At 38.7% G+C, this 288,358-nt stretch overlaps 1 protein-coding gene across 1 annotated transcript; it reads right to left on the bottom strand.

Annotated features, from left to right (window-relative positions):
• Positions 1-55,638: 55,638 nt before the first annotated feature.
• EXOC2 (exocyst complex component 2) lies at positions 55,639-237,694 on the bottom strand. The gene is made up of 28 exons (XM_060189160.1): positions 237,548-237,694; positions 216,103-216,263; positions 211,503-211,679; positions 208,755-208,881; positions 194,970-195,083; positions 194,166-194,290; positions 179,933-180,013; positions 171,372-171,517; positions 171,147-171,228; positions 170,221-170,323; positions 165,749-165,867; positions 151,802-151,927; positions 148,363-148,487; positions 137,870-137,935; positions 137,532-137,689; positions 134,093-134,214; positions 132,609-132,670; positions 122,992-123,072; positions 122,431-122,490; positions 121,134-121,195; positions 119,705-119,771; positions 111,476-111,592; positions 105,780-105,921; positions 75,864-75,919; positions 70,774-70,896; positions 62,750-62,811; positions 60,838-60,897; positions 55,639-57,372 (listed from the first exon to the last, which is right to left on the bottom strand). Exons 2-28 carry the CDS (start codon positions 216,218-216,220, stop codon positions 57,279-57,281), a joined length of 2,775 nt encoding a protein of 924 aa, XP_060045143.1. The 5' UTR covers positions 216,221-216,263; positions 237,548-237,694; the 3' UTR covers positions 55,639-57,278.
• Between the last annotated feature and the right edge of the window lie 50,664 nt (positions 237,695-288,358).

Raw genomic sequence — 288,358 nt, 5'->3', positions numbered from 1 at the left:
GAAGAGGGGAAGACAGAGAAGGGGAGAGAAAGAGACACCTGCAGACCTGCTTCACCACTTGTGAAGTGACACCCCTTCAGGTGGGGAGCCTGGGGCTTGAACCAGGATCCTTATGCTGATCCATGCACTTTGCACCATATGTGCTTAACCTGCTGCACTACCGCCTGACTCCCCTTTCTTCCCCTTCTTTCCTTCCTCCCTCTCCCTCCCTTCTTTCATTTATTTCTTTCTCTTTTTTTTCCTGTTTCTTTGTATAAATTGAAAGAGAAGAAGGAGAGAGAAATAGAGACAGACACCTGCAGCCCAACTTCAACACCTGTAAAACTACCCCATGCAGATGGAGACCAGTGGTTTGAACCCAGGTCCTTGCACTTGATAATGTGTGCAGGATACTGGATGTGCCACCACCCAGTTCCTAGTAACCGTGACTTCATATGATATGTTTGAAATTTTTATTTTTATTTTCTCAAATCCTGTTTTGACCATCTGTCTCTCTTGTCTCCGTCTTTGTATCCAAAAAAAGCAGCCAGGAGTGGTGGAGTCCCAGTGACAGCTAAATATAAAAATCCTGAACTTTTAAGAAGGTTTACGTTTGCACAAATAAAATGCACAGCTCCTCAAAACATCCCCTTCCCTAATGATTACACACTCCCTGCCTACTGGAATGCTAGTTCCCTCTGTCTTTTGTAGCTGCTGGGCTCTATCAGGTCAGGAAGTAGGGACTAGAAGGGACATTAGTTTTTTGGAGAACATTTCCCCTAGCTCGTCATACATCTCATGAAAATAAGTAGATCCCTCTTTGCAGTCCGAACAGCTGGATTCCTTCTTGCCGCTCCGCACACTTGCTAAGTCATGCACAGATCTGAGGCAGCCCAGACCTTGCCCAAGGTGCCTTTCCTCTGGTGGACAGGAATGAAGAGAAGCCCTTTCCAGTCTCATAGATCAACTTACGTTTCTTTCCTGTTGCTAAGACATCACTGTTTTCTGTCAATGATTACAAGTTAGAGGCTTTTCCTGGAAAAAAAAAAAAAAGACAGACCCAGAAATGCAAACGCCAAAGCTGAGACATTCAGTGAGAAGACGTGCATGCCCCCATTTTAGTCATCCCTGTCACTGTGCTGCCTGGCCCTGTCACCCTGGGGCCTGCTCACATGGTGTGATTTTGCTATTGCTTGGAGTTTCTGTAATGCTGCATAGGCTGCCTTCCACAATGCTAACAGGTGGCAGCCAGGCTACGTGCCATTTTCTGGTACTTAGGCCTTTAGTCATATGCAAGCAACGTCAAACTTAAAAAATGAGAGTTCAGGTTTTTTATTATCTTCTACTTTTTAAGATGGAGGGAGGAAGCAGAGAGTGTGACTTCCTTCACCTTCTGAAATTGACTCACCTTTATGTCCTTCCTCTTCTCTCAGTCTCACCTGGTTTTTGTCTGTTTGTTTTTTCCTTAGATTTATTTATTTGTCTTTAGGAGAGTAAAAGACAGATAGACAGACAGATGAGAATCATTCAGTTCTGGCTGATGGTGATGTCAAAGACTAAACCTGGAGCCTGGGCATGCAAATCTTGTACCTTAATATGTCCAATTACTACCCCTCCCAGTCCCCCCTCCCCCCCCCCCCCCGCCCCACCGCAGTCCCTTTGTCTTGCTTTTCAGTAAGAATGCATCTCAACTCTGGCATGAAGCATGGTGGTGTGAAGGATCAAACTTGGAACCTCTCACATGCAAGTTCCTTACACTTTGTTTCACTATCTCCCCACTGTTTCAGTCTCACCTATGACCGGCCAGGCACTGTGGGATATCTATGTTTCTTTCCAACTAGAACATGTCTTCAAATCATCATAAATAGCCAGACAAGTTAGAGGAACTTAGAAGAAGTCTTTCCCATTACAAGGATTTGAAGGGGGTGGGGGAGGGAGGCTCGGGAAAGTCATTGGCGATTCCCTATCCCTGTGCCTCCCTTCAAACCTTCCCTGGGTGAGGATCAGGGAATCCATGTGCCCTCCCAATCACCTCAGTTCCAGAATCTTCCTTTCCAAGAGGCCCAAGATTCCACTACTCTTAGGATGAAGCAAGAGGAGCCACCCCAACACACACACACACATGCACACGCACACGCACACATGCATACACACACACACACGCACGCACACACATGCGCGCACACACACACCCCTTTGGAAACACAGGAGAAAAAATCAAGCTATCTAGAATATGGAAAAAGATCTACAACACTAGAAAATGTGAATGAGAATCAGATGGTTCCTGAAACTTTGGACAGAACGTGGGGGAGGATTTAGGTAGAGAAGGGGCATGGACATAGAAGAATGGGGAAGGGAGTTGGAATGGATGGGCCATGCCAGGTCAGGCTTGGGGAGAGAGTAGGAGTAGAAAATTTAAGGCAACTCTGCTTCTTTCCACCCCTTTGCTTGGTAAATTTTTCTACTAGTTTTAGTTTCTTCATTTTAAGCTGAATTTATTTATCTTGTATAGATCATTTGAGAGGAATAAGTTAGACACTTAACTTTTAAAATTATTTTACAAAAGCTGATTCCCTTAAGAAAGGGAACTTATAAGAAAAAAGAAAAAGAAAGAAAAGAAAAGAAAGGAAAGAAAACTTGTACTGAACACCTGTTGTACTTAAGAGCATTTGCTGTGTCTCCTGTTAAGGTGTGTCTCTGAATCCTCATACTGACCTGTTCAGTCAGATACAGAGCAGGAAAAAAATGGAGAAGTTAGAAAGCATTTAGATGATATCCAGGTGGTTCTTCAGTCAAACTCAAATTCAAATTCTGCTATTTGGTGCTTATTAGCTGTATGATCTTGTGCAAGTTACTTCAACCCCCTAAAATGTTTGCTTTCTCATCTGTGAAAAAAAAAAAAAAAGATTGGAAATGCCTCTGGGGATGTTGTGAGGATTAACCAAAACTGTACCTGCAAGATATTTGGCACTTGGTATGTGTTTTTTACATGTTGGTGGCCACAGGCACTACCAGCACCTGAAGTTTGTACCAGTTTATGTTGGACAGTGGAAGCTGTATCTAAGACCATGTTCTCTTCATTCAACCTTATTCCTGACCTAGGAACTATAATGGGACCTCTTTCTTTTTAATTTTTTTCAGGGATAGAGCCTCAAGCAGATGTAATTTCCCCACTCCTGCATTGAATTTTTGACTCAGGTAGGTAAAGCCAGGGGGAGATGGGGTAATGTCAAAGGGCCACAGTTGGCCCAGCACTCTATATCCCTGTGGCTCAAGGATGTTCTTTTAATCCAAGTAGTCTCACTTTCTTGAACCTTTTTATGTGCCTCGTAACTAAGGCAAAATGGGGTGTGTGTGAGGGTGGTGGCGTTGAGGAAGTAGAAGAGTACCCCCTCACACACTGACACACAGACACATATATCCAACCTAGGAACTGTCGTAGTAAAAGTGGTCGGAGGAGGGGATGGTGGTGGGACAGGGGCATACACAGGACTTACAAAACCAGAACCTGGGGCAGAAGTGAAATGAGTTCCAAGGACATGTCTGCATTTTCCATTGACTATGACTGAGGAATCAGAGGATGGTTAAGGTTGAAGGCCTCTCCTAAGCTGAATATGGGCACCAGATTAAATGGATGGGGTTTACAGTCAACAATATTTATACCCCTTTCCCATATTTGGGAGCTACTCTCTTCCCTGGTCCAGCTTTCTAGCCCTTTTTCCAGCCATGACATCACCTCCCTAGACAATAACTTGGGTCCACCTGTATATCAGATGTCAGTCTCAGGAAAAAACTAACATAGTCATGGGCCCTTTAGAATATAACTAAAACAGGCCTACTAGCTATCTTCAAAATGGAGACCCCACATCATCTGCAATATTCCAGCTTTTAGGTTCATGACTAGTCAGCAATTTGTCTGGCTTTATTTGTTAACTCTTTTCAACCACCAGGTTGCAGATGCTACCATGATGCCAACCTGACTTCTCTGGGCAGACGACCCCACCAATGTGTCCTGGAGCTCCAATTCCCCAGAGCCCTGTCCCACTAGGGAAAGAGAGAGACAGGCTGGAAGTATGGATCGTCCTACCAATGCCCATGTTTAGTGGGGAAGCAATTACAGAAGCCAGACTTTCCACCTTCTGCACCTCATAATGACCCTGGGTCCATATTCCCAGAGAGTTAAAGAATAGGAAAGCTATAAGGGGAGGGGATAAAGAGTTCTGGTGGTAGGAATTGTGTGGAGTAGTACCCCTCTTACTCTATGGTCTTGTCACTGTTTCCTTTTTATAAATAAAAATTAAGCAAACAAACAAAGATTGAAGGCCCCATAGCTCAGCAACTCCTGACCTCCCACACCAGCCCCTCTGTGTGATGCCAGGGATCAGGACAAGTCTTGAGACTGTTCACTTGTGTCTGTACAGGGTTTGCCTTTCTGTGCATGGGGCAGGGCATGTTGTCCCCAGGCCCTGTCATCTGCAGATCCCCACATACCTACCTATTCTTTGTAAGCCCAGCAAAAGTCCTCAACACTCAAGAGAGGTGGATAACAGTTTTACAGTAAGCAGGCAATATTAACCAAAGCAAAGTCAAGAGAAAAATAGGCCTTAATTCATCTGATAAATGAATACTTCATGTTGCCCTAATTCCAGTAGTCTGGTCACTCTGACCTCTTCAGGGGTCTCTCTGGTGGCACAGGACCTGATTGTAAGGAGCCCCCAGGTGCAAGAGTCAGCCTCACTCTTGTTGGTAGACTGCTGTGTACCCCAATCCAAGGGACTATGGATCTATCTCTCTTATAGCTCTTCTACCCTCCAACTCTGAGGCACCACTGCTGTGTACCTCCTCCTCTCCAGAGGGAGAGAGACCTCAAAGGCCAGTAGACAGGGGAGACATTCACACACTGTGTGACTCCCCAGAGTGGTGGTTCTGATTCTCTGCCTTGGCAGGTGAAACGCTCAACGTCAGAAGACTAGGAGCTTGTGTGGGCAGCAAAGGGTAGGAAGATGCAGTCTGTAAGGGGCAAAGAGGATAGTGACAAGCCCTGTGGCAGCAAAAGCAAAGGCAGTTCCTGAGAGGAAAGTGTCCAGACAGGATCAGAAAAAGCAGAGGGGGTTAACCTCAAACCTTGAGTTACAGAGTTACCTTGTAGTGAATACATATGAAAAGGCACAAGGACCCAGGTTCAAGACCCTAGTCCTCACTTGCAAGGGAAAGTTTCATGAGTGGTAAAATAGTGCTGTAGATGTCTCTCTTTCTCTCTCATTTTCTATCTTTCCCTTTCCTCCCTCTTGATTTCTACTGATATTCTATTTTCTATCAAAAAAAAAGCTTGAGTTACCAGGGAGAAGTCTTAGGTCAATTTGGACTGTGAGAGCCTTGTCTGGAAGTGAGTTAAGGGAACAGTAGCAGTGAGTCAACTCAAACAGATACTAGAGAACCCTAGATCCACGGCCATGGGTGACTCCTTGCATGACTCTCAGTGTCTCTTTTGTCAACTCATAGGGAGAGAGAAAAAGAGAGAAAGAGAGAGAGAGAGAGAGAGAGAGGACAGAGATGACTACAAAATGTGTGTGTGTGTGTGAGAGAGAGAGAGAGAGAGAAAGAGACAGAGACAGAGAGAGGACAGAGATGACTGCAAAGTGTGTGTGTGTGTGTGTGTGAGAGAGAGAGATAGAGGACAGAGATGACTGCAAAGTGTGTGTGTGTGTGAAAGAGAGAGAGAGATAAGACAGAGATTACTGGAAAGTGCGTGTGTGTGTGTGTGTGTGTGTGAGAGAGAGAGAGAGAGAGAGAGAGGACAGAGATGATTGCAAAGTGTGTGTGTGAGAGAGAGAGAGAGAGGACAGAGATGACTGCAGTGTGTGTGTGTGAGAGAGAGAAAGAGAGAGAGAGAGAGAAGACAGAGATGACTGCAAAGTGTGTGTGTGTGTGTGTGTGAGAGAGAGAGACAGAGAGAGAGAGAGAGGACAGAGATGACTGCAAAGTGTGTGTGTGTGTGTGTGTGTGTGAGAGAGAGAGAGAGAGAGACAGAGAGAGAGAGAGGACAGAGATGACTGCAAAGTGTGTGTGTGTGTGTGTGTGTGTGTGTGTGTGTGTGTGTGTGTGTGAAAGAGAGAGAGAGATAAGACAGAGATTACTGGAAAGTGTGTGTGTGTGAGAGAGAGAGAGAGGACAGAGATGATTGCAAAGTATGTGTGTGTGTGTGTGTGTGTGAGAGAGAGAGAGAGAGAGAGAGAGAGGGAGGGAGAGAGAGGACAGAGGTGACTGCTAAGTAGGTTTTCCTGTGACTCAGAAGCCTTGTGAGTCTCTGCCATTCCAAGGTCTACACTTGGTATGGGGTGTGAGGGGCGGAGGAGAAAGGAGACACTCAAACGGCAGGTCCTGTGTCATACGCTGGGCATGACTGACAGCCCTTCTGTCCCTAAGAGGTAGGGACTGGAGACTACCACATGACTAAGTTGTCTTTTGACTTTTCGGTATGGGAAAAAAAAACAAAATATTTTTTTAAAGCATATCAAAAAGACCAAGAGAACAAGTGGTTGCTGACATGTGAAGAAGAAGGAACCATGTTACACTGTTGGCGGGAATATAAATTGATGTAACCTCCATGGAAAACGGTATGGAAGCTTATTTTAAAAATGGAAATACTATGTCATCTTGAAATCCCACCATTAGGCAATTATCTGAATGAGCTAAAATGCTAATTTTTAAGGATATGTGTTTTATTTGTAGCAGTGCCAAAGACAGATGACTAGATAAAGAAGCTGTGGCATGTATACACAGTGGAATACCACTCTGCCCTTAAGAAGAGAAAAACAGGGAGTCAGGCGGTAGTGCAGTGGGTTAAGCACACGTGGCGCAAAGTGCAAGGACCAGCATAAGGATCCCAGTTCAAGCCCCCAGTTCCCCACCTGCAAGGGCATCGCTTCACAATCAGTGAAGCAGGTCTGCAGGTGTCTATCTTTCTCTCTCCCCCCTCTGTCTTCCCCTCCTCTTTCCATTTCTCTCTGTCCTATCCAACAAGACAACATCAATAATAACTACAACCATAAAAGAACAAGGGCAACAAAAGGGAATAAATAAATAAATAAATATTTTTTAAAAGAGAAGAACATGACTTTTGGAGTAAAATTGGAGAGATATTAACTTAATTTAATTTTTTATTTTCAATAGGGACAGAGAGAAATTAAGTGAGAAGGGGAAGATAGAGAATTAGAAAGAAAGGGAGGGGGGTGACCAGGTGGTGCCCCTGTTTGAGGGCCCATATTATAGCATGCAAGGATCCAGGTTCAAGCCCCCAGTCCCTATCTGTAGGGGAAAAGATTCACAAGTGGTGAAGCAAGGTTGCAGGTGTCTCTCTGTCTCTCTCCCTCTCTGTTTTCCCCTTCTTCTCAATTTCTGGCTGCTTTGAACCAATAAATAAAAAAGATAATAAGATATTAGAAAGAGAGAGAGACTTATAGCACTGGTTCTCTGCTCGTGAATCTTCTCCCTTGCAAATGCAGACTGGGGGCTTGAACCTGGGTCCTTGTACATTGTAATATGTGTGCTTAAGCAGCAAAGTTAGCTTTACAACTATGGTAGTTCTGGAGGGAATGGGGAAATGGGAGGGAAGGAAAAGGTAGAGGGGCCACTTGATGATGAGAGACAGCTGGAACTTCTATGGGTGTGATGAGAGTTGTACGCATATAGAGATGTAAAGTTCTAGCCTTAGAACTAAGTACTATTGGGTTGCATGGTGGTGCACCTGGTTAAGTATACATGTTACAGTGCACAAGGACCCGGGTTTAAGCCCTCGGTCCCCAGCTACAGGGGGAAAACATCACACGTAGTGGAGCAGTGCTGCAGGTGTCCCTCTGTCTCTCTCCCTCTCTCCCTTCCTTCTTGGTTTCTGTTTCTGTCCCCAAAATAAATAAAGACAATAAAAAATTTAAAAAAGAATTGTCTTAAGGAAGTATTTCATAGCTGTGTGCAAAGGCGTATATTTTTTTCATCTCTGCATTGGACAGTGTTACATTGGTTTTATAACCAGCTGTCCATGGTGCGAATGTTTACACCGCTAGAAATAAGATAAACCTTATGTGTCAGGGCTTCCCCCATGTCTCTTCTGTATCAAGAGCCATAGGGCAACATGACAAGTACAGGGTAAAAGGCACACAATTCACAACTCAGTTACAAATATGCTTTCATATCTACCTCATATTTAGAAAACTAACACCATTTTTAATCAAGGAAGAAATTTTAACAAAAAGGTAAAAAAAATCTTGTTAATTGAGAAGTTCATGTTTGCATAGTTAGATCCTTTTAAAATGAGTGCCCTGCTTTTCTGTGATTTTATCTATTAATTTGTTTCTTTTTTACTTGCTTATCTATTGGCCTATATTACTGAGGAATGAACTCATGATCTCAAATAGGCGTAATACTTCCAGAAGAGAAGACAGGAAGAGATGGAGAGGAGGTCATCGCAGACCTCCTCCACAACTCATGGGGCTCCCCACAGTGCCCCTCGAGAACTTGAATCCAGGGCCTGTCACATGGTAAGGTACATACTCGATCAAATGAGTTATCTCCTGATGTGACTGCCTTTTTTGATGATAAAATTACCTCCTGGCAGATTAGTCACATGCCACAAAGAATTTACATCAATTCTTTGATATATTAAAACTGGAAACTACTGTTAGACTAAATTTTGCATCAAGGGAATGGCTCTTTTATTATTTTTTCAAATCACTATTGGATAGAGACAGAGAGAAATTAACAGGGGAGCATGAAATTGAGAGGGATAGAGACAGAGAGACACCTGCAGCTTTCCTCTTGCAGATGGGGACCAGGGGCTTGAACCAGGGTCCTTGAGCACTGTAGAATGTGTGCTTAACCAGGTGTTCCACTGCCTGGCCCCTTGGGTAAGGCTCTTTATTGCAGTTAAAAGGGGAATGAAGACAGGAGCCCCTACTCGAAATTACCTCTCTATTCCTTGCTTTAGGGAACATTTATGCAGATAGAATGAGGGAATGGAAAACTCAGCCAGGTCCCAGGGAATCAACATGGGGACTTGATGCCAATGTATTTCCTGCCATCCTGGGTCATGACCTAATGGATCATGATGAGTTTTCTGTGCATTTCCTTCTAAACCAAAGCTTTTCACAGACTAACTTCTCATTGTTCTGAAGGACTGAGGGGGTGGAGGTGTGAGTTTCTTCTGATCATTGTCCTTTCTTTGCAGATTCAGTTTTTAACATCTTCACTGCTCTTTGCTAAACAGTTCCTGTACACAGAGTTCTGGCAGTAGTTAGCCTATGCTGAACCCCATTTAGCAATTTCAGATCATTCACCACCCCCTGGAAACATCTCAGGTAACCCAGCTCCCTTCTGGCCATGGATGGTTTCAAAGTTGGTAGACAACAAACCCACCAATGGAAAGATCTCAACTCCAGCACAGACTCCCTCAATCACAGGCATACTTGTGTTTTATAGTTTTTGTTCCACCAGTGATTGCTAACTTCTTCCCCATAGAATATATATTTGCTTTTTTTGTCACAGATTCTGTGTTGTACCAGAATCTCTATGAACTGAAGGATCCAGCTCTTTCTACCAGCTCTAAGGAATTTGCTATCTGTTGACACTCAGCAGTCAACTCATGGAAGTTGCCATAGGAGACAACTTAAAGCAGGAGAAAAACAGCATGGTTGCCTCCCTGCCATCCCCCTAATTCACTTTCCAGCTTCAGAACTCTGGGTAGGACCAGATGAAGCCATCTCCTCTTCCCAGTTCTGCTTATTTCTCTCCCTCCATCTGTGGCTGATCCTGAGGACATAGGCTAATACATTTTTTACATGCAAATGTCCTTCAGGAAGTTTGCTTTCAGAGGAAGTCGTTCCTGTTAGGGGCTTATTACCATCATGTTAATTAGAGGTTGAACACTTGACATATGAACAAAGCCATACCACAGGACAGCAAGGGGATTCAATCAATACATTCTGCTAGTCATGTGATTTTTTTTTCACATCCTTCATTAGATGTCAATAAAAATGTTGTCATATTTTTTTCATATTTCACCCTCAGTGAATACCTTATTCATGTTTATTCTAGGTCACTTTTAAGTCTTTGCAAGACTCAAGAAAATTCAAGTGGAGGGAAATGGCATTTTGGTGATAGGTAAGGTATGATGGAATATATTTCAGGTAGATGTGAAATTGTAATGCAGAGACAACAAATGTCATACTAAAACAACATTTCCTAAATAAAATAGTTTTTAAAATTTGTTTATTCCTTTTTGTTGCCTTTGTTGTTTTATTGTTGTAGTTATTATTGTTGTCATTGTTGTTGGATAGGACAGAGAGAAATGGAGAGAGGAGGGGAAGACAGAGGGGGAAGAGAGAAAGATAGACACCTGCAGACCTGCTTCACCACCTGTGAAGTGACTCCCCTGCAGGTAGGGAGCCGGGGACTCAAACCAGGATCCTTATGCTGGTCCTTGCGCTTTGCACCATGTGCACTTAACCCGCTGCACTACCGCCCGACTCCCAATAAAATAGTTTTTTAAAGAGGAAGAAAAGGACTCAGGAGAAAGTGAGAATAGCAGAGTGCTCCCAATGGTGGGCCCTCCCAGAGCAGCAGGGAGCAGTAAAAGATCCTTGGACCCTTGCTGTTGCATGTTTCTGAACTGGTGCTCAGATAAGGTTTGGAAGTCACAGACAGAATCTTCTCTTTGTCAAAATGTTATCATTCTGTTGAGGGATACTGCAGGACACAGGAGGTCCCAGGGAGCATGGATAATTTATTTTCACTGGGTTTGCACACATGGAACTGAGATGGACATTAGCACACTTTTGTTGTAACTGAGATGCACATTGGTGGAGGTCTTTCTCAGTGTAGTATATGAAGGGGAGGAATTGGCTTCATCATCCAATGAAAAGTGGGCCCAACCCTATAGACCTTGCCCTCAATGTGGATCAACAATGGTAGGAACAGCCCCATTCTCCAAAGGGAGGTTGGGCAATATACTCTACCACTTGAGGAAGACGGACCCTGAAATTAGCACAGCCTAGTATGGTCCTAGCTGTGACCACAGAATGTGAGCTCAGACCTATGGGGATACAGAGGTTACACAGGCACCTGTGACAAATATGAGTCCCAGAAAAAATCAATAGGGTTTATAGTTAATAGTTTCTATATACTTTTCCCAGATTTGGGAGCTACTCTCTTCCCAGATCCAACATTCTACTCCTTTTTCAAACTGTGACACCATCTCCCCAGACAATACCTTTGGTCCACCTGCATGTTAGCTGTGAAGATCAGGCAAAAACTAGTAAAGTCATGGGCCCCAAACTGGAGACCCACAAATCTTATCTGCTATATTCTTGCCTTTAGTTTCCTGCTTGTTTAACAATTTGTTTTGTCTTATATCTTTATTATTGTTATTTTAATTTATTTATAAAAAGGAAATACTAACAAAATCATAGGATAAGAGGGGTAGAACTTCACACAATTCCCACCACCAAAACTCTGTATCCCATCCTTTCCCCTGAGAGCTTTCCTACTCTTTAACCCTCTGGGAGTATGGACCCAAGATCATTGTGGGATGCAGAAGGTGGAAGGTCTGGCTCCTATAATTGCTTCCCCACTGAACATGGGCATTGACAGGTCTATCCATACTCCCAGCCTGCCTCAGTCTTTCCTTAGTGGGGCAGGCTCTGAGGAAGCGGGGCTCCAGGACACATTGGTGGGGTCATCTGCCGACCCATCTTGGATGGAGCTAGAAGGAATTATGTTAAGTGAGCTAAGTTAGAACGACAAAGACAGTAAGGGATGATCCCACTCATAAACAGAAAGTGAGAAAGAAGAACAGAAAGGGAAACTCAAAGCAGGATTTGACTGAGTTTGGAGTAGGGCACCAAAGTAAAAATCTCTGGGTTGAGGGTGAGGGTGGATGTTCACCTTCACTGGGGTGGCGGGGAGAGGGGGGGAGGATGGGATGGAACACAGTCTCTTGGTGGTGGGAATAGTGTTTATGTACTCTCCTACTAACTTGTAGTCATATAAATCACTTTTTTTTTTTTTTGCCTCCAGGATTATCACTGAGGCTCTGTGCCCGCACTATGAATTATGTCATGACATTATCTCCCCAGACAATAACTTGGATTCATCTGCATATCAGATTTCAGGCTCAGGGGAAAACAAACAAGCAAAAAGCTAGTATAGCCACAGGCCCTCTGCCTTATATCTTAATGCTTTATCAGCCACTAAGTTCCAGATGCTACTATGACACCAACCTGACTTCCCTGGGCAGACAAGCCCACCAGTGTGTCCTGGAACTCTGCCTCCCAAGAGCCCTGTCCCACTAGGGTAAGAGAAAGATAGGCTGGGAGTATGTATTGACCTGCCCATGTTCAATGGGAAAACAATTACAGAAACCAGAACTTCCACTCTCCGCACTCCGTAAAAATCCTGGGTCCATACTCTCAGAGGGATAAAGAATAGGGAAGCTTTCAAGGGATGGGATGAGATATGGAGCTCTGGCAGTGGGAATTGTGTGGAATTGTACCCCGTCCCCCTTACCCTATGGTCTTGTCAATATTTCCATTTTATCAATAAACTTTAAAAAAAGAAAGAAAGAAAGAAAACGGGCCCCAGTGTGACATAAGAAGGGTATAGGGAGCATCCAGGGAGGTGGTGCAGTGGATAAAGCCTTGGCTCCTCAAGTACAAGAAGGGTAGAGGGGATAGATCAGGTGGTGGCACACTGGGTTAAGTGCACATAGTATAAAGTGCAAGGACCCACACACAAAGATCTCCGTTCGAGCAGGGATGGTTGCTTCACAGACGGTAAAGCAGGTTTGCAGGTGTCTTTTTCTCCCCCTCTCCATCTTACCCTCCCTTCTCAATTTCTCACTGTCCTATCCAATTAAAAAATGGCCACCAGGAGCAGTGGATTTGTAGCGTAGTACCATACCCTAAGGATAACCCTCGGGGCAAAAAAGGTATAAAGGAGAGGGACTTATACAGAGAGGGATCTTTTGCCTTTTGGACCAGATCCAGAGACCCTCTGGAACCTGTCTCCCGAGCTTTAACTATAATTTCACTTTTGCACGTAACTCATCTTAGACTGTAATAAAAGACAGATTTAGAAACTGCACACCTGTCACATGTGTTCTCTTGAAATTCTTTTCAACTGAAACTACATTGAACTCCAGAAGGAAATCCTAGCCCTAGAAACCCTTATATAAATCCAAAAGGAATACAATGATTTTAATTCTCCACCTCACTTCTCTCTGGCCATGTGACTACTCTATGGTTTCATTGTTCAGTTTCCATCTAGCTTGAATATACCATCTATCAACATTATATATATATATATCACCAGGACTGAGGAAAACCTCTTGACTACTGTACTGCAAGAGGCACTGGGGAAATGAGGCACCCAGTTGAGGGACATAATTTTCTGGGTTAATGTAGCCACATAACCTGGCTTTTTCCCTCTCTTTTTTATTTTTATTTTTAATTTAATATATTTATTATTGGATAGAGACAGAGAGAAATTGAGAAGGGAGGGAGAGAGAGAGAGAGAGACAGAAAGTACCTGCTGCTCTACTTCACCACTTGTGAAGTTTTCACCCTGTAGGTGGGGACCAGGGACTTGAACCCAGGTCCTTGAGCATTGTGTGTACACTTAACCAGGTGAGCCACCACCTGGCCCCTTGGTTATTTCCTCAAAAGAAAAAACATTGCTTTGGAGTAGGTTGTGTGGCGTGCATGGAGGAGCCAGTCCTCCTTCCTCTATCTCATTGCTGACATCTTGAAAAAATCAACCTTGATTCTTCAGGTGTTAGCTGAGTACCACGAAACTTGGAGGGAATATTACTTTGTTGTTTCTAGACACCATGTGTCTGCCAAGGTAATCAAAATAATGTGCAGGATACTGTGTCTATGACACCTGTTTCAGGAAATATGTATCTGGAAGCAACTAAAAAGTGCTGCACTGAGTATAATCATATCTTTGTTCCAATAAATGTGGACATCTTAAATTCAATTACATATCTGTAAAACTGTTTTAATCAGTAATGATTACAGCTTCTCCTTTCATTTCCATGTGAACTAGGGCTTGCCTGAGAAATGTATTGACAGGCAATATGCTATATTTAGGGAAAAGATTCTTTCTATAAATTACAGGGAAATGATTGCATTAAGATCCTTTGTTGATGAAATAAACCACACACACACACACACACACACACACACACCCTAAAAGTCACTAGGAAGTAAAATGAGTTGATGGTCTTGCATGCAGATTCCTTCACCTTTATCTTCCACATGACAGACCAGAATAGCCTTTGTGCCCTTTGAGGTTTAAAGGAACAGTGGTAGTGCCATGAGAATTTCCTCTACATGCTGAGAAAATAATTTCTATTGAACTGTTATGTATTTTTTTAAATTTTTTAACTTTATTTATTTGTTATTGGATAGAGACAGAGAGAAATTGAAAGAGAAGGGGAGATAGAGAGGAAGAGAGACACCTGCAGACCTGCTTCACCGCCTGTGAAGCAACCCCTGCACGTGGGGAGCTGGGGGCTTGAACTGGGATCCTAACCGGTCCCTGCGCTTTGCATCATGTGCGCTTAACCCACTGCACTACCACCCGACTCCTTGGACTGTTACGTATTTAAACAACAAAACCACCAGGGTAATTGGATGTGTTTTCAGGCAGGTTGAGAAATGTGGCAAAAAGCCTCCCCTTGATTTGGGGAAAACTTGGGGTTGGCAAGACTTCATTGTTACCTATCCTGGTTGGATGATTTACCTCTTGTAAATTTATTACTGTATAGAGACAGAGAGAAGTTGAGAGGGGAAGGGGGAGATAGAGAAGGGAAGAGACATAAAGACATCTTGAAACTTTCCTCCAACAGGTGGGAACCAGGGACTTGAACCCAGGCCCTTGCACACCTGTAACCAGGTAAGCCATTGCTTGCATCCTCTTTTACCTTTCTAAATGAGGAACTTATCAAGCAAGAGAAAGAGCTCTTCCCAGGGCCAGATGGCTAAGTGAACCACAGTAAGAGTATAGTCTCCATGTTGAATTCTTCCCATCAAGTAAAATAAACTGCCACATGCAATTAGCAATCTGAGTTGTCCAACAGAATCAGAGTGCCAGCCACATCACTATGCAGTAGACATGTCACACAGCCCACAGATGAGAATCACTTCTGCAATTTTAGATTTCCTACATAATCACTTTAAAAAGGAGTAAAAAGAACCAGGTGAACCACTGGTCACTTAAATCAGGAACGTTATCATTAGCCCTCTTGTGGGCCCTCCCAAGACCTTGCCCTCACCATAAAGCAGTGACGGTAGGGAGGGCTGGCCCATGTGGTGGTGTACAGTGGGGCGACTGAAGATCCAAAACCCTGGTGGGGGGAATAGAGTGGATTTATACACCTGTTGACATGTAATTTTATAAATCAACATTAAATCACTAATTATTTTTAAAAAGAACAACAGGTAGATCACATTTTAATATTGTCGTCTCAATAACCCTGTATTCCCCAATATTCCTGTATTCCCCAATATTTTATATTGAATATACATTCAATCTGAGACAATGATTGATGAGAGACCCTTTACATGGCTTTTGTCCTAATGTGAACTGATATATATGTTACACTTAATGCACATCACACACACACACAAAACTGGTTTTGTAGCAAGTGCTCTATGGTTACCTGTGGGTAGTGACTATAATAGTAAACTGTAAGGATACAGACAGAGCCTTAAATCAGAAGTTACAAGTCCTAGATTCCTACTCTAGTACTACCATTTCCTATAGTTGTTGCTATTTAGAATGTCTCCTTAGCACTCTAAGTTTGCATTTCTGTAAGGATCTCAATGCCTGTTTCATACTGTGTAAGTACCAATTCCTAGATGCTCAGAAAGCATCCTTGTTGATGCCTGGCACTCAGTAAAGACTTAAATTTATTACTATTATTAGGGCTCATGTTACCCAGGACAAGTTTTCTCCAAGAAAATTAGAATGTTTCTTAGAGTCACCTTCAGGTAATTCAAGACCACACTCCAGCAGAGATGACCACCAGCACTGAATAACATGATTTCATTTAGAACAAAATGCTCACTGGAAACCTCTTGTGTTCTAGAGATAGGGCTGGGCTCTAGAAGCTATGCATTTGAGCAGATGTAGTTCCTGTCGTCATGGTGGTAGTAGGGACTTAAGGAGAGAGAAGCATTTGGTTACACCCTCCTTTCTGCATGATTTCCTATAAACCTAAAACTTCTCTTTAATATAAAGTATATATATAGAGGGGGGGGAGAGAGAGAGAGAGGAGAGAGAGAGAACACCATAGACTTTGCCAGCTACAATCAGCCTTATTGCTAGCCTGATTGGACTCTTCAGTGCATGCCTCTAGTGCTTTACAAGATTATAGGACTACAGAGTCTTATAGTCATGACTTCATAGTTCCACACTGCACCCACCACCAGGTATCTGTGGGAGAACAACAGTATTTATTATTTGGAGAGTGGGGGCACAGAACTTTGGTCTTCCTCAAATGGTAGAGTAGGATGATCCAGTCTCCCTTCAGAGAGTGAGACAGTCCCTACCATTGCTACTTTATAGTGAAGTCCTGGAGAAGCCCAAAAGAGGGCTTAGGATAATGTTCCTGATAGAAGTGATCAGTTCTTCTTCTAGCGTTTGCCCTTCTTCCGTAGCCAGTCAACAGCGTCAGGTTGAGCCTGATGTAAAGTTTCGAGACCTCCTTTGAATCTGGAGAGGGGGCAGTCGTTGACTATGTGGGTCATAGTCTGTCTGTAGCCTCAGGGGCAGTTCGGGTCGTCTCTGGCTCCCCAGTGATGGAACATAGCGGCGCACCGGCCATGGCCTGTTCAATAGCGACTGAGGAGGGCCCAATCATAACGTGCTAGGTCAAAGCCGGGTTGATGCTTGCAAGGGTCTGTGATGAGGTGTTTGTTCTTTACCTCAGCTGACTGCCAACTCTGTTTCCAAGAGACTGGAACAGAGAAGTTCAGTGTAGGCGTAGGGGACCAGATTGGGTGATGAGACGTCAAGAGTTGGACAGGGTGGGCGAAGATATCCGCGTATATTGGCAGGTCCGGTTGAGCGTAGACGTGGGAAATGAACTTAGATGATGCCGCATCACGACAAATATCTGGCGGGGCGATGTTGCTAAGAACTGGCAGCCATGGAACCGGGGTGAAACGGATGGTTCCAGAAATTATCCTCATGGAGGAATTTAATTTGGAATCGACCAAGTGGACATGGGGGCTATGGAACCATACTGGGGCACAGTATTCTGCAGTGGAATAGCATAATGCCAGAGATGATGATCGTAGTGTGGAAGCGCTCGCGTCCCATGAGGAGATGGCCAGTCTTGCAATGATGTTATTCCTCGTGCCCACCTTTGCTGCAGTTTTTATGAGATGTTTGTGAAATGACAGAGTGCGATCGAGTGTAACGCCAAGATAGACTGGCTGGGCTTCATGCCGGATTCTCGTACCGCCAAGCTGCACATTAAGCTCACGCGAGGCCGAGGCATGGTGTAGATGGAAAACAGATGATACCGTTTTTGCAGTGCTAGGAATTAGTCGCCATTTTTTACAGTAATCAGATATAAGTGATGGTGGAAAGAGTAATCTATTAGAGGTCTTGGCCTATCCTGTCTATGGGGAAATTCAAAGATTCTCTGACTAGGGTCTCAGATGATGGGGTGGTCTGATATTAACAAGAAAGGCCATCATTGAGTGAATCAGTCTCTTGCCCTTATCCAGTTTTTGTAATCCTTTATGTATCTGATGAACTTAGACTTTCTTCCAGCTATTAAAGCATTGAGTGTCATTTGTTGTATCTAGGAAGGAATTTTTCTCTCTTTTCTGAGGTAAGTACCACCTAACAGTCTGGAAACACAGTGTGATCTCACAGGGCTGAATGAAGACTGGAGTTGCATGCTCTAGGGCTTAAACAGACTAGGTTCTTTCCCAAATGCTTACTGAATCATATACTTATGTCCCCCAACACCATTTATTAAAGAGACTCTCCTTTTTCTCTTTGATGGTTTGGGATTCTCTGTCAAAAATTAGATGTCTGTTGGTGTGTGTGTGTGTGTGTGTGGGGGTATTTCTGGGCTCTCAGTTCTGTTCTACTTGCCAGTGTGTCTAATTGTGTTACAGTACTAGCCACTTTTTATTACAACGGCCCTGCGATATAATTTGAGATATGGGAGTGTGATGCCTCCAGTTCTGTTTTTTGTTTGCTTTGTTTTGGCAATTCTAGATGTTTTCTGTTTCCAGGTAAATGTTTGTAGGTTTTAAAAAAATTTTTGTAGTTTTTTATTCTATTCTCTTAAATACAATTGTGAGACCCTGATGAGGATTGCATTAAATTTGTATATGACCTTGGATAGAATATTCATTTTGATGATGTTAATTTTTCAGTCCATGAACATGGAATATCTTTCCACTTCTTTGTGTCTTTTTACATTTCCTTGAATAGTGACTCATAGTTTTCAGAATACAAATCTTGCACTTCTTTTGTTAGGTTTATTCCTAGATGTCCATAGGTGTGGGGGCTTATTTCTGAGCTCTCTTATTTGATTGGCCACTGACATTTTCCTTTTTCTGGACAAAATTTCAAAATATCATTATCAGAAACTCCTCAGGAAGCTCAGCCAAGTACCCTGAGAACAGAAAATTCAGATTTTCAGTCACTTATTTCCTCAGTCTACCTACCCATCAACTCACTTCCCTGAGAGTTTATGAGAGTCCTAAGTTCTATGGTTTGCAGATGATTTGAAGTCCTTGGACTTCAGTATCTTCTCTCCACTTCACACTGAAACCTCTTAATAGTACAGTCATGTCTTATTCTGTACACCTAGATACCAACAAATTGTTTTAGGATATCTTTGATGAAGCAGAAGCATGTGTTTATAAGAGTTAGAGCAGGGTAGCACACTCTGAGTCCCTGGTCTATTTCTCAAAGGGAAGGGGGAAACTCCAGACACAGAGAAGATAACATATTTAATGGGAAAGGTAGCTAATCTGAAATCTATTAACAGTACTTTAGGCCATAGAGTAGACATGAATACTTCACAATGCAAGTGGGAATGACTTCCACTATAAAACCAACAAAGGGATTTCCAAAAGGAGTAAGTCAAATCACTGTGGCCCAGCAAGAACACTCCAGAACCTTTCATAAGTAGGGTCTGTCTGTCCTTGATGTCTATAGGGGAGTTCCCCCTGTGAATCCTCCCCAGGCCCACCACGAGGCAGCTATCACACAGCCTAGATGAGTGGTCAGAGCCCAGTGACTCATTCCTCCACTCATGCTCATTTTTATTCTCTGCAGGCTTCGTCAACTGTCAGCTTTCATGGGGAAAACGCCCAGGTCAAACACAGTTCTTCAGTTATTAGAAATGCTGTGTGGCTTCCCCCAAATCCTTGGCCTTACTCACTGGCACACACTGATGTACAAGAGGCAGTTTGCCCATAGGCTGGCCTCGTTTGTTTTTCATTAACTTTGCATTGGAAAGGAAAGAAATAAATCTTTATCAATACATGATGTTATGGCCTGATGTTTGGACTTGCAAAACTGCAGAGATGAACTTTCTGGTCCCCCTAGAGCATTGGGTGGAGGAAGGTCAGAGGTAGCAAATGCTACTATGACCACATGCACTCAGTGACATTTGTGGGAAGAGAATTTCAAGGCCCTCTGTTGTCCCTCAGAACAGGGACTTACACTTTTAAAACAGGAAAGCCCCCCACCACACCCCCAGGTTGATGACCTGGGATGCACTTTAATGTTGAATGGTGCTTTAGACACTACTGTGGTCACATATACCAATATATGCTCTTGTGCTTCACAGCTTCACTAATTGATAGCCATTTGTGACTCTGACCTCAACACTGTCTGCTGCTTAACCTAAAGTAATAGCTGGCTATTTCCCCAGATCAACTTCACTGGCAATTGTGACTACTCTAAAGAATGTGCTTTCTTCTGATCCAGCTTTCTAGTCCTATCTTCAACTCTGACACTATCTTCCCATAGCCCACCTGCATCTTAGCTGTCGGGCTCAGGCAAAAATTTAGTAGTCACGGGCCACTTGGAATATACCTAAAATAGAATTCCTAGCTCCTTCCAACATGAAGACTCCAAATATCACCTGCTATATTCTTTTTTTGATTTATTTATTTTATTAATGAGGAAGACAGGAGAGACAGAGAAAGAACCAGACATCACTCTGGTACATGTGCTGCCAGGGATTGAACTCAGGACCTTATGCTTGAGAGTCTAGTGCCTTAGCCACTACGCCACCTCCCAAACCACAGTTGCCTGCTATATTCTCACCTTTAGGTTCCTGATTTTAAACATTTTGTTTTGCTTTATATCTTACTGCTTTTCAGCCACTAAGCATGACATCATCCTGACTTCCCCGGACAGATGACCTCATGAGTGTGTCCTGGAACCCCACCTTCCCAGAGCCCTACCTCTCTATTGAAAGATGGAAACAGGCTGGGGTTATGGATCTACCTGCCAACACCCATGTCTAGTGGAGAAGCAATTTTGGAAGCCAGGCCTTCCACATTTTGCACTCCATAATTTTGGTCCATACTCCCAGAGAGATAAAGAATAGAGCAGTTTCCAATGGAGGGGATGGGATATGAAACTCTGGTGGTAGGAATTGCATGTAATTGTACCCCTCTTATCCCACATACTTTTTAATCATTATCAAATCACTAATAATTTTTTTTTAAAAAAAGAATGTGCTTTTTTAAAATTTTTTCTCAGGAAAGCACTTCAGGAAAGGGCACCCTGAACTCAGTGCAGGGAGCAGATGGAAGACTCAGAATTTGTTATACTTTCTATTCATCTACCATAAAAATTCCCATCTTAAATGCAAATTGGTCCAGCCTCTGTGGAGAACAGTCTGGAGAACTCTCAGAAGGCTAGAAATGGACCTACTCTATGACCCTGCTATTCCTCTCCTAGGGATATATCCTAAGGAACCCAACACACCCATCCAAAAAGATCTGTGTACACATATGTTTTTGGCAGCACAATTTGTAATAGCCAAAACCTGGAAGCAACCCAGGTGTCCAACAACAGATGAGTGGTTGAGCAAGTTGTGGTATATATATACTATGGAATACTACTCAGCTATAAAAAATGGTGACTTCACCGTTTTCAGCTGATCTTGGATGGACCTTGAAAAAATCATGTTGAGTGAAATAAGTCAGAAACAGAAGGATGAATATGGAATGATCTCACTCTCAGGCAGAAGTTGAAAAACAAGATCAGAAGAGAAAACACAAGTAGAACCTGAACTGGAATTGGCATATTGCACCAAAGTCAAAGACTCTGGGGTGGGTGGTTGAGGAGAATACAGACCCAAGAAGGATGACTGAGGCCCTCGTGGGGGTTGTATTGTTATATGGAAAACTGGGAAATGTTATGCATGTACAAACTATTGTATTTACTGTCAAATGTAAAACATTAATTCCCCAATAAAGAAATTTTAAAAAATTCCCATCTTTAACCCTTTTAAGTGTATGGTGCAGTTGACATTAGGTACATTCACCATGTTGTGCAACCATCACCACAGAAATCTTTTCATGTTGCAAAATTAAAACTCTGTCCCTATTAAATATCAGCTGTCAATTCCCTTTCTTCCTCCCTGTCCTTCACAACTCCATCTTCTTTTCTATCTCTATGAATTTGACTAGGAATTGCTGGATTATATAACAGTTCTATGTTCAACTTGAAGTACCACCATTTTCTTTTCTTTTTTCCCCTTTTTCCTTCCTTCCATTCTTCCTTCCTTCCTTTCTCTCAGCTTCCAGGGTTATCACTGGGACTCAGTGCTGGCACTACAAATCTACCACTCTTGAAGACCACTTTCTTTCTTTCTTTCTTTCTTTCTTTCTTTCTTTCTTTCTTTCTTTCTCTCTTTCTTTCTTTTCCATTTTATTCAATAGGACAGAGAGAAAGGGAAGGGGGAGATGTAGAAGAAGAGAGAAAGATAGACACTTGTAGACCTGCTTCACCATCTGTGAAGCATCCTTGCTGCAGATAGGGAGCAGGGAATTGAACCTGGGTCCTTCCTCCAGTCCTTGTGCGTAGTACTATGTGCACTTAACCAGGTGTGCCACTGCTCAGCCCTCCACCACCACCACAGTTTTCCACAGCAACTGTACTATATTACATGCTACCTGTCATAGTCTGCTAGGGCTATTATCATAAAATGTCAAGACTGGGTTGTTTAGAAACAGTAAACCAGAGCTCTGCCCCATTAGAGAAAGACAAAGACAGGCTGGGAGTATGGATTAACCTGCCAATGCCCATGTTCAGTGGGGAAGTAATTACAGAAGTCAGACCTTCCACTTTCTGCACTCCATAATGATCCCAGAAGGACAAAGAATAGGAAAGCTATTAAGGAAGGGGATGGGATACTGAGTTCTGGTGGTGAGAATTGTGTGGAATTGTACCTCTCTTATCTTATGGTTTTGTTGGTATTTCCATTTTATAAATAAAAATTATTTAAAAAACACAAAACAGTAAACACTTACTTCTTACAGTTCTGGAATCTGGCAAGACCAAGATCCGGAGACCAGCACATGTGGCATTCAGTGAGGTCTTCCTCATTAATAGAGTCATCTTCTTTCTGTATCTTCACATAGCTTGCAGGATAAGAAGCTCCGTGGAGTTTTGTTGATGAAGTCAATAGTCAGTAACCCCATGTTGCCCTCATGACTTAACCACTTCTCTAAATGTTACCTCCTCATACCATCACCTTGAAAGTTAGGATTTTAGCAAATGAATTTAGTGGGGCACAAGCATTCAGCCTATATAAAGTAACAGGATTCTCTTTCAAAAAAAAAAATACATGGAGGGTCCAGGTGGTGGCACACATAGTTGAGCATACATGTTACAGTGAGCAAGGATCCAGGTTCAAAACCCCGGTCGCCACATGCAGGGGGAAAAGTTCACGAGTGGTGAAGCAGTGCTGCAGGTATCTGCCTCTTTCCCTCTATATCACCCCCTTCCCTCTCATTTTCAATAAATAAATAAAGATTAAATCTAATAAATAAATAAAGATTAAAAATAGAGAGAGAGAGACATGTATGGGAAAGACAGCATAATAGTCACGCAAGAGACTCTCAAACCTGAAGCTCCAAAGTCCCAAATTCAGTCTCCCGTACCACCACAAGACAGAGCTGAACAGTGCTCTGGTAAAATAAATAAGTAAAGACATAAGATGTGAATTTTATAGTAATTTGAAATAAAATGAATTTTCATTTTTATTATGGATTGACTTTAAATTAAAAAAACTATTATGTTATCAATGCATCATAACAGTGTAAGGCTCCAGGTGTCACGGAAAATCAACATGTATATTCCCTTTCTCCTAATTTACAGTGTCCTTTTTTTCAGGTAACCACTAAGTTGTCTTCGCGTCCACAAATTAATTATTATTTAATTCAATTCACCTGTTGACTTGCTTCTTTCATTCTTCACACATGAGTGACATCATACAGTGAGTCTTTGTTCACTTAGCAGAATCCTCTACAGGTTAATCCAAGCTGTTGCAAGTGGCAGGATTTCCTCTTTCTTTGCTTTTAATTTATTTTTCTCCTTTATTTTATTTTGATAAGACAGAGGAAAAACTGAAGCCAGAACCGATTAGTGCTCTGGTTTAAAAAAAATAGGGGGAGGGGGTAGGTGATAGTGTACCTGGTTGAGTGCACCAGGTTCAAGTTCCCGGTCCCCACCTGCAGTAAGAAAGCTTTGCTACTGGTAAAGCAGTCCCTTTCTTTCTACCTCCCTCTTCTCCCCTACTCTCTCTATTTTTGGCTGTCTATATCTAATAAATAAAGATAATAAAAAAATAAAAACAAATAAAAAAGAGAAATTGAGAGGAGGGGGAGAGAAGAAAGAGAGACTTTGCATATCTGCTTCTTCATTCATGAAGCTTCCCCTCCTATAGGTAGGTGCCAGGGGCTTGAAACTGGGTCCATGCAGTTGGTAATGTGTTCAAGCAGGTGCATCACCTCCCAGCCCTTTCATCCTTCTTTATAGCTGAGTAGTACTTCATTGTGCATATATGCCTAACTGTTTCACCCAATCAATCACCTGTCACTGGGCACTTGAGCTGTTCCCAGTTCTTGGCTATTGTAAATAGTGCTTCAGTGAGCATGGGCTATGGAGAGAAAGGAATCCTTGTGCACTGTTAATGGGGAGTGTAAACTGGTGGAACCAATCCAGAAAGCATTCTGAAAATTCCTTGAAAAATGAAAAACAAAATATATGAAATCTAGCTAGCCTACTTCCAGGATATAAAAATAGAAAAACATCAACTGAAACATGATTTTAATCAAATAGAATCCCTGGTGCCTCGTGGTGAGAGATGTGTGCAGTGGTAGCAGCAGCTTGGGTAAGGGTGTCACACCATCAGACCTTCCCAGAACAAGCTTCTTCAAGGTGTCCTTGGTCACTTTTCGGAGAATTCTTTGGCAGAGGTAGAAACTATGCAATCACTGCTACACCCCTTCATCCTTCATTCTGGCCAGTACTGTTTCAGCTGTGATATTCCCCCTGCTCCCCACACCCAGGATTCTTTTGAAATAATTTCCAGGCATCACACCAAGAAGTAAATTAATTTTTAAAATTCACCTCTTCTTCAAGAACTTTTCATTTACTATAAATAGTGAAAATCAATTAATGATTGTATTAGTTACCACTTCATATCACTTAGATTCATCTAGCTTTACTGGGGTAAGGGGGAATCCTCTGTATTTCCTGGGAGAAATGCATCAGTGAACTTTTACTGATCTTGTTTCTTTGGAAATCAGAACCCAGTGTATATTCATTTTCAAGAAAAAGAAAAAAAAATTCATGGCCAAAAAGTGCATCCTATTCTGCAATCTTAGAAAACATAGGAAACTTTAATTTCCCAAGAGAGTTCTGTTGATCTGCGGAGAAGGATGGAACAAAGCCACTCCCTGCAAAAAGTAGGTTGTGGAAATTGAAGGAACTCCAAAGGGAAGAGTGTTTGTGAATTACTTGGAAAAGACAATTCTAAGAAGAAGACTCACTGACACACTATATAGCCAGGTTCAAAATCCACCACAGTAATGAGAATGTTGTAACCCATGACTGGGTAAAATAGAAATAACTGAAATTTGCTCAGCACTTCTCAATCAGCAAAACAATTCCACTTAGGTCATTTCTGTCCATGCCTCTCGTTCTCTCCTCACAAGAGACATCTTTTACCTAAAGCATAGGCATGGATGAATTTTCTGCATGTTCATCCAAATACCCCTGTCTGGGTACAGCCTAAAATATCTGCAGAGAAATGTCCTTTCTTATCACACCTTCCTGGTGAAGCACCTATATCCTATACACCGTGACCAGCTTGAAAGTGGTCATTGTTCACTTTAGGATGAGACTGAGACAAGACCATCTCCAGCGTGTTGAAGTAGAAGAAGACTGACTCAGCCTTGAGTTCAACTGAGGTGACCCTCAGCCTCAGCAAGAAAGGGGGAGCTGGCTTCCATTGCCCAGTTGCCTTGGATGTCAAGCCTCCAGCTTCAATACTCTAGTGAGATCTTTCCTAGCTCCTAGAACTCCCTAGTTCCATTTTGGGTGGCACACTTCCGAACAAAGTTACAGAACCTAGATATAGATAAGGGCTCATGAGACAGGGAACATGTGCACATGTATGCAAAAGTTAGGGGAATATATATATATATATATATATATATATATATATATATATATATATATACCTCAAAATAAAAGTGCACAGTAGTTTGCAGTAGCTCTGAGAGTGCAGCAAGCAAGTAGAAAGACCTAAAAAAGACATCATAAAGTACTTAATTAGTTTCTACTTAGACCTAGATGCCCTCCTCACCTGCTTCCTATTTCATTTCCCTCAATCACTCCAAGTCTAGCCCTGTCAAATAAAATAATGACTATAAAAGCTGGGTAAGAGCAAGAGATTGACACCATTTAATGATAGCCCTTTTGGTTGCTACCAGACCACCTCATCATCTGGGGCCTATTCAGGGAATCCCGGGATTCCCATGTAGATATGATGATCCTAGACCTCTAACAGATCCATCTCTCCACCATTACTGGTAATCTCCATCTGGAACAACATCATAAACCCTCTTGTGAGCCTCTACAGGACATTGCCCTCAGTAGAACAACAGTAGTAGAAACTGCCACACTCTCCAAAGGGACTCTGGGTCAATATACTCTGCTATTTGAGGTAGACTGATCCTGAAATGAGTACATCCTAGAATGTTCCCAGCTATGACCATGGAATGTGAGTTCAGAATGACGGCATGCAGAGGCTATACAGGCTCCTGTACTACATATGAATAGACATGGGTCCTAGGTCAGATCTATGGGGTTTACAGCTAATGGTATTTATATACTTTTCCCATAGTTGGGAGCAACTCTCTACCCTGACCCACATTTCTGATCCTATTACTGACTCTAACACCATCTTCCCAGACAATACTTTCAGCCCACCTGCATGTTAGCTGTTGGGCTCAGGCAAAATTAGTAAAGTCATGGGCCTTTGGAATATACCTAAAATAGAATTCCTAGCTCCTTCCAACATGAAGACTCCAAATTTCACCTGCTATATTCTTACCTTTAGGTTCCTGATTATTAAACAATTTATTCTGTTTTATATCTTACTGCTTTTCAGCCACCTAGTTGCAGGTGCTACCATGATGCGAATCTGACTTTCCTGGGTAGGCAACCTCACCAATGCATCCTAGAACCCCACCTCCCCAGAGCCCTACCCCACCAGGGAAAATAGAAACAGGCTGGGGGTATGGATCGCCCCACCAATGCCCATATCCAGTGGAGAAGCAATTACAGAAGCCAGACCTCCCACCTTCTGCACCCTATAGTGATTCTGGGTCCATACTCCCAAAGGGATAAACAATAAGACAGCTTCCAGTGGAGGGGATGGGATGCTGAACTCTGGTGGCTGGAATTGTATGGGATTGTACCCCTTTAACCCCCAAATCTTGCTACCACTACTACTAATAAAAAGAAGTCAGATGAAGGGGCCAGGCAGCAGCACACACTTGCATAGAGTATTAAACACAAGTAGCTATATGAGGATCTAGGTTCGAGACCCTGGATCCCCACCTACAGGAGGGATGCTTCACAAGTGGTAAAGCGTATTTGGAGGTGTCTATCTTTCTCCACCTCTATCAACTCCTCCTTTTTATATTTTCTTTGTCCTATCCAATAAAAAAAAAAAGCCACCAGGAGCAGTGGATTGCTAGTGCTGGCACAGAGCTCCAGTGATAGCCCTTGAGGAAAAATAAATAAATAAATAAATAAATAAATAAATAAATAAATAAATAAATAAAAGAAGTCAAATATGGTGTATGGGAGTACTAGATGGTGGCACACCTGGTTGAGCACACATGTCACCATTCACAAAGACCCAACTTCAAGCCCTAGTCCCCACCTGCAGGAAGAAGCTTCACTAGTGCTGGAACAGTGAAGCAAGTGTCTTTCTCTTTCCCCTTCTAACCTTCCTTTCTCAATTTCTCTGTCTCTAAAAAAATAAACAAACAAATAAATAAAGGCCAGTGAAATAGCTCATCTATGGCCATACCACTCGGAACATGCCTGGTCTCATCTGATAGCTTTGCCATGTGTGCAACCCAGGTTGAAGCCCTACCCTCACTGCACTGAAAGAAGCTGTGGTGTCTTTCACTCTCTCTGCCTCTCTGTCTCTGTTTCTATCTGAAAAAGTCATCACAGTGCAGTATAACCACTCTTCCTTATACCCCTCCATTCTTTCTCCCACCTCCAACCTCCTCCTCTCAGGAAGCCTTACTCCTGTTACCACTGCTTAACACGGGGGATTTAAACCAACTGAAACAGAAGGGGTTTTTAAAAGCAGAATTAGAAGATACCAACAGACCCCAAGGAAACAAAAATAAACCAAAGGACACTGGTAACAGGAGGTAACCACTGTATTCTATTTACATAACCACTGCCGTCTATTTACATAAATCACTTTTACATTTACATAAAGCACCACCTTCCCTCCAGGTTTAGTGGTAGAATTCTCACCTGCTCCACCCCCTCTCCTTGTCACACCCTGATCCTCTCCTTGTCACACCCTGATTTTCACCAGTCACTTTTCTCTCCATCCTCTCTGCGTCACATCCTGTTCACACTCTACTTGGGAAGTATATATAAAGACAACATTGTTCGTTTTAGTTAGTTGTTAGTTTAGTCTAGCTTGGTATAGATTGCACTGCGTCTTGCATGAATAAAGAGATTCTGCGTACAGCTCAACCATGAGTCCCTGGTCGTCTGTCTCCCGTCAATGAAGCTCAGCCCGACAGGGGTCTGTTCATCAATTTACACCACTGTATTGTGCATGTGAGTGAAATCACCTAATACCTGTCATCTTTCCTGTGCTACACAAATGGAGTTCCTTCCAGCTTGCTGCAGAGTTGGTAGTTCTTATTTAGCTTCTACATTCATTCTCGAAATTTTCTTGGGTGGGTCCTTGCTTTCCTCACTTCCTGAGGACTTCCACCCTGACCAGTTGAGAACATGGGGTGATTGAGTTAAGGCTGTTGTCTCCATTGTCTATTAAATAGAGACAGTAATAGGATATGACTGCCTAGGGTACTGGGAACAGATACTCATAAAGATGGGTGCCGTGAGCAACAGGAGCAGCAGCTTATTGGTGGGGTCTGATATGCTGTCATCCACTGAACAGACACATCCTCAGGACCTAGATAGGACCCATCCTCAAGGTCCTCCACGGGGTTATTCAGGGCACAGGAGCCTGGATGGACACGGCTGAGTGGGTTTTCAGTAAGTACTTGGTGAATGGGCTTGATAACAAGCTCATCAAAATTTTGCTGAATGAATGTTGAATGAATTTGAAATCAAAGACCAAACCACAACAGCCGTGAAGAGGAAATCAGGGGATGGTTTTAGAGAGAGTGAGGATTACGTTGAAGAGAAACAGTGGAAAAGGAGATGGTGCCTCAGGCCGCATAGAAAACCCAACCTGGGTGAAGTGTGTGCAGAGTTCCTGTTTTTTCCTCTGCAGGTGAGAAAGGGGAATTCTTGTTTTGTTTTCTCTCCTTTTCTTAAATTTTTATTCAGAATCTGAAGTGATAAGCTAGGAGACTGTAAATAAACAGACCAGAACAGGTCTTCAAGAGATGTTCATGGGTAACTTGAGTTTTGTGGTTTCTGAATTCTTTCTTATGAAATAGACTCTCTGGAACAAAACAGGGGGTGAAAACGAAAGAACGTTGTTTAGAAACCCTGGCTGGGGCCTTTCCACAAGTTGTATAGTAGCAGTTGTTCTAAGAAAAAATAAAGGAAAATGGAAAAAAAAAATAGATCGACAATAACAAACATGTATGACACTGAATAATGTTTATCACAGAATTTAAATGGGAGGTTAGGGCTTGTAAGTAGCAGGGTGTTTATAGATCCTTTCGGATTCTTCTGAAAGCACAGATAGTGGAACCACAGAGCAGAAAAGCCCAGGTCTTACTTCATCTCAGGTGCCATATCAAGTTGATTCTTGTTCCACCCTGCCCTTACTCCAATTGCCCAGAATTAAAGAGAGTCACTTGAAGAAGGTGTTTAGTGTTTGTTTTGTTTTGTCTTAACCACAACACTGCTCAGCTCTGGTTTATGGTGGTGCAAAGAATTGGAACTCCAGGGCCTCAGATATGAAAGTCTCTTTTCATAATAAGTATGTAATCTTCCCTGCCCTGGGACTTGGGACTCATCCTAACAGTGAAACAGGACCTTCTACACATCTACCCTTGTAGGAGGAACCCACAGGGATTTCAGATGAAACCATGAGAGCAGAGGGCTGCAATGACTATACGTGGGGACAAAAACACTAGGTTCTAGGTTTACCGTGGATTTTCAGGATGGCCTGGAGTGGGGACTGAGGCTGTGGGCAGAGGTGACTTGGGTGGCTGGCAGAAGTTCATTCAGAGTTGCTGCCTGTGTATTCATTCTATAGGTGGCTATGAAGTAACCCTTGTCTACCAGTAAACAGTTATTTTGGGGTTAGGGGTGCCATAGATTGAATCCAGGGCCTCATATATGTGAGGCATGTGTTCTATTCCTGAGTGTCATTCCTGACTGGAAAGTCACATTTTGTAGGTAGGGGTGGGGGTAGGGAAGAGATACTTAGGACTTATCCTGAAGGCTTCTGACTCAGATTCCAGTTCTTACTTTCCCAAAATTCTGAGTCTGCATCCTCAGTCTCTGGGGTTAGGACATTTGGAAACTTCTCTACATGAGTTCCAGGGCCAGGTCCCCTGCCTTTAAGGTGAGGCTTTACCTGTCTAGACATTCTTTTCTCAGTTCCACCTGCCCTGGTTTACCACCACCACCACCACCACCCCTGCCAGACCCCAAGACCCTGCAGGGCAGATGAGCATTGGAAATGATGAAGAGGACTGGTACCTTTTGCTGAGGGGACACATGGTGAAGGATGTTACTGGAGAGCAGTCACTACAGATGCTGTCCATTTGGATAGAGTGGGAAGACCCTGAGCTGGAGCAACATGGGAGAAAATAAGTCTAGCAGCTGGACTCAGAATGTTCTAGAATATATGTAGAATTGAACAATAAGAAGGACATGAAGATTTTAGTGACAATGACAAAATGCTTCATCCTAACTATGACTCTACTTCCTTGCTCCCTTCAGGGGCACTTGCTCAGTTTCTGAGCTCTGGCTGCTCCCCACTCCATGACCTTCACTGGTCCCCCTCAGCCTGTGGTTGGTTGGAGATCTCCACACTCAGAGTTTGCTGAATGGTAGGGAATGTGACCTATTAGGAAATGTGGACTGTTGGGTTGTCACAGTCATCTCACTTTCTATAAGTCACTGGGAGCTTATGCAATCTTAAAAAGCACACACAAACAAGCACAAACAACCTATAGTCTTGTACATGGGTGAGTTTCTCCAGGAGAGTAACAATTCTTAGCGGAAAGAATGAATGAGTGTTGGTGTTGAGCTGGCATTGAGCAGCTGCTGAGGCCAAGTACTTGGAGGGAGGCCGGGCCTGACTCAGTGGAAGGAAGTGGTGGTGTGTTTCCATCGCAGAACTCAAAAACAACTAGGTGGTTTGAGGAAAGGCTTGCGTGTCATTGGCATTTCCCTGTTGTGTTTATGAAATAAGGTGGGAATAAATTAGGGTTACTCTCATCTAGTCTTTTACAAGAAACCAAGAAGCCCCTAGTGGAACTTAGGCAGGGGGCAACAGTGGCCCCAGGAAGTGCTGGGGAAACCCAAAGATGCCCAGCCTTGGGGAGGACAGTCGCACTGGCCAAATCTCTGACACTCTATCTCCAGGTCAGGAACCTGGGGATTGTCTCAGCCTGTCCAGCTGCTACCACCTCTGTCTGGGCAAGCCCATGGCACATGTTCCCACCAAGCACATGTGGTAGGGCCACAGGGAAGTATCTTTTGAGAGAAGTGTACAGAAAGCACATATACATGAGACATACTGAGCACTCAGTGTGGAGAGGACACCTCCACACTCAAGTTATGGAGGACCCTGAACTGAAGTTGGCATTTTCATCAGAAAGCAATCCCAGATTCTAGAGGTCACTTTACAACTTCTATGAAGTAGAAAGAGATTTCACTGATGAGTTTATGGCTTGTAGCAAAAAGAGTTATTGTCCCTTGGTGGACAAAAAGTCTCTGCACTGGTGGGAAAGGAAAACAGGTAGCAGTCCCAGAATGAGGTGGCAACCCATAGCTCAGGCATAAGAGCCCAAACCACCAGTGGGGCTGTGAATCTCTTCTCTCCCTGGACAGTCCAACGGCACTGTAGTCTCTAGGTTCAAGCCACCAAATGGTAAGCCGAAGTGGTCTATGAGGGGTGCATTTCTATATTTAAACTGGAGTGAGAGATAATGAAGCAGATAAAAAAAAAAAAAAAAGAAAGAAAGTGCACCGAAAACAACAAATGCAGAGGCGTCAGTGATGCCTCCAGTCCTGTCTGCAGCCAAGCCCTGATGTTCCACTCACCTGTTTGGCAGCAAAATAATGGGAGAGAGAAAAAAAAATCCCCACATTTTCACAAGGTTTACTGGAACATCTACTAAACAGGAGTTGGAAGCATTAGCATAGCAAACTTGAAACCACCTTCTCATAATTCAAATGTTGTTTTCAGAATCCTCCCTCTCCTTGGCTTCTGCCTTGGACACCTCACCCTCCAGGCTGGGGCACCAAGTCCCCTGTGGAGGGCACTCAGCCCCTTTCCTGGTAGCGACATTTTCTTCTCTGGGCTCAATTGTAACCCCAAATTCATAAGTTGAAGCCTTAAATTGCCCAAAAGGAGTAGGGAATTAAAAGGTTAAAAGGAAGAGGTTCTTAATCCAATCTGATTGATGTCCTTATTAGAAAGAGGCGGAAAAGGGTGACCAGAGTCATGGCTCAGTGGTAGAGAGCAGGACTTCTATGTGTGGGACTTTAAGTTGTATCCCAGGCATCACAGAGTTATGTAAGTAAATACATCCTGTGTGCACATTTGTAAATGGGTAGATGCACTATTTGAACACAAAGAGGAGACTGGATACAGATGCACAAAGAAGGATGACCAAGTAGGACACTGTCAATTTTGTCAACTTGGTTGATAGTATTCCTCAGTCTTTTTATTCTTTACTGATTTTTCTGTCTGATCTATCCATTATTGCAGAGAAAAATCCTAGTTTCCAATTAGATTTATGACTTTTTTAAAGAATTCTTTTCTTATGGCCCAGGAGGTGGTACAGTGGATAATGCCTTTGGCTTTCAAGCATGAAGTCCTGACTTGAATCCCCAGTGATATTGTATCCACTAGAGTGATGTCTGGCTCTCTGGCTCTCCTCCTATCTCTCTCATAAAGAAATAAATTGCAAAAAATCTTTTATTTCCCCCTTTCCAGGGTTATCACTAGGGCTCAGTGCTGCCTCTATGAATCCACTGCTCCTGGTAGCCACTTTTTCCACTTTACTGGATAGAGCAGAGAGAAATTGAGAGAGGAAAGAGAGATAGAGAGGGAGAGAGAGAAAGATAGACACCTGAAGACCTGCTTCACTGCTTGTGAATCTTCTTCCCAGCATATGGGGAGCCAGTGGCTTGAACCCAGATCCTCATGAGGGTCCTTGCATTTAGTACTATGCGCACTTATCCAGGTGAGCCAACACTCGGCCCCCAATTTTAAAAATCTGATAATTTTTTTCCTCTCTACTTCTTATTTTTCTTTTATGTGAGTGTGAACATACATAACTTTTACTGATGACTCGATTCCTTGATCATTAAGTAATTTTCCTTTCATTTTCACCACTGAGAGTAATGGCTTATCCTGAAGTTTACTTTGATATAAATAAAGTCATTTTGTCTTTTTGTTTGTGTTTGCTGGCATAACTTTTTTTACCTTTTGATTTTAACCCAGCAATGGTTTTGTATTTCAAAGTGAGTTTCTTATACACATGATATAGCTGGGTCTTTCTTATTTACCTTTATCTCAGATCCTATTTGCCAACCTATGCTTAATTATCTTTTACATTTTTTTTTACAATTATTGATGCATTTGGATTTGTTATCTTGTAAATTATCATCTGGTTGTCACTTTTGTTTTTTGTTTATTTCTCATTTCAACTGCTTTCTTTCATTTTGAATATTTTTTATGATTTGACTCAACATCCCTTCACTGTTGATGTATTATATCTCTCAAAATAGTTCTTTCAAAGTGAATTCTCTAAAGCCTATAATGTACATATTCAGGTCATCCCTGATAGTACAAGAGCATGCATTCAAATTTTCTTCTTTCTATTCTTCACACTACTGTAATAAATGCTACTTCTACTTGTTATAAACTTCATAATACATTGTTCCTATTTTGGATTAGGCAGCCTTTTAAAAAGTAATTGAAAATAAGAAAAATGCATGTTATAAGATATCCTTTTCTTTCTTTCTTTTTTTTTTTTACAACCTGTTGTGTTCTTCTTCTTGTGTGCAAATATGGATTTTTCTCCTGATATCATATTACTTTCCTTTAAAAAGCTTTAGCACATTTTAAAAATGTTTTATTTATCTTAATAAGAGATACATATAGACAGAGACCAAGACCAGAGCACTGCTCATTCCTGGTTTTTGAATGGTGCTGGGGATTGAAACTAGAACCTCAAAATCTTAGGCATGAAGTTTTATTTTTTTATATAGCCATTATGCTATCTCCTTAGCCCTTAACACAAAGAGATAGAGGGAGGCAGAGATAGAAAGTGAAAGAGGACACAGCAGAGAACCTTCCTTTAATGCAGTGGGAATAACATTTTATATGGTGTATACAGTGCTGCTGTAATTCTCATAGTTTTTGTTTGTTGAAGATCAACTGTCTCAGCTTTGTCTGAGAAAGATCTATATTTTCCTTTGGTATAGAGTTCTGGTAGGTGATTTTTTTTTTTCTGTCTTAAGAAAAAGTTGGATGTGAGGGTAATCTGGCTGTGACATCTGTCACCCCACTGATCATCAGGGCTGATTCAGATGATCTGGCTGGCTAGGTGGGTGTCCCCTTCCTCCCTTGCTGTTTTATGTGCGTCCCTCCTGAAGCTGCAGCACTCTGTCAAAGAGGATGGCCTTCCCCAAATAGAGATGGACCGGTCTTCGAATAGCTGCACTCCCCTGCTAGGACCTCCAAACAAACTCTCAAGAAAATGGTGATTCACTGTTTTTTCATGCAGTTTTTAGATACAAGGCCTTTTTTTTTTTCAAATATTTATTTATTTATTTATTCCCTTTTGTTGCCCTTGTCGTTTTATTGTTGTAGTTATTATTGATGTCGTTGTTGGATAGGACAGAGAGAAATGGAGAGAGGAGGGGAAGGGAGAGAAGGGGAGAGAAAGATAGACACCTGCAGACCTGCTTCACTGCTTGTTAAGTGACTCCCCTGCATGTGGTGAGCCGGGGGCTTGAACCAGGATCCTTACGCAGATCCTTGTGCTTTGCACCACGTGCACTAACCCACTGAGCAACTGCCCAACTCCCCAATACAAAAGCCTTTTATAACTTGCTATCTTTTCTCCGGTTGTCTTGAAGGGCAAATGAACACAGACCTAGGATCACATCGCAGAGGGCACTGTGTTTTATACTATTTGCAGTATGAATCATTTAAAATTATGTGTGCAAAAGCATTATAGCCTGCAGTGCAGTGCAATGTATACAGACATATAGCAAAGAGGCTTTCTTTTTTAGAACAAATCAGAAAAATAAAATTCCTATTTATTGCGGACAACATGTTTTCACACATACATCAAACAGGTCAAAAAAGATTAACAGCAACTCCATAGACCAAAAAAAAAAAAAAAAAAGAAAGAAAAGAAAAGAAAAAGAAAGAAAGAAAAGAGAAAGAAAGAAAGAATAGAAAAGGAAAAAGAAACCTTTTATCTTTGGCCTTTTAACCATCTCATACAAAACAACTACTATAGTACAGCTAAGTACATACACAAAAGTAAAGAGGTTTCTAAGAGAGATACTTGTGCATTAGGTAGAGAATAGTGTTTTGTTGTTGTTGTTGTTGTTATTTTTTCCATGGAGTGTATTCACCAAGCTGTCTGCATGCAGGTACTCTTATAAGTGTCTACTTGGAAGGATATGTGCACCCCTGTGAGAGCTGTACTATGTAGGGAAATTGTGAAGATGTGGTTGAGCTTGGCAGCGCTTGACCTGAGGGGCAAGTTCATCCTGTCAGTCTCTCTCTCTCTCTACTGAGAGGTCGAGTGAGGAGGGACACGAGACTCCCCCAAGGTTTGCCTCCTTGCCTCCTCTTATCAGACTCCCTGCCTCACAAAGCACCCTGCACTCCTGATACTATGGCCTGCTCCCTTATTATCTACATAATCATTGTTTTGCCTGGAAGGTCTCCTCCCTAATTCCCCACAGGGTATTATTAATCCTACCAGTTAAAACCCTCACAACAGTTGCTAAGGAAGTTCCTACTTTTCCCAGCCCTCTTTTGCCTTTCTCCTCCCCTTTCCTAACGATGTATGTATTGTCAAGGCTTTTCCATTTCCAACTTTACCGCTTCCAGGTCCGACTTTTTTTTTTTTTTAAATATTTATTTTATTTATTTATTCCCTTTTGTTGCCCTTGTTGTTTTATTGTTGTAGTTATTATTGTTGTTGTTGTTGGATAGGACAGAGAGAAATGGAGAGAGGGAGGGGAAGACAGAGAGGAGGAGAGAAAGATAGACACCTGCAGACCTGCTTCACCACCTGTGAAGCGACTCCCCTGCAGGTGGGGAGCCGGGGTTCGAACCGGGATCCTTATGCCGGTCCTTGTGCTTTGCGCCACCTGCGCTTAACCCGCTGCGCTACAGCCCGACTCCCCCAGGTCCGACTTTTAAAAGCCTTGGCTCTCTGATCAATAAAGAATTGAATAGCCTCGCCACCATCAGCTCTGTTCCTGGGTCTTCTCTCTCACGTTGCTGAGTGAGTAGCAGCCCAGGCTGGCTCAGGTCACATTCTCTCCAACCCAGAGAGTATGCACCCAAGAAAAGGCACCCCTATGCTAACCCAGAAGTACTACATACACAAAACACATGGAAACAGCTTAGATGCACATTGACCAATGACTGTATAAAAAAGACACGACATATATACTTAATGAAACATTATTTAATCTGCTTAAAGTGATAAAACCTTTTCTTCTGCTACAGTATGGATGGAATTTGAGGTGAGTAATTTAGGCAAAATAAGTTGATGCCAGCATGACAAATACTGGATGGTGCAATATATTATAGGATGTAATTAAATAAAGTAAGTGAAGTAATGCAATATAACTTATGTAATTCTTGGGCTTTAACAAGGGTATAGTAGCTACCAGAGGTAAAACAGAAGTGGAGCTGGAGAAATGGGAGGACAAGTCAGGCTGATAGTGTAGTAGTTTTGGAAGTATGATGGTGGGTTCATTGTGGTCAGTACACACACTGAGATGTGAATCTGCACTCCTGAAACTTCTCTGGTATTGCAAACTAGTGGTAAATCTATGTGATTTAATCAAAAGTAATTCAACAGTATATTTTTTAAAAGCATCTTTTATATATAGGTATCTAGACAGTTTTTGTTCTGTTTTGTTTTTAGATACAGAGAGACCACAACACTGAAACTTCCTTCAGTGTGGTGGGGGCTGAGTTTCAACCTGGGTCACTTGCATGGCAAAGCATCACACTATCCAAGTGAGCTATTTCTTCAGCCCCTAAACAGAGTTTCACATGCAGAACAATGTTCTGAGTGCACTGAGTAAGAGAAGTAACATTTGGAACACTTTGGCATATGGACAGTTTGGTTCTTGCGGTGACTGGAGGCAAGCAGCAGAAGGTGCTAGAAATGTTCAATGTTCTGGAGTTTCCCATAATTCAGTGTGTTGTCTAGATGACAAAGGACTGTCAAATCTATGTTGTGAACATTAGCCCTTTGGGACAGCTCCTCCAGAAAGATCTGGGAGGCAACAAGAGAGAAGAGGGTGTAGGCATATGGGCAGATTTAAGATCTTGGAAAGGAGGATAACACATTTTTAGAGACCAGTAAAAATGCAGTGAATGGTAAAATCATTTTTAGGACATTAGAGGTAGAGTGAGGATCATGCATACAGACCTACAAAGAAAAGATAAGGTTCTGTGAAAAGAAAAGTGGTGGTTGAGCATGTGGCTTGAATACAGAGGTCACCTTGTGTGAAGAACAGTAAGTAGACAAGGCAGAACTCCTGGTAGACCTTGGCTAGATGCTTATAAGATCTAAGAAGTATCAGAAAGCACCCCACTAGGAATTAGATAATACCCACAAACTATAATTCCATGACGTTTTAATAAATTCATTATGTACAGAGGTGTGAGAAGATTATATGGAAAGAGGCCAGTTGAGCCTCCTGGGCTTAGTGACAAAAGAACAGTTAACACTTGTAAACTCAGAGGAGACTCCTTGAGGAAAGCTACTGTGAGGGCATGGCCACCCCACCATGCCATTTTGCATTTCTCTTTTCTCCTACCAGGCTTCCCACTCAACCAATCAACAATCAGAGTGCATAGCAGTCTATTTATACAAAAACCCACTGCACAAGGCAGAAAGCAGGTAGGGAAGTTTGGATGGTCTAGGGAGACAAATAAAATGTGTCCAGCTATCAGGTCCTGCATTCGGATTGGTGACTCAAAAAGAAGCTACATAACCTGGTGTTGATGAGATCTAGGAATTCCATGACTATATTACTTAATGGGTGTTCAATGACATCCAGACAGCAGGAGTTAAGTCAGGAAAGTCTATGGTACTTTGTGGAAATGTACCTGCCCGGTATCTTTTTAAAGAAAAGTAAGTGAAATAAGTCTGAGAATTTAAGGAGAATAAAGAACAGAGATTGTTTTTGCTAACTATAGCAGGTGGTTGAGTTAAAGACCATGAGAGTGTGGTAGATGTGAATTTGCCCTACATGGCCTGAGACCATTTGTCAACCTTTGGTGAAGAATGAAGACCTTTGGGGCTGAGGTCTTTTAATGCAATGTAGCATGTGGTAAGCCACACATTTTCTGTCCTGCTTCATTCTGATACCTGACTGAAAAGCACTCCAATGAGCAAGACAGTGGCAAAACCACAAAGTAGAGTTATCCTTTGATGAAGCCCTTCCCAGAGGAGTCACCTGACTAGGGATGTCACATGGGGCTTTTATGTGAGCACAAGATAAAACTTTCATTGTGTTGTCACTAAAGTGCTCATTTTTGGTAGGTTAGTAAGACTTTCCTTTACAGTATTATTCCTCCTGAGACAGGACAGACTCCAAGAAGACTAAATAGAATCAAGGAAATCCTATGTAGAAAAGACGGGCAGACAGGTGAAAAGTCAGGGGACAAGGCAGAAGAAAATAAAGGTAAAGGGCTAAATGAAGAACATTTCGAGGCAAGACTGAGAACTTTGACTGATGCAATGGACAACAAAATGAAAATGAAGAGAAGAGAGAAACAGATCTGAATTTGAAGAACTTCGCTTTGAAATTTAAATTTGTTGAGCCAGAGAGATAGCACAAAAGACTTTCATACTCAAGGCACCAGAGGTATCAGGTCCAGTCTTCTGCACTACTGTAAGTGCTTACTTTTTTTTTTTTTTTTTGCCTCCAGGATTATCACTGGGGCTTGAGAATCCACTGCTTCTGGAGGCCATTTTTGTTGCCCTTGTTATTATTATTGTTATTGCTGTTGTTGAATAGGACAGAGAGAAATCGAGAGAGGAGGAGAAGACAAAGAAGGGGAGAGAAAGATAGACACCTGCAGACCTGCTTCACTGTTTGTGAAGCGACCCCCTGCAGGTGGGGAGCCATGGGCTAGAACCTGGATCCTTACACCGGTCCTTGCAGTTAGTGCCATGTGCGCTTAACCTGCTGAGTTACCACCCAGCCCCACCTCTCTTTTTTTTAAATGTTTATTAGTGATTTAATAATGATCAACAAGACTATAAGATAACAGAGGTACAATTCCATGCTGCTCCCACCACCAGAGTTTCATTTCCCATCCCTTCCATTGGAAGCTTCCATATTCTTTATCCCTCTGGAAGTATAGAGCAAAATTATTTTTGGGATGTGGAAAGTGGGAGTTCTGTTTTTTGTAATTGCTTCTCTGCTGGACATGGCCTTTGGCAGGTTGATCCATAACCCCAGCCTGTTTTATCTTTCCCTAGTGGGATAAGGTTCTGTAGAGGTGAGACTCTGGGACACATTGGTGAGGTTGCCTTCCCAGGGAAGTCAGGATGGCATGATGGTAGTGTATGTAACTTGGTGACTGAAAGACAGTAAGATATAAAGCAGGACAGACTGTTTAATAAACAGAAACCCAAAGGTGGGGATCGAGCAAATGAAATTAGGAGTCTTCATGTAGGAAGAAGCTAGGCAGTCTATTTTGTGTATGTTCCAAGGGGCCCATGACTTTACTGATTTTTGCCTGAGTCTGACAGCCAGCATTCTGCTCTTCAGCTTCTCCCTGAAGTCTTCATGGCCAACCATATTTTAAAAATTTTGAATTTTTTTTTAACCAGGATGTAAGAGGTCAATTTGATCTTGTATGTGCTGACTGACTTGTTGAAGACAATGAGTTCACTGCAGGACAAACAGACTCTCTGAGTCATGGGGAAGTGCCTGTGGTCAGGGCATGGTGGGAAAGAAATCAGAATGAATGTTCAGATCTGCCAGGGCAGTTAGAATCCACCAGAAGTGGGTCTGGAAGTTACCAGAAAATGGGTTCAACACCCTTAATAACTTCCGGACTGGCATTTTATTTCAGTCAGGTGAGATACACTACATGTAGTAGGTTATAGTAGATAGTGGGAAGAATTGTTGGGGTAGAAAAACAAATGAAAGAGGGAATAAAAGCAAACAGTAAAATTTTAGAATGGTATTTTACTGGTATCATCCTGACTCAGGAACACAGTGTGCATAGACAGAAAAACATGGAGCCTGCCAGGGAGTCTGAGAGATCTCTGCTGACTCTGGTCCCATTTTGAAACCATCAAAACAGTGACCAAAAATGGTGACAGCAAAGGACAGTGAGAGCTCTGGGGCTGGTTAGAGCTGATGAGCACCATCTTGTAAGTGAAGTTCCTAGAGCTAACAGGAAACACTCTTCAAAAAAAAAAATCCTTCTGACTACCTTCCCAAACCACTTCCCTTGCTCTTACGGCCCACTTTTGATGAAAGATGCATAAGCTCCTTCCAATTTTTTTTTCAGATGGCAGAATGAAGAACACACTTGAGCTTCCATCAAGCTTAGAAAATGGATCCACATCCCCTGTCCACTATTTATTTGGAAGTAATTTTAAACTCATGAAAGAGTTGCAGAGTGCAGAGAGGGGCCAGGCTGGGGCTTCTCCAGTAGAGCACGTTTATACCGTTCTCAAGCACACAGATTCAAGTTGAAGGTGCCCATCTGCAAGAGGCATGCTTCATGAGCAGTACAGCAGGTGTCTCTCCTTCTTCTCTCTCTGTTTACCTTTCTCTACCTCTATCTCATTCTTAACCCAAAAAGAAGATTAAAAAAGAGAGACTGAAAAATAGCCTCTAGGGACAGTGGAGTTATGTAGGCACCAAGTTCCAGAGATAACCCTAAATGAAAAAGGAAAAATGGGGTTCACTAGCAATGTATGGGCCAGCAAAACAGCTTAGATGGTGTACTGCTTTGCCATGAGTATGACCCAGACTTAAGTCTGGCCACCCACTGCACTGAAGACAGTTTTGGTGCTTGGTCTCTTTCACTCTTTCTCTCTCTCTCTCTCTCTCTCTCTCTCTCAATACCTCTCTCTCTCTCTCTCTCTCTGTGTGTGTGTGTGTGTGTGTGTGTGTGTGTGACTTTATATGAAACAAGCAAACAAACAAACAAGGCATCAGACAGTAAGGAACTTAACTAGGGCATAGGGGCAGGAGTGGGTCAGAGCTGAGATCTAGGGTCAAAGCAAGAATCTGGGGATGGGGGTAGAACTGAGATATGGGGTCTAGACAGGGACCTGGGTGGACCCTCCCCCCCCATAGGAAGTTAGGTAAAGACCAGTCTTCCACCCTAGACCTCAGGCTCCTTCACCTCACTTTCTCCTGAGATCAAAGGGGTGAAAGTACCAGCAGACCAGCTCTGTGGTAAGTTATTGTGGGAAGAGACCAATTACCTGATAACAACAGAGATAAAAGACTGGAGAGCACTTTACAATTTACAAACGTCTTCACAAAATAACTAGTGGCTATCCAGAATTCACAGTTGACTAACCACAACTTTATCTTAGAGCCAGGAAGGGATGAGCATTGGCTCAGGCCAGGGTGGTGGGTATTAGCAGTTTTGACTTCTAACTTTACTTACGTTCTACTCAATAGCTCTAGTCAAGTTTCATGAATGTTCCACCTGGGGGCAAAAGTCACTTCTAAGAAAACAGAAATTGGGAGTCATGTGGTAGTGCAGCGGGTAAAGCGCAGGTGGCGCAAAGCACAAGAACCAGCCTAAGGATCCCGGTTCAAGCCCCAGCTCCCCACCTGCAGGGGTGTCGCTTCACAAGAGGTGAAGCAGGTCTGCAGGTGTCTATCTTTCTCTCCTCCTCTCTGTCTTCCCCTCCTCTCTCCATTTCTCTCTGTCCTATCCAACAACAACGACATCATTCATAACTACAACAATAAAACAACAAGAGCAATAAAAGGGAATAAATAATAAATAAATATTAAAAAAAAAGAAAACAGAAATCACAGAACCCGGTGAGGACAATTTCTTGTACTTGTTTGTTTGTTTTTTAATTTTGTTCTGTTTTTGAGGAGCCAGGCTCTGGGGCAGGTGGTATTTTCCTACCCCTGGATTAACTTTTTTTTTTTTTTCCATTCAAATAGAAAGAAGGTGGGGACGGGGAAGACCACAGTGCCAGAGCTTCCCCTGGTGCTGAGTCAAACATGGTTCATATGTATGGCAAGGCATGCACTCTACTCAAGTTAGCTATCTCTCTGCCTTTTGGATTGTGTTTTTCAAATGAAGACAGAAGGTTGGTGCAGAGAAAGGGAGACTTGATACCAAGCTCATCTGAAGCAGAGCAGTCCTAGCAGACAAGGAAACACTGCCTTCAGTCAAGAACGAAGAGTTAGGATACTCCTTTAAATTTTTTTATTATTATCTTCATATATTTATTGGATAGAGACAGCCAGAAATCAAGAGGGAAGGGGATGCTAAGGACCGAGAGAGACAGAGAGACACTTGTAGCTTGCTTCACCACTCACAAAGCTTTTCACCTGCAGGTAGAGAGCAGGGACTCGAACCCAAGTCCTTGGGCTTTGCAACATGTGTACTCAACCAGGTGCCCCACCACTTGGCCCCTGAGTTAGGATATTTCTGGCTTCATGACATGATATTTTAACTCTTTCACATTGTTCTAAAGTAATATAATGCTGCAAAATGCTCACTTGGAAATTTTTTTTTTAAACACTGAAATTCCATAAGACATTTTCACATAAAAATGTCTAGGTTGCTCATTCTCTTTCTATGTATGTGTCTGTATATGTTCTTTCAATGAGTATCTTTACTATTTTTTAATACATTCCCAAAATGCATGTGTTTCATTTGTCAAGAGCACTACTTTTTTTAAATGAATAATTTAATTTTTCTGAATAAAAGCATTTGCAGGAGGTTCTTAAACTAAAACAATACTGAGGCTCCTGAAATGGAGTTGGGTCTCACTTGGGCCTGGTGTTTTAGAATTGAGTCTCTTTCTCACTTTCAAAAGTCACAGCATAGCTTTTGGAGAAGCATCACTGGGGGTGGGGAGTAGAGATAGCATAATGGTTATGCAAATAGTCTCTGATTCTTGAGGATCCCAAGTCACAGGTTAATTTCCCCTTACCACTATAAGCTAGAACTGAGAAATGCAGACAGACAGACAGAGAGAGAGAGAGAGAGAGAGAGAGAGAGAGAAAGAGAGAGAGAGAAGCTATAGCTCAAGCTGGCTCTAACAGAAGCCCCTATAGCTCAGGTCTTCACAGAACATCAAACATGAGAAGACAGAGGAAAATATCACACTGATAGAACAAGGTAGGAACCTGGAGGGGGGAAAAAAACCCTCAAAAAGAGTTATATAAACTCTTCAAAGGTATGGTATTAATATGAAAATCTCAATATGAAAATCAACAGAGAACGTGTGACAAGTGAAAAGGGAAACAGCGACACCTTAAACTTGGCAAATTCCATATATATATGGCTGAGGGTGGAGTGTCGAGCATGGCACATCAGGCTGAGTGCACACATTACCATCAGCAAGAACTCAGGATTGAGCTCCTGCTCACGCCACCTGCAGGGGGACACTTCAGGATCAGTGAAACAGGTCTGCAGGTTCCTATCTATCTATCTATCTATCTATCTATCTATCTATCTATCTATCTATTATCTATCTTTGTCTCTCCCCTTTGTGTCTCCTCTCCCTCAGGTTCTCTCTGTCTTACCAAATAAAATAGAAAATAAAATAATTTTTTTAAATGACTGGGAGTAAAGTAGTAAGGGAGAGGGACACTTTCTATTTCCTGATAACATAGCTGATAAGACTCTTAAGTTCAGTAATTTCAGAATTGCTAGGTGTTTGGTTGGTGTCCTCTCTCCCTCACTACTAGTTGTTCTTCATGGATGAGTCCTCATCTCTACTTGTGGTTGATTTTCTTTTGTCTGTGATGTCTGCTTTTTGTAGCCCCATCTCAGCTTATTCTACTTTGTGACTATAGTTCCTCTCTTCGGTTCTATCACAGCAACTACCGGGTAGTGTGGTGGTTGGAGGAGAAAGTTAAATTCCTTGGTTCTCCATAAACTTTATATGAAAATTCTAGTTTTAGTTACTCAGTTTTTAACAATCTTTATTTATTTTAAAATGTTTTTATGGGGGGGTGTTTACAGTGCAGTTGTTGATATCTAAGTACAATTTGTCCTCTCGCTGTGAACATTTTATTTTAAAAATATTTTTATTTATTATTGGCTAGAGACAGAGAAATTGAGAGGGGGTGATAGAGAGAGAGAGAGAGAGAGAGACAGAGAGATACCTGCAGCCCTGCTTCACTACTCATGAGGCTTTCTCCTGTAGGTGGGGAACAGGGGCTTGAACCTGGGTCCTTGTGCACTGTAATGTGAGCACTTAACCAGGTGCTCATTTTACCTGGCCTCCATTTTCTGCAGAACACTCTCACCAACAACTTAGGCTCTATCCCATCATCATGCCACAGGACCCCAAGGTTCTCTTCACCTCTCTTCTCCCCCTCCTTCTTATCAACCTTTAAACTTGAAGCTTAAATAGAAAATAATGGAAGACTGGCAGAGAGATTCAAAGACAAAGAAAGCTCTTTTAAAGGGATAAGAAGTGGAAAACCAGAATTATTCAGCACTAATACCAGAAAGTGAGGTGAGTGACTCAGCCAGGTAACGTTGCTTTGGACTCTAATGAGGTGAAACTCCCCCAAAGTAGTGTGTAGTAGCCCCACTGTGGCACATGGATTTGTTCTTCAGTAACCCCCAAATTAAAAACATCAGCATTACTTTAATACTCACGTCACAGAGTCATACTCTATCAGTGCTATGTCATTTATCCCTGTAAACTTGGTGCTGCCAGGTGTCTGTAGGAGCAGAGTCCCAACACCAAACTGAGCCAGGCCTGAGCATGTCAGAATGAGGTTGAAGGATAAGGACATTCTCCCACGGGCACAATCCATCATCAAACCTACCTAAGTCACTTTTAAACATCACTCACACCCAGACCACAGTTCAGCTGCTGCTGCTCCTTCTCCTCCTCTTCCCTTTTCTACTCTTCTTTCTTCTCCTCCTCCTTCACTCCCACCTCTTCCTCTTTCTTTAAGACTTGTTTTACGCATTTCATGAGAGAGTGACAGAGTGGCCAGAGCACAGCTGTGACATGACATGCAAGGGACAGAACCCAGAGTCTCACCCTGCAAACCTTCTGCTGAGCCACAGCCTGGGTCCTCGTCTTCTTTTGATGACACCTACAATGTCTTGTACAGTTGGCTGAAAGACGATGAGACTGAAACAATATGCTGTAAGCTACACTGAAGGAAGTTTAGGTTGGATGTATAGGGTCTGATGTGGATTTGAAACCATTCCTTTTAAGCACCACTCTTTCTAAAACTGGGAACATTGTATTTCGAGAACATTCATTCAGTTCTCAGGAGTAAGAAGCTGACCATGCTGAGGAGCTACTTCTAGAGAAGGTAGAAAGGGGGGTTTCCTAAATGATTATATAAAATAAATTTACTAATTAAATAAATTGCTAAAGCTACTTGCTAATGTTGTGAGGTTTATACTAAGTGAGACTAATGGTTTTGGTTTTGTCTCATTCCTCTCAAAGCTGGGGTGTGGTCATACAAAGGCATTCACTTCTCCCAGTGTTGATAAAATGCAGATGGAAAATACTGATTCTGCCCACTTTCACAGAGAGTAAATAGTCTTGTCCATGAGGGTTCTTGAGAAAGTGCAGGGTGTTAAGCCTATGAAAGGTAAGATGGCGGACAGAGATGATTAAACTTAAGGCTCAGCCTGTACAGACCTGTGGCTCAGCAGCTGGCCTCTTACCATAGTTGCATATGTGATGGTATCTGTATTTAGTTATTTGCACAGATTAATAATTATCTCATTATATAACATATTTCACATCATCAGTGTGTCATGTATTTCCTCCTAAGTACTTGGATACATACTAGTAAAAATCAATTTGCAGCAGGACATGGAAACAAACCAATGCCTAATGACAGACTGGACATAGAAAATGTAATTGAGGGGCTAGGTGGTGGCACACTAGGTTGAGCCCACATGCTACAGTGCACAGGGATCTGGTTCAAGGCCCCAGTCCCCACCGGTAGGAGGGAAAGATTGAAGAGTGGTGAAGTAGTACTGCCTCACCCATGTTCAGAGGGGAAGCAATTACAGAAGCCAGACCTTCCACCTTCTGCACCCAATAATGACCCTGGGTCCTTCTGCATTGTAACATGTGTGCTTAACCAGGTGTATCACCACCCAGCCCCCCCCCATCTGCTTCTTTTTTTTCCCCATTAGTGTGTCTTCATTTTAATGAATATTTTCTAATTTAGAATATTTTCCCTTATTTGATCACTCAGCTTATACATCACATTTGACATTAATACATTTTTGTTCATATTTTAAAGGTTGAAATACTGTCATCATGGATGATGACATGGATGATGACTCATTTCAAGAATGAGTCACAAAACAGTTAATAAATCACACTAAACTCTTCACTGGGATCAAAGCTACATGAAAGCAGGAATAATTTCTTCTTCTTTTTCCCCCTGCTCTTTTTTTTTTCTGTTTGTTTTGTTTTATTTATAAAAAGGAAACACTGACAAAACCATATGATAAGAGGGGTACAACTCCACACAATTCCCATCATAAGAACTCTGCATCCCGTCTCTTCCCTGATAGCTTTCCTATTCTTTCTCCCTCTGGGAGTATAAACCCAGAATTATTATGGGTGCAGAAGGTGGGAGGTGTGGCTTCTATAACTGCTTGTCTGCTGAACATGGGCATTGACAGGTTGATTCGTATTCCCAACCTGTCTCTCTCTTTCCCTAGTGGGGTAGGGATCTGGGGAGGTGGGGCTTCAGGACACACTGGTGGGGTTGTCTGCCCAGCAAAGTCAGATTGGCATGATGATAGCATATGGAACCTGGTGGCTGAAAAAAAGTTAAGATATAAAGCCGTACATATTGTTGCCTAATCATGAACCTGTTGGTATGCTTCTAAATTCTGCTTCTAAGACCACTTCTGTTTCATTGGTTTAATCCCCCCTGCTTAACACTGTATTCTATTTACATAACTACTGTTAACTAAGCACCGCCCTGCCTCCAGGGCATTGGTTTAATTCTCACTGTTTTGCATGCTTTTTCCTTCTCCCCACCCCCTATCCTACATACATCCTCTTCGGACTTGACACTTCCGCCTCAGGATATATAAGGACAGGATTGTGATTAGAGATAGCTTAGATTGTGCTGCGTTCCACATAAATAAAGACTGAACTGCGTACCACTCAGCCATGAGTCCCTGGTCGTCTCTCTCTCTCCCGCCCGTGAAGCCAGGCATGAACCTAAAGGCAAGAATATTGCAGATGAAGATTTGGGGTGTCCATTTTGGAAAGAGCTAGTAGGTCTATTTTAGGAATATTCCAAGGGACCATAGATCTATTTCTGATAGACAGTAAGTGTTCTATATTGTAAGGTGCCAAGGAACACAGCCTGCCCCAGAGGACACAGTTTAAAAAGTCCAGATGCTAAAAGGCTAAATTGCTGGGCTCAAACCAGGGGTGCTTGCTAAGAGTCCCAGGAAGTTAGGAAAAAACAGTGCAAGAACCACCATTCATCCCCAAACCCCTTTGATGTCTCCATTATTCAAGAAATGCTTGAGAAACATGAGCTTATGCCAAACCAGATGATTTGCCTTCATAAAGGAAAACCATAGAAGAGCGAAGTGACAAGAAACCAAGGCACATCTTTTCCCTCCATGTTATTGCAACCAGTGCAAGTGAGGAGTATAAAATAAATATTATTTTTTATATTTTATTTATTTTCCTTTTTGTTGCCCCATTTTTTATTGTTGTTGTTATTGATGTCGTTGTTGTTAGATAGGACAGAGAGAAATGGAGACAGGAGGGGAAAACAGGGAGGGAGAGAAAGATAGACACCTGCAGACCTGCTTCACCGCCTGTGAAGTGACTCCCCTGCAGGTGGGGAGCTGGGGGCTCGAACCAGGATCCTTATGTGGGTCCTTGTGCTTCCTGCCACAAGCGCTTAACCTGCTGTGCTACCACCCGACTCTCAATATTATTTAATTTCCTTTAAATAATATTTCTATTTCTCATAGGAGCTCTGTAGAAATGAAAGGCAAGGATTCAGAATGGCATGAGCAGCCTCATTTATGTCAGTAATAGACGACAAAGCAACAGTTCTATTCTTAAACATTCTTAAAGTTCTATTCTTTGCATTTTGCAAAGGTTCTGATTAGGAAGCTATACTTTCAAAACCCATTTGTCATTCAAAATGTCACTGCAGATAATATATTACCCATCAGCATATACAGAATGGAATTTCATGTTGTGACTTGCTGCTGTCAAACACAAGAGAATAAACCATGTTAGTTTCTCTTCAAAAGATTTACTTTTTTTTTTGAGAGTATGTTTTAGGCTTTGTGGGCAGGACTGAAGTGGGATGGGGGGAAGGGTTTATTCTGTCCCCCCTTTCCCACCCTCCCTGTAGCTGTTTCCTGTTAGGTGGAAATTATAAATTCCTTGAGGTGGTGAAGAGCTTATATTGGTACCTACACCTTTCCCTCATCAACAAATTGAAGTTTATGTCCTCAATTACTGTGTTCAAGAACTCCACCGGATTATAGAATCGTATTATTTTAATAAAGCAGTTGTATAGTCCATTGCTTCCCTTGTCACTCGTATTATTTGTAATCTCTCACTTTTTTTTTTCACTTTAAATTATTTTCCAAGTTTTGCCTGGCCATTTTTTTTTTTTTAATCAGAGCACTGCTCAAGTGGTACCGTAGGATTGAAAGTAGGTTTGAATCTAGGACTTTGGAGCCTCAGGCATGAGTGTCCTTTGCATCACCATTATGCTATCTACCCCCTCTTGCTGGACCACATTAATTTTATTGTCTCTATTGATCTTTGGTCCTATCCCCTTCATTTCTTCTTTTTAATATTTCCCCTCTATTTTTTTTTAACTTTTGAATTGATGCTTAGTTCATGCTAGGATTTCTCATCTCGAATTTGAATTGATGCTTAGCTCATGCTCGAATTTCTCATCTCGAATTTGAATTGATGCTTAGCTCATGCTCGAATTTCTCATACTCAAATTTCTCACTCTCATGCTTGAATTTCTCACGTTTTAATGGGGAATTTTTCATTAGTGTTCAGCTCGACTTCTTCTAATCTTGTAGTGGCTTCTTTTCTGACCAATTTATTCTTTAGAAATCTGTTACAAAATTTCCTAATGTAAACATAGTCTAAAAAGTGGTCTTTTTGTTATTGACTTCTCATAAAAGTTTTACTGTAGAAAGAACACATGATATTGATTCTTGTTATATCTTAGTCTTCCTTTGTGGTTGGCATGTGCTAAGTCTCTAAATAGTGACTATAAAGTTCTATATATTTCTGCCAGATTAAAATTTCCAATTGTACTTTTCAAATTTTCTTTAAACTTGATCATTATTTGGCTTATGTCATTAATCTTGAGACAAGTCTATCAAAATATATTTTAAAAACACATGTATTCAAATTTTATAAGTACACTTAGGTTTAGAATTGCTTTTATTTTCTTGAAAAATTACTACTTTTATCACTATATTACTTCTGCCATTAGATACAGCTAACCCAACCTAAAATGTATTTTATCAAGGTACAACAGTTTTTTTTTTTATTTCAAATTAGTATTCTTTTATGAATATTTTCCTGCAATACTTCTCCCCTTCCTTTTCCCTCTCATCTGTTTGCTTCCAATCACTATGCATCTTTAAATTTTAGGACAGGGACAAAGTACCATATAGATGACACTCTTTTTGTTTTGAGGATGTTTTATATGAAAACGTTAGCTCTTTATATTATTGTCTTAATTCATTTAATAACACCTTTTTCTATCAGATCATATTTTCTATGTATTCTCCTTATCCTCCTCTCCCATTTAGTTACTTTTATTGGCTTGTTTTTAAAATCCTTCCATGCAGTGATCTAAAGTTCTCTCTCTCTCTCTCTCTCTCTCTCTCTCACCTCCAGGGTTCTCGCTGGGGCTGGATGACAGCACTATGAATCCATTGCTCCCTGTGGTTATTTTCTTTCCTTTTTTAAAAATTGAATAGGACAGAAATTGAGAGGGGAAGAGAGGTAGAAAGGGAGAGAGAAAGACAGACACCTGCAACCCTGCTTCGTGTTTGTGAAGTGTCTACCTACCTGTGGAGAATCAGGGCTCGAACCGGGATCCCTGAGTGAGTCCTTGTGTGCTTAACTGAGTGTGCCACTGCCCAACCCCTAAAATTTTCTCTTTAAAAAATTACACCACAACACATAACTTTAAATCATTCATGATTTACAAAAAGTCTTAAAAGTAGTATATTGAATTTCATCTGTATTCCTTCTTTTTATGGAACTTTTCCAAATATCAGCATTTCACATGGCCCTACTACAGTGATCAAATCAATGAAATTAAGGTTACTATGATTTATTAATGAATTAACCTGCAGGAAATTAAGACTACTACAATTTATTAATGAATTAACCTGCAGGTCTATATCAAATCTTGATATCTATCTCATCCATGTGCTTTTTTCTGGTTTAGCATCCACTGCAGGATCACACTTCTTGTTTAATCATTTCTCCAGTCTGGATACAGTGCCTCAGACTGTTTTCCATGACTTGACACTTCCCAAGTCTCAATTGTTTTATAAATAATCCCTAAATTGACTTGCTTAATGCTTCCTTGTGATTACATTCAAATTACAAGCATTCCTGCTCTGGCTTTTTTTTTTTTTTTTTGCCAAAATTTTTGATGCCACCAGTTGGTAAAATAAAGGTGTTTAATTTCCAATTGCTTTTTGAACCAGATATTACCTTGTCACATTCGGTTCTTCTACATTCTGATTTACAGACAAAAGACACAGAAGACCCAGTAGCCTGCTGAACTTCCAAGAAGTCTTTTTTATTATCTTTATTTATTAGATAGAGACAGCCAGAAATTGAGAGGGGAGAAAGAAAGATACCAGCAAACCTCCTTCACCACAGGCAAAGCTTTTCCCCTAGAGGTGAGTACTGGGGGCTGAACCCTGGTCCTTGTGCACTGTAATATGTCCTTGATTGGGTCCACCATCATCCCCTGTGATAAAATTTATAATTTTAACTATTTGTGAGTTAAGTAGCATAAGTATATTCACAGTGTTGTGTACTCATCACCACTATCTGTCTTCAGATATTTTTTTCCTCCTCTCAAGCTGAATAATTTCTCATTCTTTCCTAAACCAGCCCCTGATGACCACCATTCTACTTTCTCAATGAATTTAACTAATCTAGCAACTTTATGTAAGTGAAAACATACAATATTTATCATTCTGTGTCTTTAAGGTTAATCCATGTTGAAGAATTTTCTTTTTTATATTAGTGATTTAATAATGATTAACAAGATTGCAGGATAAGAGGGGTGCAATTCTATACAATTCCAGTTCCAGAGTTCTGTATCCTATCCCTTCCACTGGAAGCCTCTCTGTTCTTCCCTCCAGGGGTATAGACCAAAATAGAATTCAGAATTTTATTCCTAATAAAGATGTAAAAAAAAAAAAAAGTTTTGTGTTGATTCTCTCTGCTAGCAACTCAAACACAGCTAATTTACTCTCCCTTTCGTGAAGTTAGAAGAGAACTAAATATTCTTTCCTTCAATGTAATGTGTTGTTTTTGTCTACTGCTGCTTGACGGAATGGCTCTCAAACTTGACTGTATGAGCCTGTGTGGCAAGTTTACTCCTTTTGCTTATGTTGAGCATCACAAATCTCAAGGTCTGTGTAGTTAATGCCATGAAATTTTTTTTCAAAGAATCTTTTTCCTGTCTGCATCTCTACTTAAGTCTCTTTTTCCAGGACTCTAATCATGCATATATTCACCATCTGATTATATCTATCAGATGCCTATAAAATTATATGTTCATTTTATCTCTTTTCCCTATTCTGCACCTTAGTGAACATTCATTGATCTGTTGAGATGCGTCTTAGTTTTCTATTCTTCACTCATATGCTTCATTCTCTTTATTCTTCGGATGTCAGGTAGTTTTGGATTTTATTCTATTATTTATATACTAAAATACATTTACCCTAATTTTACTATGTACAAAATTTTATATAAATATACATTCATATGGCTATGTAACATACTTAAAATATATGTATATTGTACTCTCATCTTTGTAGTTTTGTGCTACATATGCATACATATATACATATACAGCATACATGTTTAGTATACTAACACTTATACACACAACATATTGCAAACAGTAGCTATAACTATATATAATTAATACAGATTAAACTATCCAAAGAACAAGAGAAAAGGAGAAGAAACAATAGCTAGAGAGCCTGAGCACACTGAGGTAGCAAGTAGTTGCTGGCCATAGAAGATGGGACACACCTTCACACAGCCCCACACGATGGAAGAGGCAGCTCATTGGCCTTTCAACTGGCAGATTTCCAAGTGAACTCTACTCCCAGAAGTCCATCTTCTATCTAGATAATTTAGTGAGCATTTGAGAAAAAAACATGGGTGTAAATATTTGTTGATCATTCTAACACACAAGAATTGGTCAGATATCCAGGAAGAGAGGGAAGCAGAGGAGAATCTTAAAAACACTGGCACTGGAGTTGGGTGGTAGCACAGTGGGTTAAGCACATGTGGCGCAAAGCGCAAGGACCGGCTCAAGGATTCTGGTTCGAGCCCCCGGCTTCCCACCTGCAGGGGAGTTACTTCACAAGCAGTGAAGCAGGTCTGCAGTTGTCTATCTTTCTCTCCCCCTCTGTCTTCCCCTCCTCTCTCCATTTCTCTCTGGCCTATGCAACAATGACGACAACAGCAATAACTACAACAATAAAAACAACTAGGGCAACAAAAGGGAATAAATAAAAAAAAAAAAAAAAAAAAAAACACACTTGCCCTTAGGAATTTGAATTTCCCTTTTTTGGTCATGAGACTGGGAAACTTTGTGATCTTCCAGGAAGTTGCAGGCTATCTTCACAGTCTCTGCGATGAGTTAAAGCAATCAGTTCAAAATATTAAATTTTTATGATTTTGTCACTAATGATTTTCTGATGTCAAATCTAGCAATTGTTTCTCAGTACTCACCCTTTGGACATTGTCTGCAACTTTCAACCATGCTGACCCTTTCTTTATTCTCAGCATGAGACTTCTTCATCCCTTGACTTTTGGAACACTAGCATTCCTTAATTTTTTTTTTCACAGATTCATTTATGAGTATTTTAAAGCAAGAGGGAGCCCAGTGCATCACTCTATCATGAAGGACTGGGGTTTGAACTCAGGACCTTATGCTTGCATGCCCTGTATTCTACCACTTAGCCATCTCCTTGGTCATTAGGACTTTTACTGGCTCTTCTCCCTCTGTGATGGATTTTTGGCAATCAGAGGTCACATAGTGATCTTGGTTCTCAGGGATTCATGGCTACTAATGGGCTTGTAGGAAGATGAGTAAGGAATAGACTAGAACACAATCAGATATGATGACAAATTCAAAGTGTCAACAAGTAAAACAATCAACATAAGCCCAGAGCTTATCAGTCACAGTTACAACAGTGATGAAGATAGTGTAAGCAGATTAAGTGTTAACCTTGTCTGAGAGTTTACAGGTCTAGATGGAGGAAAGGTCCAACTGGCAATTGACTATCTTTCATTTTCAAATTAAAACCAGGAAAGCCAAAGATCCAACTCTTGTTCGGAATACTTATTATATATATATATATAATCTGGACAGTGACTAAACGCTTCTTCCTACATATATATATATACTGAATAAAAAGTGTGTGACCAGAAAACCAGATGAAATTAGTATTAATAAATCATAATGACTTCCCACATTAAAAGCAAAGCTAACATCATTAAAATTCTTGTTCTGAGGTTTATACCAAATATAAAATATGCTATTTAGGTTTTCAGAGGAGCTTGTTCATCCATATGAAAACCTTTACAATAGTACTGTGAGATTCATGTTTAATGATAAAAATGTGTGCAAGTTTCAGTCAAAAGTTAATGATAATTATTTTAAACACATAAATAAAAAACAAACAAGTTTACTTACTTTAGAAACTAATCTTGATTGGAAAGCTGATTGAAATTTCTGACAACTTTTCAGGAAGCTTATAATAACACATATACAGCTAACAGTATATCCCCCAGCAAATGATCTAATAAAAGTAACACACAACATATCTTGTAACAAATCAATTGTTCCTCCCCTCTCCCTCCCTCCCTCCTTCCTTCCTTTTCCTCCTTCCTTCCTTCCCGTCCTTGTGCTTCACACCATGTGCGTTTAACCCACTGCTCTACCGCCCAACTCCCCCTTCCTTCCTTCCTCTCTTTCAACTCTTTATCTTCCAGCAGAGAAATGCATACAAGAAGACAGAGGGGAATGATTCAGGGACCCATCTCTACAGAAGTGCTGCTTGTTCAGCAATGCCAGAATCATTTCTAGAATATGTCTCTTTCATTGTACAATGATATAGAAAGTCTTAGTAAAACCAAGTTATTTCAAATACTTTTTCAGCATTGAAGGTGAGGCTGATTTGCTAACTGCCACAAAGCCGCGCTGACCACACAGATGTGGATGGATGTGTTAAGTCTACGTGTTGTCTGGGTGTGAAAGCACCGTTGAGATTCTTGATTCCTTCTCTCAGCTTCTCTTGTTAAATTTGTTCCAGGTCTTGGTTTATTGCTCTGCTTTTTGTTTTTTTCTAACTTACATTACATTCAGCCATGTCCTCTTAACCACTAAATTCTGCGTCTATAACTCTTGAAATCCCCCTTTCTTCCAAGAAGTCCCCATTGACTTGTTGGAATAGTACTCCTTGTACCACCTCATTTGGGTATGGTTTTTTTTTTGTTTTTTTTTTAATGCACTGCTCATCATTCTGAGCCATAAAGGCATTTACCTGTTCCTGTATCCTGTATTTTTAAAGCAGTAATATCCTGACACTTCTTTCTCTCCTGAGCAAAGTCACTGGTGGAGGGTAGCAGAGCCTAGTTGGTAAAGATGAACTGGCAGAGATTAAGTTAAGAAGCAGTTCAGCCCCACCAAGCTTGACTTCACCAGACTTGCCATCTCTGAGGAGTTACTCTTAGAGGTCACTCTCAGATGGGAAATGGACGCTATGTCAACCAGCTCACAACAGTTAGTTGCCATAAGGCTGAATGAATTTTACACATTGCCTAGTATAACTGTGAGCCACCCATAAGTAGAGAATTGGTAGAAATGATTAACACCGATTGGCGAATTCTGACAATAACTAGACACATACAAAGTAAATCAGATTTTCAGCATTTATTTTGAGTGTTAAAATTAGACATGTACTAAGTTTTGTAGCTAATGAAAATGTTGAAGTAAAGATGTCTAGGGTCACAACATCAAGAACTGAATACACATTCTTTATTTGTTGAATGCTCTGCACTAGACATTTAAAATAAGACAAACATTCAGGATTATAATTTGGTAAGTTAGTTCGGAGTAATGTTGGTTACAGTGGTTACGCTTTCTTGAAGAGACAATGTTACGAATAGTTCTGAAGACAACTTATCAAACACGTTAGGAATGATGAAATGTCCACTTACAGTTTAATGATTTACTTTCTACTCATCAAATGAACACACCATCATTAACTTAATCCAAAATTAGACACCAAGCATGGCTATGTGTACTCTAAAATTGCCAATATTAGTAAAAGTACTTTCAGTATTAAAAAAGGTGGATTCTGTGATACCCACAGAACAATCTGGAGTTATTAAATTTTTTGAATATAGTGAATGGTATGATGAAGTTAGGCAGAGAAGGAACTTGGAAAGAGGTCACAATGACCTGAACTTTCTGGTAAACGAAGTCAGCAACGAATGTAGGCCAGACATCACATGGGTCGCTAATTCCTGCCATTAAGCAATTCAGGGGTGCCTTTGAATCTTTAGAAAATACAGATGATGCCAGAAAAGCAATCTCTTTGACCATGAGCAAGAGACTTCAAAGAGTAAAAGGTGGTGGAGAGGAAAGAAACTGCCAGAAAGGAAGGTGGGACTATGGTAGGCATAGTGGCAGGCATCACTGCCATCAGAGGCTTGTATAACCTTTTAGAAGACACTGGGACTATGGCTATTTCTGACAGTACCCCACAGAGCATCCTATTACATTAATATTGTAACTTCATCACATGCTACAAATAGGTCCTCAGGGACAGACAACTCATTGATGTGAAGAGACCCATCAAATTGAGAGTCAGATGGAAAAAAAAAGCTACACCCAGAAGATGTTTACTTAGTCTAGCACTATAAAAATAAAAAAAGTAGGTGATCAAATGCAAAGTCCATTCATTCAGAGACATCTGGACCAAAAAAAAAATCTGCCCCAAAGATAGCATTTTTTAAAACAAATGACATTTTTTTTTCTAAATACCCACATGAATTGGAAATTTATAGCTATTGTATAAAATAAGGTTTTTAAGTTAAGCTGTGCTGTTTAGAACAGTTAAAACTCCAAAGATGTCTAAACAGAACTTTCCAAATAACTTTTGATCAATCTTTCCATGTGCCTGGGGAATATCCAACAATAAAAAACTAGTAAATAAGATAGTAACAAACTCAAAACCCTCCTTGCAATGGTAACCCTTTCTGCAGCTTTCACCATTCAACATTTAGCTAAGGTTTGAACCTGGCTCCCACCACACTGATGGAAGCTTCAGTGCTGTGGGGTTTGTCTCTCTCTCGAAAAGGCCACGTGGCTGAACAATGAAATGCATGCCAACATCTTTCTCATTTACCAACTTGAGGTGACAGAGAGAAAATGAGAGATGGGGAGGATTTGCTGACCTGGTGCTCTATATACCAAAGATGACTAGGGCATTTAAATAGGTGGTGAGTTTTCTTATTTGCGTCCTTTCTCGACTGCCCTTATTTTGGAGGGATTTATGTTTTCATCATGGTTGAAGAGTCAGCATGGAAGCAGGTGAGCTGTAAGTGCATGCTACTCTTGAACTTGTTTAGCAGTTCTTCCAGTAACCTGCAAGGAAGAGAGATACACAGAGGAAGTTTTCTTAGTCACACAAGAAAACAAGCAGAGGAGCTGAAAGCCCAGCTAGGGCTTCTTTCTGGCTCAAAAAGTTATATGTCTATGGATATATATTTGTTTAACCAGAGCACTGTTCAGCTCTGGATTGTGGTGGTGTGAAGAACTGAACTTGGGACTTCAAAGTCTCAGACAAGAAAGTCTCTTTCTTTCTTTTTCTTCCTTTCCTTTCCTTTCCTTTCCTTTCCTTTCCTTTCCTTTCCTTTCCTTTCCTTTCCTTTCCTTTCCTTTCCTTTCCTTTCCTTTCCTTTCCTTTCCTTTCCTTTTCTTTTTTTTTTTTGCCTCCAGGGTTATTGCTGAGTCTTGACCTGCACTACGAATCCACAGCTCCTGGAGGCCATTTTCTTCATTTTGTTGTTGGATAGAACAGAGAGAAATCAAGAGAGGAGGGGGAAGACAGAGAGGAGGAAAGAAAGGTAGACACCTGCAGACCTGCTTCATGTCTTGTGAAGCATCCCCCTGCAGGTGGGGTGCCGGGGGCTAGAACCAGGATCCTTATGCCAGTCCTTGCATTTGGCACGCACCACGTGCGCTTAACCCGCTGTGCAATTGACCGACCGACCCCCCCCAGAGTTGCTTTGTATAACCATTATGCTATCTCCCCCTTCCTATGGATATTTTAATAGTTAAAATAAGTCAAAGAAGCTCATGAAAAGGAAGATCTTTATGTAAATATGCATACTTATAATAAAAATCCTCCTCTTATTCCTTGTCCCTTAGTCAAGGACTTCTTTTTTAAATTTAAATCTTAAATAACAACAACAAAAAAATCCTTTTGGCACCATTGTGGGGCTCAAGGCTTATACAAAGAATCCACTGATCTCAGTGGCCATTTTTTCTTTCTTTCTTTCTCTCTTTTATTTGACCAGACAGAGAGAAACTGAGAGGGGTGAAGGAGCTAAAGAGTGAGAGAGAATGATAGACACTGGAAGCACTGCTTCATAGCTCATGAAGCTGACCCCGCACCCCTGTCCATCCCCAAAAGTGCTTTGCCTGGGCCCCTGTGCATGGTAATGTACGTACCCAACCAGGTATGGCACTGCCTGGACCCAATAAAGCCCACTTTTTGGCATGCAGTTCTGTGAATGGTGTCAAACATAGCCACAATTGGGATACAGAACAATTCCATCCTCTCCCAGTTCTTTGGTGATGCTCCTCTGTAGTCCCAGCTCTCCTTATCCTCCCATTGCTCATTTTGCTATTTCTTTTTACTATTTCTGTTTTAACAAATACTACAGAGTAATGAATTAGGCCCCTGAAGAATGAGGGCTAATTCTAACGCCACTGGGTGTAGCATTCTAACATTTGGCAACTTGATTTGTTTTTTTAAACAAGTCTGACATATCCATATCATTTTAGAGCCAAAAGGAATCTATCTGGTTCAGATGGAGTAAGTAAGAACTGGGCTTATTGGTAGTGGGGTCAAGAGATTACTTCATGGTTTAACAATGTTCAACACTAGGTTGGCACTGCAGTAGTCAATCTAAAATCTCACCACCTGGGACTGTATCAGGGTGTTTTTGTTCTTGACTCCCAGTCCCCACTCAATAGTACTAGTCATAGGTTAAAAGACAGTGATTGTTTTAATAGTAATTTATTTTTATTGTCACCAAGGCTCTGTGCCTCCATGATGAATTCCCTGGGACCATTTTAATTTTCTTTTTATTTCCTTATTTCCCCCCTCCCATATTGATTAAATAGTGATTCATAAGACTATAAGTTAACCAGAAGTACATATTAACGCCATTCCTGCCACCAAAAGTCTATGTCCCTACCACCACCTACAGTGGAGCTGAAGAGCTACTCTCCTAATTTATTGTCTTTGGATAGAGAGAGAAATTGAGCGAAATGAGGAGATAAGAGATACACAGATAGACAGACAGATACTTGCAGCACACTGCTTCAGTGCTCATAAAACATTCCACTACAGGTAAGAACCAGGGACTTCAACCCAAGTTCTTGCTCATGGTAACATGTATGCTCTACTGTGTGTGTCACTGCCTGGTCCCTGTACTCCTGTGATTGCTTCAATATTATATAATAAAGAAATGAACAGGCCCTGGAACTAATTCAGATAAAGGCTGAGAGAGGGAGAAATAGAACTATGGGTGCGGGCATTGTGGACAGGGTCCACATAGCCACTTGGAAACATTCTGGTTCACAAATGACTCTTCCAAGTCCAGCCCACATCTCAATCTCCATGTGACACTCTCTGGGTGTGACACTCACACCCAGGGAACCAGTCTTGTGAATATACTCTACCTGAGGTTTCTTTTCTTTTTCTTTTTTGCCTCCAGGGTTATCTCTGGGGCTCAGTGCCTGCACTACAAATCCACTGCTTCTGGAGGCCATTTCCCCCCCATTTTTGCTGCCCTTGTCGTTCTCATTAGTATTATTGTTGACACTGCTGCTGTCATTGTTGGATAGGACAGAGAGAAACAGAGAGAGGAGGGGAAGACAGAGAGGGGAAGAGAAAGAGAGACACCTGCATACCTGCTTCACTGCCTGCGAAGCGACCCCTCCAAAGGTGGGGAGCTGGGGGCTCGAACTGGGATCCTTATGCTGGTCCTTAAGCCTTGCGCCATATGCGCTTAATCCCTGCGCTACTGCCCGCCCCCACCACCTGAAGTTTCTACAGCATTCATTTGTATTAGAGCCCAGAGTTCAGTACAGTAATTCATGTAGCAAATGCTCTAGGAGTGCCTGTTTCTGGACAGACCAGCCAAACGCAAAGGAGGGTGAATTCTGTTAAGACGTGATGAGCAAAGATCTACAGTGCTTCTCCACTGCTATTTCAGTCAAGGGTAGGGCATTTACCAAATTTGCCTGGCCTAGATCTTTGTCTCAGGTTAGAATTTCCTGTTATATGAGTAGCAGAGTTTAAGTTCAGGCTCTCATGAGATCATTACCATAGTCCTAGTGAAAAATATGCAACTTCATCAAGTCCTGTGTACTGATTTACTGTTCTGTAATACTTTATGGCACACAGTGCACAAAATATACATTCCTTACTTACTCAAAGGAAAAATAACTGAATCCCATGTTTAATGATCAGTCTTTTTTTTATTTCTTTTTTTCACTTAAGTACTAGCTACTTTTAAAAAAGTAAGACAACCATCACAGCTTATGAGTCACACATCTTATGGTGTTTCCAGAACCAGTCTCTTAACATTTCTAATTATTTTAAATTTCTAGGTTTCTAAATTGTCACGAACCCAGAAGGAAAGTTTTACCTTATTTGGTCACTTGGGAGATACACAGGGCCAAATAATACAATATACACTCCTAAGGGCTATTAAGTACTCTTCTTTAAATTCAAATCAAATGATTTGAAAAACTTAAATTTTTGGATAATTCAACACATTCAGCCAGTTCTTGGGAACAGCACACAAAACTTACTTTTTATCTGCTCCACTGGAAAGCTGAGGCAGGGCTTCCAGAGCTTGTTTAAAACTAGACCTGAAACACCAAAACCAGCAATGAAGTTGAAATATAGCATATAACTAAAGGGAGTTAAAGAGCATCAGAAAACATTTTTTTAAAAAAAGAATATCTTAATTATGACACCAAGAGAAGGCAGTGAAGCATGTAGAAATAGAAGAAAAAGTAAAAGTGAAAAACAACAGAAAAAGTAAAAGTAAAAGTAAGGCTGTAGTAACCAGGTGGAGGTTTTGTAGGAGTAGGGTCAAAAGATCTCAACTAGGAAATGAAACATAACCTGAAAAGCAGTGACAGACTCTTACAGAGATGGTGCACCTATGGATGACGCTTTAGAGTGGACATGTTGACTTTTCCTAAGCATTTAAAAAATAAGACTCAACTCTACATAAAAAAGAGCTAGAAAGGAGGGGATGGGGATGGATATGAGTGTGGCCTGATTGACAGCTAGTATCTTGAATGAAAACAAAAAGTGGTCTAGTTATTTTTCACTTTTACATAACAGCCATAGTGCTATTGGAGATGATTCTACTTGTAGCGGCTTTTTTAATCTCTCATACCGCCACCACCATGGTGACCTCCCCACTTCTAATTTTGCATGGAAAGTATTACTTTCCTCTTCTAGAAGGAGAAGGTAGGCCATAAAAGGTTAAGTTATTAGGAATGAATACAAAGGCACTTGTGCAACTGGACATGCACATATATCAGCATGAGGGGACTCCCTAGCTCTGAGTGTTTTGTGCAGAAAAATAATGGCTGGGAAGTGGTGCGGTTATAGAACATAGGCACCATCTAGAAATGCCTCTGTCTGACCATGAAGAACAGGACTAAGGCAGTGACTTCATTTGTTAGAAAATAACTGATGAAGTCTTTTTAGTCATGATGATAACAGTGAGAATGAAAGCAGCAGCTACGTTATATTTAAAATAGAAAAAACTGAAAGGGATTTACAGGTGGCTCACTTGGTGGAGTGCATGCCTTCCCCTGTGAGGCCGTATGTTCAATGCCCAGTATCACAAGAGAGCACCAAAAAAAGCAAGAAGCAAACCTGGGCAGAACTCTGTGAATAATGGAGCACTGTTCTGGTGTCTCACCCTCCAGAAAACAAAAATTTAAAACTCTGGCCTGGGAGTAGCACTGCCCATATGCAAAGCTTTGGGTGTGATCACCAGTACCAAATTAAAAAAAAAAAGGAAAAAAAAGTTGGAAATGAGTGAATACATACATATATTGTACAAAACATCCTTTAACATCTTATCTGTATACTATCTGCATACCACCTGGCTTGTCGGGCATACTAACAATATAACTTGATATTTCCTAGGTAGTATTGCTCATGAAGTAAACAGGTTTATATAGGTAAGTAGTGAATGCTTTTTTTTTTTCAGTTCACTCATTGATATTTCAATGTGATAGGAAATCCTGACTTTCATTCAAAACAGCTAAAAATCATTACCAGATTTCCACTACAAAATTTTGCAGAGAAACCACAAAGCTTCCTCTTACGCTGATACAACATTTGAACTGTTCTTCAGAGTCTGTTGTAAATAGACAAGCTCAATGTTTTTCTTCTGCTTAAAGAGAAGTATGAAATAATGCCTTGCTACTACATTTACGACACAAAGATTTATCTTAGTGAATGAAAATATTTTCCTTTATATTATGCTACAAGGACAGTTTTGGTTGCTTATTTTTTTTTTTTTTAGTAGGTTTATTCCTTTCAGGCAAATATATGATCAGTCAAATATAAGCTTTCTCACACCACAAGCTCATGAGTGTTCTCTTTCTAGATCACTAGTTACCTTTAGTAAAGATTTTAAGAAAAGTTCTATTTTAAAGGAAGTATGCAGCACAAGAATATTTAATGCCTTACTTGCTATCAGGTGTCAGATGAACAGCTACGGTGTCCCGCAGGGCACAGATTTCGAGCCGTGCCTAAAGATGAGAAGAGAACAAAATTACAAAAGGGAACTGTGTTCATTAGCAGGTAGCAGCAATGTGGTAAGACTATCTCCAGTACTACAGGCACATGGTTAGCTACACTTCATGGCTGATTGTAAGTTATGGACAGACTTTCTGAAACAGTTCAGAGAAATCAACCATGACAAATTTCCTTTTTAACTGAAAATGAACGTAGACTCAAGCACAAGAGTGTGAAGACAGTTGAGTAGCCATCTACTTCTCGTGAAAGGTACAAAGTGTGCAAGAATTTTCTAGCAATCCACAGTTACTATCTGACCAGTAATTTTTCTTCTTCTCTGCTTGTCAGAGGGAGGAAAGTCTGTAACACAGTTCCTAACTGACTCCCCTCCCCCACAGATTTAAGGAAGTGGGTCTACTCACTTCCCCTCACCTAGTGCCCTTCCAGGCACATCAATACGAATCAAAAGAACTAAGCTAAGACCTACAGAACTCATACAGTACTTATTAAAATTACAGCTGACTTTTTTTTTAAAATTATGAGTTGATCTCCAAATTCATATGGAAATGCAAGGAACCCACAACAGGCAGAACTATTCTTTAAAAATTGCAGTTTAAGAAACTCATACTTTTTTTTTAGCTATCTTACTACAAAGTTATAATCATTAAGAGCATGTGATACCAGTATATAGATAGACACACAAACCAGTCGAGTAGGTTTGAGCATCCAGAAATAAATCCTAGATTTATGATTATTTGAATTTTGAGAAGAGAACTAAAAACCATTCCGTGAGATGAATCTCTTCAACAAATGGGGCTGAAGCACCTGGAGAACCTCATGCATATACTAAAGCTGGATTTCCCCTCCTGCGTACAAAATATGAACTCAAAAATGGACCACAGACCTAAATTTAGACTATAAAACATTTAGGCATTATTAATAGGAGTCTTTGTGATATCAGTTTAGGCAATTCTTCTTAGAAATGATACCAAAGGCATCAGGAAAAAATGATTAAATTTGGCTTCATCAGAGTAAGCAGTTTCTGTGCTGCAAAGGATACCATGAGGAAAGTGAAAAGACAACAGACAGACTGAGATAATACTTCACACAGTAGAACTGTAACAAGTGCTGCCAAGGAAGTAGAGCAACTGGAATATCCTTACATCACTGATAGGAAAGAAAAGTAAGATGATCACTTAAAGGACAACCCGGCTGCTCATCAAGAGATTATAAACATAGACCATACGTCTGAGCAATTTCACAACTGCTGTGTATGTAACTAGGAGAAATGAAAGTCTGAGTCCACAAAGGACATGGACATGAATGTTCACAGAAGTATTCTTTATATTTGTCAAAAGTAGAAATAACCTAAATGTCTATGAAATGATGAATGGATAACTATAATGTGGTATAATCACACATAACTTAAAGGGAAGAGTAAGTTCGAAGAAACATGCCCTTAGGTGATTTGTGGTTGTCTGAGTGTCATAACTCGATACAAAGAGTTACACAAAGCTAGATAGTCTCACTCATGGCAATAGACTGTACGACCGAGTCTATCTGAACCACCATTGTATATTCAGCCTGTTGCTAAGCAAAGTGTCAAAAAGTGACACACGAATATTACTCAGCCAAAAAGGAATGCAGTATTGGTACAAACTATTACATCCAACTTGTTAACATTAGGCTAAATGAAAGAAGTTAGTTATAAATCTCTGAATTTATATTTTTTCCCATTTCATTAGGAAAGTAATGGCTTATAATACATGTCTTTTTATGCAGGTACAGTTTCTCATCTTCCCACAATAGGTGTCCACACACCAATCCCTCCACCATCTTGGGTCCTCCTCCACCATTGTGTATGGGGTCCCCTCTCAGCCTAGGATTTGATTATATAATACTTTCAGAATAGACAAATCATTCACAAATGAGAAAAAGCAGGTATGTGTCTGTCTTTGGCTACAAAGGGTAGAGGGAATTCTGGGAGCTATATGGAGGACTGCTACCAGGCCTGGATTCTTTCTGATTGTAGTAGGCTGGGGAGAAGTTATACAAAAGACTTTCATGCCTGAGGCTCTAAAGTTCTGTGCTTTATCTCTGATACCACCATAACAGAGCTGAGCAATACTCTGATAAAATGAATGAAGGAATGAAAGTTTGGTGATGATTACACAAACTTTTAAACATAGTAAAAAAAAGAGGAAGGGCATAGTGTGTGTGTGTGTGTGTGTGTGTGTGTGTGTGTGTGTGTGTGTGTGTGTGTGAGAGAGAGAGAGAGAGAGAGAGGGAGAAAGAGAGAGAGAGAGAGGGAGAATAAGAGCTAAAACATATAGTTATAGCAGGTGTAGAGTTTCTGATTTGAGATGAAGATATAACCGCGTTGGAAATTCCTTTTATCATCCTAGTATGTTGTCTTTTCTTTATTTCATTGGGTGTAATAGCTTTTAATAAAGTAGATGACACATAGGTACAACCTCTCATACTCTTGTGTGGTACAGGGAATGAACCTATGCCCTGGTGTGTGATAATATTAAGCTGTTTTATTATTATTTTTAGTTTAGAGTGAGAGAGAGAGACAGAGAGAGAAGATAACCACAACACTATTCCACCATCTATGGACCTTCTCCAGCACTGTCTATAGGGCTCCTATGTGATGCCCAGACTTGAAAGCAGGATCTCGTGAGAGTTAAGATGTAGGTCTATCAGGTAGCTATCTCACAAGCCCTGAAAGCACTATTTATCTTGTACATACAGTGTGTGGTATATGAATTACATCTGCAGACAGAATATGGGAGCCTGTCCTAAAGTCAACCATTTTTCAAACCAGAAGTATAACCACACACACACTGATGAACGGTCCTCGGAGCTATACCAGAGCCTCTGACGAGTAAGCACACATCATAGATCCTTCATTGTCCACTCAGGGGTCTGCAGTTCCTCTAATTTGCCAGAACATTTATAAGGAACAGTTTTGGTTCTCCAGGAGTGCACATTGTAAAAAACAGTAATAAAACACACTGTCAGTTCTAGTATCGGCCTTTAAAAGAAATTTGAAATTATGTAACCAAACTAGATAAATACTGACTTGTTTAAGATACAGTGGATCAGAGAAAATTTTTTCCATTTGGAAAGCAATTATTGGATTTCACTTTTTCAGTGCTTTATAAGGCTAGGAAATAGTGTGCAGCTAGAGAGCCTATGTACTATGGTGTCTTATTAGTTATAGTTTAATATGTGAAAAAACAGACCTAAGGGAGATATCAGAGAGAAAAAATAAGGTAACCTCTTAGCAAAATGTTTTAGGAGAAGGATCACCTCACTGTACTATCAATCTCATTTAGAAGTTGTATTCAAAGTGCTGTTTTAAACTATGAATTATGCCCATTCTAAAGTCTGCAGTTAGTACTATAACATACATAAAAGTGTATACCAGAAATTGTGGCACTCTGAAACCTTACTACATTCCACTCTAAAAGACTGACGCATTTCATGTGAATGAAAAACTGATTCTTTATGTAAATGTCTATTAAAGATTAACCTGCAGTCTTTCTCAGAATATCTATTCAAAAGAAGGAAGTCCGGAGGTTGGGCGGTAGCGCAGCAGGTTAAGCGCACGTGTGGCGAAGTGCAAGGACTGGTTTAAGGAGCCCAGTTCCAGCCCCGGCTCCCCACCTGCAGGGAAGTCGCTTCACAGGTGGTGGAGAAGGTCTGTAGGTGTCTCTCTTTCTCTCTCCCTCTCTGTCTTCCCCTCCTCTTTCCATTTCTCTCTGTCCTATCCAACAATGATGACATCAACAATAACAATAATAACTACAACAACAATAAAAAAACAAGGGCAACAAAAGGGAAAATAAATAAAAAACAAGCAAACAAACAAAAAACAAAAGAAGGACGTCTAACCCAAGTCATTCTCAGAGGGAGAGGGTGATGGGAGAGAGGGTAGACTCATCTGAACTTCAAAATAAAAGTGCCAACCCAGCATCAGATATCCAGTGTATGATGATGAAGAGGGACTTCGTTTGGTGATGGGAGTGGGGTGAAGGCACTTACCACAAGAAGGTAAGAGATTATGCCAATGTGTCATCAGCTCTTATGTCAGTCATTATGCCCACAATATAATGATAAAAAAATTAAAGCGATCAGAAAAAACATAAATCAAGTCAAACAAAACAATGCCTGAACAGTTTCTAGGAGGCATTGTAATAACATAGCTGGAAGAACCATGGAAGCCAAACGTGCTTACCAAACACGTATAGACTAAAAAATTCTGCAGCTGATTCTGCTAACTCTTCCCATAATCCCCTGCTAGTTTTCAGAGGAGCTTAGCCATCAGGGAAAGGGGCTGCAGTGACAATATGTGGAGAAAGAATCCTGCTGCAATTCCAAGATGGTCAAGGCATATTATTCAAATGCAGCTTCCTTTGAATAAATCTTGACTATTACAAAATGTATGCTGCTGATCATTAACAGAACTATTATGGTCATTGTGACCTTCCAATTTTAACTATAATACAAAGGTATGATAATCCCCACCCCCTCCAAAAACTGGTGGCAACTGGAAATAAAGATTTTGTAGTGGAGTTTCCTCAGAACAACTTGAAGTATTCTTCATTCATTTTGCAGATCCCACTTTTCTATGAGCAAAATTAAAGGCATAGAGACTCTGTACTTCACGTATTTATTCACCTATCAATCTATTGTGTTGTTTTCATACTTTACTTTTGAACTAGAAAAACTGCTTCAAGTTTCTTCTATTACTTATTATTATTTTTAATGTACTTATTTTTTATTGATGTGACAGAGAGAAGGGCGGATATAAAGAGGGAGAAAGTCACTTGCAGACCATCACCACTTGTGAAGCATGCCCCCTGCAGGTGGGGACAGGGGCTTGAACGGGATATGGTAATATGTGTAGTCAATCAAGTGCACCTGCCAGCCCCCAACCCCGTTTTTTTTTATTTATTTTTTTCCAGTTACAATTTATATTGTACACAATGGATAATTCTTAACAACTGCACTTAATTCACTTAAAGTGAGTTTTGACTGACTGTGCACCTGTTTAAGGGCAACCCGTATCAAGACTCCAAGATCCTGGGTTCTTCCCCAGTTAAATTTAAGCACTCAGAGGAAAACACTGCAGCTGAGTTTTATCTGCTGGAGAACATCACATAAACGGAACTCATGAAGCACATATGTGCTTCAAGCAAGGCTCCCTTCTTTCAGCCAAATGCTCCTGACAGATTTTCATGTGGTGCCAGCAGTTTGTCATAAAATATTCCTGCATGGTGTTCGGTTACATGAACACAGCAAGTTGGCTTATTCTGCTAATGGACACCTGGGCTGCCTCTGGCTTGGGGCTTATGAATAAAACTGCTATGAGCATTCTTAAATATGTTTTTCTCATGGACATATGCTTTTTAGTGTTCTTAAATACTCAGCATTGGAATGGCTGGGCCATAGGATATGTGTATGTTTAGATTTAAAAGAATGTTAAGAGCTTTTACCAAGTAAGTGTACTACTATACACTGACATCATGTGAGAGCTCTAATTTCTCCTCTTTCCAGCTCTTGGTATTTTCAGTCTTTAATTCTCTTCACTGGAGGGTGGTGTACTAGTGTCTTACTGCATTGCTGGATTTTCATTTTCCTGAGAACTAATGATGTTGACTGTCCTTTTATGTGCTCCTTGGTTATACTGACTCAGAGGTCAGATTACCTGGACACTAGATCTACTGGCAGCGTCCTAGGACTCCCTGGTGCTCTGATTATTTTATTCCCTCAATTGTTCTTTTCTCTGTTTTCCATATTGAATTATTATCATTTCCTTTTCTTTTTTTTTTCCTCCAAGATTATTGTTGGGGCTCATTGCTGGCCCTATGAATCCACAGTTTCCAGTGGCCATTTTTCCTCCACCCTGCCTTCTATTTTATTGGATAGGACAGAAAGAAATTGAGAGGGGAGCAGGACATAGAGAAGGAAAGAGAACGGGAGACACCTGTAGATCTGCTTCAGCACTCGTGAAGCGTGCCCCCTGCAGGTGGGGAGCGAGGGCTCGAACTCCAGTCTTTGTGCAGGTCCTTCCACACAGTACTAAGTGTGTTTAGCTGGATGTGCAGTCACCTGCCCCCCCCCCCATAGTGAATTATTTAGGCTGCTTTATAAATTCCCTGACTTTTTTTTCTTGATCTCTTTAGATAGTTCTAAATACTTATTTTATTGATTACATATGAAAGAAAGAAAGACAGCAAGAGAAAGAAAGAGATAAAGAGAATGTTTCCTATGAGACATTGACAGAGATGCCAGAGTTCCATTCTACCTCATGCACTTCTGGATATCAAACTAGCAACTTCAGGTATGCAGATTTTTAAAAAAATTTATTTATAAAATGGAAACACTGACAAGACCATAGGATAAGAGGGCTACAACTCCACACAATTCCCACCATCAGAACTCCGTATCCTATCCTCTCCCCTGACAGTTTTCCTATTCTTTGTCTCTCTGAGAGTCTGGACCCAGGTTCACTATGGGATGCAGAAGGTGGAAGGTCTGGCTTCTGTAATTGCTTTGCCACTGAACATGGGTGTTGACAGGTCGATCCATACTCCCAACCTGCCTCACTCTTTCCCTAGTGGGGCAGAGCTCTGATCAAGTGGGGCTCCAGGACACACTGGTGGGGTCTGCCCAGGAAAGTCTGGCTGGCATCATGGTAGGTATGCAGATTCTATACTGCCAGTTGACCCTCTTACCTAGCAGCTTTTCAAATTCCTACATTGTATTTTTTCGTAGAAGATTTTCCATTTAGTTCCTCTATAAGGGTTTCCATGCTTCTATTGAGTTTTCCTTTGTAATTATTTCCCAAGACTATAGTTTCTTTAATTAATTAATTAATTAATTAATTAAGATAGGGCAGAGAATAATTGAGAGGGAAGGGGGATAGAAAGGAAGAGAGAGAGACAGAGACACTTGCAGACCTGCTTCACTGCTTGTAAAGTTTCCTCCTGCAGGTGGGAACCTAGGGGCTTGAACCCGAGTCCTTGCACATAGTAGCATGCATGCTTAACTGGGTGTGCCACCACCCAGTCTCCACAGTTTCCTTTCTGTCACAGAATGCAGTTGTTTTTATAATCCTTGCCTTCTAATTCCAACAACTGGGTTGTCCCCAAATTGGTCTGAGTGGACTTTTTACTTTTTCTATTGAGAATGTGTCATAGTACTTGTTTGTGTGTTTCCATTAAATTTGGGTTGCATCCTGGACACTGTGAATGTTAAGCTGTGAAGAAGCTATATTTCTATAATATGTCTCTAAAATTGTTAATCTTTGTTTTCTTTGCTTTAGTAAGTGATTAACCTATATTAGACACAAACTAAAAATCCTTGCCTTTGGGGAAACATTTCTTCAGTTACTAGAATTTTCTTTATTTTTTTATGGTCCTTTTCCAGTGGTTACTTTAAAAATTTTTTTTATTGAGGGGGGGATTCATGTTTTACAGTCGACAGTAAATACAATAGTTTGTGCATGCATAACATTTCCCAGTTTTCCACATAACATTAGGTCCTCTGCCATCCTTTTCTAATTGCTAGCGTTCTAATTGGGCTTCTTAGTATAGCTTCATCATCATTTGATTATACTGCCTCTATCTACTTCTTTCTCCACGTCTACTGCCTGTAGCTGTTTGTGATTTTGACTGAAATTTCCTGTGAAATTGCATGTAGTGAAGACAAGTAGAGAATGAAAAGACTGCAGACGTTCAGGAGATGTGAGCACTCAGACAGCTTCACAAGAGCTGTCAAGATCCTGCTCTACTCTAGAGACACACGCTCTAGGACTTATAGACAATGGCTAATGCAAAAGAGATGTAGGTGACTTGCAATCAAGTCTATGGGGAAAAAAAAACACCTGTATATCTGAAGACAGATAACTAAAGAGGTTGAAGTAAAAAATGAAAGTCCAACGTGGGATGGAATGATTGTTGTACCTGCAATGCTCCATTTTTGCTGAAAGAGGAAACACACTGCATCAGTCGACTCAGTTCCTCAGAAACTGCTTCTACCACTTTCGACAGGACCCGAGGCACCAAATCCTTGGAAATAGTAAACACCTGGTAGAAAGTTTAAAATAAGATTCTCACTAAAAAAAAAAAATAAGTGAATAACCTTTTTTTTTTTTTAAAAAAAAAGGCAATGCTTTTTTTTTTTTTTTAAGGATACTTAACTGTTTTTAATTTTTATTCATTCACTTACTTTGGATAGAGACAGAAAGTGATGCTTCTCCTGACAGGTGGGGACCAAGAACTTGAAGCCAGGTCCTTGCTCACTATAATGAGTGCACCACCACCTGGCCCCAATAAGTATTTTTTGAAGGGCTGAGGAGATAGTTCAGTATTAGAGCACAGGACTTTTATGCATGAGGATCTGGCTTGGATCCCCAGCACCACCATATACCATAACTGAACAGTGCTCTAGTCTGTCTCATAAAAATAAACACGTAGAGAATCTTCACCTAAGAAAAGATCCAAAGAACCAACAGAATACGAGAAAGTGGTCTTCGACGGCCATACCACCCTCAACATGCCTGATCTCGTCTGATTGTGGAAGCTAAGCAGGGTTGGGCCTGGTTAGTACTTGGATAGGAGAAAGTGGTAAAGGTCACTGACTGTCAGAGAAATGCAAATGAAGAGAAGATACTACTTTATACCTGAAAGAATGTCATATATTAGAAAGGATGGAAATGGCAAGTTTTGGCAACAAGGAGGGGAAAAAAGAACACTTACTGCTGGTAGGAATATAAATTGGTCCAAACCTAGTGGAAACAGTCTGGAAATTTCTCAGAACCATAGAAATCCACCTACCTTATGACTCAGCAACTTCTCACCTGGGTATTTATTCAAAGGAAAGAGAAATACCCATCAAAATCCCACAATGACCTTGGGTCCATACTCCCAGAGGGATAAAGAATAGGAAAGCTATCAGGGGAGGGGATGGGATACAGAGATCTGGTGGTGGGAACTGTGTGGAGTTGTACCCGTCTTGTCCTATGGTTTTGTTAATATGTTAATTAATTAATTAATTTAAAAAACCATAAAAAAAGATCTATGTACACCTATGTTCACAACAACACAACTGGGGCACAACACAAACTTGGAAGCACCCCAATAGATGAATGGATGAGAAAGTTGTTAAATATATACACAAGAGAATACTACCTATCCCCTAAAAATGGTGGTCATCTCCTTTGCCTCATCTTAGAAGAGACTTGAAGGAATTGTGTTAAGTGAGGTAAGCCAAAAAGAGAGCATACACTGAATGATCTCACTTGTAGGTGAAGCTTAGGAAACAAGAACAGAAAGGGAAAACAAACTGAAACTTGGAGAAGAGAAGGGGGCCTTGGGGTTGTGGTGCATGATGGTAGAAACGAACTTAAGTTTGGGATAAAAAAAGTTCTTCAGAAAAAAAAAAGTTCTTCAGAGTATGTTCTCCATCCTCCAGAGGATGGAACATTCTCTACTGCTGTTGATCCAAGTTGAGGGCAAGGTCTTATGGGGGCCCACAAAAGGGTCTATTGTGTTGTTCTTGATAGAGATGACTGGTAATATTAGGGAGAGGGATTTATTCAAGGTCTAGGCCCATCATGTCTGTTTGGGAACCTCAGGACTCCCTGAGTAGGGTCCCAGCTGATGGGGTGGCCTGAGAGAGACTAAAGAGTCATTGTTAAAGTATGCCAGTCTCTTGCCCTTATTTGGCTTTTCAGTCCTTGCTTTGGTAAGGATAGTTTGGAAGTGAGTGAGGGAAGTATAAAAGGAAATAGGTGAGGAGGGTAAGTCCAAGTAGACACTATTTCATTATGAACTTGATATTGACTCACTGCAGACTATTGTGTACTTTTGCTTCCAGGTATATATTTTGCCCTATTTTATGGATGCATGTGAACATATGCCTTATCTCATGGGACCTGGTCTATATCTAGGCTTTGGGGCATTGTTAGGAAGTGAACCACCTGAAATGGAATTAAAGAATCCTATGAAAGGAAAGGTCTCACCCGAGTAATGGGACTGAAGGGTTGACATTCCATGCTTGATATCTCTGGACATAGTCTGAAGTGAAGCATACCAAGGTGGTAGTCATTGCATTGATTAGGTTGGGATCAGCAGATTCGATATCATTTGGTATGAACTGAGAGAAGCATTCAGGAAAGTGAGCCCCACTCTATAGAGATTTCAGGACTGGGGAAATATAGGCTCTATAGAGGTTCCTGCTGTCTAAGGGTTTGGAGAACATACTCTATGCTCCACCTGAAGAAGACAGGTCCTGATATTGTGGCAGCTTGGAATGTTCCTACTCATGATCACAGAATGTGAGGTCGGATCTACAGGGATGCAGAGGTCACATAGGTTCCTAAGCTGAATATGGGCCGCAGATCAGACCAAATTGATGGGGTTTATAGTCAACAATATTTATATACTTTTCCCATATTTGGGAGCTACTCTCTTCCCTGACCCATCTTTCTGGTTCTTTTTCCAGCCATGACATCATCTTCCCAGACAATTACTAGGATTCACCTGCATATCAGATTTCAGGCTCTATATTTTATTATCTAATATTTCCTTTTATTTGACATAGAAATTATTTTCAAATTTTCTATTTATTTATTATTATAAATTTATTTAAAACAAAAAATATCAACAAGACCATAGGATAAGAGGGGTACAATCTCACACAATTCCCACCACCAGAGTTCTGTCTCCCATCCCCTCCCTGGAAACCTTTCCTATTCTTTATCCCTCTGGGAGCATGGACCCAGGGTCATTATGGGGTGGGAAGTCTGGCTTCTGTAATTGCTTCTCTGCTGAACATGGGCATTGGCAGGTCAATCTATCCTCACAGCCTGGGGCAGGAATGGGGCAGGGCTCTCCAGGGTATGCTGGTGAGGTCATCTGCCCAGGTAAGTCAGTATTTCAAAGTTTGGTGAAATATTTTATAATATAATCCTATCTGCTTTTTAGTTTTTCTTTATTTCAGATTGAACAACCAGCATTAACCCAAACACCCCTAATGTTGGAGAAAACTTTTGTCAAGTTAATGTCAATGGGAAACAATAAATAACAAGCTTTATAAAGGAATGAATTTTAATTTTCAGTCTGGGATAAATTAAAAGGGGAACTAAAAAGTCTAATACAAATAATTTCATGGTTCTTGACAATGGACATTAATCAAAGCTGCTTTTTTAGGAATCACCAATATCATTAAAAAATGTCCACAGACTTTGTAATTCTTCTAATTATTGCCTGCTCACCTACCACAAAAATAAATACTTTCATTGAGTGATAACTGAATTTTATTATTTTTTTAATGTGTTGCTAGAAAATGAACTCAGGGCCTGCACATGTGGGATATCCTTGAGCTGTGTCTCTAAGCCAACTTTAGTCTGTTTTTTTCTGGGGGGTGGAGTGGGGATTGAGAAAGACATTAAAGCTCTACCATCCATCCATGGAATCTTCTTCCTGTTGTTTTTTTAAACCTAGGTCCTCACACAGGGAAGGCATGTACTCTACCACTAAACTACTTTCATTTTATCTTATTGGAAGCTCATATAACAGGAAAATAGTTTTATATCCTCACTAACATCAAAATTGAAAACATTACTTATTATAAAAAGAGGTGATAAATTCCTATGTGAATTATGTCATATAAAAGCTTAATTAAAAAATTAGTATCTTTATTTATTGGGTAGAGCAACCAGAAATCAAGATGGTAGGGGGAGACAGAGAGGAAGAGAGACAGAGAGACATACCTGCAGTACTGCTTCACGACTCGAAAAGCTTTCCCCCTGCAGGTGGGGACCGGAGGCTTGAACCCGGGTCCTTGCACATTGTTATATGTGAGCTCAACCAGATGCGCTACCACCCAGCCCCTTAATTTTATTTTTTCCAAATCACTTTATTGGGGGAAATAATGATTTAAGAGGCAGATGTAGTCACATAAATGCAATTTCTTATCTTCCTATGATAAGTTCCTGCGTATCACTCCTACCACCAACTTAAGTCTAGAGGAATTTACATGCTTTCCTTTACTAAGAAATCAAAAAATAGCACACTGTGTTTTTCTGCTTTAGTTGCTTCAAACTCGGATACAAAATCGGAAATAAGCTGGTGTTAGTTTTCTTCACTCACTTTTGTTTGTGTTTTTCCAGTTTACCTTGATAGCTGGTAACCTAGGGAGGTAGGAGGTAAAATACACCTAATCATGCCTGATATATACAGCCCAGACGGCACTAGAGCAAGAGTTGAAATATTATCTAATGATAATCTTCCATGCTGGCCTCATTTTATCTGGGTGCCCATCGGACTGTGAGGCATACCCCCTGAAAGTACTGACAAAACAGTGAGTAATGGATTGTGAAATTACAGATGAGGTAGTCATAGTGGTAGCAATCGTGGTGGCTGTGGTCTTTTCTTTTGATGTTCTTGAGAAGAGCCCTCCCAAGAAGGATATTGAGTAGGGTGTTAATATGAAGAGTACTGTGATAATGATTCAAGTGAGGACAACTGTTAGTGTGATTCAGAAGCACTGACACAAGTACCTAAGTCAGACTCTGATAGGAAAGCAGGTACCTTCTTCCTAAATTGTTAGCTCCCTAGTCCACAATTCTGGAATTTCAGTCACTGTGTAAGGTCGAACTGCTATAGGACTAAGGCACTAAAGCTTATTTACACACTAGTTCTTCTTCATCTTTTTTTTTTTTTAAGTTTAGTGAATCTTCCAAAATAAAAGTTCCTTTTTTTTTTTTTTTTGATAAATTTCAGATAAGGGGAAACTATATTTTAATCTTCTTTCTCTTCACTTAGAAAATATTAAAACATTTAGTTTTAATCATAAGAAAAAAAACGATAATCTCAGAAAAAGACTTAAAAATTTCTGTGTGTATGAAAGTACAATTGTATCTTATTTATATCCAAGGTCTGTTCTGCTGAAGGGGAGGAGGGGAAGAGCACCACAAAAAGCCATCAAATTCATCTCCTTTTTCTTTTCCAGTTACCCATCTCTTAAGGAAGATATAATGATAGTTTACCTCTGCATGCACAGCAATTATATTCACCAGCGCTTCTTTTAAATAGTTTCTGACACCTGAAATCAAAATGGGGGAAGGAAAGATTAATTTAAACACAAGCTGCACATGTCTCCTGTTGGCATATGCAACAGTAAACTCTACTGCTTAGAGTTCACTAAGGAGAAACAGAAAGTAACACCATCACTGTCTATTTCCTCTTGAGAAGCAAATTGTGACAGGCCAAATTAGCTTGGAGTTTTCTTTCATTACCTTTTCATTTCTGTCAGTGATTATGCCCTCTGTAAGTCTGCTTCAAAGTCAAAATTTAAATATGCCCATCAATTTCTTTACATATATGCATAAGTGCACATATGCGTATATACAAACGCAAACTCACATTAACAAAAGATAATCAGAAAACAAGTTCATCTGATAGAGCTGACAAGACACATACTAAAACAATTATCATAACATCTTCCTTGTAAAGGTAAATGTACAATTGTGATAAAGCATGGAGATTTTAATCTTGAAAATTACTTTTTAGGAAAAGTGGTGAACTTGTACTCAATAGGATTCTGTAAAACAACTTGAAGAGTATTACAAAAGACACAAGATTTCAAGACAATACAGAATTAATGAAAAAGACCTCATCACTCAAAGCAAGCTACCACAAGAGTCAAGAGTGCAGGAGTCTAAAGTTAGATTACTCTGTGTCAAACACCAATTTCACTCCTGCAAATTGTGACTTTTGGCAAGAAAGCCAGGAGTATTGCTTTCTTTCTATCAATGAGTATAAGAACAGTAAATACTTTACAGAGTAAGAGATAATTCTCATAATTGCTCTTGATATTATTTGCTCTTGATATTAATTGCTCTTGATATTATGATATTATTTTGTAAGAAAAAATTGTTAAAAAACTACTGTGAGGAAGCCGGGCAGTGGTGTAGCTGGTTAAGCGCACATGGCAGACAGTGCACAGATTGGCATCAGATCCTGGTTCCAGCCTCCGGCTCCCCACCTGTAGGGGGTTCGCTCCACAGGTGGTGAAGCAGGTTTGCAGGTGTCTCTCTTCCTCTCCTCATCTCTGTCTTCCCCTCCTCTCTAGATTTCTCTCTGTCCTATCCAATAATGACGAAGGCAATAACAATAACAACAACAACAATAATAATGATGACGATGATAAACAGCAAGGGCAACAAAAGGGAAAATTTTTTTAAAAATCTACCGTAGAAATTTACTGTAACTAACTTTAAGACAATTATTCCCTTTCAATTATTCTCTTAGATTATTCTGAGTGTGTTTTAAAATAAACTGCACAGACTGAGAATTTTTTCTCTACAGAACAGAGAAGTCAGAGGCTGGGGTGTGCTTTTATTACAATGTGCAAAGACACAGCTACAAGGCCCCTGGTCCCCACCTGCAGTGGGAGGGAAATTCACTAGAGGTGAATCGATGATGCAGGTGTTTCTCTCCGCCTCTACCTTCCCTTTCCTTCTCAGTTTCTCTCTCTCCTATCAAATAAAAAAACAATTTTAAAAAAAATTAAGAAAGGAAATTAAAAAAAACAATAGAGACAAGTCTACTATATAGTAAAACCATTGATGTTAACATTAGTAATATTAAGAAAAATCTTTTTACATAATATTATCCAAGCTACTGATTATTTTGGTAACTTCAAATAATGGTCAAGAGCTACCATAACTTTCAATTGGCATTTGCAGATTCTAAATATATAGCTAGCGATTAATTCTGCCACCCTGTAGTATATAAACAGGTACACTGCTTAAGAAGCTGATTTGATTTTTAGCTATTTGGAGTACAATGGTTTAAGTAGAATTAGTTCTATTTTGTCAATAGAATAACGGAGAAAACTGATTGTAGAGTAATTCAACACAATCCAGGGATTAGTTGGTTCTTTTTTAGAAATAGGATAATTGCAAGATAACAAGTCTCATCTGGCAGGTGGGAGGGACCAGAAGGAGCCCACTGTAAGTGAAAGTGAAATAAGCGAACTTGTGCTCAAGACCAAAAAGCTTTCTTTCTGTAGGAACAAAGCCAGACCACAATAAATAAATAAAATAATAATAATAATAATAATAATACTATACTGGATTGTTCACCTGTGACAATCAGGGTATTAAGGGAGACCAAGATGTGACATGTGATCATGATTGCCAAGGTCAGTTTGTCTCATCTTGTTTACTGCTTTCTGGGCAGTTCTTCCACATGTGTGGAAGAGCAAGGGTGCCTCAGACCAAGTCCATAATCACTATTTAAGTAAGAAAACTTTAAAACTGCAGCTTGTTGGTAGACTAAGTCACATATCTATGAACATGGCAGTATACAGTTACTCAAAATATATGTGTATTAAGGGGCCAATGATAAACTAAGGAACGTAAAAGCAAAAAACAAACAGATACAACAATAAAAAAAGAAAACCAATCTCCATTCTATGTATGGGTCAGTCTTTTCAAGGCCATTTTCTGGACAAGTGTCAGGACTCCGGGCTCCAGCAATGTTCTCACCATGATGCCAGTTTTCAACACCTAAATTTTTCAATGTAAAAGAGCAGAGTGGGGCCAGAGTGCTGACTGAAAAGCAGCAAATTAAACTTAGAATGAGCAGCACAATGTCCTTTGCTCAGTGACAGTATGCTATAAACTTGACTCCCACTCTGACCCTGAGAGGAAGAATACTTCCTGGTATTGAACCTATCAGCCCAAGAAAGCATTACTAATTTAACAATCTGTAAAAGCGGTAAGTCTAAATTACTTAGTGCGAGTCTAAGGACAAATCGGTGACTAGACAAAGATAGTTTTAATCATTAGAACCATATTTCTGTTGATAGCAATTTTTTTAAATGTAAAATCTAGCTTCCTGTTTTAGGCTGACTACCGGTCTCTCAAGGAAAGTATACTTGAAGGAGTATAGAGCATTAACCTTGGGCAAGTAAAAGCAATGTGCATTTGAAAATTTACTTTTATAAATAGAAGAAAATGAAATAGCTATACCTCCTTCTACACCCTCTTCCATATGACAAATGACATTCTCAGAGGTAAGTGGTAATGTTGGAAAAGAGAAGGGAAAATTTTGTGGTCCTAGGGATGGACAGAAATAGAATAGCTTGTCAAACCACAAAGCAGGTCAGTAAGGCATGTTAATTTGAAGCACAGGTCACTGAAATATTGTTATTATTTCTCCTCCTACTATTACTTTGGATCATCACCAGAGCTTCACTATTCAACTTTTCCAGATAGTAACGGGGGGGGGGGGAGTGTGTAGGGAGGAAATATCATAGATTCCTCCATTGTTGTAGGAGTTGGGTTCAAAACTGGGTCTTGCACAGGGAGAACATCTGAGAGAGGTACTTTGCCAGCCTTTTATTGAAATATTATTATAACCTTCCAAAGCAATGCATGTGTTGGTGTAACGACTTAACAATCACAACAATAATAATGGTGAAACACTGCTTACCTATCTCTAAAAAAGGCTACTCATCGTGTTAAATGAAGAAGTGTTTGTTTATTTATTTATTTTTAATTGCCTGCTGGGTTGAAGTTGTCAGTCTAAGGGACTGGATTACAATGTTTTATTTGTTTACAGAACATTTGTTGAGATTATACTCTGTGATGTTACTGTGAGGCAGACATCAGGAGCCTTTTTTTCACTTATTAGGGGATTAATGTTTTACAATGGACAGTAAATACAATAGTTTTTACATGTATAACATTTCTCAGTTTTCCACATAACAATACAACCCCCACTAGGTCCTCTGTCATCCTAGTAGATTATGTATATATCCCCAGTATGTCTATCTAACATGACAAAGTGCTTGGTCATTAAGCTCTATCCTGACTGACTGATGCTCAGGTATATGTGTACTACACTTGATCTGAGCGAAAAGGCTGAGTAGCAATACTGCTCAGGTCTATGTGTATGCTGTATACAGCAAACATGTCCCAGGCAGATGTATGAAAAGGTTATTATTATTATTACTTTTTTTTTTTTTTTGCTTTGTACTCCAATTAAACTGATTGGTGATATGCTTACTTGCTATCACCAGAAATTCTTGAAAGGTTAAAGCATAGTGTTTGGGGAAGGTGGGGAAAGTCAGGGCCATGGGTCTGGAGATAGATGGCATCCTTGTCTGGGGACTGAGGTCTGAAGATTCATAAACATGACACAGATAAGATCTCTGTGGTCTTCCTCATTAAGAATTTCAATTCCTTTCTCTCTTTACCGTACTCATCAGTCAGTAGAACAAAACTGGTGTCACAGTGCAGCTGCTGGTCTTCCTTCCCCAGACTGCATTCTCCACACTCAGCATGGTCACTCAGGCATCCACACTGAGACTTTCAGATCCACTAGAACACTAATGGCAGCCAGTTTAACTGTTTGTAGAACTTCTGTGTTAAATCCAGACTGCTCCAAATTCAAATGCAGAATGTTTTCAGCTCTCAAAAATCTGTACCAAGGAAAACCTACTGGTATCAAGGGTTGGAGGGCTCCTCACTGGCTCCACCTCATCCAAGCACAGCTGGGGGGGGGGGGCAGGTGGTGGTGTACCTGGTAGAGAGCACACATTACCACACACAAGGATCTGGTTTGCATGGAGAAAGCTTCGTAAGTGCTACTGCAGGTCTCTCTCTCCTAATTCCTTCTCAATTTCTCTGTCTCTAAGAAAAAAAAAAATTTAAGGGGAAAAAAATGGCTGCCAGGTGTGGTAAATTTATCATGCAGGAAACAACCCTGGTGGCAAAAAAAAAAAAAAAAGCTGGCAGTATGGTAGTAGATAATAATCCTCTTTTGGTGGCCAAAGAGGCAAAGCTTCTGAATGGTTCTTGTTTCTGTTTTAAAGAAGGGAGAGAGAGAGAGAGAGAGAGAGAAGAGAGAGAGAGATGAGAGAGATGAGAGAGAAGAGGGAGAAGAGGGAGAAGAGGGAGAAGAGGAAGAAGAGGGAGGAGAGAGAGGAGAGGGAGGAGAGAGAGGAGAGAGGCAGGAGAGCACTGCTTACTTCTGGCTTAAGGTGGTGCAGGGGATTAAGTCTGGGACTTTGGAGCCTCAGGCATGAGTCTTTATGCTTAACCACTATGCTATCTTCCCAAGCCAAAGTTCTGATGTGTAGTTTTCTTCTTATTAACACAGGTACACCATTTGTTAGATTAAATGATATTTCTAAGACTTTAATGATACACATGCCAAGCAGCAGACTGTATGTAGGGGAAATAAGATGCAGTGTTCCTCGCTGTGCTCACTCCCCACCCTCAGCCTCCCTTGTAATTCCCAGGTGGTACACTAGATCACCCTCTTGTGTCTGTTCAGTGCTGATCCCTGCTCTGCATTGTGACAAGGCTTCATTCACTCCTGTGACTACTTGATTAATACCATGTCCCCTGCTGAACTGTAAACTCCACAAACACAGGGAGGTACTAGAAACCTCACCTGCCTCTTTGCATTTTCAGCATGCAATACAATGATTGGCTTATGGCAGATGTTCAAAAATATTATGAAGAAGAAATCAAAAAAGGCAAAGACTGTATCTGTCTCACTAAGTTCCTAGGGTTTCTTTAAATATAACATATGCCATTTAAGACATTTTAGTGAGTAATGAATTACACATATGATTGTCCCTGAAGATGATATGCCATAGCATTCAGCCATATAGTAAGTGATACCATCAAGGTTACTGTAATTATACTCTACAAAATCTGCACACTGTTGAAACCACCTAACAGCACTATTTCTCAAAACGTATTATTACATGGTGCATGATCAAAGATGAATGAATGAGTTAACAGGTATTACAGAATCCTAGGGGACCAGATTGGGTGACGAGACGTCAAGCGTTGAACAGGGTGGGCGAAGATATCCGCGTATATTGGCAGGTCCGGTCGAGTGTAGACGTGGGAAATGAACTTAGATGATGCCGCATCCTGACGAATATCTGGCGGGGCGATGTTGCTAAGAACTGGCAGCCATGGGACTGGGGTGGAACAGATGGTTCCAGAAATTATCCTCATGGAGGAATATAATTTGGAATCAACCAAGTGGACATGGGGGCTACGGAACCATACTGGGGCACAGTATTCTGCAGTGGAATAGCATAATGCCAGAGATGATGATCGTAGTGTGGAAGCGCTCGCGCCCCATGAGGAGATGGCCAGTCTTGCAATGATGTTATTCCTCGTGCCCACCTTTGCTGCAGTTTTTATGAGATGTTTGTGAAATGACAGAGTGCGATCGAGAGTAACGCCAAGAGAGACTGGCTGGGCTTCATGCCGGATTCTCGTACCGCCAAGCTGCACATGTTCAACGCTTGACGTCTCGTCACCCAATCTGGTCCCCTACACCTACACTGAACTTCTCTGTTCCAGTCTCTTGGAAACAGAGTTGGCAGTCAGCTGAGGTAAAGAACAAACACCTCATCACAGACCCCTGCGAGCGTCAACCCGGCTTTGACCTAGCACGTTACGATTGGGCTCTCCTCAATCGCTATCGAACAGGCCATGGCCGGTGCGCCGCTATGTTCCATTGCTGGGGAGCCAGAGACAACCCGAACTGCCCCTGCGGCTACAGACAGACTATGACCCACATAGTCAACGACTGCCCCCTCTCCAGATTCAAAGGAGGTCTCGAAACTTTACATCAGGCTCAACCTGACACTGTTGACTGGCTACGGAAGAAGGGCAAACGCTAGAAGAAGAAGAACAGAATCCTAAGCAGATTAATGTTTTTCTACATATGATCATCATAAAATTCTATATATGAGACACATAAGAGTTTATGTTTCTCAGTTTTTATGCAATGGAGAGATTCTCTTCTAAGGTATTTAAGAAAAAAATATTCCTTATAAATAATTTCTCAGGATCCATTTGAAAAACAAAACAAACAAACAAAAAACTTGAGTAGTAAAATAACAGCAGACCAGGACATTTGTGAACTTAAATCTGTTTCTGAAGTATGTTTTAATTATTTATTTATTTATTAGCTATATGCTTAAGTAAAAAAAAAAAAACACTATCCCAAATAAGAAAACATGAAATACTTACTGAATATTTATTTCTGCACTGGATACGTTGGAAGATAAGAGATTGCCTTACAGTAGAACACAATGAATGTGTCAAGAAATGTGAGTTTTGGAGAGAAGGGCTGTAGTGCAGCGGGTTAAGCGCATGTGGTGCAGAGCACAAGGACCGACAAGGATCCTGGTTTGATCCCCCGGCTCCCCACCTGCAGGGGGATCGATTCACAGGCAGTGAAGCAAGTCTGCAGGTGTCTATCTTTCTCTCCCCCTTGCTGTCTTCCCCTCCTCTCTCCATTTCTCTCTGTCCTATCTAACAATGACAACATCAATAACAATAATAACTACAACAACAATGAAAAACAACAAGGGCAACAAGAGAAAATAAATAAAAAATATTTTTTAAAATTTTAAAAAGAGAAATGTGAATTTTGTTCTCAGCTCCAACAGGAGTGGGCTACAAATGTGAATTTTACAGAACCACTTGGGAGATAGTACACAGAAAAACTAAGACAAACTGACTTCTTGGAGCTATAAAAGCTACATTCTTATGATGTAGTAACAGGTATTGTTATTTTAGAAAAAGTTCTCTTTAGATAAACCCCCACAACTTTCCATGCTGTTTAAGCAAGGGAATGAGAACAGCTTCGAAGCATTTATAATATGTATTTCTTCTACTCTTTGAATATGAAATTAGAATGTGTCATGATATTTGACCAAAAAGTGTCCCCACCCACACAATATCAATCTAGACTATCACTTAGCAATTAATTGAGTAGACCAGTGTGGGAATTCCCCCATGGAGCAAACAAAGCTCATCTGTGCTCTAAGCAAGAAATCTGGAGGCTTCTCGCAGGGTGGGCTTCCTGTAAACTGGCTTGAGCCACATAAACATCTTCTCTAACAATGCAGGTCTTGTTTTTCATGCATCAAAGTGGAAAAGAAGACTTAACTTTCTGTGTCAGTTTCTTCTTTTAAATCAAGTAGGGAGAGCACTGAATTGGGGACTAGACACATAACTAAAAAGTATTTCTCAAATGTCTACCGATTACAAGCTTAGAGTTAGAAAAGAGACAGATTATACTGGTGACTGCAGAGAAAATAGTGACCAAAAAGGGGAGAAACCTACTAAAAACCAAAGGCCCACTCTTTACATGGCTTAAGATCAATAATTTCAATACTGCTAGGTAGATCTCCACAGAAAATGTTCACATTCTTCTCATTAATTTGGTGAATATTTTATCAGATCTTTTTCTAAGATGAACATGAACCTTTCCCTAAAATATGAGATTGTGTTATATATTCTCTCTTGACACTGGCTTACATCCCTCCACAATATATCACAGGCATTCTGTATGCTGATCCATGTATATCTTCCTCTTTAACTCTCAGTGCTGTCTAGTATTCGACACCAGCGTGCTCTTCTAGTATTCATTTAATAATTTATTTCATTCTATTTATTGATGATTTATTCTACTAGTATCTACTATTATCTACTAGTGTAAAAGACTATTAGTCTTTTAGTATCTACTACGATAAATACATGGTATTTATGCCACAAACATACTATATTAAATGACTATAAATATCTAACTATAATGAATATACATAAACTATGGTCCTAGAAGAATTGCTGAGTGACAAGTTTTTAGTTGTTTGATTTTTACCAAACCATCATTCAGAAGAAGCCCTAGAAAATTACACTCTCTTTTTTCATGCCTTTTATTTTATTTTTTAACTTGGCTACTCTAGTTACTAGAATTAAATTTTTTTATTATCTTTATTTATTAGCTAGAGACTGTCAGAAATCAAGAGGAAGGGAGAGACAGACAGGGAAAGAGACAAAAAGACACCTGCAACCCTGCTTTGCCACTCACAAAGCTTTCCCCCTACAGGTGGGGACCGGGGGCTCGAATCTGGGTCCTTGCGCATTACAACATGTGCACTCAACCAGGTGCGCCACCACCCGGACCCTCTAGTTCCTATAATTAATAATCTTCACAATATGTGTGCCTCCTGAATTATAATCATGATAAAACTTTTCAATGACATGCCAAATGTTCATCAAAATACAGAGGCCACAGGCACTAAAGGGAGCACACGATATACTTATTTGAGTATATAAAGAACGTGAGAAAGCTGGTGAAAAAAGATGGTGTAATTACAGATAACAACTGCTCTTCTATTTGAATCTTTACCAAGAATGCAAACTTTTCCATGAAGCATTTCCTGTCAAAATTGGGCAGACAACTCCTTTACACACAGACTAATTTCAAGGTATGCTGCATAATGTTGTTTTGAAACATAAGACTCTTCGATCAATACTATAAGAAATCAAACTTTGGAAACTGGAGATACTACATACTATCTACTATATAAACCACATTTCCTGTTTTTAACCCCTGTGCCCTAAATCAGTTATCACTCCTAGTCTAGAGATAAAAATAGATTGAAAAATACTATAAATATCCCACAATGTACTTTTTTTTGGGTCAAACTGAAACACCGGATGAAAGAACTTTGGGTTATTTCTTTTCAAGTAAATTATTTTTTTCAATTATACTCTGAAGACACGCTACTAAAATTACTGCCTATTAAAGCAAGGCAGCCAGAAACTATCAATATTGGCAGACAGGAAGAGCTTCCTTTTCTGTATGGGGGATAAAAAGCTTTCTTTGGAATGGAGAAAGGTTTTTCTTTTTTAATATTTTATTTATTTCATTTTTGAGAGAGATGCAGAGGGAGAGAGAGAGAAACACCAGAGCACTGCTCAGCTCTGGCTTATGGTGGTGTGGGGGGATTGAACCTGGGACTTTGGAGGCTCAGGTATGAGAATCTGTTCGCATAACCATTATGCTATCTCCCCCGCCCCAGAGAAAGGGTTTTAAGTTCAATGTTTTAGTCCTCTAGTCTGCCCATTCTTAGATGGATGTCTTTTTTTTTCTTTTAGGTTTTATTTTTTATTAGTGATTTAATAATGATTTATAAAATTGTAAAGATAATAGGGGTATAAATCCACCACACAGTTCCCACCACCAGAATTCTGTGCCCCACCTCCTCCATTGGAAACTTCCCTTTTGTTCATCCCCCTGGGTGTATGGACCAAAATTCTTTATAGGCAGCAAAAGGTGGAAGGTCTGACTTCAGTAATTGCTTCTCTGCAGGTTGATCAATGTCCCAGCCTATCTCTATGTTTCCCTATTGAGGTAGGGCTCTGGAGAGGTGAAGTTCCAGGCAGCATTGGTGAGGTCCTCTGCCCAGGGAACTCAGGATGGAATCACAGTAGGACAGATGACTTTGTCTAAACTGACCAATGTCATGTAGTAGATTTTTAAGTGAATACATGAGTAAATTTTTAGGGGTGGTGGTGGAAAGCTTTAAATGAATATGCTTTCCTAGCTTTTGACTATAACTAGAAAAACTTTTTCTGATGAAAACAAATAATATTTGCAGTAGTGAAAATAACAGTTGTTACTTTATGCTTTATTCTTTACATTTGTAGGGAAGGACTTATACTCAAAAACATAGTACTACATACTCATTAGAACATTCATGACAACCCTTCAGCTTCATTACTCGGGTGAGACCTTTCCTTTTATAGTACACTCTAATTTCATCTCAGGTGGTTCACTTTCTAACAAAGTCCCATAACCTAGATATACACCAGTTTCTGTGAGAGAGAGCTTATGTTCACACGTATCCATAAACTACTGCAAAATACATACCTGAAAGCAGAAGTACACTAGAGTTTGCAGTGAGTAACTCCCTAACACTTCCTCTCCACTATTCCGAGCTTTGGGTCCATGATTGCTCAACAATTTGTTTGGCTTCGTATGTTAACTCTCTTTTCAATCACCAGGTTCCAGATGCCACCAGGATGCTGGCCAGGCTTCCCTGGATTGAAGATCCCACCAATGTGTCCTGGAGCTCAGCTTCCCCAGAGACACACTCTACTAGGGAAAGAGAGAGGCAGACTGGGAGTATGGACCGATCAGTCAACGCCCATATTCAGCGAGGAAGCAATTACAGAAGCCAGACCTTCTACCTTCTGCAACCCTCAATGACCCTGGGTCCATGCTCTCAGAGGGATAGAGAATGGGAAAGCTATCAGGGGAGGGTGTGGGTTATGGAGATTGGGTGGTGGGAATTGTGTGGAGTTATACCCCTCCTACCTTACGGTTTTGTTAATTAATCCTTTCTTAAATAAAAAAATAATAATAATAAATAAATAAATAAAATATAATTACTATTCCATTATAAGCACACAAAAAAAACCCTTCAGCTTTACATTTGTCTTATTTACTGTGTTATACTTAGAGCTTAGAAGTACCTGGCACATAAAGGCGTTCAATAAGGACTGAATTGATCAAATAATTAGCATTTGTGAATAAAAATGATATAGTATAAATGTCTTTAGGACTTTGTGATAAATCCTATTAAAACATCATTTTTTTTGTTTTAGTAGCTGCCTTAGATCTTAACTAAGAAATGGCATACTATTAAAGGTACTAAAACAAAAATTATCTGAATAAATCTAAAAGATCTTACAGGCTTTATTTTTTAATAATGTAGCATTATGCCAAAACATGTGTTGCAGGTATGCAGTACTGAAAATAAAGTACTTAGTAAAATTTCTAAAAAAAAAAAAAAAAGAACATTCATAATTGCTCAAAGAATGTTCAGAGTTCAAGTATACAGGCACAGCACCACAACCTCTCCCATTTCAAAGTTACAGTCTGATACATAAAACGTAATACACTGACAAAATATTCAGAAGAGTTCAGAAATTGATCATAGGCTATCAGTCTCAACAATCCAAACTTGACACCCTGAATCTCAGAACAGAAATTTTAAATGAAAATTTGATTCGTCTAACAATAACTGATGACTCAGACTCATTTGCTTCAACTTAGCCTTTTGTCAGAACCAGGATTATTTCGCCTTAGACGGAAGTTTCAATTACAAAAGTAAAAAATGAAGTAAATCTATTTCATGAATTCAAGTGAACATGTCTATTTTACACTGCATTATGATTGTACTGGCATATGATATTTCATAAACATCTTTGGTCCATGTTCAGTTTTCACAAGACTTCAATGAAATCAAAACAGATAAAAACTTCTGAGAGAAGATGGGATGAAGGAACATGTTTCCAGAGCTGGACTTCTCTGGTTAGAATCCTGACTCTACTAAGAAACTCTGTGGCCTTTCTGATTAAATGGAGAAGCAGCTGAGAGGTAGCTCATCAAGTAAAGCATGTGTCCGCCAGGCCCAGGTTCTAGCTCTGGCCTCACGCAGAAATGCCATACAATACCAGGGGAAACTCCAGTGTTATGTTCCTTCCTTCCTTTCTCCTTCCCTCCCCTTCCCAACTCTCTGAACAAGATGACCCGGGAGTGGTGGAGTGGTAAAATCACACATGCATGAGACCTTGGCTCACAAAAATAAACCGATGGACAAATATTTTGGAACTGTCCCATCACTGCCTGACACCTAGAAATGGTGTGAAAATTTGGGTCCTACCATTCATGCTGTATTGAATATGCTGCTATCAGTACTACCAAGCATAAAAAGAAGCATTAAGTTTAGTTTTTGTTTGTTTGTTTGTTTTTTAACCAGAGCACTCTAGCTTCTGGTGGCACAGGGGATTGAACTTGGGACTCTGGAGCCTCAGGCATCAGAGTCTCTTTGCATAGCCATTATTCTATCTACCCCAGCCAGTCCTATTCTCAATATATGGTTTCACATATGATGTAAGAAGTAAAATGGGAGGTGTAGGAGGTGGCACAGTGGATAAAATATCAGTCTTTTAAGTGTGAAGTCCCAGTTCAATTCTTGGCATCACAGAGTGCTGCTCTGGCTATGTCTCTTCTTCTCATGCTTATGAATAGATGAACGAAGTAGTTTTCTTGTAGTCTTAACCACCAAACTAAGCAAAAGGCCTTGAAATAATAAACAATGGAGAAGTAATAAACTGGAATGCAGAAAGAAATATGAAAAGTCAATAGCTAACTTGGCACTTAAAAGTTTCATTTATGCCATCTAGAATCTTTAAGAATTGTCCCTCGAGCACCTACTAGAACACGAATTTTGTCTGTTAGAACTACAAAGGGTTGGATTTGCACAGGCAGAGAATAATGGTACAGGAATAAAAAGCAGCATGGTGAGGTAGAAAGGGGCTGGGAAACAGGATCTGGTTTGAGTCCCTGACTTGGGCAAACCATTGATGTGCGTTAGCTTGCACCACTATATCAGTAACACAAATCTTTAAAGGTTATTTATTTATTTTTTAATTTCTTTATTGGGGGATTAATGGCTTACAGTCACAGCAAAATACAATTACTTGTATATGCATAACATTTCCACATAACAATACAAACCTCTAAAGTTTATTTCAAGGACTATCCACTATAAAGGCACAAGAGCTCAATGGTGGCTAAGAAAGTTGTGGTATATACAGACAATGGAATACTACTCAGCTATTAACAATGGATCAGATCATCTTCTTTGCATCACCTTGAATGGAATCTAAAGGAACCATGTTAAATGAGATAGGCCAAAAACAGATGGCTGGATACTGGATGATCTCACTCATAGGTAGAACTTAAGAAACAGGGACAGAAAGGGAAAACACAAAGTGAAACTTGGACTGGATATGGCATATTATACCAAAGTAGGGGATAAAAGTGTTTTTTAAACACTTTTCATAGAGGAATGAGAGGTTAACAATTACAATGTAATCTATTACCACCCCTCCATAAAGTGAGATAAAAAAAAAGCAACAATAAAAAACCTTTGCCACTTCATACCTAGGAAACAGTTTAACTGGTAAAGCAAGAGATATTCACGCCTGTGCTTCTCTGTTCTTTTTCTTTGCCTCATGGGAAACTAACAATCTCTCTCTCTCTCTCTCCCCCATAGGTAAAAAATGAAATAAATCCTTAATAAAAAAAGGTTTGAATCTGGAAGATATTTATAAATGGTTGCACTTATTAGCTCATGATACTCTCTTCTCACAACATTTCTAATTTGCAGATGTGAGTTTTCTATCTTTCAAATAAGGTATATCTTACATATAGTAAAGCATATAAATTTGTATATACACATGTAGTCACACCATACAGATGAGGGCACACAACCCTGTCAGCATCCCATCATGATCTTGTACTCCTCCCCAATCGACTCACACGCCTTTCTAATAGGCAAGTGCCCTCTGATGTCTGTCTCCATCCATCAGTTGTGCTTCCTTTTATATAAATGGAATAGTGAACTCATAAGAGCAGGTAGTATGCTGGTATCTGGTTTCTTCCCTTCCACATCTTATCTATGAGAACTGTTCAGCTTTCACAAAGAAGAGGTTGGTCAGTTCCACTGTTGTATAGAATTTTACTGTATGCTATATACCTTACCGTAGGCATCCAGTCTACCACAGATGAATGCCTGAGCTGTTTCCAAATATTAGCCATCTCTAACAGAATTGCTATGAACACTGTTCTTTATGTCTTTTGGTGGGCATCAATACCTATTTCTCTTAAGTAGTAAATGGGAATGGAGCTAGGTCATTGCAAATGTGCTGTTCTAAACACAAAAGGCACTACCAGTGAACAAATGGGGGAATGAATTGTAGAACTACATGCCCCCTTATCCCGAACAGTATGTTGTCAACATCAGCTTTCTCAAAATCTTGCTGGATACTGACCTGTATGTCTGAAAGTAGCATTTGTTCTGGTTTTAAAAATGAAGGATTTTCCAGGCCTATTATGTTTAGCATGAAATAAAAGGTAAGTTATAGCACAAAACAAAAAGAGAATGCTAAAAAAAAAAAGGAAAAAATTCAAGAGTACACACCAATTTTTCTTTTCATTAACACAAACCAACCATGGAGTACAAGAATATTAATTTCTTTCGTATCTATCATATTTAAAGTCCATGGAGGTAGCTTTTTGTGATTTTATAAAAATCTATTATTAAGTTCCTTCAATACCCAAACTTGCTAAAAGTGATATGTGTCCTACATATAATTCCCAAGTCCTTGTTACTCTAATCATATGCTGTCATACCATTTGCAATCAGAAATGACAGCAATTTCAAAAACGAAAAACAGGGCTTCCAATATATCATATTTATGAATTTACTTTGGTTGCCACTCAAACATTACTAGTATGAGATTATCAGAGAGTGGCAGTAAATGATCCAAAAGAAAATCCATATTCAGAGCACATATCCAATATAATATAGAGGTCTTATTAACACGCTCTTTAATAGATTCCACAGTTGTAATTTAACTTGCTGATATATGGTAAACTGAGGCAAAGAGCCCCAGTTATTTCAACATAATAGTCCTCTGTGTTTCTGGGTAACTGTTCAACTCAGTCAGTCTATTAAGAGGAGGGTATGTAAGGTCTTTGAGACATTTTCATCCCAAGACATTGTTTTAAAAACAGAATCTGAAGCTTGCTACCATGATGTTTAGAATAAGCAGTCATCAAAATGCCTAATTAGGGATAGGTTCAGACCACTCCCAACCCCTTTTATAAGTGGTGGAGCAGTGCTGTAGGTGCTTTCAATCTCCTTCTTCTCTCCTTATTTCTCTCTGTCTATATAAGAAAAAAAAAATGGCCACCAGGAGTAGTGAAATCTTCAGAGAGGCACTCCAGCCCCAGTGATAACCCCAGTGGCAAAATGGCTAATTATTAAGCCCTATGAAGCATATTTTGCGATTGATATTTTTGCTGCTTAGAGAAGATGAGTTTTAAAAAAAAAGCTGCATGTGAAGAACTATAAATATTTATTAGAGTGACCTCTGAGTTTTTTTTCCAGTGTTAAGAGAAAGATGGTATTTCTGTCCGCAGAACAGTTTTGACAGAGAAGAAGAAGAAGGAGAAGGAGGAGAAGGAGGAGAAGAAGGAGGAGGAGGAGGAGAAAAAAGAGAAGAAGAAGGAGAAGAAGGAGAAGAAAAGAGAAATGGCTGTCAGTACTAGCGGGTTCATCAGTCAGGTACTGAGCCCCAGATAAACCTGGTGGCAAAAAGGACAAAAGAAAGAGGAGGAAGGAAGAAAACTACCAATAAACTAATGAACTGCTGTATGACTCCGATTTATCACAAAATTCTCAGTATTCATCTTCTACTGCAATAAGCAAATCCATGTGCCTTCTCCATATACTTAGTACAGGTTTTTTTGGGGGGAGGGGTTCTGACAATCCCCTGGAGCTTCCCCTGCGGCCTTAGGCTCATAGTGACAACAATACAGTCTTTACCTGGGTTCCTGGAAGCTCAAGTGGGAGCTCTAGTGGCGCAATCAGTTAGCGTGTAGTCTTTCTATGGAAGCTCAAGTGGCTGAGGCCTTCAATCAAGCCCAGTGAGCGTGGGACACCTGGACCTCGCAGAGTCAGGCTGCATCTACGGAGGTCAGGAGCCCAACTGAAGACCCCCTTGTGTCCAGTCAAAGAAGTCACAATTGATTTTTAAAAAATTAAAGACCATTACAATGAATGGCAACTCATTACATCCAAACTATGGACTGATAAAGGAAGTTAAGAAAGATACTTTTGTGGTTCTTAAAAAAAAATTAGAAAGATACTTTAATGATGACTCTTTAGTCACTATCAGGCCACCCCATCAGCTGGGGCCCTAGTCTTGGAGTCCTGAGATTCCCAAACAGACATAATGGGCCTAGACCTCGAATAAACCCCTCTCTCCATTGTTACCAGGAACATTCCTAGCAGGAACAACAAAACAGACCCCTTAGTGGGCCCCCATAGGACCTTGCCCTCAACTTGGATCAACAATGGTAGAGAATGTTCCATCCTCCAAAGGGAGGCTGGACAACATACTCTGCTACACCTGAGGAAGATGGGTCCTGATATTGGGGCAGCTTGGAACATTCCTACTTATGACCACAGAATGTGAGTGCACATCTACAGGGATGCAGAGGTCACATAGGCTCCTAAGCTGAATATGGGTCCCAGATCACATCAAATGATGGGGTTTACAGTCAACAATATTTATACACCTTTCTCATATTTGGGAGCTACTCTCTTCCCTGATCCAGCTTTCTGGTCCTTCTGCCAGCCATGACATCATCTCCCCAGACAATAATTAGAATCCACCTGCATATCAGATTTCAAGCACAATAAAACAAATAAACAAACAAAAAACACACTAGTATAGCCACAGGCCCTTTGGAATATAACTAAAATATGCCTACTAGCTAGCTACAAAATGGAAACTCCCTTCAACTCTTCATTTGCACTATTCCAGCCATTAGGTCCATGACTGGTCAACAATTTGTTTGGCTTTGTATTTTAACTCTCTTTTCAACCACCAGGTTCCAGATGCTAGCATGATGCCAGCCAGACTTCCCTGGACAGACAACCCCACCAATGTGTTCTGGAACTCTGCTTCCCCAGAGCCCTTCCCCACTAGGGAAAGAGAAAGACAGGCTGGGAGTATGGATCGACCTGTCAACGCCCATGTTCAGCAGGGAAGCAATTACAGAAGCCAGACCTTCCACCTTCTGCATCCCACAATGACCTTGGGTCCATACTCCCAGAGGGTTAAAGAATAGGAAAGCTCTCAGGGGAAGGGATGGGATACGGAGTTCTGGTGTTGGGAATTGTGTGACGTTGTGCCCCTCTTATCCTAAGGTTTAGTCAATGTTTCCTTTCTATAAATAAAAAATTAAATTAAAAAAGTTGTATTCACTGTATATATATGGGGGGGGGGGGAGCTGGGTGGTAGTGCAGCGGGTTAAGTGCACATGGCGCAAGTGCAACGGCCAGAGTAAGGATCCTGGTTCGAGCCCCCAGCTCTCCACCTGCAGGGGTCGCTTTGCAAGCAGTGAAGCAGGTCTGCAGGTGTCTATCTTTGTCCCTTCCCCTCTATCTTTCCCTCCTCTCTTGATTTCTCTCTGTCCTATCCAACAACAACAACAGCTATAACAACAATAACAACTACAACAAGCACTTGAACAAGGGCAATAAAATGGGAAAAACGGCATCCAGGAACAGTGGATTACTAGTGCAGGCACTGAGCCTAGTAATAACCCTGGTGGCAAAAAAAAAAAAAAAGGAGTCAGGGAGCCAACTCACTATGAAAACTGATAAAGAATCCAAACACTTATTCTGCCTTTCCTGTATGAACATTACTTCAGAGCAGTCAGTAGCTGATGGCTTATATAGTTTTTCCTTTTTAATTTAGTGTTCCAGCTAAAAATCAAGTTTCTAGTTCTTTAGTAAACAACAGCTTGAGGCAACTAGTAACAATGGTGCTAAAATCATAAGATTTAATTTTTAAAAGATATTTTATCTATATTATTTTAATGAGAAAGATACAGAGGGAAAGATACAGGGATGGATATATATATATATATATATATATATATGAAAGAGAGAGAGAGAGAGAGTCTCTCTGACACCAGAGCACTGCACAGCTCTGTTTTATAGTAGTGCTGGGAGTTAAATTTGGGACTTCAGAGCCTCAGGCACAAAAGCCTTTTGCATAACTATTTTGCTGTCTCCTCAGCCCAGGATTTAAATTTTATGATACATTTTTATTATTAATTTTCCCTTTTTGTTGCCCTTGTTTTATTGTTGTTGTAGTTATTGTTGTTGTTGTTGGATAGGACAGAGAGAAATGGAGAGAGGAGGGGAAGACAGAGAGGGGGAGAGAAAGACAGACACCTGCAGATCTGCTTCACCAGTTATGAAGCAACCCCTGCAGGTGGGGAGCCAGGGGCTGGAACAGGGATCCTTAAACCGGTCCTTGTGCTTTGTGCCACGTGCTCTTAACCCGCTGCACTACCACCCGACTCCCTATGATACATTTTTTAAATGATGGATCAAGTGTATTGCACCAAAGTAAAGGACTCTGTGTTGAGGGTGGGGCGGGGCGGGAGTGTGTGTATAGGGAGACTTTCCGGACGTGTTGCATGATGGTGGAGAAGGACCTAGGCTGGGGCCTTGAGTGTTTTGCAGAAAACAGAAATTTTACACATGTGCCAACAACTGTATCTACGATAAATCATTAGTCCCTTTAATAAAAAAAAAAAGAGATGGATTAAGCTGAACAGTGGTCTGGTAGTTTGCTCTCTGTGTCGTCCTCACTCATTAAAAATAGATATAAACTATGTTTTAAAAAAAATCAAGCTGATAACCCTCACAACTTTTCCTTTTCTTCCTCCTCTTTCCCCTCTTTCTTTTGGTGGAGCTGGAGCCTCATGCTTTTTCTACTTAAATACAGACAGAGAATGGGAGAGACACCACTGAACTGCAGCTTTCTCCAATGCCATAACACCTCCTACATGGAGCTGGGGCTCAAACCTGGGACACATGCATGAGGGAGCATGTGTCATACCTGATGAGCTATCTCTGTTGGTATTTTGCCTCCAAGGTTATCTCTGGGGCTCGGTTCCTGCACTACAAATCCACTACTCTTGTGGCCATTTTTTCAATTTTTTTTTTTGACAGGACAGAGAGAAATTGAGAGGGGAGAGAAGATAGAGAGGGAGGGAGACAGAGACAGAGAGACACCTGCAGACCTGCTTCCCTGCTTATGAAGCCATCTCCCTGAAGGTGGGGAGCCGGGGGATCAAACTGGGATCCTTGGGTAGGTCCTCTCTCTAGCTCCAATTTTAAATCTCAGTCCCACAGGAACAGCCATGCATTACCAACTTCAAGGTGGAAGAAAACAAAAATAAAGCAAATGTGAATCCCAAAAGCTTCTTTATCAACCACTGTTTTATAGGAAGTATCAGAGACAGAAGAGCATGTTAAATGATCTTATGAGGAAGCAATCTGAAAAATTCCAAATGTGATTATGTCCAGAGAATAAATAACCTGATCTATTCAATATGTAAGCTCAAGAAGAGATCCTAGAAGGTAAAAAAAAAAAATCTTTTAGTTGTGATATATCAATCAGAGGTACTGTGGGATGAGACTGAGTCTTAATTTGAACAAACTACCTAAAAAGAACTTTGAACACTAACTAGACATTTGATGAGATTGTGGGTTTATTGCTCATTTTTTTCCAGATCTAACAGTGATATTGTGCTTTTGTTTAAAAAAAAAATCCATCTTTATCTGTTCTGTGTTTGGATGAAATGATCTAATGTCTGGGATTTTCTTCAAAATAATATATCCCAGAGGTTGAGAGGAGCAGAAGGCTACAGATAAAACAAGACTGGCTATGATCTCATAATTGTTGGAGCTGGCCAATAGGTCAGGCAAGATTTGTTTTATTGTTCTATTTTGATTATGGCTGAAAATGTTTAAAATAAAAATTTTTTAAAGGAGTTAGACCGCTTATTTGTACAACAGTACAGTAATGTACTCTGATGCCAAATAGCACAGTTTACAGCTATCAACTGAAAATACAGTAAAATAAATACTTTAGCAGATAAGACATGCAATGAAGAAAATATGTAGGCCACAGGTCATTTCAAGGTTAATAAATTTCACATTGAAGGCCACTGGAGCCAAAATTTAGCCTTATTGAAAAATGCTTGGCAGACAAAGAAATTATAACCAAATGTGCAGTACACTGTACAAATCATTTTACAGAACTGACTCTATTATTTAAACTACTTATAATGAAGGATAAAAAAATCTGAAAAGTGAGGTTAAGTAATAAAAGTGTGATTTTAAAAGTGATGACTAGGAATGTACTTTTTCAGAAAATGTAAATTTTTTTTTCTTAAAAGTAGATCAAATATGAGTTTATTAAATCTACCTCTTAGTGCTTTTCTTAAGAGAAATAGTCCAAGGAACTAATAAATCTATTGTTTCAGATTTCAGTAAAGATAATTGACTTAGACTTTCCTCAAAAAAAAAAAAAAAAAGAAATTCTGGTGAAACTTTGCAGGATCTTCACATCAAAGATTTATTTGGAATCTCAATCCCTTGGGCATGGGAAATGAAAACAAAAGTAAGTAAATGGGATTATATGAAACTAATAAGCTTATAAACGTTGAAAGCAAATTACACAAGGATAACCAGGCAGCCCAGTAAATGGGAGAAGAGATTTGTACACCACACATCAGACAAGCGGCTGATATCAAATATCTACACAGAATTGGTACAGATCTACAAAAGAAGCAGAAATAACCCAATAAAAAAGTGGGCCAAAGACCTAAACAAACAGCTTTCTAAGGAAGAGATATACATGGCTCACAGACATATGAAGAAATGTTCGACTTCACTTATCATCAGATAAATGCAAATTAAAACTACACTGAGATACCATCTCACACCTGAGAGAATGGCTTACATCAACAAACCAGGAAATGACAGGTGTTGGAGAGGTTGTGGAGAGAAGGGAACTCTGCTTCACTGCTGGTGGGAATATAAACTGGTAAAACCCCTTTGGAAGATTGTATGGAAATTCCTTAAACAAGTACAAATGGAATTACCTTATGATCCAGATTACCACTCTTGGGTATTTATCCAGTGGCCACTCAAGCACTAACTAGAAGGGACATATGCACCCCTATGTTCATAGCTGCATTATTCACAGTAGCCAAAAACTGGTGACAGCCTAGATGCCCATCATCACATAATTGGCTAAAGAAGTTGTGGAATATATATTCCATGGAATACTACTCTGCAATCAAAAAGATGACATTGCATCCTTTGGGACAAAATGGATGGAACTGGAGGTGATGATGCTTAGAGAAATAAGAGAAGAAAGACTAACTACCAGATGGTTTCACTCATATCTGGAATCTAGATTTGATTTATATGAACTTGCCAGAAAACAGAAAACATCCAAACAAAACAGATAAAAGCAAACTATTTGTGAGACTTATAAGAACTAGGGTGGTGGGAGGGTGAGGATACAGAACAGTGGTGGGTGAGGTGTAGAACTATACCTTGTAATCTTACAACCTTGTAACAGACTATTAGTAACAACACATTTTTTACATGAAATTCAGTTGATTAGTATCTGTTTTGATCAAAATCAAAAGCAATAAAGTGCTAACCTATTCCATGCTTCAATGCAGAAAATGCTAGTGTTACCACTCCCATTCTAAACTCTCTCTCTTTCTCTCTCTCCCCCTCTCCCTCTGTGTGTGTGTGTCCCTCTCTCCCTCCCTTCCATATTTATCTGTCTCTATCAGAACAAATAAATAGGGGCTGGGTGGTGGCACACCTGGTTGAGCGTTTGTGTTGCAATACTCAAGGACCCATTCAAGACCCTGGTCCCCATCTGCAGGGGGAAAGTTTTACGAGTGGTAAAGCAGGACTGCAGGTGTCTTTCTGTCTTTTTCCCTCTCTGTCTCTCCCTTCCACTCAATTTTTGACTGTCTCTATCTAATAAATAAAGATAATAAAATTTTTTTTAAAAGAATAAATAAATAATATATATTTTAAAAAGTTCATTTGAATGCTTTAACTGAAAATGAAGCTTGAGGGAAGAGAACTTGAGATTTAACTGAGTTAAGCAGAGGGAATAACCACATGTGGACTTACTTTATTATTAATAGTTAAGTAAAAGCAATATGCTCAGTGGGAAGGAAAAAATTCCTATAATATTTATTCAGGCAACTGTTAGGATACTTAAGTATGGGGGAAGCACTGTAAGGATCCGTGACAGCTATAATTACATGGGGTGTTATCTTGGGAACATTCCCTGGTTTTTGCCCAGTATGCAATCAGCAGTCACCAGCGGGTTCAACCAGGCAAACACACAAGTTAGGGGCTGATGGAAATCTATTCCAAACTGATAATTTGCTTTCTTAGCGTAACATCCCCACAATGTCTCTAACACACATAATTCAGCAGTGACATGCACAGAAACAAGTGAATGAAAATAACTGATATGTTCCCTTTACTTTCTAAACACACGCAAGCTTCAACGCCTCCTTTAGAAAGCAATTTTATATTTTTAATTTTTCATCTAGTTATTTTTTCTTTTAGCAAAAAAAAGTTAGTGTCCACAATGGCCTGTCATATCTCTCTACCCACAACCACAAAATACTGCCATCCATATACTGAAAATTTCCTTCAAACACACCCAGTAGAGTCCACACATCACTAAACACAAGGCCCCAGGGAGAGAGCAAGGCAGAGAGCAAGTCTCACAAGTAAAGTTGTGTTAAGGTGTCTCCCTTTCTCTTGCCTCTCTGCCTCTCAATTTCTGGCTCTATCAAAACAGGTGCAGCAAATCCTTCATGCAGGCACCAGCCTCAACTATAATTCTGGTGGCAATAATGATCAATCAATCAATCAGTTCAGTGCAGGAGTTGAAGTTCCTGTTATTCTTATTTTTAACTCCCCAAACCTGATTCTTGGTGTATCACATTCAGTCTCATCATGCAGCTGAGTCTGTCTTTAAGGTTATTCCAAACAGGTGGACACCATGGACGTGGAGTTGTTGGCTGGGCAACATGGATGGCTATGAATGTTGGTGGTTAGAGGAAATGTATTTCTCACAAGGCTGTTAATTTGAAAATTCTAACTACAGTTGCCTCCACTTGATTTCTAAATCTAATCTCTGAAGCTAGACAGAAACAAATTAGTTTTTTAAAACTTCAGATATTTGAAGAGAGCCATGAACCTGTCTGGAACCTTTCTCTAGGATGAATAGTTTATTCTGATAATGAACCCTCATACAGTCTGATTTTAAGACATGCTGTGATGACTCCAACACCTAGGAATCTGCATTCTTCCACACCTCAAGATACTGCACTTTTTATAACTTCAGTTATCATTTTAAGCATTCCTTGAACCAGTCTCATAATAGAGCACTAATAACAGAACTGTAAGTAATCTAAAACCTTGACAATTTATGCTTTTGCTCTTAATAAGTTCTTCATTTTCTATTATGAAACTGTGATCCCCACAACTGTTCTTGTACAATTTACAAGAGGGCTTTTTTTTTTTTTTTTTGCTTTAATGTTTCTAAACACACCTTTTTATTTCTTTTACACACATTTCTGATTTTTTTCTCCTTTCTTTCTTTCTTTGTCCCCAGTGTTATTCCTGGGAATTGGTGCCTGCACAACAACTCTACTATTTTAAGTAGTCATTTTCCCACTTTTAGTTTTATAGAGATTAAGAGACAGGGAAAGGCAGAGAGGAAGGAGGAGAAAGAGCTACAGAGAGGAGAGACATCTGCAACACTGTTCCACCACTCATGAAACATTGATGCAAAGATCCTCAACAAAATCTTGGCAAGTCAAATTAAGAAATACATTAAGAGAATAATTCACCAAGACCAAATGAAATTCATCCCTGGGAAATAGGAAAGGTTCAACATTCACAGGTCAATCAATGTAATCCACCATATCAACGAAAAGAAAGATAAAAAATCACAAGGTTAGGGGTTGGGCAATGCTGCTCCTAGTAGAACACACACACTACACAGTACACACACTACACACTGCAGCCTCTGGTCCCCCACTTGCAGGGAGGAAGCTGCATGCACAGTAAAGCAGTTCTGCAGGTATCTATCATAGGTCTGTCTGTCTGTCAATCTATCTATTTTCCTTCCTTCCTCCCCCTCCCCTCTCAATTTCTGTCTCTATCCAAAATAAGTTCATTTTCTTTAAAATCACAAGGTCATCTCAATTGATGATGAACAAGCATTGATCATATCCGACACCCATTATGACAAAGACCCTTCAGAACGTGAGCTCTCTTGCTGATCCCGTACATGTTATATTGTAAGCGATGTCCCTTCTTTTGACTAAAAACAAAAGATGAAAACATTTGGTAACCAAATATATGGGCCATATCCCTGCGTTTCAATGCTTATCAAAATACACAGGGCTTTCATTATAGCATACTTTATTTAATCTGTTAACTAAAAATGGACATTAAGTTATTTTTTATATTTTGGTTTTTTAAAATATTTATTTATTTATTCCTTTTGTGGCCCTTGTTTTATTATTGCAGTTATTGTTGTTGTTGTTGTTACTGACGTCATCGTTGTTGGATAGGACAGAGAGAAATGGAGAGAGGAGGGGCAGACAGAGAGGGGGAGAGAAAGATAGACACCTGCAGACTTGCTTCACCGCCTGTGAAGCGACTCCCCAGCAGGTGGGGAGCCGGTGAGGGGCTCGAACCGGAATGCCTACACCGGTCTTTGTGCTTGGCGCCACCTGCACTTAACCTGTTGTGCTACTGCCCAACTCCCTATATTTTGTTTTTATTAAAAGTACTTCAACAGACAGCACTGCACTTATTTATATGCTCACTTGTTCTGCAAGACAAATTCTAAGAAATGCACTTTCTGAATTATATACACACGTATATATCCACAAGGAGACGACTGTGTGCATTTCTTTATATCGTGCCGATTTGCACTCCTATAAAGTTGAAGGGATGGCTCATTTCTCACTTCCTTTGCCAAGAGAGCAGGTGCTATCAAGCTTTTTAACATCCGAAGATCTGGTGAGGTTCTGAAAGTGACAACTTACTGCTATTTGATTTGCATTCTTGAAGTGCTGACAAGGAGTTTAATTATCTTTCTATGTTTACTGGCCATTACGTTATTTTATAAATTTCAGGATCAGTGCCTATCCTAACACGATAGCTCTCTTTCTCATTATTTATCTCATATGAGACATATGCCTACCAGGTTCCTCATTACTGTGAGATAAGGCCTGCCTGAATTTGATCTCAGAACCTCAGCCTCACAGGCTTTCTCACCATGTTGACCTCAGACAAGTTACTTACCTTCTTCTGTGTTCAATGGTTTCATCTATTAAATGAGAGTAAACATGTCCCCTGCCTCTTATGAGGGTCAAAGCTGATCCTCTGTGTAAAGTCTTTTCTTGGTACATAGTGGCAACAAGTACTGACTACATGCTGGGTTTATATACAGTGATGTATGCATATATAAATAATTTATGTACATTATGAATACGTGCATACATAAGAACCATTATGTTATGAGGATCCACATTTCAATAACTCATTTTTTTTTTTTGTCTCAATGAGTAACACTGAACTTTGAGGGATAATGTTTTCCACTTATTTGAAAATCAACAAGAAGACGCTTTAGTCTCTACAGCTATTCTCACATCTAAGTCTCTGGAACTGCTACATTGATTGGTCTTAACATTGAATTACTTGAAGTTATGTAATACAAAGGGTGATTATGCAGTGATTTCTTCAGTGTGGCTCTACAGGCTTGAACCTGAGTCCTTGCAGATAGTAAAGTGTGCACTCTATTGGCTGAGCTACCTCTTAGTCTCTAAATGCATTTTGAACTAAAAATCATTTCAGTCATTTCCTCATATACAAATAGCGAATTTTAAATTTGTTTATTATATACCTTTAGGGAATATTTATAAAAACATGTATACTTTTAGCAATATTCAATTAAAAAATTTAAAGAAATCTTTAAGAGTAAATATTTATGCACACCTATTGATGGAGTTCAAAATATTTTTAATTTACCTAAAAATTATCAAATGCTAACATGTAGAGCTCTTAATCAATGTGTGTATTAGAACCATTAAAATCTTACCAAGTCAGTTACATGACTCACATCAAATAAGAATGATCTTTAGTGACATGTACACAAATAAAGAGGTGACAACAATCTAAATACCCAACTGTCAGGTTACAAAAGCACATTTCTGGCTTTAACGAATATCTCTACTTAAATTCTGAAATTAATCAACTGGGCTTTTTAAAAAATTACATCATATAATCTTGGAAGCTACATTTATTGCTAGCTGCAGCAAAAAGTTATCAATTACCTGTATGATTTGTAAAATTCTGTTACCGGAGATTAAAAAAATGATACAGATAATACTCATTCATTTTATTTTGCAAGATTAATAGATGAACTATTTTGGCTGTTGACTTTACATGAGGTCTCAATTTAACTCAGTCTTAAAAAAAACTAAAAATCACTATATGACTATGCAAGTTTAATTAGTGACCATGAAGCTGAAATTACACAAAGAACAGAACTAAATACTGTCTGTAAAAGTGAAACAAACACTGCCAATCTCTAGGTGCCTTTGGTATCTTGACAAAGACTAAATAAACTGCTGATACTGCACTATCCTGTGCCATTTGCTTATGAATGGATGTTCATCTAAAACAAAACAAAACAAATGAGAATCTTAAATTAGTATTAAAAATGTTATCTAGATCTTGGATGGAGCTTGAAGGAATCATGCTTTTCAAGATAAGCCAGGAAGAAAAAGATGAATATGGATGGGATGATCCCACTCATAGAAGTTGAAAAATAAGAACAGAAGGAAAAACATAAAGCAGAACTTGGACTATATTGCACCAAAGTTAAAGACTCTGGGGTAGGGGGTAGTTTTCCTGGAACATGATGGCAGGGGAGGACCTGTGTGTGTGTGGGGGGGGGAGGTAGTTAGATTGTTAAGTGGAAAACTGAGAAATGTTACACATGTACAAACTACTGTATTTATTGTTGATTGTAATCCCCCAATAAAGGAAAAAAATGTAAAAAAAAATGTATCTAGATGTCAAAAAGAACTATAAATTAGGTTGAATCTCAAGATTTTTTTTAGACTTGAACCCTAAGTCACATTGATGGTTTCTGTAGTTTAATTTGACTTCACTGTTGAGACAATATAAAGATATTTGGTACATTTTCCCAGGTGGGGAAAAATGATTGGAGAAGATGACCAGAGGCTCTGAACTTCAACTCCATCAGGACTTGGAGAAAAGAGGAAAAAAAGGAAGGGCATTTAAAAGTGGCAATAGGTGTAGGTATCACTTAGAAAAGAAGAGAGGGCAGGACCATGAGGGGAGCAATATACAATACAGACAGATAGTTATAGAAATAATAATATTCAGCCCATATCTGCTACCTTGGGAAAACTACAGTAGCTTCCAATGGAGGGAATGGGGATACAGAACTGTGGTGGTGGGAATGTGTGGAATTATACCTGTTATCTTATAATTTTGTAAACCAATATTAAGTCACTAATAAAATTAAATTAAATTTAAAAGGCTGGTGCTGAACTCACATGGATAGTATAAATAAAACAGGATACTGTTTTATTAGTTGGTGTTCAATTCAAAACATTTGTCATTGATTTTGTCATTTCCTTGGGTTGGATGGCAAATATGGTGATACTGAAAGCTGATGACACTAGGAAGTCCATCTTATGATGATATGGGAGAATTACTGTCTAAAGCAAGAGAAAGCCAGTCAGGAAGAGATCCTGGAGAGGATTTAGAAAATATGGTAAAAGAAAGGTTCACTGGTGAGTGGTGACCTTGGGTATGAGAGCTTAATGTCAGGAAGTAGGTGGATCCCAGAGGCTATGGGTGAGTGCCAACATTGCCCTGTGTTGCGAATTTCACTGGGAGCACAGTGAAAAGAAATTGCAAGAATTTTAAGCCATGTACTGACAGGATCCTAATCTCATTTTAAAAGGATTTATATGAGTAAGAACGATAAATCAGTTTGGATAGAAAAAAAACAGTAGATTCTGGGGGGGGGGGCAATGAAAGCCAGCTGGAGGAAAAAGGAGCCTTCTCCTATAAGTACAGTGACTTTGATTTCAGAAAACTAACTCTCTGTTGTCACAATATATTTCCATAGCACAATTTTGTTACCACTTTATGTGGACACTATATATAAAATCAAATGTTTTTAAAGCATAAAATATCTTAATATAACCTAATGAGAGCACTATACAAAAAAGCAAATGGTGAGTTAAAAGACTCCTTAAGATTTTCACTTACTCAACTTTTAATTAACTAATTAAAAAATTAAAAGTTATCAGGGTTATCACTGGGTTATCAGTGCAGGAAGTGCAAGTCCACTGATCCCAGTGTTGTTTTTTTCCTCTCCCCATCTCCTTTTTGACAGAACAGAGAGAACTTGAGAAGGGAGAGGGAGATAGAAAAGGGGAGAGAAAGACAGATACCTGCAGATTTGCTTCATCATTCGTGAAGCCTCCCCCTGCAGATTAGGAGTGGGGGCTTGCACCTGGGTCTTTGTGCATGATAATGTGCACACTCAACTGGTGCATCACTGCCCAAGTCTGAGCCCCTTACTAACTCTAGTCTGTTAACAATTATTTTATATCTCCAAAAAGAATCTGTCTCTAATATGAGCATGACCCTCTCTACATGACTACTTCAATGCAAACATACACATATACATATACATATACATATACATATACATATATATGCTTGATTCACCAAGCAACAGTCATTTAAAATATATATTATAATTCACTTACATGACTTTATTTGATATCACAAAGATAATAGTGGAACTGTCAATCATCCCTCTGTGGTTCAATTCTTTTTTTTTTTTTTTTTTATTAAATTACTGTAACGCTCTTACTCCTACATATTTTCCTTCTATCTTTCACCTTTTCAGTATCAATAATCATGTCTTATATGAAAGTGACTATATTTCTTATAGAAATCTTTTTTTTACAGCTACAAGGTCATTGCATGAAACTGTCACTCCTAGTCAGTCTATTATGTTTATACATCAAACAATAATTATAGGAAGAAAGTATGTAATTCTATAATGATTAAATATTATAGGGTACAATTAGTTATTCTCTGGAATTTAGGGATAACTTGCAATAATTAAGTATTATAATAAAAGAAGTACCATCTTCCAAACTAACACAAAGAAAGAGTTTAAACTGGAGGTGGCTGAGAAGTAGAACACATGTCTGCATGTGTGACCTGATTTTGGTCCCTGGCATTTTGTATATGATAGAGTGATACTCTATCTTAATTATTTTAACTAATCAATTTAATTTAATTCACTAATTCAAAAATGGTTTCAGGTGGTAGAAAGTTAAGATCAAACTAATACCCCAATAAATAGCAAGTGTTAATAAAATGTATGTTAAACATATTTTAATGGATAATAGTATATCCACATTTATGACTCTAGAGGCATTAGACTTTTAGAGAACTTTAGGAACTTGAAATCATTTACCTGTTGGAGGCAAGCAGTCTTTCCAGTCAAAATAGCCTGCATAAATTCCAGGTTCTAAGGAGCCAACGATTGGATCTGCTTTCAACTCAATATAATTTTCAAAGAGTTTATGGTCTAATTCTTTCAATGAGACCATGCTAACCTGTAAACATATAATAAAGAACAGTTATGAGTTCTTTGAAATTGAAGCAAAAAATAATGTAAATTACAAATGTTAGTATATTTTAAAAGCATGTATCAAAAAAGGACTTATTTTATTTTGCAAAAAAAAATGGTCTTAATTTTATTTCCAGTGATAAAGACATACTAAATATAGTTATTTAACAGGCCTATTCAGAGTCTTCTTCAGGGACAGTTCAATCTACATGAAATTTTAGTTCCTATTAGTAAAGGAACCCAGAAAGAATGGGGTGATTTCTCTTAACTATACAAGAATGTACCCAGTGCCAGTGGCATCTCAAAGACCAAGAAGTTGCAGTTGGGAAGTCGAGTCCTAAAATTGAAAGTGCAATCCAAGAATCCTATATTTAGTCAAGATGTCACCCGCTTTATAGAGAACACAAAGTTTTAGATACACAAGGATTAATAACATATCACGTGTGTACTTAAGAAAGGGCTCTAGCCTAAAACCAATAACATATCAGGGTGATGAGGATGAGTAATAGAGAGAAAGAATAGTGGGTAATGAGCTCCATTCCCTTCTATGCTTTTTCATTCCTTCCTTTTTCTAATACTTACAAACATAAGCCTTAAAAACTAACTTGAGACTTGCTGGAAATGTGAATAAAAACATGGTAAGTAGGAAATCCTGAATGAGAGAAGGAATGAGAAATGGAAAAATTAGTGAGAAAAGATTCTCGTGATGATAAGCAAATCTTAAAAATAGATGTAGAGTTGGGAAAACAGAGGTCCCAGCTTCCTTCCCAAATACCCATCATAAGCTAGACCTGAGTGAAGCTCTTATCTCTGTCTCTCCATCACTTTCTCACTATAATGAATAAATCTTTTGTTGTTGTTGTTTTAAAGAGTTAATGAGAATGTAGAATCAACACAGAAATACAACATACCAAAATTTATACGATGGCGATAAAAGAATGGACTTTATACCTAAAATTTCACTTCTTAAAAAGAAGAGAGGCTTACATATGAAAACAACCTCCATGGAGGACAACAGGTAACTAGACAAAGAATTTATGGGGTACACATACTCACTGGAACACTACTGCTATACTGGTATAAGCCCTCGAACCCCCCACCCCTTATAAACACCACTGCTGTCATAAAGCCTAAGCGACAGTTTAGTTACTAATTTCTTTGCAAGTTCATTTGCTTTAATTATCTCTGTTTCACTTATGAGCAAAGCCATTTGGTAGTTGTCCTTCACCTCTTATTTCACCTAGTACAGTCGCCTCCAGTTCCATCCATTTTGCCCCAAGCAATACAAGCTCCTCTTTTTTTTAATGGCACAGTAGTGTTCAAGTGAGTATGTGTACCCCACTCCCCACCTACAGGGCAGTCGTATCACAAGCGGTGAAGCAGGTCTGCAGGTGTCTTTCTCTTCCCCCTCTGTCTTCCCCTCCTCTCTCCATTTCTCTCTGTCCTATCCAACAATGACAACATCAATAATAACTACAACAATAAAACAACAAGGGCAACAAAAGGGAATAAATAAATATTAAGAAAATAAAATTTAAAAAAACAGGGCAAAATAAGTCTAGACCAATCACTGGGTTAAACCAGGAAGGACAGCCAAGAGAGTGTTTTATGTCCACTAAGAAAAAGTTAGAAACCTACAGTCACCATTATCTCCAGGACCTGAAACAAGAGAGCACTAGAATGGATAACAAATTAGCCAGTCAACCTGTGATTTTTCTGGGACCCATGCCCTAGAGTCAGTCACCATTTGAAATGCAATGGTAGGTGGTAGCCTTTATCCCTTAAAGCAAGACATATGTTTTACTTGGTTAGCAACTTGGAATTAACAGATTGATGCCTAATACACAGAATCTGAGTAATGCTATACTCAAATCTGTTGGGTTGCTGAAAAAGTCATGATGCATATTTGCACTGAAAACCAGAAAAACGGGATGGGTGGTGGCATACCTGGCAGAGCACACCCAGGTTTGAGACCTCGGTCCCCACCTGCAGGGGGAAAGCTTTATGATTGGTGAATCAGGGCTGCAGGTGTCTCACTTTCTCTCTCCCTATCTCCCCTTACTCTCTTGATTTATGATTGTCTCTACTCAATAAGTAAAGATGATGATGATGATAATAATAATAATAACAAAGAAAAACACATTTAATAGTATACTATCTATTAAATTCATATACAAGTAAGTAATTTCAAAATATTCAATGGTCTATTAGAACAGTTCTAAATTCTGAGTGGGGGAAAAAAGTTCATTTTATTTCAAATTACAGTCCTTTATCCTTGAGATTACTTTAGTTATAATACTGACAAGGAGTAGGAAGGGTATCAAAATCTACATATATGTCAAGTTCACTCTTCTTACAGAAACAGAAGCAATAGATATAATTACTACTCATAACTATGAAAACCTAAGGAAGCCCATACTTAAGCCTTGCTAAATGCAATTACTAATCATTTCATGTTTTAATGACAAAAAAACTCCAATAAATATATCCATGCCATTACTGCTCTTGTAATAAAACCAAAGTGTCTATTGTCTCCAAAAATTAACTTTTTACTTCAAGAGAACACCTTGTAATTCTCAATACAGAAATTTCTGGAAAAAAAAACAACTTAACAGTTTATGGCCCTACAGTCTTAAGTCACATTTCTCATCAGGATGATTAATCTTTACGAAAAGGAAGGAAAACAACACAGAGCCACCCACTTTGACATTTTCATTTGTTGAAAAAAAATCCCAGTCTAGTTCATGAACTGGAACCATCATTTGTTAAAAAACAAACAAACATATACATATACATATACATATACATATACATATACATATACATATACATATACATATACATATACATATACATATACATATACATATACGCAATGCAATCCATCAAGAGTGCTTTTGACTATAAGATCACCAAGATCTTTATCTCTCTTACTCTTTGCACTGAGAAAACTGTATTGACATTAAAAAAAAGAAAAAAGTGGTTATAGCTTAGTTTTACTTAGAAATCTGATAAACCTCTGCCCAGGAACCAACCAACCTTTAATAAACAACACTGCTTCAGTTTTTCCTTTTTTGCTTGCTTGAAGTAATGTAAACAATGAAGTATAACACATTTAAAAGACCTTCTCCATTGGTTTTGAATGGATTCATTTTGCTCAACTTTGCTACAATCATAGATTGTATTTATTTACAGGTAAGAATATTTACTGTACAGGTAAGATATTAAAAATGCTACAGTTATTCTAAGTCTCAGAATGTGAGAGTGCATGTGTGTGCATGTGCGTGCATGCATGTGTGTGAGCTCACATGTGTTCATCACTTGAGATCATACTTAAGGAGCTAAAGCAAACACATGTAATCATACAGAAAGGGAGAAGGGAGAAGAGGTGTGAAGAAGCATGAAAGAGCTCCTTTGTGAACTAAGGGAGCTTGTAGTTGCTTTAAGTAAAAGCTTTAACTCAAAAGGAGTCAAATCTGAGATGATTATTAAAGGATTGGGACTGATACTTTTCTGTCTCTACATTCTTCCCTCACTTTTATTAATTTATATTTATTTATTTATTTAGTTCAAGAGAGAGAAAATGTGAACACAAGTGAGAAGAAAGAGAAAGGATCAGACCACTGCTCAAGTATGGCAGAAGGTAGTGCTGGGGAATGAACCTGAGACCTTTGGGGTCTCAGGCATGCGCACAGTGATATAGTGAACTGAGCTATTTCTCTTGCTTTCTTCCCTCATTTTTCAAAATGCCTAAGCGGAGAGTAAATCAGCTTTAGCCTAAAGTAAAGTTTGCTCACAACAAAAGAAGACTATTAAATTCATGACTTGAATGCAGCTATCAAGAACAATGAACTCACCTTCTCTGACCCATCTTGGACAGAGCTAGAAGGAATTATGTTAAGTGGACTAAGTCAGAAAGTTAAAGATGAGTATGGGATGATCCCACTCATCAACAGAAGCTGACTTAGAAGATCTGAAAGGGAAACTAAAAGCAGGACCTGATCAAATTGTAAGTAGGGCACCAAAGTAAAAACCCAGTGGTGAGGGGTAGACATGTAGCTTCCTGGGCCAGTGGGGGGTGGGAATGGGCGGGAGGGATGGGTCACGGTCCTTTGGTGATGGGAATGGTGTTTATGTACACTCCTAGCAAAATGTAGACATATAAATCAGTAGTTAATTAATATGAGAGGGGGAAATCAATTGTATGTCTCAAAGGTTCTCAAAAGACAAACTGAATCTTTTTAATAGATAGGCAACGTATTTGATATGCGGACTCTCTCAAAAGCCTAGACCAAGTAAATTAGAAGCTTCCAATAGCACAGCTATATACAAGATACTGGGTACTGTACAGCAAACCATAACAAAGGGACTTTTCAAAGTTAACCCAATTAACACATAATGTGATGATAATATTAACTATTGATTGTCTTTTTGAAGCCTAAGACAACAGGAACCTCACATCTTCACTATAGAGCCCCTACTTCCCCCAGTCCTGGCACCCATGGATAGGGCTCACTTTCCCGTATGCTTCTCCCAATCCATACCAAATAATATTGCATCCGTCGATCACAACCTAACCAAAGCAACGATTGCCATCTCAACATGCTTCACCTCAGAGTGTATCCAGAGACTTCACGTGTGGAATAACAACCCTTCAGCTTCATTACTCGGGTGAGACCTTTCCTTTTATAGTACACTCTAATTTCATCTCAGGTAGTTCACTTTCTAACAAAGTCCCATAACCTAGACATACACCAGTTTCTGTGAGAGAGAGCGTATGCGCACACGTATCCATAAACTACTGCAAAATATATACCTGAAAGCAGGATTACACTAGAGTTTGCAGTGAGTACCTCCCCAACACTTCCTCTCCACTATTCCAATCTTGGGATACATGTTTGCTCAACAAATTGTTTGGCTTTGTATGTTAACTCTCTTTTCAATCACCAGGTTCCAGATGCCACCAGGATGCTGGCTAGGCTTCCCTGGATTGAAGACCCCACCAATGTGTCCTGGAGCTCAGCTTCCCCAGAGACACACCTTACTAGGGAAAGAGAGAGGCAGACTGGGAGTATGGACCGACCAGTCAACGCCCATGTTCAGCGGGGAAGCAATTACAGAAGCCAGACCCTCTACCTTCTGCAACCCTCAATGACCCTGGGTCCATGCTCCCAGAGGGCTAGAGAATGGGAAGGCTATCATGGGAGAGGGTGGGTTATGGGGATTGGGTGGTGGGAATTGTGTGGAGTTGTACCCCTCCTACCTTATGCTTTTGTTCACTAATCCTTTCTTAAATTAAAAATTTAAATAAAAAAAAAAAAAAAGGAAAAAAAGTAATGAGAAAGTTAAAGAGAAAAAAAAAAAATAAATTCATGACTTGAGATGACTTACAAGAATGAGGGACATGATTCAAAGATAGAACAGGTAAAAGGGAGAAAGAAATACAAGCATTTGAAAGTAGTGCACAGCAAAAAAAGAAGGATGCCAAGGAAATAACTTGATGAAACAATCAATCTGTCCATTGGACATAAATCATTTACCTGTGTTATCTTTTCTACTCCCTGAAAGTTGTGCTTTTCAAAATGTTCGGCTATATTCAGAAAAGTGTGACGTTCCAGATAGCAACAGTTACTCAGGACTATCAAAAGTCGTTGCTCCTAAATGCAAAAAGAATTTTGAGAAAATTACATCTGTAGGCAAATCGAGAGTCTAGCAACATTTACCAATCATTAAATTTTATTATAATCTCTGGGTGTTGAAGATCAATAGTCAATGCTTTGTTTTTCTTAGCTACTTTTCACAGTTCTAACAGAGAAACATAATACAGTTTTAAAATTCTAGGGGCTGGACAGTGGTGTACCCAGTAAAGTATACATATTATTATGCCTCAAGGATCTGGGTTCAAGACCCTGGTCCCCACCTAAAGTGGGGTTGGGAGGAGCTTTACAAGTAGTGAAGTAGTGATGCAGGTGTCTCCAGTTTCCTTCTCTCCCTCTCTCTTCCCCTATCCCTGTCAATTTGTTTCTATCAAAGGAAAAAAAAGGGGGAGCTGAGGAGATAGCATAATGGTCATGCAAAAAGATATTCATGTCCAAGGCCCCAGATTTAATCCCAAGCACTACCATAACCCAGAGCTGAGGAGATAAAATAAAAACAGAAATAAAAAGGAAAAAAACAAACAAAAAATGGAGGGGGTGAGAATGGGGTAGTCATTAGGAGCTCTGGATTTGTGTGCAGGCACTAAACTCCAGGGATAAATCTGGTGGCAAAACAAAACAGAATTTAAATTGCTCATTGTAACTGTATAGAAAAATAGATCGATGGAACACAGCTAATAAAGTTGGAGCAGTTTTTAAGGAGAGGGGCTCTAAAAACAATATTAATTCTCAAATTCTACTTTCTCATTACAACTGTCTGCTCACAACAAAAGAAGACTATTAAATTGTATGGAACTGTATGGAAAACTGTATGGAAAAGCAGACTGAAGAAACAGTTAACTAATAAAGTTGGATCAACTGTTATCATAGAACAGATACTAAAAAAAGGAATTTATTTTATTGCTTATTGGATTTAGCACTTAGAGAAGGGCTATAAAATGAGTATTTTAAAAGTAAACAAAAATGTAGATAATTTCAGGAAACAGTTCATATACTTCCCATCTCTTGGAGAATTATAAAGCTATCCATATGATGGGATCCTGCAGAAAATGTAAACCTCCTAGATTTTTTTTATGTGCAACCGTCTCTCTTAGGAGGAGGGAACAGGCAGTCATGGGGAGGGGACTATGATCCCAATACTGATAAGTGTGACATCCTTTTACAGTTCAGAAGAACCATTTTATCAATGAAAATTCCAGGAATGGCATTTGTGGCTCATCAAAAGCATGGTCCCCTGCTCCTCAGGTGTGAGAGCATTCTTTGGAACAGCTGTGACTAATATTGGGCCTTGACTTAAGATGCTTTTGACTAAAATCTAAGGCAAAATCATCTTCCAAGAAAGGATCTCTCAGCCACAGTTTGCATACTGTTTTGTATATAATCAGAATCACTTATCTTAAAAGTCAATTATACCAAATGTGAAAATAAATCCCGCTGTCCTTGGAGTTACCTGGACCAAAGATTAACTATACTCATTGAATTCAGTTGTAAAGCGTATCTTTTGTCTCCTGATAATTTTACATAGCAACATCAAGTGTTTATTTCCCCCTTTTTATGTGTGCGTGTGTGCATGTGTGTGTGTGCTTGTGTGCATGTGTGTGTGCATGTGTGTGCGTGTGTGTGCATGCGTGTGCATGTGTGTGTGTGCATGTGTGTGTGCGTGTGCGTGTGTGTGGAGTCAGGGTCTTCTTGCACAAGTACAAAATCGCCATTCCTGGGCTGTCTTTTGCATTCAGTCAGAGATAGGCATCAAAACCCCGGAGTTTCCCCTGTTGCTCCAGCACTCTCATGTAGTGTCTGCGTTCAAACCTAGGCTGAGTGTATGGGAAGGCATGCAGTCCATCTTGTGAACTACCTCTCCAGCCTACCATCATATTTTTAAAAAGCTGCTTGAATTTAATTAAAATGTTGACTTTACTTCTGCAGAGCATGACCTGTTACTGTTTACTAGTAATCGACAAACATAGCTAATTATTATAAGAATTATTAAACTTCTTTTTAAATTTTTATTTATTTATGATTAGATAGAAATAAGAGAAATTGAGATAGGAGGGGGAGATAGAGAGGGAGAGAGACAGAGAGACACCTGAATCCCTTTTTCACCATTCGCAAATCTTTCCCCCTTCAAGTGGGGACCAGTAGCTTGAAGTTGGGTCCTTGTACACTGTGACCATGGACTGTGAGCTCAGACTGACAGGGACTCAGAGGTTACACAGCTTTCTGTGCTTAATGCGAATATATATAGGCTATGGGTCAGATCATTAAGATAAACAATTAATTGTATTCATATACTTTCTTCAAGTTTGGGTGCTACACTCATCTAATCCAGCTTTTTAGCTCTATATCTACCCTGAACTATCTTCCCAGACTATATTTTAGTCCACCTGCAGGTTAGCTATGAAGGTCAAGGAAAAATTATTAAAATCATGGATTCCCTAGGAACATACCTAAAGTAGACTTCCTAGCTTCTTTCTCCCTAAAACCCTATTCTGTTTTTTTTTGGCCTCCACGGTTATCAATGGAGCTTGGTGCCTGCACTAGGAATTCACTGCTCCTGGAGGCCATTTTTTCCCATTTTGTTGCGCTTCTTGTAGTTGTTATTGTTGTTGGATAGGACAGAGATAAATCAAGAGAGGAGGGGAAAACAGAGAGGAGAGATAGATAGACACCTGCAGACCTGCTTCACCATTTGCAAAGTGAGCCCCTGCAGATGGGGAGTGGGGGATGGAGGTGGAGGCTCGAACTGGGATCCTTATGCTGGCCTTTGTGCTTTGCACCATGTGCGCTTAACCTGCTATACTACTGCCCAGCTCAAAACCCTATTCTTATCTGCTGTATTCCTACTTTTTAAAAAAAATTATTAGTGATTTAATAATGACTGACAAGATTATGAGATAACAGGGGTATAATTCCATACAGCTAGTTCCAACCACCAGAGTTTGGTGTCCAATCCCCTCTATTGGAAGCTTCCCTATTCAGTTTTTCTCTGTGAATATGGGCCAAAATTTTTTATGGGGTGCAGAAGGTGGAAGGTCTGACTTCTGTAATTGTTTCTCTGCTGGACATGGAAATTGGCAGGTCAGTCCATACCTCTAGCCTCTTTCTCTGTTACCCTAGTGGGATAAGGTTCTGGAGACTGGAACACATTTGTGAGGTCATCTGTTCAGGGAAGTCAGGACACTTTTTGGTTCATGTTTATTAAACGTTTTTTTTTTTTTTTCCTGCTTTATATTTTGCCACCTTTCAGCCACCAAGTTGCAGATGCTACTATGATTCAATTCTGACCTCCCTGGGCAGACAACCTTACCAATGTGTTCTGGAACCTCACTTTTCCAGAGCCCTACCCCACTAGGGTAAGACAGAAACAGGCTAGAGGTATGAGTTGAACTTCCAATGCCCATGTCCAGCGGAAAAGCAATTATAGAAGCCAGAACTCCCACCTTCTGCTCCCCATAAAGAATTTTGGTCTATAATCCCAAAAGGGGAGAGATATTAGGGGATGATGACCAGCAGGCTCTGAACTCCAATTCCATCAGGATCTAGAAAGAGAAAAGGAAATAAAGGACATTTGGAAGTAGTCATAGGTATAGGTGTGACTTAGAAAGGAATAAAAAGCAGATTCATAGAATAAATGGGCAAATATATATAAATATAGATAGTTATAGAAATAATAGCCTATATCTGTGACCTTGTTAGAACTAGTGCATTTTCCAGTGGTGGGAATGGGGACACAGAACTCTGACAGTGGGAATGGTGTGGAATTATAGCCCGTTTTATCATAATTTTGAAATAAATATTAAATCACTAATAAAAAATGGGAAATAGCTCACTTGGATACTGTTCTGCTTTGCTGCACATGTGACCCAGGTTCAAACCCGTGCATCTACACATTAGCAGAAGCTTTAATGCAGTGGTTTCTTTCTCTCTCTGCCTGTCACTATTTGGGGGAGGGATGGCCATGTCCCCTTTTGCCTAGTGTTAGTATTGTGCTGCAAGGGCATTCCTAAAGCACATGAAATAAGCTAAAGCTTCACCACACTGTAAACATGCTGCATTCCTGAAACACCTTAACCGGTTACTTAAGTTATAAAAATCAATCCTTAGTGGTTAATCACACATGGCGCAAAGTGCAAGGATTGGCGTAAGGATCCCGGTTCGGGCCCCCGGCTCCCCACCTGCGGGGGGGGGGGGGGGGTCACTTCACAGGCAGTGAAGCAGGTCTGCAGGAGTCTATCTTTCTCTCCCCCTCTCTGTCTTCCCCTCCTCTCAATTTCTCTCTCTCCTATCCAACAATAACAATAACAAGGGCAATAAAATGGGAAAAATGGCCTCCAGGAACAGGGGATTGTAGTGTAGGCACTGAGCCCCAGAAATAACCCTGGAGGCAAAAAAAAAAAAAAAAATCAATCCTTAGTTATCTGTAAGAGTCTTCCTTTCAGACTGAGTAGTTTTCACTAGAATCCATATTAGTTTGCTGTTGCTTCTCTGTCCTGTTAGTAACTATTTGGCTTATTTTCCTTACTGTAATCTGTATAGATCGTCCTCAAAATGGAAAAACTACTTATTCTTAGGTAGAGATTTTCTTTTCCTCAAATCTAATTAATCATTAGAAATGAAAGTGGGAAGAACAACTGCAAACAAAAGTAATCAAATCCTCAAGCTTGGGTAATTAAGTACCAAGTTGATTAATAACTTAGATACAAGTTTGAAAATAATAGTTCAACCTATGAAAACAGTACATGCTAATGAAGGGCTAGGGCTTTATTTATCATCATTTCAATTATTCCTCACAGAATCTTTAAGATGTATGGAATGCCATCCCAGTTTTGTCTAGGGAGAAAATACCCTCTGTGACAGGCCTGACATCAAGTGGTGAGTCAGAAGTCAACCAGCATCTTTTAACTTCAAAAAGAGACCACTATCTTAATGTTAATAGTCTCTTTTGTATCCTGGTGTAAATTCCCAAGAAGAGCTCAACCATCTGCATCAAGTCTATGGAAAAGTTATCCAATGGGGAAAAACAGGAACAGAATTTGGTCCAAGTCAACAACAGCTTTGGAGAGTAAAATGAGAGAGACAAGGTCCTAACAGAGCAAATATGACAGATACATTCAGGGGCTGGGTTGCCAGTAAGCCAATGTGAGTCAACAGAGATATAACCCTGTGTGGTCTTCTGGCTCCTTCCAACTAGTCAGGGTCACCTTGGAGGCCTGTGCTACTCCCTTTTGAGGGAGAGAAGCATATTCAGAGTGGAACCACCACTGCATCTCAAGGCTATATGTCTATCAGCAGGGAAACACCCAAACCATTTAGGGTGGTACACAGAACACTCAGCCTGATCAGCGGAAGGATCCCGGTTCTAGCCACCAGCTCCCTACCTACAGGGGAGTGGCTTCACAGGCAGTGAAGCAGGTCTACAGATGTTTAGCTTTCTCTCTCCCTCTATGTCTTGCCCTCTTCTCTCCATTTCTCTGTCCTATCCAACAATGACGACACCAATAACTACAACAACAATAAAAAAGGGCAACAAAAGGGAAAATAAACAAATAAAAATTTAAAAAAGAAATATATATATATATATATACACACACATACTAACATACATGAAAACGATGTAGGACAGGAAACTGAGGCTTCATATTGTTTCCTTGGGAACTATCCTCCCATACACATATACATACCCTTTATTATTTTTATTTCTATAACATAATTTACAAGAAAATTATTTAACATCATAGCACAAAAATTGAATTGATCAGAGCACATTAGATCTTTAGCAATTAAATAAAGCTTTAGAGTGCCCATACCATTAACCAATGTGTCTAATGTTTTCAAAGTGATGAACCATTTCTAATGCCAGGTAAGTCAGACAGGGCTCATACCCACATGTTGGTCTAATTCCTTATCAGCAAGTAAGCCAGTGGTCATCCTTCACAGTGCTACAAATATGAAGATTCTCATTTTCCAATAAATCAATAATTATACATAACCTCATTCTGGTGATCTCAGTCTCTCTGAAACCAGTAAGTAGCTCCCTGATATCTTCTGTAGTATCTGTGTCTTATTATTAGGTTCCTTATGGCAAGGTGAATGCCCTGTGACATAGCTGGTAGCCTTCTTTGCATCTCACTAACCTTGACTACAAAGCATCTGGAGAACTTTATCACAGAACAGGCAGATCAGTTGGTGTCTTCACAGTAGCTCCCTTTTGTGGTAACTAAGAGACATCTCATTTTGATAGCACTGACTAAGCTGGTTCGATTCCAACTGTCTGTGTCCTTTACACACTTGGTGGTCTCTATCTTCATCCTAGCCACCTGACTAGCTCTTAAAAGTCATGTCAGAGGTCGGGCGCTAGCACAGAGGGTTAAGCGCACATGGTGAGAATCGCAAGGATCCCAGTTCGAGCCCGTGGCTCCCCACCTGCAGTGGGGGGGAGGGGTCACTTCACAAGCGGTGAGGCAAGTCTGCAGGTTTCTGTCTTTCTCTCCCCCTTTGTCTCCCCTCCTCTCTCAATTTCTCTCTGTCCTATTCAAGAACAACAGCAATGATAACAATAATAATAATGACAACAACAAGGTAACAACAAGGGAAACAAAATGGGAAAAATGGCCTCCAAGAGCAGTGGATTGATTCATAGTGCAGGCATTGAGCCTCAGCAATAACCCTGAAGGCAAAAAAGAAAAAAGCCATCTCATCATATGAGAGGAAGTAAGGCAAGAGGATGGGAGTTTCACACATGACAGAGATGCCCTTCAATTTGATGACAGATCAAAAACAGTGTTCATTTTTTAAAGGTAGATGGGGATTGGAATTTCAACAACTCAATTTATAAAACTGATAATGTGTGAGTGTGAACTGACCCTCAATACATGTATGAGTATGTTAAAGATACATATCTGGAAGGCCTGGAGACAGTTCAGCTGGTAGAGCACATGCTTCACCAAACACTTGGGGTTCAGGCCCTCATGACCACGTGGGAGCACACGGCAAAGGGGAAGCTTCGTGAGCAGTGAGAGCAACACTGTGGTACCTCTCCTCTCTCTGCTCTTCTCCCTCTTTCCATCTCTCACAGTGGATCCCAAAAAGAGTCTGCCAGGAGCAATGGAATAGTGCAGGTACAAAGTGCCAGTGAAAACCCTGGTGGCAATTTTTTTTTAATTTATGTATTCATATTAAAGGCACTTACGTTCTAAAAAATGCTGTTACAGAAACTTACAGAAGTAAAATAGAGAAAGGTAATGGAAGTTTCATTGGTTAAAGAGGAAACATGTGGGTTAAATTTCGCATCAAAACACGAAATGACGCTGAGAACAGATGATGCTAAATAAGCGGCAACTTTAGCTGAAACGTGTTATTTTTCCTCTGAGGCTGGAATGGATAGGGGGATGGCAGCTCACACCTGAATTCTATTTTTTTTTTTTTAATTCCAGTGAGAAAGAGATGAAGAGGGAGAGACACTATAGCACTGGAAATTGTGCTCAGCCCCATGGTGCTTCCTCGTGGTACCATGGCTCAAACCTGGGTCCACAAGAGACAGAGTTCATGCCCTATGAGGGGAGCTATTTCTTGTACCCCCCCAAAAAAGACATTAAGTGCAGGATATACATAAATTCCCATCTTTGGAGTCAGTAGATAACTCACCTGGTAGAGAACACACTTTGTAATGTGTAAGGACTTGGGGTTGAGCCTGTAGCATCATATGGGAGAAGTATGCACTTCATCAGGGAAGATACTCTAGATGATGGAGTGGTGATATGAGGTGTCTCTCTCCTCTCTCTCTCTCTCTTTCCCCTCTCCTTTACACCTCCTTTCCCTCCTTCCCTCTTCCTGTTCCTCTCTGTCTTGCATCTGGCATTTTAAAAAAGGAAGAAAGAAAAGTCTGCTAGGAGCAACTATACAGGTACATTATACAGGAATTATACAGGTACAGGAAGGACCCTGAAAAGTTAAAAAGAAAATTATATCTTCACTACATTTTCCAAAAAAAATATATAGAAAATATGCTATAGCACTAAATTAGACTAATATGTAAAATGGCCATTGTATAGCTTTTTAAATGAAACAGATTATTTCCTACTGATCATCTTAATTATTTATCATACCACTTACAGAAGTCAAACTGAAGTCCTCATGAACACTTCCAAACAAGTCAGGAGAAGAAACATCAACAGACAGACTGAATATAGAAACAAATAAGAGAATAATTACAATGAAAGCATTAGCAAAAAAAAAAAAAAAGCAATGTAAATTTCACTTTAAAATCTTTTTGTCAAGACACATATAGCTTTCTGTGAGGTTTTTTTCCTTTTTCCTTTTTTTTTTTTAACATTCGAGTTCATGGGCTAGCTGATCATATAAACCATATAAAATACCCTTTTGGGTCTTTCCAAAATCAATTATAATTTTTTAAAAAAACATCAGGGATTGGATAGTGGCACACTCAGTTGAGTACACATGCTACTGTGCACAAGTACCAGGGTTCAAGGCCCCTGCTGGGGGGAAGCTTCATAAGCAGTGAAGCAGTGCTTCAGGCATCTCTTTCTCCCCATCTCTATCTCCCCTTTCCTCTTAGTTTCACTTTATCTCTATCTAATAAATCACCAAAGGGAAAAATACTAGATTTTAAAAATTTATATGTGTAAACAACTTATAGGTGAATTAAATTATAAAATTAGTTGATAATATACAAGTGACCAAACACATAAAATTAGTGAGAATACGATAAATCTGCTGATAAATTTGCAGTTGTGATTAGAAATATACCCTAAATTTATATATGTGTGTGTGTATGTATATTTATGATACAGATAATTTAGAGGTAAAACAGAATCATAGTAAACACGTTAGCAGGAATTCTTTTCTTTAAACATGATTTAAACAACTGATTTTGGGAAACGTACGGAAAGCAAATATACATAAAAACATCAAATAATATTTGAAAGTAGAGAAGCACTAAAGGAATCAGTCTCTATGCCCTAAAACACGGTGATGAAGGCAACACAAATATCAAATCTATGGGAGTAAGCAGAGCAGAAGGTAACGATCAAAAATCCATTAGAATTCAGAGATACATGAAACATCTTGTGACAGAACAGTAAAGGGAAATAGACTTACTCAGTAGTGTCAGGGAACTGACCAATAATACAGATTCCTGGAAGGTTAGTATATTACACATCCAATTAAAGAAGAACTAAAATGATTAAATAGTCATTTAGTGCTCAGACCCAGAGGGCTGATCCTCTTGCGTAACAGACGGTTAAAGCTGACAGCAAGAAATGGTTATAAATGGGAAAACTCTCATACTGTCAACTTAGAAGGCTTTTACTTCAGCATTACCTGTGTCAGATCATAAATCTTAGTTACAGATGCTAAGCAGAACTCAGAAAAAATTTTTTTAAAGAAACCTAGAGAGCAATACTGTGAAGAAAAAAGCAAAAATCAGCACCAAAAACTGAGAAACTGGTGAGAAGGGAGATGGTTCCTCTGTATTTTTAGTTTTCTTAAAAGTATTAATGATAGCAGTTTTGGCTTCACTTACTGTGAAGTATCCACATCCGCATCAGGCTTGATGCTCAGCTGTTCCAGACAGTATATAAAAACCTAAACCAAAGGTAAAAAATGTCTCAGAAACTTGAACTCCTAGATCTAGTCTATGTAAAGTTAAAACAGCTTTACATACATTAATAAACAGAAATATATGAGTGTGTGCGTATATATATATACGTGTGTATATACCACATACCACTCTGTCAAAAGCGGGAGAATAAATTTCTCACTGATGTACAGAAAACACTCAATTACATTATTAATGGTTTCTTGGAAAATGTAACTTTAAACAAAACCACGAATACAGAACAAAAACTAGGACCTCTATCCTCTCACTAATGATGGCCAGGATTTTTTTCCTCTCAAACATTATAATGAAACCTTTGAAACAATTAAAGAACCTCATGCCCTAGATAATATATGAAGAGATATCACACTATTTAATCTCTAGTATAGCAAAAACACCTATAATATATCCTGCATATACATATAAAAGCAGAGCATAGGGGGGCTGTACAGTAGTGCAGTAGGTTAAGCGCACGCGGCATGATTCGCAGGGACCGGCGTAGGGATCCTGGTTCGAGCCCTCGGCTCCCCATCTGCAGGGGGATGGCTTCACAAGCAATGAAGCAGGTCTGCAGGTGTCTATCTTTCTCTCGCTCCTCTCTATTTCTCTCTGTCCTACCCAATGACAGCAATAACAACAATGATAATAACAGAAACAATGATAAACAACAAAGGCAACAAAAGGGAAAAATAGCCTCCAGAGCAGTGGATATGTGGTTGCAGGCACTGAGCCCCAGCAATAACCCTGGAGGCAAATAAAAAAATAATAAATAAAGCAGAGTATATAAGCAATGTCAACGCCCATGTTCAGCGGGAAAGCAATTACAGAAGCCAAACCTTCCACCCTCTGCAACCCACAATGACCCTGGATCCATACTCCCAGAGAGATAGAGAATGGGAAGGCTATCAGAGGAGGGGATGTGATATGGAGATCGGGTTATGGGAATTGTGGGGAATTGTACCCTCTTATTCTATGGTTTTGTTAATGTCTCCTTTTTTAAATAAAAAAAAGATATACATCCCCCCAAAAAAGTGTCATACTGGAAGATAGTTAATAAGTTAATTGATATTACTCTTATCTTGAACTTTATTTTGTTACCTAACTTGTACTCAGACAAGATTAAAAAAAAAAGTAAGTATTTAACATACATTATAAATGGAGGGGTTTGACTAATAATTTGCATTGTTTCAGACTGTGGGTTATCAATGCTTTCAAATATTACCTGCATGATATTGATGCTCAGCTGGCAAACTTCCTCCTGTGTCTTAGGTTGTTGAAAGACCTGTAGGGGAGAATTTGAATGAAAACAGTTATTTTTTATATTTATTATTTAAAAAATTGAATTAGTGATTTAATATTGATTTACAAAATTATAAGATAACAGGGGTACAACTCCACTCCATTTAAACTTAACCAAATTAAGACTACTTGTTAATAAATGTCAACATATAGGGCAAACAAACACATGAAAAGTTTAGTCTGAAAAAGAACATGGGTGAGGGGCTGACCTGACCCTCCCCCTCACCTGTCCCGGGCAGTTTCTCCCTATAATGAAAAAGTCACCAATGTATTAACAATACTAGCCCTCAAGCCACAGCACTCACACTCAAACTTCAATTTCATCAGCCTGACTTGGAATCTGAAGTCAACAGTGCAAGTGGTAAAGTGGAATGAGTCAGGTTAGCAGTTGTTGAGAGCTTATGCTGAAGTGGCTCAAAAACTGACTACTGTGATTCCCAAGAGTTGAATTCAGTAAGAAAGGGGGGTTGTAGAGAAGACTTACACTGGCTTCTCCAGGCTTGCATTCCAAAACTCCCTTCAGTGACTGCAGAGAATGGATAATGCACTGTTCAAACTGGGTAGGCTGGAGAGGAGGAGAAGATAAAAATAAATTTAAAAAAAACAAACAATGTCTTAAACTTCAAAAACAAGCATCAGCTATGCAGTCATTTAACAGTTACCTCTGGCCCAACATTCTAAATTGCCCAGATCGATGGACATGAACTGGAATACAAATAATCTGACATTGACATATATGGGATGTGTTTTACAACTGATATTTTAAAAATCTGTGAGTGCTGACATTCCAAAGTACACCTGATTCAATTAGAAGTTAGGTGTGAGAGAGACAAGCTGGGAGTATGGATCGATCTGTCAACACCCATGTTCAGCAGGGAAGCAATTACAGAAGCCAGACCTTCCACCTTCTGCATCCCATAATGCCCTGGGTCTATACTCCCAGAGGGACAAGGAAAGGAAAGCTATCAGGGGAGGGGATTAGATATGGAGTTCTGGTGGTGGGAACTGTGTGGAGTTGTACCCCTCTTATCCTATAGTTTTTGTCAGTGTTTCCTTTTTATAAATAAAAAACTATATATACATGAAGTTAGGTGTACCTGCTGGGATGCAGAGGTTGCACAGGCTCCTGTGCTAAGTTCAGATAGACATGAGTCCTCGGCCAGAGTGATGGGGTTTATACAGTTAACAGTATTTATATACTTTTCTCATATTAGGCAGCTACTCTCTTCCCTGATCCAGCTTTCTAGTCCTATTCCCAACTCTGACACCATTTCCCCAGACAACACCTTTAGCTGACCTGCATGTTAGCTATCAGCTCAGGAAAAAAATTAGTAAAGTCATGGGCCCCTTGGAATATACCTAAAATAAACCTCCTAGCTTCTTCCAACATGAAGACCCCAAATCTCATTTGCTATATTCTTACCTTTAGGTTCCTGATTACTAAACAATTTGTTTTGCTTTATATCTTAATGCTTTTCAGCCACCAAGTTCTATATGCTACCATGATGCCAACCTGACTTCCCTGGGCAGACAACCTCACCAATGTGTCCTGGAACCCCACCTCCCCCACTAAGGAAACAGGAACAGGCTGGGAGTATGGATCAACCTGTCAATGCCCACGTCCGGTGGATAAGCAATTACAGAAACCAGACCTTGCACCTTTGGCACCCCATAATGATCCTGGGTCCATACTCCCAGAGGAATAGGGAATAGGAAAGCTTCCAGTGGAGGGGATGGAACTTAAACTGTGGTGGTGGGAATTATATTACTATAATCTAGATGATGACAATATAAGAGTATGTCAAAGGTCTTATTAAATGTATGTTATATGCAGGACAAACACACTATTATTGGGAAATTGTGCAGATGCGGTCACATCCAACATGTTGTCCCCACAGGGTATTGTCAATTCCCCTCGAGAGTTGATACAATAATCCAGGAGTGCCTTATTTACTCCTCCCCCTTCCCATTTCCATGAGAGCTGTAATCCTATCCCGGAGTGCCTTGTTTCCTAGCCAATCATGTCCCGACTTGTCACTTCCGGAATTTCTCCCATAAAAGCCCCTTCTTCTTCTGCCCCTCGCTCTCTTAGCAGCAGAGGACGGTTGCTGCACATAGCGGGAGGCGGCCATTTTGCTAGCTCCACGTGGCCCAACGCTGCACTCTCACCCAACTCTGAGGTGCCTGCGTGAATAAAGATTTGTGTTCCCTCTTAGCTTCGCTTGCTTCTCTCACCCGCGAAGCAGCGCGACACACTACCATAAAAGCAACAGTTCACACAACCATCTTCTTTTTTTTCCCCCTGAGACTGAAGAGTTAGCTCAATAGTATGGAATAGAATTTGCATGCAAATGACCCCAGGCTCAATCCCTAGCACTGCATACACCATACCAGTATTCTACTCTTTCTCTCATAAGTCTTTTGTAATTTTTAAAAAAATTAATTCATTTGATAAGACAGAGAGAAACTGAGAAGGTAGGGGAGGCGGGGGGTAGAGAGAAAGACACCTACAGCACTTCACTACTAGTGAAGCTTCCTCCCTGCAGGTAGGAACCAAGGGGCTTGAATCTGGGTCAATGCACATTGTAATACATATACTCAAGTTGGTGTGTCATTGCCCAGCTACAGTAAGTCTTTTTTTTAATACTTGTATTTTACTAAAGAAATAAGTATAGGAATAAAATAATAAAATAAATCACAGATTAGAGTGTCATGAAGAAAATAAGTGAAAATTCAGAGAAAATGATGTAGTCAGTTTTCTCTAAACAGAATTGTCAAAGACGACCCCGGAGGCAGAGAGATCATGTAAGCTGAGATTTGAAAGGCAACAGGGTCAAGCAACTAACAAGAAAATGGGAGAAGGGGTAGGAGTTGGGAGAGCAGGGACTGTATGTCATGGGCTCTACCCAGGCTGGGCAGACGGACATAAGAGGAGCTCTGTGTGACATGCTCTGAGCATAAGCATGCAGAGCCACGGATGACACAAAGTGTCCGGGAGTTATTTGAGGGCTTGAAACTGGCATGGTTCATTCAGTGTGTAAGTAAATATTGACAACAGACTATGCAAAAGTTGGGAGTATGTAAGAACCTCTCTACAATATACTCTTCAATTTTTAAAATAGTTTAGAGAAGAACTGAACAGGAGAAAGTGGCCTTTGCATACAAACAAAAAGACAATTTATTTCTTATAGAAAGCCAAGAGGTTATGAACATTAAATGTGTTAGCTTTAATGTCAATTTAATGATGAACAATGACACCACCAGAGGGCATTATAAAGAATACATCAGAGCCCCACCCTACTAGGGAAAGAGAGAGGCAGACTGGGAGTATGGATCAACCAGTAAACGCCCATGTTTAGCGGGGAAGCAACTAAAGAAGCCAGACCTTCCACCCTCTGCAACCCACAATGACTCTGGATCCATACTCCCAGAGAGATAGAGACTGGGAAGGCTAGCAGGGGAGGGGGTGGGATATGGAGATCGGGTTATGGGAACTGTGCGGAATTGTACCCCTCTTATTCTATGGTTTTGTTAATGTCTCCTTTCTTAAATAAAAATAAATAAATAAATAGAATACTTAGTTTCAAATGAGTAAACTGATTGAATTTTACCATTGAGCTTAAATTGTCAATGCATTTCTAATAATAACTTTTTATAAAAAAAAAAAAAACTAAATCAAGGAGGCCAGAAGTAACTCAAGAATCGTCAGTATATAAAATACTTTTATTTGTAAATAGTATTAAATGACATAAATCATGATGAGGTCTGGTATAGTATAGTAAATCTTAACCATGGGATTCTCAAAGTAAATCAAATTTCCAAGTAACTTGGGTGTAATAATAATGATCAAGTGCCTTCTTAAACCTAAGACAGCCAGGAACCTTTCTCATTTTTTATAAACATATTTCTCCCAGTCCTGGACCCTCGGGGGCTTTGCTCATTTTCCTTCATGCTTCTCTTGACCCATACCATTTGATACTGCACCGGCTGATCTCAACCAAATCAATGCAAACAATGGACTGTGTCCAGAGATGCCAGGCATGGGATGCAAACCCTCCAGCTTCATTATGCTGGTGAGACCAATACTAGCTCATAAGACTCCTTAGTTCCATTTTGGGTGGCGCACTCCCTAACAAAGTTACAGAACTTAGATGAGGATTAGGACCTATGAGACAGGACACATGTATCCATAAGTTGGGGGAAAATATATACTTTAAAGTAGAAGTGCACAGGTGCTGGAAAAGGATGACAGAAGACCTAGTGGGGGTTGTACTGTTATGTGGAAACTGAGAAATGTTATGCGTGTACAAACTATTGTATTCACTGTCAAATGCAAAACAGTAATCCCCCAATAAAGGGAAAAAAAGTAGAAGTGTACAGTAGCCTACAGTGACTTCAATAAGTGGAATTGTACCCCTATTATATACCACAATCTTGTCAATCATTCTTAAATCACTAATAAAAAAAGAATACTTAGAAATGTGGGGAGGGGTGAGAAGACATATGAAATGAAGTGTCAACTATGCAGACAGAGAAAGTATTTAAAGAGTCAAAACATTTACAACTCCTGGTCTTAACACATCCAAGCAACCAACTGCCTCAGAAGGTATGAACATGTAAGATGTTAAAATAGTAATAATAACAGTAAGAAATTAAATTAAGTTGAGAAGTTAAATGTGTGATCATTTAGATTTTTCTATATTAAAATTTGAAATATTTTATTATTTTATGTACATATATATGTACATAAAATAAATTATGTACATTATAAATATAATAAATTATAAATATATTATGTACATATATATGTAGTATATATAGTATATACATTATAAATATTATTATATTATTATGTACATTATACATATAATAAATTATAAATATATTATGTACATATATATGTAATATATATATATATATAGTGTGTGTGTGTACACACACACATGAAAATATCAGATTCCACTGAGAAGTTCCATTTTAAACCAGGAGTAAATGATAGTTTAAATATCTGTTTTTCTTTTAAGAAGGAAATGGTACTACATCTGCCTAGTGTCAGTAAAACATCCAACTCATCTGACTCTAAGGAGTTATGACAAATGATTCTAGTTCCCTGAAAGCAGAAAATTCTCAGAATTATCCAAATTGGAAAAAAAAAAAGGCAGAAAACATTTCCAATGTCAGAAAACAGGATGCTTTCACGTAAGTTGTTTCAGAGCCCTGAAGTGAAGCTCAATTTAGAAACTCAGCTGAAAGAACACTCACAATCAGATAATTTGATCACAAATGTTTTTCTATCCACACCACAATGAAAGAAATAAGTATTCAAATGAATGGAACTGGTGTTTTTGAAATACTTCAAGAATGTAAATTAAAGCTGTACTATGTTTTGAGACAATTTAAGTCACTGTTCAAAGAATTTTACAGATGTCAGATTAAAAGACTCAAAACTGGAATCTAGATTTTTACTGTAAGTGTTGATTCACCTTTTTGCCTACAAGAACATGCCATGCTAAATATATAGGAACATGTTCAGCCTTCTAAAATCTAACATATTAGCATATTTCTTCAAACTATCTTATAGCCTGACATTTACACAGAAGAACAACTTTCTGTAGGCTCTCCATTCACAAAGTACAGTGAGTTTGGTTTTCTGGCTTATGTTTGTGTGAACTTCAATGTGAAGTTTCTATGATTAGTGTTTCTTACTATTATGGTTAAGTTTTAAACTGACTCCAAACTAGTTTCCATGTTGACTATTTTTATTCTTTTTTTTTAATACTCTTATAGTTGTATTAGATAACCTTATTTTGGTATACATATATCAAACAAAACAACAGCCACAACAAAGAAATCTTATTACAGGGAGTCAGGCAGTAGCTCAGTGGGTTAAGCGCATGTGGTGCGAAGCACAAGAACCAGCGTTAAGGATCCCAGTTCGAGCCCCCAGCTCCCCACTTGCAGGGGAGTCACTTCACAGGCAGTGAAGCAGTTCTGCAGGTGTCTCTCTTTCTCTCCCCCTCTCTGTCTTCCCCTCCTCTCTCCATTTCTCTCTGTCCTATCCAACAGTGACATCAATAACAATAGTAGTGACAACAACAATAAAACAACAAGGGCAACAAAAGGGAAAATAAATAAATAAACAAATATTTTAAAAAAGAAAGCTTATTACATTAATTCTCCAGAAAATAATATATCTTAACCTTTCTATTATCAGGTAGCTATGAGTAATTTATTTACTGTTTTATGATTCATTTCCTTTGCTTTTCCTTTCTTTTCTTTTTGCAGGTGTCTCTTTGACTATTTTAAAGCATTTTCCAAAAGGCCTAGCTACTATAATCAAACAAATAACTTTACATATGACAGCTATCACACTGGATTCCCACAGGTGACAAGTATTACATAAGCAAAGTTGAGGCCGGTTGTAAAGAGCACTAAAATCAAAAAAGGACTTAAACCAATGATTATTTCATGGTTATATTTTGATGAACTTACAATAATGTGTTAGCAAAGCATAAATCCTTGGGGATTCTCTGTTTTCTCAAAGTGAACATAAGAATTTTTTTTTCTTTCACACAAGATTGATCTGAGACGGAAGTGAAATTCCAGGTACCAATGTGCCTGATTAATCGCACTTGGGCCAAGTTTCCCAGTGGATGATAAGTCAGTCACTACTTCTTAAGGATTCTTGGCCCATCGTCTATTCACTGTGTGAAATACATTGTATAAAGCTTGAAAATAGTAAGGAATAATATAATTATAAGAAATTGTTACAGTGGTGCCAATATTACAAGTCTTTATTTAAAAAATATATATATATATATATTTACAAAGTTTTGTAGTTTTGTGTTTATTTCCAAAAGGATCCCATGCATTTTAACTGACACCATGAAAAGTGATTGGTTCTCTTTTGTCTTTTACGAGGACAGAGAAATTAAGTGACCCCTGTAAGGTTGTGAGGTTCTTATGAAACACAAGTAAGGATTAATCCAGATTCTGATTCAAAATCTACTCCAGTACATTTTTTTTTTTATCTCTGCTGGTGTTGTCTAACAAAAGTAGAACTGCAAGCCATAGACATAGCTGTATATAAAATTTAATTTTTGAGTAACCACATTCAAAAAAGTAAAAAAAAAAAATTCATTTTAACAATGGCATGTAACACAGTATGTTCAAGTATTATTATTTCAATGTAAAATCAATATAGAATTGAAAGATTTTGCATTTTACACGAGTTATGACTCAAGTGACTGACAGGATATGTATTCATTCTCTAAACATTACTGCACCTGAGGGCTAGGGTATCGCATAATAGTTATACAAAGAGACATTCATGCCTGAGGCACCAAGGTCCCAGATTTAATCCCCAGTATCACCGTAAGCCAGAGCTGAGGAGTACTCTAGTCTAGCTCATCATGTATCTTTCTCTCTCAGAAAATACTTAATAGATAAATATTTCCTGTGCCTGAAGTGATTACAGAATGGTTTGCAAACACAATTATGAAATAATAAATTAATTAAAAGATTTTACTGGGGCAGAGCAGTAACACACCCAGGTGAGTCCACAAGTTACCCTATGCAAGGACCTGGGTTCAAGCCCCCAGTCCTACTTATAGGGTGAGTAGGGGTGGGGAGCTTCACAAGTGGTGAAGCAGTGCTGTAAGTGTCTCTCTTCCTCCATCTTCTCTCCCCTCCTCAATTTTTCTCCTAACAAAGTAAATGTTCTCAAAATAGTTTTTATTTTATTTTAATGAGAGAAATACAGAGAAAGACACAGAGAGAAAAGACCAGACCACTGTTCAACTCAGGCTTATGGTGGTACTGGGGATTGGATCTGGAGACTCAGAGACTCAGCCATGAGTTGCTTTTATGTAACTATTATGCTGTCTCCCCAACCCCATAAATAATAAATATTTTATTTAAAATATAATTACAGGGAGTCGGGTGGTAGCGCAGCGGATAAGCGCAGGTGGCACTAAGCACAAGGACCAGCGGAAGGATCCCGGTTCGAGCCCCCGGCTCCCCACCTGCAGGGGAGTCACTTCACAGGCGGTGAAGCAGGTCTGCAGGTGTCTGTCTTTCTCTCCCCCTCTCTGTCTTCCCCTCCCCTCTCCATTTCTCTCTGTCCTATCCAACAACAATGGATAATAACTACAATAATAATAATAACTACAACAACAAAACAACAAGGGCAACAAAAGGAATAAATAAATAAATAAAATTAAAAAATATATATATATATAATTACAATTATATGGACTTACTTAAAATAATAAGCTAGCTGTTGGGGAGGTATTTTAGTGGATGTGAGGCCTAGGAGTCCAGCATCATATATGCCAGATTATTGCCTTGGTGTCTCTCTCGCCAATGAAATAAATACTAAAAAATATTAAATAGTAACAGCATAAATAAATTTCCCTATCACATTTTAATAATGAGTTATATAAAAATTTAGAAGGGTAAGCATGATTGTTCTAAGTCACACTAAGCACACAAAGTAAGGTTTATCTCCATATTGTTTATGTTATTTGAAGTCAGTGACTTAAACTTTAGAGGAATAGAAGGAAAGAATTTAAAATTGTAAAAAAAATTCCCCAACTTCTAAAGAAAAACTGTTGATATAAAGCACAGAGAAATGAGGAATTAAGAGCTATTTCATGAAGTCATTGTTTCTCAATAGTCTTACTCAACATTATTTTATTTTTGCATTTTTTAAATTTATTGGGCGATTAATGGTTTACAGTCAGTAAAATACAGTAGTTTGTACATGTGTAACATTTCTTAGTTTTCCACATAACAATTCAAACCCCTCTAGGTCCTCCTCTGCCATCACGTTCCAGGACCTGACACCCCCCCCCCCACACACACACACATACCACCACCTCAGAATCTTTTACTCTGATGTAATACATTCATCATTATTTTATTAATTTGGGCAATAAAAAATCATTTTATTATAATTCCTTTATGTACCAAGTAGATAAAATGTGCTAGCTGCCTCCCCAAAATTAATTTTCTCCTATCTTCTTACTGAGACCAGCAATGTGTTTCTATTGAAAAACTGTATTTGCTCTAGTTTCTGTTGCAAACAAGGGTAGACATGAACAAAAATTCTGGTCAGCAGACATAAGGAGAGATTCAAATGTTTCTCAGAAAGATCCAGATGTTCACCTGGTAGAATAAAGCCATGATGGGTAGAACTACATTGGCTATTTTGCAATTATGAGGTCGTCCTGAGACAGAAGCCATGCTAAGGATCACAGAGAACAGAGCCTTGTATACTGGATACTAAGTGTATGGCTACGCACCAGTCTTAATAACTTCTTAAATATCAGACAAAAAGGAGATGCCCATCTTGTTTAGGTCACTGGAAGTTTTCAGCAGCTGAATGTCAATTTTTAAAGATAGGAGAGAGAGAGAGAGATGGAGGGAGGAAAATGATCACAGCACCAACATTTCCTTCAGTGTGATGTAAGCTGGGCTTGAATCTGGGTTACACACATGGCAAGCAGTGCATCATGCACTGAATTCCAACCTTAACTGACACTCCCATCTATAGGTTAGTTGTCGGACTTCAGGAAGTAGATGTGAATCTATGGTTAAAGGCCAGCAGCAGAATTTTTTTTTTCTATTTTGCTTTTATAAAAATAAAAGATTGGGCAGAAGGTAGATAGTATAATGGCTATGCAAAGTGACTCCCATGCCTGAGGCTCCAAAGCCCCAGATTCAATCCCCTGTACCACCATAAGCCAGAGCTGTACAGTGCTCTGGCAAAAACATAAATAAATAAAAATAATAAATAAATAAATAAACAAAAGATCAAGTTGTTGGGCAATATAAAAGTGAACACAATCTATTAAAATGCACAAAAAATAGTAACTAATACAGGATAATGAAAGATTTCTTTAAAAGAAGCCTGCTGTTCTTATTAAATTGAAATATCTGTGATTAGTGTCAACCAAAAAAATGATTTGAGAATGAAAACTTTCAGAAAGTTTGTATTTCCAGAAACTATTTCAAGTTGTATAGAGAGCATATTAACATAAATTTATTTTGAATAAACTACATGTTAATGATTAATCATTGAGAAAAAAATGAACTTACTAGGGAAGTTAGGCCTTCATTATCAACAATCCAGTCTTCCTTTTCAGCTAATCTCTTTACCTCTATAGGGAAAATAAAGACATAAATACTTCTTACTATAATCAGCTCACAGAACTTTGTAGAGACAAAAATCTACAGAGGCTGTATTGCTTTCTATAGGTTTGTACAATATGTTGAAAATAGAAATACGTACAAATATGTTTGACTAGAGAATTTCAATGTCTACTATTCACTGAATTTTTCTAATAAAGCATTTCTTTAAGTATAATCTTTACTGAATAGTCCAATTTGGAGAATATTAGGTCTGTCATGATGACAACTTTACACAAGGACTTACTTATTCATCAATCTTTGTAATATCAAACATGTATGAAATCAATTAAAACAGTTTTTCCTTAAAATATCTATGAGCATTTCAGGTTCTGGTCTAGTTCCTCACATTCCTGACAATGAAGTACAATTCTCAGCAGAATGCAAAAAAGCAACCTGTTACCACTAGCATGACTTGGGAACTTGAGTGCTGAGAAAGTAATGAAGAGGCAGTTTGGTTCCTTATCAGGATTCGATACTTTCCCTTTATAGTCATATACACTCAAGTGTCACTTAGTGGAAGGGATACACTTTGAGAAATGTGTCTTTACGTAATTCTGATGTTGCACCAGACTGAGATTTATTTCCCTTTTTTTTAAAATTTGTGATTAAGAGTAGGCTACAAGATTATAAGACTACAGTACATCATGTCACATCTACCCCCAATGTTCTGCACCCCCACCTTCTCCAAGATAACCAGTCTTATTACAAATTTATGATATACTGTCTACTTTAAACATTAGTCATTATGACAGCTAGTAGGGATTTTTGAATCAAAGTCATATATGCAGTTAGATGTTAACTGAAAAGCTATATGGTGTATGACTGACAACTTCCTACTTTAAAGACCTGTTGCCTGTCGGTACTAGTAGTCATGTTTTGAAAATATTTTAAAATTCGAAAGGTTGTTTAGTAAAAGTAACCTTTGTATGTTATGATTTTATGTACAAAACCTTGAGAATTTAAAAAGGTACAGAGAAAACGACCCTCACCTATAATTTCTATGACTCAGACCACTGTTAAGTCTTTCCTCTGATTTTAAATGGGTACCTTTTATTTTTCAAATAACTGTATTTTCTGAATTTAAATAATTTTCAAAGTCAGGACCATACTTTTATAAATATTTTATCTTTCTACTTTTTCTTAGTAACAATTGACAGATCTTGAATATAGTTAAACAGTTTTCAAGTATGTGCTCCCAAGTTTTTGCATGGATTTGCATCTCAAATAAGTACATTTGAAAAGAGAGCTTTAAAAAGTTCTGATGAGAAGTTATAGCAGATCTATATATATATTCAAATTCTATCACAGTAATTTTCTTTGTTTTTCAAGAATTTGTAAGTAGTAAATGGTGATATAGTCAGATAATGACAGTTTAAGAAATGCTAACATACCTTCTGCTGTATGTTGCAACGTGACCATCACACAATGTACTCGCAGATCCAAAATCAGATCCTGCATAGTTTGTAACATGTCATTAGGAATTTCAAGAGCAGTTAATGATTCATAAGTAATTCTATAAGACAAAGAAAACAAAAGGAAGTAGAGTGGGAGTCAGGGCTTATGATTTATCATGAAACTTATAAGCTGTAACAAATGCTAAAATTTTATCTACATTCATTTATCTGGAACCAGAAAACACCTAGAATTGCCAAAACCATCTTGAGGAAAAGAAACAGAAATGGAGACATCACACTCCCAGATCTCAAACTATATTATAATGCCATCATCATCAAAACATCCTGGTACTGGAACAAAAATAGGCACACAGACCAGTGGAACAGAATTGAAAGCCCAGATCTAAACCCCCAAACCTATGGATATCTAATCTTTGATAAGGGAGCCCAAAGTATTTAATGGAAGAAGAAGGCTCTCTTCAATAAATGGTGCTGGGAAAACTGGTTTATAACATGCAGAAGAATGAAACTGAACCACCTTATCTCACCAGAAACAAAAATCAACTCCAAATGGATCAAACACCTGGATGTCAGACCAGAAACTATCAAATACTTAAGAGGAAAACATTGGTGAAACAGTTTCCCACCTAAACCTCAAGGACATCTTTGATGAATCAAACCCAATTGCAAGAAAGACTTTCTTCTTCTAGCGTTTGCCCTTCTTCCATAGCCAGTCAACAGCATCAGGTTGAGCCTGATGTAAAGTTTCGAGACCTCCTTTGAATCTGGAGAGGTGGCAGTCGTTGACTATGTGGGTCATAGTCTGTCTGTAGCCTCAGGGGCAGTTCGGGTCATCTCTGGCTCCCCAGCGATGGAACATAGCGGCGCACTGGCCATGGCCTGTTCGATAGCGATTGAGGAGGGCCCAATCATAACGTGCTAGGTCAAAGCAAGAAAGACTAAAGCAGAAACAAACCAATGGGACTATATCAAATCGAAAAGCTTCTGCACAGCCAAACAAACTATCACACAAACAAAGAGACCCCTCACAGAATGGGAGAAGATATTCACATGCCAAACGTCAGACAAGAGACTGATAACCAAAATATACAAAGAACTCAGCAAACTTAGCACCAAAAAAGCAAATGACCCCATCCAAAAATGGGCAGAGGATAGGAACAAGACTTTCACTTCAGAGGAGATCCAAAAGGCTAACAAACATATGAAAAACTGTTCCAGGTCACTGATTGTCAGAGAAATGCAAATAAAGACAACATTGAGATACCACCTCACTCCTGTGAGAATGGCTTACATCAAAAAGGACAGCAGCAACAAATGCTGGAGAGGATGTGGGGACAGAGGAACCCTTTTGCACTGCTGGTGGGAATGTAAATTGGTCCAGCCTCTCTGGAGAGCAGTCTAGAGAACTCTCACAAGGCTAGATATAGACCTTCCATATGACCTAGTAATTCCTCTCCTGGGGATATACCCCAAGGATTCCATAATGCCCAACCAAAAAGATATGTGTACATCTATGTTCATAGTAGCACAATTCATAATAGCTAAAACCTGGAAGGAACCCAGGTGCCCAACAGCAGAGGAGTGGCTGAGAAAGCTGTGGTACATATACACAATGGAATACTATGCAGCTATTAAGAACAATGAGCCCGGGAGTCGGGCTGTAGCGCAGTGGATTAAGCGCAGGTGGCGCAAAGCACAAGGACCGGCATAAGGATCCCGGTTCGAACCCTGGCTCCCCACCTGCAGGGGAGTCGCTTCACAGGTGGTGAAGTAGATCTGCAGGTGTCTATCTTTCTCTCCTCCTCTCTGTCTTCCCCTCCTCTCTCCATTTCTCTCTGTCCTATCCAACAACAACAACAATAATAACTACAACAATAAAAACAACAAGGGCAACAAAAGGGAATAAATAAAATAAATGTTTTAAAAAATTAATTAATTAATTAATTAATTAAAAAAAAGAACAATGAGCCCACTTTATCTGACCCATCTTGGACAGAGCTGGAAGGAATTATGTTAAGTGAGCTAAGTCAGAAAGATAAAGATGAGTATGGGATGTCCCCACTCATCAACAGAAATTGAGAAAGAAGAACAGAAAGGGAAACTAAAAGCAGGATCTGATTAAATCGAGAGCAGGGCACCAATGTAAAAACCCTGTGGTGAAGGGGAGGGTGGCCATTGGGCTTCCTGGAGTGGCAGGGGGTGAGGGGAGCAGGGGTGGGTGGTGGGGATGGGACACAGTCTTTTGGTGGTGGGAGTGGTGTTTATGTACAATCCTATTAAAGTGTAAACATTATTTAATTAATGAGAGGAGAAAAATTGACCATATGTCTAGAACTTCTTAAAACAGAGTCTTACCCTAACAAAGGGACTTTTCAAAGTTAACCCTATCACCAAATAATGTGACGATAACAGTAACTATCCATTGTCTTCTTAAACCCTAAGACAACAGGAACCTCACATTTCCACTATAGAGCCTAAATTTCCCCCAGTCCTGGAACCTTAGGGTGGGGCCCACTTTTCTGCATGCTGCTCTCAATTCAAATCAAATAATATTGCATCCGCGGATCACAACCTAATCAACGTAATGAGTGCCACCCCAGCATGCTTCACTTCAGACTGTGTCCAGAGACTTCACGTGTGGAATGACAACCCTTCAGCTTCATCACTCGGGTGAGACCTTTCCTTTCATAGTATTCTCTAATTCCATTCCAGGCGGTTCACTCCCCAATAAACTCCCCAAACCTAGATATAGTCCAGGTCCCCTGACATAGAGCATAGGTTCACACGTGTCCATAAACTAGGGGAAAAATATATACCTGAAAGCAGAAGTACACAAGAGCATGCAGGGAATACCCCCCAACACTTCATCTGCACTATTCCAGTCTTTAGGTCCATGATTGTTCAGCAATTTGTTTGGCTTTGTATGTTAATTCTCTTTTCAGCTACCATGTTCCGGATGCCAACAAGATGCTGACCAGACTTCCCTGGACAGAGGAACCCATCAATGTGTACTGGAGCTCCGCTTCCTCAGAGCCCCACCCTACTAGGGAAAGAAAGAGAGAGACAGACTGGGAGTATGGACCGACCAGTCAACACCCATGTTCAGCGGGGAAGCAATTACAGAAGCCAGACCTTCCACCCTCTGCAACCCACAACGACCCTGGATCCATACTCCCAGAGAGACAGAGAGTGGGAAGGCTAGCAGGGGAGGGGATATGATATGGAGATCGGGTTATGGGAATTGTGTGGAATTGTACCCCTCTTATTCTATGGTTTTGTTAATGTCTCCTTTCTTAAATAAAAATAAATAAGTAAATAATAAATAAAACATAAATTATATCCTATGCTAATTATTAGTTTTATAGAAAGAAGAAAAAATACTGATTCCTATTGGGAAGAATATTTCCATATTTACCTAATGGTCTGGATGACATGTGCCAACCACTGTCCTGAGAGCTCAGACTTCACCTCCCAACCTCCATATTGCCTCACTCCACCTTCTGGGATGCTAAGGGGGAGGAGGGCTCCTCGGATCAGCTTCACAAGACAGTGCATTACTTCCTGGATCATTTTCTAGATAGCAACAAGCAAAATTGCAGGCATTAAGTTGATGGAATCCACTCAAGAACTATAGCAGAACTATAATGAATATTGTGATTACGAATGAAGTTTTATAGTGACTTTGACTAAGAAGACTCCACCCTGTAAAAAAAACAAAAACAAAAAAGCCCTGCATACTTATCCTTAACCTACCTTAAAGTCATTTTGCCTTTGCCTTATATTCTTTGATCTTTCCATCTGGCCTGACTTCTCAGCAGTCTTAAATATAAACAAATTAAGCATATTAGTTGCCTTTAAAGCTTTAGTAACATAAAAAGAATATGACATATGGCTGTCACTTGATTGAAAGAATGCAAAAAAATAATATAAGCTTCTGACTACAGAGCAGTTAGAAACCTTTCCTATTCCAGCAGGAAGTCAGGTATCTTCTTAAGATGAACAAATACAATTCCCATAGATAAACCTAAGCATTAAGCTTAAATCATCTTTGGTGTAAGAGAACTTTATATAACATTTTCACCAACAGTTTTATATAATACCACCCAGCAGTATTTCTCCCTTTTCTTTTTTTTTTTTGTTTTGTTTTGTTTCCAGGGTTATTGCTGGGGCTCAGTGCCTGCACTACTAATCCACTGCTCCTGGAGGATATTTTTTCCCTTTTGTTGTCCTTGTTGTTTATTATTGTTGTTGGATAGGACAGAGAGCAATCAATAGAGTAGAGGAAAACAAAGATAGACACCTGCAGACCTGTTTCACCGCCTGTGAAGCGACTCCCCTGCAGGTAGGGAGCCAGAAGCTTGAACCTGGAACCTTACACCAGTCCTTGAGCTTCACTTCATGTGCACTTAACCCACTGCGCTACCGCCTAGCCCCCCCCCCCAGCAGTATTTCTCCATGACAATACTCTCAATAGAATTTCTCACTAACTGCTACCACCATGGGCGGGGGTTGGGGGGGGTGGGGGGAAGAGGAGCAGAATAAACTCTGGGCTAATTTGTAGCAATTTTAAGATACTCATTTCATCCCCATGACAAATATTTATAATTATGACATAACATTTGGTACTTAAGTTTTTCGAGACCAGACAGGACCTCAAGCATGTTCAATTTCACCACTCAAGGCCATTCTTTTATTCAAACAGAGAGAGGGAAAGAGAGAGAGAGAGAGACCGAGACCAAAGTACCTGTTGCTGAGGAATTATTCTGATGCAGTCTCCGCCCCCAGGTTTTACCACACCCCACAAAATCCTAGCAGTCCCTCCTTCAACCAATCCTGGCCCCACACATCACCCCTGGTTGTCGCCCAATAAAAAGCCCCCTCACCACCCCCCTCTCTCTCTCTCTGGGCTCTCAGCTCCCCCTCTCGCAGATCTCTCTCCCTTCTCTCGCCCCGTGGTCAGGTAGTGGGGGGGGTTCCCTGTCCGAAGGGAATGCCGCAGTTGACCGCCTTGCCTCCACAGGAACTTTCCCAGTCTCTGTCTCTGATCCTGCTAATTTTCATTCTCTAACCCATGTTAATCTTAAAGGCCTTCAAGCTCGATTCCTTGATGTTCCTGTACCACAGTTAAAACATATTCTCGCTACATGCTCTTCTTGTGCAAGTCTCATAAAGACACCTGCTATCCAGACCCTTGGGGTTAACCCCCGTGGTTTAAAAGCTAATGCTATTTGGCAAATTGATGTCACCCACATACCAAACTTTGGCAAACAAAAATATGTGTTTGTCTCAATTGATACCTTTTCTAAATTTATGTGGGCAACAGCTCAGACAGGAGAAAGCACTAAAAAACTTAAAGCCATATGCTCTCCTGTTTTGCTGTGATGGGTTTACCTCTTCAACTGAAAACTGACCGTGGACCTGCGTTTACCAGCAAACAATTTAAAGATTTTTGTTCCCTCTGGAACATTACTCATACCACAGGCATTCCCTATAATCCACAGGGACAAGGCATTGTCGAGAGGGCCCATCAAACCCTTAAGGCTCAACTAAATAAAATTAAAGGAGGAATGTACCCCCCCAAATATCCAGTTAGCAAAAGCCTTAACTACGTTAAATCTCTTTCATATTTACAATAACTCGGACCTACCTCCTATCATTCTTCACTGGCAAACACCATCTACCCTCCCATCTATTAAGGCCAAATGGAGAGACTCACTCGATAAAATTTGGAAAGGACCTGACCATGGGAAGGGGTTTCGCATGCGTTTTCCCTCAAAATTTCTCTAAACCTGTCTGGGTTCCTGCCCGCCATGTCCGACAATACCCGCAGGATGGCGCTGTTATCCCTGAAGAACAAGAAATACTACAAGAGGACCAGATGCAGGATACATCCCAGGACCCATAATACGACATGGCAGTACCTACAAAATCTGGCTCACAGAGACCTCTCTCCTACCCTTTCCCTGAATGTCTTATGTTATAACTGGCCAGTTGTTTTTGTGAGTGAGTGTGTTGAATGACAAAAAAAATTTTTTTTGCATGACCCATCTGCTCGGAGTACTCTAAAAGGTAATTGGCTTTATATAAAAATGCTGGACGCAGCCAAAGTTTCTGGAGATGTTCAGAAACATTCCAAAATTGTTGTTTTTCTCCCTCTTTTGATTTTTTATATATAGTTTTGGTATACATCTAAGTGTTTTGTCTTAAACTGTGTGACTAATGGCGGATATAAATTTGTTTTTAAAAGTAATATGTTTTTATAACAAAAGTTCTTTTTCCTTCTATGTGGTATAACTAAATGTTTATGGGTATGTCTCAAGTTTGGTAACACTAACTTAACAGTCAAAAGTGTAACCCTTCAGCTACACTATTACCAGACAAGGTAAATATTAATTTGTTAAGGTAACTAACTATTTAGTTAAAAGTCTAAATGTTTAACGTGACTATACATTCTCAAAACTAAAATATATAAATTTTATATACAGGACACCATTGAAGGGCCCCCAAAGGTGCCCTATAAACTATCTTGTAGAAATTAATCCACAACAGATCTGGCATCAATCTGGCACTGTAAACGTTAAAATCATTATCACGAAAATGCATTAACTCTCTAAGCAATTTGAGTCTGTTTAAAATACATATTTTAGTTAAAATTAGTCTCAAGATCCTGTGGTATAGACTGCTACAGGAGGTCACATTAGATTACCTTTAAATAAAATCATAAAGAGATTTTAAACCAATTATAATCATCGAGGTATCAACTATAACAAACCTATAACTTGTTACAAGTTCAAATTAACCACGAGAAGCAGATTGTTTGTGTTTCTTTCACAGGAATCCCGGAAAAACCATCTGAACCCCTACACACCAAGGCGTCACCCACTAGACAGCACGACTACAGTGGCACACCTCTGAAACCCTAGATGTCACTTAACGCGATCTGAAGAACCTGATACACAGACTCCAAGGACAGAACTTTCTTAATGCCTGCTCGCGGTTCCTGCTTCTGATCTGCCTGTCACATGTTGGCGGCTCCAGCTGGCTATCTACAGAAAAGCAGAATTCCAGCGGCTGACCTCCCTCATGCAGCGTCTCATCTCCTGCCAATTCTTCCCCTAGCCATCTACTTTGGACTGAGACTTGTATTGGACTTTCTGACATACCCTATAGACACTTTACACAATTTTAAAGCAGCTTATTTCCCTTCACGCTGCTGGTTTTTTATAGACTTATCCTGAGTAATTCATAGACTTTACAGACTATTGCCTTGAGGACTATACAATGCCAAATAGCCCCTCTGTTTGGTGGATCATGCCAACCCGCCTCCCCCTCATTATGTACCCTTGCCCCTTCCCCCCCCTCAAGCAGGGAACGTTCCTTTACACACCAATCCTTCCCTTCACTTCACACTGGCTTTTACTACTCCCCTACTTGTCCCTTCCTGTTTTGTTATATCATTTAGGTTTATGCCCAAAAGGTTTCTGCTCCATGATAGTCTTTTACAGACTTTGAACCAACTTATGCTATTACTAGATAGAAAGATAGAAAAGATGTAGAGATATTGTGAAGAGATGGTTGAGCAGGCTGCGCTTAAACCTATGAGATGAGTCCCTCCAGGTAAGTCTCTCTCTCTAAAGAGGGGTTGAGCACAGGAGGACGCATAAATCTCACAAGGTTGGCAGCCATTTAAGCCTTCCCTCCTCCACAGAAAGTCCTACATCTTACCACCTGAGCACAGCATTCCTTAAAAACATTTAAGCCTGCTCCATTCCATTTTTCTTTACTGTGTCCATTTAGATATAAAGGGATAGGAGGAGATGTTGCTGAGGAATTATTCTGATGTAGTCTCCGCCCACAGGTTTTACCACGCCCCGCGAAATCCTAGCAGTGCCCCCTTCAACCAATCCTGGCCCCACACGTCACCCCTGGTTGTCGCCCAATAAAAAGCCCCCTCACCACCCCCCCCCCCTCTCTGGGCTCTCAGCTCCCCCTCTCGCAGATCTCTCTCCCTTCTCTCGCCCCGTGGTCAGGTAGTGGGGACGGACATTGTCGGCTGACTCCACGTGGCCTGAGCCACCCCCCCATCCTATAATAAAGATTTGTGTACCCCCTTGCTCTGGACTTCCTCTCTCTTCTCCACGGTGCAGCCCGACACCAGACCACAACAACAAGTACCATTCACCTTACTTGGTGACCTATTTCTGCTGTCCCTTGCACTAGTATTTAATGTTTTGGGGAGTCGGGTGGTAGCGCAGTGGGTTAAGCACACGTGGCATAAAGCGCAAGGACTGGCGTAGGTAACCCGGTTCAAGCCCCAGCTCCCACCTGCAGGGGAGTCACTAAACAAGCGGTGAAACAGGTCTGCAGGTATCTATCTTTCTCTCCCCCCTGTCTTCCCCTCCTCTCTCCATTTCTCTCTGTACTATCCAACAACAACGACAACAATAATAACCACAACAATAAAACAAGGGAAACAAAAGGAAATAAATAATAAATAAATATTAAAAAAAGATATCTTAATGTTTTTGCTCCCAAGCATATTACAGTACAGTTTAAAAGACGGATATTTTAGAATTATAAGAATTGCTTTATTTGCTGACAGCTTTGTGTATGCCATTCTCTCTGCCTAATGCATTCTTCTTCCTGTACCTTGGTGTGACTCTTTTCTTCTGATGCTTTGAGGTCAGTGTCAAAATCACTTCCACAGACAGACTTTTCCTGACTTTCATCCCACTACCAGTATTTTTTAACCTAGAATCCGATTTGTTTTGGGCCAGTGAAATAACTCAAATAGGTGTGACCCAGGTAGGAGCCTACCTCCCAACCACACTGAAAGAAGCTTCCATGTTATGGTCTCTTTTACTCAGTCTCTAATCTTAAACAATAGTAGTAGTAATAAATCTAATGTGTTTCTTCTGGCTGTTACTGTGACTTAAGAGTAATTTCTTAAAAATTTATTTCAGTCTGTTTATCCAGGATGGTAAAAGTCATGTTTATCCTGTTCAACATTTTACTTATATTGTACATATGTATTTCAATGTTATGTATATACATACATACAAATGTGTGTGCATGTGTGTCTGGTACATAGCAGCCTTTGGGGGCATTCAATAAATATTTGATGACTCAAGATCTCACAGGGTTTAGACTCTTCAGGATTTCCTGGATGGTAGTTCTGAAAGCCAGAAGACTCGAAATACTACGATGTAATAATCGAAAGGCTTCTTTAGAAAACCTTAAGTCGAATCAGCTGTCCATGACAGTCTAGTCCACCGAAGAAAGTCTGTTAAGCATAGCTGGTCCTGAAAAAAAGTCCAACAGACTTGGTGCTTCTCCCAGAAATTTTTGATGACCACACAGAAGCGAAGAGCAAAAGCTGAAGAATTCTATGTGGGTTAGGGGCTGGGAGGACCACAGAAGGTGTGGAATCCACCTACTGTTAAGGAGTCCAGCGCTTACTTCAGACCTTAGGAGACATGAACCCTGAAATTCTGTCCTTTGAAATCTGGATCTAATAAGGGTTGGTTCTCTGTCAACTTGACTTACAGGCTGGTACCTGGTAGGACAGATACTTAGTTAAATACTATTTTGGGAGTGTCTGTGAGGATATTATGAACTAAGTTTAATGCTTGAATTGGTAGGCTGAAGAAAACAGATGGCCTGATCTAATATGAGTACTAGGATCTGTACAATCAAAGGAAAACCTGTGTAAGAAGGCAAAAGCTAGCTCTCTTGTTAAGGAAGGGGCTCCTCCTGCCAGCCTGCCTTGAGCTTGGGACACTGGTCTTCCACAATCTTCTTTTACTTTACAGGTATGATTGGAAATAGAACCAACACTCTGACAGTTCACTTCTCTGAAATCTGACTAATACAGCTCTAGGTTAAAGTGCTGTGGAGAAAAGAATGAAATTCTTGAAAGAGAAGCATAGTTTGTCTCCATGTATGATTAAGACAACACAAAATTGTGTCACTGTCGCATGGTAATCAACTTACATACTTTAAAACTTCTGACTTTAAAAAAAAATATATGCTTAATATGCTAGACTTGTCCAATGGAAAGATCATTTTATAGTCATTTGTAAAGTATGCCCTAACCAGCCAAAGAGTAAAATTGTTAAATGCTATATCCCTAATTGAAGTTAAATTTTGCCATACCATGTAAGTGCTAGTGAAGATATGATGATATCTACAGGACAGAATAATTTTGTAGACTTCTAGGACTTAGCTCTAAACAGATAAAAAGGAGAGAAAGTAGGCAAATCAGTTTTAGAGCATACCTCTTCTGGCTTTTTATTGTAAAAACTGTTACTCATTCTTTTAATTTGACCAAAAAAAGTTGAACATCTCTAACATATAGAATTATGTAAGATTTGCCCTATTTGTAAAATAATAATAATAAAAATCTAATTTGGAAACTAAAAGTGTATTTTAGTTTACATAAGATGAGCTAAACCACTTTATAAAAATGCTGATTGCTAGTGCTTAAAAAGTATATAGATGCTCTAAAATATTTCACTCCAAAATATGCTATATTTAAAATAAATCTAAAGGTGAATTTTTAACCTACTATTAACCATTTTAAGGTTAATAGTAAACCCTTACTCTTTCCTGCACACAAAAACCAAAACTACTTTGTGGTAAAATCAACGGTTAGATTTCACTGTTTTGATTCACATATGTTATTTCACATGGGCTTGATTGGCTTGAACAATGACTATTTTTTAAACTGTTGGAAATTCGATCTAGATCTTTAACGGATGGACTCTTAATAAAAGAAGATAATTCTGTAACAAGAAAAATGAGAAAATTTAAATGAACTGTGTTCAAATGTTACAAGGCATTCTGATAGATATTAAATACCAACTATCAAAAGCTAAAGAAGTATTCCCAATATTAATGTAACTGCATTTCTCAATTCCACTTAAAGACTGACATGGGCAGGTACATTTTCCTAATTCTATCATTTCTTTTCATTGTGCTTTGGTGTCTTTTAAGCCTTTGAAAAAGAAATTTAGTTTTATAGAATTTCTAAATCTGTAGAATGAATTATACACTTAGTTAATAATTATTACTGTAAGCTCTTAAGAAAAGTTTATACATATAAACAAGTAGGAACACCTCCAATGCATTCACTCAATAAATTAGCTTTTCAAGTTTAATATTGCTCACTTAGTTTTCATCTAAATCCAGAGATTTTTATTTACATTTTCACCACATAAATGCACATGCCCTACATGTTTGAAATATATTTTATTTTCAGTAAAATAATCTAAGATGAAAAACTCATAGAATTTCACCCACTCTAAAATCATAACAACAAACAAAATTACTCAAGACAACTGTAACCCATATGCTTTGGGTCACTTATAGGTGCTGGCCCCAAATGGCTGGAAAATATGTTGTGCTTCAAAACAAGCAAACACACACCAAGCCTAGGTTTAAACCCTCCTTCCAAGGGATAGCTGTGTTAGCTGAATTAGCCTATCTTGAACTTATTTAACACTACTCTAGTGCCTCACTGATCCATAATTTTTTTTTCATTTACACACATATTTTCATTTTTCATTTATTTATTTATTTATTTATTTATTTATTTACTTATTTACTTTAGATAGAGACAGCAAGAAACTAAGAGGGAAGGGGGAGAATAGACAGAGAGAAGAAGTACACATGCAGCACTGCTTCACCACTCGTGAATCTTCCTCCCTGCAGGTGGGGGCCACGGGCTTGAACCTGGGTTCTGGAGCACTGCAGTATGTACACTTTGCCGGTGTGCCACATTACTGGCATACAATTCTTAATGCCAGTAAAATTTGTCCACTGTACACATATTTTTGTGCTGGACCAGTGAGGTTTCAAATAATAACAGCTACTCCTTATTTATCTTCAGGCACTTTTATAAGCACTCACTTTTGTTAATTCATTTAATTTTCAAGTGAAGCCTATGGAAACAGGTGCAGAAAAGTAATTTTCCTATAGCCACAGTTAGCAATATATACAGATGTTCCCAGTATAACACTAGCTCCACAGCATTTATACAGAAGCATCTAACCTTTCCCATGAGTGATCTGGTTTAGAGATGGAGCAGATAAAAGAGAGGAAATTACACAAGATTTGAGTGGTGCAGCTACCTACCCCCTGCTATGGAGAGAAAACCAACTTGTCCTCACCACAGGCAGACACACAACTCTTACCCAGCTGAGAAGGAGGAAAGTGCAGACTGACAGGGACATGTTTGACAGCAGAACATTAAGAAGCCATTTTCAGAATGCTCAAAAGCTGAAATTAAGTCATTCACAATATGCAACCCTGTATTTATGAAAGCCAGCCAGAATCTGTATCTTCTGGAAGACTGATTTTTTCTGCAAACTTTTCAATAAAGTTTTTATAGAGCCACATAGCAAGGAGACTATAGAAACACTGTGATATACATTTTTTAATGTTATAACAGTTGAATGTTCACTTATAATGTACAGTTAACAGATACAATCCTGGATCCCAGTTGGTTATTTAATCTTAATTTTACTTAAGGAAATAATAAATAAAAAAAAAAACCACACTGATTTCCTAGGTTTCAAGAGGTGAGACTAAAGGGCTGGGGAGACAGCATAATGGCTATGCAAAAGACTCTCATGCCTGAGACTCTGAGGTCCCAGGTTCAATCCCCAGCACCACCATAAACCAGAGCTCATCAGTGCTCTGGTCTTGGTTGGTGTCTCTCTGTCTTTCTCTCATTAAAGTAAGTAAATAATATTTAAGAAAACAAAAAAAGTGAAACTAGAATTCCATTCCATACTCTACACAAAAATCAGAGTCATAACCAATTCTATCATTATTAAGACATGAAGCAGATGTGAGACTTATGAAAATATAAAGGCTCAAAACAATTCTGTATGCTGATGACAGAGGGGGTACAAAATAAGGGCCTTTAAATTCTTCCCAGCTAGGAAACACTCCATACTCGCTGGCTGATTCCACACCTGTGTGCAAGCTGCAAAGCGTGTATCATTAGTCCAGAGATGGCTGTACAAAAACTTCACTCATAGTGTAGCCTGACTAGCATTTCCAATTCAAAATCCTTAAAAATATTTCCTTTCTTCCCCCTTTAACTGACAGTCCCCTTTAACACTCACAGTCACCTTCTAAGATAAATATCCTTACATCCTTATTATTCTCCCTTTAGAGGTAAGGAAACTGAGTCTCAGAAGAATTAAATAAATTGCTCAAGGCTGTACCCTATCAGGTGCTTTATAGGAATCTATGTACTTATTATTATTATTTTAATTATTCATTTATTTATTAATGAGAGCGGTAGGAGGAGAGAGGGAAAGAGAACCAGAGCATTACTCTGGTACACGTGTTGCTGGAGACTGAACTCTGGACCTCATGCCACTGTGCCACTTCCCAGACCACTAGGAAGTTATCTATCTATCTATCTATCTATCTATCTATCTATCTATCTATCTAGTATGGGAGCTTTGCTCTAGCATCATTCCACTATCCCTGACAGACTTATTTTCTTTTTCTTCTGTCAGCACTAGGGCTTCACTTCCCCAAGCCAACATTTTTTTTTAAGACAGAAAATGAGAGTCAGAGACAGAGGAAGAGGAAGAGAATAAAAGATACCACAACACCAAGGTTTCCCGTAGTACAGTGGAGGCTGGGTTGCAGTCATAACAAAGCCAGCACACTATCCAAGTGAGTTATATGGCCCGACTCATCTCCCCACCTTTCAACTTCAGAGAGAGCGCACTGGCCCACCATTCATAAAGTACTCCTTATGCCATGTACGGTGCCCTCATGTGGTGCAGGGGACTTGAACACACCTCTTCATGCATAGAAAATTACATGCTCTACCAGGTGAATACTTTTCCAGCTTCTAGAACTTTCCACTACTCTTAAAAAAGCTGACAGAGATTACAGGTATTCAGTCTCTGAGGTATTAAAAAGGTGACTATAACATCTCTAATTTAAAAAAATATTTTATTATGTTTTTATTAGATAGAGACAAAGAAATACAATGGGGAAGAGTAGACAGAGAAGGATCAAGGCAGAGAGACACCAAGCAGCGCTGCTTCCCGACTAGTGAAGCAGGTAGGGCCTGCGAACTTGAACCTGGGTTCTTGTACGTTGTAGCATGTATGCTCAACCAGGTACACCACTGCCTGACCCCCAAACTCTAAACACGTTTAAGGGTAGAAATTACAATGGCTCAACTACATCTGTAGGCAAACTCATACACATACCTCACTGAAAAGACTTCCGTTCAGGTAAGAAATCCATAGTTTCCAGAAGTTAGGCAGCTGACTTAGAACAAGCTTTGTCAATTTTTCAACAAATGCTACTCGGTGAGGAGTTTTATATCTCCATGCTAAGGGGAGAAAAGAATAAAACACTATGAATATACTTTTGAATTAAGAGCAATCTCTTTGAGCATACTGATGTCTCCTCGTTTTAAGAAAGGCTGCAAGAGTCGGGCGGTAGTGCAGCGGGTTAAGCACATGTGGCACGAAACGCAAGGACTGGCGGCATAAGGATCCAGGTTCAAGCCCCTGGCTCCCCACCTGCAGGGGAGTCACTTCACAGGTGGTGAAGCAGATCTGCAGGTGTCTATCTTTCTCTCTCCTCTCTCCATTTCTCTCTGTCCTATCTAACAACGACGACATCAACAACAACAATAACTACAACAACAAGGGCAACAAAAGGGAAAATGAATAAATAAATATAAAAAAAAATTTAAAAAAAGAAAAAGAAAGGCTGCACTTTGTGGTAGAAAGGACCAAAGTTGGAGGTGAAAGTGTTTTGCATGGGGAGAAACTGTGTCCTTATGTTAACAACTGAACTGTAAACGATCAATTCTTCCTTTCTCAATAAAAGGAACGGGGGGGGGGGGGGGGAGAGGCAGAGCTTCACTGACTGAGAAAGAAATATTTCGCACATATTACACTATCCAGGCCCAGCTGCATAGCACACACACTTTAACCACACTGCCCTGCTTTTCTCCCTGGGTGTGGTGGGCAGGAGAAGGGCAAGACAGGCTAGGATGACGCAGCAGCAAAAACACGGTAAACAACATACAATAAGATGTTTTGACTTCCATTTGGATGCCTTCTCTTCACAAAGGCATGCATTTAGACAACGCTTTTAATACAGGCAGTAATTTGATGAGGCTGATTCTAACCTGGTGGCTAGAAATGCCACCATGTCCCCACCTGATCAAATTTCTGTAATCAAGGTAGGAAATGTGTAGAGTTGTACCCCTTTTATCTTATTGTTTAGTCAGTGTTTCCTTTTTATAAATAATTTTTTTTAAAAAAAGAAAAACAGTATATCCAAATACAATCACACACTGAGTTAAGTCTTTCTACAACGGAAACGTTTGAGAGAAAAATATAAATATCCAGCCTCTATACATATTGTTAAAAACAAGACAACGGAGTCACTTGTGTCAAGTCCATTACTAAAAATTCTGACATTTAAACATTATATTTAAAAGCCAGAAAAGAAACAGAAATTTGGCTTCTTTTATGTTAAATCCATTAATAGGTATTCTGATTTAACTGCTTCAATGATAATAAGGTATTCTGAAGAAGAAAAAAAAGCTAGCAAGCCAATTCTAAAAGGTTTCTGAAATGGTTACTCCAGTTGACTTACTCTGAGTTTGATCATAAGATGGAGTATCAAGGCTGCTACCACCGTCAGTTAACCACTGCAAGTGCTGAGCTCTGTGTTGGTGATTAATCAAGATTCTTGGAATAGAAGAGCTCTTGCGATTTTCTGCCAAATGACTGAGAACGAGTCTTCATTTCATGTTTTATTTGGTCTTTTTATTATAATATTGCATGTATGTATATATATATGTAATCCAAAGTTACTGTTCTCTTATTGATTCTAAAATATTCCAGATTACCTCATGATATATCACTGACAAAGGAACTTCCAAAACCAACAACAACAACTAAAGGTATATGGTAGAGATTTCCTTTTGTTTGGGGGAGGGGGGTTGGGAAGGAGGGAGACATGGGGATTAGAAATTACAAAATATGAGGGCCGGGCGGTAGAGCCCAGCAGGTTAAGTGCACATGGCACAAAGCGCAAGGATGGGCTTAAGGATTCTGGTTCGAGCCCCTGGCTTACCACCTATGGAGGGGGTTGCTTTGCAGGCAGTGAAGCAGGTCTGCAGGTGCCTATCTTTTTCTCCCCCTCTCTCCATTTCTCTCTGTCCTATCCAACAACAATAGCAATGGCAACAATAACAAGAAGGGCAACAAAATGAGAAAAAACAAAGAAATCACTAACTATATAGATTCATCAATTTTGCTTTACTCAGAAAGTTAAGATGAGCTTCTTCACTTTGACTCACACTGACATAGGGTTTACTATTAGCAATACTTCACAACATTCCAAATTCCAGTGACAGATGATCTTAGGAAAATCATACTTGAATTATTTTACTTCTAGTCACACTAGAGTAACATTTAATCTTCAGACATAAGTAATTAGAAAACTGGATGGAAAATATATAAATTCCTAAGGGGTGGTAGGTGTGAGTGTGTGTGTGTGTGTGTGTCTTGGTACAACTGCCCTGGGAACACAAGAAATTCCTAAGGGGTGTGTGTGTGTGTGTGTGTGTGTGTGTGTGTGCGCGCGCGCGTGCGTGCCTGTCTGTCTGTCTTGGTACCACTGCCCTGGCTAAGGGGTGGTGTGTGTTTGTGGCTAAGGGGTGGTGTGTGTGTGTGTGTGTGTGTGTGTGTGTGTGTGTGTGTGTGTGTGGTGGGTTTGGGTTTTATATGCTGGGATCTGACCACTGCCCTGGCTTTCTACCTGTGTACAGTTTCTGGATATCAGAGGTAAAAGGGACTCTGCATTTTCGTAGAAAGCTATAGTATATCAAAGAATATAAACACAAACAGATGTGGCCCTTCATTGTGTATTCTGGTATTTTGGAGAGCTACATGGGGAAATAGGGAGACAACAAATCATACTGACAGTTACAAAAAACCTTCATTGAGGACAAATGAATCATCCAATTTTAAGGTGTTCTAATGATTATGTTTAATAATGAAACCTAAGAAAAATCCCCTAATCCAATACTTGTATAAGAATATAATAAAATGCTTTCAAAGGTACTTTAATTCAACCTAAAGCAGAGTATTTCTATTGGCTTATTTGGATTTCTTATATCTATATTGGAGTTATAGATAATCAGTGATTAAGAGCATCTAATCTGTATGCAAATGCAGTACAGCTGACACTTTCTGTTGCTCATAAAAGTTAATACACAGGAGGTAATTATCACATGGAAAATTCAGAAGTTACAATTTTGAGATGCTTTATCTCATAAACTAATTATAAGTAATTGATTTATGTTAAATACCAACCTAGTCCTTCTCTGTAAACCAAATTTTAAATTTTGTCAAAAAGGTGTAAAGTACAGGGAATATTTCTACACTGTTTACAGAAATTACTGATGACTACATTTCCTAACTTGAGTAATAAATAATAACAAAATATATATATTTTAGTTATTTCAATGTGACAACTGTTACTTCATAAAGAGCTAAGAGTGGCTAATACTTAGCTACAGTAACACCACTAGTTAAGGAATTTTCCAAGAGAAAAATGCTTGAAATTAAGCAAGTCCAGATGTACAAAAACAAAGTGAGGCAAAGAAGAGATGCTTACTATCATCTCGTCCAGACTGAAAACTGCTGCCCCTTTTCAGTGAGGCCGTCTGACTAAGATGCCCCAGCACAGAGGGTCGCATGTCACCATCGAGATCCAACATGGGACTGTGGAGCCCTGGAGTGCCTGCAAGAGAGATGCAACATTTCCTTGTAGTTCATGTAGTCACATTCAGCTGATGTTTCTGTTTGTTCAGTTAGTTCACTCTCTTTAATAAAATATCTACTCAATAAAATAAATGTCTTTTCCCTAGATAGCTTCTAAAACACCCCCATCACACCACACACACACACACACACACACACACACACACACACACACACACACACACACACACACACGGCCTAAAAGCCTAACATTTTTTTTCCATTTATTTATTTTCCCTTTTGTTGCCCTTGTTTTTTATTGTGAAGTGGCTCCCCTGCAGGTGGGGAGCCAGGGTCTCGAACCAGGATCCTTTCGTGGGTCCTTGTACTTCGCATCATGTGCGCTTAACCCGCTGCACTACCACCCAACTCCCAAAGCCTAACACTTAACTAACATTCATCAGTCAATCCATTTTTTCTGACTTAATATGAAGGTTGTAACAAAGCATGGAGTGGATCTTCTGTCATTACAGAATGAGTGTTAAAGAAGACCAAGGTCTAGAGGATCCAATAACCAGAAAACAGGCTTTGGAATCCTTCTGGAAAGCACCATGGCACTCTGCTATTCTTTCATGGAGCAGATGTAGTATCTATCTTTGTTTCCCCTTTAAAGTTTAAATGTCCAGATTTCATAGTTTCTTTCTTTGAGATGGTGGGACTTTGATTCCCTATCACATTCCCAAAACCAGCCACCTAGTTGGAATCTTTTTTTCACTTCACACCATTAATATTCAAAAATCCTGACATTTACTACCATTAAAAAAAAAAAAAAATCACTGAAGTACTGGATTTTTTATTTTCTTATAAGAAGTCTTAAAGACAAACATCAGAATTCCAATCCAAATTACTCTTAAGAACAAGGAATCTCTTTCCTTTCCTTTCTTTTCTTTTCTTAAATGGACCTTAAGAGCTCTTAGGAGCATATTTTCCTGTTGCTATACAAATTAGTAAGATAATAACTCTAAGTAATATAATTTATCTTCTCATTCTGTAGTGGCACCTGTAGCTACTTCCAAGATCTTCAGCTGAGCATACAAACATCTTCCAAACAACCTAAATTTGATAAATATTTACAGTGTTTACCTCATATAAGGAACCTATTCTGGAAATTATGACTTAAGTAGACAACACAAAATGGAGGCAGGACCCTTAAACAGTACTGTTTGGTTCAACACAGGCTGAGATTTCATTTTTCTCACTAGTGCTATAACAAAATAACACTGATTGGAACAATGTTATTAAAGGACTTGCTGCACTATCTTTCTAGAGATAAGAATTATATATTTCACTGCTGTATTTCCCAATGTTTCGGAACAAATAATTCCTTATGGGTATATTGGGTGACTGATACAAAATTATCTAACAAAAGGCCAGGCGGTGGCACATCTGTTTAAGCACATCCATTATAGTGTGCAATTACTCAGATTCAAGCCCCTGGTCCCCATCTGCAGAGGGAAAGCTTTCAGGGGGAAAGCAAGGCTGCAGGTGTCTCTGTTTCTCTTCCTCTCTAACTTGCCCCTTTCTTCTCAATTGCTCTCTGCCTCTATCCAGTAATAAATAAATAACTTTTTTTAATTATCTTAACAAAAACTTTAGTCACAATGTAACAAAAAGTTTTGAGCTCACAGATTTTTTTTTCAGGTAGTAAAGGTAATGTGTGTTTATCAAGCAATTATTTTATTTTAATGAAAACATTAATTATCCAAAAATATTTACCAATTGTTTATTAAGCACCTCCTGCAAGCCAGGAATTATTGGTCCTATTGATAAAATGATGAAAACAGAAGGCCCTTTTCTCAGGTAGTTAACATACTGGGAGTTAAGGCATCAAACAAACCAATAAACAAATGGAGTAAAGTGAATAAAATTCAGGAGAGAAGTGTGATAGAAAGCATACTCTCATCAGTTCCTCTTATTATAATGAGTCACTCAACATGATAAAGTGAGCTATCTCCATCCTTAAAAGTTCTACCAAATTGTCTTTCTAGATAATAGAAAATAAGTCATTTGATCAGAATTTTTATGAACTTACTGGAGGTTTAGTATGCTTCAGTTACTTTGCAAAACACTATTCACATATGTTCCCATTCTAAAAAGCATTATATCTAAGATAAGACTTGCATAAATCAACATTCTAAAACTGCTGATGATGCATGACACAGAGTAACAGAATGCAGTGAAGAAATAAATATTTGTTCTTTTCATATTAAAGAAGCCATGTGTGGAAACTTTAATAATTTATGACATCTTCCTTTGAAGTTGTTATCATTGCCAATGATGATAACTGTATAATTAAAAAAATATAGATCAAAATTTCAATTTCTAGAGAAGGAAATATAAAGTGGGGTTAACCTAATGTCACATTAAAATGTGTTTATTAAATTATAATTAAATATAACAGATATGTACATAGAAAATGCGCCTTAATGTTACATATTACTTCTGGAGGTTTGAAAACTGCATTTTGGGGGCTAGGGAGACAGCGTAATGGTTATGCAAGTGGACTCTAATACCTGAGGCTCCAAGATCTCAGGTTCAATTTCCCACACCATCATAAGCCAGAGATGAGCAGTGGTCTGGTTAAAAAAAAAAAAACTGTGCATTTTTTAATATGAAGGAAAACACATTCTAATGTCCTAAAAATACATCACCTCCCATTCCTGCAAGTAATGTCATATTGCCTAAACAGGTTCCCAGGAAATAAGCTTCTTCTCCATAAAAGGTGTGCTTACAAGTCTAACATGAATGGCTTGATACTGTCATTTAGAGCATGTATATAAATCTTGAATTTTGAAGTTTTTTTTTTTTACTGATTTGCTTTTTCCTTAAAAAAACATACTGTTAAGGATATGCCTTTTTCATTATAAGCAATCTCATTACTATTTTTTTTAATCAAGAGAAGAAAGTTTTAACAAGGAGTAACTTCTTAATTGGCAATGGCATATCGCAGCAAATATTCAGACCAACCAGCACAGCTGTGGACCACAGAACTAACCCACTAAAAGACATCTGCATTCTCCTGAGTGAACACAAGAGAGCGCTTCAGCGCCACACACCAACACAAACCTTGCAAACCGTGCCCAGAACTGACTGGGAAATAATCTTTTCTCTTCCCTTAATTTAGTTCCTTTTATGTGTCAAAAAAAAAAAAAAAATCTTATGATGAGCTACTTTTCTGGAAATTAAGAGAATTACCCTTTCAAGAGAAAAATCAACATAAACATTTGAAGTCTTAGTTGTCAGAAACTATTAGTAAATATCAAGATAAATAAATAAATCCGAGAATCCTGATACTTATTGGACTTAAATCACATGATTTGGTAATTCTACTCTACAAAATTATCACAAATATGAAATTATTTAGGGGATAATACTTACTGTAAAAAGTTACCATGAAAGAATCAAGAACAAGATAAAAAACAATTCCTGTAGCACGTAAAATGGTTTTAAATGGGTGTTTATGTTTATCTAACAGCATGACAATACTCTCAATGTGTTCAAATGATATACATTATACAAAACGTGTATAAATGATAATAATTGGAAAAATCTTAGTACAGCATGCTCTCATTATGTACAGATTATATGTAATTGAAAAGAATGTTAACACAATCTTCATGAAAATCTAAACTTTTCCTTGACACCCAGCTGAGGACAAAATTCAATATATATATATATATCTTCAGTTTTTTCATTGGAATCTTAACTTGCAATTGGGACATTATGCAGGAGACAGAAACAATAAAGTATCTGAAAAAGTGTATTTTGACTCTGTCCTTTTTAAACGTAATCCTGCTATATCATATGAGTTCTAAGGGGTCACTGGTCTTCTTACCATTGCATTTCCACAAGGGACTAACTATTCCTAGAGTTTTCTTCTGGCTGGATTTTTAAAATGCCTTTTAGAATACAAAATAGGAGGTTATTACTTATAGTCTTGATAAAAAATAATAATAGTAAAGAAGAAAGGTTTTAACTTCCTGTCACCATATACATTAAGTTTAATTAATTGTTCTCTATTTTTTAAAATTGAAACAGGGATTAATTCTACTCAGGATCCTCAGAGCTGCCCAACTGGTTCTATACCCAGTTCAACAAAAAGTAGTAGTCCCACACTTCATACTTAGAAAAACGAGGGTCAGGAACTATTTACTTTTTAATGTCTCTTTCAACTGTAAAATTGTGACCCTAAGGCACAACTAGAGTCTGAAACTTCATATCATTGCTTAGAAAATAAAAGGTATTGTCATTCTAATTACTACTGCACTAAATGTGTAAAAAATAAATTCAAAAAGCCTGCATCTATAGATGCAACAAATGTGAAAATTAAATCTTAAAAGTATATCAAGAATTTGTTAAAGGAGACAAAAAAAAACAAACAAAGGAACTGAAAATTTCATCAGAATTTCATAATATTTATTACTATAGACCATGAGTTAGTTACTGTAAAGACACACAGCACAGCAATCAAGAAAACATTTTACATAAGTGCTTACTTACAAGATCAAGTCCATTTGGCTGTAAATGTGTCAAACATGATCTGAAGTTAACTAAGTACTGGGTAAAGATTACTTTAGAGACAGAAGTACAAACAGGAATACAACCTATAGCATGAGAAACTACAATATAGTATTTCGACTTCTAAAATACCAAGTGTGACTTTTAAGAAAAGTGACACGAACAATATTCTAGAACTAAATCTTTTAGGGTGTAGCTATATTTTCTAAATCCCACAATCTAGGTTGAAATTTCTTTTAGCATATAAAAAAAATTTACAAAAAGGACAAGCTTCTAATTTATAACTAAGAGTCAATATTTTGCTTCTCCAGTTAACTAAAGCTTCCACAACAAAATAGCAGCATTCTGAAAAGGGACTCCTTTTATAATTGTGATTGTGAGAGTGCAAAAGAAATGGAACATATTATCAACAAACATAAAAGCAGAAAAGTCATTTTTGGAATACTATGTAAACAGAGTCTAGAAATTATGTTTTTATAAGAGAAAAACAGAATTGCTTTCAGAAATTGCAGAAGTTATTTTCTTCAGAACATTAATAAAAACAATCCCAGTCACCACACTAAAAGGATAAAAGCTTCAGCGTGGAAATAATCAAGTTTGAAATGTATTGCTTTTCTAAAAGAAAATAAACCATCAATCTTTCAGAATTCGCTACTAACAAGTTGAAACACTGGCTATTGTTTTCCAACTGTGGGATTTCTCTGGGTAAAGTCTTCAGTTCTGTGCTAATCTATATAGGTCAGAAACTTTTTCCTTAAACCTCAAAACTTAAGGAATTATATTTAAACTAAATTCTACATTAAAAAAAAACATGAAAAAAACTGTTAATGACTTTAATATTCTAATAGAAAAAATGCTTATTATATCTAATATTCCAGAATAATTCCAGGAAACCTTATCATGTATCAGTCAAATCCTTTCAACACAAGCTGTGAAAGTCTTTCCTATTCTAAATGCAAATCGTCACCAATATTTGTTTAACAGACTACAACACAAAGAGCAGAAGAGAACTTTCTTAAGGGAAGTCTGCAGATGTGGAGCCAGGTGAATAAGTTTACTATATTTTCTCATCCTTCGTCCTTCTCGCAGCTAGTTTTCTCACAGTCCACAATAGTATGGGGGAACACTGATCTATAGCCCCTGTACTCTCAAAAGGGCGGCTGACTTCCTTACCGCCCTTAAACACCTTTGAACACGTTTTCCTGCGCACAGCGGGCCCTTGTCCTGCACTGCAGCCCGACCACCCACTGTTGCTTGTTGACCAAACACGGAGGGCCAGGAGGAGCCTCCTCTCAGGCAGGATGGGATTCCGTTCAAGCACACCACACAGAGGAATTTCAATGCCAAAGCCAGGGGGCGGGGTGGACATATCAAGGCAGAATTACAAATTCCTCACGAATTAGACCTGTGTCAACAGATAAAAATGTTCCTTTTGATCTCATGATACCACCTATATTCAAAGTTCCAATGGGGGCATTTCTTTAATTTAAAGAGGATATTTTAATTTCAAGTAAGCAAAGGGAACACTTAACTTACTTATCTTACTTAATGCTCCTTAATCTCACTTTCCTGCAATTCTGGGGGGTGTCAGAATGGTCCTCAGCAAATTTCAGGCAGTGGCTTTGTATGTGTGTTTTAACATCATTCAAAACAATAGTTGAAAAAAAATTATTTTAAAAGCAAAAATACAGGTGTGAAATTAGAGGAAGCACTTAACTATCTACTGCTGACTTTGTCAGTAAGAATTATACACTAGGGCAGAGGTAGATAGCATAACGGTTATGCAATGAGATTTTGATGCCTGAGGCTCCGAAGTCCCAGATTCAATCCCCACACCACCATAAGGCAGAGCTGATCAGTGCTCTGATTTAAATGAGGAGGAGGAGGAAAGAAAACAAAACAAAACTATACATTAGTAATATGCTGGATATGTAAATAACTAAATTACTTATGCTTTGGTTAAAGTGCTATGCTCCTTTTTACAGTTAAATACAGATTTAAGAGGAGAAAACAAACTTAGAATATATAATTAATAGCTTTTATTATTAAAATGAGAGTACAGAATTAAAATTACTAATAATGACTATTTTTAAATTACCAGCTCATGCTAGCATTCAATATGTGCTTGACATTCATTACCAAAAATTGTTTTCTGTTAAGGAACATGGTTTGATATAAAGTGGCTCCCAGCTGCAAGAAATCTTCTTCCAGATGTACAGTAAGCCAAAACAGTAGAAAAAAGCCAGCTGCTCGGATAACAAACTGGAAAGGTCCTTTGACATAAGTCTTGTTGGTCTGTCTGATATAACAAAGATAGATCATTCACTGTAAGGTGAATAGGATCTAGTATTAAAAAGAAAGCTTAATCCAACTCTCCCCTATGATATTCAGCAGCTGCTATTTTTTATTATATGGAGTCTACAAAATGAATCACGACTCAAAAAGTAAATCAACTGTTTTAGGTTTTGATTACTGACTTCGAAACTATTTCCTTCATCACTAGTCTTCATTTTAACTTGGAAGCTATTTGGTCTTTTCCAATTCTATTAATGAACACATCTACAATTACGTAAAGAGCTGTAGCTCTCTCTACAGTCAGGTAATCAGTCAAAACTAATGGAAGCATAACTTATATTTACAAACAAAAATGGCGATTTCTTACTGAATCTGAAACTTTAAATCACTGCTAAACAATTAAAGTAGAAAGCAAATTTATTATGCTCTCAATCTCATAAATCATACACTGAATAAAACGCGGGTTTTTCTCTTTCTTTCCGGAAAAAAAAAAAAAAGAAAGAAAAAATGAAAGGGAGAAGAGAATCAGACCACCACTTCTGCTGAAAGAAGACTGTGTTATTGTAATAATCGAGGGATCCTTCTACTAAAAGGACTTCCTTCTATACTCTTATACCTTGTAAAGCTTAAGGCAAGTAAATAAAATCCCATAGGCATTTCGTCATTGCCAGTCAAGGTTTTAATTTTCCTATGGTCACAAAATGCAAAAGAATAAGTGCAGACAAAGCTGGGTTACATGGTCCCCATGAGACTGGCACAGTTACAGGCAGGGAAAGGTGGGAAGCAAAGCTAACATCTCAGATCTAAACTAGGAACAGTTGGCATCTTTCTTTTCATTCTTTTTGAACCCACTTCATATCACTATAATAAACATGTGTGAAAGAAAGGAAAAAAATTTGGCAGAAAAGTTTCCTAATGATAGTCTCATGATAACAACTTTTAAGTTAAGTTACACTTTTATTAACAGACTGAGCATATGAATAACTATACTTTTTGTTTTAACTGTCCTTTAACCATAGAAATATGTTTGGAGAGAAAAACTGGTCAGTGTACTGCCAGTCTTTTGATGGTGTTACAGTTTCCTCCAGGAGACAAGGAAGTCTAAGTATCCCTAGCTTACGGAAATACTACAATGCTAATTATAAAGCCTAGTAATTTTTAAAAAATACAATTTAAGTTATGCACATAAAGGTCAAGCTTTATTTTTAAATATCTAGAACAATGTAGTTTATATTGTACAGAGACAATGATATTATACATAGTATATAAAACATAATTTATGCTTATGTTTTATGAGCCTGAATTGAAAACAGTCTTTTTACAGTTTAAGGCCACTGGATAAACAAGTCATTTTTTCTTCCTTCAGTAAGTTATTAATCTATTAGTGTGTTGAATGCGTGGAAGACTTAAAAGGGTAGATATTATCAGTGCCTCTACTCTTGACATTTTTCTTCTAAGATCTACCCTGTAGTGGCATGAAATAATCCCTTCAGGTGTGACATGTCATTTATAAGTTCTCAAAATGAACCTGAACCACATAAATGTATTTTCTTCTGCCATGTAAACATTTGATAACTTTTAAAAATATATTTATTTGTGAAAGAGGGAGAGAGAACCAGAAGATTTATTTATTTTTGAAAGAGAGGTAGAGAGAGAGAGAACCAGAACATCACTCTAGCACATAAAATGTTGGGGATCTGGGAGTCAGACCAGTAGCGCAGTGGGTAAAGCATAGGTGGCACAAAGTGCAAGGACCAGCGTAAGGATCTCAGTTCGAGCCCCCGGCTCCCCACCTGCAGGGGAGTTGCTTCACAAGTGGTGAAACAGGTCTGCAGGTCTTTCTTCCCCTCCTCTCTCCATTTCTCTCTGTCCTATCCAACAACAACGACATCAAGAACAACAACAGTAATAAACTACAACAACAAAACAAGGGTGACAAAAGGGAATAAATAAATTTAAAAAAATGTTGGGGATCAAACTCAGGAACTCACACTTGAGAATTCCAACACTTTATCCACAGCACCACCTCCATGCCATATGAGTATTCCTAAGAATCCGTTGATAGCTATTAAGTTACTCCTCCATTCTAAGTGTTTCCTATTATAGTCCTATCCTTTTAGATAAGTTCTAATTATGAATCTGAAATATGGGCACAGTAACTCTACTACAAGTTAATACTTCCCCAGTTATCAGAAATAGTTAACATACAACTTAAGAGTCTAACGAATGTTCAGAATAAACACCTTTGAAGACCACCTTTAAAAAAAATCTGTTTGAGAATGTCAGTAGGGGTTAACCAGGGCTTTTCCTGGCAGGAAACCTGAAAAGTCTCTCTAATTTTGAACTTATTTGACAGGAATTTTAAGGGACGAATGACACTTTTCATACTATGGCTAAAGTTCCCCATGTACAATAAGGGATACAGGACTGCCTTGTGTATGGTGGAACCAAAATACAGTGGTTAAATAACTTATTTTAAAGAAAAGGGACCAACGTCTTCTAATAGAACTTAAGTTTATAAAATGAATTTTTTAAATATTAGTCATTCATTCTCACTCCCTTCCCCCCAGCCTTGTTTACTTGTGGAAAAACTAAAAGATCATATTTGGACTAAGAGAAAGACCACAGTAGAATATTTATAAAGATAAATGACAAATTGTGTGTAAATACAGTGATAATTTCCCATTCTATGTCCTAGTGTTTATAGTCTGAAATGCACTATCTACATTCAGTATCTGCTAATACTATAAAAGAGAAAAAAAAAAAAGCTGAAATCTAGATAAACCTCTTAAGCAGTATTTATAAGAACATCAACCTGATGGCTTACAAATATATAATAAATGTTCCATATACAAAAGGATTTTTCTTGGAAAAAAGTAAAGCATTTATATCAGACTACTGTCGCTGATAAAATAATAGAACATCTAACTTATCTGCTCGTTTTCTAGATTTAGAATACAACCAGCTTGCACTTTAAAAGCAGGTTCTTGAAAGTGCCTACTAAAACACAGTGTTTTTTTTTTTTTTTTTTTTGAGGATGTGCTAAATGAAATGTAGACATTATCACCACCGGTCTCACCATGTTTAGAAATCAGTCTGATGCAATCTGTGCTCCAACAGTAAAACACAGTGGTAGGGAAGAGTTTTTATCCTTGTCTGGCTCCGAAGGGCTACAGTATGGCTAGACAGGGAGAATATGAACCACCTACTAGCCCTGCCCCATGTCAGCATATGACAAGGTGGGTATTCATGGAGCAGCTCTCAGACACCCTCCTGCTATGAATAATAGACCTGAAGTCATCTGTAAAACTAAACATTTCCCCAGGTGTCTTCTAGAGCTAAACTGTCATAATAATTATGACAGAATAACCAACAGGATGTCCAAATGGCACTTAGGATACTGCTATATCTGCTATATTTCCTTGCATTTTAATTATCTATAATTAGGACACTCATAAATACCAGCTGATAATCCATCATGAAGCGCAGTTACAGATTACATAAAAGAAAAGTTGTGCTTACTCTCCTGTAAACTTATACTTAAAGCAAGTATTTTATGTAAACACACCCATGCAAACATATACATGTAGTATATATAAGTACATTACCTGTATAAACACAGATAACTGTGCATTAATGAGGTAACATGTGCCTAGTGAAATAAACATGTATTAACAATGAAAAACAGAAAACTAATTGTAAAATGGCCAAAAGAAGAATTACCAATTGCCAAAGGCTCATTCTTCCTTTCTGGGAAACACATGTTCTCTCTGCATTTCACATCATTTGCTTGTGCACTAAAGGTCAGCTAAAAAAGTTATGCTATCAGTATACTTAAGAAGATAATAAAGCTATTAAACCACTCTTCAACTTGAAAAGTTGATCATATTAATTATGGGTAATATTTAGATATTGGTAGTTCTATTTGGATTATTTAAGAATATTTATTTCTGTGTGTATTTATTTAATAGGGCAAAGACATGTTGAGACAGAGAGAGACACCTGCAGTACTGCTTCACAACTTGAGAAACTTCTCTCCTGAAGGGGGGGACTGGAGCTTGAACCTGGCAAGGTATGCACTTAACCAGGTATACCGACTGACCCCATTTTCATTAGTGTTTATTAAGAATTTTTACCTGTGAAATTTATATCCTGACATAATTATGGATGAAATAATGTGATATACTTTTAAAAATAATTCAGAATGAGGAGATAAAAGAAGCAAAAGATCATGTGCTAATAGCTATTGGAACTAGGGTATGGAAACAGGTTATCATATTAACCTTCCTGTCTTTAAATATATTCATAATTCTCCAAAATAACACAGTAAAAGCAGATTCTTATGTGAATTCAGATTAGCAAACCTATCTTCCAGCTAAAAGGTTCTTCTATATTATGATTATCTATGCTGTCTAGACCAGTAGTATATACCAACAAGAGGGAACAATTAAGCATGCGCTACTGAATGCTATAGTTTATAGCTATAATTTAATATTAAAAGGGAGGCAGAGGTTACATAGGCTCCTGTACTGAATATGGGCCCCAGATCAAATCGACGGGGTTTACCGTTAACAAGATTTAGATACTTTCCCCATATTTGGAAGCTACTCTCTTCCCTGATCCAGATTTCTAGTTCTTTTTCCAACTATGACACCATCTCCCCAGACAATACTTTGGGTCCACGTGCATGTTAGCTGTCAGACTCAGACAAAAACTAGTAAAGTCATAATCCCTTTGAAATATACCTTAAATAGACCTACTAGTTTTTTTCAAAACGGAGACCCCAAATCTTCATCTGCAATATTCTTGCCTTTTATGTTCATGATTAGTCAACAATGTGTTCTGCTTCATATCTTAACTCTATTTCAACCAGCAGGTTCCAGATGCTACCATGATGCCAATCAGACTTCCCTGGGCAGACAACGCCACCAATGTATCCTGGAGCCCCACCTTCCCAGACCCCTGCCTCAGTACAGAAAGAGAGAAACAGGCTGGGAGTATGGATTGGCATACCAATACCCATGTTTAGCGGGGAAGAAATAACAGAAGCCAAACCTTCCACCCTCTACACCCTATGATGACCCTGGGTCCATACTCCCAGAGGGAGAAAGAACAGGGAAGCTATTAAGGGAGGGGATTGGGTATGGAGTTCTGGTGATGGGAACTGTGTGGAAATGTACCCCTCTTATAGTCTTGTCCATTTTATAAATAAAAAAATTTTTAAGTAACCTACAAATACATGGCTACTGAATTTAAGAAATGTGTATTGTCATAAAATTCATTGAATAAGTTCAAAGAACCATAAATTGCTATAATTTAACTTTGTAATCAAAAAGACTAACTTTAGTTAACATTAGTCACTAACATATCAGTCCAGCTGCAAACCATTCTTTAAGTTATTTCATTTAAGGTCTAGTCTTAATTATTTCATAAGGGATATATGCTAAATGCTAGTGTTTTTCTGCAAAAAGCTATGTCAGAGTGAATAAAAACAAAGGGGAGAGCTTTAGATGCAATAAACTGTCATTTCTCTTCTAGAAATCCCTCTCTCACACACACAGTATTAAGATGCAAGGAAGGAATCTATCAGGAAAAAAAAAAGTGTCTCCATTTGTCTTTAAGAAAGAGCTAGAACTTTGTTCACTGACTATTGCTTATGTTATATTTCAGATATGAATAAAATATATAAAATTTATTTTTAATTTTTTCATTTATTTGTTGTATAGAAACAGCTAGAAATCAGGACGGGAGAGGGAGGAAAAGAGACAGAGAGATAGATACTTGCAGCCCCGCTTTACCACCTGCAAAGCTTTCCCCCTCCAGGTGGGGACTGGGGGTTCAAACCTGAGTCCTTGTGCATTGTACATGTGCACTCAGCCAGGTGGCCACCACCTGATCCCTCAAATATATGAAATTTCTTGGAAAGTCTACAATTTCATATATGCAAGTCTTAAAATCTATCACTGAGCTATTTGACAGAGAGGCTAAAAAACAGCATGTTGCCTTCTACCAGTTGCCTTCATAGCCTGCTTGCCCTGGGCATAATGACGTCTTGTGCAAGCCAAGTCCTTTTCCACTTTAGTTATCCCTATGTCCTGAGTGCCCAACAGTCCTGGCACAATGTGGATTTTCAGTTCATCCACTATTTGTGGAAGGATAAAATTTTATAGAGAAAAGTTGATGAATAGCTACATCAGTGCAACTGTGACTTCTTCCTTCAAATATATATCTGTGCTTCCTCAAAGATTGTTCCATTTCCGAGGCTGGAACTACCCACCAGGCTTCTACTGCTCATCCTTCTAGGTCTTATCTAATAAGGAAGCTTCTTCTGAGACACAATGCTAGCTGGCTATATTCTCTTCCATCAGAATAACATTATTTGTTTTATAGTCAGGTATCACCTGATACTTCAATGATGAACAGCTTAAATGATGGTGGTCCCAACAGGTTGTTACAGATGTGTACTAGGCGTTAGTATCTAGATTTGTGTATTTATAAGACATTTACCCAGCTACAAAAGCTCCCCAAAATACATTTCTCAGAACGCATCACCTGTCATTAAGTGATACACGGCAGTAGGTCACTTATAACAATTGTGTGTTTGCTTAGCTGCAGAAACCAGGTCTGTTTTATTCACCGCTGTCTACATGGGCCTGCTGCATAACAAGGATCAAGATGTGTTTGATGACACAATGTGTGAAGTAATACCATTCAATTATTGAGGACAAAGATAATTCCTACAACATCACGTTGCTTCCTATGAAAGTTTAACTATCCACTAAAGAAACCTTTGTCAGTCAGTACAGTCAGTCAACCATAAAAAAAAAAAGGTGGGGTAGGGTGTGGATACAGATGAAAAGAGTCCCTTCCCCCTGCCCTCATGCAGAATGCCAACTATAAGAATCAAGAGTGAAGACAGAAAGACAGGCACAGAATATACCAAAGGAAATCAGGGATGGCATACACAATGAAAGAGAACCGGCCTTGCCTTTCAGGTCTTGAACGTAGCCCTCTTTGCAGTTGTGCATGAGCTGAAGGATCCAGCGGTGTTGGGCTCCAATACATTGCCAAGCAGGGTCTCCTGACGCGTGGAGATCAGACAGGTACCTGAAAATGCAAGGCCAAGGCTCACCAAGCAGGTTTCCTCTGAACAAAAGGCACTAGTACATTTTAAAATCGTGACTCGCTATCTTCATTTTTTCATCCACAGAGTGCTTCTACTTAGTTCTCACCCATTACAGAAAACACAGATGGAAGTCAGCAGTAGATACCTTATGAGGATTGTTTTTAGTTTCAGGGTCTTAAAAATTCCTTTCTGATCTGAAACACTATCACTAGATGGCAGTATGACACAATTTTCGTAAGTATGGGGGTTAATGCTTCACAGTGCAGTTACTGGCATGCACACATCCCTACAATTTCATGATATACCAGGCCCCCAACGTTTTCTCCCTGCCTACCTCCCCAGAGTACTTAGTTTTGATGAAATACACTTAGGACAGCACTTTCTATATAACCTAAACAAGCAGATGAAATTTCAGGTTTGCTTTATTACAATAAGCGATTTGGCGCTAGTAAGCATTTATTTAGTTCTATGGTCTAACTAGTGACTGGGAAATATTTACCTTAAAATATATTATTTATAAGCATCTTTCTTAGTTTTAAAACATTTTTAAAAGACTTATTTACTTATGTCTGATAGTGACACAGAGAAGTTGGGAGGGGAAAGGAGAGAGAGAGAGAGACCCATAGCACTATTTCATCCTTGCAAGTGGGGACAGGGGGGTAGAACCCAGGTCCTTGAGCTTCATAATGAGAATTTACCATTTAACCCTTTAAATGTTGCTTATTCATTTTTAAACTATAATTTGTACATAAGATATAAAACATGATAATTAAAATAGATCTCACATGAAAAATCTGACAAATATTATTCAAAATTAAAAGTCCTTATCCCGGGAGTCAGGCTGTAAGCGCAGCGGGTTAAGCGCAGGTGGCACAAAGCACAAGGACCGGCATAAGGATCCCGGTTCGAACCCCGGCTCCCCACCTACAGGGGCGTCGCTTCACAGGCGGTGAAGCAGGTCTGCAGGTGTCTATCTTTCTCTCTCCCTCTCTGTCTTCCCCTCCTCTCTCCGTTTCTCTCTGTCCTATCCAACAACGATGACAACAACAATAATAACTACAACAATAAAACAACAAGGGCAACAAAAGGGAATAAATAAATAAAATAAAATTAAAAGTCCTTATCCCTCATGAAGTATTTAAATATCTCATGAATGTATTATCTTTAAGTATTCTTAAGCTCAACTGTCACTTTGAGAATTGAAAATATTTGTGCAATGATAAGTTTTAACTGACAGTTAACTTGACCTCTAGCCAAATCTTAATCTCTCAATCTCTCAAATCTTAATCAGCTCAACTGGAAACAAGTGACCAGAGGAGAAGCAAACCTATTTTGCAGTATGTCAGCAATATATGAAGTATTGAAAAGAGATCTAACATCACATTTAAGAGCTATCACTCTGACTAACCCAACATTCACAGGCTCATGGAGACAGATGGCTTTATAATGTGACAAACTGATACAGATGTGTTTTTGTTGGTGCTAAACCTTTATTTACCTCCACTTGGTGTTTATAGTACCTACCATCATCGAATCCAAAACCTAACCTAGTTGTGATGTCATTTTTTCCTACTTTTTTAATGACTAAAATCTCAGTTTTCAAAGGATAATAGAATTGTTTAAATCTTCTCAAAGTATCAAAAAATGAAATGATTAGAAAATAATGAAACTATTCAATCACTTTTCCCTTTCAAATGTCAAGCAAAAAAAAGTGGCCTCTCTTATGACTTTGCAAACTATAATCAAATTACTAATAACCAATTAAGCCATTTAAGAGAGCGTTTTTTAAAACACCCATCATGTTTTAAATGCCATCCAAATAGAACAAGCATGTAATTATCCATGTGGATGGTAATCCATGACAAAAAGAAATCACATTGGGGTGGGGGAGACAGCATAAAGGTTATGTAAAAGACTTTCATGCCTGAGGCTCTGAGTTTCCTGGTTCAATCCCCAGCAATACGATAAGCCAGAGTTGAGTTGTGCACTGGTAAAAACGAATTTCTTTAAAAAATCGTACTCAATAAACTTAAATATTATAAGCAGGCTTAGTAAAATAACTGTGAAAGTTAAATAAATACAAAAGGAGCTTGGAAGAATGTCAACAACAGGATGCTAACCAGGTGAGTATCCTGCAAAAGATCATTAACATTCATGGGATTCTGTTTCTAAGGAAAAAAAGGAGATGGAGTAATTGGATAACAGAGTGCAGTTTATTCCCATCTTTATATTTCTATAAAACAAAAACACCTCCCCCACTGCCTAGTGCAATGTTTCTTATGGCGGAAGCTAAGAGCAAAGCAAGGAAAGGCTGAAATGAGATACACAGTCTTCCTCCTTGCTGCGTACCTGACAAGAAATCCCATCTGAAATTCAGTTCCTAATGAAAAATGGGCTAAATATTAAGGTGCCTGTGTGTTAGTTGTGTGAACCAGAAATGAATACACACAGTGCCTCTAGCATAAAACCTGGGTCACTGCATGATTGGCAGCAATTAATCATCATAGTACTCTCAACCCTGCTAGTAAGCCCATCTCCCCCCCTCACCCCCACCCCACACTGACAACAAACAGGGCTTGGTTGCCACTGTGCTCCTACATCACTGAAATTACAGGTCTGAGTGTGGACCCTCTGTCCCATCCCCCAGCTGCAAACAACAGTAGCTTAAACAGTAAAATTTCTTTCATTTCAACAACAAATGCTAGAGAAGATATGGGGAAAAGGGACACTTTTGTACTACTGGTGGGAATGTAAATTGGTCCAATTGTGGAGTACAGTCTGGAGGTTTTTCAGAACCACAGAAATGGACATATCATATGACCCAGCAATCTCTCTTCTGGGAATTTGCCCAAAGAAAACAAAAACACCTATCAGAAGATATTTGTATACCTATGTTTATAGAAACACATTTATAATAGTGAAAATTTGGAAGCAGCCCAGAGGTCCAGAAAGATGAATAGATAAGAAGATTGTCCCCAGAGCCCTGCCCCAATAGGGAAAGAGAGAGAAAGGCTGGGAGTATGGATCGGCCTGTCAATGCTCATGTTCAGCGGGGAAGCAATTACAGAAGCCAGACCTTCCACCTTCTGCACCCCATAATGATCCTGGGTCCATACTCCCAAAGGGATAAAGAATAGAAAAGCTACCAGGGGAGGGGATGGGATATGGAGTTCTGGTGGTGGGAACTGTGTAGAGGAAAACTTGAGGTCCTATTACAGCATTGTGAACCATTAACCCTCCTCCCTTAATATATATATACTTTTCTGTCTTTTTTTCCCATTTTATTTATTTTTTTTAAAAGCACGCTGCTCAGTTCTGGTTTACCATGATGCTGTGGATTGAACCTGGGATTTCAGAGATCCAGGCATGAAAGCCTTTTTCTATAATCACTATGCTATCTCCCCAGTCCCAAATTCCCCTTCTCTATGAAAGTGATTTTTTAGTCACACAGTGACCAAGTCAAATATATGAAATTATCAATTACAAAATTACTGAATATCTAATAAGTTCCAGATGAAATGTAGCTTATTCCAAGAACAGGGGTCACACTCAAAATATGCCAACAGACAATAAAATCAGCATTTCCCAGTCACAGGTATAAGGCACTCATTTGTATGTTTTGTCTCCAAATCCTGAAATAAATACTACCCACATATATAATTTGTGATTACTTATGTGCCAGATATGATGTTAACTCCTTAAATGTACTGTTGATCAGTTTTTCAACTACCCTGAAATGTAATTGTGTTATCATGTTGTTTCACAGATTAAAAAAAAAAAAAAAAAAAAGAAAGGAAAAGGAAATCTTAGATGCATTATGCCCTGTGAATAATTAGTTCCCATTCAGTCCTTCTGAGGCCTTGTCACACCTCCATTGCTTTTCATATTAGGGTGGACTGGACTCCTTTTACCAGTATTCCCACTTTATTTTTAAGACAAAAATCTTTCAGAAATTTCTCTACCCCTGCAGTATGAATAATGCCCTACTCAGTTTGTGACATTACTATGTTGTAATCTATGGTGGTTCGGCACCCCCACAAACCAACAGGTCAAGCAAGAAAGCCTCAATGGGCAGGAGAAAGAAATGACTAAGTGATGGGGCTGTGTTTCCTTTTCTCTAAAATGGGCAGGATTTGGTTGCACTTAAAATGTCTTATTATACAACTCAAATGTCTTATTATACAACAGAATTATGGTATCTTACCTAAATGCTCCTAAATATCTTCTGTTTTTCTTTTCACCACTTTTTATCATTTTATTAATCCCTCATGTCATATTTAAGAGTTATATATCAAGTAACATTTTAAAAAAGTACTATATGTCAAAATTCTAACCTTATATAACGTTTCTGGTCATGTAAGGTTGATGGTGTCTCAAGCAATTTATCCAGAAGTAATTTTCTTAAAGATTCAATGCGTGTTTCTACTTCAGCGTAGTCTATTAAAAGACGGAGAGAATACACAAGATTAACTGCAAGGAAACTTAAAATCAAAATTATGGAAAGCAGAATAGTGACTGTCTTGAGTGGATACTAAAAGCTGACTGAGAGGGAGTATATGAGAATTTTCTGGAATGATAAAAACTATCTTGGGATGTATTATACAGTACAAGCATCTGTTAAATACACCGACCTATTACATCTAAGTTCTGCTTATTACCATAATGGGAAAAAATAAAATTAAGTTTTATGAGTTATTAAGGATTTCATTTATAAATTTAATAAAGCCCTGTGACATTTCTCCTAGTTGTTACAGAATTAACCTAGGGTATGTAAAGATTTTCTTAATTTCTATAACTCCAGCATTAGAGATAATTCCAAAAGCTGTTTAATTTTTTATAAATCTAGAATTTATTAATATATTGGGGTCTTTTTAAAGGATAAAGATTAAAATGTTGGCTTTCATCTCTACACATATAAGTGATTCTTTCCAGTAAAATATATTTTTTAGAAGTATCTGGCTAATACATTGGGAAGAATGTGCAAGACTGATGTGTCTGTCCTACTACCATGATGGCTCATTTTCACATTTTTATAAAAAAAAAAAAAAAAGGAAGAATGAAAAGAGAGAGAGAATGAGAGAAGGAGAAAAAACAAACACAACACTATTCTTGGAATAAGTGTTTTATATTTCTAAAATAGCCCTACATAAATAATAATTTAAAAAAAAGTAAGCCACATATAACCTTCTTTACAGAATATATGCCACATTCTTCCTGTAAAAGGAATATAGAAGATCTAAAAGTAATAAACATATCTTACATTTCTTGAAAACTTGCACCTCGGTTTTCCCAAAGAGAGACTTGGCCTTTTCGTAATCATTAATAACCACATCATAATCACCCTTTAAAATTAAAAAAAAATTTTTTTTTCAAACTGTCAGTAAAATATAATGATACATTTGATAAATATAAAGTAAAAATATCTTAACAACTCTTTAAATTCTTATGACATCTGGAGCCATAGGTATGTAAACATGGACTTTACCTTTTGAATATTTCTTTCAATATTTAGAGGAAGGTTGAAGAGAAACTTAAATCGCTGAAGCACATTGAGTGCATTTCGAGTGGAATCTGCCTTGTCCTTTCGACCTAATACTTCTTGAAATAATGCATCAGCAGTAGTACTCGCTCCTGTTTTAGAAGAACAAATAGAAACTTAGCCTAAAAACTGATTTAATCAGAAAACGTGTCACTAGTGAGAGAAAGAAAATGTTAAGTAGCCATTGCAGCTTTACATAAAAGCTGAATATGGCAATTTGCTTAAAACTACATATATCAGAATTACTTCATGGTTTGCTGAAATACAATTTCCATTTCACCCTCTAAGTCTTTTCATTTGTTAAACAATTAAAAAAATAACAATACCTAGCAGGCCCAAATAAATTCTCAAATATGAGCCCACACGAGTTTTAGTTACTATGATAAATGTTATATGAAATAAACATATACACACATGAGCACATGTGTATGCTAGTTAAATTCTTTGGATAAAATAGCTATGTATTATATATAAACAAATCAAGGGAGACAGTTTCCTGAAAAGTTATTCAAAAGAAAAGTTTTTGTACTAATTCTAATACTAGCTATATTTCCTGGTAAAAACAAATCTCTTTATGTACCAGACATAAAGATTTCTGTCAGCAATCTTAAATGACAAGTTTTGATATGTCATTATTAATGAGTAGTCTCTAAACCAACTATTCTTTCAAACCACACATAAATTGAACATTGCACATATTTTCTTCAACCTAAAATACCTCAAACTATATGAATCGCTGTAATGAAAGAGGTGCTCTATCTAGAGGAAAATTTACTGCGTATAAACTTTTTCAACTTGCGAATTATTTTTAATTAGCCACAAGGAACGAGAGGAGAGAAAAGATAAACTGTTTCTGACTGTTTGATCACAGCTCATAAAAGTTTCTACATTATCTGGTCTGGTGACTACACTTTAAGCAAAGATGAAAAAATTACCTCAGTCTCACTGGGTGGCTTATATGTCATATTCTCTAGTCCACAGTGTGGGTGGCCTGATCGTGTTAAAAGTCGTCTTTGTAACATAATTGTTTTATCTAAATAATGTTTAAATCCTGTTGAAATTTTAAAGGCCTAATATAAAAACTTTGTTTTGTCAAGATAGCTATTTTTACCACATTTAATGTAGAATACTAAACTTCTACTATAAGATGACAGAGAAAAAAAAAATTCCCTTCTTGCCATTAGACCACATAAGGGTGGCTACATGAATAGCTGAAATTCGATTAAGGCTAATCCTTTTCTCCTCCAAAGATAATTTGCATTAAGCATTTGCTTAGCATTTTGAAAATATAAACTTCACCATTCAACCCTCAATAATGAATAGATAGATAAATAGTGAAAAGAACTGAATAATTTTAGAAGTTTTATTACTAACATGTGCACCAGACATGTTAAATCACCAAGCACTTTTTCTTTTATATACAATGAAAGATTTGGGGGCAAAAAATATAAAAGCTCAAAATTAATTTTTTTTCACCTTAACTTAATGGCAATAAAACAAAATAATACTTTTAACTCCTCTAAAAAAAGTATAAAGCCCAACAGAGGTAGAAAATTCACTTTTAATTAAATTAAATATGTTACAGAGAAAAATTGTTAGGCACAAATTATAATCTACAAAGAAATGTATTTACACAAATGTATGTTTCCATTTACATACATAGATACATGCTAAGCTACAAAAGTATAATTTGTAGATAATTTTGTCTATAAATTATTATCCCCCTGATAATTTTACTGCATTCATAGTAAAATTTTGAGAACTCAAAATTCATCTCACTGGACAATTACAACCTCTAATAAAATTGAGAACAGTTAAACCAAGATTTGTATAAGCAGATTAAAATTACCAGCAGTTCACAAAACATACTTTCTATCTTTGTTCCCTAGAGAAACCAGTAAGAAAATGATTACTAAGAAATACAACCGTGCTATTCTACACATAAAGCAATCCACCAGTCAGGCACTGCTAAAATTCATTAAGGACAACTTCACCCTAGAACCCCTATAAGACACCAGTCACCTACACCTTCCCTCCTCCTTCTCAAACCAAGAATACCCAACTAGGCACCAACAGGGCTGGGAATATTTAGTGTGTAACCACAGGACAAACCCATTGGATGGTATGGTCATTAACAACCAGAACTCTGGACTTAACAAGTTGCAAAACAAATCATGATCTTATATGGACCTACGTAACCCTAAATCAGACAAGCTGGCTTGGGCATTTCTCCTCACCAGGGGACTGTCTCAACATCAGCTCACTGGATAGCAACTGTCATTGCTGCAGTTACATACACACTATGAGCACTAATGGCAGCACTGCTGTAAGAATCCAGTGGGGGTCAATATGGTAGCTGCATCAGCAGAGCATGGAATGTCCCTCAGTGTGCAATGGGGCCACATGTTTGAACTTGAAGGGCACTATGCCACAGGACCTAGAAAGGACAGAAAGACTATGTGGAGCCACTTATATGCTAAATATAAGGGAGTTAGACTACTTTTAAACAGAGTATAATAGTAGTTCCGACAGGTGCAGGTAATGGTGAAAGTGGAGGGGATGGGGCACTACTGATAAAAGGTAGAAGATAAACAAAAATTCTGGAGATCTAATACAAAGCATTGTGAATGCAGCTAACAACACTGCACTATAAGCTTGCAAGTTGCTATGGGAAAGGATCTCAAATGCAAAACTGCAAAAAAAATGCAATTATGTAATGTGATAGAGGTGTTAGTTAATGCTAATGTAGTAAGCATGGTAAGTTATGTGCATCCAACCAACACCTTTCATGCTGTAAATTAATACAATATTCAAGGTAGGAGTGTAGCTCAGTGGCAAACTTATACAGCAATCTATGTTGATTGTAACCCAACAAATCTGGGTGGGGGGGGGATGGGAAGGAAAGCCACTATAGCACAAACTCATACCTGTCTACTGAGTTTCTATCCTTAACAAAGTACAAACTTATTTTAGAGACCAATTTATTTAATGAAATAGAGAGGAAGAGACAGCCAAAGCAGCACTCTTAACACATGGATTGCAAGGAATCTTAACACGGGGCCTCAAGCTTGTAAATCCTGTGTACTGTCACTGCACCACCTCCCAAGCTAGGGGAAAAAAAGATCTTTTTTTTTTCTTTTCAGTTTTCCTGTCATCAAGAAATTACTAGTCATGTAACTCTAATGGTGCCTTTTGAGTCTGAACACATATATTTTAAACTATACATCATCCTTTCTCTTATTTTTGAATTAGTGACCTTATTCTTTCATGGTACTGATACTTGAAAAGGTAGTCCACAGTGGTGTATTTTGGTTTGGTTTGGTTTGGTTTTTTTTTAGGTAGAGACAGAGAGAGAGAGGAGAGGGGGTAAGGAGAGAGGAGAGAGGGACAGATAAAAGCAATGAAGTGCATGTGGCAAAGTAGTACAGCATGCAAGTGAGCTATGTCACCAGCCTGGAATGTTTTTCCTTTATTTATTAGTGATTTAATATTGCTTTAAAAAATTATGAGTAACAGGGGTATAATTCCACACCGTTGCCACCATCAGAGTTCTGTGTCCCTGTTCCCTTCACTGGAAACTGCAGTAGTTCTACCAAGGTCACAGATAAGGGTTGACTCTTAGTTCTTTAACTATGTAGAGTGTGTTTAAACCTGTCTGCTCTGCTTCATACAAACTGGAGGTGGGGTAGAGAGGTAGCTGAAAGAAATGCACATACACCAGAATACAGTTTGAGGAAAAAATGAAATGAATGAGATAAAGAACAAAAACTTGGGAGTCGGGTGGTAGCGCAGCGGGTTAAACACACTTGGCGCAAAGCGCAAGGACCAGCATGAGGATCCAGGATCCCCTGGTTTGAGCACACAGGCGATGAAGGAGGTCTGCAGGTGTCTATCTTTCTCTCCCCTTCTCCGTCTTCCCCTCCTGTCTCCATTTCTCTCTATCCTGCCCAACAATGACAACAACAATAATAACTACAATAAAAAAACAACAAATGCAGAAAGGGAATAAATAAAAAAATATTTTTTAAAAAAAGAAAAAAAAAAAAGAACAAAATTTTACAGGACCTTAAAGTATATGAACATTTAACGTAACTTTAAAAAGAAATATTTAAACTACTGACATTAGAACATTTAAATGGTCATATAAAGAAACTCAAGAAAAAGACATATAAATTTATATATACAGATGATTCTTAGCTTGCAGTGCCATAATGCACTTCTTTTCCTATTTATTTATTTATTTATTTATTATTGGATAGAGACAGAGAGAAAATGAGAAAGGATGGAGACACAGAGAGGGAGAAAGACAGAAAGACACCTGCAGCCCTGCTTCACCACTCATGAAGCTTTCCCCCTGCAGGTGGGGACCAGAGGCTTGAACCCAGGGCCTTGTACACTGTAGTATTGTGTGTTTAACCAGGAACATCACTGCCTGGGTTTTCTTAGTGACATTTTTTTTGTTTTCTCTAACTTACTTTACTGTAATACCGTATACAATACATACACAAAATACATGTTAACCAACAATTACTGGTAAGGTTTCTTGTCTACAGCAGACTAATAGGGATTAAATTAAGTAGGAGCAGTTAAATGCAATAGAGTCAAAAGTCATATGCAGATGTTTGTATTAACAACTTCAGTAAACTAAACTAAATCAATTCTCTATTTCTTGTTCCTTTCTAAAAGAAAATACATTTTCCATAGTCTTACTATATTTATATTTCTTCTGATACTCCAGTTTTATGGTTTCTAAAGTCTCAGTTAACAATGACATACTCACCTGGCCAGAGGATATGCACACAGAGCAAGAGGCACACCTCTTCCAGCTACGACCCCCATGCTGGCCCACACATAGTACCTCAACACAGACAGTATCAAACAACTACTGGTAACAACAGCTTGACTTAGCAAAGAATTATCCTAAGGTATAAAGATGAGTATCAAGTAGACTAAAAACAAACAAATAAATAGAAGTTTCTTGAAAGGTCTGTCTAAATGAATATATCTAAAGGGAAGTTTTCATACCAAACATTTCAGAAGGAAAGTTTCAAAAGGAAGAAACTAACTGTGCTAAGTCCATCTTTACTCAGAAAGAGTAAGCCTTAAAGGAAAGTAATATGTCAGCATGGCTAGAAGAAATTTAGTGGCTGCAAAGTAACAGAAGAAAAATAATTTCCCTTACAGTGTTTAATACCACAGACAAAGGGAAGATTTTCTACTCTTAAAAAATGTTAACACATGAAATGTGGTTTTCTCTAAACTTTAAAACATAGCTATTTTCTCTTGTTGGCATTCTTGTTATGTCAGCCTTTTCTTACAAGTCACTTTCTAAAAGTAAATTGTAATACATAAATATCATAGTTTTTAATGACAATTTCTTGGTGGGGGGGCCTGGAGTAGAAATATCCAACCCAGACCTTAAATATCTGACTTTGCTATCATACATACAGCTTTGGCAAGTGAGTATTTGGGTTGAATATAGAATGTATTCATTTCAAGTAAGTTTGAAAACAAAGCAAAGTAACAACTCTGATAACAAACAGAGGAGGAAATATTTAAAGCATGGTTCGACTTGCAATCTTACATACCCAAATTCTACCACCAAAGGAAGTCTGTATCAAAAGTAAGTTTCTTTCTTAGAAATCTTTTCTTATCAAGATCCCCCAGTTCATGAACAGACACATATATACAAAAAGGCTCAGGAAGTTCTGTTTCTAGGAAGAAATTAAGTTAGATTACAAAAAACTAACTAAAAACCATGGTCTTGCATTCACAGAAACACTAGAGAGCTGATGTGAGGTTTCTTAAGTTTATACTTCACGGGGAAATCACATGCTACACTTAAATTTTAAACTAAGAAGATCCCTCTGGGCATTCCTAGTCAAATGCTTACTACAGAAGTGAAAGAGCCATCGTTAAAGTATGCCAGTCTATAGCCCTTATTCAGCTTTCGCAATCCTTGCTTTGATAAGGTTAGCTTTGGACTGAGTGAGGAAAGTGTAATAGGAAGTAGGTGAGGAGAGTATCTAAGTCTAACTAGACACTATTTCATTATGAACTTTTTTTTTATACTGACTCACTATTGTGTATTTTTGCGTCAGGTATATATGCCCTAATTTATGGATACATGTGAACACATGGTCTATCTCATGGGACCTGGTCTATATGTAGGTTTTGGGACTATCAGACCACCCCATCAGCTGGGGCCCTCTTGGGGAGTCCTGAGATTCCCAAACAGATATGATGGGCCTAGACCTCGAATAAATCCCGTTCTCCATTGTTACCAGTCATCTCTATCGGGAACAACACAAAAGACCCTTTTGTGGGCCCCCATAGGACCTTGCCCTCAACTTGGATCAACAACAGTAGAGAATATTCCATCCTCCGAAGGGAGGATGGACAGCATACTCTGCTACACCTGAGGAAGATTGGTCCTGATATTGGGGCAGCTTACAATGTTCCTACTCATGACCACAGAATGTAAACTCAGATCTACAGGGATGCAGAGGTCACATAGGCTCCTAAACTGAGTAAGGGCCCAGATCACATCAAATCGATAGGGTTTACACTTAACAATATGTATACACCTTTCCCATATTTGGGAGCTACTCTCTTCCCAGATCCAGCTTTCTGGTCCTTTTTCCAGCCATGACATCATCTCCTCAAACAATAACTTGGATCCACCTGCATGCCAGATTTCAGGCTCAGGAAGGAAAAAAAAAAAAAGCACACATACTAGTATAGCCACAGGTTCTTTGGAATATAACTAAAATATGCCTACTAGCTATCTATAAAATGGAGACCCCCCTTAATTCTTCATCTGAACTATTCCAGCCATTAGGTTCATGATTAGTCAAAAATTTGTTTGGCTTTATATGTTAACTCTCTTTTTAGCCACCACGTTCCAGATGCTACCATGATGCCAACCAGACTTCCCTGGATGGACAATCCCACCAATGTGTCCTGTAGCTCTGATTCCCCAGAGCCCTTCCCCACTAGGGAAACAAAGAGAGAGACAATCTTGGAGTATGGATCGACCTGTCAAGGCCCATGTTCTGCAGGGAAGCAATTACAGAAGCCAGACCTTCCACCTTCTCCATCCCACAGTGATCTTGGGCCCATACTCCCAGAGGGTTAAAGAATAGGAAAGCTATCAAGGGAGGGGATGGGTTACAGAGTTCTGGCGTTGGGGATTGTGTGGAGTTGTACCCCTCTTATCTTACGGCTTTATCAGTGTTTCCTTTTTATAAATAAAATAAAATATAAATAAATAAATAAGAAGAAAAAAAGTGAAAGAGCATAGCTAACTTTAGAGTTACTTTAAAAAAAAATTGTCCCGGGAGTCAGGCTGTAGCGCAGCGGGTTAAGCGCAGGTGGTGCAAAGCACAAGGACTGGCATAAGGATCCCGGTTCGAACCCTGGCTCCCCACCTGCAGGGGAGTCGCTTCACAGGCGGTGAAGCAGGTCTGCAGGTGTCTATCTTTCTCTCCTCCTCTCTGTCTTTCCCTCCTCTCTCCATTTCTCTCTGTCCTATCCAATGACAACAACAATAAAACAATAAGGGCAACAAAAGGGAATAAATAAATAAAATAAATATTTTTTTAAAAAATTGTCCCAAACCAATCTAATAAGTAGCTTAAGTTAGTACCTCAGAAAAAAGACACAAAGGAAGTAGATAGGACTCTCAATTCTCTCTCTCTCCTCTCACCCCTCTCTCTCTCTATATATATATACACACACACACACAAACACACACACACATTTACGTCAGCCTATAACTTTTACAAAATGTCTCAGAAACAGGCTCAGGGCTGATGAGAAAGCTCACTGGGTAGGGCATACGCTTTGCCACATGCATAGCTCAGGTGTGAACCCTGGCATCATACGGAAAATAATATAACACTGGGGGAAGCTCCTATGATGTGGGTAATAAAGGGGCCTGGGAGAGTATTAGTTGCACGTACACTAGGCAAAACAAGTAAAGAGAAGAGGGAAAGGGCACAAAGGAGCAAGGAGGAAGGAAAAGAGAGGACTGGAGGAAGAAAGGGAAGAAATTGAAGTTAGCTTAAATCCTTTTTAACAAGGGCAAGGGAGGAATAAATAAATGAAAAGACCATAGATAGGGGTCCTTCTCCTCCATGTTATTTTCAGCAGACATCTGAAGATGCTTCTTTAGGTTTTGGTCAATGACAATTCTGGTTATTGCTTCAGAACTTTTCTATTTGGATGATGCTATTTATAGGCAAGTAGCAAGTTTCACTGAAGAAGTATATTGGCTTGATTTCAAATAATAATTTCCTGTTTTCAAATGATGGTTTCTCATAAAAACCACAAATATTTTCATTTTCAATGTTTTTATTCCCCATTATGTTCATTTAATCATTACTACTTAGAAATAAATACTAAAATGCAACTTGCTCCCTTGTTCTGTGAAATCAGATCCCAGAACTATATTAAAACTTGTTATAAAGTCCATAAATAGCTTTGGATTCTCGAAGAAAACTTACTGTTCAGAACATTCTCCAGTTTTTGCGTCATGGATCCTTCTACTTTTTCCGTTCCATCCGCTTCTAGTTTTTGATGGATGGCTTAAAAAAAAAAATCTAGTTATAATGCAGGCCACTTTATGTGTGGGAACACATTATACTAAAGTGACATTTTTAAACAGATTTTTTAAATGGTTACATTATTTTCACTACTGCAAGGAAGCATAAACTCTTACAAAATCTTCAAAGTAACCAGCAGACATTTGTATGTTATTCACAGCTAGACACTGCGAAAATGCATAATAGTACATAATACACATAATCAATCACTTGACCATCAATGTTGAGTGGCAAAACTAGTTGTATTAAAAGAAAAAAGAAGAAGAAGAAGAAGAAGAAGAAGAAGAAGAAGAAGAAGAAGAAGAAGAAGAAGAAGAAGAAGAAGAAGAAGAAGAAGAAGAAGAAGAAGAAGAAGAAGAAGGAGAAGGAGGCATACCTAACTAGTATCTTTAGCATGTTGCCAAAGAAAAGTCGTTCTTATTTCTCCTTCTTACCAAAGAGAAACACTACCTCAAAATATTCAATTCCAGTCTTGGGACATAAAATAGGAAAATATATATTGTTCATGTCCTATTCATTCTACTACTTAGAGTTTCCCCCAAAAGATCAAGTAACATCTACTACTATTAACAATTGTGGGTATACAATTATACTAAAGGTTTTTTCTACTATTTATGTCTTACTGATGTCTGATCAAGACTACTCAGAAATCACATAAAAATTTGTATTGAAAAACTTTTTTATAGGGCCAGGTGGTAGTGCACCTGGTTAAGTGCACACTTTACAGTGCACAGGACCTGGGTTCAAGGCCGTGGTTCTCACCTGCAGGAGGAAAGCTTCATGAGTGTGAAGCAGTGCTACAGGTGTCTCTGTCTTTTTTCTTCTTTATCCTCTCTCCCCCCTCTAAATTTCTCTCTCTCTCTATCCAATAATAAACAAATAAAGAGATTTAAAAAAAACTGCTTTACCCACTGAAATGGCGAGGTAGATTTTTGTTTGTTTATTTTACTTTTTTTGTTTTTGATGGGAGCAGAACTCACGTAAGAGTGACTTTATCAACATACAGATGACTTTTCATTCAGATAGACAAAAAGAGCATAATGAGGTAGAGACATCACAACACCAGAATGTCCTCCACAGCCATGGGACCTCCCATGTGGTGTTGGGTCTTGGACCTAGGGTGTGCGCATGGCAATTCAAGCATTCTACCTGGAGAGTTTTCTCTACAGTCATGCACGGGGAAGGTTTTAAAGATTGTAAGTCAGCTACACTTATAAAACAGTAAGACAATTTTCAAAGTAAATGATCAAATGGAATTTCAAAGTCAAAACTGTAGCATAATAAGATTAGCACATTAAACATTACTAGAATTGTGATCATAAGTACTTACAAAAATAAAGCAAACAATATATTTAATGATCCATTATAGGTATTCAGTAAGTATTATATCAGAATGAGGATGATTAAGGCTTGGTTGGGAGCAAAGTCAATAAAGAAACTAGCAAAGTCAATAAAGAAACTCCAGGGGACTGGGCGGTAGCACAGCGGGATAAGTCCATGTGGCTGGCACAAAGTGCAAGGATCAGCATTAGTATCCTGGTTCAAGCCCTCAGTTCCCCACTTGCAGGGGGGTAGCCGCACAAGCAGTGAAGCTGGTCTGCTCTTGTCTATCTTTCTCTCCCCTTCTTGTCTTCTCCTCCTCTCACTATTTCTTTCTGTCTTATCTAACAATGATGGCAACAAAATGGAAAAAATAACCTCCAGGAGCAGTGGATTCATAGCACAGGCAGAGCCCAAGTGATAAGCCTGGAGGCAAAAAAAAAAAAATTCATTATTGTTACTATGGTTAATTTTTTATGATCTTAATTTTTAAATTCAGTATTATTTTCACTTTTTAATTTTTTATTTATTGTTATTAGACAGAGGAATACAGAAATTGAGAGGAAGGGAGATAGGGAAAGAGACAGAGCGATACCTGCAGACTTGCTTCACCACTTGTGAAGCTGTCCCCTGAAGGTGGGGACCAGGGGCTTGAACTCAGATCCTTGTGCACTGTAATGTGTGCACTTAACCAGGTGCACCACTGCCTGGCCCCTTTGCCAAGCCTGTTTTCTAAGTGATCTAGGAAGCTCTCCCGGATCCTTGACTCTTGCTTTGTGGTTCTGCCTACTGTACGGGGTTATAGTGCCGTTGTTGGCACACCAGTACAGTTTCTCATTTCCCCATGAATGTTCTTCCCAGGATTTTAGAGACAATTCCTAGCACAGTGTCCAGTGCACACACATGTAATAGATACCTGGTTCACCAAATCAGATACAAGACTTACTATTTCTAATTTCTCCTAGAAGTGACCAGATGTTGCCAACTAAGGTTTGTCAACCCCTGCTATGCCTAAAAACCATGTATCTGAATCACTGTAAGTAGCAAATATGTAGTTCAGGAAATTTCCAACAATACAAACACCTTCTACAGAATATGCAACATCTTTTCATTCCCACAATCAATAATTATTTCACCTAAATATGGTTGTGTGCCTAAATATTTGCTTAAAATGTGTAAAATGAAGATATACTGACATTCCTTCATACGAGATTATAAGAACCACAGTCAATGGAAAAATTTCAAATAAGTGTAGCATTCATATAACTGTATATTGTCTTCTATAAAAATAGATGATGACTTAGGGGCCGGGTGGTGGCACAACTGGTTGAACACACGTTACCATGCACAAGGACCCAGGTTCGAGTCCCTGGTCCCCGCCTGCAGAGGGAAAGCTTCACAAGTGCTGAAGCAGGGCTGCAGGTGTCTCTCTGTCTCCCTCCTATCTCTCACTTCCCTCTCAATTTCTGGTTGTCTCTATCCAATAAACAAAGATAATAAAAAAAGAAATAGATGATGACTTGAAAATAAATCAGTCATTGAAATTCATCATGTAAATAAATGAAATTATAAAACTAAGAAAAATAATAAGTGATGACTTGAAAATAAATCAGTCATCGAAATTCATCATGTAAATAAATGAAATTATAAAACTAAGAAAAATAAGTGAAGCACTACAGTAATTTCTAATGCACACTGTGCATCTTGTTAAAAAGCCAATGATGTATGTTCCTTAAATGATTTTCATTTCATAAAAAGGACACCATGGCCCAGTAAAAGTAAAAAAGTTAACCAAGACCACAAAAATAGACATCAAATTTGAACTCAAGCAGTCTAACCCAGAACAAAACACCTTTATCTGAAATTGTACATCTTGCACAAGCAACAGACTTAAACTATTTCTCTGTTCCTACAGATTAAATGAGAATTAACTGACTTGTCATGTCAATAATAAACCGCATTCAGTTGAAAATAAAAAGAATCTTCTCTCTCCAAACATTAGCTACTCAAACACCTAAGGTTCTTTTACATAAGTTGATCTATCAAAAATTCAAATGCAGAGTGAGTAGTTCCACAGGCTTCACTGTCAATACAAACACTTGTATATGTTAAATATTCTTCAATACTCAAATTGAGAATCAAATTATCTTTTTAAAGGAACGTACAAGCTCTGTTTCAATCCACTAGGTTACAAACTGGAGCAGGGTGGGGGGAGCAGGGAGCTAGAATTTCTCAGACCAGAAAGTAATCCATTTAACTCTGGAGTTTAGTTGGTTGAGTCCAATCACTGGCATCGCACATGCCAGAGTGATGTTCTGTTCTTTCCCCTCTCTCTTTGTCAGCAATAAATCAATATATTTTAAAAATTAAAAAATAAACAAAACATTTTAAATATGTCTATAAAAATATGTGTATGTCCTTAGTCAATTACAGTAGAATCTATTCCCTTTGGTTCATTGGTTAGAAAATTCTGGTTCAATGGGACTGGATGGTGGTGTACCCGGTTAAGTGTACATGTTACACTTAACATGTTACAAGGTCTGAGGTTCAAGCCTCCTAGTCCCCACCTGCAGGGGGAAAGTATCACAAAAGGTAAAGCAGTGCTACAAGTGTCTCTCTGTCTTTCCTTCTCTATCCCCCTTCCCTCTCAATTTCTCTCTGTCCTATCAAATTAAAGAAATAAAGTTAAAAATAAAATGAAATTCTGGTTCAGTGTCTAAGAGGTGTCTGAGTAGAGTGTCCCCACTGTAGGTAGGAAGTAGGGGCTCAAACCCAGGTCCTTACATGTGGGGATATATGTGCTTTGCCAAGTGCACCCTGCCCAGCCTCTATCTATTACTGAAATAATAGTCAATGCATATTATGACCTTAGGAGAACTACTACAGTTTCTAATAAAAGGAACGGAACACAAAACTCAGGTGGTGGGAACAGTATGGAATTACATTCCTGTTAACTCATAATTTTTGTAAATCACTAATAAAAAAGTTAAAAATAAGGCAGGGGCAGTAAAGGACATTCAGAAAAGTTAGAGTGTTGTTCTATCAAAACACTCAATGCTTTAACAACTGTGAGAAAGTCTAAACTCGTCAGATACAGAATGGGCTACAAAAGATGGATTTTAAAAAAAAAAAGATGGATAAAGGCAGGAGATTGGCTCATTTAATGAAGGCCTTTTTGGTCAATATGGCCACACCATCAGCTGAGGCCCTAGTCGAGGAATCCTTAGATTTCCACATAGACATGATGGGTCTAGACCCTTAATAGATCCCTCTCTCTGCCATCACTGGTCATTTGCATAAGGAATGTCATCATAAGCCCTCTTGTAAGCCTCTCCAGGACCTTGCCCTCACTATAAAGTAGGGGCTCCCCACTGTCCAAAGGGAGGCTGACTCATCCTATCTTAATACTTGAGGAAGATTGTTCCTGAAATGAGTGCAGCCTAGAATGTTCCCAGCTGCGACCATGAACTATAAGCTCAGACTGACAAGAGACTCAGATGTTATACAGGCTCCTGTGCTAAATATGAATATATATGGGCCCTGGGTCAAATCAATAGGCAAAATAGTTAACTGCATTTATATACTTTCTTCAAGTTTGAGAACTGCTCTCTGCCCTAACCCAGCTTTCTAGTTCTATTCTCAACTCTGATACTGTCTTCCCAGATAATATTGTTAGGCCATGTGCACTTTAGCGATCAAGCTCAAGCCAAAATTACTAAAGTCATGGGCCCATTGGAACATACCTTCTTTAATCCTAAAATCCCTATTCTCATCTGCTCTATTCCTACTTTTTGGTTCCTGATTTATTAAACATTTTGTCCTGCTTTATATCTTACTGCCTTTCAGCTACCAAGTTGCAGATGCTACTATGATTCCATCCTGACCTCCCGGGGCAGATAACCTCATCACTTAGCTCTGCGACGTGACCACTCCAGATCCCTACCCCACAGGGAAAGATAGAAAGACCATAATATGGATTAACCTGCCAATGCCCATGTCCAGCAGAAAAGCAATTACAGAAGCTAGAACTTCCACCTTCTGCAACCCATAAATAATTTTGGTTCATAGTCCTAGAGAAGAAGACATTTGGGAGTGGCAATAAATGTAGCTGTGACTTAGAAAGGAAGAGAAGGAAGGACCTTGGGGGGAGGGGAGGGCAAATGGATATATAGATAGTTACAGAAATAATAGTCAATCTGTATCATGACCTTGGGAGAACTACTACAGTTTTTAATAAAAGGAATGGAACATAGAACTCAGGTGGTGGGAACAGTGTGGAATTACACTCCTCTTATCTCATAATTTTGTAAATCACTAATAAAAAATGAAAAATAAGGCAGGGGCAGTGAAGGACATTCAGAAAAGTTAGATGTTATGTGACTGTATTAAAAAGAAAACAATATCTAAAAATAAGTATAAAAGAATACTCTGGCTCAAATTAAGTGCTCAAATGCATTATAAATATACATAACATTTATTACTATATTTCTCTTAATTATTGTGTTGTCAAAAAAGTAATGACCTTTTTATTTTTCTGTGTAAAAATCTGTTGAGATTTTTCTGACAACCCAATAGTTCTTTCTCTCTTTTTTTTCTTTTTCTCTCTCTTCTATCTCTCTCTTTTTCCCTCTGAGCACTGCTCACCTCTCGTTTATGGTGGTATAAGGGATAGAACCTGGGACTTTGGAGCCTCAAGCATGAAAGTCTCTTTGCATAACCATTATGCTATTTCCCCCACCTCTAATGCTTATTTTTATTCTTTTTTTGTATTTTTCTTTTAAAGCAACCTAAATCTATGATGAGCTGACTTATTTCTATTATGAAGAAGTATACTTCCGAAAGAAAATACATTTGGAAAAAAGAAGTCCATCACTTTAATTATGTTGACAGAGTTAGGAGTAAAAATAAAGTTATTTCTTTAAAGTTTCAAGTGTGGACTATGTCATGACGGTGACATAAAATGTTTCCGTGTATCAAAGTTAAAGGTTAATTTGATCTTGTTACATAAAATGCAAAAGCACTCCAAATCTTCAAGGAAAAAAAGATGAGAAAACGTCTTTAAATACTAAAGAGAAACTAAAAGATGTCCATGTGCTATAACAAGCAAATTTGCTCAAGCTGTTGGTTTCAGTGTTTCTATGATGTGCTGACAATCCTGGCTACAAAAGGATACCTGGCATGCACTGCATTTCATTAAGCAGGCTTTGTAAATAATACCACATCCTACAGTAGCCCTGCCTTTACTACCACTTTCTAAGTCAACATTATCATTAAAAGAAATCACGCAGTCAAATTTTCTGTTGCTGAAAAAAAGGCCACCACTGATCGGCAGGTCAAGAGGAGGTGAGCCTGGCTCCCCCAGCTCAGTTTACAGCCCGTTCGTTGCTGACAAAGCAGCTTCCTGCCACCCATCTCCACCACAGCAGAGCCACTGTCAAGCTGTCAGCCAAGCATGAGGACCAAGAGACACTGGGATCTGATAAAAGCAATCCTATTTTCCAGAAAATTAAACCAAATAACCCAATGTCTGGTTCACTTGACCTTTTATTTTCTCTGAAAACATTTTTTAAATAGTATAACTCAATAAGCAACATGGTACATGATCACAGGTTTGTTGTTTTTTCTAATCTATTAAAACTTAAATATGTGAAGCAGTTGAATATCACAGACTTATCTTTGGGAAATAAAAAAAGTATGTATAAACATTCTATTCAAAGAAAAATCGTTTAGAGAAAGGCTGGTGATTGATTCACTGGAATTGACTGTTTTATTTGACTTAACTCTGCAATAATGTGGACATCAAATTTGGTCTTTTCTATTTTAAAATACATCATATCTGTCTGCACACGTATCTAGTGCCATTATTAAGTGAGGCCCTGAGAAATGATGTGTGTGCATGCATGTACGTGTTTTTATGTACAGTGCCTGGGAGGACTCTCAGGCACACCGAGTTCAACACACTCTAACCTCTACATGTTACTGCTGACCTTGGGAGACAAGACTGACAAACTATTCTGATAGAGAACCAGAGAGTAAATAAATAGATGCTTGATGGGCCACACAAGGTGTCTATCAGATTCTCTCTCTCTAATAGTCCTTGAAAAATGGAGCCTGGCATAGCTCCTGGTCTGCGTAACACAGGTTTCTGCCTAATGTACCATATACAACAGCCTCTAAGGACAGCAAAAGCAGGAAACCATAAGGGGTTAGATGTGTCAAGGGATGAGATGTATGAATAATTTAAATTTATGAAAACTACTTCAAACATTCAATTTGTATATACTGTTTACTCTATCAGGTTATCTAGAAATCATATAGGAGTTAAATTTAAATTGGTTAAGTGATCTGTGAATTTTTTCCTTGAGTTACAGTGTGTGTGTGGAGGAAACAATAAGCAAATAATTAGAACTACCTAACAAGACTAACAGGTCTAAAGGACCAGGGAGATAGCACCATCAGTAGTGCAACAGCTTGAGGCTCTGAAGTTCCAGGTTCAATGCTTAACATCACCATAATCCACAGCTGAGTTGTGCTATGAAGTAAGTAAGTAAGTAAATAAATAAATAAATAAATTCTCACTTAAGTGAATGACTCCTAAAGTATACACTTGGCTAAGTTATCTTCATACATCCACAGACATTTAAAACAGGCTGTGTTAACAACTCAATCATAAGTCACACTACCTAGTATAAGCAACAAGGAGAATCATATGGAAGTGAGAGGGTAATCATGTCCAAAGCAACAGGTGTTTTCTTTTCCCCTTTCCTTTCCTTTCCTTTCCTTTCCTTTCCTTTCCTTTCCTTTCCTTTCCTTTCCTTTCCTTTCCTTTCCTTTCCTTCTCTCTCTCTCTCTCTCTCTCTCTCTCTTTCTCTCTCTCTCTCTCTCTCTCTCTTTCTTAGCACTGCTCAGTTCTGGCTTATGGTGGTGCTGGAGTTTGGAACCTTCAGTGCTGTTTCCCCAGCCTAAGCCTGGGTCCACAGTTGCGGCAATGCCAGAAACCAAGTGACTGGGAGTTGGGTGGTAGCACAGCAGGTTAAGCACAGGTGGTGCAAAGCACAAGGACCTGCAGGGGCGCCACTTCACAGGCAATGAAGCAGGTCTGCAGGTGTCTCTTTCTCGCCTCCCTCTCTGTCTTCCCCTCCTCTCTCCATTACTCTCTGTCCTATCCAACAACTACAACATCAATAACAGTAATAACTATAATAATAAAACAACAAGGGCAACAAAAGGGAATAAATAAATAAATATTTAAAAAAACAAAAACAAGTGACTATACAGGTGACAAACTCAAGGGGCAGCCAAGGAAATGGTCATCATCAGACTATCAAACTGAGAAGCCATATGTTTCTCAGATAATGTTGTGAAGCTCCTTAAGAATAAACCATGAACTACGATGACCAGTATGAATAGTAACTGGTTAAGAAGCCACAGCTTGTCTAAAATGCAAGAGGTGTGGTCAAGAACAACAGGGGTGACTGCCATGGAGAAGGGAAGTATAGTGCCGCGCGGGTATTTCTGCAGGATATTATATAAGAAAACAAACACACTGAGGTCAACATTAGGAGGTCAGTTATGTCAGGCAAAAAAGAAACTCTCTGGATGATAAGGTGATCCCTAGGTATTTTTCTCTCCTTTATCTCTTTACACCTCTAATTAAACAGAATGAAAATTAAATTGAGCCAGAAAAGTCGCTTGGCAGTAACTGCACATACGAGAGCCCTCAGATCACTCCTTAGCACCACATAAAATATAAACAAACAGATAAGCCTGAACACAAAGCTTAAGAGAGGCGCGTTGGTTGAGAATACTGTATGCCTACTGTCCCATGCTGTTACCATGGAAACCAATGCTGTCCATTACTCCACTTTGACAGGACACCTGGAAGTTCCAGAGTGAAAATTTCTTGGATGTTGTCCCAGACATGTTTTCCCTTGGCGGATTTTAATGTGTATCTTTTCTAAGAAACATTAACTGTGCATCCAAAAACTTTCAGGGGTTTTTGTGAGTCTATTTAACAAATTATCAAAACCGAGGGGCAAGTTGGGGACTGTTCCTAATTTGGCAGTTATAATAGGCATATGTCTCTTCTTAGTGTCATTTTAATCAGTGACATGCCATCATGACAGTGGTTCCAATACTGTATACCACAGTCTAGATTGTGGCTATACTATTTATGCTGCAGCATTAGTGAAAGAATGAAATCACCTACCAACTCATTTCTCAGAAACTATCCCAGTCAATTTAAGCAACACTATATTATATAATACAGCATCAACATCAAAAGAATAAAAGTCATTTATAGTTACACAAAGTATGTTTTACTTACAAAAGGAAAAACTGACAAAAAATTTAAGATCTTTCTAATTTATAATATTTATTTATTTACTCCTTTTTTGTTGCCCTAGTTGTTTTTTATTGTTGTAGTTACTATTGTTGTCGTCGTTGGATAGGACATAGAGAAATGGAGAGTGGAGGGGAAAACACAGAGGGGGAGAGGAAGATAGACACCTACAGATCTGCTTCACCACCTGTGAAGTGACTCCCCTGTAGGTGGGGAGCCATGGGCTCGAACTGGAATCCTTAGCCGGTCCTTACGCTTTGTGCCACTATGTGCTTAACCCACCACGCTACCGCCCGATTCCCAAGATCTTTCTAATTTATTACAAATAATGTAACCGAGAGGATATTAATAATATAACAATAGCATGTCCTGAAGAATACAAGGCTCCCTCTTTTTTACATATTTTATACTGTTACTGAAAACTGACATATGTTACAAAAAATCATGGTGCCAAGAGGTAGCACACCTGCTTCAGCATACATATTACAGTGCCAAGGGTCCAGGTTCAAGCCCCTGATTCCTACCTGCAGGGAAAAAGCTTCACAAGTAGTGAAGCAGGGCTGCCTGTGTCTCTCTGTCTCTTTCCCTCCCTACCTCCACCTCCCCTCTCAACTGCTCTGTCTCTACCCAATAATTAAAAAAAATAATAAATTAAAAACACACTTTTCACAATGCTAATATACTAGAAAATTTAAAAACAAAAATCAATTACAGACTAACAGAAGAGAAAAATTAAGATTTCGAATTTTCAAGGGACCTAAAAAGGTATCACAATAAAATAAGTGAAGCAGAACACAAAAATTAACTGAACTTAAAAATGAAAATAAAGTTAAACAACTTGAAATTTATAACACAGTGTTGAAAAGATTTTAAAAATGAGATAAGACAATAAATTTCAGAAGGGAACCAAGTCAAAATGAAATATAGGAAGTAAAAATTTCATGGAGTCAGGAGGTAGCGCAGCAGGTTAAGCACACGTGGTGCAAAGCGCAAGGACCTGCGTAAGGATCCCAGTTCGAGCCCCCGGCTCCCCACCTGCAGGAGAGTCACTTCACAGGCAGTGAAGCAGGTCTGCAGGTGTCTATCTTTCTCTCCCCCTCTCTGTCTTCCCCTTCTCTCTTCATTTCTCTCTGTCCTATCTAACAACAACAACATCAATAATAACTGCAACAATAAAACAAGGGCAACAGAAGGGAATAAATATTTTTTTAAAAAGAAAGTAAAAATTTCAGATTTATACACAAACCCACACCCACAATACTTATATATAAATCACCCAGTGCCCAGCCCACCTGAACCCACATATCCATCATAGTCATTGTATAGAAGAAACAATCAGACATTAATGGCCACTTGGTGAGATAAAACAGGAAGTACACAGTACAGTGTGTGGCCAATGGTGTTGAAACTGAATTTTATCTAGTGTCCAAACAGGTAAGTCTAAACACTACAAAGGAGAGAAAAATAAGCTAAATGATAATAGGAGAAATACAGACTACAAGATATTCTAGAGGACAAATAGCAAAATGTTTTCAGCAAATCAGTAACATGAGAGATAAAGGGAAGGAAATGGTTCTAATTTAGAAACACTTGAGAATTTTAAGTCAACTGAAATGCCTTGACCTTATTTAAATAATATTTTTAACAAGCCAATTAGTGAAAAGAAAAAAAAGTTAGAAGGTAATGGAGAAACCTGAATATGATCTGGGTATTTAATGAAACTGATGAAGTGTTGTGGCTTGCCAGCTGTGATAATGGCGCTATGGTTAGATTAACAAGCCCTCCCTTATTTGGTGGGATTCACAAAGGATACAGGAGAGAAATGCCATACTGTTTGAAGAAGCAAAACACTATCAAACCAGACTCAAAGACAAATATAGAAAATATTAACAACTGCTAGTTCAGGTGACAGATAGGAGGGGTGGCTGTTCAGCTGTACACATTCTGCGCATGTGCAATTTTTCCACCATAGAAAAGTAAAATGAATTATCAGAGCAAGCAACTTTATGTATTAGCTCTTTCACACTGTCACATATAATTCCTAATCTACATAGCCTATATCATACGGCATGCATATATAGATGCATATAATTCTAAATATGATAACAATATCTGGACAAAAACATTTTTGAAAACCAGCAGGTCAATTTTACTTAAGACTATAGTCTGAAATTTTTCTGAAGAGCTACAAGTAAACGGAATTTCATATTAAAATGACTACCTACAAGAGCAAAAGAAATCTCTATCATACAAAACTATATATAAAGTAATTCTAATTATAGGCTATATACCTATGCAAGCTAAGGGCTAAAGCGGCATGCATCAAGGTGTTATTGTAATTCTATACAATGGAATTATGCGTAGCTTGCATTTATTACTTAAGTATAAGATTTTCCACAGTATATTTTATTATTAAAATCATCTTCTATACATCATACAGTCATTTATTTATTAGTCGTTGTCAGCATTATCTTTGTTAAACTTTAAATTACCAAGAGTGAGCAGGGGAGAGTACAAAATGGCTATGCAAAGAGATTCTCATGCCTAAGGCTCCAAAGTCTCAGGTTCAACCCCCTGCATCATTATAAACCAGAGCTGGCAGTGCTCTTAGAAATAAATAAATAAATAAATAACCTATAATATTTCAAGGTTAATGTTTTGAGACTAGATAAATTTAAAACACCAAATAAAATTTCTCAAAATCAGTCACATGTGAAACTATTTATAGGAGCAAAAACAAAGACATACTATATATGTTTACAGAGACACATATTTTTAAAAATAGGGTGGAGAGAAAATATATATTTTTGTTAAGTGAATCTTAGTTACAGTGATTTATGAAAACTATTAGCCACACATGGAAAGTAATAATTTGCATAGCTATTAGGCATACTAATAAATTTCAACTGATAATACTTAATAATATTAAACTCAGGTGGGGGAGAGAGCATGTAAAAAACTCATGTCTTGACGTTCCAAGGCCCCAGATTCAATCACCGGCACCACCGTAAGCCAGAGCTGAGCAGTGCTCTGGAACAAAACAGAAAGAGAGAGAGAGAGACAGACAGAGAGAGACAGGAAAAAAGCACCTCAGTTTTCATCTGCTCAAGTTTCTATCACTAGTATAGTACAGCAACTGTTGGTAGTTTAGAGAAAGTATTAACAGGAGAAAGAATGAAAAGAGAAGGCAAACTTTCAGAAATTACTTGTGAAAGATTATCTAACTTTTCTCTTTCCTAAGTGTTCACATTTCATTCCTTTAAAAATCTAACCCTTAGCGTCAAGGAAAGAACAAATCCAATGCCTATTTATTCTGTCAAAAGTTAAATATTGATGTTTGGTCCTGAGGAGATGGTTTTTAAAGATAATAAAGAGATATCTGTATATTAAAAAAAACAGGTTAATAAAAAAGTATTAAAAATATGAAAAATAGTGTGCTCCTTAGTCAACAATGAAAATTGGATCTACTTAACTACACAGGGAATTTATTATAGGTCTTTGTTTTATAAAAGAATTGATTTAATTTTTAATACTACAACTCTTTACTAGATAAATAGTAATTCTATTTCTATTAAACGTAGCTGTAGGAAAAAAATTAAATCTACACAACATCATTCCCTGAAATGTTTAAAGCTCTTCTATCTAACACAATTTCTCTCACATATAAAAGTTGCTGGACAACAAACTTAAATATATTTGTAGGAAGCTGGTGGGTGGTGGCCACAAAAAATAGTACAATATATCTAGGGAGTTGGGCAGTAGCACAGTGGGTTAAGCGCAAGTGGGGCAAAGCACAAGGACCGGTATAAGGAGCCCCATTCGAGACCCCAACTCCCCACCTACAGGGGAGTCGCTTCACAAGTGGTGAAACAGGTCTGCAGGTATCTTTTTCTCCCCCTCTCTGTCTTCTCCTCCTCTCTCCATTTCTCTCTGTCCTACCCAACAACGACAACATCAATAACTACAACAATAAAACAAGGGCAACAAAAGGGAATAAATAAATATTTTTAAATGACATCAATAACAACAACAATAACAACGGCAACAAAAAGGGAATATTTTTTTTAAAAAAGATAGTACAGTATCATCAATCCTTTCTAGATTACAGAATGAATCACATTTCTAGAATTGCTCACATGTGTAAGATACTGCTAAGTACAAAAGGTTTTTTTTAATTCTAAAAATGTACCCTTTAAGATTTAATTTCTTATCAGCCCTGGTTATTGGGCATCCTAGAAAGGCAAAGTAGTTTCTTATTTCACACATGCATAATGGATCAACGAAAGTCTCAGAGACAAATATTTAAAGTACCAGATCTTCAAAGAGATTCTAATCTACTCTGCAACAAATATTTACAGCACATTTTAGATCTCTACTTTTATAAATACAGACCAAATATCACACCCTGTAAACACTCCACAAGCACAGTGTCAGGTTTCCACTGTGGAAGCCCCAGCAGATGGCTCAGCTTACCTGAGAGGGCATCCTGTGCTTCAAAGAAAGTACTGAGACCCCCTTTCACATATGCCAGACTGCCTTCACTCTTCTTGTTGGCCTGTCTCTTCAGGTTGGTGACTGCCATTTTGAGCTGTTCAAAACTGAAATGAAACAATGTCTGAGTTCTAAGCATCAAAGAAATAAGATAATGCATTATGCCTAAGACACTTAAGACTATCTTAGTACAGATAAATAGCAATAAAATATGTAGCCAATAAAAGCAAAAAGCTGGGGGCTGGGCAATAGCTCAGTGGGTTAAGTGCTCAAGGACTGGCTTAAGGATCCCAGTTTGAGCCCCTGGCTCCCCATCTGCAGGAAGGTCACTTCAAAAGCGGTGAAGCAGGTCTGCAGGTGTCTATCTTTCTCTCTTCCTCTCTGTCCCATCCTCTCTCTCGATTTCTCTCTGTCCTGTCCAACAAAAATGGGAAAAATAGCCTCCAGGAGCAGTGGATTCGTAGTGCTGGCACCGAGCCCGTGATAACCCTGGAGGCACAAAAAAAAAAAAAAAAAATCAAAAAGGTTTCAACTTCTTACCTACTAGAAAGTCTTAATAGTTTGCATAAGGAATGAAACATACAGAAACATGACAACAGTCTGAAGTTAAAAAATAGCATGACTAAATAATCAGCTTATATTGTAATTAAGGATACATACCCTCAATGAGCTTACCAAGTCAAAGGAAGTCCAAGTGGCAGAACCAAACCAAACCCTTACATTACTGTGATTCTGTTAGCCATATCCCAGTGAACCCATTCAGTTGACAGCCCAACATCCACTAACCTGGTATTTGAGTGGTTTTCTATCAAGTACCAGGCGGCTGAAAAATTCTCACTTGTAAAATCAGCACTCATTCCAGGGAACAGCATTTCTAGGTCCTTCTGGGGAAATTTACTTCTGTTGGGGGAGAAAAAATTTTTAAATGTATTTTAGATGTTGTTATTAGAAAAATGGGTACTAGAGTACCCAGTGCAATAAATATGATAGCAAACTATTACTATACATTACGAAGCCTATGTTTGTATGTGCACAGAATTTACTGTCTATTCATTAGCTGATATCTCATAATATAAATCTTAATTAGATTCATAAGGCAGGAAAATATCAATAAAGTACAGAAATAGCACCAATAATAGAAACAAAAAAGATTTAAATAGGCTAAGTTAATACTTTATGAAATCTATCCAAATATGAAATCATCCTTTATTCATTCGATAAAAATCAAAATGTGAGGGTCAGGAAGCAGCTTAGCCAGAGGGGAACACAACTTACCATGCACAAGGGCCTAGGTTCATGCTCCGGTACCATGGGGGAGTGCCAAAACACTAGAGGAAGTCCCACATACAGTGGAGCAGGACACTGGTATAACTCCTCTTCTCTCTCATCTGTCTTTTTTTTTTATATATTTATTTTATTTATTTATTCCCTTTTTGTTGCCCTTGTTGTTTTATTGTTGTAGTTATTATTGTTGTTGTCGTTGTTGGATAGGACAGAGAGAAATGGAGAGAGGAGGGGAAGACAGAGAGGAGGAGAGAAAGATAGACACCTGCAGACCTGCTTCACCACCTGTGAAGCGACTCCCCTGCAGGTGGGGAGCCGGGGTTCGAACCGGGATCCTTATGCCTGTCCTTGTGCTTTGCGCCACCTGTGCTTAACCCGCTGTGCTACAGCCCGACTCCCCCTCTAAGTCTTTTAATGAGAAAGTTGGTCCAGGATCCACTGATCCTCTCTCTGGGAGACGCAGAGAACACATTTGAAAATTTACTTTGGTGAACCAAAGTAAAAGGCTCTGGTGTGTGTGTGTGTGTGTGTGTGTGTGTGTGTGTGTGTGTGTGTGTGTGTGTGTGTGTGTGTGTGTAGGGGGGTATAGGTCCTGGAAAAGGATGACAGAGGACCTACTGGGGGTTGTACTGTTATGTGGAAAACTGAGAAATTCTATGCATGTATAAACTATTGCATTCACTGTTAAACAATCTCCAATAAAGGGGAGAAAATCATGTAAATGAAAAAAAAAACAGTGATGGGGCAGGCATAGAATATGCAATCCCTCTATAAAGGAAATAAAAAAGAAAATGCAAATAAAATAAAATTTGAGTATGCTTAAGTGCATTTTAATCATATATATAAATATCTTTTGTAAAAAAAACTGTATGAAAGTTGCTTTAAAATATAATAAGACTAAGGGACTAGTAGTCTGCATATAAAATTTGATCTAGCAGTATCATTCACTTAATTTCAAGTTCATGTCTAGAAGAATCTTAAGAAAAGCTTATAATAGGCAATCCAGAATTGAGCGTAATTTCTCACCTCTATCTTTAAGATAAGTATTTGTGGGGCCAGGCAGTAGCGCAGTGGGTTAAGTGCACATGGTGTGAGATGTAAGGACCCCAGTAAGGATCCTGGTTGGAGCCCCCAGCTCCCTGTGTGTGTGTGTGGGGGGGGGGGGGTCGCTTCACAAGCGGTGAAGCAGGTCTACAGGTGTCTATCTTTCTCTCTCCCTCTCTGTCTTCCTCTTCTCTCTCAATTTCTCTCTGTCCTGTGCAATAACAACAAGGGCAACAAAAATGGGGGGAAAATGGTCTACAGGAGCAGTGGATTCATAGTTCAGACACTGAAGCCAAGCAAAAAAAAAAAGGATCTGTATTTGAAAGCATAAACAAATCTACTAATCTAGAAGTTGACCCTAGAAAGTGATGCTCCACTCTGGAAGACAGACAGTTGTATCTGAGCCAAAGTAATTCAGTTAAACCTTGCCCCCAGAGGGCTAATGAGCTAGCAGCCTCCACTCCCTAAGGTGGACAGTGGTAAGTACATGATCTGAGCCTATTTACTCATCCCCATTTCTGCCATGACAGTCCTCAAAACTGAAGTTCATCAACTTCAATGGGATTACACTTTCCCGCCTACGTCATATTACTTTCTACTTTGCTCCTCTGAGCTTGCTATTCCCTCTGACTAAAATGTGTCACCCTAGTTCCACACACCGGATAAGACCAACTCAGAAGGATGGGAGAGACAGCATAATGGCTATTTAAAAAAAAAAAAAATTCTTGCCTAAGGCTGTAATGTCCTAGGTTCGATCCCTTACAACACCAAAAGTCAGAGCTGACCAGAGCTCTGGTAAAATGAAGGAGAAGGAGGAGGAGGAGGAGGAGAGGGAGGGGGAGGGGGAAGGGGAGGAGGTGCTCTCAGGTGTCAGAAAGCCTCCTATATATCATAACCACGTTCTTTTTTTAACCAGGGCTGCATGAAGAAGCACACACACATATATGCCAATGCCCGCTCTTCCTAGCATAGCAGTTCTCCCAAAGAAATCTCCCCACTAATCCTCCTCTTCATCACAGGCTGCCAGCACCCCAATCTTCACTAACAGATAGTGAAGCCAGCTCCCCAGGATTACCTTGGTAAACCCTGTCCTTCCATTTGAACCCTAAAGTCTATTATGTCAGCACCTCAGTTCTGACAAGAAAGATCCCCCAAATTTACCTGCCTCCTGCAGGCATCTTTCTTCCTATGTATTCTCTCTTGAAATTAGGAGAAAAAAGTTCTGCTTAACTCAGTAGGAGGTGACAAAAAGATGAGACTATTATGAGGGTCATGGGTGTCAAGTTTCAGTAACTCAGAAATTTAGTCAAGTTTACACCTTTATTCAACTGACATCAGAAGAAATTATTTTAGTCTGAACCATGTGCATGTGTGTGTGGTGTGGCTGTATGCTTAATGTAGGTATGATGCTTCAGGGTATGTACACAGCTTCTGTGTGTATATTATGTGTATTTGTGATGTGTATATGGTGTGTGTGTGTGTGTGTGTGGTGAATATATGTCATATGTATATTTAAGACACACAAGTTCATTGATCATTTTTACCAGATACGAGTCTTTGAGATGGAGCTGGAGACATTTTTGGAAGTTTATTTTAGTTTGAATTCTTCATGCTGGTTTGATATTTTACTTCGTAACAAAATCCTGTCACCTTTGGAAGTATTCGTTTCATTTATTTGTATATTGGGCCTGCACTTAGAAGCTTTGAGGAATCTGATGACTGAGTATAGACTTAGACTGAGCCCTAGATAAGCAAGTACTCTTTCCTCTGATGCACGCAGGCTACATTCTATAGCTCTGCCTGAACACCTGGGTAGTGTCGGTCTAGAATACTATTTCAACAATCATGTGACTTTGTCTAAACTGAAAGAATGGAATGATGAAATTCGTGGGGTCTGCCACAGTTGTGAGGGAGAAGTCTGCCACTTTCCCATCAATTGCACTTTTTTTTCTTTTATTCTTTATTTTTATTGGGAGGTTAATGGTTTACTACACAGTTGTTGGCACATGGGTATAATTTCTCATCTCACTGTGATAGGTGTCTGCAAAGCACTCTCACGCCCAATGTAGGTTTGTTTCAGTCATCATGTGCCAGGACCACAAAATGCTTTTCCCATTCTCCTTCTCCTCCTTCCCCAGAGTTCTTTTGCTTCAGCGTAATACACCAAATCCAGTCAGTGTTCTACTTTGGTTCCCCTTTCTGTTCTTAAGTTTTACCCGTGAGTGAAATCATCCCATATTCATCCTTCTCTTTCTGGCTTCTTTCACTTAACACAATTCCTTCAAGCTCCATCCAAGATGAGGTGAAGAAGGTAACTTCATCATTCTTTTTTTTTTCTTTATTGGCTGGAATAATGCTTTACATTCAGCAGTAAAATACAGTAATTTGTGTATGAGTAACATTTCTCAGTGCCTGCATCACAAATCTACTGCTCATGGAGGCTATTTTTTCCCCTTTGTTTCCCTTGTTATTGTCATTGCTATTATTGTTGTTGTTGTTGTTGCTGTCATTGCTGTTGGATAGGACAGAGAGAAATAGAGAGAAGAGGGCAAGACAGTGAAGGGGAGAGAAAGATAGATACCTGCAGACCTGCTTCACTGCCTGTGAAGCGAACCCCCCACACACACAGGTAGGGGGCTGGGGGCTTGAACCAGGATCCCTGCACGTGATAATTCAATCCTCCTGTGCCATCATATGCTAGGACCTGAACCTCCCCCCGCCCCATTCCAGAGTCTTTTACTTTGGTGCAACACGCTAAACCTAATCCAAGTTCTACTTTGTGTTTTCTTATTTTTCAACTTTATTGTTATTGTTGTTGTTGTTGTTATTATTATTATTATTAATGATTTAATAATAAGAAGATTGTAGGATAAGACTTGCACAATTCCAGAGTGCCATACCCCATCTCCTCCATTGGAAGTTTCCTTATTCTTTATCCCTCTGGGAGAGTAGGGACCAAAGGTCCCTATAGGTGCAGAAAGTGGGAGAGGTCAGACTTCTATAGTTGTTTTTCTGCTAGATATAGGTGTTAACAGGTCGATCCATACCCCTGGCCTGTTTCTATCCTTCCCTAGTGGGGTAGGGCTCTGGGGAGTTGGGGTTCCAGGACACACTGGTGAGGTGGTGAGGTCATCTGACCAGGGAAGGTAGGTTGGTATCATGGTAGTATTTTTCAACTTCTATCTGTAAGATCATTTTATATTCATCCTTCTGTTTCTGACTTATCTCACTTAGTATGATATTCAAAATGAGGTGAAGAAAGTAAATTCACCATTGTTAATAGCTGAGTAGTATTCCATTGTGTATATATATCACAACTTTCTCAGCCACTCTTCTGTTGTTGGACACCTAAGCTGCTTCCAAGTTTGGTCTAATACAAATTGTTCTTCTATGAACATAGGTACACATAGATCCCTTTGGATGGGTGTGTTTGTTTCCATGGTATATAGCCCCAGGAGAGGAGTTGCAGTGTCATAGGGAAGGTCCACTTGTAGCCTTCTGAAAGTGCTCCAAACAGATCTCCAGAAGGGTTGGACCAATTTATAATCCCATCAGCAGTATTAGCCCTAAAACCTCTCCAGTATTTGCTGTTACTTTCCTTTCTGATGTATGACACTCTCACAATAGTCAAGTGGTATCTCATTATTGTCTTTATTCTCTGATAATCAATGACTAGAAGAATTTTTTCATGTCTGTTGACCCACTGTATCTCTTCTTTGGTGAATAATCTATTCATATCCTATCCCTAATTTTAGATGGGATTACTTGTTGCTATTATTGATGAGTTTGGTGAGGTCTTTGAATATTTTGGTTATTAACCTCTTGTCTGACATATGATGTAAAAACAAAACAAAACAAAAAAAAAACCTTCTCCCATTCCATTCCATAACACCAGGCAGTGCTCAAGTCACTCTGTCATTATGAAGGAAATCAGTGTGTGCTATAAGTGAAGAAAAGCAAACCCACACTCCTAACACCATGGTGACACTACTGAGTCATGTACTCAATCATGGTCTACCACTTCTGGAATTTTATATTATGAAAAAAATAAATGTCTTGTTTGTTTAAGCCAAAAACAGTTTTTTTGTTGTTGTTGTTGTTGTTGCTGCTATGTGTTTGGCTACCCCTCCCACCCTCCACCCCCCATTACCTGCAGCTGGACACATCAAGAGTCTAACCCAAAATACGTAACTAAATTTGTCAATCTTTAATACAATCACCTTTAAATGTGATTTAGACAATAAATAACAATGTTCAAAAGGAATAAAGACTCTGGGAAACATATGGCAGTGTTTATAATAGGTGCTACTAATAGTAAGTACTGGTTCAGAGTACAGTTCTGTGTTCAATCTTAAAACTTCATTAAATTTGTTGAAATAGCCTTAGGGAATTCATTTTTGCTGCTTAAGGTTCTATGTATTTCACAAATATAATGAGACTAAACCTCTCTCCTTTGGAAAAGTTTGAGGATTAAAGTAGACAATGCGTGTATGAAATAAAAAATCACAACTATAAATCAAAGGATTAAAATTTAGGGCAAAAGTTGATGAAGAGTTGGCTTAGAATGCAGAAATAGCTAAGAGTTTTATTAGGAAAGGAAGAAGCAATATGTCATGAACCTAAGGAAATACAAGAGTCAAAACCTAAATGTCTACAAAAAGTGGATTTTGGTTTCTAGCCCATGAAGTGAAAACATGGATTAATAAATCGGTAAAAGATGTATTCTAGTAAGTCAAAGGAATATACACTTTAAATCTTTGAACCTGAAGATGGACAAAGGTAGCAATGACTCTTCAGTGTAAACTCGGGAAATAAGTTCATTTAAGAATTAAAACACAATTTCAGGGGCTGACAATTCTTGCCACCCTTGAAATACATGTTTTCCTTTAGATGGCAGCACAAGCTCAGCTTTCAATCTTTTGAAAAAATTTATAGACAACTCAGGTATGTGGATGGGGCGGATGTAAAAGAAGTAATGTTTCCAACACACCAGTTTTCCAGCATGAAGAACCATCTACCTGCATTAATAATCAGTGAATGAGCACAACAAAAATCATTTGGGAGAAAAATCATAACCCTCCCACAGAGAGTGAAGCCAGGCTACAGTTGTATGTTTGTATTGAAAAGAACACGTTTTCTTGATTTGGCAGATGGAAAGATGAAAGGCAGGGAAGACTAACATAGTAAAAGTGGGCTTATGTGGTTCTGCTGAGTGTGTGGATATTCTCCTCATTCTTTCAACTTCCAATTTTTCATCATCCTTTCTTGCACTACTGTATTAAACAGAGCTTGCTTTGGTGTGTGTGTGTGTGTGTGTGTTGTTGTTTTCTTCTTTCTTACTCAGTATGACACAATTACTGGGCTCTGGCACTATATATTACCCACAAATATGTTTTTATAAAATTTCCAAAATATAAATTCACACAAGGCTCTGCTCTTTTATACTCAAACTAACAATTATTTCTGCCACCTTTCCTGGTTTCCACATGCGGAAAAATCGGTCACATCTTTTCTTTCTATTGGAAAGTTAAATTGATGAGGAGCAAAGCAGTTCTTCATTATCTACAAAACTATTATGGAAACAAAGCATATATCAGTAGCATAACAATTGACTATTCTATGTAGTTATTCCCAAGTAAAACTTTCACACATACAAAAATGAGACATTAGGGCAGGGGAGACAGCGTAACGGTTATGCAAGCAGATTCTCACGCCTAAGGTTCCTAAGTCCCAGGTTCAATCCCGGCACCACCATAAGCCAGAGCTGAGCAGTGCTCTGGTGTTTCTCTGTGTGTGTGTGTGTCTCTCTCTCTCTGCATCTCTCTTAAAAATAAAATAAATACAATTTAAAAAAAAAGAAAAAATAGGGAAAATTTAGTTTAAAAAAAACAAAAATGAGACACTGGGAAGAAAAGGGGGGAGCTCCATTTTAATGCTCTCACCCTCACAAATGTATACTATCTGCACAAACATTACTTATGAATATTCACAACTCATGCAAATATTACTGTTAAAAAATAAAACCTGGAAAACTCCCACTTAATAGAAACCTGATTTTTCTCTTACCTTCTTTCTGTTTAAATAGCTTGTCTTTATTACAATTTTAGCTGTGCAAAGAGCACATATATTTATGACAATGGGTATAATAAATCAGAAATATAGACTTTTTATAAGCAAATATTAGTCGTTCTTCAAAGTGGAATTATTTTTCTTCTGAGCAATTAGTAACATTTTTAGGAGTATCAAGGCACCATGTGTGCAAAACATCAGTTAAAAATTTAGGAATATGAAAGGTTTTAGCAGTCAAAGGAGGCCAATAAATGCTACTTGTTAAACTTGTGGGCTGGAAGACGAAGGCATGCATGCCGGGCACATCAATAAAATATTTATTAAACTCTGACTCACTCTGAAGAAACTATATTTTGTTGCTCTCACTTTTCTTTTTCATACTCAGATAGAGTGGCTACAACACTACAGGAGCCCTCAGTATTCCACCTTGCAAATTTTACTGTCAGTTAAAGAGAATTTCCATAAACACTAAGGCTGTAATCACCAGAAGTCGATTCATCTTCCAAAGGCAACCTCATCATTTATGATTTATACAGGCCACAGTATTTAACAATAAGCATTCATATTGCTTGAGACTTCTCAACTAATACATTTTAACAAGCAAGTAATATTTAAAGCCATGCCATTACTTCCCCAAAGACATTTTTAATAAATTAAAAATAGGTCCTTTTAGCCTCTTAATTATCAAAGAAAGTCCAAATGACACCAACAAACAGAAATAAAAGATAGGAAATAAATGCTGTTAGGGGCTTTAGTCTGAGTATAACATCATTCTCTGATATCAAAGCTTATATAAAAAAAACTAAGTGAATCAAGGAAGTAAAACAGAACAGTATTTTTTTCCCTTCTGTTTTCTCTGTTGCTGAAATAAGACTTCTCTGATTTCAAAAAAGTCAATGAAATGATTCAATTTTTCTGACAGAATCTTCAGAGGAAGCAAGCAAAGAACTAACTTTTCTGGCCAAAAACATTCTCTTCTATTGTTTTCTATAATTTTTCCAATTTTATATATTTTTTTTTATTTTCTTGAATCCTAATATATCTTCTCTTTGTTTCGAGAAACTGCAAGAAGATGCTAAGTGAACAAGTGAGTTATTGGATCTTCCACTCTCTGGATAGCCTTCCCAGATTCTTCTGATTCTATACAAACTCCTGAGTTTCATTATCTCTATCATGCAACTATTACAGAAACAGAAATTAACTGTGGAGAATGGTGATCAGGGACCTCTGGTTATAGAAATGTCGACTTCATCAAGAGACAACTGTTAACCATGCTATAGAAGTGGCCTGTTGTGCACAACCTATTATGTCTGTCCTCTGGAATTACCTGTGACGTTGGCTTAAACACTTTACTACTTAACGAGGTAAACTAAAGCTCTAATGATGTACTCATTTTATAGTATATTAGGGTTGTGGATTTACTTTTTCAAAAACTACTCTTTAATTATTCCATAGCTATATAATTAACTACTGAAATTTAAGTAATAAATTGAAATGAACATTACTTCTTGAATTAGTGAATATAAAGCCACTTAAATTTTTTATTCAAGTTGTTATACTGAAAACTTTTTTGTCAGGTATATGACAAATATAATTGAAAATGGTAAAAGTCTGTCATGATAACAATTGTAAAGAACCAGATACATAGTGGTTACTCAAATATTACTTGTGTATCACTGATCATCCTACTCTACAGTCTGCCCTGCTAAAGACTCAAGAACTGAATAGGTTGACAAGATAGGTCATGACAATGTTTAGCATATATTGGTCATCTGTATATATTCTTTTTATTATTTTTTCTATATTTATTTATTTATTTTCCCTTTTGTTGCCCTTGTTTTTTTATTGTTGTTGTTGTTATTGATGTTGTCACTGATAGATAGGACAAGAGAAATGTGAAGCAACTCCCCTGCAGGTGGGGAGCCAGGGGCTCCAGCTGTGATCCTTAAGCGGATCTCTGCTCTTTGCACCACGTGTGCTTAACCCGCTGCGCTATCGCCTGACTCCTCATCTGTATATATTCTTTGGAAAAGTATCTGTTCAAATCCTCTGCTTATTTTCAACAAGACTGACTGATTTTGTGCTATACAGTTATATGAATTCTTTCTATATTTTGGATATAAATCTCATATCATTTGTATGATTTTTTTCAACTATTTTTTTCCTATTCAGTAAGTTATCATTAATTCTGTTGGTATCATTTGTTGTGCAGAAGTTTTTTTAGCTTGATGTAGGTTCTACTTGTTTAGATTTGCTTTGTTGACATTATAGCCATATTAAAAATAATCATTGTAAAGATCAGTGTCAAAGAGCTTACCCCTCTACTTTCTTCTAAGAGTTTTAAGGGGTTAGGTCTCACATCTTATATTTTAAGAGGGTCTGGCAAGATAGTTCCCCTATACAGTAGGGCTGCTTTGTCACAAGCCCAACCCAAGTTTGAGACCAGCCTCCAATGAAATGGAGGTAACTGCAGTGCTATCATGTCTTCCCCTTTTTCCATATATATCTCTATCAGAGGGAAAATAAAAAGTCAGCTTGAAGCAATGAAATCCTAGGAACAAAAAATAAATAACATATTTTAATTGAGGTTTGTGCATACTGTAAAACAGTGATAGGGAGTCGGGCGGTAGTGCAGCGGGTTAAGCGCACGTGGCACAAAGCACAAGGACCAGCATAAGGATCTGGGTTCCAGGCCCCTGCTCTCCACCTGTAGGGGAGCCACTTCACAGGCGATGAAGCAGGTCTGCAGGTGTATATCTTTCTCTCCCCCTCTTTGTCTTCCCCTCCTCTCTCCATTTCTCTCTGTCCTATCTAACAATGACGACAACAATAACAACAACTACAACAAAATTAAAGCATGGCTAAAATAATAAATACTAAAAAAATAAAATAAAATAAAACAGTGATCCTGTTGTTTTCGCCGGGCTAGGTTGTTTTCGCCGGGCTGGCTTCACGGGCAGGTAACAGACGACCAGGGACTCATGGGACTCATCTCTTTATTCATGCAGGACGCAGCACAATCTAAGACGAGCTAAACTAAACTCAAGTTAGCGTAAAACTCACAATGCTGTCTTTATATATACTTGCCAAGTAGGGTGGAAACAGGATGTGACATAGAGAGGGTGGAGAGAAAAGTGACTGGTGAAAATCAGAGTGTGACAAGGAGGGGGCAGAGCAGGCGAGAATCCTATCACTGAACCACCAATGCCCTGGAGTGCTTTATGTAAATGTAAAAGTGATTTATGTAAATAGACCAAAGCTTTGAATGGGATTAAATCTATCCCTATATAGGCATATGGTTAAGCAGAAGCCAGGGGGAGCTGGCATACTATCCAACATGATCCAATCTCGTTCTTTTGCATATGATTATTCACTTGTCCTAAGACCCTCTATGAAGAGACTACCCATTCCCCCAATGAATGTTCTGTGCATGAATAAACTGACCATAGGTTTATTTCTGGAGCCTTTACTTTGTTCCATTAATCTACGTGTATCTTTTTATTTCAACACCACAATGTTTCGGTTACTGCTGCTTTGTAATATAGCTTGTGGTGAGTTTTTTTGTTGTTGTTGTTTTAACCAGAGTACCATTCAGCTCTGGCTATTGATGGTGCCAGTGAACAGACTCGGGACCTGTGCACTGTCCCCTCAGCTCTGTAATATAATTTAGTATTAGGAAATGAGATATGCTTACTCCAATTTTGCTCTTTTCTTTTTCTTTCATTGACAATTTCGGGATCTTTTGCGGTTCCATATAAACTCCAGAATTGTTTTGATAACTATGAAGAATGCTACTGAAATCTTATAGGGATGATACAGGATCTCAGTCCTTTGGGTATTAACCATAGTTTAACAATACTCTTCCAACCCATAAGCACTGAATCACTATCTGTTTAAGCCGAATTTATTCAAAGATACATCCTTCAGTTTCCTTTATCAATGTCTTAAGAGTTTCCGTATGTCTTTTACCTCCTTGGTTAAATTCAAAACATTCTAGCTGTAAAAGATATTTAATATTATTTCATTCTCATTATATGTATTAAGTCCTTGTGCACTTAAGAAGAATGTGTATTCTGCAACTTTGGGATGAAAGGATATTCTAATTGGATGATCCATCCATTAATATAGGTGGAGTATTAAAACCTGCTACCAAGGTATTACCACATATGTCTTCCTTTAGGTCTGATAATATTTGCTTTATATATTAAGGTACTCCTATTAAATTCACAACTATTTACAAATGTTATATCCTCTTGTTGAATTGTTCCCTTTAGCATTTAGATATGTCTGTGTCTCTTTTTACAATCTTAGTTTTAGGACTATTTGTCTGGCATAAGTCTAACTATCTCAGCTTTTATTTTGGTTTTTATTTTCATGAAACATCTTTCTCTATCCCTTCACCTTCAGACTATGTTTCCCTGTATTGTCATGATTCATAAAGGGAACCACTTGTATGCAGCAGGTGGCTGGGGCTGGTTTTCTATGCATTTGTTCATATTGTTATTTTTACTCCCACTTCAGTGCTTCTTGACTCAATGTACATAGTGCTATTTTAAGATAATAATATTGTTTATTACTCTGAAATCTTAATAGCCATTTAAAAGATTATTTTCCCAAGCAGCTGAGCAATGAGTCAGATATACACAAGAAGATTAAAGAACCATAGTAATATTGAAGTGACATTATGAAGCACTTGTTATGAGAAAGACACTATTTCAGGTGCTTACTCACTGAAGCCTCATAACTATCATGTGGCACTTAATACCAGAAGATTTATGATTCCTCAAAGAGGAAAGCTAAATAGCTTATGTACAGTCATACTGCTATTGAGAGTTAAAGTGATGATCCAAACTGAGAGTCTTTGGCTCTGGACTATACTAGACAAATTCTCAAATTAAAAAAAAAAAATCCAATAGCTTTTGTTGCTATAATTTCTGCCTGCTATTACTACCACTGAGAAAGGATTATCCTGCAATTTCTCAAGAAAAAGTACAATAAAAAATTATTCAGTCTACGGCCATACCACCCTGAACATGCCCCCCCCCCAAAAAAAAAGCCTGCTATTTGGATTACAGTAGTGTTCAAGCATAGAGCTGAAGGTTAAATATATAAAGATTAGTGGAGATTTGTCTCAATTCCTAGAACAAACTAAAATAAATCTATGGTGAAAAGGTTAACAGAACTAATTTGTCACCTGTAGTAATGTTTAGGTAGCAATCAATACTCAGTATATATAACTTCACTAAGGAGAATCATCAAGGTCAGAAAATATGTGAGATGCATTAACATGTTAAATGAACTGTCTATGTGAGATGTATAAGGATAAAATTATAAAAATTACTGGGAGTCGGGCGGTAGCACAAGGACCGGTATAAGGGTCCCGGTTCGAGCCCCTGGGTCCCCACCTGCAGGGGAGTTGCTTCACAGGCAGTGAAGCAGGTCTGCAGGTATCTATCTTTCACTCCCTCTGTCTTCCCCTCCTCTCTCCATTTCACTCTGTCCTATTCAACAACGACGACATCAATAATAACTACAACAATAAAAAACAAAAAACAAGGACAACAAAAGGCAATAAATAAATATTAAAAAAATACTAACACATCTTACTAGGGATTAGGAAATAAAATTGTAGATTTGTTAGAAGACACCTTAAAAGTTATCATTTACCTGCCCCAATTCTGATAAAATAAATAAATATGGAGTAAGTGTACACTATAAGTAGAAGTGTAAGCAAAATAAGACTTCAAGAATCTTAATCTAAATATTTCCCAAAAATGATGAAATGAAAAATTCTAGTTTGACTTCAAATACCATCTCAATATTTAAACTTGCCAACATATTGATCTAAATAGTATACTAATTGTTATATTCTTAGAAATACTAGTTACAAAAAAACAACTAGTTACTAAAAATGTCAAGACACTTTTCTTCTTTACAAAATATAAACTAAAAGTACTAGAAAGGTAAGTAGTTCTTGCAAAGTTTTAACTAACTGGAACACCAGCTTGCCATAAAGCTGACCAGGAGTCAGAAACAATCTCTTTCTTCCAACAATAGTGGTGCTTCAATTGTATTGCCCTGAATGTTACTGAAGTTTTACTGAACTGTTGACTTTTAAGTAACTAATTCTTCAACAACTGAAAATAAAGGAAATTGAAGAAAATGGGTACTTACTTCTCAATATCAATGCCAAGCGGATTTGCAGGACGTAGGGACAAAGGAGGAATTCCTTTATTCCTGTCAGTACGCATATCATAATAATTCATTTCATCAACCCATACAGCAGACTGATCCAATATACCTACCAAAATGAGGAACACATCCTTAGTGTGCTAGAATCTCCCTAAACACTAGGTTCTGCCACAATGCCTTACTTTTTTAGAAGCTGTGACTAAATGTACACTATGGTCATTATTTAAAAGACTGATTGATTCATGAATGAGAGAGAGAAAGGAAAAGAGACCAAAGTGAACCAGAATATCACTTTGGCATATACAATGCCAGGGATCAAATTCAGGACCTCATGCTTGAGAGTCCAGTGCCTTGCCACTGTGCCACCTCCCAAGGACACAATGACAAATTTTTAAAAATCTGAGGGCGTAGTTATGGGACTTTCTTTTTTAAGTGTTCAGTGGTTTGATTAAAAACACTTAAGTGGGGAGTCGGGCGGTAGCACAGCAGGTTAAGTGCATGTGGTGCAAAGTGCAAGGACCGGCATAAGGATCCTGGTTCGAGCCCCCAGCTCCCCACCTGCAGGGGAGTCACTTCACAAGGGGTGAAGCAGGTCTGCAGGTGTCTATCTTTCTCTCCTCCTCTCTGTCTTCCCCTCCTCTCTCCATTTCTCTTTGTCCTATCCAACAACAATGTCAACAACAAAAGTAACAACTACAATTTAAAAAAAAGGGCAACAAAAGGGAATAAATAAAATATAAAAAATTACTATCTATTTATGAAAAGGCAAGACTAGCATCTCTTGGTTCATGGCTTACACATCATTCAATAGGGAAGACAAACTAAGCCTCTGAAAAAAGTAGAAATTAGTGGTAGAATGAATAAGCATATTTTCAAATAATAAGCAGTACAATTACTTTGGTATATTCAATGAAACATTCAACAGTTCCACATACAAAGAAATGAGCTACATGCCTGAAGAGGAAGATGTCACTGTAATATGTGACTAGGGAGGTGCTGTGAACAAAAGGGAATCTCTGAAAACAGTGCCCTCTGTTACTTGAAGTAGATCTTTGTCATTCATTGTGATATACCAAGTTACCACCTCCAGACCAGGGCATGGTGCCATACCCAGAGAGGCAGGGCTGGAGGGCTGGGAAGGCTTCATGAAGGAAAGAACTCTGATTTCCAGGCTTCTCTGTACTGTTGTAATCATTTATGAAGTTATTCACACTATCAACATCCAGTTCTGCCAGGACACAATCAAAGGCTTTGTCAGAAACTATGCTCAAGTCTAGATATTTCTTCGCTTAGTTTGATTAAGTGTCTATTGACCCTACACAGTGCTAGGTTCTAGGCAGAGCACTGTGTAAATAAATTATACTTTCAAATATATTTTCTTTATTTTCTGATTAACATGACATAAGATGATGCCAGATCTTGTCAGTGATTCTAAGTTCCTCCAGGAAACAGGTAACAATTTCCTGCTTAAATTTCACACCTCGGTTTTTGAAGATACTAAACAAAAATATCAATGCTACAAATTATATATATTTTTGTTGGTAATAAAGCATATAATATGAATTATATCAATATGGGCATATATCTATATATATAAGAAAATTTCATATTGAACTTTCCTGTAAATTTATAATTTTCTATGAATCAAGGAATTTAGGGAACTAAAGGAAGATAGTGCTGCAAAAAGGGGTTATGCGCTAAGATAAAAAAATCAGAGACAACCTATAAAATTATGCATTTTTCTATAAAACAGAGGAAAATGAATATATGCTCTGGGTGTAATTATGCTTGTGGTATTCCTACTATTAATCAAGTGTTGACTATGTGTAACAAACACATTTAAAGAACACAGAGATGAAGCTGATAATGTTCTTATCTGGCAGTAGAAATCACCATACACAGACACAGCTATAATAATAACTGAAAACTGCTAACGTATTGAGAACTTTGTATTAACTCTTTAGCTATGCTAGACATTTTACCTGTATGTTCTTATTCATTTAATCCTATGAATTAATGCTATTACTGTACTTTTACTCACATAGAAACTAAGTACTACATTTATAAAATGGCAGCGCTAATACTCAGCTTAGTATTCAGAGTCTTTGTCTTCAGACCAGGTTTCAACTATTCCTAATATGAGGAAGCAACTGCTGAGAGCATAAAGGTAATATTTATGTGATAGGGCACAAAGAAAAGTAGTAATTTCCAGGATGAAGGGCTAAGAGCTGCTGATATTATACTGGAAGGAAGGAAGGAAGGAAGGAAGGAAGGAAGGAAGGAAGGAAGGAAGAAGGAAGGAAGGGAGGGAGGAAGGAAGGAAGGAAAAAGACTGAAGGGGGGAAAAAGTATTATTTAGACTAATACCATTATTTAATGGTCAAATCAGCAGAATAATTAAATTTAATCCATTATATAACAGAAATATAATTACTATACTCACGACCAAGGAAATAAATGTTGTATATAAAATGTTAAATGAACAGATTTAATAAAGAATTTAGAATGGCAGTTCTCATGATCATTAACCTTAGGTTTTACTGTTAGCTCAGCATATAGGCTTTTTATGTTTTAACCAGTTTTCCACTTCTATCAAAAATAAGGATAAACAATATAAGTTAATAAAACATGATAACAGGTAAATTTTATACCAATTTATCAGTTTTAAATTTCAAAAGACAGAATTAATTTTTATTGTCTTCTTTAAAATACAGTCATGAAAGACAATACCTATTTTTTCAGGTTTGAGTAGCTTGAAAGAGACCGTTGAGGTTCCTTTGCCACCTGATTTGGTTGTGACAATAATGTCCCCTTTGTCATTTTTGGCTTGTCCCACTCGACAAACTATTTTGCTTGCAGACATCCATTCTGCCGTCAGGAGACAATTATGTCCACAAATTGTCAATCCTGTAAATTAAAGCAAGAATATAACAAGTTCAAAAGAACAATCAGACCTCAGACATGGCATTAGAAGACAATTCTCCTGTTAGTATTACCAGACCTTCAGCATAAAATAAAAATTAGATGTAGAAATGACATTTCCTCATTTGATATAATTATTACTGAATATAATCAATGTGCTTTACAAATACATTGCTATCAACATGGATTTTGTCTAGCCTGACTTTCTGTAATATTTAGGGTCTCTTATAGTACATTTAAAGTTCTTCAAGCATTAGTGTGATTAGGAAATAAGGACTATAATAACTGTGTGAAGCATTCCAGATTACCTCAAACTGTGAGAATCTCAAATATGCTTTCATAGCTACCAGAAGAGAGCTCGCTACATGTATTAAGAGTCTAAATTATTGATCAAAAAAATTTTAACTGTATTTAAAAGTTTTGTATCATTGCCTAAAGACATTATGCTCAGAGGCCGGGTGGTGACGCATCTGGTTGAAGACACATGTTACAATGTGCAAGGACACAGGTTCGAGACCCCGGCCCCCACCTGCAGGGGAAAAGCTTTGCGAGTGGTGAAGCAGGGCTGCAGGTGCCTTTCTGTTTCTCTTCTCTGTCTTCCCCTTCCCTCTCAATTTCTTCCTGTCTCTATCCAATAAAAAAAAAAAAATCACAAACCAAAAAATGACATTGTGATCATGCAGCTTCCTGTAAATAATCTGCGCACATTTAGACTAGTGTGCAGTTAGATATGGGATTGCAGATGGAAAGTAAAAGCTCTTTTTTTTTTTTTTTTCAAACAGTCTGGCAAATGTTCTAACTGTTCTTGAGCATTCCCAGATTACTAAATATCTGCATATAAAGATAATTCATGCTACTTCATGTTTCCCCAATGATACGACTTCTGTACTTCATTCTGCTCTCACAACAAATCATTGCTTCCAAAAGGTCAACTTCTCACTGGCCTCTCAGGCCTACCAACAAGCAAAAAATTTTTTAAAAAATTAAAAATTACAATTAAAAAAAAAAAAAGAAGTTACTTTTTTGTTTATGAGTAAGATGGGGGGTGGGGAGAGAAAACCAGAGTATTGCTCTGGTACGTAGTTCTTGAACTCAGTACCTCATGCTTGAGAATTCAGTACTTTATCCTTTGTACCACCTCCCAGGCCACACAAATGATAACTGATGAGTAAAAAAGAAATAGAGATGAGAAGGCACAACCCCAGGCAGAGTACAATAGGCCATGGTGTAGACATAATGCCAGCCAGTCCACTACTGACTTACTTCAACTATATTCAAAAATAAAGCAAAACATATCTGGCGGATGCCACACCCTTTCTTTTCTCATTATTTAACTTTTTTAACAGTCAAATTTGGCAATCACAATTGTTTCTCAATTACCCGTAGCACCTCAACCAATGGCAAATCTGGTTAAAAAAAAAAATGTACACATGAATGCATTACACAAGTCATCTTTTGCTACATTTTTAAGAACTTTTTAGCAAGAATTCTGTATTACTCATAGACCAATAAAAGTGACATAAAATTAACATTAAGTTACATAAAATTATTGAAATAATGAACTTTAGGGATTCAAACTAAGATATCATTGTCTATTCACATATTGAATTCTGATTTTCTAAGAACAGTATTTAAAGATTCCTTTAGGATTAAGTTTTATGTCTATGTTTTTAACTGTGTAATGAATGACATTGGCACTCTTTTATATACTCCCATAATTCAAAATAAATCTGTTCCAAATTGTAATGTCTTTGGCAGCTTCCCAGATAATCAATTTACATTACAAAAATATTTTAAAAATTTGACAAAGCACCCTTGGGACACTAACCCTTTTTCCCCCAAGATAAGCACTAAGATATGTTTCAGTGCATATTTGCTCACACAGTCTGATGTATATATAAAAATCCATACTTTTAAATTAATGAGAACTATTCTAATTTGAAGACTTTATTTTAGACAATGAGTACTGTAGTATTATTCCAGGCAAGACATAACTTAGTAGTTTAAAATAATTATAATATCAAAATGATCCTGTGATCTTCAATATTCACTCCCTTTCATAAAACAGTACTCCAGTATCAGCCCCCAATAAGACCTATCTTGTTACTAAAACTCAGAATTAGGAGTGGATTTCAGATATACAGACAGAAAGTCTTTAAAAGGTGTTTAGAAGAGTAAACATGAATAATATCCATGATAGGATAAGCAGAAAAAGTGTTACCTAAAACAGCAGTTTAAGCATCTAGTTAGAAGCTGCTGAGTTCCCTGACTTAAATATAATTTGCACTGTAACAAAAAAAATAATAATTGTCATATAATTCAAATATAAAATCAGTATATAAGTAAATAAGATCATAACATTTATTTATTAATTTCTTAAGTACATTCTCATTAACTTACTGAAAGTTAAGAAATATGCTTTATGAAATATAATATCTTCTTGAAAAAGTAATTTGTAGAATTCTAAAAAAAAGTGTTTTATACGGTTTTACTTGGCTTATGTCAACATAGTTTAAGTTCAAGACACTTAGGATTATTTAGTAGGTTAAATTTGCTTTGAAAAAAAAAAAAAGTCTCTTGGCAATACACAGACAGGTTGAAAGCCAAAGTAGTGAGACTTATAAAAATAGCATACACTTAGTCAAATAAGAAAAGAAATGCCTGAAGCTACAGCAAAATTAAAATTTACATAGAATAGTAAATGTCCTGTTTGAGAGCTAACAATCACTGCCAGTTAAAATATGGGACATAGCTTCAACCTGTACAGTCTGTGTTAATTCATTCTGCAGATTATTCTAATTTGGATAAAGAAAAATGTGGCATGAGCTGTGTCAAAACCCAAGACAGAGGATTAGAGGAAACTATCTTCATAGGAAAAGTAAATTTAAATTATGTTAATTGAAGAATCTAGAGCTATAGCTAGAGAAAACAATATGAAAGGAGACACATTTAAATAAGGCCTGTAGACAAAATTAGCTGAGAAATGTAAAGCTCAGTCACTAAGCACAGGACTGACCTCTAATTCATTTTCTCTTTTCTATGTTTTATGGATTGCCAAAACCCAATCTATGAATCAGCAGCTCCACCACAAGAAAGAATATGTTCCAATTTATACTCTCCAGTACTTTACCAACAGGTCTTTCATAAATAAAGACTTATTTCATAAAGAAAGTCTATCTATATATATTCATACAGAAATCAAATGAAAGCAATCATACAATTGTATTTAAAACGTGTTCTCTACTCTTCCTGCACCTGACACTTGTGTGTACTAAGAAAAAATACATAAAACTAGGTTCCATCTTTAGAAAATTACCCTTATCAGACCCAAGCATCATTTATATTTGTATGTTTAATTTACAGAAGAGATTAAGACAGTTCTGGGATGAGAACTACAAACACAAGTGTTTAAAGAAGCCAATAATGGAGGGTTCTTTTTTTATTATTATTTTTATTTTTTTTTCTTTGTTATTTATTTTCCCTTTTGTTGCCCTTGTTGTTGTAGTTATTATTGTTGTTGTTGATATCATTGTTGTTGGAATAATGGAGGGTTCTATGTTGGAGGACTATCAGGGGGAAACAAACATGCAAATCAACTTCTAAAAACATTATGCACTGCCAACTGGATATGGAGTATTCTATCATCCATATCCACGAGCTTAAAAATATAAAGTGATCCTAAACACTGAATTTTGGTTGACTCTAAACATTAGGAGAGATAAGTAAAAAGAATTTCATAGGTGGGAATTAATTTTAAGAGGTTTATGTTTTTTTATTTGTTTGTTGTTGTTCTTCTTCTTAGCAGACAGAAACAAGCAGCAAGTCTAGTCTATGGTAGCACTTGCTGTGAAAATATGGTAGGATATCAACGTGGACAGGGAAGTGGAAAAAAACAGGATCCACAAGTCCCCATGAGAATGGCTGCCTGGGGAGAACTGGCAGCTTCTTCTTGGCTGTGGAGGAAAGTTAAGAGGTGATAGTGACATCTCCAGGAGACTGGGTTTGGATTCGACTTGAAGAGGAATAAGGAACAAGAAAGAGATGTACTTCAAAGATCACTCACGGAAGAATAAAAATAGGTGAACACTGGAAGGGAAACTTAGGGGAGCAAAAACAGCTGGGAGGCTAACTTGACAGTGTGAACTGGAGGTCAAAATTGAGGAAATACAAGCAAACCTTGGATATGGGAAATGCTAAAGAACTTGGTGAAGAGAATATGGCAAGATCTGACTTTAAAAAAACAGTAACAATAGAATAATAATGATTATAACAGATATTATTTTATCTTTATCTGAATCACTTTGTATCAAGCACAATGATGCCTTCAATCATATCCATTATCTCAACATAAGTCCTCCACAAAAAGAAAGCATTTAGTATGGATATGTAGCCAAGTCCTTGTCCTTACCTATGAGGTCAGTTGGGCCAGTCCCCAAGTTTTCTCCTCTAATTGTGACTTTTGTCCATGGTATTCCCTCATTTGGAGAGATGCCTGTCACAAGCGGGGGTTGTCGGGTTCGAGACATTGTGCTTTGTTGAGCAAACTGTAGAGCTAGTTATAAAAGTAATCTGTTAAAAGTAAAACATGTATAGAGTCAGTTGAGGTATGCATTAGTCAACTACCTAAACTTGAATGGGAGTAAATATTAAAAGGGCTCTTACAGGAATTAACTAGCTAATAAGACACTTGATTTTTCTTTAATAGCAGCATCTCTCTTCAGGAAGTAGAGGACAATTTATTCCTCTCACTTTCAACATTGCAGGGGCTGGGTTATAAAATGTACACCGCTATTTCCGGTTAATGAATTATCAAAAGCAAATCACAATTTGACATCAATTAAAATTAGGTACTTGTGATACAATTATTCCATTCACAAAACAAGCCATTGAATTTCCTCCATAAGTTTCCTTTTTGTTTGTTTGTTATTTGTTTCTAATAGAGATAAAAATTGAGAGGGAACGGGGGTGAGTAGACAGGGAGAAAGAGAGACATTTCTAGCACTTCACAGCTCATGAGGCTTCATCACCTCTGCAGGTGAGGACATGGCATTTGAACCTGGACTGTTGTACATGGTAACATGTGTGCCATCACCTGACCCAAATACCATAAGTTTCATTAAATATACCAAGAAAGAGAAACACAGAAAGATAGAAGAACAACTGAGGATTGAATGAGTGAAAAGCCAGGTAAGAAGGCAGATCTTTACTAAACCTTGAAGTTTTCCACTTTATTAGAAAAAGAAAAAAAAAAAAAATAGGAGAGATACTAGACACAAATTCTAAGTCATTTATGTGTTATGGCATGGAAAAAAAAAACCCACAGGTCTTACAACATTCTATCCATACTAAAGCATATATTTTGCATTTTCACCTGATACTAGAAGTTTATAAAATGCTAACAATGGCCAGTGATTTTTTTAAAGGGTTTAAAATGCTTCTTTTTATTTATGTTTTTAAAATATTTTGTTTATTATAGGGGCCAGGTGGTGGTGCACTTGGTTGAGCGCACATGTTACAGTGCGCAAGGACCCAGGTTCGAGCCGCTGGCCCCCACCTGCAGGGGGAAAGCTTCACAAGTGGTGAAGTAGTGCTGCAGGTGTCTCTCTGTCTCTTTCTCCCTCTTTATCACCCCCCTTCCCTCTCAATTTCTGTCTGTCTGTATCCAGCAAATAAATAAAAAGGTAACAAATATTGTTTATTGATGAGAGAGATTTCAGGAAAGAGAATCAGAGATGGTGGTGTTGAGATTGGGAGCCTGAAGAGTGGGGTCCTGCCTGGATTGTGCTAGGGCCTGGGCCTCACTCTCCTCTTAGGTGATGTTTTGGAAATGGAGGTTTATCCGGATGACCCAGACAGGTACAAGTGTCCTTTCAGTTGGTCTTTTCAGATTGGTCTTCTTTCTTTCATCTCCCTTCAACTGGCATGGTCATCTCCCCTTCCCCAGGGACATTTGATCCTGACAGTTGGGGTGTGTGCTAGTTAGCGGGTAGACACCACATATGCTCTCCAGCAGCCTGTAGCACACAGGACAGCCCATGTGACACAGGGTGAGCTTTGACAAACTGACTAGTGGCATGGCAGCGAAATTCTGTCCAGAGAACCAAAGAAACTGATGTTATAGAGATGTATACGATTTTGTGGACACGTGGAGCTTCTGGGCATTCCTGAGTTCCTGTTTTGAAGGAATGTTGAAAAACTGAGATCAACACAAGCCCTGACAAGGAGGGGGGGTGGAACCCAGAGAGACTCCCAGCCATGTAAAAACAATGCAACACGCTAGAAACAACTAATTAAGAGGAAGTGGCACAACATGCATGTGCAGACACAGACCCAAACTGCTTTTTGCCTGGAACTTATATTTTAATTGGTAGAAATAAGTAATAAATAAATAAATAAAAATGTACTTTGTCAGAGTGGTGCTGATAATTATCAAAATTCTAGTGGGATTATTTTTAGAAGTTGACACAATATTTTAAAGTTAATTTGTGCTAATATCTGTGATGGCTAACAGAACTTATTAAAGTTGAGTTACCCTGACACATATTTAATTACATATACACATTAAGTCATCTTATAGGTGCAAAGCAAATCAGTGAGATAAAAAATATAGGAGGCCCAGAAACAGTATCTAAGTGAGAATTTTTACCAGTGATTAAAAATGGCATTCCATATCAGTGGAGGGAGGGGAAGTGCATTGTTGAGCGTAGTGGTATTATGGTCAAGGAATTTACTCAGTAGTCCAAAATAGATTGCAAATAAATTAAATAATTAAATAGATAAACATCAATAGTAACAGTGGCAAACGCTAGAAGAAGAAATAGTAACAGTTAAGTACCAGAAACATGACTTTGAAAGCATGACTCTAGAAGTAGCAAAGAGAAGGCTAATAGGTTTGACATTTAAAGACCTCAAACTCCCTAGGGGGCAAAGCACACCACAAACAATGTGAAAAGATAAATGTTAAACTGGGGAAGACATTGATAGTGCTTATAATGGACAGAGGGCTAGTGTTCTTAAAATCAAGCAAAGTGAGCCTAATGAAAAAATACCCCACCTCAATCAGTTGCACCTGACTGAGCACACGTGTTGCCAAGTTTGCAGTGGGGAAGCTTCACAAATGGTCTCTCTCCCTCTCTCCTGTTCTTTCTTAATTTCTGTCTTACCAAATCAATCAATAAATCAGTATTAAAGCAAGAAAAATAATAACAATAACAACAACAAGGGTAACAAAAAGGGGGAAATGGCCTCCAGGAGCAGTGGATTTGTAGTGCAGACATCAAGCCCCAGCAATAACCCTGGAGGCAACAAAAAAAATTAAAAATGTGTGTGTGTATATACTTGTACAGTTTTTTTAAAAGTATTTACAGACTCCCCCAAACAAAGAACCCTACCAAATTATACTAAATAAAAACATTCTACTTTCAGATAGTAGCAAAAACCTGTATAAGCACATATGACTATAACAAAAGGAAGGTTATTTAAGAAGGATTTACGACAAAACATTATTGGCAGAATAAGGTTACAGTGGTTGTGAGGACTGAAGTATGTCTTTTTATATATATATATTTATTTATTTATTCCTTTGTTGCCCTTGTAGTTCTATTGTTGTAGTTATTATTGATATCGTTGTTGGATAGGCCAGAGAGAAATGGAAAGAGGAGAGAAATCACCACCTGTGAAGCGACTGTCTTTTTCTTCCCCTCTCTGTCTTCCCCTCCTCTCTCCATTTCTCTCTGTCCTATCCAACGATGAAGACATCAATAACAACAATAATAACTACAACAATAAAACAAGGACAACAAAAAAGGTGAAATAAATTAAATGTTTAAAAAAAAAGGTATTATAACACACAATATTCCCTACACTGAAAAATTGAATTATAGTATGAAGGCCCCTGATAAAGAATCATCTTCAGCGCACTTGATTAAGACTGTATCATATTCATTTCCATCTTTCTAGTGCCTCCCAGCCACAGGGCAAAGCAGACACTGGGCAAAATAGTGGCTGGGCTGAACAAATACGGGAATGCAGGAGCTTGCCAGCAATTTCCTTCCTCTGGCTCTACAATGACAGTGGCAAACCTCAGGCCATGTGGAATTCCAACTATGAAAAAGCACTGAACTGTTGCACTCTAAAAGGATGTCAGCTTGATTTGTCCAGTTACAGTATAGAAACCACTCCTGGATTCTGTACAGTGTCCCATACACTACTTTTCCTGAACCAGTAAGTCTATGCCACAAAAATTAACTACCAAAGACCACTAAGAGAACAGAGAGCTTTCTAACTACATTCTAATAATTTCTTCAATGATAGCTTTCATAGCTCCTCTTAAAACTCAGTACAGAGTAGCTAACCATAAAGGCAGGTTACTTGTTCATCTGCAGAGAAGAATTAGAGATAAATGCAAAGTAACCACAAATAGGTGAGCAAAACAACTCGTTTCTGGGTCGCCTCTGGACAAACTGCATGTGGAGCTCAAATGGAGTCTCTAATTTTAAGGCCCAAGAGGTGGAAAGTTAGATATTCTATCACCATGTCCATACAGAATGACATGAAAGTTAAAGATTCTAGTACAGTTGACCCTTTAACAGCATGAGTTTGAACTGTGCATGTGTGTGTGTTTCAATATTGACATTAGGTCCTCTCTATCTACTAGCTCTATATCCAGAGATGTATAATAGGGCCATCATCACTTGAACATGTGAGAATTTGGGTGTCCACAGTATATTCTGAAACCAATTTCTGTCAGACACCAAGCAAGGGATCATTATAATGCTTTGGGGAATCAAAGGATACATAAGGATTTTCAACTGCATAGGAGTCAGGATCCCAGATGGCCCACCCCAGCCCCCAATACTGTTCAGGGGTAAGAACACAAGGATTCAGGCCTAGAACAAATCTTTACTACTTTGGCACTATTTCCTCCTACCACTACCCCCACAATCCCCCCCACATATATTTTTTAATTGAGAAAGAGAGGAAAAGGAACCAGAACACTGTGTCTACCATTTTATATGGTACCATGGATCAAGTCCAGGGCCTCACATTTGCAAAGCACAAATTTCACCAGTCTTAACATCCCAAAAGTATGCCAAATGTTTATACCAAAATGAGTTTTACACCTCATAGATCTTTGCATTAGAAAAAAAAAAAAAGAGGTTTACTTTGCAACCGTCCATTATTACTCTAAAAGCCAAGCCAAACTAATTTACATTTGATTTTTCAATTTAGAAATCCAGACATTAAAAAGGAAGGGGCTGGCAGCCTGGAGGTGGGTCTGCTGTATAATAATGGCCTTGAATGCTTGAGGGTCCAGCTTGGAGGCCCATCAACACATCTGCCAGAATGGTACTCTGGCCACTCTCACTCTCTCTCTCCCTATGTACTTTAAAGAGCAGTGGTTATACTGAGAATACATTAAACTATTCCAACTTTTCAAGTCTAAATTAGGAGAAGTCCAGAGATTCTGTTTTCCTTGGATTTAAAGATTTTTTAGATTTTATTTATTTATTTATTTATTTATTTATTTATTTTACTGCTGCCAAAGTACCCTTCTCTGCTTTTACAACAGTCAACTGCTTTTGAAAGCAATTCCAACTTTAGTTATCTAGAGCAAAATACCTGCTTACTATTAACTCCTGGAAGATGTGGCCCATAAAAGTGAAGGTAGAAATGGAGGGATTTTACTCAATCAGAACATATCCACTCAGAGATCCAGGTCAAATTTCAAATAACTGACATTGGTGAAACTCAAGACAGATTGAGAAAAGGTTTCTGCATGACTGAATGTCATAGGAAGGACTGGGTGATTGATAACACACACACACACACACACACACACACACACACACACACACACTGCATTTCTTTTTCTTTTAATTTATTTTATTAGTGATTTAATAATGATTAATAAGATTGTGGGGTAAGAAGTGTACAATTCCATACAATTCCCACCATCAGAGTTCTGTATCCTGTCCCTTCCATTGGAAACTTCCCTATTCTTTATCCCTCTGAGAGTATGAACCAAAGATCTTCATGGCATGCAGAAGGTGGGAGGTCTGGTTTCTGCAATTGCTTCTCCAATGGATATGGCCATTGACCAGTCGATCCATACCCCCAGCCTGTTTCTACCTTCAGACATAGGTCTAGTACATTTCACAGCACCTATTAAATATTTCTGAGTTTCAGAAACACTGATTTAATTATATTTATGATGACTACTATAGTATAACCATGTTTTGCCAATGAGTTCTCTTCTGATGTATGATACATATATAATTTTCATTCCCTAGATAAAAGACATGGTGTAATGACTAATACTATCCATATCTTTTGCCATAATTGACACAAAAGATCACACATTGCAAGCTTTCAGTTACATGAAAGTTCAGGAGAGGTATCCTGGGAGACAAAAAAAAAAAAAAAAAAAAGCAGACAACAAGCCCAAAATGGAGTCATTCTTACTAAGTCCCACATCACCAAAGAGCTTATAATTTCAGTTTGCTCAGAAATGGGATCTTAAGCCAATGCTCTGGTAGGTGGTACAGTGGCTACAGTGTAGGTAGGAGTTAAAAATACAAGGTCCTGAGAGTTGGGCAGTAGCGCAGCTGTTAAGCGCATTTTGCACAAAGCGCAAGGACCAGTGAGTGTACTGATCCAGGTTCAAGCCCCGGCTCACCACCTGCAGAGGAAGTCACTTTGCAGGTCTGCAGATGTCTATCTTTCTCTCCCCCTCTCTGTCTTCCCCTCCTCTCTCCGTTTCTCTGTCCTATCCAACAAAGACGACGTCAATAACCACAATAATAGCTACAACAACAATAAAAAAACAAGGGCAACAAAAGGGAAAATAAAAAAATAAATATTAAAAAATAAAAATACAAGGTCCTATGTTCCATCCCCAGCATTCTATGTGTCAGAGTAAAACTATTTCTTTCCCTCCCTCCCAAGTTTATAAATAATAAAGCTAAAATAATAATAATAATAATAATGGTAGTTTAAACCAAACAGTCAAGAGTCATCTGAACAGTATTAGAGGAACTGCCTGATGAGTCCCTTTTATTCCCCAGTGGAAAGTAGCTTACAATATCCCATCCATTTATTGCCTGGAATAACTTTCTCCTTCCTCTTCTCTCCTAATTTATTTTATGTATGTATTTATTTATTTGAAATTTCTTAGTTCCTACTAGACTAGATGATGCCCAATTCAAATCAATTTTTCTTTAAAGAAAACTATTAAAAATCCAATAGGGCTCCAGGCCGGTAGTGGCGTACCTGTTTGGGTGCACATGTTACAATGCACAAGGACCCAGATTCCAGCCCCCGTTGCTACTTGCAGGAAGAAAGCTTTGTGAGGGTTGAAGCAGTGCTGCAGGTATCTGTCTCTCCCTCTCTATCAACCCCTTCCCTCTCAATTTCTGGCTGTCTATATCCAGTAAATAAATAACAATAGTGAAAAAAAAAATTTTAAGTCTATGAATGGTAAAAAAAAAAAAAAAAGTAACAGGGTTCAATGTGTCTGTTAGCACAGAGAAATAAATGGTAGATTAGCTATAGTGGGGAGGGGAGAAGAGGAGAAATGAAAAAGAACTAATAGTGAGGCTAGGGGATTCTACTAGGAGTGATAAAATGGTCCAGAATTACATGTTTGCATGACTTTGTGAGAATACTAATTGTGATTTAGAATTCTTGGGGGTATTATATAATAACATAGACAACCTCCCCAAAAATGGACATTAAAACAGACATTAATGGGAGTCGAGCAGTAGCACTGCAGGTTAAGCACAGGTAGTGCAAAATGCAAGGACCAGTGTAAGGATCCTGGTTCGAGCCCCCAGTTCCCCACCTGCCAGGGGAGTCACTTCACAAGCAGTGAAGCAGGTCTGCAGGTGTCTTTCTCTCCCCCTCTCTGTCTTCCCCTCCTCTCTCCATTATTTCTGTCTTAACAACAATGACAACAACAATAAAACAACAAGGGCAATAAAAAGGAGTAAGTTTTTTTTTAAATGGACATTAAATATCAAAATATCATAGCATTACATACAATAAGTACAATGTTTTTTTTTTTAATTTGGGCAGGGATATATAGCATAATGGTTATGCATAGAGGCTTTCATACCTGGCTCCAAAGTCCCAGGTTCAATCTCCCGCACCACCATAAACCAGAGCTGAGCAGTACTCTGGTAAAGAAAAAAAAAATTTTTTTTTGATTATACTAAATTATAAAAATCATTTGCTTCAAGATAAAATGACACTAAAGAAAACTATGATTAGAACAGGAAAGGTAAGACTTTTTGTTGTTTTTACTAAATTGCAGGGTAAAAAGTAGCAAAAAAAAAAAAAGTTTAAAAAAAGTTACTTATACACTAACTTCTCTGGAAACTCAGTGGCTAGACTTTCCAGTCCTGACTAAGGCAGCAATAAAATCAATACCATTCATTCAAAACTGCAGGGAAGACAGGGAAATGAAGCTATATAAATGCAAAGTCCCAAATGATACCAGGATTCTACACACTTACTTAAATAACAAACAATTGATCATCTCTATAAAAAGGGACAAAACCATTATTAATCATAATGAAATAATTAAAACAGAAAGATCATCCTAAATTTGTGTTACTGCTAAAAGCGAAATTTCATTTGCCTGTACTTGTCAACTCTTCATTATGGAATAAGCCAATATCACTGCTGACAAATATAATAACCACAGTAGGCAGGAATGCCAAAATCAGTGTCAATTTTAAAGAAAGGTCAAAGATTTAGCTGTCAGCTTAAATCGGTTAATTTCATTAAAATCGCTAGGCATGGCACAAGATGTCACGTTGTGGACTCCCATTCTTTTATATGAGAAGTATGGGATTAATTTTACCCAAATTTTGCATAATATCTTCCCCAATCTCTAAAAATACTGTCACTTTGTCACTTATCTTCGGGTTATTGCTTTACTTCTCTAGCAGGACCTCAGAAGAAATTTCTCCAAGGCTATATTTCTTGACATAGTGAAAGCAAAATAATCACAGCACTCAGCAGTGCCATTAACAATTCGGAGCCTCAGGGGATTAGCTGGGCAGATGCTCGGGGAAAGCGGCTGCAGGACTGCACCACAGCTGGGAGGGATTGAAGCTGCTCACCCTGGAATCAGGCTTCGGAGAAACTCTGGGCACAATTCCGGCATCCGAAATAAATTAAAGTAAACAGTCTTGCTCTCTCTCATCCACCCTGTTAGCAGCCTTTCGGCTGAGTGGAGACCACACACTCAGACCACACAGCGCCAGCTGAACTCCTCGCACGCAACATCTACAAGCTGTCACTCTGCGGCACTGAGAGGGGACAGGGGAGAGGGAGGGACATGGCGAAGAGGGGGAGTAAGGGAGAAGAAAAGGTGGGGGGAGGAGAGCCTCCTCTGCAGACTACTGTATGGAGTGACTGAGATATGGAAACGGGGAAAACCTCCCAGAGAAAACTAGCTGGCCTTGGCCTTGTGTAGTCTTGACCTGTACTCCCCAAACCAATTTAGTAGCTGGTGAAGGATTAACAAAGCATCCATTTAACATCAATTAACCTCCTATCCATCATAGGTCAAAACAGAAAATTACCGTTATAAAAGCATTTCATTAAGCTGAAGAAGGCCACATTTTCTTTTAATGTATGATGTATGCTTAAGTGTATTTCTTTTATGTCTATATTAGTTTTAACCCATCTGTATTTTTTTTCTTTTCCTTTCTTTTTTTTCTTTTTCTTTTTTTTGTTTTTGTTTTTGTTTTTTTGTTAAGGAAGGACACTGGATGAATTTCAATTGTTTCAGCAACGACGATAGTCAGGGATTTTCAGTTTTATAATTTCCCTTCATTGTAGCACAATCTTTAACTTTCCGAAATATTTATTGGTAGAATAAAAGGCTGTTATTTTTTCCCAGAAATTCACACTAAAAATACATAGAAAAGTAATAAGTACCAGTAATATTGAGGAGGATTAGAAAATGTAACCAGAACAGTAGCTTTAGATTATTAAACCAAACATTTTTATAATGTTTGGTGGGGGCCGGGGAAGACTTGACTTTTGCTGACTTCAACAAGAAATCAGGAAAGAACAAGAGATCTGGTGTCTTGCCCTTCTGAGTTCCTAGAAACTCATCAGAAGAGGACCAGAAACTGGAAAAATAAAAGATATGGTTCTCTAAAGCAGGGGTGGGCCCACAGTCTGTAGAATGCCCTTGAAATCATTTGATCTGGCCATGTCAAGGTAGTCACAGGCAGTATGAGAAATTCAATAAATCTGGGAGCTTTTCTTCATAGCAACATTAAGTGCTAATTTTTATGTTGATAATTCTGTATGGCCAGAGAATACTATTATAAGTATCCAAATGACCTTTGGCAGAAAAATGGTTACTCTAAAGACTTGGGGGGGGGAGTGTCATACCAGGTTAAGTGCACATATCACCAAGTGCAAGGATGAGGGTTCAAGCCCCTGAGCTCCCCACCTGTAGGGGATCTGCTTCAAGAGCAAGAACAGTGAAGCATGTCTGCTTTCTCAATTTCTCCTCTCTCAACTTTTCTCTGTCCTACCTAAAAAAAGGGGGGGAGGCAGCAGGGAGGGGTGCCCTAATGCCTGTGCTGAGCCCCAGCAACTGGAGGAAAAAAAAAACAAAAAACTGAAGGACCTTCACCAAATTAGTAAAGTGCTACTGTTCAAGTCATTAAAAAAAAAAAAAAAAAAGATCCCCTCCCCCAAAATCAAACTAACTATTTCCAAACATCCAACCTTTCCCATGCCATTCAACTAGAATCACAAGGGAACAAATTAAAAAAAAAAAAAAAATTAGACGAATCCCAGGCATCAGCCCAGCCTCACTAGGTGAGAATCAACACAGTTGTGATTATGCACAATAACTACTTGAAAAGCACCAAACAGACGGATTTCTTCTACAGCCATCTTGAATCCAAACGACCCCAGAAAAAAAACCTAATTACAGAACCGTTTAGTGAGTTTTGACAATAAAATCATATTTCAAAGTAAATTTCCAGACCACAGAGCAACAGAACCTAACTATACAACTGATTACATCTTCAGTGATTGACAACTGCTTCTCCAGGTCTGGTAGAGCTCCTCCAAAAAAGAAAGAATCTACCAGAGATTTTGGGGGAAAGGGTCTGCCAAAATGGTCATTTATTTCCTCCAGCTCCTTGTAATCTCACACTCTTCTTTTCCAGAGCATTTTACCACCTAGCAGCATGGTAAGGTAAGAACTTCCTAGCCCAATTCCATAGTGCACAAAGTGGACTAAGTAAGGCTGCTGGGGTTTCTAGAGGTACATGTGCACAGGAAAGACTGAACAGGTAAGAGAAATCATTTTTGCTTTCTTTGTACTATCTTTAGACCTTTTCCTCTTTATCACCACAGACAAAATATAACGAAAATATACTAACCTTGTTCCTAAATGAAAACATGAACAAAGTTTAATTCTTTTAGAAAAAAAAATCTGTGATTTAAAAATATATAACCGATAAACAGAAAAAAAAAAACTTTTTTGATAGAGGAAAGCCCTTCACTCTTGTTACAATCAAATAATCAAGACTTTGTGGTGGTCCAGGAGGCAGCACAGTGGATAAAGCATTGGACTCTCAAGCTTGAGGTCCTGAATTCAACCCCTGCAGCACATGAACCAGACTGATATCTGGTTCCTTTCTCTCTCTCTCTCTCTCTCCCCCTCTGCCTCTCCCTCTCCCTCTCCCTCTCCCTCTCTTCTCTCCCTCTCCCCTCTCTCTTTCTCATTAATAAGTAAATAAAACCTTTTTTTTAATATTTTTATTTTATTTATTTATTCCCTTTTGTTGCCCTTGTTGTTTTATTGTTGTAGTTATTATTGTTGTTGTCGTTGTTGGATAGGACAGAGAGAAATGGAGAGAGGAGGGGAAGACAGAGAGGGGGAGAGAAAGATAAGACACCTGCAGACCTGCTTCACCGCCTGTGAAGCGACTCCCCTGCAGGTGGGGAGCCAGGGTTCGAACCCGGATCCTTATGCCGGTCCTTGTGCTTTGCGCCACCTGTGCTTAACCCGCTGCGCTACAGCCCGACTCCCAATAAAACCTTTTTTAAAAAATAAAAGATTTTGTGCAACTCAGCCCCATTTCTTTCTGATCAAAAAGATGGACTCTGTAGAATAAAGGAAGGAAAACAACAACAACAACACTGATTAAGCCCTGTAGTTTGGACGACATGGCAACCCATCCCTGGGAAGAGTCCTTGTTGCATTCTTTGGACTTTAGAGGGCTACAGACATAACCTTACAAATATATTTTTTTGGAAAGGGGGTGGTTGCGCCATCCCCAATTCTCTACCATAGTTCAGTGCCCTTCCCTTACAAACACCTTTATAAAGACTAGGGTAGCCAATCAAAATTGGCAGAACTAGTGGAGGCTGAGCAATGACACCTTCTTGACCTACAGTGTCTTTATCTCATAATCATATTAAAAATATTCCTCTGTGAAGCTGCTCTGTCATTTTATGTGCATGCCATGTATGATCACTATGCAATCCTCAGCTGTGCTTGCCTGCCTTTCTCCTTCATAAATCTTCATGGCTTTTTTTTTTTTTCTGCAAAACTCCTAAATGTATATGGACAGTTTTACACCCTAGCTCCACTCAGCATAAACTGAGATTCCCCCAGCTCTTCTTCTGCAGTCTGTCCTGTTTAGACAAGCTCTCCAATTTAAGCTAGTTGCAAGTCAATAGTCCCCTCCTTTTCTAGTCTGTTCTTTCTATAAATTTTAACAGCAGAGGTCAAGAATTAAATGGGAGAGGATCACATGAGGTAGCTAGAAAACAATGCTGGATGCAGGGTGGCACATAGGGACAAAAAGGTGACAATTTGGCTCTCCAAAAAGGCCACATAATTGATCTGTTACTTGAATACATGCCTATTCCATAACACAAGCACTTGTTTCCTTCTTGATTAAAAAGCATTACTTAAAATCACCTTTATTGCCCAGAAAATATGTAATCATATAGCTCTGGACATAGCTAGGTCTCTAATTCATTTTTGATTAAAGTACCAAAAAAGAAATAGGGCAGTGAAAATTCATCCCCTGTTTACCACCACTCCCACACACAAAATAATAACAATAAATAAATAAAAAGAAAATGTACAACTTAATGGATAGAAAAGTAGTTTCTATAAAAAAAGCATGGCATTATTCATCAATCTAGCGTCAACTGTGCTGATGTGCCTACCAGTCCCTCTTAACTAGATCAACATAGGCACACATGTTAGTATTTAAGAGCTGGGTATTTTAGAAAATGTAATTTTTCAGAAGAAAAAATGTTTTTTTCTTCTAAAAAGATGTATATATCTGAACAATACTGTTGAACTCACTATGAAATGAAATACATTTCTATCTTTGTTTTGTCCCTAGAGGAGATCTGAAAAATATACAGAGAGAATAATGGGTGGGTGTGTGGGTGTGGGTGTGAGTGTGGGTGTATGTGTCAGTCTGGTAGTAAGCACCTCAAAAGACATAGATAGCTATGGATTTGAAACAAGGAAATATCCTCAGATTGTTTAGCTGAAAATTAATACTTATTAGCCACTTGCTATGTCCCAGGCAATAGGGGAATATTAAGAATAAGATTTTGAGACAAGAACATACATTATTCTCAATGGGGGGAAGCTGAAAGCTTTCCCTCTAAAATCCAGAAGTAGACAAGGATGTCCACAATCACTACTATTATTCAATATGGCCCTCATCACTGAAATCAGCCAAGAAAGAGATATCATAGGTATACATACTGGAAAAGAAGAAGTCAAGTCATCATTATTTGTTGATGGCATGACAATATACCTAGGGAACCCCCAAAACTGCCGAAAACTACTGGAAATAATTTCAGTAAAGTAGAAGGATACAAAATCAATACACATAAAGTTGTGGTATTTCTGTACACAAATGAGAAGTCAGAAGAAAGGGGAATGAAAAGACTCAGTCACATTTGCAATCAAAACCAGAAAGATAAAATGCCTTTGGATGAATCTCATGAAGGAGGTGAGGGATCTTTACAGGGAAAACTATAAGGCATTGTGAAAAAAAACAGAGAATGACACACAAAAATAGAAGAACATTCCCTGTTCCTGGATTAGAAGAACAGCATTATTAAAATGGCATTCTACCAAAAGCAATCTACAGTTTCAGTTCAATCCCTATCGAGATCCCAATGACAATTTCCAAGGAAACTTTTGAATTGTCAAAACAACAAGTTGTTTGTGAACAAACTGAATTGTCCAAAACTTTGTATGAAACCAACAACAACAACAACAAAAAAAAATAGCCCAAGAACTTATGAGAAAAAAATAGGAAACAAATGGAAATATCACACTTTCCAACTTCAATTTAAACTATAAAGCAATAGTACTTAAAACAGATTGGCACTGGAATAAAAATGAACACCTGGATCAATGGAATGGAATCAAGAGCTCAGAAAGTGGCCCACACATATAGTCAGCTAATATATGGAAAAGAGGCCTAAACCATTCAGTGAGGTAAAGGTCTCTTCAACAAATGGTGCTGGGGAAAACTGACAGCCACATTTAGAAAAGTGAAATTGGATGACCACTTAACATCATACACTGAAATCAAATCAAAATGGATCAAAGACCTGGATATTAGGCCAGGAACTCTGGGATGCATAGAAGAAAACAATGGCATAACATTGCAGGATCTTCACATTAAAGATGTATTTGGAGATTAAACCTCATGGGCATGGGAAATGAAAACGAGAGCTAATAAATGGGACTATATCAAAAGAAAAGTATGCACTGGCAACCAGACGACACTGTAAATAGGAAAATATACTTGTATACCACATATCCAACAAGCAACTGATATCAAACATTTACAAAGAACTGGTACAGCTCAACAAGAAAAATAATAATAACTGGGGTGGGGAGGGAGGGTTCAGGTCCTGAAATACGATGACAAAGGAGGACCTAGTTGTTATGTGGAATACAGGGAAATGTTACACATGCACAAACTATTCTATTTTACTGTTGACTGTAAACCATTAATCCCCCAATAAAGAAATTTTAGAAAAGAGTCATGGGGCCTGGGCACCACTGAGTCCCCTGATCCCCACCTGTAGGGAGGAAGCTTCACAAGTGATGAAGCAAGTACTGCAGGTATCTCTCTCCCTCTTTATCCCTCCTGCCCCCTCAATTCCTCTGTCATATATGCCTCAGAAAAAAGAAAAAAAGGAAAAGAATAATAACAAAAGCCTAAAAAAAACTTGGACAAAAGAACTAAATAGACAGTTTTCTAGAAAAGAGTTATGCATGGCCCACACGCATATGAAAAATGTTCCACTTCCATTATCATTAGAGAAATACAAATTGAAATTACACTGAGATTCTACCTTACATCTGTGAAAATGGCCTACATCAACAAAACAGGAAATGACATATGTTGGCAAGGCTATGGAAAAAAAGATACTCTACTACATTGCTGGTGGCAATGCAAACTGGTACAGCCCTTTTGGAAGACTGTATGGACAGTCCTTAAACAAATAAAAACAGAATTACCTTATGACCCAACAATGCCACTCTTAGGTACTTATCCAAAGGACACGCAAACACTAATTCAAAGGGACAGATGCACCCCTATATTCCATAGCTGCATTATTCACAATAGCCAGAGAATGGAAGTAGCCTAAATGCCCATCAACAGACGACTGGGTAAAGAAGTTGGACAGGGCTGGGTGGTGGCACTTCTGGTTGAGTGCACATGTTACAGTGCACAAGGACCCGGGTTCAAGCCCCCAGTCCCCACCTGCAGGTGGGAAGCTTCACGAGTGGTGAAGCAGTGCTGCAGGTGTCTCTCTGTCTCTATCCTTTTCTGTCTCTCACTTTCTTCTCAAATTCTGACTGACTCCAACCAATAAATAAATAAAGATAATAAAAAATAAATGCTGACAAGGAGTTCTTCTGCAAGTGATGGGTACCAAAGAGAGACAGCAGTGAGATGAGTGAGCCTAAGTTGGGTATAAGCAAAAAATTTGTTAGTGTTGGAGACCCTGTCTTACTTACCATGAACAAAATGGATAGTGGAACATGAACATATAATTAGCATACAGCTGACATCAATTGCACTGACAGATGTGTGCAAACTCACAAGGGACTGTGATTATAGGAAGCTATTTAAGTGAGTGTCTGGCAGAAGTGGCTCTCTTTTCCTGCTTGCCTTTCACCAGGTTATCTTCGCCTTCTCTCCTGTCTTTTAACTGGACCTGATGAAGCCATTTTCCCAGGACCTGCACCATCCAGCTAAACTCTGGTAAACAATGCTTAAGGACTGACCATATGGCTAACCTATCTTTCCCTCTTTGCCATTTTACTGCCATGGTTTTTTATGTACTTAAATAAACTCATAATTTAATAAACCTCCCCTTTTGATAAAACCCAAACAAAGTGCCACATGAGTTTTTACTGTTTTAATTACAGTAACTTGGAAACAGAAAAGAGGGAAAAAATTAACAAGGAAATATGAAATCAAAGGAGACTGGTGCTTATGAACTGCTGTTTCACTGTTTTTCTTTATAAATTTTTTTATTTATTACTGGATAGAGACAGAGAGAAATTGAGAAGGAGATAAAGAGGCAGAGAGACAGAGAGACACCTGCAGTCCTGCTTCACCACTTGTGAAGCTTTACCCTTGCAGGTGGGGACCAGGGACTTGAACCTCGGTCCTTGTGCACTGTGATGTGAGTGCTTAGCCAGATGTGTCGTGAGCAAAATGCAATATCTTCAAATGGAACTGGGGGAAGAGGAAACTTTTTCTTTTGGAAGAAATAGCAAGGAATTCTCCTATAGTTCCTCAATTTGTTCTGAAGTGGCAATTAAGTCTACTAACTGCCCTTTTCTGAAAAAGGGAAGATTTGAGAAGAGTAGAAAATGCTTAAAGTGAATTTTACCAAGAATAGAAGCAGAGCTGAAGAGGAAAAGCAGACAGTCAACTGGGACTGGTGATGATGAGTTTACAGTACAAACCTAGAGTCTAGAATCTTACTCCTTGCTGGTCTCAGCAACTCTGTTCAAGTATTAAGGAAGATACAGAATTTATGTGGTCCAGGGCTGAGCATTTGCCAGCCAGATGCCCCAGAAGGAAAATTAGATAAGTGGGCATAATGGTGTGATGGGTCAATGATGAGAAAAAAGGAGGATGGGTAATGACACACCCAAACAAGGACAAACATGACCTGTGTAAGGACTCAGGTTCAGGCAGCCACTCCCCATCTGCAGGGGGAAAAGCTTCAGGAGTGGTGAGACAGGTCTGCAGGTGTCTCTCTGTTCCGCTTCCTCAATTCCCTTCTATCCTATCTGGAGAAAAACAACAACAAAATAGCAAATGGAATATATAGTAATGGCTACTGAGTAACCAAGTACAGTACCTGAGTGAATGTTAGAGAAGTAAGAGACTAAGCAAAGAGTGGGAGGCCTGAGTTTTGGATTTCAGAAATGGACCAAATTCAGATTGAAGGACTTCAATCAATCTCTCCCTCCCACCCACTCATCTCTGGGAGAGTCATTCCCTTCTGTAGCTTCAACTCTCAGTGGGTCCTACTTTCTCCTTGTCCCTTTTGTTGTTGCTAGTTTCTCTTTGAAGCTCACATCTCCCCTTTGTTCGCTAACCATGCCCACACCTCTATGAAGTCCCTTTATTAAACTCTTCTTATTTGAACCATCTGGCAGGAATTCTGATTCCCGCTGAGACCCTGACTTGTCCAGGCACACAGGTCAGTCACATGGAGCCTTCATTAAAATTCAGTGAAAATCAAATATCCCTGGCTTTTCTGGTTTGCTTTGTCTTTTGGTAAAATTATAACATACCTAAAGTATAAATTGCATGCCTTCTCAAATTACAGAACTTTGTAAGTGGAAAGAAAGGCTTTAAAAACGTATCAAAGTTTATAGATGAAACAAAGGACCAACCTTAGCAAATGCAGCACAGTTAAGTCAAAAGCAACAGTATAACCCATTTGCTATTGTGAAACAGTTATTATTAAATGCTGACTTTGTGCCAGATCGCTATTCTCGGTGCCTGCTTGGATCCACCTCTGTAAATTAGACTCTGACTAACTAAAATCTAAGTTTCCCAAATTCCATTGCCCACTTTTATTTCCACTATTGGAATCACAATCTATTCAAAAGTGGGAAATAGCAATAGGTTAATTTTTTGTAAATTAAGTGTGTGTGGGGAGGGAGCAATAGCTCACTTGGGTAGCATGCTATTTTGGCATGTGTACACACACCCAGGCAGGCTTGAACCCAGCCTCCACAACACTGAAGGCAATGTCAATGCTGTGGTTTCTTTCCCTCTCATGCTCCTCTGTCTCTATCTGAAAAAGTCAACCTGTAGCAGTGAAGCCCCTAAGATGACCAAAAAAAAAAATTAAAAATAAGTAAGTGAAGAAAAACCCAGTCTTAAAAGTGAGAAGGTAAAAGAAAGTTGTGGCCACAGAGGTGGCTCAGAGACAAGAGTACAGGACTGCATTCCCAGGCTCCATCCTTGACACCACTTGTGTCAGACCAGTTCTCTAGTTGGTCAGTCTCTTTCTTGGTACCTACTCTGTCTTACAATGAATTAATAAACATATTTAAATGTTCATCAAGATTTTGTATAGATTTTCTAGGAAAAACTGCCTAATCAGTTCTAAACTCCTCCATAGTGGAGTAACATAACCCATATACACTCACTTCCTGTGGGCCTTTGCCCCCACGGTATAGCCCAGATGGTCACCCCTCCCCCACCCCATCCAGGGCCTCCATTAAGTCTTACCAAGGATTCTAGCAACAGATTCTTTCCTTCCCTGAATTCCTGCTATACTTACACTGAATGGTACAGTTTAGTCCTTAGATACACTTTCAGTGAGAGGGTAAAATAACCTTATAAATCCAGGTTAGTATTTTATTTTATTTTAAGTTTTATTTATTTATTTATTCCCTTTTGTTGCCGTTGTTTTTTTGTTGCTGTAGTTACTATTGTTATTGATGTTGTTGTTGTTGTTGGACAGGACAGAGAGAAATAGAGAGAGGAGGGGAAGACAGAGAGGGGAAGAGAAAGGCAGACACCTGCAGACCTGCTTCACTGCCTGTGAAGCGGCTCCCCTACAGATGGGGAGCCAGGGGTTTGAACCAGGATCCTTACATCGGTCCTTGGGCTTCGTGCCACATGCGCTTAACCCACTGCTTTACCGCCTGACTCCCAATATTTTATTTTTTATTGTGATTGTCATTCATATTCTAAACCAGAAGACACTAAAAAAAGATCCCTGTCTAGAAAGAGATGAGTCCTTTGAAAGTAAATATTATTAGTACAACAGTCTCTAAGTCAATACATGGATAAAACAAGTGCTAAGTGGATACAGGATTCATTGAGTTGGGAAATTTCAAAGTAGGAAGAATTTTGAGATCATCTAGATGTATATATTTTCATTATTAGAGGTAAAAGGAAACCAGAGCTCAGTGAGGCTAGGTAACAGCCCACTCTGCAAAGCAGGTGGGTAAAAGCAGGTAGGAAGTAGGATCAGGGCCAGCATGCAACAGTTTGCTTTGATACCTAAGCCAAAATGTTTTATGACAGTGTAATTTTCAAATGGAAGGTCAAGGAAACTAATAAGTGTGGTAACAACTTCCAGATTCAGATCTCTCTCCAATTACTTTAAGGTTGTATGTTTACATCAATTGCTTATTTTTAATTTATGTAAAAATATTCTGAATTATGTGATCATAATTGAATACTATAATCAAGTAATCTCATAAGGTACACTAGCAGATTCATGAATAAATTCTTCAGCATCTGAGAAGACCCAACATTCTAGCAAACAGCTTAAAAGACTGATCAGTGTATTTCCCCTCCACCCAATTTCAATAGCCTCCCAATACAAAATCTGCCTAAAACTAAGCCATTTGTTAAAATTTTTAGGCATCTACTACGTGGCTAGCATTGTATTAGAAGGTTTGGCTATTAATAGGTAAAGCTGAGTAAGCTGCAGAATGGGTGGAAGATAAAAATGAGAGATTAACCCTGTAACTAACTAGTGTTTCCTGTATGGCCTAACCCAGACACTAGAAATTATCCAAAGTCCTTTATTAGAAAGACAGTCTTTGTTAAATGTTGTGTATCAATTTCATTGTCCATAAGACTCATTAATAAGTATTCATGGAATGAAAATTTAAGTTAACAGACTAGTAGTCATCTTTTAGAAAGTAATAATTCAAAATTACATTCAGTTCAGGAAAATGCTTGACAGAAAAAAAAAAATCACTTTTTGAAACTTCTAAAAGATGTTCCAAGTTTGAGTAAGGGGTTAAGACAAGGTATCTTCTACCTCTCTGCTAAAAATCAAGTTTCTACTCTATTCAACATAAATGAACTTTATCATCCCCTTTCTGCTACTACCCTTTGAATCACCAAGTTTTAACACACAAATCATCCTTGGGAACCTTTCAGATCCTTTGCCATTAGAATCAGTTATCCAGGACATACTAACAATTATAATCAAAATATTATTATAATGCTTTAGGGGACAGATCCACATAAATTTAGTTAGCAATAAAGTGCTCCCAATGACTGAACCAAGGCATGGCCAAATTTAAAAGTATGTGCTAGTTTCCTTGTGAGTACTCACAGATGCATATGGAAATGAAACTTTCTCATACTCACTAGTATTACTGACGTTTAGCAATTAAAAAAACAGTGCATTTTCACTTCAAGACAAACTCTTTCAAGAAGTGTCTTATTTACAGAATCTTGAGATATCAGCTTAAGAGTCACCAGGTATAGGGCAACCTAGCTCACCTGGATTGTGTAAAGCCAAGTTAGAGCCCAGCCCCCAGCACACTGGAGGAAGTGTCTGTGATGTGTTATCTTTCCTTGTTTCTGTCTATATGATAAAAGAGGGTCTAGAGAAGTGAAGCCCCAGGTAGGAGCAAAACAAATATTATTAAGTATAAAGAGTAGATAAGGGGTCAGGCGGTCGTGCACCTAATTAAGCACACACATTACAACGTACAAGGACGCAGGTTCAAGCCTCTGGTCCCCACCCGCAAGATGAAAGTTTACAAGTGGAGAAGCAGAGCAGCAGGTGTCTCTCTCTTTATCTTCCCCTCCCCCTCTCTAGCCAACAATAAGTAAATAATTTTTTTTAAAGATTCATGTTAAAAAAAAAAAAAGATAAGAGCTTGAGTGCGAAGGCTTTCAAAGCCTCACTGCATGGTTTCAGGCTAGTTGCATAATCTACAGTGAGCTTTCCCCTTCCCCATTTGTCACAAGGGAATGATCCCATAGCGCCTGCCTCTCTTGCAGATGAAATCAGTACTGTCAAAGTAAGCTCCAACGCATCGAACCACCTACTAAGATATCTCGGCAAAGCACTAGACGGATGCGAAGACAAACAAGGCAAGCCTCGATTCGCTCTCCACGAATTCTCACACCGGAGCCAGTGACCACAACCAACACAAAAGCACAAGCGGACAGGTGAGGCCACCGCCACCACCCCAGGGAGGCCGGAGTTGGGGGCAAAAGCAGCAGTGGGGCTCGATCTCTGGCAGGTGTCCAGGAACCTCGGGGCAGTGGACAGTGGGGCTCGTTCCTCTCCAATGCCAGTGACAGTCGGGGGAGGGTGCAAGAGGGGGAATGAGGGGGCAAGAGGGTGCAAGAGGGTGCAGGAAAGGTCCAAGAAGGTGCAGGCTGCAGCGGGCCATCGCCCAGCGACTTGCACGACAGCCGCCCCTCCCCGGCGTTAACTGGCCAGCAGCAGCCACCTCCCGGCCTGATCGGCCTCCCCAGGCCGGCCGTCCAGGCTCTGACACAAACCTGCAGCGTGCCAGTAGCCATCCAGCGCCAGCTTCGCAGACAAGGGGCCCCAACGCTCTCGCTAAGAGTCCTGGGGCGGCGGCCACCCGACAGCCGGTGCCTTCACTTCCGCCCACTAGGAGCGCCGAGAGCATCGATTCGCCGGGCAGTGGAGCGCCGAATCGTCGATGGTCCGGGAAGACGAGCGAGTGGGCGTGGCAACAGGAGGTTGTCAACGTTGCTGTGCAAACCCTTTGTGGCCAGGGAAGACAGGAGGGACAAATGGGCTCCTAGAGGTGGTGGAAATGTGCTAGGAAGGTGGAGAATACTACCTCGTGGGGAGTGCTCGCCTTCTCTGTACTTGTGTCCTCAGCTTACCCTGAGGTTGACACCGATGCATTTGTGAGGGACATTGTCCTGGGGGAGGTGCTGTGGCTTCCGCTGAAGCCTTAGGATAGGTGACTCATAACAGTCAAAGTATAATAGAAAATTGCCTAGGATGCCAATCTACAGCCTCGTAACCCAGAGTTTTGATGATTGTTTAAATACAGCAAATTTACTGAGCACTTCCATCAACTAAACTACGTGCAGAACGGTTGCTATGCAAAGGTGAAAATGGAGGGATCACTCTGATGGCAGGTCAGGATAGACCCTAATGAGAGAGTAAAGGAATTTCACAGAGTGTTTGCATAACTTAAAGAATAATTGCAGAAGTCCTTAAATAAGAATGTGTGAATTCAAGGGATAAAGACAAGAATTAAGAAAAGTGGTGATGGAGAAATGAGGGGGGGGGACTTCTGGTTGCTTCTATTTTATTGGTGAAAGAAACTGCAAGGTCAACTCTGAGGATGGTGGATGAGTGATGAAAATGAAATCTTCCTCCTGGATACTATGAAGCAACCCACTAAGAAAATATAGTGAAACTGGGGCGCTTGGGGGGGGGGGTAGGAGTTAGCTCAAATGGTAGAGTGCTGACCTGGTATGTCTAATATTCAGGGTTCAAACCCTAGCACCACATTTACTGGAGTGTCTTCTTTCTCTTACTCCATTTTATGTGAAACTTTCTCTCTCTTGTAATAAAAAATATTTTTTAATGTAGTAAGTTTCCACACAGGACTGAAAATCCCCTTGAGACACTCTACATTTAAAATGGTACCGTTCAGTCTGATATGCATGTTTTGTCTGCTCTTGTGTAGATAACTGAGGCTGAAGTTTTACAAAGCAGAGATACCAGAGTGCAAAGGAAGACTATACAACACAATGGCATAGTGGTGAGTCATAGAGTTTAATGTTGCAGGTTGGTGTAAAGAGGAATTCTTCTGGGTGATCTGGAATTTGCCACTTGGTCAGAAAAGGGAGATACTAAAAAGACCTTCAGTCTAAACATGTATGAGATGACTACTTTTCATCATTATCTTTGTTTACTAACTATGAATGTCCATTTCACTCAAAACTATCCCTGTTTGTGTAATATATGCCCACCTTTATGTTACTCCACATCATAAAAACTGCAAACAATTGACATGAGACATCCTTTATAGACTGAGAAAGAATTCACCTTACTAACTGAGCTGAGTGTTAGTACATCAAGTCCTCCTCATTTAAGTCATCAATAAATTCTCAGATACCATTCCCTTAAGTGAAACAATATATGGTGGAAGTAGATCTATGAGTAAGAATGTTTTGTTCAAACGAAGCCAGGATTTTTTTTCTTAGCACCATTATAACAAAACAGCATTGAACAAAATAACTTTCATAGAGAGGACTTGTACTTGCTGGCCTGAAAAATTCAAATGTCTCTGTTTGCTACTATCCAAGTGTAGTGGAGGAAAAGGGCCAAGTTCTTGAAAGAACAGGGACTATAGGTGATCAAAAGTATGTCGGGGTATATGCTGCATGTTTCCTGTCTAGAAATTTTCCAAAGAGAGATTAGCTGGAGTCACCTTTTATAGATGAGTAAGAAAGTATGAAAAAGAGAATAATAGTAATGGGTTGCGCAGCCCACAACAATGACATAGGCTACATGAAACGCTCTAGACAGTGCCTCCACCCCTCCTGCTACAGAAGACAATATCAGCCATCTGTAAGGCACCTTTTTTTATGGAAACCAGGCAGCTACCTAGTAGCCAGTTTATTTTTTATTTTTATTATTTATTTATAAAAAGGTAACACTGACAAAACCATAGGATAAGAGGGGTACAACTCCACACAGTTCCCAGCACCAGAACTCTGTATTCCATCCCTTGATAGATTTCCTGTTCTTTAACCCTATAGGAATATGGACCCAAGGTCATTGTGGGATGCAGAAGGTAGAAGGTCTGGCTTCTATAATTGCTTCCTTGTTGAACATGGACATTAACAGGTTGATTCATACTCCATACTCCATACTCCATACTTCATACTCCCAGCCTGCCTCTCTCTTTCCCTAGTAGGGTGGGGCTCTGTGGAAGTGGGGGCTCCAGGACACATTGGTGGGGTCGTCTGTCCAGGGAAGTCTGGTTGGCATCATGCTAGCATCTGGAACCTGGTGGTTGAAAAGAGAGTTAACATATAAAGCCAAACAAGACTAATCATGAATCTAAAGGCTGAAGTAGTGCAGATGAAGAGTTGGGGGAGGGGGGCCCTCCATTCTATAGATAGCTAGTAGGCATATTTTAGTTAGATTCCAAAGGGCCTGTGGCTATACCAGTTTTTTTCCCCCTGAGCCTGAAATCTGATATACAGATGGATCCTAGTTATTGTCTGGGGAGATGATGTCATGGCTAGAAAAAGAACCAGAAAGCTGGATCTGGGAAGAGAGTAGCTCCCAAATATGGGAAAGGTGTATACATATTGTTGAGTGTAAATCCCATCGATTTGATGTGATCTGGGGCCAGTATTCAGCTTAGGAGCCTAGGTGACCTCTGCATCCCTGTAGATTTGACCTTATATTCTGTGGTCATCAGTAGGAACATTCCAAGCTGCTTCAATATCAGGACCCATCTTCCTTAGGTGTAGCATAGAGTATGTTGTCCATCCTCCCTTCAGAGGATGGAATATTCTCTACCATTGTTGATCCAAGTTGAGGGCAAGGTCCTACGGGGGTCTACAAAGGGGTCTCTTTTGTTGTTTCTAACAATGGAGAGAGGTATTTATTTGAGGTCTAAGGCCATCATGTCTGTTTGGGATTCTCAGGACTCCTTGACTAAGGCCCCAGCTGATGGAGTGGCCTGATAGTGACTAAACAGTCATCATTAAAGTATACCAGTCTCTTGCCCTTATTCAGCTTTTGCAGTCCTTGCTTTGATAAGGATAGCTTGGGAGTGAGTGAGGGAAGTATAATAGGAAATAGGTGAGGAGTAGCCAGTTAATTTTCTAGACATAGTAATATACTGGATTTGGTGGTTATCTCCCCTGCTTGAAGGACCCTGGAAAGATCATTATCCACTTGCTTACAGTGTCTGATTTATCATCCTAAGAGTTTCCATATCACTTGGAACCAACAAACTTCCTTAGGGATGGAAGTGTGTGTGTGTGTGTGTGTGTGTGTGTGTGTGTATCAAAAGGGTCATTTCCACGTGATCCACAGGTTATAGTCTATAACATACATGCTAATAGAACATTTGAAAGGCCTCTGCAAGTCAGAACAAAGGTTTGAGGTGGAAGACATCATTTTTCTTTTTTTTAAATTTTTTTTTATTATATTTATTTTCCCCTTTTGTTGCCCTTTTTTTTTATTGTTGTTGTTGTTGATGTCATCTTTGTTGGATAGGACAGAGTGAAATGGAGAGAGGAGGGGAAGACAGAGGGGGAGAGAAAGACAGACACCTGCAAACCTGCTTCACCGTCTGTGAAGTGACTCCCCTGCAGGTGGGGAGCCGGGGGCTTGAACCTGGATCTTAACGCCAGTCCTTGCACTTTGCGCCGTGTGCGCTTAACCCGCTGCGCTACCGCTGGACTCCCGAGGACATCATTTTTCAAGGTTGAAACTCGACTAGGGAACAAACTATGTCATTTGAAACTAGTACCAACATATAAGGCTGTTATCCTGGTAGAGTCCTGACTCCTGAGATGAGGAGACATGCTCTGCCAGGGGACACCAATGTTATTACATCTAAAAACCTCTCTTTACTGGGCTCCTCATGAAAGTAATAAAAATTGCCCCTGCTGATAAGGAGAAAAAGGAGGCATGGAGGATTGTTTTTGGAAGCCTGAATATTCAACAGTGTCTTTTCCAGTAAGTGAACAGTTCAGCAGCCCTGGGGGGACTAGAGCATCCCAATCAGAGACTCAAACCCCACAGGGGTAGAGCTCCACTCCTTCAGCAGCAGGAGCCAGCAGAAATACTGGGATCTAAAAATAACCTTCATAAAGAAGGATGAGTAAGAGAATCACTAAGGCCTCACAGGAGCCCAAAACTCTACCTTCCAAACCTGCTGTGTGGGTGTAACTGAAGGTCAGCATGAACCATACAGGATATAATGGAATGAACACAAATAAGGAGGGATACAAGGAGAGCCTCTCCAAATTCCCCCAACTGTTCTCTGAAGACTTCCATGGAGATAGCTGATTTTTGTGCTACAGATCTTTCTTCCTGAGATCTGAGCAATCTGGGTACATAGTACTTCATAAATTCAAAAGTATGCTTCAACTAGAGGTGATTGCCTGGTCCACAGGGTCCCTCAAGCTTATTATTCAGTGTCTTCCAGAGTTCCCTTTAAAAAGCTCTAAGGTCCTCAGGAACATACCTATATATGCCACTTTTGTTAGCTTCTTCCCTTTCCCGACCTAAGTGTTTCTGGGCATCACCTCCCAAGTGAAGTATCAGCTCTTGACATCCTATCTCAGCATCAGCCTCTGGAAAAATCCAGCCAAAATCGTTCCACTCATAGAGCAAAAGTAGCATCTCCTTATTATAATTCAATTATCTTCATATGCAGAATTGTATGCCTGTGAGAGAAATATATCTGAAGGAGAAAACGTACCAATTTGATACAGATACTTGGAGTTGTGAGACTTAGCACATGACTTTCCTTCATATGGGGAGATATGTCTGAATGTGATTTTACTATGAAATAATGCGGTTGTCCCCAGGATCATCCATTTCAAAATACAAAGGAGACACATCAGAGGCCTGACAGAAAGGATAAAAGGAAATTGAGTTTTCTGTATTCCTGGGATTGGCAAAGCATTTTACAGTGAACCTAGAAGCGTTTTTCTGGTCTCCCCTTTGGGTCTCAGTGAGTCATCATTTTTCAAGCAAGTTGATCTTTCTATAAAGGATCTATGGATGTTTCTGGAAGATTCACAGATTTTTTTTTCTTAAAATCTCTGGTCCTCATTCTGCAGTCATGGTGAATGGTGTTAGTGCAGTATGTATACAAACTGACAGCAAGTAAAATCATTAAACCCAAAGTACACCAGTAGCCATTGAGACAAATATCTTTATATTGTTTTGTGTTTTCTATTCTGTGTAAGATTTAATTTAACCTTAAATGAAAGAAATAAAAGTTTGAAAGATGAAATGCCTTTGGCTTCAGTATTAGGAACACTATGACAGCTAATTTCCAGTTTTGTAGATTATATTTTTAATATTAAATAGATGCCTTAATTGTTCTATATTGTACAGACCATCAATTTGTAATGGGCCATGATGAGTTTAGAATGTAGTTCTCAAAAACAACTGGAACTTGCCATCTTAGCGATGCTTTATAACAAAGAATAGTAGTTGTTTCATCTTTAATTGTTTCACAGATTCTTAACTTATGGCTGGCAGACTTTCTTACTCATTGCTATTAAACAACATGGAGCTTTATACAGTAGATAGGCAATATATCAGACCAACCACTCAATAACAATCCCACCCACTCTGTAATTATACATAATTTTCTTACTTTCTAAAAATAATGTGATGACTTTATTGTTACATTTTTTTAAATTTTGCATAGAGACAGAGAAATTGAAAGGGAGGGGTAAGATAGAGGAAACAAAGAGATGCACTTGCAGTGCTGTTTCACCACTCATGAAAATTCCTGGGAGTCAGGCGGTAGCGCAGCGGGTTAAGCGTACATGGCGCAAAGTGCAAGGACTGGTGTGAGGAACCTGGTTCGAGCCCCCGGCTCCCCACCTACAGGGGAGTCGTTTCACAGGTGGTGAAGCAGGTCTGTAGGTGTCTATCTGTCTCTCCCTCTCTATGTCTTCCCCTCCTCTCTCCATTTGTCTCCATCCTATCCAACAAGGACATCAATAATAAGAATAACTGCAAAAAAAAAGCAAAAAAAAAAAAAAAAAAAAAACAAGGGCAACAAAAGGGAATAAGTAAATAAAGAAAGGAAGAAAAGAAAATTCCCCATGCAGATGGAGGTTAGGGATTTGAACCTGGGTCCTTGGGCACTATAATGTGTGCACTCTACCAGGTGCACTACCACCCAACTCCACTTATTTCCCTCCCTTCCTTCCTTCCTTCCTTCCTTCCTTGCTCTCTTTCTTTCCTTCTTTTCTCTGCCCTAGAGAAGAGAGTGAGGAAGGGGCTTTGTTTTGGTTCCCCTATACTTCATACATAGTAGATGCTCAATAAGTAGCTGTGGCCTAGAAAACCAAAAATTAATAATATTGATAGAACATTGTTCTGTAGGGAGGACCATATCCAGTTGTCTGTTTCAAAAGCTATTTAATGATGCTTTAAAGTAGGGAGGGAGGACTTTTATTCTGCCAAGGGCCATTTGGATGTTAAAATAAAAATTATCGGCTCAAAAATGAGCACTTACTGAATTTCAAGTTCCATCTGTGGTTGCCTTGGCAGAACCAGAATGATTTCAGAGAACCATATATGGCCCAAGGGTCAGATGATTCCCCACCCCTACTTTAAACATACTGAAATATGAACAAAATTTGATATATAAATCTTGATCACATTTGAAATGTTTCACTGAATGTCACTCAACTTTTTGTCATCTTTTGATGGAGACTTTTAGTATTTAGGATCACAGCAACCATCTGAAATCCTCCAAGATTATAATAATGACAAGTCTGTTTTTAGCAATTCTCAGGTTGGGCCTATTGATTAAGGAAGTCCTTTGTATAATATTGTTTGTCCCCAAAGCTTTCTAGTATTCAAGTCTAGCTAATGCCTTTTTTTGTGTGTGTGGGGGCTTGATTTTCTATGTTCCTTGTCAGCTTAAATCTGTTTCTGAAGTGTCTACAAAATAGTCAGATGACTCCAATCAGTTTTATAGAAGAGCAGAGCCCTGTGGTTTTCTATTTACTTGCTATTTGCATATTTTTATTAAGAAAACTATAAATAAAGCGGGCCTACATGGGGAGATGGTATTTCAGCAGTGTGACTCCAACCATATGGCCACCGCCACCCAGTGCAATGATGCAGCTGTGTTTACCACCTGTGTTTATGTCAGGGGTCTCTGGCTGTAGGTTGTGTCTGTAGGTGGTCTGGAATAGAACAGAGAAATTAAAGAAAATAATGTACTCCTTGTACCAGAGAGCTATTGGATATTGGGACGTCAGAAAAAGGTAGCAGGGTCAGAATGTGAAGAAGACAAGTTTATTTGAATGGTTAATACATGCCCCTTCTTTGCTGGACTTGTTCTGTCCAACTTCTGCAAGACAATTAGGGACAAACTAATTTTTGTCCTTTTCTTTGAGTAGGGATTTAGACCTGTTCATGTTATAAATGAAGGATTTGTAACAACATAAAATAGAATTGTCTATTTAAAATTGCTAGGTAGTAGGAAATGGGTAGTTTCTGTTTTGTTTTGGAGTGTTTGCGTGTGTGCGTGCGTGCGTGCGTGCGTGCGTGTGTGTGTGTCTTATTTTGTCTTTGAATTTTTTCCACTTGAAAGTGCTATATACTTCGGAAGGGATTACCAAAGTGCAACTTTTCACTAGTGTCAAAAACCGTAGTCTTAGATAGAAGGATGGATAGACAGACAGGCAAGCAAGCAGACAGACAGAAGGAAATTTCTAAGGGGGTCTCACATGGCGCAAAGTGCAAGAACCAGAGTAAGGATTCCAGTTAGAGCCCTCAGCTCCCCACCTATAGGGGGTCCCTTCACAACCATGAAGCAGGTCTGCAGGTGTCTATCTCTCTCTCCCCTTCTCTGTCTTCCCCCTCCTCTCTCCATTTCTTTCTGTCCTATCCAACAACAATGACATCAATAACAACAACAATAATAGCAACAACAATAGTAACTACAACAACCTTAAAAACAACAAGGGCAACAAAAAGGGGTTAAAAAAAAAGGCTTCCAAGAGAAGTGGATTCGTGGTGCAGGCACCAAGCCCCAGAAATAACCCTGGAGGCAAACAAACAAACAAAAAAACAGTAGATAGGCAGACAAAACATATAGCTTGATAGAGGTAAAGATACATTGAGAGTCTAGAAACATATTAACCCTAGTAAGATGCATTCCTTGATGTCATGGGAGTTTCAATTATTTTATTTTTAGAAGATTTACATATTTATTTATTCTTTTATAAGATGTGTTGAGTAATTTTGCCATATGTTTTTTTTCTATCTGCATATTTCTGGAAGTATCTGTAAAAATCATTTGTCTAATAGGGTTGTTTGTTCATGTTAATTCTACATGCAAGTATTTTTATCAGTATGTGATTTGTAAATGTGGCCTATTTTGGCTTTTTTTTTCTTCCTTTTTTTTTTTTTTGAGAGAGCTAATGCTTTACAGTGCAAGCATTGACATATGCAGACAGTTTCATTGTATAATAGGCTCGTAGTGTTTTATTCATGTCCATCCCCCCTCACTCCCCAGGATCCTTGCTTTGGTGTAATACATGTTCAGTCCATGTTTCATTTTATGCTCTTCTCCCCCAAAGTTCTTTGCTTTGGTGCAATAACATTTATTTCTTAACTAGAGAAAGAGAGAGAGAGATAGAGAGCCAAACCATCACTCTGTCACATGAAATACTAGCACTCAAGCTCAGAATCTCATGCTTGCAAATCTGGGACTCTACCGGCTGCACAAGCTTAGGTCAACATTTGCTTCATTTTTTAAATTTTAATAAATACCCAAAAGGAAGAAATTCTAATGTCTCTTTAAATGCTAAATCAGGGCCGGGTGGTGGTGCACCTGGATCAGTGCACATATTACAATGTGCGAGGACCCAGGTTCAAGTCCCCGGTCCCCACCTGCAGAGGGAAAGCTTCATTCACGAGTGGTGAAGCAGTGCTGCAGGTGTCTGTCTCTCTCCCTCTCTATCCCCCCTTCCTTCTCAATTTCTGGCTGTCTCTACCCAATAAATAAATAAAGATAATTTTTTTAAAAAATTTAAATGCTAAAATCATACTACCAAACTTTTCAACAACTAATTGTTCTGCTATGAGTTTTAGCTAACTTTCAAGTCCTTTTCTCTGGTCATCTGCATAGGACTGGACATGTGGGTGGTGGTAGTAAGATTCTTCCAAATAACTATATGACAGAGGTAATGAATCACAGTAATTATTCTTGCCTTTTAAGTAAAGGGGTTTCCCTCTCCACCCCCAGATACTTTAACTCTTTGAAATTATTACTTATACAGCAATCCATTTTAAAACTGAGAACTTCGAGGTTGCTTTCTTTGACAATGATAGATTGCTGCTGCTTCTTTTTCTATTTCAATAACTCTATTTTTCTATTTCAATAACAGAGTTTCAATAACTCTGTCTTAAATCACTTCCATACCATATCTCCTTAGTCCCCAACCTTGTGAACTAATTGTTTTGCTTCTATCTCTTTGGTAAGAGCACATGTGCAGAAAGCCAAATCATAATAGATTAGCTAGGAAGAAAGGCAATGAAGAGGACAATAACATACTGTTAAATGTGTGGACTGAATTTTCAACTTTTGGTTTTTTAATGGAATTTCTCCTTGGATATGTGCATGTGTGTGTTTAAGTATACATATATATGTGTGTGTAAATATATATATACATATATATATGTATATTTGCATACACACATATTGGCCTGGGGACTCGTGACTGGATTTTTGTTGATTTACATTCACATAGTGCTTATTTTGCATATGTTTAGTATACTCATTTCACATTCCATTTGTGATACACATACTTTCTGTCCAATAAATACTGGCTTTTAGGAGTGTCGACTTGGAAAAATTCTCACCAAGTTTTGTTTGAAAATGAATGGAAAACACATCTATAATCACATAAATGTTTATCCCCTATTGAATTCACACTGAGAGAGAGGATGTCAATGATTGCTATGAATCCCTATATGTCCTGTATCTTAAATATGTTAAAACGTAACCATTACTGCTGTTAGGTGGCCTCCTACTGTTAAGCATGTATTTGTTAAAACACACTCAGAAGGACATTTTCATTCTTTAGGGATATCAGTTTTAGCCAAAATTTATACAACCATGTTTTCCTTAGTATGGTGTTGGCTTGCTTTGAAGTGTCAATTCTTTTCCACTATCTAATGGAAAAATAACCAGCCGGGGCATGACAGGCTGCATACTGACTAATATCCAGGAAAAAAAATGTAAATGCCTTTGAGCTTTCTAGTGCCTTTTACAAATGTACTGGTAGCTACTGACTTTAAATTTAGCAGCAATTTTTTTTCTAAAAAATATAATTTCTGACAAGAAATTATTGTGCAAAATAGAATATTATCCAAAGAAAAGGAGGACTGAATTTCATTGCTGTGGCAACCTTTCTCCTAGCCCTGCTAATAGGATTTGGCATACTTTAAGAGAAATAAAATAGAAATTAATTTTCAAAGAGTTTAGAATGTCTTTTTGAATAAGCCAAGTCTGTTTCCCACATCAAATAATGAAGGGAGGGGTTTTTTTGTTTGTTTTTCTTTTTTTTTTTCATTTTTGGTTCATCTTCTTTAGTTAAACAATTTTCACATTGCTTTCCTTTCTTGGATTACAACATAACAATTCTTTCCTTAAAGAATGTCTATATTTCAAACTTACAAAATTGTATATATTAAATATATGCAGTTGTATATTAACTGCACTTCATTAGAGTTGTTCATAATTTATGTCTAAGAATGCAATTCTAAAAAGTATTTTCAAAAAAGTTTCATTTATTTATTTATTTATTTTGCACAAAGCAGTCTGGTCACAGATTCAGAGAATTCAAACTTCTTCCTTTCAAGGCATTAAATATTGGCAAAGTGCTTCTCTGTTACTATAGATAGTCCCCTTTGTTTCTACAGATTAAGATAATATGCCAATTTATTTGTTTTGGAAAACAAACTTGCCCCAATAAGGAAAACATATTTTGGCTGGTAGGAGGTGATAAGGATAAGTGAAAATCACATTTTGTCTTTTTTGGGTTTTTGTGACTAGATTTTAGTTGACAAAAACTTATAATTATTAATTTCCTAAGAGAATCTATAGGGGGGGGAAATCTTTAACAAATAAGAAAAAAACAGCTCAAACTCTGAGAAACCTGTCTTTACAGGTAATTTTTTTAAACATACTCTCACATATGTAAATCAGCAAAGACTGAGTGAAATCAAATAAAAGACTGTTATATTGGTTAGGTTTATGAGTAAACACAATTACTCAATTGCTGTAGGCAGTATTTGGGGATGGAAATAATTCCAGGCACAAGGCAACTGACACAACTCATCATTTTACAATGCAAGGATGAATGAAGTCTGTCTCTGCTTTGAAATGTAAGTGATCCATACACTATTAATCTTTGAGCATTTTAGTGTGAATTCTTCATATTAGTAGAAATGTACATATGTTATAATTCAGATATTCACATTATTGTTATTTTTGTTGGAAATATAGAAATATGGGAAATTTCAGTCTTCATATGAGAGAATAAGCATTCAGTTAAATATATGTAATTAATAATCAATTTGAAAAATAACAATAGCAAGTCTTTCTAATGTGTTTAAAACTACTCATTCTAAAAAAAAAAACTACTCATTCTAATTAGGGACCTAATGACAACATGTTAGGCAGTTTTAAATCATCAGAAGTAATGCAGATTACATTATAGCTAATGGACCAAAGTAACAAATTTACATGTTGATTTTCCTTACAAGGTGTAATTAATTCTATAATAGAGGTTATTCTTTCATGGAATCATAGCTTTCCACTTTTCTCAATGAGATTTCATGTTACCTTATAATGTAGACTAATCATGGAATAACAACAGCAAGTTAACTTGTATTAACATTTTTTTTCCAACTGAGAGTTCTTACATTTTCTAAAGTGGGAGTTAAAATACTTCTCATTGTAAAATCATTTTAATGAGCTAGTCTTCTAAGAAGACTAAGAAACCAGCTTACTTAAATGTGAACTGAAACCTAACAGTTTAGCAACCTTGAACTTTGAAATCATGCTGATTTATAATGTTTAGCATAGCTGTAAAAACTATTAGCAAAACTGATATTGCTAATCTTAATAATTAATAATAGTCTTCCACTGCTTCTTCTTCTTCTAGCGTTTGCCCTTCTTCCGTAGCCAGTCAACAGCGTCAGGTTGAGCCCGATGTAAAGTTTCGAGACCTCCTTTGAATCTGGAGAGGTGGCAGTCGTTGACTATGTGGGTCATAGTCTGTCTATAGCCGCAGGGGCAGTTCCATTGCTAAGAGATCTTTAATATATAAAATAAAATTTAAAGCAGTCTGCATAAAATTTTTGGGCCTTCCAGTTAACACAGTCTTGATTAAAAATCTCCACCTAATTTGGGTTAATTGGTCCACCCTCGTTCTTTTCAGATATGATCCTAATGTTCAGGTCAGTTTCCCCATGCCGTGAAGTGGTGTGTCAGAAGACAGTGGTCAGTGGAACATTCTAAAAGATTGAAGCAAGCATTTCAGCTTGCAAATGATGGTAATAAACAGGTATCGACTTAAAAAAAAAAACTCTGCTCACATAATAATTAACCTAGGATTCACAGATCTTGATTATATCTTGTAGGTTTTTAGTCTCTGAAAAAAAAAAATCACACTTGCAGAGTGAGGTGAACAGTTTTTGCAAATCCAAAAATGACTCATTGAATCAGCACATGAGAACTAATAGAAAATTAATCAAAATCAAAAAGGAAAACTTAAGTACAAGTGAGCAGAGGACAAAGTGAGTTGGTTGACTAACTATAGTTTCTTCTTTCATCTTCCTGTCTCACTCTCCTTCCCCCTCCCTTCTTCCATTTTATTTATTTTTAAAATTTTATTAATATTACTCTTTCTATTGTATTGCTTCTTGGCCTTTTGGCTAGGAGCAAGTGTATTCTTTCTATTGTCTCCAGGTCTTAATTGCTCTGGGCTGCCATTTTCCGACAGAAACAGAGAGGCAGAGAGATTTAGAGAGAAGAGACCACAGCACTGAACTTCCTTCAATCCAGTGGGGGCTGGGCTAGAAGCTATGCCACACACTTGGCAAAGCAGCGCACAACCCAGTGAGCTATTTTGCTGGCTCCCATTTTATTTGATTTTTTAATAATCCAAATAGAAACTTAGAAGCATTTTACTTTTAGCAGCAACTTCACTGACTTGTCATTTCAGTTTTCACTCTTATTTAAGTCAAAGGCAATAGCAGATAAAGGCAAGTCATTTAAAACTACCAAAAAAAAAAAACCAAAACAAAACACCTCTTAGCCAAGGGGCTCCCCACATACTCTTTAGACAGGGCTTGCCAGAAAATAGTCCAAAGGCTTTCTATGGACAGGATAGCCATGGGCAAAAGGAGCCCACTGCTGTTCACCACATACAAATATATGCATACCCAAACACACAGAAACTATATGCATGCATGCACGCACCCATTCACACATTCATACTCACACTTCTCCTCCCAAGAGAAATGAAAACCTTAAATCAAAACGTAACAACTAGCAAGAAGAGTCACAGTGACATGAGTAGAGGTAGTCTTACTTGAAATCCCAGTTCTTCACTGTGCAGAAAGGACAAGAGTAAATGTTTGTGGGGACTCTAGGCTTTGGAATGTTTAGATTCCATTTTGTCTTTGCTCTGTTTTTAACCCTACCTTGCATCATTCTGTTTCATCAATCATAGTTTAAATATTTATTTCCCCCTCATCTCTTTCATCCTTTCTGTAAATTGAGGTCTTCAGCATAATTCTATATAAAAGAGAACACAGACAGCTGTGTTCTAATTTTTTTTTTTTTTTTTAGTTCTCTAACACATTTCTCTTTTGTGGCTGACATACTCATCATAGGAAGATTGTAAACTGGCACTTTGCTTTCAACAGTTTGAAGATCATACGTGGTCTGTGTAACAGGAGAATTGTGTTGGGGAGGGTTTGGGCTTCCTAGTTAGGGGACGAGACTCTCCCTAAAGTGAGTATGCTGGCAGATCCTAAGACATGGCGGTCTGTTAGTTACCTTGTTCTCTTAGATTATCTCTTTTTGCATCTTTAGCCAGAAAATGTTCACAAGAGCCAGCTTATTTTCCCAAGAAAATGAAATCAGGAACCTGGTTTATTTTGCCTTATGTTTTGGATAAACTAATCCAAATCAGGTGAGTTGTCAGTTGTTTACAGTTGAATGTCAGATGTAGAAAACTGATACATAGATCCAATAATTCTATTATCCAACATTGTACATATACCCCGATTTTCTGTCGAAGTCATTAAATTTCAAGAGAAAGCAAAGAGAAGATACCTCACGCCTACACTTTCATTTTTTGTTTTGTTTTGTTTTGTTTTCATACCCACTTGGCAACTGTGTGCCTTTGCTGTTTGTTTTGCAGACAATATAAATCTTCCAGACTTTGCACTTTTACTGGGAATAGTTTTAAAATTTTAGAAACTACTTTATTTTGGGGGGGGCAGTGCCTACATTCAGCTGTGAATTATGTCTTTGCACAAATTACACCATAACCTCTGGATCCACATACCTCCATTGAAAGCAAAGGGCAGTTTGTCTGCTTTCCCCAGGAAAGGGTAAGTCACAGAAGTAGTTTTGTACTTGTTTATTTTGTGAAGTCTATTTCTTTTACTGAGTACTTAATTTTGCTTTTTGGCATCTATAGAAAAAAATAGCCATAACAAAATTTATTGTTAACCCCAGAAAACTGGAAACGATGGTAGAATATATTAGGCTTGTGTATTTTCTAACTTTGGAGACTTTATACAAATAACAAAGCATCTATCCTCATATTTGTTTAGACTTAGCTACAAAAAGGAAGAAGCCAAATGCTCTATATCCCAGATGAGTTTTTTTTTTAAATTTCTTTATTGGGGAATTATTGTTTTACATTCGACAGTAAGTACAATAGTTTGTACATGCATAACATTTCCCAGTTTTCCATATAACAATACAACCCCCACTGACAGCTATTTTTTAAGGTATAATTTAACATAACAAAACAGATACAATAAGAACTAGTAGGGGAAAATACAGTGATGTGAATACTGTTAGTTGACTTTAACATTTTAATTTTGAACAAGGTCACATGAAAAATTACTAAGTAAAATGTATTTGAACTTGCTAAGTTAATGAATATCTACAATTAAAAACCTGTTCAGATAAGAAGGTGGCAGCACAGAATCTAAGGTTAAATGTATTCTTTTCCAAAACTTTTCAGTATTTTTCCATTTTTTATACTAGTACTATGTCTACAGTTTTACTGAACATAGATTTATTTTCTTTTAGTGTCACTTCTTACTGAGTTTGGGATATTTCTTAAAAACAAGCTAGCCTTGTGAAAGTATTACAAACCTCAACTCTCTATATTGAAAATATATTTTATCAACAACTATACAATTATAAAGTGTTGCCTTTAGTTATATACACAACCTACCTTGTATGTGATTTTCAAATCTATAATCAATATCTCATTAAAAAAAATAGTTGTGTTATTCTTCCCAACCTGTATATTTATAATAAGAATCTCAGCTAGTTACAGTCCAAACATTTTATTTCTTCTTGAACACCTCTAATTTTAAGACAAAATTCTTATGGAAAAGAAATTTTATTAATTATAGTAAAGAGTTAATAAGTTTGTTCACCAAAAAGTTAGGTACCTTCATATACTTATTTTTCTTGCAAAGGTATGATTTAAGTGTTATTGTCATTTTTTAAAATATAATTTAATGGTATCTCCATTTTTTGAAAAGCAACTCAGTGATTTCATAGCCTTAATTATTTGATTTAAATAAACAAATAAAAATTTAATTTTAAAACCAGTTACCCACATAAAATAGTACAAATATTTTTAAGGTTTTACTTTCAGCTTATAACCACAGCAGTCTTTGTGCCATAGAAAGGTCTCATCTTTTCCCACTTAGAATAAATTATAAATTTATGTGCCCCCCAGTTATACCAATGCCAAAAATACATGGGGAAACCCAAAAGGAGGTAGCTCTCAAGATTAAAAAATAATAATAATAATGACCCAGACTCCTATTTTAAAGATACAAAGCTAAAAATGTATCTGCCCTTCCTTGGTTTTTTGTTTTTTGTTTTTTTTTTAGTGGAAGTTGAATTAAAGTAGTTACCTTAGGTAAGTATATCTATTTAACGTGTGTACATATCTCTTCACCCATACTAAATCTTTATTTTATATATTTGAAAATATATAAAATGCATATTTTATATATTTATAAAATATATAAAGAAAATGCATCAGGTGTTACAAAATTCAGTCTATGTTCTCAGGTGAGAAATCATAGTTGCTCACATTCTGGATGAAACCTAAAGGCAATTTTAGGGTGCAAATTCTATAAGCCATGTGTATAAATTTAACTTTTGCCAGAATTGTGTTTTTACACAAATTCACTGCAATAGAATCCTCTTTGAATGTTATGCAATACAAAATTTACAGCACTGGTAGATTATTAGAACAACATGTTCAACATCTTGATAAAATTAAAAATTTCGCATTTAACCTTAATATTCCATAAGAAAAAGTTTCCAGCAACATGCAAGCTGTAATTCATATGAAAACCCAGTTCAACAGTATAGTGAAGCAAGCTCTTTTGAAAATATTGATCAGACAGTAAACACAAGTCAGATTGTTTTATATAGGTTTTGACATGAACAGTCGATCGTTGACTTTTACCAAATAATATGTAGTGTTTCCTCCCATTTATCTTTTCCTTTTTTCATGGTTATTAAGCACATTACTGGGTTTTCTCCTTTGCAAGGAGAAAGCAAACTTGACTTTCAGTCTACATGGGAAAAAAATAGCATTTCTAATCGCTTACATTTAGTTACAATTTATAAAGCCTGCACTGCAAAGTCAAGTCCAGGAGACAGTTTTCTTTGTTGTGAGTCTGAGTGCTGGGGGACTGGCTTTTCTTCTCATTGTCTTAGTTTGAAATTGAACCGGTGCACTGCTGAGAAAATGCCATGAAAATATAACCCGCTGCATTCCAGGAAAATAAATAAGCAAGGCCACCCAAATTTTCAATTAGTGCTTGCGCAGAATGCAGGAAATGGCAAGAGATCCATCCAAGGCGCCCTAGGCCGGGTCGTGGACATGGGGCAGTGACAGGAAGGCTGGAGAGGGGGACTCAAGCACAGTGTGAGGATGGCCCCTCTCCAAGGAAAACTGCATGCTAATAAGCCAGTGCTGACTTCTTGTAACAGGCTTTGGGTATGGGTATCACACTTGAGCGACGGCATGGCTAAGCTTCAAAATGTGCACGTTGAATAGTGAAGTCACACATGAAATTTCTAGTAGCATTCCATATTTTATATTGTAAGCAGGGATAAACAGCCTCAACATCCCTCACTGGCAGAGTTTTAGACACTGGTTATAGCTATATTGGAAGCAATATGGAAAACTTTGAAGTGTTTCTGATTTAAGGTGTCAAGCCTAAGAGTTGAGTGTTTCCCATTTGGAGGCATTCCTTGCTAACCTCCCATAGTTAATCTGAATCAAGCGACAGAGAAGTGCAGTGGTGTCTTTGCTCTCCCAAACAACTGCCCGTTCTCTCAACAAGATGAGTAAGAATACAGAGTTTTTACTTTTTTAGAATGTATGGTTTAGAAGTTCTTCGAGAGGGAGAGAGAGAGAGAGAGGGAGAGAGAGAGAGAGAGAGAGAGAGAGAGTGTGTGTGTGTGTGTGTGTGTGTGTGTGTGTGTGTGTGTGTGTGTGTGTCCTGAAATGCTCAGGTCACTAGTCTGAAGGTAATAGATGAAAACCAGAAAAGGAAAGATAAAGAGTGGACTCAAGTGGTCACACACAGCCCCACTGACTTCAGCTTTTTGGTTCTTGTGTTTTGCTTTCTCTTTCACTTCTCAGATCACTAAGAGAACATTTGACTTTTTCTAGCTCATATGGAAGTCAGTGAAAGAAAAAAGGAAAAAACAAGGCATCAGTTTTCCCATGATCGAACTGACAAAACAGCCCCTGCTATTTGTTAGGGATTTTTGTCTGTGTTATGGGTCTAAGTGTTTTTAATTTCTGAAAGATCACTAAATCCTCCCATCACCTTTATACTGCATTGATAAACAAAAAGTGAGTGTATGCATTCACTTTATTCCTACACCCAAGGAGTGAAATAAATTAGGAGTTACTATGAACTGCAATTATTAAAATAAGGACTAAAACTAAAAATGATCTCACTAAGCTCTAATTATGTGATCAGGAAGAAGGACATGGGGAAGCAGAAGACTAAAATCACCATTAACTTTGAAATTTAAATTATGCTTTGTAACTATTTAGATAATAAATCTGTGTGTTTATGATAAATATCAAAGAATTTGAAAATTACCATTTATCACCTTTACAAAATCAAGGGAAATGGCAACAAAAAGCATTGAATGTATTTTTCTTCTTCACTGATTTCTTCTAGCTGAGAAGATTTTCTTGCTAAATTTTGTAACGTCTGAAAGGCTATCATTTCCTTTACATAGTAAAGGAATTGAAAATTAGAAATTTCATTTTGCAGCAGTGCTGTAGCATATCCTGTAGTTGAATTCTTACAGTTTGGGACTGTGCCTCTTACCTAGTTTTATTATATAAAATAGAGAATAGGAAAAAACAAGCAGAGCTCTTCCCATCTGCAATAGTTTCAGAATAATTTGAGAATATTTCCTTTAGACTTAGTATGCTAAGTAATTTTTTGGTCACAGGGAAATAAAAAACTGGATCCTGTCTTAATAATACGGTATCACTCAGTGCACCAAGGAACTAGTCTTGGTTTCCTACCTAGTCCTCCACCATGTCCTTGGTTGCTAGGTTTTTTTCTTTCTCTTTTCTCCTCTCCCTTCGTCATCATGCTTGAGACTATCAGTGCTCGCTAACACATTCCATTCATGCAACCTGCTTTCAGCAAATTCCTTAATGGATTTATAACTGAGGTGTAAGTTATTCACGGGGTTTAAGTTATTTATTACAAAGATGTTCTCAAGGACCATACTTGATGAGGTCTCTGAGAAATATTGAAATGAAACTGGCACTTGTCCTTGGATAAGATACCTAAACAAATAACCATAATGAAGGCTTTGAGTTCAGTGGCAGAATTAGGAAAGGCCTTCAAATCCTGTAGCGCAAACCTCTGACTTTATAGATGAGACATCAAGGCCCAGAACCAGACAATTGACATGACCATATTTATACCACAACTCAACAGGAACCTGCTGGTTTAGTGCTTTGTCTGGATCGCTCCCCTATCCAAATCTTTCTCACATGTTGTGGTAGATGAAGTTATTGTTTAAAATATTTATTGCTACTTCTACAGTCTTCTCCCTTTGTGAGAATTATAGATGTCTTCATCAGATTGACTTCATTCTTGGCCATGGACTTGTTTTGACACTGGGACAGGAGTAGAGGGCGCCATGTCCCAACAGACACTTGTTTCACATTTTTAGGATGCCTGTGTTGTTACGGATAAAAGTTGTTTTTACTGTATCTAGGTCCTGGAAGGTAACAATAGGTGGAGAAGAGCCAAGATGAAGGTAATAGAAAGCAGAAAGAAACTGCTGTGGTCAATCCTGTGTTTCTGAGTCTTTTGCTTGTTGTTTTTTGTTATTGCAGCAACACACAGCCTTAGCTGACTGATACATTGTATTGCTGCTCAGACCCGAACTGCCCCTGCAGCTCCAGACAGACTATGACCCACATAGTCAACGACTGCCACCTCTCCAGATTCAAAGGAGGTCTCGAAACTTTACATCAGGCTCAACCTGACGCTGTTGACTGGCTACGGAAGAAGGGCAAACGCTAGAAGAAGAAGCTGCTCAGAGATCCCTGGACTCCTGGCTCTCCATTCTAGTTTGTACAGTATAACTTGAATCAGAGTCATTGTATACATCATGATCTAAACACCTTTTTTTAGCAAATCAAAAGTGGATTCTTAGAACAAAACACTCATATGCTTTTGCTCTAGGGTTCTACATCTCTTTGGAAACTAGTCCTGGATGGACAAGATATACCTGGAAAGCTATGGATCCTGTTACTCAGTAGTAGCCAGTAGCCAGGATTGTGTAAATGTAGAGATGCTGTCATGACTGAATTTCTGAAATATCAATGTCCCTGTCATAAGAAAGAGACTCTCCAGAGTAAAGGGAGGAAGGTTAGCTTTCTTTCTTTCTTTAATTTAACTACTTTCTTTCTTTCTTTCTTTAATTTAATTTCTTTCATTAATTTACCTCAAGCTGAGTTGTGTGCCCTGGAAAGCAAAAGTCAAAAAAACAAAAACACAACTCACTATTCCATTAGAAAGTTAGACATATTTGTAAGCAGGTGCAGAACATCCAATTTAGGGGATCAAGATGGTTTTCTTGGAGGAGATGACTTTTTTGGCAGGACTTTGAGGAGAGAGGAATTAATTCAGTATGCTGAGAAATCAGGAAATAAACAACCACCTGTGATACAGGTGCACAGTTCCGGACACAAATAGACGTGCAACAAATATTGAAGAAAACAAAATAAATATAGCCAGACCCCTATTCTTACTTCCAGGTAGAAAATATGAAAATATGTTCCACATAAAGAAAGACAACTGGGCAAAAAAAAAAAAAAAAAAAAAAAAAGTAAGGCAAATACAGACCTGTCTTAAATACATCAAAAAAGTCAGAATTAGCTTCTATGTTTTACCAACATTTATAATAACTTTTCGTGTAGGGGCAGACAAATGTCTTTTTCTCTTGAAAATCATCATTCATGACTTGTTAACTTATCTTCACGTTTTATTTGTAAGCATTTTTTTTTTACACTCTAATGACTTGTGACTAAGATTTTATATAGTTGGAAAGAAGCAATATCTAGTTGTCTTTTGGAATTGATTTAACAGTGTTGGCTGGATTTCAGCTCAGTGTTTTGAAATGATTTTTTTTTTTTAGCTATCTAAAATTCTTGGGGCCTCCACTCATTTTATGAGGCTCTATGGAGGGTTTTAATCTAGAAGTTATGATTCTAGGAAAGCAGGGAAAGGTCTGTATAGTAAGAATATGCTCTTCTGAAAGTCTCCCCACTGGCCAGGACGCCAGTGAGTTACTTTATAACATGAAAGAAACCCTATAGCAGTTAGGATGCATGACTATCTAGTCTAATAGAGATTTTTAGGGGCCAGCTGTTGGCACACCTAGTTAAGTACAAACATTACAAAGCTCAAGAACACAGGTTCAAGTCCTTGTTTCCCACCTGCAGGGGGAAAGGATCATGAGTGGTGAAGCAGGGATGCAGTTGTCTATTTCTCTCTCTCTTCCTCCTCTCTCAATTTCTCTGTCTCTCTCCATCAATAAATAAATAATCACATACGTTTAAGAAAAGATTTTTAAAGAGGTGACTATAATTCATTAGCATAAAAATGGTCAGAAGGCTTCCTATAAAACAAAATAAACAGACACTGGGTACGAGTCTATTGTTATTCTTATCTTTGGCAGTGGCATGGGTAAACACAAATAGCTGGAAAATGGGTTTTGGAATCCAAGAGACTCTAAGTTCAATTTGGGTTCTGCCCTATCTTGCCTTGAGCAAATGGACTTTTCTCAAACTTTTGTTTTCTAATGTGCCTCATGGAGATATTATTTTCTTTTCCCAAGACCATGGTGACTAGCATAAAACAGATATTCCTTAGTTATTTGCTTCCGTCTCTTTTTCCATCACAAGTATTTCTCATGTATGGTAAACTATTAATGTTTTCATTTTTTACTGTACTTAGTAAATACAAAATATTTATCAGGCTCTTTCTGTGTGCAAGGCAGTTGGCTCCATGCTAACGATAGAGTGGTGTAGTGCTCATTGAGAGTGTTTCTTTTTTTCCTTGCTTTCCCTCCCACCATCCTCCTGCTGAAATACAAACCCAAACTGTAGCCTATTTAGAGGTCATGGCACATGGCCATCTTCAATATAGCAGTCCATCTGAATTTAAATTTGTCACCATTTTTCCTTAGAGGGAATGAGAGAGAAAATGAATTTAATTTAGTATAAAAAATAAACATTTCTGGGCACTGGAAACGTCTGTGGTGTTTTAAGAGCTGTTATCATTAATCAGTCAAGCATGTTTACCCATAGCCATGATTGCTTGTGAAACTGAACCGCACGCCCTGGGTCCTTCAGTGGGAGATGGCCACCAAAACCCCAGGCACAGAGTGCATGTTCCTCATAATTATTCCATGCCTTAACTAACTCACAAAGGTGGCCTCTTTCAAAGTATGCCTTTCATGCCTAGAAGGTGACATAAAACAGTAGTTCAGACTATTGCAAAGCACTACTTGTGCTCTTGTGACCTTCTGGCTCATGATTTTTGAACCAGAGCATTTTCTTGTGGTTGTGCTTTCTTAACCATTTGTCCTGGGCTAATTTTGAGAGGCAGCACCTTCTGCATGAATGCTTTTTATCCTCATTGCAAAATAGGAAGGGGGTTTATTGTCGTTATTTCTTTACCATAGAAAAGGGAGCGTTGGTACTCCTCTGGGAAAGGAAAACATTCCAGAGTCTACAAGGCAAAGCAGATGAACAGCAGCATCCACAGCTTAACCTAAGAATGCCCGGACATCTTGGGCAGGGGCACACACCCCTTGAATGTGCTCCTTTTATGTACAAAGCTCCTTTCCCAAATAACAAGGGTAAAAGGGAAATCCAACACAGAACGCTGGAAACTTTAAGAGCTAAACAGATTTTCTGATTACAGTAGAACCTGGCTTCCTATGAACATATATGATTTAGTTTAGTATTGTTATCATTATTAATAGTTCCTAAGCAATGTGAAAATCATTTTCCATTATAGAGAAGTTTGAAGAAGAAGTAACTTGTTTTTTTTTTGGAGGGGAGGGCACATACCAGTAGTGCTGTTTTAGAAATTTTAGATGTGTATTAGATTTCTAAGCAAATGGGTTGAGTTGGGGAAAGAATCTGGAGGGACCAAGAGGCCAGAGATGACGATGATTTGCATAAGGAATACTATCAGTAGGAACTGTCAGGAGACACAAGGTCTAGAATTTATTTTGTAATGTTGGGTTGTGAGAAAAAGACAGTAGTTGGACATGACGCTGGATGGTGGCACAATGGGCTGAGAAGTATAAATGGGACCTGAGGAGCAGCACTAAAGCTGAGATTTCACTCTATTTGAGTTTCGTTATTAGATATTAAGAAGGGAGGGACTAGTCGAATGGGTCAAATCTTACTCTAGAAGTGAGACGAGACTCAGTTGGGTGTAGGCAAATAGAAATATAAATGTGTATCCCTTAGTGGAGTCTTTGTCAATGTCAGATTATGCAGATGGTGGTGATCCCAATAGGCTATGCTGTATAGACTAGGTGAGTAATAGACTATACTATCTATTATAGGTTTGTGTGATTACACTGAATCATCTTCGTGCAGCCATGACACTGGGTAACAGCATATTTTTCAGAATGTATCCCCGTCATTAAGTGACACATGACTGTAGTTGGTGGTTTCAATAAGCACCCATTTAGCTGAGTCATGGGGAGGAAAAGTGCTTTAAACAAGGTTGTGCCAAAGAAAGAATGTGAGGTGAGACCACAGAAAAGTTCTGCTGGGAAGAGAAATAGAGGAAATCAGGGGAGGGTTGCTGAGGGAGTTTGGAGTGTAAGGAAGAGTTGTATCTGATGAGGAAGAAATGAGTAAGCTGTTGAGTATGGTTAACTGAAAGGGAAGAGACTATTCAGAAGGGTTAACTCCCAAATAGGCTGGACAAGAAGGAGCCTGGAGGATTAATAATAATTCTGTAAAAGATAACATTGGAGAATTAAAGAATTAAAGTTTTCCTGTAGCTGGAATATTTCTTTCTTTTTTTTAAAATTTTTCTAGAACCAAAGTCTCATACATGAATGATTTTTATCACTCAGGGACACCTTTTTTTTTTTTTTGCCTCCTGGGTTATCTCTGGGGCTCAGTGCCTGCACTACGAATCCACTGCTCCTGGAGGCCATTTTTTCCCCCTTTGTTGCCCTTGTTGTTCATCGGTGCTGTTATTATTATTGTTGTTGTTCTTCTTGCTGCTGCTGTCATTGTTGTTGGATGAGACAGAGAGAAATCGAGAGAGGAGGGGCAGACAGAAGGAGAGAAAGATGCCTGCAGACCTGCTTCACCGCTTGTAAAGAGAACTCCCTGCAGGTGGGAGGCCTGGAGCTGGAACCAGGATCCTTATGCAGGTCCTTGCGCTTTGTGCCATGTGCGCTTAACCCGCTGTGCTACCGCAACCCCTTTTGTGTGTGAGTGTGTGTATGTGTGTGTGTGTGTGTGTGTGTGTATTGAGAGAGAAAAAGAGGGGAGAGAGAAAAAGAGGAGAAAGAGAGAAGCATCATAGTATCAAAGCTTCCTTTAGTGGCACAGCACTTCCCATTTGATGCTGTATTTCAAACCTGGGTCATGCTCATGGAAAGGCACTTGCCCTACCTGGTGAACTGTTTCTCTGGCCTGAATATTACTCTTGAAAAATGCTTGACTGTTTAAAACTTTGACAGTGTTTAAGTGTTTGTGAAGATATTTAAGTTTCTAAGTCTATAGGCAATATATATATATATATAGAAGAAAATTCAAAGTTAAATTCCCAACCAAAATAATTAACTTTTTTTTCTGTGATACTAATACTTAATACTGTCTGTGGTAGAGAAATATAAAAATGTCATGTATAACTGTTAACATTCTTAAGAAGTAATTTAAAGGTGATTCAAAGATCATATACTAGACATTTACCAGGAAGTAAACTGCTTACAATGTTTCTAGCAGATTAGCAAAAGAACAGTTTTCTTTTGGAGGAAGGGAGCAGGCAGTAGACCAAAGTTGGGATGCAATAGTCTAGATTTTTGTGGTCTTGTTGATCTTGAAAGCCAAAGCAGCAGCCACTAGAGGGCGTATACACGGCCATTGAAGGAATTGTCACAATTTCTGAAGTAATAATTCTCCCGAATCATAAAACGTTGAAGTCACTTTTAACCAAGTTTACATCAAAAAAATTTCTGCTTACTCATTTCCACTTGTATATCAGTTAACTTGGATAGTAAATGTCAAAAAACTATGTTGAAGAACTGAAACTTTATTCTCATTTGAATATTTCTCTTGTGAAAAAGAATGTTAGATTTATTCCTTTAAGATGCAGAAGAAAGCTATTTTAAGTATTTAAAAAATGTTTTCAAGACAGATGATGTTCTTATGTGTATAAGGATTAAAATTAAATCAAATGAAAAATGACATATTTTGAAATAATTTCCATTATTGCATTCTGTATTTAGCCAGTCTTACTAGGAAATACCATTTTAAGTTTTAACTACAATTTCTTTGAAAATTTAAAGCCAAGGAAATCTCCTTCCTTTTATAGCCAATTTAATCTCTGATTTTAAACATTCAATGAGTTCCCAGCAAAGTTACTCATTTTCTTTTCCCCTTTGATATTTTCCTGTGGTTCCCTATTATCATTTGGAGAATATACTATAGTTCTGTTTACCTCTGCCTGCAGTTTCCAGACCTTTGTGGTTTCCTCTACAGCTGTGGGTATTTCTCATGTGAAACCACAGGTCAGCATAGAACCACAGAACTGATCCTTACAATTAGAATTTTAGCCACTGTACTATGGGGTTTTTCAGAGCCACCACTAACTACCCATCTTTAAATTACTATCATTTGATGCTGAATGATCATGAGTCAAGGTCAGCCCTTGTTGGTTCTATCCAAAGTTGGTATGTTCACCGCACTGAATGGAACTTTGATACATGCTCTTATGTGAGATTTACAAGAGTCGGGATATAGTATTTCCCATGTATCCTTGCATCTGTCCCCATTGCTTAGTGCCCAGCTCCTTTGCAATCTGAATGTTTTCTTCCTTAGATCTCCTTTGGAACAGGGAGAGTCTCAAACTGTAGGGAGCAGCAGTGTATCTGTTAAAGACCCTGAAAAAAACAGAGACTGAGGGGGTGGTGGTGGTGCACCCGCCTGAATGCACATATTATAATGTGTAAGGACCCAGTTTCAAGCCCCTAGTCCCTACCTGCACAGGGAAAGCTTCTGGAGCAGTGAACCACGCTGCAGGCATCTCTCTGTCTCTTTGCCTATTTTCCCTTTTAATTTATGGCTTTATTCTTCCCAATAAAAAATAATAATTAGAATACATATACTCAGTTTGCTGGGCCCTATCCCTAGAGTTTCTGATTCTGTAGGTGAATGGGGGGGGGGGGAGAGGCATTAAAGAAAAAAAAAATTAACCATGATACTTGTTAAAGATGGTAAGAAGGACTGTATTCTAAAAACCTACTTTAACAGAGTTTCATGAGAAGTCAGATATTTCCATGGATAGAAAATCAGCAGGAGGAAACATCAGAGATGAAGGAGGATTCTGGCTGACTCTACCTAACAGAATTCTTGCTGAAGTCAGGCAAGGGCAATCAAACCTCCTGTAAGCCTGGTGGTTCTCGTGGGAGAGGAGCAACTGAATTAGATGTCAAAGGTGGTGAGATGCTGCAAGTGGAGACCTTGGCTATGTTAACTTGGCAGGGATTTTCCTAATACTGGACAAGGTAGGGAACTCAGAAGCCCAGTTAGTAAGATGTAATTGAGAAGATAGTCCAGACACTCTGATTACAGTGGGGTCATTAGGAAAATTTTTGTCATCAGTGTCTGTCTTTCTTTCTTTCTTTCTTTCTTTCTTTCTTTCTTTCTTTCTTTCTTTCTTTCTTTCTTTTTAACAAATCACTATTTTAAAAATAATCTTTATTTATTTAGGATAGAGACAGAGAGAAATTGAGAGGGGAGGGGGAACTAACAGGCAGAGAGACAGAGAGATACCTACAGTGCTGTTTCACCACTTGTGAAGCTTCCCCTCCCTGCAGGTGGGAATAGGGTTTAAACTGGGGTCCATACACATTGTAATATGTGCGCTCGATGAGGTGAGCCACCACCCAGCCCCCTGAGCATCTGCATTTCTACCAAGTTTCCTGATGATGTTGATGCTCTTGATCTGGGAACCAAGTTTTTAAATCATCAGGTTTAGAACATTATGCATTTCATTAGAAAGATGAAAATGTGTGTATAGTTGTAAGCTCTCAATTCAGAATGAAAGAGCTGCTGTTACCGTTTTACCTTTTGGCTAGTCTCCTGTGGAAAGAGTCTTGTGAGAGGCATCTCTGAGCATTTGGTAAATGAAACACGTGATGTGTTTTAGGGTAATGAGGACCACGGTCAAGGAGTGTAAAGGGTATAGGTCCAAGTAGCTTGTCAGTTTGAAACTATAGCTATTTCTCCCTGATCTTTTGTGCTATCCTTATGACGATAGTGTTGCAGGCATTATTTACTACCTATGCTATTTAATAACCAGATAGAAGGACTGTTCTCCATTGTCATGTGTCTGGGTTCTGATAATAATGCAAGTCCTTTCCCTTTGACTGGAACCTGCCAGGCACACTCCCTCCCTCAGCCTGTTACTCAGCTAACAGAAAGTCTAGGATCAGTGTATGACACTTCTGGAGCAGTAACTCTGTTGGTGAGACTAGAAACCACTCTCTACCCTTCCCCATATTGTCACCTCCCAGGTTCCTGCTACAGGGAGATGGACTGCCCTCTTGCAGAAATCCTTTCTTGATTAGCAACTGGAAAGGCCAAGAGGTTAACACCCCTAGGAACAATTCTGTCATTGGGGAAGGAGATCTTACAGATGGTCCCAGATTTCTGTGTCTCTAAAGAACAACTCCGTGTGGCATAGTTGATGTAGTTCCTAAATGGATCCCAATGAACTTCTACTCCATCAATCCACAATGGCAGCCATCTTAGACTCTCTGCTCTTTCCTCTCTGCTCTCTCCATCTCACAGAAATTTCTGCACTAAAGTTTCATCTTAGGCTCTCATGAGGTGAACATTTGAAGCGGTCAATATCATTCAATTACTGTATAATCAGAGTCCAAAATTTACAGTAAATTTCAAAATACAATATAATGTCAAGAACTAGAGTGGAGCTGTGATGGTGAATCAGGCATTTACTTTTATTCTATGGGGAAAAATTAAGAAGAATTTCTCTAAATTCTCTGGAGATTTTTATCATTTTCCTCCTCCTTCTTCTTCTTCTTCCTCCCTCCCCCCCATTAGCACTTCAAACCCCTGCACTTTGCCCACATCTTCATGGAAATTACTAATCAATAACTTTTGATTAACCAAACCCACTGGACACTTCGGATTTCTCATTTTCTTAGGTGTCTGCATTGCCTTAGATGTAGTTAACTGAAGTTTCCTTGGTACCTGCTGCTTCTTTTTTAAATTTTTTATTTATAAAAAGGAAATATTGACTAAACCATAGGATAAGAGGGGTACAACTCCACACAATTCCAACCACCAGAACTCTGTATCCCATCCCCTCCCCTGAGAGCTTTCTTATTCTTTAACCCTCTGGGAGTATGGACCCAAGATCATTGTGGGATGCAGAAGGTGGAAGGTCTGGCTTCTGTAATTGCTTCCCCACTGAACATGAGCATTCACAGGTCTCCCATACTCCCAGCCTGCCTCTCTGTTTCCCTAATGGGGAAGGGCTCTGGGGAAGCAGAGCTCCAGGACACATTGGTGGGTTTGTCCAGGGAAGTCTGGCTGGCATCATGCTAGCATCTGGAACCTGGTGGTTGAAAAGAGAGTTAACATACAAAGCCAAACAAATTGTTGACCAATCATGGACCTAAAGGCTGGAATAGTGCAGATGAAGAGTTGGGGGTGGGGGGTCCTCCATTTTGTAGATAGTTATATTCCAAAGGGCCTATGGCTATACTAGTTTTTGTGTTTGTTTTGTTTTGTTTTGTTTTGTTTTCCCTGAACCTGACATCTGATATGCAGGTGGATCCAAGTTATTGTCTAAGGAGATGATGTCATGGCTGGGAAAAGGACAAGAAAGCTGGATCTGGGAAGAGAGTAGCTCTGGGAAAGGGGTATAAATATTGCTGACTGTAAACCCCATCGATTTGATGTGATCTGGGGCCCATATTCAGCTTAGGAGCCTATGTGACCTCTGCATTCCTGTAGATCTAAGCTCACATTCTGTGGTCATGAGTAGGAACGTTCCGAGCTGCCCCAATATCAGCACATCTTCCTCAGGTGTAGCATAGAGTATGTTGTTCATCCTCCCTTTGGAGGATGGAACATTCTCTACTTCTCATTTGGTTCTGTTTGATTCCACACTATACTCTGTGGTCTCTCTCCTATTGTTGAAGCATTCTTCATTTATAACCCAAAGTGATTGAAGTTTGACATTTCTGTTCTACTGGTCTTATAAAGTCTGACTTTTTTTTTCATGTTCCACATATTGGACTAGTTCTTTTCAATTGCTTTATTTTAGAGTAAAATTTAGAAAATGAATCCTACAAAGAATAATTTTCCTCATTCATAGTATTTCCTTTTGCATGAGAAAAGAATTGGTATTGGAAACTCTAGAGAATTTAGAATTCACCTTAGACTGCTGAAGTACTTCTTATATCATACCAAGTGCAGAGGAGGCTATTAATATATCAACTTCTTCTAGCATTTGCCCTTCTTCCGTAGCCAGTCAACAGCGTCAGGTTGAGCCTGATGTAAAGTTTTGAGACCTCCTTTGAATCTGGAGAGGTGGCAGTCGTTGACTATGTGGGTCATAATAGTCTGTCTGTAGCCGCAGGGGCAGTTCGGGTCATCTCTGGCTCCCCAGCGATGGAAGATAGGGGCGCACTGGCCATGGCCTGTTCGATAGCGACTGAGGAGGGCCCAATATATCAACTGATAAGATTTGTCATTTTTGGATCACATACAAACAGCAATTTTTTGACATCCAGTAAATTTCACAGAGAGTTAATATATGGCACAATCCTGTCTAAGAGATTATAATAAAGTGCATTAACTTGTGATAATGGGTGAAACATTTGATGATCAGAGTTAAGACTTAAATGTCTTAATATAACTATAATGTGGATCTCCTGAAGTATAGCTAATGTAAGCGAGTAGATCTTCAGTACGATTCTTTTTACATGAACAGTTGAAAAGTCTACTTTAGAATAATATTACTAACCAGCCTGTTATGTTCCCACCAGATATGCCTGAAGTTGACTAAGCATCAACATGGATTGATTAGATTGGGATCAGTAGATGCAGTGTCAGTTGGTATGAATTGAGAGAAGCCTACAGGAAGGTAAGTCCCACCCTAGAGGTTTCGAACCAGGATTCTTGAGCTGGTCCTTGTGCTTCTAATAAAAAGTCATTCATGAATTATTTGACATTTGCTCGTCTTTCCATTTTACCTGGTTGTCCCTCTTCTCTACCCTCCCTTTAGGCTCTTTCTCTGATTTCCTGTTCATCTCTTGCCATGGGTATAATTCCAGCATTTGTATCGGTTAACTATTTGTACTCTCTCTTCTTTATAAAAATCATGTTTTTCTCTTTAACTCCTTGGCAGAGAGTTTTATGGAAGGGTAGGGAGTAGAAATGTCACATAAAACTGGAATGAGCAGGCAGTTTCCATCTTTCCCAAGACAGACAAATCTTTGAATGACCTCCCTGGGAGGAGAGAGCCAAAGGCATAATCCAATTTTATAGCACTACATTCAGGATATTGAATGAAATACAGTTATGGCATTGTTGAAAATGAAATGCATTTCAGAAAGTCTTTTAAAAGTCCAACTATGCTGAGATAACTTTTACTGTATTCATGATTATTCATGTTACTATTTCTCTTCTCAGTTACTCACCATTGATCTCATGTGAGACCTTATGTGAAACAGAGTGCTATTCCTGCTTTCAAAATAGTTCAGTTAATATATTCAAAACCATTGTCATTTTTCTTGTCAAAGATGGCATTGTTGGAGTGAGTATATATAAACTTTCTTCCCTGCTGAGTAGACCACGTGGAAGAATGCTTATTTTATTTTTTCTTGTAAGAATAAAATTGCAATCTTTCAACAGAACATGTTGATTATGCCATCTGGCACATAATTTCTATGCTTAAATTAAGCTGAGAAATCAATTCAGTGTTGAAAGATATTATCCGTTTAACATTTTTTCACCTCTAAGCAATTCAAGAAAGTAGGGCAAAAAAAAAAAAAAACCCAATAATAATAAGTTGTTTTCATTGCTAAGTATGTGATTTATAGAGGTCTTGAATATTTTCTTCCACATAGCGGAAATTATAATTTATAAGTGGATAGCTATCATTTACTGGGATTTCTTGTCCTGTAGTTATGCCAAATATATATATACTGCCTTACAGGAACCTAGCCTGGAAGACCAGGTGATTGTCAGAGATTAACATCAGCTAATGGATGGTGTAATTAACTGAGTATAAAGACCTCCTGGAAGGAGTTTACATTTTGTTCAGATATTTGTCAAGCAATTTGTGAATTCAGGTACTAGCAGATGCATAAACAAAAGACTGCACTAAGGGCTACTTAGGGAAGTTAAAGATTTAATTGGTGGTGAAAACTCAAAAGAAAGAGAAAATTACTGCTCTTAACTGAGGAGAGGAAGATTCAACAGGTTCTCTTTGTCTGTTTCTATTTTTCCCCCTTACTGTCTATGACAGTATAAATCAGTGTTCAGTTACCTTAAGCACTCCCTTGTGAATGACTCACATTTAATCTTAATGCATTCAAAGCTGTTGTCCATTTTTCTTTTCTTTTCTTTTTTGGTTTTTTTTTCTGGTCAAAATTAGAGAGGAGTTGATGATAGTGGTGCCAGGAAGCTGAGATGTCCTCAAATTGTCAGCAAAGAAAAGCTTTGAATCCAAACTATAGATCTGTATGGTAGAAAAATGGAGGAAAGGATAGCACTTGGTTAGAAATTCTGCTTTCTATTCTTCACATTCGCTTTAAAAACCATTTTAAAATAATGGATAAACTTGAAGTTTAGCTATTTAAAGAAAGAACAATTAAAAAATTAAGAATATGGAATTCACATTTATTGGGAAGGAGGGGGAAAGGCAGAGTCAAATAGTCTCAACCACCTGGAGTCACACCATCCCATGTCTTTGATATTCACCTGCCCCTGGAGGTCCTGGCACAACTGCCCACCACCTGGGGCACTCTGGGGAATAGAAAACTTAACTGCTTTGAAATGAGAGGAAGTTTATGAAGGAAGTTCAAGCTCAGCAAATAGGGGTTTTAAGAAAGTCTAGATTCCATCTCAGCAATAGTGTCACAATGCCGTTGGAAAATAAATACTGTCATGTCTGCTGTAAGGTCTTTTGAACCATAATAATTGAGGAAACAAAATTTTCCTGGCACTTACCAGTTCTTAAAGCACACTGATGTGATCAGTACTATGTACCTCTCATTAATTTCCTGGAGATAAAAGATTTGAGTGACACAACCTAAAACTATATGCAGAACTGAAGAAACATCCGAGAATTTGGAGCTGAACAGTTGTGGAGGTGAAGTCTTTATGGAAAGAAGGTACAACCGTTCCTTCCTAATAGTACTTTAGTTTCTCACATTTTCAAAAGCAAGGGTGGCATGTCATGGAATCTGCGAATACTTATTCTTTCAAGTGTGTCTCTGTATATCTCTGAGGGGTTAGAAGCTGTTTGTATGCTCTTGGTGATTGAGGACTGAATTCAGGATTTTCCATTAGCTGCCTCCTGAAGTCACAAAGTTTTTTGTTACCCTAGAACAATCCTGAGGGGCCAGGCAGTGGCACACCTGGTTGAGTGCACACATTACAGTGCACAAGGATCCAGGTTCAAGCCTCTGGTCCCCACCTGCAGGGGGAAAGCTTCACATGTGGTGAAGCAGGGCTGCAGGTGTCTCTCTGTCTCTTTCCCTCTCTATCTTCCCTTCCCCTCTCAATTTCTCTCTGTCTCTATCCAATGATAAATAAATAAAAATATTAAAAGAAAAGAAATGATCCTCTACCTCGTTCTCATAGAAGAAGGTGGTTGAAAAAGATTAGACATCATTAAGCATTAAAAAAAAAGAAAAAAGAACAATAACAGTCCTGTATACAACTCTGTGAAAACTGGATACCATATTCTTTTTATTTTAAAGTAGAGCAAATTTTTCTCATGCCTGAGACTCCAAAGTCCCAGGTTCAGTGCTCTGTACCACCACAAGCCAGGGCTGAATAGTGTTCTTATAAAATAAATGAATGAATAAATAAATAAATACCAGAGCATGGCTCTCTCTAAAAAAATAATAAAGTAGAGCACATTCTCTTTATTTATTTTTAAATCAGAGTAACATTGCACTATGGTACTATACAAGTTCCAGGTGTGCATCATTATGGACCAAGAAACATCTGTAGATGCACTGAATTCACCACTCAAAGTTCAATTCCATCTTTCAGTATACTTTCATACTGTCTTCTGTTTCTCTCTTTCTCTTTTATGAACCAGGGTTTTATGCTTATACATTTTCACTGGCCCAGCCCCTCACCCTTTTTTTCCTCACTCAGGAGACACAGAGCAAGTGAGGCAGAGAGACACCACAACACCAGAGTTTCTTCCAGTGTCATAGCACTTCTATGTTAGGCCAGGCTTTGAATCGGGGTTAGAGGGATGGTAAGGTGCTGACCCTACCCAGTGAGATCTCACTACCTCCCTCCTCTATGACCCAGTTTGCCCTTCTCCCTAACTTACTTTCTGAGATACTATATTCTTATCTACTCTTGTCTCTCTTTTTTAAATTATTTATTTGTTATTGGATAGAGACAGAGAGAAATTGAGAGAGAAGGGGGAGATAGAGAGGAAAAGCGACAGAGAGACACCTGAAGACCTGCTTCACCGCCTGTGAAGCGACTCCCCTGCAGGTGGGGGGGGGGGCTTGAACTGGGATCCTAACCGGTCCCTGCGCTTTGCACCACGTGCACTTAACCCGCTGTGCTACTGCCTGACTTCCTACTCTTATCTCTTAACATATAGGAAACACACATAGAGAGAAAGAGAGAGATCAGAGAAGATCAAAGGCACAGTAACCTGAAAAGGTAAAAATTTACAGAGGCAAGGATAAGCATAACCTATAACTCTCTCATGCTCCTAAACCTCAATAGATAAAAGGCATCTGGGAAAGAATTGCTTTGCTTGTTGCCCTAGCTTTCAGATTCTTTTAGGAATTAGTCAACAGGTGTCATCTGAAAGAATAAACAAGTTACTGTAATGAGTAGTAAAAGTACAATTCTGGGAAAAGCCACCTCATTATTTAGAACTGAAAGCCAGCTCCAAGTCCTGCCTTGTACCAGCCTTATCTCAAATGTAGCCACCAGGGGGCTTCTCGATTTTTTTTTTTTCGTTTGTCTAAAAAAATAATAATTCTAAAAAAGAACATTTAGACTATTAAACTGAGGTGTGGTGAAATAACTCACTTGGATAGTGCACTGCTTTGCCATGTACACAATCCAGGTTCTAGCTGGGCTCCCACTGCAAAGCCTGACAACTGTGGTCTCTTTTACTGTATCTATTGAAGAAGGAAGAGGAGGAGGAGGAGAAGTCAGAGGAGAAGAAGGAGAGTAGAGAATGATGGATACCATTAAAACATGCTTTATTATCTTAGTAATGCCTCACAGCTTTTGTGATCATTTTTTTTTAACTGCTGGTACATACTACAAGACATAAAAAAAAAACTGATAGAAAATGAATTGTCTGCATTTTCAAGAGTGTAGAAAGGCAGGAGTTGAAGAAATTTTAATGAAATTCTAACTTCCTACCTTTGCAATATGAAACATGCATTTAGGGAGTCAGGCAGCGGGTTAAGCGCACGTGGCACAAAGTGCAAGGACCGAAGAAAGGATGAAATATGCATTTAATGTACAATTTCCATTACTATTTACAGGTGTTAAATTGGGAACAGGAGTACAAGACAGGGGATAGTCTAATATAACAGCTACAGAGTTCAAACAAAGTTGGTTTCCTTTTTTATATTATTATCTGGGTGTCTGCAAAAATTTCGTGCAAATCAATCTTAATTTACTACACGTTTTGGCTCTTTCATAAAATGCCCTGACTATGGTATTTCCAAGTTTCACTGTAAAGTGTTCCATAAACAGGGCACTTATTACTTTTATTTTAATTTGTAGAATGATTCAGCTAGTACAGTAGTCCAGAAGAAGAAATATTTACTCCATAGAGAAATCTTGCTTTTTTTTTTTTAGAGCAAGTTCTCAGGGTATTCCTAATATGCTTGTGCTGTTCAGACTTAGTGGACTATGTTAAAAGATAGCATTAACATACACCCTCCCTAATACTTTCCGTATGTATTTTTATGGTATTTTTGTATACATATACACATATAAATATATACACACAGATACATACATTTGGGAAGATAGCAAAGCAGTTGTGCACTGGACATATACATACATACGTACATACATAATGAAGAATTAGCTTTGGTCCAGTTTTGCAAATATAAAAATTTTCAGACTGAATGAGCACTTTGTAGTAACTCTCAGGTCAATTTGAACTGAATCAAAACATTTGTTGGTGAACTTGATCTTGGTAGATCAATCCTATATGTCAGACTCAGTTCTAATTTTTTTTCTTTTTTTATTTACCTGTTAGGATCTTGTGCTACTCAATTCCATTGATCCTGTCTTTCTCTCTATCTCTTTCATCCTTTCTCTCATTCTGTACTTCTCTCCCTTTCTGTCTTTCTTTGTTTCTTTCTATTTATGACAGAGACAGAAAGGGAGAGAGACAGAGAGAAAGATACCACAGTATTGTCCTGATACTGTTCATGGAGCTTTCCCTGCTGTTATGTGTGATGCATCATTATGGTGCTGGAAACTTGAATCTGGGTCCTCAAGCTTGGTAAATATGCTATCCACCTGGGTGAACTATCTCCAAGTCCTCCAACTCTGTCTTTAACCTGACTCCTTCATATACTTTGTGGAGAAAGGATGGGGGAGGTCATTCAGTGAGAAACATCCTTCAATGATTGGGGAAAAAAGGGAACACTGAGTTGGGGAGATCATTCTCAGTTAGTGGCTGATGTCAAGTAAATATCAAGCTCAGAATACACAAGAAAGTCTAACATTTGGTGTTACTTAGAGAAAGCTTAAAAACTTAGAGTGCCCTTTGCTGATAGTTGGAATTATTGGGGGGTGGCTGCACAGAGACTCCTTGGAAAGCCTCCTCTGAGAAGCTTTTTATAAGCATATGTGTATATATGTCCTTGTTTTTACAGGAGAATCACATCCTTCAGACCACCCGTTTGTCTCAGGCAGACCAAGCATGTCATAGGTTCTGTCTCCAACAGTGAGCTTAACATTATTGGGACGTTGCTGTTGTATTGACTTGTGACCAAGAGAGATCAGTGTTGCGTTATTTGGATTTAGTATTTTCAAATTCATTTCATTTCCACATTCCAAGAGGATTTCTTTCCTTAAAAAAAAAAAAAAGAAAGAAAAAAAGGAGGGAGACTAGGAAAGCAAGTTCTAGTATTTTTATTCAAACATAATCCCTAATATCCTTTCTGGGCACTCCCTGAAAGGACAATTGTTTTTAAAAGGAAAATATCAGTTAAGACATACTGTGTCACTAAAGGGACCTTTAAAAAAGTCATTTGGCCTCCCAGCAGACCACACTCAAAGCAAAGATCACAATCTATCCCTTTCTTTAAAATCTCCAAAGTGTTTTTTGAATGGTTAATAATAATAAACTAGATAAGGGAATCCAGGTGGCATGGCCAGTTGGGCACCAGCAGCAGTTCCTCTGTGTTAGGTGTCAGCCGTTTGCAGAACAAAGCTGACCATGTTTCATAAGTAGTATTTTAAGAAGCAAAGTATTATGTACCTTTCAGAACATGTGCTTCTATTTATCCTTTGTCAGCATGCTGGAGCACCTGTGTTAGTTTTATACCCCTACATGCAGATTCTTGAACAGGAGAATTCTGGTAAGTTCCAGCTGTTATTTCACCTGTGGGAAAGCAAGAGCAAAAACCTTCTTCTCAGAACTTTGAATCCGAGGCACTGGAATTATCTGGAAAATGCTATCCCTCTGGGAAATATCCTGTTTATGAAATGTAAAGATTCTTCTTCTTCTTTTTTTTTTTTTGTTTCTTTTTAAGAGTAGCCACAACAGTAACTAAAAATGAACACACATATCTGTAAGTTAACATAATTCTGTTGTGGTTAATGTAAGGAGACAAAATAGGAAGGGAATTCCTATGAATTCTATTGCTTACAGAGGTATAATGGATATTGCTTATTAGTTGCCAGGTGCTGTGATAAATTCTGCATATAATGAATAATTTAATTTTCCTTTATTTTTTATTTTAAAATTTTTTTTGCCACCAGGATTATTTCTGGGTCTTAGTACTTGCACTGCTGTAATGTTCCCAGTGCCTACTTTCATCTTTTTCTTTCTATTTTTTTAAAGATTTTTAAAATCTTTATTTATTTATTGGATAGACACAACCAGAAATTGAGAGGGGAGAGGGTGATAGACAGGGAGAGAGACAGAGAAATACCTGCAGCCCTGCTTCACCACTCATGAAGCTTTCTCCCTGCAGATGAGGACCGGGGACTCGAACCTGGGTCCTCGCACACTGAAACATGTACACTCAACCAGGTTCACCACCACCCAGCCCCTTCTTTCTGTTTTTGATAGAGCATGAGACATAGAGATAGAGAGAAAGAAGGAGAGGTCTCTACAGCACTGCTCCACTGCTCATGAGGCTTCCTCTACTGCAGATAGGGACTAGAGTACTTGAACCCTGATCATCAGACATGGTAACATGTGACATGTACACTTTACTGGGTAAACCACTACCCAGCTTCCAAATGCTTTTTTTAAAAAATTTTTTATTTAAGAAAGGATTAACGAACAAAACCATAAGGTAGGAAGGGTACAACTCCACACAATTCCCACCGCCCAATCTCCATATCCCACCTCCTCCCCCGATAGCTTTCCCATTCTCTATCTCTCTGGGAGCATGGACCCAGGGTCATTGAGGGTTGCAGAAGGTAGAAGGTCTGGCTTCTGTAATTGCTTCCCCGCTGAACAAGGGCGTTGACTGGTCGGTCCATACTCCCAGTCTGCCTCTCTCTTTCCCTAGTAGGGTGTGTCTCTGGGAAAGCTGAGCTCCAGGACACATTGGTGGGGTCTTCAATCCAGGGAAGCCTGGCCAGCATCCTGGTGGCATCTGGAACCTGGTGATTGAAAAGAGAGTTAACATACGAAGCCAAACAAATTGTTGAGCAATCATGGATCCAAAGCTTGGAATAGTGGAGAGGAAGTGTTAGGGAGGTACTCACTGCAAACTCTAGTGTACTTCTGCTTTCAGGTATATATTTTGCAGTAGTTTACGGATACGTGTGAACATAAGCTCTCTCTCACAGAAACTGGTGTATATCTAGGTTATGGGACTTTGTTAGAAAGTGAACCACCTGAGATGAAATTAGAGTGTACTATAAAAGGAAAGGTCTCACCCGAGTAATGAAGCTGAAGGGTTGTCATTCCACACGTGAAGTCTCTGGACACAGTCTGAGGAGAAGCATGTTGAGGTGGCAATCATTGCGTTGGATAGGTTGTGATCAGCGGATACAGTATTATTTGGTATGGATTGGGAGACCCATACGGGACAGTGGGCCCTATCCAAGGGTTCCAGGACTGGGGGAAGTAGGGGCTCTATAGTGGAGATGTGAGGTTCCTGCTGTCTTAGGGTTCAAAAAGACAATCGATAGTTAATGTTATCATCACATTATTTGGTAATTGGGTTAACTATGAAAAGTCCTTTTGTTATGGTTTGCTGTACAGTATCCAGTATCTTGTATATAGCTGTGCTATTGGATGCTTCTAATCTACTTGGTCTAGGCTTTTGAGAGAGTCTGCATATCAAATACACAGCCTATATATTAAAAAGATTCAGTTTGTGTTTTGAGAAACTTTGAGACATAGAACTGATTTTCCCCCTCTCATATTAATTAACTACTGATTTATATGTCTACATTTTGCTAGGAGTGTACATAAACACCATTCCCACCACCAAAGGACTGTGACCCATCCCTCCTGCCCACTCCCACCCCCCACTGGCCCAGGAAGCTGCATGTCTACCCCTCACCACAGGGTTTTTACTTTGGTGCCCTACTTACAATTTGATCCAGTCCTGATTTTAGTTTCCCTTTCAGATCTTCTTAGTCAGCTTCTGTTGATGAGTGGGATCATCCCATACTCATCTTTATCTTTCTGACTTAGTTCACTTAATATAATTTCTTCTAGCTCTGTCCAAGATGGGTCAGAGAAGGTGAGTTCATTGTTCTTGATAGCTGCATAGTATTCCATTGTGTGTATATACCACAGCTTTCTCAGTCACTCATCTGTTGTAGGGCACCTGGGTTGCTTCCAGGTTTTAGCTATTATGAATTGTGCTGCTATGAACATAGGAGTACACACCTCTTTTTGGTTGGGTGTTATGGAGTCCTTGGGGTATAACCCCAGGAGAGGAATTACTGGGTCATATGGAAGGTCCATGTCTAGCCTTCTGAGAGTTTTCCAGACTGCTCTCCACAGAGGCTGTACCAATTTACATTCTCACCAGCAATGTAAAAGGGTTCCTCTGTCCCCACATCCTCTCCAGCATTTGTTGCTGCTGTCCTTTTTGATGTATACCATTCTTACAGGAGTGAGGTGGTATCTTAGTGTTGTCTTACTTTGCATTTCTCTGACAATCAGTGACCTAGAGCAGTTTTTCATATGTTTGTTAGCCTTTTGGATCTCCTCTGAGGTGAATATTTTGTTCATATCCTCTGCCCATTTTTGAATGGGGTCATTTGCTTTTTTGGTGCTAAGTTTGCTGAGCTCTTTATATATTTTGGTGATTAGTTTCTTGTCTGATGTAAGGCATGTGAAGATCTTCTCCCATTCTGTGAGGGGTCTCTCTGTTTGTTTAATAGTTTCTTTGGATGTGCAGAAGATTTTCAATTTGATGTAGTCCCATTGGTTTGTTTCTGCTTTAGTCTTCCTTGCAACTGGGTTTGATTCATCAAAGATGTCCTTGAGGTATAGGTGGGAAAGTGTTTTACCAATGTTTTCCTCTAAGTATTTGATTGTTTCTGGTCTAAGTATTTGATTGTTTCTGGTCTGACATCTAGGTCTTTGATCCATTTGGAGTTGATTTTTGTTTCTGGTGAGATAAAGTGGTTCAATTTCATTCTTCTGCATGTTACAACCCAGTTTTCCCAGCACCATTTATTGAAGAGAGCCTCCTTCTTCCATTTAATCCTTTCGGCCCCCTTATCAAAGATTAGATGTCCATAGGTGTGGGGATTTATTTCTGGGCTTTCAATTCTGTTCCACTGGTCTGTGTGCCTATTTTTGTTCCAGTACCATGCTGTTTTGATGATGATGGCTTTATAATATAGTTTAAGGTCTGGGAGTGTGATGCCTCCATTTCTGTTTCTTTTCCTCAAGATGGTTTTGGCAATTCTAGGTGTTTTCAGGTTCCAGATAAATGATTGTACTGTTTGTTCTATTCTCTTAAAGAAGCTTGGTGGAACTTTGATGGGTATTGCATTAAATTTGTATATGGTGTGTCTATCTTTCTCTCCTCCTCTCTGTCTTCCCCTCCTCTCTCTATTTCTCTCTGTCCTATCCAACAACGACAAAAACAATAATAATAACTACAACAATAAAACAACAAGGGCAATAAAAGGGAATAAATAAATAAAATAAAATAAATTTAAAAAAATTGTATATGGCTCTGGGGAGAATATTCATTTTGATGATATTTATTCTTCCAATCCATGAGCATGGGATATCTTTCCATTTCTTGGTATCAGTTTCTATTTCCTTGAGTAGCGACTCATAGTTTTCAGCATACAAGTCTTTCACTTCTTTGGTCAACTTTATTCCTAGGTATTTGATTGATTTTGCTGAAACAGTAAATGGGAGTGATTTCTGGATGTCTTCTTCTTCAGATTTAGTGTTTGCATAAAGAAATGCCACTGATTTTTGTACATTGATTTTGTAGCCTGATACCTTGCTATATTGCCTAATAACTTCCAATAATTTTCTGCTGGATTCTTTAGGTCTTTCTATGTATACTATCATATCATCTGCAAATAGTGAGAGCTTGACTTCTTCCCTTCCAATCTGTATTCCTTTGATTTCTTTCTCTTGCCTGATTGCTATGGCAAGAACTTCCAATACTATGTTGAAGAGTAACGGTGACAGTGGACAGCCCTGTCTAGTCCCCGATCTGAGGGGGAATGCTTTCAGCTTCTGTCCATTAAGTATGATGTTGGCTGTAGGTTTGCTATATATAGACTCCACTATCTTGAGGAATTTCCTATCTATTCCCATTTTTTGTAGAGTTTTGAGCATGAACGGGTGTTGGATTTTGTCAAAGGCTTTCTCTGCATCTATTGAGATAATCATGTGGTTTTTGGCTTTGCTTTTATTGATGTGGTGAATGACATTGATTGACTTACGGATGTTGAACCAGCCTTGCATTCCTGGGATGAATCCCACTTGGTCGTGATGAACAATCTTTTTGATATGTTGCTGTATCCGGTTGGCCAAGATCTTGTTTAATATTTTGGCATCTATGTTTATCAGAGATATTGGTCTGTAGTTTTCCTTTCTTGTTCTGTCCTTATCAGCTTTTGATATCAGGGTGATGTTGGCTTCATAGAAGGTGGAAGGGAGTATTCCTGTTTCTTCAATCTTATGGAATAGCTTAAGAAGTATGGGTATTAACTGTTTCCTGAAAGTTTTGTAGAATTTGTTTGTGAAGCCATCTGGTCCAGGACTTTTGTTGTTGGGGAGATTCTTAATAACGGTTTCAATTTCTTTGTCTGTGATTGGTGCATTTAGACTTTGTAGTTCTTGGTTCAGTTTTGGAAGGGCATAGGTTTCTAGGAATAGTTCCATTTCTTCCAGATTCTCTAACTTGGTGGCATATAGTTCTTTATAGAAGTTTCGCAGGATTCTCTGGATTTATGTGGTGTCAGTTGTGATATCTCCTCCATCGTTTACAATTCTATTAATTTGACTCTACTCTCTTTTTTGTTTGGTGAGTCTGGCTACGGGTTTGTCAATTTTGTTTAATCTTTCAAAGAACCAACATTTGGCTTCATTGATCTTTTGTATGGTTCTTTTATTTTCGATGTTGTTTATTTCTGCTCTAACTTTAGTGACTTCTGTCCTTCTGGTTGCTTTAGGGTTCCTTTGTTCCTCTTCCTCTAAGTCCTTGAGTTGTGCAGTAAGGTCGTTCATTTGAGCTTCTTCTTGGTGTTTAATATGTGATTGTATGGCTATACGTTTCCCTCTCAGTACTGCTTTAGCTGTGTCCCAAATATTTTGATAGGTTGTGTCTTCATTTTCATTAGTTTCCAGGAACATTTGAATTTCCTGCTTGAGTGAATCTCTGACCCAGTGGTTCTTAAGGAACATGTTTTTTAGTTTCCAAATTCTGTGTCTTTTAATAATTTTGTTTGTTGTTAAATGTTAGTTTTACTCCACTGTGGTCTGAGAAGGTACTTGGGATGATTTCAATGCTCTTGAATTTATTGATGCTGTCTTTGTGGTCTAACATGTGGTCTATCCTTGAGTATGTGTTATGTGGATTTGAAAAGAAGGTGTATTGCAGTTTTTTGGGTGGAGGAGTCTGAAAATGTCCAAGTGGTCTAGTCTGTCAATCTCTTCATTTAATTCTCTTGTATCTTTATTGGTTCTCTGCTTTGTTGATCTAAGTGTGAGAGTGGGGTATTGAAGTCTCCCACTATTATTGTATTACTATTGATGTATTTTTGAAATTCTTTCAGTAGGTGCTTAATGTATTTAGATGGTCCCTCATTGGGTGCATAGATGTTAATAATTGTTAAGTCTTCTTGGCTGATTGATCCTCTAATCATTATGTAATGTCCTTGCCTATCTTTTATTACTTTATTTAACTTAAAATCTATCGTGTCTGAGATGAGAATGGCTGTTCCTGCCCTTCTTTGTGGTCCGTTAGCCTGTATGATAGTTTTCCATCCTTTCACTTTAAGTCTGTGTTTATCTTGTTGTGACAGATGGGATTCTTGCAAGCAGCATATGGTTGGGTTATGTTTTCTGATCCATCCCCCCACCCTGTGCCTTTTGATGGGTGAGTTTAAGCCATTGACATTTATTGATATTATGGATTTAATGTATTATAGTGCCATTGTTCAAAAAAAAATTTGTTTGCTCTGATATATTGCAAGTATTATAGTGATGTTCTTGTTTATCAGAGGTCTTTTAGAACCTCTTTCAGGGCCGGCTTGGTGATGGTTGCCTCCTTTAACTGTTGTTTATCTAAGAAGGTTTTGATCCCTCCATCTAGTTTGAATGAAAGTCTAGCAGGATATATTATCCTTGGTTGAAACCCTTTTTCATTCAGGACTCTATAGATATCTTGCCACTCCCTTTTGGCTTTTAGAGTTTGAGTGGAGAAGTCTGCAGATAATCTTATGGGTTTTCCCTTGTATGTGACTTTTTGTTTCTCTCTTGCAGCCTTTAGGATCCTTTCTTTATCCTTACTTCTTCTCATTGTGACTATGATGTGTCTTGGTGTCTTCAGGTCTGGGTTGATTCTGTTTGGTACTCTCTGGGCCTCTTGAATCTTGATATCCTTTCTGTTATTCAGGTCTGTGAAGTTTTCTTGTATTATTTCCTCTAGAATGTTTGCTTCCCCTTCCTCTCTTTCTTCCTCTGGCAGGCCAATTATATGAATGTTACTTCTTTTGAGATCATCCCATATGTCTCTGTTGTTGTTTTCAGTGTCTCTGAATCTCTTTTTAAGCTCTTTCACCTCTTTCTTCATTTTCTCTAACTCATCCTCTGTCTGACTAATTCTGTTTTCTGCTTCTGTTAGTCTGCTTTCCCTTGCCTCAGCTTCTTTCTTCATTACAGCTATTCAGCTTTCAGTTCTCTAATTGCCTCAAGATAATCAGTATTTTCCTTGGGGGTCTCAACTGTTGTTTCCCTAATACTTCCATTCCTTTCCTCCAATGTTGTTTTCATTTCTGTGATTAATAAGTTTATTATTGCTTGCATACTTTTCTTATCTATGGTTACTTCTGGATGATTTGTAATTTCTTCTGGGCTCTTGTCTTCATTCATTGGAGTAGCAGTTTTATTTGTTTTTGATCTACCCATTTTTTTGATTTATGTGTTTCTTTTTTTTATGCTCTGTTGTTCCTCAGTTGTTGTGTCTTGAGTACAAGTAGCACTGTACTAAATACCTTTATGACAATTGCACTCACCAACCTCAGGAATTACAGTAGCAACTGAAGTAAGTATTGAAGTAGTTTAATCGTTACCAGTTAGCCAAACAATTTCTCCAGTCCGTGAAAAAATAGTAACCAAATCCCAGTGAAGAAAGAGAAAAGAAAGAGAGGATAGCAAGAATAGACAGTTATGCAAATCTACTATCCACTGTATATTCTAGGGGTAACAAGAGGGGAAAGGGAACTAGAGCAGAGATACACTCATAGAGAGTCCACTCTGAGTCAGATTTCTTCCCCAAAATAATTCACAAATTCAGAAAGGCAAAGAAGAAGGAAGAAGTGTATGACAAGATTGAAAAAAAAAAAGAGAGAGAGAGAGAGACAAGAGAGAGAAAAGGGAGAAGATAAGAAAAAGAGTTGTAATTAAAGAGCAGTGAAAGGAAATTCCCAAATGTGTATCAGTGAATTCAAAAAAGCACCCTGTTTGGTGGTGTGGGGGATCCTGCTAGGAGCTGGTCCCCGGGGACTGATTATGGGGGGGGGAAGGGGGTATGCTTGAAAATTAAAAGGAAGAAAAAAATTTTTTTCCCCTTTTTTCCCTACTCTAATTCTTAACCCAAATTAAGTTATAGTCACCTCCTTGGTGTCACCGCTAGGACCCCTTATTTGCTGGCCTGCTAAAGGCAGAAAATCCTACTGTTTCCAGGAGATGTGGTTGGAGCTCAGCCACTAGCAGCTTCTCAGTCCACCATCTTCTGGGAAACCCCCCCCCCCTCCAGACTTTTTTAAAGGGTTTCTCAAAAATGAAAACTAGCTCCAAGTCCTTTTGATCCAATGAGAGCTGTACTCAAGAAGTCCTCGGATCCGCCCTCAGGGTCACGGTGGTCCCCGGAGACTCCCAAGAGAAAGCCCCGAGCTACAGTGCTCCCTCCCAGTCCTCTGCCGGCTGCCCAGCAGTGCTCTGCAACCTGCGGAGGAGCCGCCTTCCCGGGCCGAGGACAATGCCCGGCATACCCGCCTTGCCTGCCGCAGCCTGGGAAGTCTGGAGCAGCCCGCCCGCTAGTCCGTGCCACCTTTACTCTAATTCTTAACCCAAATTAAGTTATAGTCACCTCCTTGGTGTCACCGCTAGGACCCCTTATTGACTGGCCTACTAAAGGCAGAAAATCCTACCATTTCCAGAAGATGTGATCAGAGCTCAAGCCACTAGCAGCTTCTCAGTCCGCCATCTTCTGGGAACCCCCCCCCCCAAATGCTTTTAATACCATGTGAAAGAGTTATAGGAATCCTCATTGTATAGACAAATATCACTTTTAAGAGGTAACATAATGTGTAAAAGATTTTTTGAGGTGGTCTGCGAGATAGCACAGTGGATCCCAAGCATGAGATTCTGAGTTCAATTCCTGGCATCACGTGTACCAGAGTGATGTCTGGTTCTTCTCTCCTCTTATCTTTCTCATTAACAAATAAATAAAAACTTAAAAAAAAATCTTTTGAGCAGTAAGTCACAGACTGCACTGAAATCCAGGGGCTAAAGTTGAATCTCTCTACTAGTGTCCCACAAAGAATGTGAATAAAATAAAATAAAAGATTGTGAATAAAATAAATTAAAATGGGAGGTGGAGGAACTATGAACTTTTTTTCAATAACTATATATTTATTGTTTGTATGTCATAGAGAAATGCAGAAAGCTGACCAGCCAATCCATACATTTCTCCTTCTATACCCAGCTTAACATCTCCCCATCCTCCAGTCATTGGGCATACTTCTATAATGCTAAAGCCAATTAAAAATGGGCAATCTGGGAGTATGAATCGACCAGTCAATGCCCATGTTCAGCAGGGAAGCAATTACAGAAGCCAGACCTTCAACCTTCTGTACCCCACAATGACCTTGGGTCCATGGATGTCAGGCCTTAAAGCCATCCCCCACCCCCTGCTCTGCTCCATGCTCCATTGCTGACACTATGGTTTATTTATATGATCATTGTTTTGCCTGAAAGATCCCCACCATGTTATCCCCTCAGGGTATTGCTAATTCCCACCAGTTAAAACCATCAAAACAGTTGCTAAGGACACTTCCACCTCCCTAGCATGCCTTTTGCCTCTCTCCACCCCCCTTCCTAGCCATTTCCATTTTTGACTTGCCACTTCCGGTTTTTATCCCATAAAACCCACTTCTGTTCCTGGTTTCACTCTCTTTCTCTCCCGCATCCCAACCTGGAGAAGGGCTGGTATGCAGAGCGGGAGGCGGCCATTGCGGTTTGGCTCCATGTGGCTTAACCCACTGTGCTTACATCCAACTCTGGGGCGTTCTGGTGTGAATAAAGAATTGTATTACCACGCCGCCAAGAGTTCCTCACCTCTCTGTCCTGCAACACTAGCCTGGCACATGCTCCCAGAGGGATAAAGAGTGGGAAAACTATTAGGGAGGGGATGGGATACGGAGATCTGGTGGTGGGAACTGTGTGGAGTTGTACCCCTCTTATCCTATGGTTTTGTTAATGTCTCCTTTTTTTAACAAACAAAACAAAAATCAACAACAACAAAAAGAAATAATAGTCAACTCATATCTATGAACTTGACAGAACTACTGCAGTTTCCAATGGAACTAATGGGGACACAGAACTCTGATGGTGGGAATGATGTGGAATTGTCTTCCTGTTATCTTGTAATTTTGTAAACCAATATCAAATCATACATATATGAAAAAACAAAACCAAAATAAATAAATGCTGGGGGTAGATAGCATAATGGTTGAAAAATATTTTATTTATTTTGATAACAGAGAGAAATTGAGAGGGAAGGATATATATATATATATATATATATATATATATATATGATATGGAGAGAGAGAGAGAGAGAGAGAGAGAGAGAAAGAACAGCAGCACTGTGATACCATTTATTTGTGAAGCTTCCCCCCTGCGGGCTGGCTGGTACCTGGGACTTGAGCCCAGGGCCTTGTGCACTATAATGTGTGCTCTCAACAAGGTGCACCACCACTGCCTGGCCCCTGCTAATATCAATTATTTATCCAGAAATGTGAGTGATGATTATTAATAGAAAACACTTCCAGTCATTCCCTTGTCAAAAAAACTCCAGTGGTTCTTTTCATTACGTTCAATAGGTTATTCAAACTCATTCCCAGGACCCGCAAGCTCCTCCCCGTTCTGGTTTCTGCAGGACTCTGAAGCTTCATCTTTATGTCCCCTCCACCCCCTTTCCCCAGCCATATCAACTATGTTGCTTTTCCTTCATTACTATGGATCATTCTCTTTCTTCTGTTTTCTCCTCTGAGGTGCACAGTCCAGTCTTCTTCAGAAAGTCACTATATTTATTCTTTTTACCCTCCTTCACTTTTCCTTATAGTACTTTGTATTTATAGCATATGACATATGCCTTTTTTTTGCCTCTAGGGTTATCACTGCGGCTTGGTGCCTGCACTATCTAAATCACTGTTCTTGGAGGCCATTTTTCCCATCTTGTTGCCTTTGTTGTTATTGTTGTTGTTACTGCTGTTGTTGTCAGGTAGGACAGAGAGAAATTGAGAGAGGAGGGGGAGAGAGATATACACCTGCAGACCTGTTTCACTGTGTGTGAGGCAACCCCCTCCCCCACAGGTGGGGAGCTGGGGCTGGAACCAGGATCCTTACACCACTCCTTGAGCTTTGTGCCATGTGCACTTAACCCGCTGGGCCACCACCTCCCTGCCCCACCCAGGTTGCTTTTTTATTAGATTGTAATCTTCAAGAAAGAAAGAGAAGGCGGGAGTCAGTGGTAGCATAGTGGGTTAAGTGCATGTGCCACAAGGCGCAAGGATGGGTTAGGATCCTGGTTCAAGCCCCTGGCTCCCCACCTGCAGGGGAGTCCCTTCACAGGCGGTAAAGCAGGTCTGCAGGTGTTTTTTGTCTCTATCTCCCCTTCTCTCTCAGTTTCTCTCCATCCAATAACAACAAAAAAAATAAACTATAGTTAAAAAAAAAAGAGGTTTGTTAGCTCCCACAGTCACACCTAAAGTTTCAGCTCACACAAATGTCTCCTAAAATACAAACTTGATAAATATTTTCAAGTTAATTAATGACTCAGATGAGTGATATTGCAGTAAATATTGATGGGAATAAAGATAATGTTATTTAAGTTATATTAAATAACATTAAAAAAAATAGATGGCTTATTGAGTAGAATGCTTGCTTTGCATGCTTTGACAGTGCACTGTTTTGCAATGATCCTGGTTTGAGCCTGGCCCATATCACACTGAAGGAAATTCCATTGGTTTCCTTTCCATTTTATCTAGAGATGACCAAAATAAATAAACAAATAAGAAAATGAAATATTGATTATTTTATTTGTTTTTACTGTTGTGAGCCAGCTATGGAAATATAATTATGGAGCAATTAAGAATAGCAAAGAGGATCACCTGAGAACACAACAAGACAGGAGTGGGATTACTTCGGAAGTATAATTATGGGGATCAGGTGATGGTGCACCTGTAAGTGCACACAGTACACTGCCCAAGGACCCAGCTTCAAGCCCCTGATCCCCACCTACAGGGGGGGAAAGCTTCATGAATGCTGAAGCAGAGCTGCAGGTGTCTCTGTCTTTTTCATTGTCTCTCCCTCTCTCAACTTCTGTGTCTATCCAATAATAAATAAAATAAAACAAGAAGTATAATTACGCACTGAAACCACTGTTGTAGACTATTTACCCTGAAACATTCTATATAACTTTATTTATTCAAAAGTAGTAGGTAAAAGGAAAACATGGAAGCAACAAATTGCTTTTCAATGCTGAGATTGCACTAAAAACTCTATAATCCAGCATATAAATTAAACCATCTGACTGGAGGATTTTAAGTTAATCAACAAATATGAATGTGTTTGAAATCAAGAGTAGCTGTGTGGCTTGTAGACTCCTGCCTCTGTGAGCATTTCAAACCTAGTAGGTTTGTTGCCATCATCCTATGCTTTTTAGTTTCTCATTTTCATCATCACTGCAACATGCTTTCAATTCTCTCAACTGTGATTCTAATCACCTTTCATCATTCCTGTAGTGAACATGCACCACTAAAAATACCCATAATTCAATCTCTCACCATGAGAAATGAGCAGAACTTGAAGGTTTGAGAATTTTAACTGTGGAGAAAAAGCAGAGTGTGGAAGGTAACCTAAGAATGGCAGCTGCTAACTGATTCCTTGACTCCCTGCCCGAGTTGGGTTTCTTCTTTGGGGACTTGGTGTTGAAACATTGTTTGGAGGGCTGTGGTAAGGCCTATAGGAAATAAGGGATATTTCTATAAAGTTCATTTGACTCCAAGACTGGACAAGTGGAAACAATCTTTGAATGAGGCATGTAAGTCAAATGAATAATGCTCCAAATGCTTCATTGACTGACCTAAAAGACTTGGTCTCCTCTCAGAATTTCTTAGGTATAATTTTCAACTCTACTCATTATCTGAAGTAGGTGAACACAGGTGGCCTTCTTCTGTTCATTTCTTCAAGATATTTACCATATGTACTGTATGTTATACTCACATATGTGCTGGAGACTGAGAAGGAACAAAAATGGTAAAGATTCCTGTAGACACAGATTTAAATTCTAGTGTGGGAAGGCCAATAGTTAAACACATTTAAGGATGTATAGTATGTTATTAAAAATTGGGAGAAGAAAATATGCATTATATATTTTTAATTATCTTTATTTAATTATTAGATAGAGAAAGGGAAAGGGGAGATAGACTAATGTGATTGAACTGGAATCCTTTCTGTGTGAATATATCTAGAAGGGAGTGAAATTTACTACCTGTTTACAATACTAGTAGATGTTGGTCTGAAACCTATAAAAGAAATTGATTTGTTAAAAAAAAAAACTTATCATGGGAGGCAGATGGTAGTGCAGCTGGTTAAGCGCACGTGGCACAAAGCGCAAGGACCAGCATAAGGATCCCGGTTCCAGCCGCTGGAGCCCCACCTGCAGTGGAGTTGTTTCACAGGCAGTGAAGCAGTTCTGCAGCTGTTTATCTTTCTCTCCCCCTCTCTGTCTTTATTCCTCTCTCTACTTCTCTCTGTCCTATTGAACAACAACAACATCAATAACAACATCAATAACAACAACAACTGTAGCAACAATAAAAAGAGACAACAATGGCAACAAAAGGGAAAATAAATAAATATAATTTAAAAAACTCATCACAGTTATTTTTAACAAATCAATTTATTTTATAGTGTACTGTAATAGTGTCTTATTAGTAAAGAATTGTTTTGACATTTCACAAGTAACTTTCCAAAAATACCAGCTGTTGAAATATTAAACTAAATATTTTTTATTTGGAGTACTAGAAGAAAGCAAAATATACATTGCATGTTAAATT

This window comes from Erinaceus europaeus, chromosome 4 (assembly GCF_950295315.1).
Source record: "Erinaceus europaeus chromosome 4, mEriEur2.1, whole genome shotgun sequence".
Taxonomy (NCBI): Eukaryota; Metazoa; Chordata; class Mammalia; order Eulipotyphla; family Erinaceidae; genus Erinaceus; species Erinaceus europaeus.
The sequence above is the reverse complement of the archived record's forward strand: the minus strand, read 5'-3'. Positions and strand labels throughout refer to the sequence as shown.

Coding starts and splice junctions, on each gene's coding strand:
- EXOC2 (XM_060189160.1), bottom strand. CDS start 216,220: ATGTCTCGAACCCGACAACCCCCGCTTGTGACAGGCATCTCTCCAAAT. Junction 195,084..208,754: donor CTTGGCATTGATATTGAGAA/GTAAGTACCCAT, acceptor CTCCCCCAACAG/AAGTAAATTTCCCCAGAAGG. Junction 170,324..171,146: donor GGTGCAAGTTTTCAAGAAAT/GTAAGATATGTT, acceptor GTCTTTTAATAG/ACTACGCTGAAGTAGAAACA.